This window comes from Esox lucius, chromosome 21, assembly GCF_011004845.1.
Source record: "Esox lucius isolate fEsoLuc1 chromosome 21, fEsoLuc1.pri, whole genome shotgun sequence".
NCBI lineage: Eukaryota > Metazoa > Chordata > Actinopteri > Esociformes > Esocidae > Esox > Esox lucius.
This window is the reverse complement of record NC_047589.1, coordinates 8315347-8603704: the sequence shown is the minus strand read 5'-3', so window position 1 is coordinate 8603704 and position 288358 is coordinate 8315347. Positions and strand designations below refer to the sequence as shown.

Here is a 288358-nt window from a genome sequence, read left to right as displayed (position 1 = left end):
CAAAGGGAATCAGCAGCAACTGATAACCGATCTGGTCCTGGTGCCCCCTGATAGAGAGCAACGGCCAACGATTCAACAGCGCTGAACAGGAAGACAATTAGCAGCAGTGTGTCCATTCAGTAAGTTCAGCAGAAAACAGCTATGTCAGTACAACCATATCTGACATACAAGATTCAGGCCCTACTGAAAAATCGGTTGGAAGAATATGTCTGAAACAAATTGATTTCACCAACACTCATGACGGGAAGCAATTTGTCTCGATGAAGGCAGCAGAGCCCACGTGCTAAAGTGCAAGATAAGTTAAACAGATGCATTTCTTGTTGAGCTTCGTTTTACCCAACAAATTACTAAAACGCAGACAATCTGTAAAGGGATCGCAAGGCCCCAGACGAGCATCAGCTGAAGAATAGGGGGCTTGACAGTCAGTCGTCTTGAGTCTGAGGAGCGTTTTGTCTAGTACAGATGTGGCTTTATTAGATTATGAACAGCGCAGTTCTAGTATGTGCTGGTGACGCATGGTTTTAATACATTTGCATGCTAGACTCATGAAACAACTGAAATGACACAGCATGACTGATTTCTAATTGCCCTGCTAGTCATGGTTCGTTTAGAAAACCTTAGTGGTGAAGCTCTATTTAGCTGAAGCATTTTCAGAAATGAGAAAACTTTCCTTTGAATATCATACAATCATGTCTGATTATGAATGGCTTTGTATGAAGTTGTGACGCTGGGCAGTCCCTTCTTCTTAACAGTCTAACCTTGATTATATTTGCCGGATACAAAACTGCAGAAATAACTTTTGTACATGCCCTTACATTGTAGTTAATAAATACATTTGTGAGAAGTATTAAAAAGCTCAAAGACTGAAATGCTAGGAGCAACAATTCCCTCTCAGGGTCTGATGAGATGACACGCAGCAGTCGACGTTGTGTGCTGCAGACGGAGCCTGGAAGGAGAGTATGGGGTTTTCATGCGGTCGCAGAACATAGAAATTCTACAGTGGAGATCCATGAATGACTTGTTTGAAGGGCTCAGCAAGCAGCACATCTGCAAATACCCAAGGGAGTAACACCACTTTCAGATCTCAGTCATCCTCCCAGAGCACAATGCACTGCGTACAATAGGGAAATACTACAGTTGTAACGTTTGCCTGAGAACAACAATTTCAGTAAGATGGGGCCTGTAGTTAAGCTACGGAGGTGACCTTTGGGACAGGCTGTTATAAGGTGGTGGGGGGGGGGGGGGGGTGCTCAGGAAGATTGAGGACGCTCAGCAACCAAGAGGTGCAAACGGGCCAAGGCCCCCGGGGGGCCCATCTGTTGTGGAAAAATAAACAAAACCTTAGTTAATTCGGTTTTGTTTGGGTGGGGGGGGGTGGGCTGTCCATGTAGCTACAAAGATGCTACTATGAAATATTAAAGGGACACAGGCAAAGCAGAAAGATAACATGTGTTTGTGGTTGATAGCCTTCTGGGACATGCATATAGTTAAAGGTCAGTGAGGCTAAAACATTAATCTGATTGGTTTGAAGCTTATTTGACAACAAACTTTATTGAGAGTGAAAAATCTTAGAATGAAAAGTAATAAGGGTTAATTTGACAATAACCCATTTATGGTAAAACTGCCATAAAACAGTGCAGATCATTTTACTTCTCCAAAAATTTACATTTGCAATAAAGGTCTGCCATCTCTGCATGCCGTTCCGGGCTCGAATCTGTCTACAAACAGATTACATCACGGTAATCAATAAAGAAAATCAACATTGCCAATTAATTGGAGAAACACATAACTAGCTATCCATTTGATGAACTTTGCAAACAAAACATTACCACACACCGTAGCTAGTTGCCATACTTGGTCAGCACATGAAAACATTAAAATATTTAGTCTTACATACATTAACAATTAAACTTGGAATTGAAATGCTAAACACATGTCTGGCTATTGCTGTTTGTCTTATTCAGGGTTTGTTGTCCTACAGCACTTGATGTTTGAAAGGACATACATGCATGGCTTGTATATACCTTTAGTAGCAACCGCAGTGTTATAAGAGAGCAACATGTTTACGTTGACTATTGGTTGGCTGTTCTAATGAACACAACAGCCTTTCATTAAGTATCTCTTCTCAGAAATAGCTAATTAGTTTACAGCATAAACCGTTTAGCTAGTCCTGCTTTTCTTTATCAAGATGAACAAAATCCATCTCAGCCTTTGTTTATCAGTGAATGTTGTTGATGAATATATTTAATATTTTAACATTCCCCAGATGGTGCAGAACTTGGTAAATGTACTCCTCCCTGCACACAGTTAGTTCCCAACCTAAAAGGTTGTCAAACGTGTCAAACGGTTAGTTGGAACACAAAACCCTGCTGCCAACATAACTCTCTGGTACAACAAACGGGAATTTGGTTAAAGCACCAGTGGAAATGCGGCACCGCTAGCTCCGGTTGTTTTTTTGTGGATGTTTGGTGTCAACTGCTATTTCACAAGTGTGCACCATTAAATCGCAAACACCAAAAGGAGAGAGAAATCAGGTGAGAAAGTGATTTTTAGACTGTCATTTATTTCCCTCGTAAAGTCAAAGGGCCAAACCAGTACAAATCAACTCTGACAAAAGACAATGGCCAGAACATACCACTGATGTTATCTAACAACAGGTTATACATTTGTGAAATGTTTCTGTGAAAATGCTGTGTTCTTCCCTATGAGAAGACATGCACATTCTTTTCAGCCAGTTTCAGTCCTATTATGTCATTTATTTTCAACCATCTGGTAATTATTAGTGGGAAACTCTTCCGGAGCTCCCACATCAAGGAGAAAATTACTTACTATAGCAGCATTTTCTGCATAAAAATACAGCAGCGACATAGCTTGCTGGCCATCATACAATCAAAGTGAATACATCTTACAGGTATTTACAACTTCACAGCAGGTAATTTACCACCCCCCACTTGGTTACGAATGCAGCAGAAAACTTTAATGGATATGGAGAAAAAGTAAATGGAGGTTGTATTTTTGAGCTAGTCTGAATGAGAATATATATATGTATTCTCATTCAGACTAGCTAAAAAATAAAGAAATAAAGAAATTAAGAGATATATTTCTTAAATCAGCATCCCTACATGTATGGCAGCCATTCCATTCCAGTGTCTGTTAAATTCCAACACAGGCACACCTCCTTTTACTTAATGAGGTACTGATTAGGTGATTACCTGAACCAAATCTAATTTAACGAGGAAAAGTATAAAAACCACTGCTGTGGTTATCACTGTCCTCTTGCAATAGAACCAGCTGGATGGCAAAACAGTGCAAGTAGTACCTCAAAGGTAATTTGAATAAAATTTTAAAAATCTGCATGACAAAAGAGTTAAAAAGAAAAGCTTTGGGTGGAGTAAAAGAAGGGTTACATTTGTGCTTTACAGGCAGATGGATATAGTGGGGGTCAGGTTGCTTCCATTCGGAACATTTCAAAGACAGCGGTTCATAAGAACAAGGTCAAGCAACAGACATTGGGGACAACAAAGCTACAGACTGGCAGAAAGGTACAGACTTTTCAGCTTTGCCCAACACCTGGTCATCAATGGTTAGACAGAGACCTGGAAAGGCCTACAAGCCACAGTGTCTCGCACCCACTGTGAAATATGGTGGAGGATCGGTGATGATTTGGGGATGCTTCAGCAAGACTGGAATCAGGCAGATTTGTCTTTGTGAAGGACGCACGAATCAAGCCAAGTACAAGGTTATCCTGGAAGAACACCTGCTTCCTTCTGCTCTGACAAAGTTCCCCAACTCTGAGAATTGTTTTTTCCAGCAGAACAATGCTCCATGCCACACAGCCAGGTCAATCAAGGTGTGGATAGAGAACCACCTGATCACCAGATCAAGACCCTGTCATGGCCAGCCAAACCTCCAGACCTGAACACCATTGAAAACCTCTGGAATTTGATCATGAGGAAGATGGATGGTCACAACCCATCAAACAAGGCAGAGCTAGTCAGGATGCAATTGCAGGCAGAAGTATCATTGACGCAAGTTTTCAGCAAGCCAGACAACGGAACAAAACAAAAGGAATAGTCAACCAGGGTAGAAACTATGACTAACAGGCAAAATAGGACTATTGCTGATATTACAGACGGTGATTCAGCTGGCACGTAGATATGCACCGTAGAAAAGAACACGCTCAACATACGTTCAATACTGCACAATGGCTGACAGACACATTGGGTTCATATATGAGGTTAATGATTAGAGATACAAAACTGGTGATCTTGGGGTGCGTTAAAGTCCACAGGGCGTTGGAAACTGTGGTCATTGGACCGGTGGTGGCTAATGGACAGGGGATGATGAGCCTTGTGGCGCAGGGGGGGAAGTGTGGCAGGCGTTAGAGATGTAGAATTACTTTACACTCCAATAGCCTACATACTTGATCCAAATTGTTGGATTGGAAATTGACAATTTAATAGCTAGCTAAAAACAATACAGTGTTGTGTGCATTATCAATGAATAATGAAACTATATATTTTTGCCACAGTATTACTATATATGCCTGTCTTAAACGAAACTGTGGCCACTGCTCACAGAACGTCAATCAGTTGGGTAAGAATAGCATGCTACCTAGTTACATTGACAGCTGTCAGTGTACGTCGGTGCACCGTTGTTAGTCATCAACGGGTTGTTGATATCACCAAAACATTTCCATGCCAAATTCTTAAATACGCTTTAGAAACCTACACCAGTGTTTTGGACACTCAAACAAAATGAGAAAGGCTGAACTCAGAGGTTCGGCATATCCAGCTGGGAATACTTAAATTCTTTACAAATTCACATTTAAGCGTTTATGGCACCCACCTCTACACTTCAAACAAAACTATACAGTTTTCCTTGCATATTGGCCCAGACGCCTGACATTTCTAACACATTAAGGATCCTCCATCTCGCCCAGCATGCCTTCTGCCTTCCCTGGGAGGGAGATGGGGACAGGAGGGTGCAGAGGGACCATCAGCAAAACAGACAGGCAGAGGGACCACTTTAATGCTGTGATTTAGTAGACAGAGGTATCTCTTTCCCCAGATGGCTGGCGGTCTCCTAACCCTTTATACTGCCGTGGGTACAGTAGGAGTGGGGGGCACAAAGGCAATCAAGCCCTCCCCCGGGGACAGTCGGGCAGCACTTTGAGAGGGGAGCAGGGATCAGAGCTTCTTTGGGACACTTAACCATCAAAGACGACAGGAAAGGGGGGCTGGTGGGGCTCAGGGTCTATAAAGTGCTGTAAAAGCCCAGCAACCGGAAGGAGAGGGCAGGTTGACGCACCGTGCCGTGCAGGCTTTCCCAGCGTCCTCCTCGCAGGTTTTCAACGGCACAGCAGATCCTCCCTGGTGCCCCACACACCGAATCCCGCACCCTCCGGTGCAGTTGGAGGCCCGAGCGCTCAGTGTACGTCCACCCCTCTAACGCTACTCATCCTGCTGAGAACCGGAGTTGTTCCAAACGTCGCCCAGGGATCCTGGCTCTTTTCTGAGCTCGCGACAGCGGGGCCCGCGTCCACCCACGCAGACAGCTGCGGATTCGGGCGACACGTGGAGGCTTCCCGAACGCGGTCTACATTTGGGCTCGGCCGAGGTGCAAGGGGACGCATTCTGACACGAGACAACGCTCCACTGGATGACAGCTACTGACACTGCAATGGTTCCCAGGGCCAAATGCTGTCAGACTTGACTGGCGGCGCCAAAAATAACACGGTGGCCCAAATGCGGCGGACAGCGAGGGCAGAAGAACCAGTGAAAGATATTTCCACCTGGCCGGCTGAATGGAAACTAACAACACATGCATTGATAGCCGTGAACGTTTCGAAAACATAGATTCCTCTCTGTATGACTGCTCTTTAGGGTCTCCAAAAGCTGAGCCAATATGTTTTCAGAACTTTTATTTCTATGACTGATCAAAACTCACTTTCACGGGATAAGAATCCTTTTTTTATGATCATTACGATGCACTGTTCACCAGACCCTATGGTGGAGTCCCTGCGGCGGAGTCCCTGCTAAACACTGATCTTGGGTCAGTTACGCATTTCCTCCACTCATTGCTAAGATTTAGGCCCGGGGGAAGCCTCAATCCTTGATCTGCACCTAGGGACAGAACGGCCCAGAACCAGGCAGCACAAGTGACCCATTTGGGTTCAGATCTCTTGCTGTGACACACATGAATAATGAGTAGTCTGAGTGTCTTCGCTGTCGGATAGGTTGATAAGTTTGGGTTTCATTTCCCACAGCGTATGTTCAAAAAAGCTGTTAAAAATAACACCAATTAGCATTAAACGGTTCATAATTAGTTAATGACCCATTTTTGAAGGCCGTTGCATTTATTAACGACCTTCCAGGTCAATGAAAATAAATTGAAACAGAATATGTTGGATTGCGCTAGACGTCAGATATTCCCAGTAGGCTAACTGAAAGACGGTGTGTCTTCCCCATGTGCATCCACAACGTGAAATTGAACATAATTGCTTATGTTTTAAAGTTATTGGCTTGGCTACAATTCATTAGAGCTGGGAAACTGCTTCTTTCTGTTTGATGTGGCAGCATACTTCATGTGGGTCAATGAAAACAGTGTGAATCACTGTGCTGCTGGTGTCTCTTGACAGCTAAGTCAAACACATTGTCTGCAGAATATGACTCTGGGTCTAGAACCTAGGTAGCAATATGACACACTCCAGATTCTAGACGCGTTCTCTTGTCAGCTAAGATTCATACTTTCTCTTGCTTACTCCATGGCTGTGTGTGTTCTCATTTTACATTTGGCCAGTCCTTACAAACAAAAAAGGCAATTTCGGGGTAGGAATTAGGTTCCATGTAAGGGAAATGGCAATCAGTTGTTGGTTTTCAAATACACAGAGATGCCAACGTGTGTGAGAGGGAGTCCCCTAAGAGATATAAAGTAAAGCACTCGTTAACTCTTCAGTAATATCATTCCCCCGTCTCCCTCCCTCTTCCGCTGTCTATCCCTTTAAACTCAACAATGTTGACTCACAAACCCCCCACAACACAACACAAATATGGCTGTGTCCAAAATGCATCTATGACAGAGAGGAAAGTCTCGAGGGAGAATTACTTCTAATCCAGCCAACACGACACGCTAAGCATCATTGGAATAAAAAAAAAAAAACACATGACAATGCTCTCTCCATTCTGCTCTCTGTGCATTGACACCAAGCAATTTCAAACACAAAAAGGGCCTACAGATTCTAGCCATTCAGCAGCTTTTTATCGGCTTTCCATCTGAACATGGATTTGAACGACGGGGCCTGAAATGTTGAGGTTTGACAAAGAGCTTTTCAGGCCGACTTTCTATGAGATCACCGTGGCTCTGTTTTGAATCTAAACCCTCTGCGAGCGCAGGGACAAAACCGTTGGCTGGCGCCTCTGTGTTTCCATAGGCAGGTTTCCGCTTCAACCAACTAAATGCAGCATAGCATCTTAGTATTGTCTACAAACTGAATGAGACATTTCCCTTTCATAGTTTGGTTGATTTAGTTATTTGAATGCGCTGACTATAATTTCATTTCTAATTAATAATCACAGACTAATCGACCCAAAACGTCAATGTGAAATGTGATTTCGTATCCACCGGTTGACCTGTACCACACCATTTCTGTGTGAGAAGAAAAAATCTGAATCATCCTCGGTCACATTTCACCAAAAAAGGGAAATAAAATCCATGAGAGAGACATATAGTACCATTTCCAAGTTCTCCTTCTCCCTCCCCTATTCAGTTAAATATTCCTTAAATGTGCCTGAAGCAAAGCCATTGACTGCCTACAACAGGGGGAGTAAGAGACAAGCCGACATGCTTGTGGCCACCCAACAGCTTCGCTCTATGTTTTCAATCATTCCAGGAAACTCTCTAGGGCGCTATACTAGGAAGGAAAAAAATATCTGGTTTGAGCCAAAGAAAACACAGATTCAACCAATTTCAGGCCAAGAAGTCATAGTGAACCGAAACCTCCTTGTTGTGAGTACAGGTTTCTAATTTGAAAGGGAAAGTCGGGTATTCCCAACAACCAAACGGTTCAATATTAGCACAATATGTTGGTGCCTGAACAATATGCATTATAACTTACATCACTATGAAATCTATGTATCACATTTCAATGTTCCAAACATTGAAGTCTGCTACATACGAACAAGAGACCCGGGATTGTTTTTGACGATCAGTCGATAAAAGGGCTAACACAGTATTGACTGGCCATTACGGGCAGGAGACGTCCTAGTGGTTAGAGCGTTGGGCCAGCATTTAAAAGACTGTCTCGAATCCCTGACCTGACAAGGTGACACGTCTGCTGTTGTGCCTTAAAAATAACAATATTTCAATGAGTATTGTCACCATGACTACTCCGCCATTGTAACATTACCTGAATGAACAGGTTGACCTATACTTCCTGTGCATAAACAGTATCCCATAAATAAATGTATGAAATTCATAAATTCCTTTAACAGATGTCATGAATGAAACCATAACACTCAATATGTTTAGTGGTAGGACATATTGTTTGCTTCGATCAACAGGAAGTTCCTGACCAACTGTTTACTACAGGATGACAGCGGAGAGTAACCCTAACGCTAGGTGCTTTCTGCTTTCGAGGTTGGACCCTGAACAGGCTATGTAAACTATCCTGACTACTGTTTTTTTCTTTTCCACCACTTTCTTTCTGACTGTGCCTCTCTTGCCCCATCTCTCACACTAAAAACGTTGTGCAGGAAAGCTCTTGGCAAGCAGACTGGGCACCAGCTGCCAAAGAAAATACAGACAGGCTGCCGTCTAATGAATAGAGAGAATGAGAATGCAAGGGAGGGAATGAGAGGGAGGAAGAGAGACAGAGGATGATAGAGGGATAAAGGGATGGGGTGGTAAAGAGAAGAAAGACAGGGAGGCAGTGAGTGAGAAAGAAAAGATGCACAGAAAGAAAAAGAGGAGTAAAGAGGCATAGAGGCATAGACAGAGTCAGAGGCAAAGAGACAGAGAGAGATAGAGAGATAGAGAGGCTTATAGAGAGGGATAGAAAGAGCATGGGAGAGGGAGAGAGCCAAGGAGAGGGTGTGGGAGAGGGAGAGAGACACACAGAGTGTGGGAGAGGGAGAGAGACAAGGAGAGAGCGTGGGAGAGGGAGAGAGACAAGGAGAGAGCGTGGGAGAGGGAGAGAGACACAGAGAGAGTGTGGGAGAGGGAGAGAGCCAAGGAGAGAGTGTGAGAGAGGCAGAGAGACACACAGAGCGTGGGAGAGGGAGAGAGCCAAGGAGAGAGTGTGGGAGAGGGAGAGAGACACACAGAGTGGGGGAGAGGGAGAGAGACACAGAGAGAGTGTGGGAGAGGGAGAGAGACAAGGAGAGAGCGTGGGAGAGGGAGAGAGACACAGAGATGGTGGGAGAGGGAGAGAGACAAGGAGAGAGTGTGAGAGAGGTAGCGAGACAAGAAGAGAGCATGGGAGAGAGACAGAGAGCGCGGGAGAGGGAGAGAGACACAGAGAGAGAGTGGGAGAGAGAGACAAGGAGAGAGTGTGGGAGAGGGAGAGACACAGGAGACATGTAGGAAAGAGATGATGTCATCAGAAAGTGTTGTTATTGTAAAGCGAGGCCTAGTACGAAGAGTTGGCAGCTCTTAACAAAGTCAGCCCTGTGTAGAGGAGTACTAGCTAGCTTAATCTACTCCAGCTACACACTCTCTTGCTGCAGGAACACACATTCTTACCATCTAAATTACATAACAGGCTCCCCATGAAGTCTGGCTCTTCGTTGCTTTCACTATTACATAAGAAATCATCCTGTGCTATGCACTCTCTTGACTCTACAACAGAATATAATGCACTGATAACATGTATTTTGCACACTGTTTGTCTCCCTCTCCATGTCTCCCTTGCTTTCTCTGTTTCTGTTGGACCTGCTATCTTGAATTCTGAGTGCTCAAATATGAACAGCCAACTGACATTTACTCCTGAGGTGCTGACCTGATGTACCCTCAGTACAGCAGGTCAGAGAGCTGGTCATCCATTAACATTTAAGCATCTAGAGGAAATCCCTGACCTTAACGGTCATGGACTCATATTACCTCCACCCGGCATAGCTAGAAGAGGACTGGCCACCACTCTAACACCGGTTCCTCTCTAGGTTTCTTCCTAGGGTCATGCCTTTATAAGGAGTTGTTTTCTTGACAATGCGCTTTTACATTTGCTGAGTAAAATTATTGTGATTGGCTCAGAGGGGGTTTAAAGGGACATGAAATATTTTTGTTATATTTTCATTGTGATTGTTTATCAAAAGGTATAAGTTGTTATTTTTTGTAAGCACTGATCTTGCGTCAGTTTTGCATTTCCTAACTAACTGCTAAGGTTTGGGGGATTAGGCTAGAGAGAACTGATCCTAAATCTGTATTAAAGGAAATATTGCTCTGGAGCCTGCTGAGTTGTGACCAATGACACAGAGGTAAAAAGCAAAGGGGGAATACCAACTCCAAGACGTGTAAAGTGTGTTACTTTATAGCTAAGTATGCCTATTTCTCACACTGGCACATTCCAAAGGAGTGTGACCATGCTTTTCTATATGTAGTCCTGCTACTAGGAGGCAAGGCCTTCATCAAAAGACAGATAAAAGATTGAAGGTCAAAATTAACACAGTGGTTTTCCTTGTTTATAACCTTGCATTGTATATACTAGAACACATATACGATAATGCCATGTCCATACCTCCCTGAAGTGCTAAGATGAATGTCTGTAACGCTTGAAGGATGAAGGTGGAAACAAACGCAGGAGTAACTGTGGAGGCTTAATATAAATCAAAACCAAACTGAGAATTGTGAGCTGGTAATACCCAGAACTTACATACTGAACCAAAATAGCCAAACACCGGACAGAGAGGAACGTCACCAATGACAATGATCCACATAGATTGGCAAAAACAATTTATGGACTGAACTAAATATACCGATTAACAAGGACACAGAACACAGGTGAGAGGCAAACACAGGTGAAACCAGTAAACTAAGGGAAGCTAAACAAGACATAGAAACAGATTCACCAGATCTGAAACACACAGAACGAAGACCCAGAACGACTGACACGGCACAGGCCATAGCCAGCCATTACAATGCAAATTATCAATGATCAGATTCTTTTTCCTGGTAAAGGAGAAGTTCAATTTTCTGAAAGTAGTCAGCTGGCCAAGAATAATTGTTATCCATGATTTCATTTTCTTAAAACATTAGAAGCTACAGCTTATTTTAAAATTATAGCATTATTACATGTTCATGGAATTTAAAGTAGAGGTGCCTAAATTTTGCTAAAGTTTGCATCAAAGATTGTATCCTGGATTTCTGTTTCTCATGGCCCACAGATTGGGTGAGAACCTCTTGTTGAAAAAAAGTGAAATTGTCCTTTAACATACTGCTGGGGATGCATGAGAAAACAATACTGTCCGAAAATGTGATATGGTGCACAATCAAATCAATAATAGCCCGAAACTCTGCACATGCCATTCTATATATAGTTTACTACATTAAGACACTAATAAGGCTCTAATCCAATCCCTTGATGTCTTTAACTAAACAATGTGCTGAATACAATATACAGTATTCGTGCTATAATAGGACACAGTCTTGTTTATTTTTCTGCTTTTGTATCAGAAATAGATTGGATTGCTATTATCATAGTGCAAATATAATGGTATTCAATATCAATTAAACCGGATACAATTTAGAATCATCGTCATCAACAACAACATTACAAACAATGAAGTGTATCCTATAATGTAATTACAGTAGGTTGAAGGTTGTGAAGAGAAGCTTTCAACATTGTAATGATACCTTTATAAATAGAATCAAATGACCTGAAAAAGTTCTGTAGACAATAGTATTATAAGCTGCATAGATGAGCCATATATGATATTTAAGGAAATAAACATTCTCATGCAAGTCTAACTTGATACATAGGTTAAAGAATCAATACAAAGATATAATGTCAGTGCAAAACAAAATAAGCATGAACGATATTTATTTAATGAACAATATTCTCGTTTTCATTTAATAGATAAAATAACTTTAATATCACACTGCCATGCACATAAACGGTTTGTGATTTAACATTTAACAAACCTCGACATAAGCGATATAAAAACAGATGGATATTACTGCGCTCTTACCTGTTCCCTGTTTTTTTTTTCTGTATTCATATTTATATTCCATTTCATATAGGTGCGTGCGAGTGTTTCAAGAACAAATCTCGACCTCCTTTCCATGTGCTCGCAGCCACGCGCTCCATGGAGCGCTGCATACAGTCAGATACAGTGGATGACGTCACGAAGGCAGCTTGCCACAGCTCGAGCCACAGAGGAGCACGGTCGTGATGATAATTTTAACACGTCCACGTAATAGGCGTATCGACCTACACGCACGCACGATTGATTGGGCTCGTGCTATTAATAAGCTGTATGTGCATCTGCTGTATGTGCAGATGCATATAGGAAATATTAAACAACTACTACTTACGTTGCTTACTGTCAGTCCTTGAAGCCTGGAGGAAAGCAATGTGGATGTCCCTTCCAGCTCTTTGTATCTTGCTTTCTGTTCATTTGAATTGGTACGACTGAGGGACGGGTTGGCCACCATTGTACGTTGACTACCATAGCAAATTAATATGCAACAGTCCGCACTGCAGTGTATAGCACTTAACCCAGCCAAGAAAGGTAGGGTTTTTGATTTGATATATCTACTGAAGCACCAAACATAACAAATAGGACTTTTAACATGTATATGCTATGGGTGAATTTAAAGTGAAGAATGTTTTGCATAGCAGTGTACCCACTTTTTGTGGGGAAAAAGGCATTGAAAGTAGGGGCTATACTTTTAGTATTTTTTAATTGGTATTTTTATTTTCTTCACTGTTTCCATTTCAGCAGTGCTTTCAATATGTCGTGTGTAACGTATTCGTTAAGGACAGTGGAAAGAACGTAAGGAATGCGAACTTAACGTCATAGTTGAAAAATAAATTAGGATGCTAACGATGTGAATGTCTGGAATGTATCACTTAGGCTACACTTTTCAAAGACACTTATAACGTTACATTAGCAAATATAGCAGATTTTTCTGCACTGAGGCTAAGAGAACACAATATATTTTTGTAATTTAACAGTGTAATTACATTTTAAAAAAGGAATTGTGAAGAAGGCGGCTATTTCTGAAGCTACAACTACAGAACATGAGTGTGAATAATCAACGTGTGAACAATAACCTTGGCTAACCACAACCAAATATCACGTAGTTTGATGTTTCCTCAGAGGAGACTTCAGTCAATGGATGAAGTGGGCTGATTCTTCAGCCTTTTCTCAAAGTCTGCATTTGTACACTCCTTGCACAAAGGTAACAATGGTAGACACTCCCTCCAGCCTATGCTTGCAACACTGTTATGCTATTGAATCTTTGATGGGGAAGTGCACACTCCTAAGAGTGGAGAATAGGTACAAAGTCCAGGTCCCCTTTTCAAACTTACCTTGGATTTCTCTCCTGGATAATGTAGGTTACGACTTCAAATCACTGATGCTTGCTGTCTATACAATATGTAAAAGATATCATTGTTTTCAATTACAACAAGTTGACTTGCCTGTAAAGTATTTGGCCCCTGACCTTCAACAAGCCATTGTTTTGGTGTGGTATTTTGGACAGAGCTACTGTTGATATTATGTCTGTTGCACCATTACAAACTCCTAACACATGTAAATGTACTTGGAGAAAGGCCTGTCCCTTTAGTCTTTAGACCCTACTTCCCTTAAGTGAAATTGGGTTGTTTCAGTTTTCTTCAACTGCACCTTATATTGGGTTAATCAAGTTCATAAGTGAAGTCCTCAAGTGTTAATGCAAACAAATCTTGCCAAAGATCATTCAAGTCTCTCCAACAGTAAAACAGACTGAGGCATGTGTTGAAAAAGAAATGAATTTATAGTTTTAAATGAATCTAGGAACCTAATGTGGAAAACCATACACTAAAACAAAGTGTCTCTGAACTTCCAAACAATTGAGATCCAAAAATACATTTCTTAGCAAATATTCAGAAATTATATACAAAACATAAAAAATTATATTTTAGGTCAGGCATGCGACATACATAGCCCTATTTTTTTTTATATTTTATTAATAAAAATAAACTGTTTAAATATTCTGCTGCCTGTAACTTCAACTGAGGCAGTTTAACATTGAAATCAGACAGATTCCAAAAAAGCTGACCTTTTTTGCATTTGCGTGCAATATCAACTATACACACCCAAGTCTTGACTGGCTTTAAAAAACCGTGATGGCCAAAAAGTCCACGCTGCTTCGAGCTCAAATGTTTGAGTTCTGCAGCTGTGCCAGCTTATGTTTTAAATGTTCACTTTTCCTTCTCAGCTGTTCTTTGAGGCTGACTAGTCTTTGCTCGTCTGTCTGCATGCTGTAAATGCATTCTGTAGCCTTCTTCAGAATCACCACTTTGGCTGCCTTCTCATTGTTGGCCACCTCTGGTATCTCATCCCGTAAAGCAAAAAAGCTCAGCTTGAGCTCGTTTCTCCGCTGACGCTCCAATACGTTATGAGTCCTTCGTTTGTCGTAGTCCTCTGTGTCCGAAGTCCGCGGACTTGAGCACTTGCGGTTGCTGCTGATCGGCTTGAGGACCCGGCTGCTGCCGCCGCTGCTCTCCAGCCTCAGCCTCTTGACAGCCGGCTGGTCGTGCCGCGTGGACGGGTGGGCGGCGTAGTTGTGCTGGTGGGTGGAGACATGGCACCTCTTAAGCACGAGGGGACTATGGTGCCTGGTCTCCGGCGTGCCAGAGTCACTCCGCTTCACAGCATGCCTCTTCTCCACAGTCACCACGTCTATCTCTTCCTCATCATCTTCGCCTTCCTCCTCCTCCTCCTCATCATCATCATCTGCAACGAGATTAAGTTAAAAAAAATGTTTGGGGGGGTTCACTTCAACCACAAAGCAATATGCCCTAAAGTCAGACAAATCTCTGCATCACACTCTTTCCCACAATTGATTTCTGAACATTACACAGAGCGTTCTGTATGGCAGTCTTGACTACAACAAGGGTGTGTTTTGTGGAGGTGGTGGGGGGTGTGGGGTGCAGCTGTCTATAGCCTGGCTAACCGATCCATAACAGAATACCAGTTTATGTCATAAAAATCCAGGACATGGTATAAGGTCCAATAATGAACCACAATTTCATAATGAGGTGTGTGTGCTTTATTATTTCAGTTGAAATTTGCAATATGGGAAACACAATATGCATTTAAAAAAACCTGCAAACACCGGCATTACACAATTGTTGACTGAATAATCTACAGTTTATAGCAACCGTTTTTAAACACTCCAGTTTACCTGAGTCACTACCACTGCTGCTGCTGCTACCGCTGTTGGGTGGGGTATCCAATGCCAAATCTGTGGGTGGTACTACATTACTTGGTTTTTGGGTCTCGGTTATTGGGTAAGGAAAGACCACCGAGGGATCAATGCATTCTGACGCGGATGTGTTAAGATCCTGCAAGTAATTTGCGTTCAACCGAGTGCTAACACACTCCACGTTATCGCCGACGGCAGATTCTTTCCGAGCAGCCTGGAGCGAGGCAAGTCTCTCAGACACCACTTTTTCCAACTTGGCTACAGCCGAGAAGCCGCTCCACATGCAGTCCTGAATTATAATAGACTTGAGGAAGGTTTGGGAGTAGTCGGGATCGCAGATGAAACTCTGGTTTACAACGTCGTCCCCGAGAAACTCCGTAACCATTTCGAGTTGGTCCGCAGTTGAAGGGAAAAGACAAGATAGCGATGGTCGCCGGCTAGGGGACAGAGGAGGAGTGGGAATCAACTCAAATTTCTTCCATATGTCCTCGCTTGGAGCCGGTGGCTGAAGCTGTCCTTGTTGCTGATGATAGAAATCCTCGTCTTCGTTGTCAACATAAAAATATGGCTGGATAGAATCGTAATCATAGTCGTAGTTTTTACTCGCCAAACTTGAATTCAGCGGCATGGTGGCTCTTCTTTTCTGAAAAAGATTGAGGTAAATTAGTTGATAAAAATATACACTAAAAAACTATAAAAACATCAGCTTGCATGCAAACTGATATTGGTTCATGCACCTTAAATACAATAAAATAAAAACATTGTCAGACATCTACAGTTGCATGCAAAACCCAACACCAAACAGCCACGATACAGTAATACAGTACTGTAGTAACACCGGACATTTAAATCCAGCAGACCTAGCACCAAAAAAATATGGCCAGATAATGCATCAATAGGACAGTAAAATACACCTGCAAATATTTAAAACGCATCAAATATCTACGAAATAATAGCAAGTAAATAGGTATCCGTAGCTCAACGGTCACAAAGTACCCGGAGAATCATGCAGTGCAAAATAGGAGTGCAATGTGCCATCGCGAAATTCCCCTTACCGTATATTTGAAAACAAAGTAGAGGTCAGTTCACTCGGAGATGTCGAAGTCAAAAATGAGAAAAATTCAGATAGTGCAAAGTATTCCAACAAGGTAGTAAAGTTAATCCCTGCCAGCGTGTGTGACAGTGAGAGGTTGTTTTCCTATTAAAGTGACTGGCTAGCTGGAAAAGCATACATAGGTTTGGTCCATGCAGGATGCGCAGGCTGTCATTTGCTGCATGAGAATCACAGCTGAGTATTCCGCGGTGTTCAATAAGAGGGTTGTTGTGCTCTTCGTTACATGTATCCCTACACCAGTTTTCCCGCCAAACCCCCATAGATTTTTCAGTCAATAATTCATTTTCACTTAATGCCTCTAAAAATTGTTATTACTGTTACAATGTTCAAGATGTTTTCAAATTATCATATAACTCAGTAGTCGCAATTTCGTGTTCAAATAAATACCCTTATTCAGAACTATTTTTTGCGGATGGATAAGTGGGAGGAGTTTAAAAAGCGCAGTATTCCATTGAAGAGGTGCATGCAAAAAAAGGCAATACATGTCAGCTGTACACGATAAGTAAAATTGTGCTTATTCATTGAAATTGCATGCAGGCATACAATTTGAGATGTACTGTCAAATTCAACTGCATTCATGGAGCTTAATTATTTAGCTTATCTACCTTGTCAAAAGGTATTTTTTAATGAGATACACGCCCAGTTTACTTCAGAAGCCGACAGGACATGAACCATGCTCTTAAGAAAACATGCTTTTTATACTGATGTAAATGATCCCAGTTAATAATAGTATTGTAATAATACTATTATAAAAGTGTAATTACCATTGGCCTCACCAAGGTCAAAATGGTCTATGGTGACGAGATACTAATCTTAAAGTTTTCGGCTTCTCACTGGTCAGAAAGCTTGTACTTAGGAAGTTTCGTTTTACAAAATGAAATGTAACACAAATTGGTTAGTAAGTCTTAAATGAAAATGAAGACACTGGAATTTCCTCAATTAACACAGACGGTTATTTGATTTACTTGGCACCGTAGCCTACCTTTTCCTGCAGCTTCGCTATTAGACTACTGCCATGCTGCGGTCAAACAGGTGTAGAAGGCGATGCTGCTGCGATAGGACGCTCCCGTAAAATTTATTATATGGTTATAGAATACCCCCTGTCGTCTAAAATGAGAAAGTGCAACCTAGAATAGGTGTGGTTGAAGTTTCGATTTTCTTTGTCCACGGATGGACACAGATAATGTAGCTGAAACAAAATGAATAACAATGTATTAAAGATTCACTTTCAGAATGACGAGTTCATGAAGACTGGACTGGGACAGTTGATGATACTGGATTTAGAAGTTCTTCAACTTGTAGACTTAAATGTTTAACAGACAATGTATACAATTGGTCACAATCATAGATAATACTGGTAGGTTAAAATATATTATATTTAACCGTATATTTAATCTGCTTTAACACTTTTATAGCACACTTTTATTCAAATTTTCGTTTTAACCACAAGGTGGCTGTGTTACTCCGTGCATTCTCACTGATTCCAGAACGAAGTAATCTGTAATTGATTCTTCAATGAACGATTTCCTAATTGATTGACAGTTGTTAACATGTACATAAAGGTAGATAATATTTTCAGTTCTCTTGTTTGGCCCAACCATAATATAGTGGTAAAATAATTGCTACTTTTAATAACGTTGGAATCTATTTTGTGGAATGAAATTCTATCAAGCCATGCCATATTCAAGTTCCTGGGTTTTTGTATCATAATACACAATCCCAGATTTTTGGAAAACGTAAACTTCCCAAGATTGCAGAAGCAGGCTTGACAAGTTTCATAGGTTTCAAATTAAACCGCTAAATTACCCAGGGGGGCTACCCGTATTTTATTTTCATTATTAATAATAATGATAATTTTTATAATTATATTTACTTTTATAATTATATATGTCTATTATTAGATTATGGCCACGCCTCAACCCCTCATTGGGAGAGTGGAAGATCAAGTAATGTCTTCATGTTTGTCATCACACTGCTCATTCAACCAATAACTATTTGCCACATTCTCTGGACAACAACCACAAATTGAGCATGCAGCCATCCTATCACATGGAGCTGCAAGGCTCCTGATTATGGCCAGTAGTGTTGGCAAAAGCTGTAGGTGAAGAGCACCCTTCTCAAAAGAAACCGTAATCTGCATTGCCCTGTCAGGTTCCCAGCAATGCACATTATCCATAAACATGATGTGAATCTCTTTTCCACAGAATGTGTTTTGATGTCCACTTTTGAAAATAACTTTGAATCCTACTCATTAATCCACATGCTTAATTAAATCACTGTTGTTGGGCTTTGACAGGATATCACACCCTGGAGGTTAGAATTACCTGAAGTGGATTTTGTCATAAACAAATATTGAAAAGCATGTTCACTGTAGAGATTATTTAACGAACTGCACCATGGATGGGAACTTCTCCTGGCCTGTAAGCTACTTTTATTGTGAGGAAGAATCTACCATCATGTAGTGAAATAGGACATTACTTTAAAGTTGGGATCCTTAGTTTCCAATACTATATCTTAAAAATTTTGTTAAAACTGAAATAATAAATCATTTTGAACGCTTAGATGGTCAATCCTTGAATCTACGAAAGTACTTACCATCTCCACCCTACCGGGGCACGTTGCAACGCCATACAGATAACTTGATTATTGTATTACAATGTTTTAAATGTACTGTGCATAATAAAATATACAGATCCGGAAAAAAAAAATAAGACCATTGCACCTTTTTTTTTCTTTCCAAAAAAGTCGAAAAGGAAGGTTTTGATTGAGGAACAGAAGGGGTTAAAATTAAGAGACCACTTCAAATTGAACGCTACTGTTCCTCACTCAAAACTCGTTTTCAACTTTTTTGGAAAGGAAAGAAAAAGGTGCAGTGGTCTCTTATTTTTTCCCAGAGCTGTATATTGCAACAATATCCAGTGTTCCTGACATTTTTCCATATTTTTCCCCATATTTTAAAAGGAAGTTATTGCGTAAGGTCTTAATGTTATTGTACAAACAAAGGTTATTACGTTAGAAAGTGTATTCAGCTTCTCTACAAACGAGCTTACTCTGTGTACGTTATGATTCGATTGAATGACGTCAGGACTGGGTGGAAGGAGGGGGCTTTGGTACACACGTGTGGTGTGGTTTGTTTTCAGCCAAGGCGGGAATGAAATGCTACAAGAACTGTGTCTGGTTTTTCTTCCTATTCTTATGATTCAGCCCGAGACTGTGGCACTGGATTTTCTCGGTCTGATTTTCACGCTAGCTGTCATATTGTCCTTCACCGATGTCGAGCAATGGAGAAGCACCCATCTGTAATTGCTGATGACCTTCTCCTCTGCACACCGAAGCGTTTTTCTTGGAAGCTGCGATGCGGGAGCGTTCATAATTTTATCGTCAGCTGAATTGACATTTATTTAACAAGACGTGGTAGTGCCACAGTTCTTTCTACCGATATAATCTTTTAAAATACTAAAAGACGGAGGCAGATGCCCCTCGTTCTGTCACCCCGGCTTTACTATGGTGGAATTTCCATCCCTCAGTCCTTATTGGCCTCTCATCCGCTTTCTGGTACCACTGGCGATTACCAATATAGCTATCGACCTCGGTGAACAGGTAGGTTTGCGGCATCAAATTGAAATGATACAGCGTTGTTTGTCGATAGGGTTTGTGTCTGTACCCATTTAGTGATAGGGCTAGAGGCTAAGTGGGAATTAAGGTCAACAAACCACTACAGGCAATACGGAAGCATAACGTTAACTGTTGTCTCTGTCGGGCTAGATATCGCTTGCTTAAAAGGTACGGTAACGTTATGTAGATTTACTAATCTTTCAACATGGTAGCCTACATAACGTTATCTATCCTCCAGACCACCACTAGTGGCGTCGCTACTCTAAAAATGTATATATTTTAGCCGGCTAAATAAACTCAACGATTTGAGTTTAGTCAGCCCTTGCGTTTGTTCCAAAACAGGCGCATGCTTGAATGTAGCTAATGTGCAAGCAAATTGGTGCGACGAGCTATTTAGTTGTTGGTAAACGGTCAATACATTCGGTGGTATGATGTGGACAATTGTAGCTAGCAGCTGATGTAAGCCGTAGACTATGGCTTCTCTATGTTTTACTAGGTAGCTATCAAAGCCGGTGGTTAGGAGGGATGGGGCTATGTGGATCAGTGAAATCTAGAGCAGTGAATGTCCTTGAATTGTAATAAGAAGCGATACAGGTCCACAACTGGAAAATAACTTTTCGATTAATAAATGTGCACACTAAATAATTACGAACTACTGTTTGCACTGACTGACTGCTTTTAAAAATTCATTTAGAACTCTGAAAAAGATGTTATGAATGTTATCCCCCTGCCCTAACCTCAACACCAGTGACCCACAGTTCCCATTCAGTCCCAGTCATATGACAGGGTTACTCATACTGCTCTAGCTGGTATTCTTGCCTAGTGGACAGTGGGAGTCCAAGCAGCAGTGTCTCCAATAGGTTAGGATTATGCTTATGTAATGGCTGTTTGAGCTGATATAAATAGCACCCGGCTCCCTTCTATGGAAAGAGGCAGCTGTGGATGCTCTTTGGAGCCGAAGCTGAGGGAAAATGGTGTCTTATTGCTCTGAATTGCTAATTTAGAGGTTCAAGACCATGCCATGTTGTAACAGAACATTGTTTTACATCAATCAATTAATGAAATGTGTAATTGAACTGCTTACACCAGTAACATGAGCTTGTTTACTTGTAAAGTGCCGTATTACCCTGGTTTGTGGCAGGTCCCAGATCAGTTTGTGCTGTCATGTCGACTCGTTGTCATACCAAACAGGTTTGGCATGCAAATGGGTGATAATTGAGTTGATATGATGACACCAACAGATGTTGGTCAACCTAGCCATAGAGATGGAAAGAGGTCTCATCTGGGTAACTGTGCTATTTTAGCATCTGTCCCAGCACTGGCATCGTGATAGAGGCCATGTCTGTTTGAGTAGTTCATTTCATTCAAAGGATTCAATGACTGATACCTCCCGATTACATGGTTGGTCATGTGATTGCAACTCTTACCATGTCATCAGGAGGGATCAGCAAAGAAGTCCCATCCCGGTAACTACATTAAATTGGCAGATGCCCTCTATCAGTTAGATACTACTGGTATGAATGTCAATTGTATGATTTTGTTCTTACTCTCTCCCATTCATTCCCTTGTCAGGCTCTGAACCGAGGTTTAGCAGGATTTAAAGAAGATGCTATTGAGATGTTGGCCAGCTATGGGCTTGCCTATTCGCTAATGAAGTTCTTCACCGGACCCATGAGCGACTTCAAGAATGTGGGGCTGGTGTTTGTCAATAGCAAGAAGGACCGGGGCAAGGCAATTCTGTGCATGGCGGTAGCTGGCACACTAGCATTCGTCCTTCATGTTCTCATAGGTGAGGTTTGACTCTGTCCCAAATCTAGATTTTTAGCAGTTCAAAAAAATTCTAAAACCTGCCTGCAGTGGCTACCAAAACTTCTTACTCTAGCCTGACTCTGCTAAACCCGCAGTTTCTTCTCAGTATGGAGTGTGCATCTGAGTCCTTCAAGACAAGATGGGTTGGACCTCAGCCAAATCACACATCGGCAAAACAACGTTTTTAAAATGAGTCACTGGCTCTGTTACACTGATTGGTTAGTTGATCCTGTCACTCTTTACTTTTTTTTGATGTCACCTGAAAGACCGCAATGGAAGGAGTCTCAATGTATGTTTGACTCATCAGGCTAGCAAATGACCCCACCATAATACTAATGTTGAGGTTATCTTTTAGAGGGTATACTTTTTCACATTACATTATCTATACAAATACATGCGTGAACAGTATTGGTTGTATTATCACAATGTGCACAATTCTCACATTTGTAATTGCCATTTGGTGGACATAAGAGCCAAGTGTCCAATTTCTTGGGAAGTTGTGTGCTGTGTGTAATGGGATCTGCTTGATTGCGAGGGAAAAGCAAATGCAAGGGGGCAATGTTGTGAACTCGCTCAGATTTGGACTACTTGAATGTTCCAGTGTTTTAATATTGTAGCTGGAAATGGCAGATTTTTTTTATGGAATATCTACATAGGCATACAGAGGCCCATTATAAGCAACCATCAGTCCTGTGTTCCAATGGCATGTTTGCATATCAAGTTTATAATTTTAAAAGGCTAATTAATCATTAGAAAACTATTTTGCAATTATGTTAGCATAGCTGAAAAGAAATGGAAGCTCTTGTACAATGCTGTGTACAACTCCCTTCACAGCGCAACATCTCATTATTGTCACATTTCCACAGGTGTAACACATTCCGTATACAATGCTGTGTACAACTCCCTTCACAGCGCAACATCTCATTATTGTCACATTTCCACAGGTGTAACACATTCCGTATATTGAAATTGAGTCTCAATTTGTAACAATTGAGTCTAAATGTATTTCTTACCAAATTTACAAAGTTATTTACATGAAAATATACATGTAAGATGAGCTTCCTACTTAGTATATTATATCCTAACAAGCATTCTTTATAGTCATGAAGCCATATAGTTACTTCCAATGATATTGCTTTGGTGCTATTTCACTGACTTCAGGAGAATCTGGTGTAAGAACCACTTGAGTTTGTAGTACAGAGCGAGTAGTGGATTATTTTTATTTTATTTATTTAACTCGCAAGTGCATGTAACCACTCGTTAGTAGCATATAAGCATAAATCCATTGGTAACTTGCAGGATGCCCTTTTTCCCCTTAAATTGCAATTTATACTATCCTAACATGAAAGTCCTTTCCATAACTCTGTTTTAAACTCATGTTGTCTGTGTCAACCCTTTGATTCACACAGTATTATGGTTACTTGTAGCTGATTTAAACTACACATCAAATTATGACATAGTTGAGCTGTGACTAGTGTTTGGCGGATTGGCAACATTGTCCTGTGAAAATCGGTGAGGGCATTCTTTGGGTGCCTAAAATTATTTTTCGAATCCGCCAACAGTAATAGCCACTGAATGTAGTTGGCTAGTTTAATAAGCTTATTTTCTCCTTTCTTCAGCCCACACAGACCTGGGATACTACATCATCAATAAGCTCCACAATGTGGATGATTCTGTGGGCAACAAGACCAGGAGGGCTTTCCTTTACCTGGCTGCTTTTCCACTGCTGGATGCCATGGTGAGTACAGAGTATGAGGCGTTCCAAATGGCCCAGTATTCTGCAGTATTGAGGGCCGTAGCTCTATAATGGGCACTGGTCAAAAGAAGTGCACTTTGTAGGGAACAGGGTACCATCTGGGCTACAAGTCAGCTCCTCCATGACCCAAATCATGGCAGAGAGAAGCTTGAAAACACCTGACCTAGAAAAATGGTGCTCATCATGCGGGTATTGAAGTTCCTGAACAAAAAGCAGATTTCCAGTTAAAATATCCTTTTGGGTGACTAAATATGAAATAATGTTGTTCCCTGATACGAATGCCTTTTTATTTAAATGTTTTAACATTCCTCACTACCTGGACGTTTAATAAGACTGACTTTGTGTGTGTGTGTGAAAATGCCCATGTTGAGTAACGTTGTTTGCAGTAACATTTCCAACTTTTGCTGAAACTGAAAGCGACTCAACATTGAAATTGGATGCAATGTTCTGTCAGGCATATTTTATTACCAATTGTTTGGTTATTGTTAGTTATATCAATTTAAACATAATATTCTGTGTAATTTAGCAAGCTAGTCCAAATTGAGTTGTCAGAACTGTTTATATAGCTAGCTAGTTCATCTGAGACAATTTCAGGCAACTTTACTGGGTCAAGTCAGGTGACTTTATGATCAAACTAAACCGATTTTTCATACTTTTGTCTTTGTACGTTAATCTGGTTTTATCCAAATACCATTCAAAGCATTGAAATGCATCTTTTTGGATTTGCAAGACCTTGGCTGTGCTAGACAGCGGCACGCTTATGCATTTCATCAGTTTCATATTTGCCCTTTGTCTGGTGGTCAAGATATATTTTTATGTGGGCTTTTGGCTTGCATTTAATAATTTTCTTATAAACAAGTACAATGGGGACTTGGTTTAGAGAAAATCCTGGGTGGAGAAGCGTCAATTATCTCTTTGTTAATTTTTTTTTAGGCTTGGATCCATGCTGGAATCCTCCTGAAGCACAAATACAGTGTCATCGTAGGCTCCGCCTCCATCTCTGATGTCATGACTCAGGTACTCACAGATTGCTTCCTTGTTGTTCGCCTATCCCCACTAAACAGTTATGATAGTTCCCCTCCGCCAAGTCAATACATGCAATTCACTGCGAAAGAGTCTTGGCGGAATGCTCGAATGGGCCTAAGGGAGCCTAAGGCATGACCCTAAGGGAGTGTTGGCTGACCGCGGTCTCCCTCCTTTCCTGTGGCAGATTGTGTTTGTGTCCATCCTGCTGCACAGTAACCTGCCATGCGTGGAGCCCCTCCTGATCCCCATCCTGTCCCTGTACATGGGAGCCCTGGTCCGCTTCACCATTGTGGGCCTGGGCTACTACCACCACATTCACGACATCATCCCGGACTCCAGTGGACTCGACCTGGGGGTACGTCCTGCCCTACTTCGCCCAGCTGAATGACACTGAAGACTGTGTTAAGATGTCTTCATTGGCACATAATTCAACCTTGGTCTTCATAAGGGTGGATTTGATGTTATTGCAGTGAGATTGAGGTGGAAGCAAATGTTCCAAAAGGAACTGGAGCGTTGGCTCAATGGCCCCCATTTATATCTGGTAATCAATACTACTGCCAACACTCAAGGCACCCTGATTGAACCGATGTTTGCATTTTAGTCATTCCGCTGTCCTTCTCTTTCCAGGGTGACGCCACCATCAGGAAGATGTTGAGCTTCTGGTGGCCTCTGGCCCTTATCCTGGCTACCCAGCGGATCAGCAGGCCCATCGTCAACCTTTTCGTTTCCCGTGACCTCAAGGGGAGCAGCGCAGCAACTGAGGTGAGTTGGTAGAAAAAGCATTGCTTTCTTGTCAAATGTCTGATTGCTTAATACATCCCAAGCTCTGTAGCCTGGAAATTTTTTTTGTTGACTGGAAAGCAATGCTGCTGGTGGGCCTGTTTGCCAATGTTCATCACCATGTTTTTTCTGTGTAAAAAGTGACTTAATAAGTGCATATTCCAAACCTCTCAGCATCAGTTAGATTTGAAGGCTTTGTAGCTATCTAGATTGATTCCATTCATATGATTTTACAGCTGAAATGCCCAAAAAAGGTAAAGAAAACATTCTTTCTCTCTCTGGGGCTTATGAAGCCTAACCAGCGGCAAAACAAAAAGCTGTTTACTGTAAAGAACAGAATATCCTTCCCGGCATGGTTGCCAGTAGTTTACTATAAAGGACAGAATATCCTCCACGGCATGGTTGCCTGTAGTTTACTATAAAGGACAGAATATCCTCCACGGCATGGTTGCCAGTTGTTTACTATAAAGGACAGAATATCCCCCACGGCATGGTTGCCAGTAGTTGTTGCGTGAGGCACTCTAAAACCCAGTGGATGACTTCACTGACAAGGACTGAAAACATTCCTAAACGTCCAAACTGCATCGTTGGAAAGGCTGCCTCTGCCCCTATTTGTCAGTGACACATAGCTGACAAGCCAAAATATCTTGTACTAGTATTATTGTGGCAAAATCCACATACGATTAACAACTTAGCACATATTAAGAACTGTATTTGCTGACAGGTTCTGGCTCATCACCATTGTTTTTCAAATTGGCTGCATTGCTGTAATCCTTCCAAAAAGAACTTTTTAATTAGGGCAGAATGAAGCCAATGTCATCAACAGCACCGTGCTGTCAACGTAACGCGAGCCCCGGTTTAACACTCAAGGCGAACAATTTGAAATTCTGCACCGCTCGCAAAAATAATGGTTAACGCAAGGCCAGAACCAGCGGCCTCCTTTCACGCTGTCAAGTGTGTTTCCTCGTCAGCGTGACCGTAGCGGAGACGTGGTGTGTAGACAAAAGGAGCCCATCACTGTGCGTGACTGCATTTTGAGTGTGAGTGAGAGACTGTGTGTGTGTGTGTGTGTGTGTGTGTGTGTGTGTGTGTGTGTGTGTGTGTGTGTGTGTGTGTGTGTGTGTGTGTGTGTGTGTGTGTGTGTGTGTGTGTGTGTGTGTGTGTGTGTGTGTGTGTGTGTGTGTGTGTGTGTGTGTGTGTGTGTGTGTGTGTGTGTGTGTGTGTGTGTGTGTGTGTGTGTGTGTGTGTGTGTGTGTGTGTGTGTGTGTGTGTGTGTGTGTGTGTGTGTGTGTGTGTGTGTGTGTGTGTGTGTGTGTGTGTGTGTGTGTGTGTGTGTGTGTGTGTGTGTGTGTGTGTGTGTGTGTGTGTGTGTGTGTGTGTGTGTGTGTGTGTGTGTGTGTGTGTGTGTGTGTGTGTGTGTGTGTGTGTGTGTGTGTGTGTGTGTGTGTGTAAGGTCTCAAAGGTGTAAATTATAGGGCAAGGTAGATGGTTAGTTCAGTCTGGATGCCTGAGGTAAAAGCTTGTTTACAATCTGTATCCTGATCACGATTCCCTGCTGAACCGTCTGTCTGGCGTCCATGATCTTTCTGGCTTTCGGTGGCACCGCGGGGAGAAAACGTACCAGAGGGCTGGTGACGACGTTGCGATCGCGTGCGGCTGTGTTGGCGCCGCCGCCCTAGTGTATTCTCTAGATCAGTATAAGTTGGTTGGGCTTTCTCAGGATATGGCCTGGGAGTCCTACTCCATAATGACAACTCCTTTCTCTCTGTTTTCCAGGCCGTGGCGGTCCTCACGGCCACCTACCCTGTGGGTCACATGCCGTACGGCTGGCTGACTGAACTGAGGGCCGTCTATCCCGCCTTCGACAAGGTAAATCCCGCACTCAAAAAGCCGGGGCATTGGGTTCGATTCCCGGTACGGATTGAATGTGAACCCATATGCACTAACGACTGTGGCTCTGGCTTTGTCGTCAGGAGGCAGAGCACGACACAGTGTATGTTGTGGGTTGTGACTCAAGCCTTGTTCTAGCGTCCTGAATTCCACACTAATGGTACGGTTCTGCTCTCCAACAGACTAATCCCAGCAATAAGCTCACCTCTGGCGTACCAGTTACAAAGACTCATATCAAGAAGTTTACAGCCTGTTGTTTGGCGCTATCTCTCCTGGTAAGTGGGATAACAATTATGTTTGGATTAGTTTTTCCTCATCCCTGTTGCTTCTGTTTTTTATATATATATATATTTTTTTAGAACATTGTTTATTAATCGGATTTGACCGTTGAAAATGCAACACCGCAAAGCAGCTCTAGTAAGAAAACGATACGTGTACAAATTTTGGCCAGTATTATTTAGACAAAAAGTCAAGGTCTCGTTGTGGTGTGACTTCGGCAGCAGGGCAAAACTGGTGACATGGGCTCTCTGTGCCGCATGTTCGTTCATACAGTGTTCGTGTGTACACATGCCTTGGTTGTGCAACATCTGCGCATTATTCTTTTCGGAAGAGCTTTGTCAAGATGTTTGGTATCACTTACTTGGTAAGCCTGTGTAGTTTTGGCATGTAGATATGTGCTTCAGGGTTATTGCCCTGTTGAAAGGTAAACTGCTTTCACAGTATGTGGTGTGAAGTGAACTGCAGCTGGTTTTCCTTTAGGATTTTACTGGTGCATTGCTACATATTGTTTCTTTTTTTCTCTGAGGTCAAATGTATCCATACCTGTTTCGCAGTTGTTTCACAGCTATGGCTAAAAATAGAGGTGCTTTGTTTGAATCACCGCAAAACTAACATTTTGCATGTAGACCTAAATGCCCCCCCCCCCCCATACTTAGTATTACTTAGGGGCCTAATGTTTTAGTTTATTTGTATGATTCTTTTCACTCTCCTATTTAAAAAAAATATTGTGGAATGACTACAATATTGTTGTTCTTTTCTCAGTTTTCTCCCATTTAGATACATTTTACTCCATCAATTTAGGCTTTCATAAACAAAGGGGCTGAATACAAAGATTAAAATTAATTCTTTATCATCTTTTAAAACAATGACTTGCTCTTCCGTGTTGCCCTTGTAGTATTTTATTTACTGTACTGAATCCAACCATTTTAATCCAGTATTTGAACATCTAACAATCCAACCATCTATCATACTTTAAATAAACACATGGGGTCTGAATACTTTTGCCAGTTAATGTGTTTAACAAATCACTCCACTAGTGCCGAGTGTTTTACACTTTGTTAGAAGGCTACTTATGTCAACATGAACTAAACGTCGCTGCAGTGTTTGAACTGAAGACTGGCGCAAATGGCTTTTTCATAGCCAGGAGTTTGTTCCACCCCGCTGTTGCAAAATGCCTTCCGGCCTGTACAGCTCGTAAATTAACAAGGCACAAAATCTGCTAAGTCACAGAATGAAATGCTGTTAGGGAGGTATACTGACTCTACAGAAAGTGTTGGAGGGCTAAAACCCAGATGAGCTTAGCTCTTGGTTCTGTCATTTATGGCACAAAGCAGGTCAGGTTGGTTACTGCAAGCAGAGCAATACTGTAATAACCTCAGTACAGTCCCATCTGAATTACAGAAGGTGAATTAACAGCACGTGGCTGAGGTGCGATGGCCTTTATAGCTACAGGCTTTCGTCTTGCAACATTTTGGGTTCAATGTGCCAGGCCATCTTCACTAATCACTGGAGGGCCTTGCGTTCCAGGCCACAATGCATTTTTATGTATGTCTTTGGAAAGGTTGCCTTAGGGAGTAGAGTCGCGGTTGTTCCCTCTTGACAACTCTTGTGATATTGATGGGCCATGACAAATTATCAGTTATGTGGCTAGGAACCAAAAATTGCAGACTGTCTACTTTCTCTCCATTGATGTTGGCATGTTCCTGACTAAGGTCAACAATGATCTCCTTTTATTTGACTGATGTTGAAGGAGCAGTTGTTACTCTATTATCACAATGACAGTTTTCAAACCTCCCTGTTCACTGACGTTTGGTTATCAGGCGTAGTAATGTTGTCTGCAAACTAGGTGGTGACTCTGAAATGTGTAAACTGGGAGTAAGGCGGTGGGCAGAGTACACACCCCTGGGGAGTGGCTGAGTAGGGTACAGGTTGTAGAGTAGTCCATTCACTTCTGTTAAATTTCTTACACCATGCAATCAGATCACATGTTATTGGATTATTATTCTACAAGCATTTTTGATATGCTGGATTGGTAAACTTGGAATATTTTTTTCATGTCATTACTTGACAAACTAAATAATACTTAAAAGCTCCTTCATTCTAGCTGTCTTGGTCTCTGGACTTTAATCCTATGGAATGCCTTTTGTTTGAATTGGAGAGTTCAGTCCATAAGCACAGGAACATTTTCAAGGATGTGGAATAAATTGTTTACCGGGGTATGATTTAAGATCACAAAGTGTTCATCAGACATTATTGAAAGGCTTGGTTATGCTCACATGGGTTTGTCTTTACCCGGCCCCAGGCATCTGTGTCTAATGTCTTAGTTATCCCCTTAAATAATCCGAAAAGGTAGCTAAGAAGATGGAGCTGACGGTTTATTTGTAAGTAGGAGTCGAAGTACAGTGAACCTCGGTGTCCCCATTTAAATAGCTAAGTATGCATGTGTGATCTAAATTTAATTTTCTGAGCAATTCTATTTGTTTAAAAATATAATTTTCCAATATTGTGCATACATTGTATGTCTGTTCATCTTTAATAAGGGTGCTGCTAATAACGGGCCTGACTGTAAGGCTCTTGATAAGCCCTGAGGCTTGACACCCTAAGCCACTAAATAAGCAGGTGCATTGAACCAGTGAGGTGTAAATAAGGGGTTTCACTACCCGGGTGTTTCCACAATATATGAACATTATCTACCTGGTGGTTTGAAAATAATGTACAGAACTTTGGTCAGTACTAATTCTAATTGTTGTTTCAGCTTAGGGGTGGGTGTGTGGTTTTGAACGTGTTTGGTTATACCACTGCTAATTTTGGATTGCTTTTCCAAGGGGTTTGTTGACATATGCAATTGACATTTCGTGATGTTGTTAATAAGTTTACTTTTCATGTGTACTTTTCAGATCCGGTTCTAGGTATAAGCGGTCAACCCAACTCTCCAGACCCACCAACCACTAACTGAGGGGGCCCAAAATCTAATTTTGCTTAGGGCCCCCAAAAAGCTAGAGCCGAGACAGTGTACTATAAAACTGATCACCGACGTAATATTTTCGAAAATGTATTCGATGTGTTCTGTTAATCAGTGACCGTCACTATAAAGAACAGGAAAATAATTACACCATTAGATTAAGTAACATTTTCGAAAATTGCCCAATAATATAACTAGGTTAGATTTCAGTAATGTAAAATTCTGCCTTAAACTTTTCAAAATGACTTATTTCAGATGCATCATGGTTTTGTATATTAATTTTCACCAGATCTTGGCTTTGTTTCATGACAAAGTGCCTATGTTTAAATATAAGAAACCGCACAACATGTTTTTATTTAAGCACCAATGCGCCAACATACTAACAAGTATACAGGTGCTGGTCATAAAATTAGAATATCATCAAAAAGTTGATTTATTTCAGTAATTCCATTCAAAAAGTGAAACTTGAATAATGTATACATTCATTCCACACAGACTGATATATTTCAAGTGTTTATTTCTTTTAATTTTGATTATTATAACTGACAACTAATGAAAAACCCAAATTCAGTATCTCAGAAAACTAGAATATTGTGAAAAGGTTCAATATTGAAGACACCTGGTGCCACTCTCTAATCAGCTAATTAACCCAAAACCCCTGCAAAGGCCTTTAAATGGTCTCTCAGTCTAGTTCTGTAGGCAAAACAATCATGGGGAAGACTGCTAACTTGACAGCTGTCCAAAAGATGACTATTGACACCTTGTACAAGGAGGGCAAGACACAAAAGGACATAGCTAAAGAGGCTGGCTGTTCACAGAGCTCTGTGTCCAAGCACATTAATAGAGAGGTGAAGGGAAGGAAAAGATGTGGTAGAAAAAAGTGTACAAGCAATAGGGAAAACCGCACCCTGGAGAGGATTGTGAAACAAAACCCATTCAAAAATGTGGGGGAGATTCACAAAGAGTGGACTGCAGCTGGACTCAGTGCTTCAAGAACCACCACGCACAGACGTATGCAAGACATGCGTTTCAGCTGTCGCATTCCTTGTGTCAAGCCACTCTTGAACAAGACACAGCGTCAGAAGCGTCTCGCCTGGGCTAAAGACAAAAAGGACTGGACTGCTGCTGAGTTATGTTCTCTGATGAAAGTACATTTTGCATTTCCTCTGGAAATCAAGGTCTCAGAGTCTGGAGGAAGAGAGGAGGGGCACAGAATCCACATTGCTTGAAGTCCAGTTTCAAGTTTCCACAGTCAGTGATGGTTTGGGGTGCCATGTCATCTGCTGGTGTTGGTCCACTGTGTTTTCTGAGGTCCAAGGTCAACGCTGCTGTCTACCAGGAAGTTTTAGAGCACTTCATGCTTCCTGCTGCTGACCAACTTTATGGAGATGCAGATTTCATTTTCCAACAGGACTTGGTACCTGCACACAGTGCCAAAGCTACCAGTACCTGGTTTAAGGACCATGGTATCCGTGTTCTTAATTGGCCATCAAACTCGCCTGACCTTAACCCTATAGAAAATCTATGGGGTATTGTGAAGAGGAAGATGCGATATGCCAGACCCAACAATGCAGAAGAGCTGAAGGCCACTATCAGAGCAACCTGGGCTCTCATAACACCTGAGCAGTGCCACAGACTGATCGACTCCATACCACGCCGCATTGCTGCAGTAATTCAGGCAAAAGGAGCCCCAACTAAGTATTGAGTGCTGTACATGCTCATACTTTTTAGGTTCATAGTTTTCAGTTGGCCAACATTTCAAAATAAAATGTATTTGTATTGGTCTTAAGTAATATTCTAGTTTTCTGAGATACTGAATTTGGGATTTTCATTAGTTGTCATTTATAATCATCCCACTTAAAAGAAATAAACATTTGAAACATCAGTCTGTCTAATGAATGAATATAATATACAAGTTTCACTTTTTGAATGGAATTACTGAAATAAATCAACTTTTTGATGATATTCTAATTTTATGACCAGCACCTGTAGTTCTACCCTATTATAAATAATTCTGTAACATTTTCAGTTTCACTCTCAGAAGGCGGGTAAATGCGGCCAAGAAATGGAGAAACTATGCTTTTGAAGTCAGGAAGTGCGACACCAAGGTTGTGTGCAAAATATTTTGTCAGTGATATATATTGCGATTCAAAATATATTAAGATGCTGAGAAATGGTTACAATGTTTTGATGAAAGGAAAAAGGTGGTTAGAAGCGTATATCATTGGCTGCCAAATATTTCATTCTGCCAGCATAAATGTTATGTCTGCATAGTTCAGTCTGTGTGCATTGTTTGGTAGAATACTTGCGCTTTAGTCAAATGCATTTGGATTCTGATAGAACTCCCTATATGGCGCTGTTGGCAAACCAGTTCTGGAAGATTTGTAATGGAAGTCTAGTATTGTTTTCATAATACATGCTCACTTACAAAAAACAATCTATTTATACTACATATTAGTACTGCCGTAAAACTCCATTAAATGTAAATGTCACTACTAATGTTCCACCAATTTCTTTTTCTAAATGCAACATACATTATCATTTTTATATAACAATTTATATAATTAACATTCCAATGTAAAAAACACTAAACATCACCTTAAATGGCATATCAATGTTTACAAAGAGAGAATGTCTAAAACATTAAACATAACTTTAAATAGCATATCAATATTTACAAAGATGGAGAGGATCGGAGCATGAGAGGGAGAGATAATTACAACCTATACAACACTCCGACATAATGGTTCGGCTTCCTCCAGATCGCTGCCTTAACTTGCCTGGATTTCTGAATGATATGATCTGCAGTGAAATGTAATTCTCACACACGCATGCATTATTTTACATGCAATCTAAACATGTCTACTAAATTTTCTCTGCTTTAAACTGTATGGTGCAGAAAGGCCAGCATCAAGCTGGATTAATCCATCTTGTGCAAGCCATTGTGTGAATCCACATGTGTTTCCGACAATAGATTTGGGGAACGTTCACAGAATTTAATTGATAGGATGTGCTTTTGAGAAAATGTTGACATTTTACATTTGTTTCCAAATGCCATAACTGACCGTACTTTCTCAAAGTTGGCATATTTATGAAAGTTTGTTCCTGCTTAGGCATCGTTTTAAGTCTTTGTTTTATCTATAAGTGCTTTAAAGAAAATGTAACACAGGAAGATTTAACACTTGCTCTGTAAATATTAGTTTTGATCGAGTAAGAATGTATTTAATTCATGTTCAATCTTTGACAGTATACCACTTAATTCTGCAAATGTTTCTATGTATTGTTGAAAGTCAGATGCACATCGTGTCCAACTATGAAAAAGGGTCTTGCTACTGCAATGTCTCATCACAAATTCTGATGTCGCTCTTGTGCTCAGAAATGCAAGGTCTGAATTATCTTGCCAACCTAATAATAGCCACATGGGCACTTCAATAAATAAACTACTAACTTTGTTTTCCAGAAGGTTCTGCCCCTGAACATTTGTTTATATATACACAGTACATGAGATCTGCCGCTTTTAGGAGTATGATCCAATTTGCAAAGAAGTGATATTTTGAAAATGTAAAGAGGGCTCATGGGATTCAGTGGGGTGTAACCTAAACTAGCAGAGATCCTATTTTCAGTATTCATGTTTATTCAATGATGACATTGGAATAATTATTTAATTGCAGGCTGCATTTTCCATTTGAGGAAATATTTCTGTCTTTTCACAACTTCCTGAATAAATCTCAAGACAAACCCCTGTCAGCCCTACAGTTGTGGTGTTCACATCTTTGTCATTTGCATCCTATATCTGAGGTAAATTATCAATGCAGCCTCCTTGAGTGATGTGGAATCCCACAAGGCACTGCGTTGTTTTTGAGCCATTTCAATTTCACACAAAGGATAGGCGTGCCTAATTATGACACATGAATTTGAAATGCCTCTGAAATTATAGGTTGAACTTTTACTGAGATTTATATCTTTTTAGAATGACAGAAGGGATTTGTTCATTTTAATTTCATGCTCCTTTGATTATTTATAAGTGGAGCATGAGTTGCATCATTACAAGTCTGTGTGTCCTGAAGATTGGGTTTGTAGATCCCCTTAGTACTCTCTGGAACTCACCCTTTGTGCCCCTTGCATTCATCTTTGGGTTTTTTAGGTGTTTTGAGGATGTACTGGACTACAGATGAACAGAAGTGGGTCTTCTGGCAGACTTTGGTAGAAATATGAGAAATAATTCACACCTTAGTGGAAAGAGCCCCAGTCCAAAACCTTTCGCTTTTGAATTTAAGACATTTGCATGAAACATTAGTGAATCAATGGCGAGGCGGTTATTTCATGGTTTTCATAAAAAAATGGATGGGATCTAGAAGATGTAGGCCAATATCACACATACCAATAATATTAGCAAAAATATTTTTTGTTGTTTTGACAGCTCTGCTTCATGGTGTTCTGGACCCCTCATATCTCGGAGAAGATCCTGGTGGATGGGATCGGCGTGGACTTGGCCTTTGCTGAGCTTTGTGTGGCTCCCCTGATGATTTTCTCCTTCTTTCCTCTGCCTGGTAAGAAGCAATATTATTACAGCATTAAAACAGTCCCATACAGACCGGTTGCTTTGACCATGGTGGTTGCAACACCATAGCTGTGGGTTAGACTTCCTTTTCAGAACGTGTTGGCTGAATACTTTGTGAACAGGAAGTGGCTGAAAAGGTCATGAGATTTGTCCTTTTCTGTGTCCCATTGATAGTCTGAATTGTGTGTGTGTGTGTGTGTGTGTGTGTGTGTGTGTGTGTGTGTGTGTGTGTGTGTGTGTGTGTGTGTGTGTGTGTGTGTGTGTGTGTGTGTGTGTGTGTGTGTGAGATCTTCATGCTGTACAGTTATGAGTCATGGTTTGCTGAAAAGAACATTCTCTGTGATGTTGTGTTTTGTGTGTTCCTGTTTTAATGCTACCATGGTAAAATAAGGAACATCACTTAAGATAAGAAGCTTAATCTGACTTGGGGTTTAGTTTAGGGCAAGGGTTTTAGTTAAGGGTTATGAATTTTGTTTAATGTTTATAGTGCAGTGCTGAATTGCCAGTCCTAACTGTGTGTGTGTGTGTGTGTGTGTGTGTGTGTGTGTGTGTGTGTGTGTGTGTGTGTGTGTGTGTGTGTGTGTGTGTGTGTGTGTGTGTGTGTGTGTGTGTGTGTGTGTGTGTGTGTGTGTGTGTGTGTGTGTGTGTGTGTGTGTGTGTGTGTGTGTGTGTGTGTGTGTGTGTGTGTGTGTGTGTGTAGTGACCATCCGGGCCCACCTGACTGGTTGGCTGATGACCCTGAAGAAGACCTCTGTGCTGGCCCCCAGCTCCGTGCTCCGCATTGTTGTCCTCATCACTAGCTTGGTCGTGCTGCCTTATATGGGGTAGGCAAACGCCTCGCTTGACACAGCCGTTTCTTGGTCTCAAACGGCACCTTACTCCTTTTATGGTGCACTGCCTTTTGACTGATATCACAAGTTATATTCTAAAGCTGGAAAATGGTTCATTTGATTTTAGCAAATATCATTTTTGTTGCACTGTGTGATATTTGGATTGAGCTGCAATATGAGTGTTAAGGAGCTGGTCTGTATAATCAAATGTAAACATGAATAGAAATGTATTCTGATAAGAAATGTTAATGATTACCGTTCACTGCTTTACCAACTGTGAAAATGTATACTGCAAATGAATTGCAAGGATATGAGATAATGGGTTTTCTGCTGTTGCATACTAAGCCACCTCTTCAGATTGTTTCCTTGAGCATTGATTTTAAATGAAACATAAATAAGGATGAGAGTCTGAGTTAGTAAAACATAAATTGATAAGCTACTCTATATTCAGATGTTTAGTCAAAGCTAGTGTTTATTTACAATACTAGTTGCCCTTTTTGTAATGTTCCTTATCTTTAAATACAAGTGAACTGGGATTTTCCACAAAGCCATACAAAATACAGTATGTAGGGGAAAAAAACTGTCACACTTCATGATGGTTACCTCTTCTGAATGCGTGGTAATATAGACCAGAATTTTAAAGAAGGCATTTCTTTATTGCTTCGTTGGCCTTTCATCCGGACTGGCTCTGCGACATGCTCTAAGACTCACAGGGGAGTATTTTATCTACCCAAATAAAAAGCATGTGTGCCAGATGCCAGGCTTTTAAACAACAAGATGATGACTCACATTCTTCCAGAACCGGCTCACTCATTCACCCACACATGACAGCTTCTTGTCATTATTTCCACTTAGAAACAAGGACACTCTGACCGTTTTTACGAATCCCCATGACGCAGAGCCTCATGACGGGTGAGTGGTTCCTGTGTTAAGGAATGCTATGGTCTGTGTTTCAGTGTCCATGGGGCCAGTCTGGGGGTCGGGTCCCTATTGGCAGGATTCATGGGGGAGTCGACCATGGTGGCCATCGCTGCCTGCTACGTCTACCGAAAGCAGGTGAGATGTCAGTAGATGGGTCATTCATTGATATACGAATCCATTGGTTGTCCAGCGGTGTACGCCGTCACTTCCAGGGCACTTGTACTGCAGCAGTCTTTGAATCTGCCCTACTGCTTTCAGCAGAAACGATTTTGCTCTCTTTTAATCTACAAAGCATGCAAATGCAAACAAGCGTCTACGTAATTATTGGGACCAAAATTGAGGACGGACGAGATATTGCTACTGTGAACGGTAGCTGGATTGGAACCCATGATGTAGTTGTACACGTGAAACCGGCAGTGGCTGAGACCACTTGACCAACCAAAGTCATTCCTAAACGGTGAAACTTGTGTACGCATACTCTGAAATAAACACTAAATTCTAAGATCTAGAATTTAACCTCATAGTGATTTCAAATGTACTTTTAGATTATGAAGCCAAAAGAAAAATGTCCATTGAATAAATGTACAAATGATGCTACTGTATATAAAAAAATTCTTAATTACTTCCCCCCCCAGAAAAACAATGAGATTGCTGGCAAACTGGTGTTGGACGGAGAGAACTCTGGTCCCACAAGTGAGGTGCAATCCAGGACTCCGATGGACGCCATCGAAGAGCTCCGTGAGGATGAGGAGGAACAAGAATAGAGGCACTTGGTGGAAGAAAATGGAGCTGAGCTTCACAAAGGGGTGAAAAAAGGGAATTCCAGTGAAAGACAACGACGGGCGGGCCCTAATACTGGACCTGAGAGAATTACTTATGGAACACAGAGCGCTTAACACTAGAACCGCCATAGGCCAATGCCCACTGCCGCTAGATTTTGTATTTAAAAATAAATGTTCCATTTTGAAAACAATTTCCTCTTTCCCTGAATTTTCCTAAGTTTTCTATTTTGCATGGCACATAAGCCTTGGATATCAAAAACATGCGTTTGGGATTGACAGTACAATTCCATGGTAGTGACCCTACACGATTAAGTATTTTCATCGCTTCATTTTAGTGAACCACACGACTGAGGCTTGGCTCCAAATGGTGGTGGAAGGTGCTACGTGTTTGGGAAAATGTAAATGGGTTGTTTGCCTGTCCTATAAAATGAGTGGACCGCTGTATAGTATGTTGATCCTATTGATCTAATTGAATCAAGCAACTCTTTCGGTTTACTCAATCACTTCTCTAATGTTTCCGTCTGATAATTTAGATTGACCTCTTCGTTGCCTATAACACCCACCATATCAGTACAAATAGATGGCAAGCTAATGACGTGTGTGATGTCCAACAAGCGGAGTGAAAGAATGGAAATCTGACTGCATTCTTACTGAGTCACCACCAACTTGCCTGCCCCCTGCATGTTTTGAGCACACAGACATCACACAGCCCACATGCTTTGTTCTGGTCTAGAAATATAAATGGACACTTATTTTGCCCACGTAATGCTTTAGTTTTGAAGTATCATCCCATTTGACAATCAACTGTCAATTTGCACAGCATGCAGACATGCCTTGGGTCAGAGCAAGCATTGTGCAAATTGGTTCTTTGTCGTCTGGGCTCGATGGGTTAATGTCAGATAGGGTGGCTCCTTGCGGTAGGTTGGGTCCCTGCAGGCTCAATTCGACTTGTTGGCTGGAGACTGCGCACTCTTCTTGCGTGTATGTGCAATACTTCGTGGAGCAAAACAGCTAAGTTGTATGTGCTTTGGCGGACAGGTGAAGATCTTTTAGCTCTTCCGGACCTGTTGTGGAAGGAGACAATGCAATGATTGTGAAAGGGCCATAGCATATTTTTTTGCTGTCATTTTGGAGGATATGATGAGTACTAGTGTTGCCACATCTCTAGTGACACATCATATCTCAGTCACTAGCTGTACATCTCTAATGACACTGTCTCTAGTTGTACGTCTGTGATGACACTCAGTCTCAAGCTGGTATTTGCTATCTGAGCATTAGTAGGTTCCTTGACTATGAAACATTTTGCCAATATGAGTAGCAATTTGCTATGTTGAGGAACACGATATAGGCAGGCCATGCACTGTAGTGTTTCTTCATGTGAATACCTGAATAGTAACCCACCATTGAAACTCCCTTTATAAAGACCGTTTTCTGAACTCTGTTGTGTTGACTCGTCCTAGACCAAAATTTGTGGCTCAAAGGAAATGTGCGTTTTATTTCTTCAGAGGATTGTGACATCCTCCTGTTTTAGTGACTGACCGCTACATGCATACACTGTTCTGTTGTGGAGGTATGCCCACATGATTTCAACACACAACAGCTGCTTTCTAACATACTAAACTACCAAAAATCTGTAAACACTGGATGGTTCCATTAAGGTCTTCCAATCCTCTGGACAATTGAAGAGACATTGCGGAAGATTTGCCTGTTCTTACGGCAGCGTCAGTCACTGGCGTAGCGCGGTGATGCCGGGGGGCAAGCTTTATTTACAGGACCCCCCAACCTATGCCCCCCACCCCCCGGAACTAAAAATGTAGTATATACACATCTAAAGCCGATCCAGGCGTAGATTATACTCTCAGCTGATGTCTGTGTAAACCACAGGAAAAACATAAAATTAAAATACATATTAGAGGCCAAGCACGTGCCCACCACATGCACTGATGCAGTCACACCCCGCATAGCTACACCAGTGGTGTCCCTCAGTGTTTTTAACATGTCAAAATACAGTTTGGGTCAATGTATCGGCTGTACAATGGACTATTTTTACATTTGAAAAAACCTGGTGGTCTGTATTATATCGCATAAATCATTGCATAATGGAGACATAGTGGAACCCAGACATTGGTGGGAATTCAGGTAGTCAATTGAATGTCATATCAAATGTTTTCTAAGAAATTATACATGCCAACATTTTTTATAATGCATATTTTGTTAATATATTGATTGAATAATGTTTCAAAATAACTGTATTGCATATCGTTTGTGCATAATTTAATTTATTAGCATGAAGTTAGTTACCACCCCAATGAGAATGTGTGTACCGCCCCCCTCAAAAACTGTCATGGCTTGTAGTGCCTAAAGATGTGCAGCATTATTATTCAGGAAGGATGACATCTAGAATGTTTAACACAAGGAGGAAATGTTTTGTACCTGAATAGCACCTACCTGTTGTGGTCATCACATCTGGTTCTGGTGTTAACCAATGCATATTTATTTCTCAGTAGGGGAAAAATGAAAAGAAAATGCATTTAAGATTGTGTACATTTTCTGTGATGTTGTATTTTGTGATTGACAAATACTTTTATATTAAATGGGTAATCCACCCAAAAATGATGACTTCTACGTTTTACATAATTCAAATCCACTGCCAGTCAAAAGTTTGGACACCTATTCATTCAAGGGTATTTCTTTTATTTTTACTATTTTCTACTTTGTAGAATAATAATGAAGACATCAAAACTATTAATTAAAATATTTGAAATCATGTAGTAACCCAAAAAGTGTTTAACAGATCAAAATAAATGTAATATTATAGATTCTTCAAATTAGCTTTGTACACACTGTGCATTCTCTCAATCCGATTCATGACGTAGTCACCTGGAATGCTTTTCAGTTAACTGTTGTGCCTTGTTAAAAGTTCATTTGTGGAATTTCTTTATTTCTTAATGCATTTGAACCAATCAGTTGTGTTGTGACCCAACAGGTTTGGCATACAGAAGACCATCTTGTAGTAGACCAGATAATGGCATATTAACAGTTCAAATAAGCAAAGTGAAATGACAGTCCATCATTACTTTAAGACATGAAGGTCGGTAAATCTGTAAAATTTCAAGAACTTCTGAAGTCTCTTCAAGTCCAGTTGCAAAAACAAGCACTATGATTAAACTGGCTCTAATGAGGGCCGCCACAAGAAAGGAAGACTGACAGTTATCTCTGCTGCAGAGGATAAGTTTTTAGTCACCAGCCTCAGAAATCAGTAGCAAACTGCACCTCAGATTGCTGTCCAAATAAATTCCTCACAGAATTCTAGTGACAGATACATCCACATCAACTGTTCAGTGGAGACTGCATGAATTGTCCTTCATGTTCAGATTTCTGCAACGAAACCACAACTGGAGGACCCCGATAAGAAGAGGATTGGTTAGATCTAAAAAGACGAGAAATGGTTATTAGACCTATGGAAACCTGTACTTTGGTCTGATGAGTCAGAGTTCCAACTTCTTGGTTTCTACCACCGTGTCTTTGTTAGACACAGAGTTGGTGGTTCCCGCAGTCAGGCATGGAGGGAGGTGTGTTGGTGTGGGTGTACTTTGCTGGTGACATTGTCAGTCATTTTTTAATTCTAGGCACACAACCAGGATCACTAGCACAGCATTCTGGTTTCCGCTTATGCGAGACTATCATTTGTTTTTCAAAAGGACAATGAACCAAAACTTACCTCAAGTTTGGGATATTTGACGAAGAAGGAGAGTGATGGTGCTGCATCAGATCACCTGGACTCCACAATCACCCGAACTCAACCCTATTTATATGGTTTGGGATGAGTTGGAACGCAGAGTGAAGGAAAAACAACTGACAAGTGCTTAGTATACAGTATGTGGGAACTTCAAGACTGTTGGAAATGCAATCCAGGTGACTCTCATGTCATGATGCTGGTTGAGAGAATGCCAAGAGTGGAAAGCTGTCATCAAAGCAACAGGTGAAATGTGAAGAACTATAAAAAACAAGTTAATTTGGAAAGGTACATTTTTTCCCCCCTGTGGCTAGGTAGCTTGAAAACATCTACATAATACCAAAGCCAGTATCGGCCTGAGTAGTAGTTGTAAATTATTTTTAAGAAACTGAACTATGAATTTAGGAGTTAAAATCGGAACTTGTTTAACTTATCATAGATTGCAGTTTCAGCTTATCCGTGTTTGATAGCTATGGCAATGTTCAAATGAGTCTGCAAGTAGGTGAGGGATGCTAGGTTCAGCAACAATGTCCTGCCCAAAACCGGTCAAAACCTAGCCCTTATTTTCTGAAAAGTAGCCCAATTATGCATGCATATAACCCACATGGCAACACTGAAGCATGGAGACACTGCTGCCATTAAGAACAAACAACGGCTTTACTTCATGGTAATTAGAGGAAGAAAGTATATTAATTTGATAGTGTAGCGTGAACTTTAATGAAATTTAGACAGTGTGCACTTAGATTGATTCTAGTCCTCTGATTTGGTAATGGTTTAAAAGCATTATACAGTGGGGAGAACAAGTATTTGATACACGTCAGATTTTGCAGGTTTTCCCACTTACAAATAATGTAGAATTTTTAACTGTGAGTGACGGAATCTAAAACAAAAATCCAGAAAATCACATTGTATGATTTTTAAGTAATTAATTAGCATTTTATTGCATGACATAGGTATTTGATACATCAGAAAAGCAGAACTTAATATTTGTTACAGAAACTTTGTTTGCAATTACAATTACAGAGATCATACGTTTCCTGTAGTTCTTGACAAGGTTTGCACACACTGCAGCAGGGATTTTGGCCCACTCCTCCATACAGACCTTCTCCAGATCCTTCAGGTTTCTGGGCTGTTGCTGGACAATACAGACTTTCAGCGATGCCCAAAGATTTTCTATTGGGTTCAGGTCTGGAGACTGGCTAGCCAACTCCAGGACCTTGAGATGCTTCTTATGGAGCCACTCCTTAGTTGCCCTGGCTGTGTGTTTCGGGTCATTGTCATACTGGAAGACCCAGCCACGACCCAACTTCAATGCTCTTAATGAGGGAAGGAGGTTGTTGGCCAAGATCTCGCGATAAATAGCCCCATCCATCCTCCCTTCAATACAGTGCAGTCATCCTGTCCCCTTTGCAGAAAAGCATCCCCAAAGAATGATGTTTCCACCTCCATGCTTCACGTTTGGGATGGTGTTCTTGGGGTTGTACTCATCCTTCTTCTTCCTCCAAACACGGCGAATGGAGTTTAGACCAAAAAGCTCTATTTCTGTCTCATCAGACCACATTACCTTCTCCCATTCCTCCTCTGGATCATCCAGATGGTCATTGGCAAACTTCAGACGGGCCTGGATATGCGCTGGCTTGAGCAGGGGGACCTTGCATGCGCTGCAGGATTTTAATCCATGACGGCGTAGTGTGTTACTAATGGTTTTCTTTGAGACTGTGGTCCCAGCACTCTTCAGGTCATTGACCAGGTCCTGCCGTGTAGTTTGGGGCTGATCCCTCACCTTCATCATGATCTGGATTTTTGTTTTAGATTCCGTCTCTCACTGTTGAAGTGTACCTATGATAAAAAGTACAGACCTCTACATGCTTTGTAAGTAGGAAAACCTGCAAAATCGGCAGTGTATCAAATACTTGTTCTCCCCACTGTATAGCATTTTGAGCCCTTGCAGCCTTTTGCACTCAATCACTTACCAGGTGACGTCAGTTAAGTCTGTGAGGGTTCAGGGTTTAGGGGGGACATTGGCATTGAGCCTAGCTAGTGTTCTGCACCTTGCTGTACTTTTGCTGGTGAAACGTTTTGCTATGTCTCAATAATCTATTCGTACTCATTTACCACATGGCCATGGCCAGCTTGATTTTTATTGACACTTCTTTGGTCCTCATGTTGTCAGACAACAGCCACAATGCAGAACCTAAAAACCTTGATTGCTCTCTTCTGTATTTACTAACAATGTAAACCAACACAATGTCCTAATAAAAACCAAATTGGGGGGCTACAAAATATGGTGTTGTGTTAAAATGGGTGATCTAATATGGATGAAAATATCCACAAATAAAAAGGGGACAGTTTGCCCTTTATAGTTGTAAATCCAAAGAGCTAAATAAAAGAACCATAAAATCTAAAAATGTGTCACTGTCAAAATACATCTCAAATTCACTATGCATGTTCGTCCCCCAGAACAAATATTGCATTTCAGTGAAGGGCAACAATAGAAACAATAGAAAATCAAACATTAAGAATCTCAAATCATGGCGAAGTTAATAAATATGGTGTCGATAATGTATTTAGCCATGCAGACACTTGACTGAGCTGTAGGACAGAAAGGAAACTGCTAACAGGTGCTTAGTGATTTGAAAAAAGGATGGATTTAGCCACATTGTAGTGACTCTAAAATCACAGAGATTTTCAGTTGCGTTGAGCCATTCCAACATCAGGGCAGGATGTGTGCAGCAACTGTATTTGGAGAAGACCAGGGATGGCATGCCAACTTTGGTGGCATGCCATCCCTGCGATCTCTTGATAACACTGGTGGCATTGACGGACCATGAAAGGAGCTTGGCTATGTGAAAGCCTGAGGAACTTAAAACAGCTGACTCTCACTCATGTAGCTCCATTGATGTGGATCAGGGAGTGTTCCCTCCTCTGCATCCTTAAGTGAAACAATCAACACCTTTTGTTCTGCTGATGTTGAGCGGGAGGTTATAGCCCTGGCACCACGATGCCAGTTTGCTTATCTGCTCCATGTGGGCCTACTCATCATTGTTGGTTATCAGGCCTATATCTGTGACGTTGGTAGGAGCAAGAGGCTAGTTTGAGAATCAGCACTTCAAATAAAGTTTCAGGTTTCTAATACAAGTCAGCAGGCATTTATGAAGGTCTAGTGAAACTACAATAAGAAGGTTAGGTGATGTATTTCTGTATATATATATAGATGTATACAGTAATAGTCAAAGAATTTGGACACACCTATTGATTCAAGGGAATTTCTTAGGTTTTAATCTTTCCAAATTGTATAATAATGCTGAAGACAACAAAACTATGAAGAAACACAACATGGAATTGTATAGCAACCATAAGTGTTTCAAAACATTTAATATGGGAGATTCTTCCAAGTAGTTGCCCTTTGCCTTGATGACAGCTTTGCTTACTTTTTGCAATATTATTACATCATTTATGTATTTCTGAAAACATACCCACAAATGTAAACATTTTAGTCATCAGAACGATACAACCCTGTGTAAAATGTAAATAAAAACAGAATGCAATGATATGCAAATAATTAATCCCTGTATTGAATTGAAAATAGCACAGAGACAACATATCAAATGTTGAAACTGAGATATTTTTTGTTTTTTATAAAAATGCCCATTTTGAATTTGATACCAGCAACAGGTATCAAAAAAATTGGGAAAGTGGCATTTTTACCACTGTGTTGAATCACCTCTTCTTTTAACAATACTCTGTGTTGGGGAACTTCGGAGACCAATTGCTGTAGTTTTGAAAGTGATTGGTATTCTTGATTGGTATAGGATTTCAGCTGTTCAACAGTCCAGGGTCTCCTTTGTCGTATTTTTTGTTTCATAATGCGCCATATGTTTTCATTGGGGGCAGGTCTGGACTGAAGGAACTTGTTTACTACGAAGCCATGCTGTTGTAATATGTGTAGAATGTGGTTTGGCATTGTCTTGCTGAAATAAGCAAGGCCTTCCCTGAAAAAGACTGGATGGCAGCATATGTTGCTTCAAAACCTGCATATATTGTTTCAGCATTAATGGTGCCTTCACAGATGTGCAAGTCACCCATGCCATGTACACTAATGCACCCCCATACCATCACAGATGCTGGTTTTAGATCTATACGCTGATAACAAGCCGGATGGTCCCTTTCCTCTTTAGCCTGGAGGACTTGGTTTCCTTGATTCCCAAAAATAATAAAATGTTTTGATTTGTCAGACCACAGGACAGTTTTCCCCTTCACCTCAGTCCATCTTTAATGAGCTCTCTTCCAGAGGAGGCGGCGGCCGTTCTGGATTTTGTTAATATAGGTTTTCTTCTTTGCATGGTAGAGTTTTAACTAGCATGTGTGGATGCAGCGACGTACTGTGTTTCTGAGAAGTGTTTCCGAGGCCATGCAGTGATTTCTACAACAGAATCGTGTCTGTTTTTAATGTAGTGCCGGAAGATCACAGCCATCCAATGTTGGTTTTCGGCCTTGTCCCTTGCATACAGAGATTTCTCCGGATTCTCTGAATCTTTTAATGATGTTATACACTGTAGATTATTAGATCCCAAAACACTTTTTCGTTGAGGAACGTTATTTAGCCGCGAATACACAATATTTAGCCGCGAACCCCCCGCCCCCCAATTGCAAATGTACCCCAACTGCCGCGTTCAAACCAACCTAACTCTAATGTGTAATCATCAAAATACGGGGCTTTAACTGGGGAACATTTCAATACTTAATTGCCATGGAAATAGACCAACAGTATTTGAAAAAAATCGGAAAAACTGAACCCTCCGACACTGTACGGTATACGGTGAGCCAAAATGGCGTATAAAGCATGTAAATCACGGTGTTCCGTGATTTAGGATCTCTTTCGTCAATGAAGACACATTTAACCACAAAACTTAGATGAAACCTGTGGATACATTGAGTGTATAAGCTGTCAAACTGTTGTGAGCATTGAAGCAAAATGTGGAATGTCTGTAGCATAAGCTGAGACTGAAAGTTGCAAGTAGAATACAGGAAATCTTATTTAGGCTCTTGCTGGGGAACAAGAACAGACTGAACTTGTGTGTCAGATTACAGGAAACAGAGGGGGGCAGATTAATAACGCACACACATATTCTGGGCAGGGCTGAATTAAGAATAGACAGGATAGAAACCACAAAGTGCAAAGATGACGCTTGTACTGCATTTACACATATAAGGTATAGAACATAAACTGAACCAATGGCACACATGCGTGGCATATTCAACCCCCACTTTTGGGCGTGTTTGAAGTATAAATAATGCTGTTATGACTGTTCATGTTTAGACATTGTGCGGCGACACTCTGTCTCCAAAAGCTTTATTAATAAACGGAATATACGGTACGGTAATTGACCTGACTCCTGGTGGGTTATTCTCCTTTCCAACAAACCAACTCGGGGAAGTGTTATACTTCAACAAACCTTATTTATTATCAAATTATCCATCTACTTGTATTTGAAATAAGTTTTTTCAGTAACTTTAGAGTATTTTGTAACTTGTATTTGACAAGGCTGAAAAAATTTAAATGTAATTTGTAACAAGATACTTTGGAGTGGAGGCATTTTGTATTTTCTAAATACTCAAAATACATTCTCCATGATTCATGAAAAAAATTAAGAGCATTTTCATTTAATTTAATACCCCTGCCATAGGTAAAGGGTAAAGATAAAAACAATCGATAGATGTGCAGCTGGTGGCTAAAAAGTGTTTGTGCCAGAAAGCTAGCTAGCTAGCTATTTATTAGTACTTCAAGTTGGCTTGGATAGTTAACAACATGAAACAGCTCGACAAGCATATGAGACTGCTTTGACATGGGTAGCTAACAAGTGTTAGCTAGATGTATTATTAATGTCTGGCTACATTTTGCATGGTACATGGTGGTTAACATTATAATACTCTATATCAAGCTATCAATGCTAACAAGCTAGTGAAGCTAGCAAGTAGTCTAGGCTGGTGCATTGCAAGTAGTTAGCAAGTTAGCTTGTGTCAGTTGGGTAGCTATGGGAAGAGAGAGATCGGGAGCTTGTACACATTTTATGCTCATGATAACCTTCAACAATACTGGCAGATAATGTAGTTCTCAGTTATGACAATAAAACATTATTATTAGTACTTCATTAAATATACAGTTACGTTAATTTTAAAAGGCCTATTATGCAAGTATGCTAAGAATAATGTTTTTCATCTACAGGTTGCCAGGTGGACAACATCTCATCAAGATGATGTCCTAGCAGAACCATCAACAAACACAGATGGGGCCACAGATGGAACTAAGCCGGGATCTGCGATATTAGACAGAGATTTCTTCAGCATCATCTCTCAAATGCCAAATGGGAAAGTCCATGGGGAGTGTCAACTGTGCACCTTTGAAAGGCACAAGACAAAGTTTACTTCTGGTGGAAAAAGACAAAGACCCCTTATGGACTGACCCGTCTTGTTGATCACACAGTAACAAAGGGCAAACTAGATTCTCTCATTACTTTGTATGTAGTGAAGGGAATGCATCCTTGGTCTACAGTCTACAAACTGAATTTGTTCAACTGATGTGCAGTGTGCAGTGTGTTTGCACCACTGCTGACATCTAGTCCACTAGTAAGACTAGCTTCATGGGTGTAACGGCACATTGGATCTAACCAGATTTAATTGAACGTCAATCAGTTGCTCTTGCATGCAGACATTTCCCAAGTCCACACACCTTCAACCGCATTGCTGAGATATTAGAGGAAATCCACTCAATATATGGCCTGTGAAATGAAAACATTGTTGCAACGGTAACTGACAATGGGTCCATTTTCATTAAGTCCTTTAAGGAGTTCAACATATCTGTTGTTGCAGATGACGAGAATGATTATACCGAAGAGGATGGACTGTCCTTCATAACCATCAGTTCATCAGGAGAAGAAGCGTCTGAAGGTGGATACATCCTACCACCTCATGTGAGATGTGCCCCTCATACTCTCAGCTTAGTGTGTACCACTGATGCAAAGCAGGCAATGAAGGACTCTCCCGCCTGAACAACTCAGCCATGGAAAGTGCTCAGCTTTGTGGAATGCATCCAAAAGACCCAAGACAGCAGAGCTCCTATTAGAAGTGACAAAGGAACATTTGAAAACACCTTCCCCAACACGTTGGAATTCACTGAATGACAGTTTGAATCAGCTGAGTCATTTAAGAGACCAACTACCTGAAATGATGGAAAAACATAAGCTCCCTGCATTCAAAGAGGTGGAGCTTGACTACCTAGGAGAGTACTGCAAAATTCTGAGACCTATTTCAATAGCCATAGATTGGCTACAGGGTCAGATCTCTTGCTTCTATGGTGAACTCATCCCCACCCTTTTTGCCTTGCAATCCAAACTCCACAACATATACAAGCCTCAAACCTACGGTACACATCTCCCCTTTTACAAGCCAGCTTTGGGGAGCTTTGAGAAAAGGTTCTGGAGTTATCTGGAGTTGAAGATGGATGTGAACAAAGCCATCTTGGCAATGGTGAGTCACGCAAAATTCAAAATGCGCAGGCTACCAGCACAATTGTCAGGAGAAAAAAGACGCATTCACCAGCTCATACTCCACTCAGCTGAAGAGCTTGGTCTGATGGCAGAGAGTGAAATGGCTTCCTCCTACCTTCAAGATAATGAAAAAGTCTTCTTTGTTTTCTCAGCTTAAGAAACTGAAGTCTGGGAAAGACCAGAGATCACAAGCCACAGCAAAGCTGAGTTAGAGACACTTCATTTTCTGGAGAACCTGCTTTCTCTGGAGCTGTACCCACTGATCAAGCTCTGTTTTGCTCAATTTTACTCAACCCTCCTTTCAACTCCAGTTGAGAGACTGTTCTCATTTTCAGGAATGGTTTTCTATCTGCACAGGAGGCGGTTAACACCAGAAACATTTGAAAAGTTAATTGTTTTTTAAAGGCAATACGTTACTAATTGAAGTGGTTGGGTCTCAACTGCCATGTCTTTGAATTGGACAGAAAACAAGTTTTTACATATTGTACTAGACATGATTTTCAGTATTATTATTATTATACATTAGATACAGTAGCATTCTTGTAGTGACTATGATGTCCTTTGTTTTTCCTTTGTTTAAGTCACCCTGTGCTGATTGGGTATACCAGTATTATTTGAGAAAAAACACAGTCATCTCATCTTCATCCGCTTATCCGGTATCGGGTCGCGGGGGCAGCAGCTCCAGCAGGGGACCTCAAACTTCCCTTTCCCAAGCCACATTTGCCAGCTCTGACTTGGGGATCCCGAGGCGTTCCCAGGCCAGTGTTGAAATATAATCTCTCCACCTAGTCCTGGGCCTACCCCAAAGTCTCCTCCCAACAATGTCCAGATTTACAAATAAAAAGATCTTCATTAATTAACAATCGTGTTTCCATAACAAAATAATTGATTCAACCAAATATCCTAAAATTTTAAACAAGCAAATCCAAAATATATTTTTGACACAATGCCAACACGGCTCATTAGCCAGAGTACATGGTACTTCCTGTCAATCACGGGGGCGGCAGCTTAACAGCTGAAGTCAAACCAGAATTCTACCTTCAAACACAACAAGATCCGAAGCCAACAATCAAATCAACCAAGCAAAAAACAAGATCAATGCCCTGGAATGGCCAAGTCAGAGCCTTGACCTAAATCCTCTAGACAATCTGTGAACTAAACTAAAAAGGGCTGTACACAGGAGATTCTCTCACAATTGGACTATAATACTTTTGTGAAGACTGGAATAAAATAGCAAAATCATGCAGACCTATCCAAACAGATGTAATGCTGTAATACAAGCAAAAGGTGCATCCACAAACTACTAGTTATGGGGTACACTTATGCAAACAAGGCATTGACCATTTTTATTATTCTATGTATGTTTTTATTTGCACATTGTTAGTTACAACATATTAAAGGTCAATAAACAAGAGCAGTATTTTCAAAATGTGTGCAGACTTCATTGTGTATTGTGTTAACTGCCAACCTTCACCCATTTTTTTATACAAAAATATTGCCTCAACTATCTTTTCTGTCATCCACCCCAGTCAGACAATACGGTGCCCTTTGTCCTTATGAACATGAACGCAGGCATTCAATAATATGGGGTAATCATCAAACACTGTAGTCAACTGCAAGCAATCAGTATTTCTCATGTACACTCAAATTCAATATCTAATTGTTACATGACTTTCATTGAGTATGACAATTGAAAAGTAGCTGTAACTAAAAATGTCAGTTGCAAAATATTTTGCAACTGATATTTTAATGCTCGCACAGACAATAATAATGCTCGCACAGACAATAATGCTTGCACAGACAAGGTTCACCCCAAAAACTTGCTCTTCCATACAACTTCAACCTAATTGGACGTTCCACCTGCTAATCAGCATTGTTCCTCAGAGACTCAAATCCTTGCCAATACTTGCCATTGCCAAAAGACGCATATCACATAGAGAATACGGAGTCAACAAAGACACAAATACCTAGGTTAATGGGAATTTGCCACAACTGGCTTTGAGGAACAATGCTGATTAGCAGGTGGAATGTCCAATTAGGTTAAAGTTGTATGGAACAGCAGGTTTTTGGGGTGAACCTTGTCTGTGTGAGCATTATTGTTTTGACATATAGTACATAACTTTCAGAGACCCTATTGGGCCCTTAAACTACTGGTAAACAATGAACAAAACGTGTAAAATCACCTTAAGACTAAATAAAATGAACAACATGGAGTTCATTTCAGCATTATTCTAAGGCCCACAACTCACAACGAGCCCTGCATAGTTGCCCTGTACAATGAAATATTTTTGGTGAAATACATTTTAAAATGTATTTATTTCCACCACTGACTTCTGCTGATAGCTACTTAAAAATAGTATGGGTACCTACAGTGCATTCAGAAAGTATTCAGACAGCTTCACTTTTTCCACATTTAGTTATGCTACAATCTTATTCTAAAATGGGTTAAACAGATTTTTTCCTTCATGTCCTTTCATCAGTCTACATACAATATCCCATGATGTTGAAGCAAATACAGGTTTTCATACATTTTAGCAAATCTTGCAAAACACCACATTTACACAAGTATTCTCACTCTTTGCTTTGACACTCAAAAATGAGCTCAGGTGCATCAGGTACATTGGACTCCATTTCAGCAGCACTTTGCAGCTGAACAACGACCACAAACATACTGCTAAAGCAAGCAAGGAGTGTTTCGGGTTAAAAGTGGAATGTTTTTACTGGCCAAGTCAAACAACAAATCTGAATCCAAATAAGCATTGCCAAATACTGTCCAAATACTGATAGACTGTACGGTAACTTTCATACATTTGATAAATCTTCAGTATATCAACATTAACCCATTTTTTTAATATAAAAATTACACCCAACCTTTCTGTTTTGTTAACCATCTATCCAAATCAAATAATTAAATGCCCTTTGTCCTTATAAACCTGAATATGCATTCCATGATATGGGTAGTAAACAAACACTATTGCCAAACAGTCAATTGCCAAAGATCACTGTTTATTATGCACACACAAGTTATAAATACAGCATAATTATTACATGACTTTCATGGAGTATGACATTCTATGCAAACATAGGTAGCCTTACCTTTCCATTGCATCAAGTTACATGTTCTCCGTCGCATAAAAATCAGTAAGAAATATTTGGATTACTGAAACAAAACTCTTTCTGGGGACAATGTTTTTGTAAAACAATCCAATGTTATGTATGTACAATATAAATCCTTTGAAATTCACTTTATTGCCACAATTGTGTATTTATTTTACCTAAAATATGTATTATATGGTTTTGCTGTGTTCAGTATTTCTGCCTGACCGCGTAAGCATAGTGGTTAGAGAAGCAGACGAGTGAACTATAGGTCCTGAGTTTGTATCTCCTCGCAGGCAATGCTTAGTACGCATTATGAATTATTCTGTGTAAACGAAAACTTTGCTGGCTAAAACCGTGAGTATCTACATTATGATAAGCCTGAAATAAAACAGTTTACAGTTATATTGCGACTGTTTCTGGTGGATTTTCGAAGTACGCATCAGTACATGCGTTTTGGGTCAGGATAGACAAACACCAGGGAGACATAGTCCCTCCAGCGTGTCCTAGGTCTTCCCCGGGGTCTCCTCCCGGTGGGACGGGACCGGAACACCTTCCCAGGAAGGCGTTCCGGAGGCATCCGAAACAGATGCCCAAGCCACCTCAGCTGACCCCTCTCGATGTGGAGGAGCAGCGGCTCTACTCTGAGCTCCTCCCGGGTGACCGAGCTTCTCACCCTATCTCTAAGGGATCGCCCGGCCACCCTGCGGAGAAAGCTCATTTCGGCCGCCTGTGTCTGGGATCTTGTCCTTTCGGTCATGATGGTTTAACAACGTAGTTATGGTATATTAAGCCTTAACTAAAACTGTATACGGTTATATTGCGACTGTTTCTGGGATGGTGTAGTTATGCTTCAGTCTCGCTAGCAATTGCTCAATTCTTATGGTAATTCCTAGAAAGTTAGTAGATAGTAAGCCGATTTAACATAATCCTCAATGGAGTCTAGCGACTGCTGAAACGTGTAATGTCGTGGCGTAGTGGTTAACGACAGTGTCTCTCATATGGAAGACCTACGTTTGAATCTATTGAGAGCAACGACATTTATTAATTATTTGGCAGACTCGCTTGCAATTGCTCAATTCTTATGACTAATCCAGTAAGTCAGTAGATAACGGTAAAGCTTATTACTGGCTAATATGCTGTTAAAACGGCCAGTGGCAAACGCAATACATGGTAGTGGTAAACTTAGTAAAGAAATGTTAGTCAGTATCAATTTCATTCACGAATGGCCAATTAATTATTAAAACAGCCAATGGCAAAAGAGGATTTGTTCAGGATAGAGACAAGAGGCTATACTGACACCTGGCAAAAGTACAACTCCGTGGTGTAGGTTATTTTTCCTTGAAACTGCTGATTAACTCAAAAAGTCCTTGGTTGGTGTTTGTATGTATTATAAATGTTTTATGCACCCTCATAATTGTTGTGTTAAAGTAGCATTATTCAATAGGTGAAAACTTTGATTCCAATCTCATCCATTAGAATCAATTAAAAAAAGTTCTGTGCATTGTACAACAATATTATAAACCCTGTGGTTTGAATCCTAAAGGCAGACCGGTATACGTAAGCAATAAGGCACAAGGGGGTGTGGTAAATAGCTAATATACTGTACTGCGACATAAGAGACTTTCTTGGTTACAATGCTTGTGTAGTGCCTGGACACAGCTGTCACAGCGGTTTGACGTGGTATATTGTCACAAACCCCCTAGATGGGTTATTGTACTTAATAATGCCTTATTCTTTTTCTCATTAACTGCTATAGATGGTGATTGTGATGTTTTTCTTTCTGATTAACTGCAATACTTTTCCAAATACTTAATAAATCATGGTGTTTCTCTTTCCCATCAACTGCAACGCACTGACAATAATGTAATACAATGTAAGTTATTATTTCACATTGAGCAGCAATTCATTGATAAAAAACAAATTAACTTTTTTAATTTCTTGTTAACACTAATCCTCCTTGAACTGCCACCTTAACGTGGTGGAGGGGTTTGAGTAACCGAGTGACCCTAGGAGTTATGTTGTCTGGGGTTATATGCCCCTGGTAGGGTCTCCCAAGGCAAACAGGTCCTAGGCGACGGGTCAGACTAAGAGCGGTTCAAAACCCCCTTAATGATGAACAACATTATGAGTTCTGTGACGTCGCCCGGTATGGCGCAGCCGGGGCCCCACCCTGGAGCCAGGCCCGGGGTTGGGGCTCGTACGCGAGCGCCTGGTGGCTGGGCCTTTCCCCATGGGGCCCGGCCGGGCTCAGCCCGAAGGTGCGACATGGGGCCGCCTTCCCGTGGGCTCACCACCCACAAGAGGGACCATAAGGGGCCGGTGCGGAGAGGATCGGGCGGCAGTCAAAGGCAGGGGCCTAGACAACCCGATCCCTGGAAACGGAAACTAGCTCTAGGGACGTGGAATGTCACCTCGCTGGCGGGGAAGGAGCCTGAGATCGTGCGTGAGGTTGAGAGGTTCCGTCTAGAGATAGTCGGGATCACCTCTACGCACGGCTTGGGCTCTGGAACCACACTCTTTGAGAGAGGATGGACTCTTCACCACTCTGGAGTTGCCCATGGTGAGAGGCGGCGGGCTGGTGTTGGTTTGCTTATAGCTCCCCAGCTCTGCCGCCATGTGTTGGAGTTTACCCCGGTGAACGAGAGGGTCGTTTCCCTGCGCCTACGAGTCGGGGATAGGTCTCTCACTGTTGTTGATGCCTACAGGCCGAACGGCAGTGCAGAGTACCCGACCTTCTTGGAGTCTCTGGGAGGGGTGCTGGAAAGTGCTCCGACTGGGGACTCCATCGTTCTAACGGGGGACTTCAACGCCCACGTGGGCAACGACAGTGACACCTGGAGGGGCGTGATTGGGAGGAACGGCCCCCCTGATCTGAACCGAGCGGTTTTCAGTTATTGGACTGTGCTAGTCACAGTCCATAATGAACACCATGTTCAAGCATAAGGGTGTCCATCAGTGCACGTGGCACCAGGACACCCTAGGTCGCAGGTCGATGATAGACTTTGTTGTCGTTTCATCTGACCTGCGGCCGTATGTCTTGGACACTCGGGTGAAGAGAGGGGCGGAGCTGTCAACTGATCACCACCTGGTGGTGAGTTTGATCCGATGGCGGAGGAGGAAGCTGGACAGACTTTTTAACTCCCACCTCCGGCAGAGCTTCGACTGGATCCCGAGGGAGGCTGGAGATATTGAGTCCGAGTGGACCATGTTCTCCAATGCCATTGTCGAAGGGGCCGCTAGGAGCTGTGGCCGTATGGTCTCCGGTGCCTGTCGAGGCGGCAATCCCCGAACCCGGTGGTGGACACCGGAAGTAAGGAATGCTGTCAAGCTGAAGAAGGAGTCCTATCAGGCCTGGTTGGCTTGTGGGACTCCTGAGGCAGCTGACGGGTACCGACAGGCCAAGTGAACTGCAGCCCGGGTGGTTGTGGAGGCAAAAACTCGGGCCTGGGAGGAGTTCGGTGAGGCCATGGAGAAGGACTATCGGCTGGCCTCGAAGAGATTCTGGCAAACCATCCGGTGCCTCAGGACAGGGAAACAGTGCCCTACCAACGCTGTTTACAGTAGAGGTGGGCAGCTGTTGACCTCAACTGGGGATGTCGTCGGGCGGTGGAAGGAGTACTTCGAGTATCTCCTCAATCCCGCCGTCACGTCTTCCATTGAGGAAGCAGAGGATGAAGGCTCAGAGGTGGACTCGTCCATCACCCGGGCTGAAGTCACAGAGGTGGACAAAGAAACTCCTCGGTGGCAAGGCACCGGGGGTGGATGAGATCCGCCCTGAGTACCTCAAGTCTCTGGATGTTGTGGGGCTGTCTTGGTTGACACGCCTGTGCAACATCGCGTGGCAGTCGGGGACAGTGCCTCTGGGATGGCAGACCGGGGTGGTGGTCCCTCTTTTTAAGAAGGGGGACCGGAGGGTGTGTTCCAACTATAGGGGGATCACACTTCTCAGCCTCCCCGGGAAAGTCTATGCCAGGGTTCTAGAGAGGAGAATATGGCCGATAGTAGAACCTCGGATTCAGGAGGAACAGTGTGGTTTTCATCCAGGCTGTGGAACACTGGACCAGCTCTATACCCTCTACAGGGTGATGGAGGGTTCATGGGAGTTTGCCCAACCAATCCACATGTGTTTTGTGGATTTGGAGAAGGCATTCGACTGTGTCCCTCGCGGCATCCTGTGGAGGGTGCTTTGGGAATATGGGGTCCTGGGTCCTTTGCTAAGGGCTGTCAGGTCCCTGTACGACCGAAGCAGGAGCTTGGTCCGCATTGCCGGCAGTAAGTCAGACTTGTTCCCTGTGCATGTTGGACTCCGGCAGGGCTGCCCTTTGTCACCGGTTTTGTTCGTAATTTTTATGGACAGAATTTCTAGGCGCAGCCAGGGGCCGGAGGGTGTCAGGTTTGGGGACCACACGATTTCATCTCTGCTCTTTGCGGATGATGTTGTCGTGTTGGCCCCTTTAAGCCAGGACCTTCAGCATGCACTTGGACGGTTTGCAGCCTAGTGTGAAGCGGTGGGGAGGAAAATCAGTACCTCCAAATCCGAGGCCATGGTCCTCAGTCGGAAAAGGGTGGCTTGCCCACTTCAGGTTGGTGGAGAGTGCCTGCCTCAAGTGGAGGAGTTTAAGTATCTAGGGGTCCGGTTCACGAGTGAGGGAAGGATGGAACGGGAGATTGACAGACGGATCGGTGCAGCTTCTGCAGTAATGCGGTCGATGAATCGGTCTGTCGTGGTGAAGAAAGAGCTGAGCCGCAAGGCGAAGCTCTCGATTTACCGGTCAATCTACGTTCCTACTCTCACCTATGGTCATGAGCATGAGCTGGAAAAAGATGAGAAAAAAGGCTATAATTTTTTTAAAAGATCAGCTTGATTTCAAAATTTGAAAGTTCAGATGAAAAGTTGTATTTTGCTTTGTTACCCCAATTTTGAATTATCAAATTCTTAAGGTCCAAATCATATCGCGACCAAGCCACTCTTATTCTTATCACCCTGATTGCTGGAAATGCAGAAGTCTTTAGCTGATACACATGTGCTGTGGTAACTCTTTCACTATACATCCAAAGTTCAGTCTGCCGGGCCCAACCTTAAGGAAAAGATTAACTTTAGAGCAACTTGACAAGACCCCATTCCTTTATCCAGCTTTCCCTATTGCCAGTACTGTACCAGTTCAGGCCACTGTATGCTGGACCCCAGGGCATTGTCATGTTATAAGTAGTAAATACAGCTGAATAAAACTAATTTATTTTTGTTCGTTTTCATTTCAGGCTGCAAAGCAACAAAATGTGATTATTTTAAAGGGGGGTGATTCTTTTCTATACCCACTGTAAAGCTTGCTTTTTCAGTGTATCAATCATTTGCTCAGAAGTGATGCCTATCTCCACAGTTTTATCCAGAGCTTTATACCAATTTATAACACTGATCAAAATTGAGAAAATAATATTGGAGATGCAGAAGCAATAACAATATCAAAACTGTTTTTGAACACATTTCAAATAACACCTCTCCCCCAAACTCCTTGAAATATAATTATGAATTTTCTGCTATTGTATTGTGTAAAAATGACTCCGTTAAGGGGTCATCCATGAATTCCTGCTAGGCGGAGGTATAAATAAGAGTTGACAAACGCCACATTTTCTTAGTCATCTATCAACATGGAGAAAGACAGAAAACACAATAATGAAAAGGATGTGGACCTTCATAACTAAGGCAGTGTAAGAAATAGCTACACGCCTGAAAATTCCAATCTCCACTATTATGCCAATAATCAGGTTTATAATCTGGAGCTGTATGGAGGGGAACCCAAGTGGATTTTGTCCAGACCCACAGTGAGAAAGATGGTTTGAGGGTTAAACAGTTCTCCAAGAATCACAGTTTATTGCAGAAGTTTGTTAAATCTTGGGGTCACCAAGCCTCCAAAACTGCCAACCAAAGTTCCAATGACATTTAGCAAACTCCACACACTGTCTTGATGAAAGTTTTATCAAGCCTGTAAAATCTAAAACTGCTCCGTCTTAGATAAAATTTGAACATGACATAAGCCACGCAGAAATTCTGGTATAGCAGGAAATTTGCTCTAAAACTGCAAAATGTTCTCTCAGCCTCATGACAACATGTGTAGAATAGCAGGATTACCATTGTCAGTTAATACACAGCTCACATGCTGCCTGGGGCTCTTAGGAATTAAAATGGTTGCTCTACAAAATAAAATAAAAATGCGTAGGGTCCTTTCCTAGGGGCTAATAACATTTGAGGATGCTTGAAATGTATGAGATTGTAAAGCTCTGGGCTATAATTTAGTTTTGAAACCATTCAACAAAACAATAGATAGTGATTCATCCTTTGCAATAAATAACCAGTGGATTAGTTTATTTTTCCATAGGTCTTTTCTGATGGATGTCTGGAAACCCCCAGTAGATTTCTCAGAACACCTTCCTCCATTTTCAGGACTTGGTTTTCATTTACTCACATAACATTTAAGTGAACTGAGTGAACTCAGATTTTTGCTGACCTGGTTGCTGGCTTGGCATGACCAAACAGATTGTATCATATTAGATTTTATTCTGGTGAAATGTAAGAGGATATTCCAGATGAAAATGCTGACCATCTTTCTGTTATGTTCACTTTTGATAGAAGAGTTCTTTAAACCTAATTAATTATAATAATTATGCAAATGAAAATGAGTAAATAAGCATCTGCTAAAATACTTAAATGTAAAAGTAAACCTGAAGAGTTGTTTAATTACGTCCTTGACTCTCTTGGGGTTTTATACTTCCAAGCAATAGATATAGTTTGATGTAATTAATTAAATTGTGTATTAGTGCCAATGATTTCAAAATACATATTTTGCAATCAACAGTGGTTCACTATTTTGCATTTCAATCTGGCTCTTCTAAAACCACATTGTTCTTCTCTAAAGTGATCTCACCTTGTGATATATACAGTGCCCTTCAGAATTATTGTAACCCTAAGTAAATGTAAACAAAACAGGATGTTAAAAAACTGAAAATATAATATGAATCTAACCTTTATAATTGAGTGAAAATAAAACTTTGCCGAACTTTTGTCAAATTTTTCATTCACTAAGCTGTAATCTTGTAGAGGGGTTATCTTTCTTTTTCCACAACATTTTCCTTTTGCAGAAATAATACTATAAATAAATTCTTCTTACAGCTTGGACATTCTCCAGAGCAAGTGAGACTTCAAAGATGAGCTGAGGGTCTGTGTCTGTTCAGACTACAAGTGCATCTGAGAGGACATCATAAATATGAGACCTCACAGCAGAATATAAACTGGACAACTGGATGGAACAGGACAATGTATTATTGAGCCTGAAGAAAGTCACACCAAAATTGTCTTCTACTACTGTTTTCACACAGCACACAACAACTTGTGGCAATTTTTCTAGTGGGCTAGCTGACTATTGGCTCTTTGGCTGATAATCATGACGTATATTTTATCCAAAAGTCTATCGGTTTATGCTAACATTTTAAGCATTTTTAAGTATGATATTGTTTGTTGATTAAGACGACATGAGAGAATGTTCAAAATGACTAACCAAGCATATTTGAAATGTTTATATAATTATACCCTGTAAAACAAAACCATTGTTGTATTATGAATAAAGAAGGCAATTTAACATGGGTGTGAATTAAGTACTCCGGGCTTTGTACCCTGCTTGTGTTGTGGTCACGGGGGTGTGGCAGGCCTATAACATGTGACAAACCTATCCCACACCCAGGATCCACTTTAGGTCAAAACCCATAAAATAATAGACACTGGAAGAGAATATATTATATTATATATTACTTTGCTACATAATGTCAGTGTACTTTAACAGTGACAGCTCATGCAAGAAGATTTTCGCAGATGATGCACTTCAAGACAGGGAACGGTGTTAATGTCAAAATGCTAAATGTTTTTCACAACCAGTCCTTTAAAATGTCTCTGCATTAAAATCAAGCAAAGCTGTGTTTTTGATGGTTAATGATCCAGGTTTCAGTTTCTTCACAAAACCACAGTTTCTCAACTGCTCCTATTGTCTTACACAGGCTCAGCAGTAACACGATACTGGAAGCGGTATGTATCTTTTTTTCTACAGGTTTCCCACATTAAAGTACATTAAGTATTTTTTCAAACCTCCCGCATTGGACCATATATGTAAAAGTGTAATTCATACACACATAATGAACTTTTTATTTATATATAATTATAATTTCTGACATTTTATTAAATATGAAGAAGATAGAAGGTCTGACTTGAACCCACACTGCAGTAACACATTTGAGGCAGCAGCCCAGACCACTGGCCCATCCGGGGCCCCCATATGAAAATGTTAATGCTTTGCATTGCTATTTCCCTACATTTCCCCTCCCTGTTCCAGCCCTACGCCATTCGACTTCCAGCCAAGGAGCTTTTACCACTCCCCATTTAGAGACAGCTTACAGGATGCTGACACAGCAGAGAGAGCAATGACATACAGCAAATATGTTCACATATGACTTTGTAAGCTATTTTTGGAAACTGGTTTTGGCTCCAGTGCTACTTCCAGAACTCTTGGTTAAAAAGTAGCAAGGCTCAAGTCATGACCACCTGAAAATGCTCTTCTTGATGCCATAATTTGGTTATTTCAGAAGATAATCCATGTAAACTAATTTTCCTTACAGTGATTTAAGAGTCAAAATAAAAACTGCCCATATTCACTGCCTACAGTAAAACATATTTATGTAAAAGTATGTGAACAATTGGCTTTATAACTGTTTATTATTATACAGGTGTACTTTTTTGCATTAGTATTTCATGCACTAGGAAGCTGCCAATACCTATGTCTTAATTCTAGGCTTCACATTTGGAGTCTCTTGTTAGTGTCAGACAACAGGAGGTCCAAAATAAATGTGAATGCAAATAAAACAGACAATAATGATGCAGATAAATTAGAATAAATCGGTAAGGGACATAACAAAAACATAAGGCATGCCAAAATCAACTGTTCATTAAATTAAGAAGAAAAGAACCACTGGTGAGCTCAACACTGGCAACAAAAAAAAAAACTGGCAGACCTCTAAAGTAGATTAACTTAAGAAAGTTCATTACTAAATTAATGAAGAAAAATAACTGACAAATCAGCTTCACTACAGAGGCTGGACTGCAGGGTGTAAAAACATTAGTTATCCTCATAAACAGAAGGCCTAGAAAGAGCCGGCAGAATACTTTATCTTATTGTGGACAGATAAGATAAAGATTAAAATGTACAAGGCTAGAGGAAAGCATGGACAAAAAAACAACAATGTGGAATTCTATTTAATATAGAAATATGGTGGAGGGGCTGTTATGTCTTGGGCTTGTATGACTCCCAGGGGAACATGGGAGCCATGCATGCCAGCTCATTTGTCTGTCACTGTCAAAATACATTTTAAATTCAAAGTACATGGAAAGAGAAAACACTGTCTACTTTTAGAGATTGTTCCTCTTCATGGCATGTAAAGCTCTGATTAATGGGGAAATCAACTTCCAGAAACAGATACCATCAAACTCTACAAAATTTTACTATGCAAGTAAAATCATAGTGAAAATTTGTAAGTGATGCTTGTGTGAAATCTGCAAATTGAGTAGTAGCAGGTTATGGCCATACATTTAGATAATTTGAGATGTGGGGTAATCACATACATTTTTATCATAGGTACACTTCAACTGTGAGAGACGGAGACTATAAAACAAAACCTGCACAAGGCTGGGATGGGCTACAGGATAATAGGCAAGCAGCTTGGTGAGAAGGCAACCACTGTTGGTGGAATTATTAGAAAATGAAAGAATTTCAAGATGACGGTCAATCTCCCTCGGTCTGGGGCTCCATGCAAGATCTCACCTCGTGGGGCATCAATGATCATGAGGAAGGTGAGGGACCAGCCCAGAACTACATGGCAGGACCTGGTCAATGACCTGAAGAGAGCTGGGACCACAGTAACACACTATGCCGTCATGGATTAAAATCCTGCAGCGCATGCAAGGTCCCCCTGCTCAAGCCAGCGCATGTTCAGGCCCGTCTGAAGTTTACCAATGACCATCTGGATGATCCAGAGGAGGAATGGGAGGTCATGTGGTCTGATGAAACAAAAATAGAGCTTTTTGGTCTAAACTCCATTTGCCATGTTTGGAGGAAGAAGGAGGAGTACAAACCCAAGAACACCATCCCAACCGTGAAGCATGGAGGTGGAAAAATCATTCTTTGCGGATGGTTTTTTGCAAAGGGGACAGGACGACTACACTGTATTGAGGGGAGGATGGATGGGGCCATGAATCGTGAGATCTTGGGCAACAACCTCCTTCCCTCAGTAAGAGCATTGAAGATGGGTCGTGGCTGGGTCTTCCAGCATGACAACGACCCGAAACACACAGCCAGGGCAACTAAAGAGTGTCTCCGTAAGAAGCATCTCAAGGTCCTGGAGTGGCCTAGCCAGTCTCCAGACCTGAACCCAATAGAAAATCTTTGGAGGGAGCTGAAAGTCTGTATTGCCCTGCGACAGCCCCGAAATCTGAAGGATCTGGAGAAGGTCTGTATGGAGGAGTGGGCCAAAATCACTGCTGTAGTGTGTGCAAACCTGGTCAGGAACTACAGGAAACGTATGATCTCTGTAATTGCAAACAAAGTTTCTGTACCAAATATTAAGTTCTGCTTTTCTGATGTATCAAATACTTATGTCATGCAATAAAATGCAAATTAATTACTTAAAAATCATACAATGTGATTTTCGTTTTAGATTCCGTCACTCACAGTTTATGATAAAAATTACAGACTTCTACATGCTTTGTAAGTGGGAAAACCTGCAAAATCGGCAGTGTATCAAATACTTGTTCTCCCCACTGTATATAGTAATGGGACAGCACTTTAGACATAATCACACGCCTTGACAACACTGAAACATGTTGCACACTATTGTGGGTTTGGGACTTTTTATTTTACGTTTTTAGAATTTATCATCATGCCATTATAGGACAAACTACACACATGCTTGTTTAGCGTTCTTTTTCTTTCTTCTCTTATAGGGCGGGTTTTCCGGGTGTTTTCTCTCTTCCGGGCTTCCCCTGGTAACCCCTGTGTTTCACGTCACAACTCTATGAATAGTGGGAAATTCTCCCAGGCAAAGTTTGCAGAAATTCAAACTTACGAAAAGGGTGCATAAACGGCTCAAAATGTCTGCGTGAGAGCCCTCGCGCACTTGACGATTTGACAGTGGGACAGCCCTAAGCCCTCACAGACTTAGCGAGAACGCGCTTCAAAGTCTGTGAGTCTGGACATCGGGATTGGCCTTAGACTCAGACACAGGACCCAAAAAAGTACCTAAAAGAGCCTTGTGGACAGATGGGACAAAGTTGACCATATACAGTATCTCACAAAAGTGAGTACACCCCTCACATTTTTGTTAATATTTGATTATATCTGTTCATGTGACAACACTGAAGAAATGACACTTTGCTACAATGTAAAAGTAGTGAGTGTACAGCTTGTATAACAGTGTAAATTCACGGTCCCCTCAGAATAACACAACACAGCCATTAATGTCTAAACCGCTGGCAAGAAAAGTGAGTACACCCCTAAGTGACACCCCCTCACCCCTTCAACCTCTGCAGCAATCCTGGCAGCATTCATACGCTTATTTCCCAAAGACAACCTCTGGATATGACACTGAGCATGTGACCTCAGTTTCAGGGTCTTGGCAATCTTCTTATAGCCTAGGCCATCTTAATGAAGAGCAACAATTCATTTTTTCAGATCCTCAGAGTTCTTTGCCATGTTAAGGTGCCATGAGGGAGTATGAGGGAGTGTGAGAGCAATGACACCAACTTTAACACACCTGCTCCCCATTCATACCGGAGTCCTTGTAACACTAATGAGTCACATGACACCGGTGAGGGAAAATGGCTAATTGGGCCTAATTTGGACATTTTCACTTAGAGTTGTACTCACTTTTGTTGCCAGAGGTTTAGACATTAATGGCTGTGAGTTATTTTGATGGGACAGCAAATTTACACTGTTATAAAAGCTGTACACTCAGTACTTTACATTGTAGCAAAGTGTCATTTCTTCAGTGTTGTCACATGAAAAGATATACTCAAATATTAAAAAACATGTGAGGGGTGTACTCCCTTTTGTGAGATACTGTATAAAATGTATGGAAAAAGGACAGTTTGGAGAAGAAATTAAGATATAGCGAAGGGGATGTTAGGATGTTGGCATGTATGGCTGCCACTTGAACAGGCTCACTTGTTTTCATTTATGATGTAATTGCTGACTGCACCAGCAAAATGACTTCTGCAGTGTACAGATGAGTTTTCTTCAGAGATGTAACCAAATACCTGTAAAATAATTGGAAAGTGCTGAACATGCAGTAGATAAGGCTGAAAGAAAATGAAGGCTTTGAAACAAGCAGGATTTGGAGATGGCTGCAGTACAAGCCTGGGAGTGTATCACCAGGGAAGATACACCGGCATCTGGTGATGTCTGTGTGTTGTAGATGTCAATCATTGCATGCAAAAGATATGCTACCAAGCATGAACTATGACTCTTTAAAATTTGTTAAACTAATTACAAAATGGTTAATTTGATATCAATAAAAAATAAACTGTTCTGCATTTTTATATAGAAATTAATTATTACATTTCTCAACAAGCTATTTCCTCAGTAGAACTCAGGATTCCATTGATTTAATGTACAGTCAGGCCATTCTTACTTTTACCAAACAACTGAAAACCAGATACAGATAATGTATTGAGAAAATATTTTATTTTATTCTATTAACTCTATTGTGCACTTACTCTGCACAAATATAACACCTTAGAATTTTTTTACCCAACTGATATAATCAGTGTTAGCTTTAAAAAAGTTTCTTGCTAAATGTTCTCCAGGCAGCAATCACCAATATTCAACCTTTAGTGCATAAATTACTTAAGGCAACTTGGACCGAGCCAGGCTTCATATCTACAACCGAACTCAAAGGCTGGTGGTTGGACAGTAAATATAGGAAACAGTTGCTAGATTCTGAATTTTCAAACATTGGCACGCTGTTTTTCTTTAAGGCTACCTTAGTTAAAGACAACATGTAACTTGTGGACTATAGGTCACACCTTCAGTAAAGATTTGAAGGCAACTAGCACAGCAATTATGCCTTTGACAAACGGTGAACTGATCAAACAATCCTCTCTGCTGTTATGTTTAAGCATATCTCAAAAAATAATAACTTACTGCCAGTGCAAACCATACATTTGGCTTAAAATGCAACACTTCATATTTTACCTAAGAAAATATCCCACAAAAAAGTAGCAAATACTGGTATTCAAATAGCTTCAGTGCTAAACAATGCCTCTAAAAAGTCCTTAATATGAAGCAGTAGTAATTGGTTCTGCTTTAAACAATGTGCTGTGAGGAATCACCCTCGGTTTACACTAGTCTGCTGTACTGTCACTTTTTGTGGGACGCTAAAGTGTCCACCTCTCATGCAAGTGGACGTCTGACAAAGACACCATTTACACCTGATATGAAAATGAAATGGTACTGTGCAAAGCCTTTAGATATCTACTCGATCATTCATTTTGGGCCAGGATTTCGATGCAAGCCATATTACAGTGCAGCCCACTACAACACTCCATTACAGTTGGAGCCGACATTGGCAGCATTTACCATGAATGTAACCTCTTCTTACATTATGGAATCTGTACAATGTTCAATCCCTTGTCAGGCTTAAAAAGCTATTTTTAACCAAGTGCAAAGAGGGACACAATGTCAATACGCAGGAGTCCGTTCAACCACTCCCCCGAAGGGGCGCTTTCTATCTAATGTGCATGAGCACATTCTTTTGGGGCAGCCCTCCGGCTGTGAGGTTTTCGTTGACGACAGCAGGGTATTCTGGGACTAGGAGTCCAATCGGTCTGCTGTGAGGTCCTGTGAAGCGCCGGTGGGTACTTCTGTTGCTTGGAGTCCATCGAGCTGCCCCACAGGTACGTTGTAGTGGCGGTCATCCTCTGTGACCAGACACACGCTGGGCCAGTCTTCCTTATGGTCGTCAGGGTAATAAGTGACAAACTCCTCGGTGTCTGTCATGTAGAGCCTGTAGACCCGGATGGTGTACCGCAAGGTGTAGCCCAGTAGAAACATCTCCACCTAAAAAGAAAACAACGAGAGGACGCTTTAAGAAGTGAACAGCGGCCCGGATTCGAACCCACGCTGCAGCAGCACATGAGCACCGGAGGCAAATGTACTGGTTTTTGTATGTACTATCCTCCACCTCTCAGACACACTGGGGACTATTACTCTAATGTCGTGCTCTGGCTGAAGACCTTGACAACAGTGAGACCTTGAGGCTTGGGCTGGACTGCTGATTAGGGCCCAAAGAACAGATGGTGTTATGCAAGTGCGTGCATGTTAGGCCTCCAGGGTTTGTTTTGAGGGAATGCTTAACACACCCAACATGCACAAAAACTCTTGTGTATGGTTGAGTTTGGCAATGACTACCAGGTAGAGTGCCATCTGTAATTACAGGCACAGTGAAGCATTTCTTGCTTTTTCTTGTTTTGGTTCTGTACTCAAAATGATTGGAATCCAACAATTATTGAGGTTCAATTACAGATTCTCAGAAATGTTCACAGCAATTTTAAACCTAGTAAATTATGTTTTTGTTAGTGTTAATAGTTTTATTTAATATCCGCGACCAGGAACGGCCGTTGATGTGAATAACTGGCCAAACACTCTTTGACCAGTAGGTTAACCTGCCGCCTGGGTTTGGTGCGCTATTTGAGGGCACCAAAACTTTTGGAACAGATAATATCTGAGGATAGATGACTTAAGCCAGTCAGGGACGTCCACACCTGCGGATTACCTGGTTTGGGGGGCCCGTTGCTGTCCCTGTCCTTGTCCACCTGGTCATACTTCTGACCTAGTCTAAATTCAAATAGACTCTATAATTAGCCCAGAGAAATGTATTTATTATTCCAATTGGACTCTTAATATCTCACCCGGCACAGCCAGAAGAGGACTGGTGACCCCTCTGAGCCTGGGTCCTCTCTAGGTTTCTTCCTAAAATTCGACCTTAGGGAGTTTTTCCTAGCCACTGAAATTCAACACTACTGTTGTTTGCTCCTTGGGGTTAAAGGCCGGGTGTCTCTGTAAAGCACTTTGTGACAACTGCTGTTGTAAAAAGGGCTTTATAAATACATTTGATTGATTGATTGTCATGAATAACTCCATTGTTGCTTTGGTAGTATATATTTAGGGTCATTGTCCTGTGTCATAAAACACTATCCAGCATGTTTGGATGCATCGGTTGTGCATCTGTTTGTAGCGTACAATAAGTTTCTGTAAAATGTATTCTGTACACAGAATTAACAATGCCTCTGCCATCAAAAGTTATCAATGAAAACAAGTGAGCCAGTTCCAGTGGCTCATTAATAAACAGAAAGTGGTATGTCAATCCACTTTCCTTGTGCCACCACTCTGGTACATGTTCATCTTATCTTTCTACAAAAAAAAAATCCCCAAACTCTGCAGGTTCTTTAGGTATTCATTTTTTTTAGCCAACTGTAACCTTTCCATTCAGTTTTTGATGCTAACTAGTGGTTTGACCTTGCAGTGTAGCCTCTGTAGTCCTGGTGGTGAAGTCTTCTGTGTATGATAGTGGCTGACACATCCGTGCCTACCTCCTGGAGAGTAATCCGTCTGCCTTTATTCATCCAATTATCCACTGTAGAGGTCTTACTTGGTCTACCAGGCTGTTTGCTATTGCCTTTTTTGTTCCAAACATTTGTTTTGAGGTCAGACTAACCTGAAACAACTGCCAAGCCAATAGCCCAAATACCATTGGTGCCCTGAAATAATATATAAAACAACCTGAAAGGATAACTAAGAATCTATACTTCATATTTTATTTAAGCGTAAGCGGAGCCGGCCGAAAAGAGTGAATGTCTCTTTCTGAATGAGTGAGTGCCTGACTGACTGACCACCCACTGTTACGTTATAGTAAGCCCAAGTAAAACTGTTTACGGTTATATTGCGATGGACGAACTGCACCGACAAGGAACATATTGTTCTCGATTTCGATTTACATAGCGTAGTTCACATATAGCATAGTGATTATATTCAACTTTCATTGTTTTCTAAAGAAATGAACCAGCCATTGAGTGATATGAGTCATTGTTTTCATTATATGTAACTATTAGCTAGCCATTTCCTGTATTCTCTTTCTAATTTAATGGGTTGAATGTAGTGTAGGGACCCTGTTATACCTGTTGTTGTGTTGGATGTTAACTAATGTAGGGAACTAGTTTCGAGAACCATAGAGTTTCGACTCATTTGTTTTGACAGGGCAGATGTGAACAGACACCACATGTCTACACATGAATCAAGTGTAACAACATTTGTGTTTAAATAGCATAGTTGTTAAAGACACAGTCTGCCACATGGAAACCGCGGGTCGAATCCAGCCAGGGGCAACAACACTCATCCCTTCTAATCGCAGGCCGGCAGAACTAGACTTGACAGGCTCCTTTTCTTGTTTTAGTATAAAGCCAAATGAACAAATGCATCAATATCCCTATACTTACAAATGGCACTGTATTTTGCAGCTACTATAGCAACCAATGAGCCGAACCTTCATGGTTTCTTACAATTTACTTAAGACTCCAAGCATGCTGGGAAAGTGTAACTATAAATATTGACAGACATTTAAGTGATGTCTATAAAAGCCATATGATATGCAATTCAAACTGATCTCTAATCCATGAATTTGATATATTCACACCTGTCATCCCACTAATGCCCAGCAAAAGATTATTCCTAGGAACAGATCAGAATGTTTTTCCCTTTCATTGTACATTACATACAACATTTAGAGGGAACAATTGGGACCCAAAATCAGCATCTAGGGCTGACCACATCCAAAGTTGCTGCTCACCTGCTCCAGCCCGCCACTGAATCCCACTTTGCTCAGGTGGTTGGAGAGGAAGGCGCGCGGGCGGTCGGAGGAGTCGCGCGCAAACAGCAGCCAGCAGAAGACGGGCACGTCCCCTCCCCCCTGCATGGCGGCGTGGAGCTCTGAGGCCCGCGCCAGCATGAGAACCTTCAGGGCCTCCAGCATGCCCAGTTCCTCCTCTCCTCCCCGGAAGACGTGCTCGCACAAACGCTGCCTCTCCTCGGCGCCGGAGCAGCCCACCGCCTCCTCCCACTGGACGCAACAGACAAAGACAGGGCGTGTACCAGGTCAGCATTACCATGGCTAGAAACGGCGCACTGACTCTCATTCACCCATAATGACCAGGGGATCCACCTATCCTGTTTCCTGCTAAAAATCTGACTGGTTCCTATGAGGCAGTGATGGAGGCCACTGGTGGTGCGTTAAACCACAAAACACCCTAAAACTGCCACTAAAAGCCTTTCCCATAGGCTCATGATTACAACCAGAGGGTTAAGGAACCAGTCTCCTCTGACAGCCTGAGGTAAGGCGTGGGTGTGGGTCTCTGAAGCGCACGTTACATGGGACGGTTAGGAAGACATGGCCGGTACCCTGTTCCGGAGAAGCTTCACGTAGCGTTTCAGCTGCTGGACGGAATCCTCGCTCCCCTCCCCCTGTCTGCATCCTGAGGGGAACGTCCACTCGCCAAGCTGCTCCTCCAGATCCTCTAGCCACTGGGGAGAAAGGGTCATATTCCTTTCTCATTACATTACATTTTTTTATAATAATAATAATTTAATTCCTGTTTGAATAACCAACCATTATAAGTGCTAATGAATTGTACACGCTTCAGACAGTACACACAGCAGTAGTTACATAAGCACAGCGTACCGTGAAGATGGGTTCCTCCTTCAGCCAGGCAGGAGGCTGGCTGCTAGTGGAGAGCACCTGGAACAGAGTCGCCCGGAGGGCACAATAGTTATCTCCTCGCACGCGTCGCAGACAGCCAAACCTCTGAGACAGCTCAGTGTAACCCTGGGACCAGAGGGGAAGAGGGAACTGGTGTGAGTCATGAGGTGAATGAATAACAACAAAAACACACATGAATAACAACAAAAACACACATAGGTGCCGACCTACAACGGAAAGATTCTGCAGTAGCAATGCAACACTTCGAAGCCTAAATCAAAGCACGTACCAACCTCTACTTCAAATGTGATTCACGATTAATAGAAAGTCCAAAAGAAATGTCTCCTCAGCTTTTAACCCAAACAATTTGGAGAGAAAATGTAACCATTTAGTTTCTGGCAAATCGACTGACCTTTCTAATAAGGGCACTTTTGGCAGTGCTTCCTTTCCACTCTCTCTCACCATAGGACCGAATATCCACCATAGGATCCAGACTGCATCGGTCTTCAACCTTTGGGACTGTGATGAGAAGAAAGTGAGAAAGTGCAAACTATTACGTATAGAATATTTTCTGGCCGTAAATAATTAAGGGAAAAGCCTGAGAGTTACTGACGTGTAATTTCAAACAGAGGCTCTGGTCCTGCATGCTTGGCTGACCCCTGGAGGAGCTCTTTGGCCCCGAGATACAGGTCTTCCTCACTAAGAAGGAGAAGTCATATTTAACACTGTAAATTCTATGATTACAATTTTTGGTGAGAATGTTAATGTCAATTTATGAACGATCACACATTACTTTTATTTTATATTTACAAAATGACACAGGGGATAGAGTTTAAAGGCACAGGTTGAATGGTTGGAGTGGGGAACTGAACACTGGTCTACAGCGGGAGGTGGCCTGGTTATGTGTGTATAAGCCAGGAGTTCTACCTGAAGACAACAGGCCATAGAAGCTTGGTTAAATGTTTTTTGATGAGTGAAGAAAATAATTTTTCCCTTTAAGTTTTATCATTATTATATGAGAAACGGAAAGAGGGGATAATCTGTTAAAACAGTCAATTGACTTGTATGGGCTAAAATATCATTTTTGTCTTGTACATGATTTCAACACTGAGGCTTTACAGACAGGGGCTTTGACAAACCTAACTCCCAGATCCTCCTCCACTAGGAGATCTTCCTTCCTCACTTGTAACACATCCACCTTTACATCCGCTACAGTGATAAGCTTGTGGTCTTGTCCTTTTTGGCCCTCCTCCCCTTCCGTCTCTGTTAGCAGGGCCACTGTCACAGGAGCACAGTCTTCCATTTCCCCCTTGTCCTTTTTCTCATCTTGCATTGGTACTTCTTCCTCATCTTCCTCTAAGAGGTCTCCTAAACACGGGACATCAGTCAGTCCACCTTGGCCAGCTCTCTTCTCGTCCTTGCATGAGTTCAGACTGGAGAGAGAGAAAGAAGTCAATAAAGCCATTGTATGAAGTGCTTGCTGATCACCTTATCCAGACAGACGTCACACCCAAGACCTCCAAGAGAAGAACCGGTCTTCTGTTAAGGTATAATATTGTCAAATGGCATTCCTCTAGTACGGTCTAGAATCAGATGAACCATAATGTCAGCACTGTTCTAATGTGAAACTCTAGAAGGCACTTTAATTTACCTTGTGGAACCGTATATGTACATTCAGCACTGGAAAGAGTAAAACCACTTAACGCTCGGATATGCCTCGTCACAGACAATTTCAGAGGTTTTTCGCTGCCCCCTAATGTTGGTAAAGCAGATTACAACCATAATATTTGATTTTTTTTTGTTACTCTTTTACTTTTTACTCTTCTTTAGGATCGATGTATCATTAAGCTGTGCTTCTACTCACCTCTTGCAGGCATCAGTGTGACTTGTTGGCTCTGTCTCCGTCACCAGGCTTTTCTGTGTGGGCGTTATAGCCTCTCTCACAGCAGGCGACTGCTCCGGATCCTCAGGACCAAAGTCGTTGAGGCTGTTATCAATGTAAGCGTCAGAGCTCATATTCTTTCCATCATCACCGTCCTTCATCACAAAGCTAGGCAAGAGATTTAATTAATACACAATATTAATTATGAAAAGCACACCATTCTATGAACCCCCAACCCCCCCCCCCCCCGCCAAAAGAGTCAAAAGCGAACACGACTGGAGTTTGAATCAAAGCTTAGACATCCGACTCACTTAGACGATACGCGTAGGTGAGGGACCGTGTCCGTAGTAGCAGATGACTTCAGGCACTTCTCCTGGACGGCAACATGGCTGTCACAGGCCTCTGCGAGCTGGGTATCCGGGACAGAAGCGACCACCACGGCGACAGAGCAGCCCTCCTCTGACTTGGACAGAAGGTTTGCAGTATTGTGGAGGGATATTGTAGAAACCCCAACCGCAGTTTCAGAACTGATGTGTTCGGGGGACACCTCAGCTTTGACGGCAGACGTTTCGAAGCATTCCTCATCAGCATCGGGTGTAACCGTTAGTTCGTCAGAACGTTTATTGTGGACCTCAGTGAAAGTGTCCTTAGCATGCACACCGAAATCTTTTTTCTCATTTTTCTCTTCACCTGCTCTGGCATCGACTTCATCGGGACACAGTGGAGGATCTGAAGTGCATCTCTTAGATTCTACAGGTGCTCTCTTTGTGGCTGGGCTTTCTTCCAATGTGGCGGTTTTCTTGGTGCATTTGTCCGGGGCGGTGAGGAGGGAATTAGCTAAGACCCCAGTGTTAGTGTTAGGAGAGGAGGAGAGGAGCCCATTGGTCACTGTAGGCAGGGATTTGGCAGTGTCTTCTTTCCCATTGTCTTTGGGAGAGGCACTCAGCCTCACCTTTGTGGTGACAACCGCCTCCTCTTTCTCTTTGCTTCCCTCTCGCTTGTCTACTTCCGTTTTCCTGTGACAAATCACGTGTGGGGGAGAAACAAAGACGCATTTTGAGTTGTCCCAACAGTGTCAACGAATAAGAAGGGTGCACCATTACAGTAACACAGTAAAAAACATTTTGGCCTCAGTAAAGCTCCTTTTAAAAGCTTGATATGTTAATGTTTTGTTGAAGGAGTGTTTCGTCTTAGTAGAGTGATTAATTACACAACCAATGCATTGATTTAATTATCTTACCTCATTTCAGGGTAAGCCTCGGGACCATTGTGGACTACAGCATCCTCCCTTCTTTCTGATGAGGACGCCGGACCTTTTACACCTCCAGGAAGTAACCCACTTATTTCCTCCACATTTTCACAAGAGTTCACAGCAGGACAACACCAGTTCCCCATTCCTACTGCTTAGACAATGGACACCCTCTGCCTCTCTATAGTAGGTCTTGGATAAAACAGTGTGGTACAAAAATCCACAGGGTCCGCAGGAGCTTATTTTCAAATATCCTGAGATTTTAGGTCCATTAGAAACTGTTTGGAGAATCTCTAAAACATGACCTAAAGACCTCTAAGACATATTTCAACCATAAACTTGCAGCTTTAAGTGCCAAGGTCATGCTGTAGCTCTGGAGCTTGTTGTTTCTGCAAGAAAAAGAAAACATGTACTGAAAAAGATGTGTGTTTATTTCACCTGTGGAAACGGTATATTTGTGTAAGCAGTATATTTAAGTAAAACTTCACATTGACTGGAATTTGAGGAGCAATGGCATGCACTGGATTCAAAACCGAAATATTCAGTTGGAGGTGAAAATCGATGCTGTTAACAGGACGCGACTTTGCAGGCGCAGGGAGGTATTGACAAATCGTGGGGGCTCACCTTGATTATGGCTCCCTACTCTGCTGCTAGGGTAGCCATTTGGTTTTAACACATTTTTGTATATACTTAGCAGACATATTGTATAATTCACAGCTGGCCTGTAATCTAGATTGTGGATCCTCATGCCCTAAGGTTTTACACTGCCCACGCCACTCTAATGGAGTAAGGAAGTTATATATACACACACACACACACACACACATACACACATCATATTTATCAACCCACTTCATACCACTGGGGGAAAATACTTTTCTCCAGTGAAACGATTCATGTAAACAACTTTGTTGATAACATGAAACAAATTCAAACCCCCTGGATTGTAAGAAGAGTCCATAGAGATCATGCCTAATTTACTTTTTGTCAAACTAACCTTCCCCAGCTAAAGGTTAGCGATGGTTAACTCCTTTAGTTGCGGTCGATGCTGGATGAACCAAAATTGTCTACAATTAAACAAAGATAAAACAGAGATTACTGTGTTTACCAGCAAAAATAAAAGAACTAGTATTAGTAAAGAGCTGGATTCTTGGGCCCTAAAAACCAGGGACCAAGTGAGTAATCTTGGCGTTCTGATAGACCTCACATTTAACCGTAATATCAAAGCGGTCACCAAAACAGCATTCCATCATCTCACAAATGTAGCCAGAATCAAAGGCCTGGTGTCCCAAAAAGACCAAGAGAAGCTCACCCATGTTTGTATCGCTAGAAGGGTTGACTACTGTAATGGCCTCTTAACTGGACTCCCCAAAAAGACTGTAAAACAGAATGCTGCTGCTACAATGTTAACCAGGACCAAGAGAACAGAGCACATCACTCTGGTTCTTAAAACTTTGCACTGGCTTCCAGTCAGTTACAGAATATATTTTAAACTGGTGCTTTCAGTTTATAAATCACTGAATGGTTTAGGCCCCGAAAACATTTCTGATATTTTTGAAGAATATAAACCGAGCAGGGCTCTTAGATCCATGAGCACAGGTCAGCTAATAGAGCCCAGAGTCCAAACTAAACATGGTAAAGTGGCATACAAGCAGTTACGCTTCACACAACTGGAATAAACTACCAAAATAATTTAGATGTGCCCTAAACCTATCAATGTTTAAATCCAGGTTAAAAACACTTCTCTTTTCACGCGCCTGTTTAGCCTTACATCTTTTAGCTTCCTATGTTTTTATCCGGTTTTCTTATTCGGTTCTTATTATTATGTTGTCTTGATGTTTTCATTTGAGTATTTGTTTTATGCTATTGTATTTTTTTATTTGTAAAGCACATTGAATTGCTTCTATGTATACATTGTGCTATATAAATAAGCTTGCTTGCTATTATCGTGCTAACCTGCATAGACAGGTAGAATATCGTTCATTGATTGAAGTAGTAGTATTTTGGAGCGGACTGGTGACTATACGATATTAATGTCATTAATGACATCTGGATGGAATTATTTGTTCAGTTACGATTGGGGCGACATTTCAATAGTGTGTCGCTGCTAGAAATCACGCAAGGCTACATTCTTGGGAAATGATTACTTCCTTACCACAGTTGAGCAGGCGCGAATGAAAACGTCACTTTTCTGTGAGGATCTATGTTCCTCTGTATAAAAATAGTTGAATTCTACTGAATGGTGAGATCGGCGTTACTAGTTGATCAACTATGCTAGTCGACGACACGGAAGTGCCCGATATGCTGATGTGTGTTCGTTTCATAGGAATTGTGTTGCTAAACATTTCTTTTCATATGGTAAATAGTCTTGTAAAATGTGACAATTTGGTTCATCATTACTTAATTGTTCAGATTAGGATTTAGGTTATATGTTAATTGTGTTATTCTGTTACTTCCCCGTAACATTACTTAAACTAGCAAACTAAAGAAAATGTTATTATATCACGAACACGCGCTGGATGACAAAATAGTTGAAGACGCGAAAGATTTAACGCGCGACCATAACGAATTATGAATCTCCGAGCTCAGATTTGAAATATCGGGACATACAGTACAGCATTATGCTAATATTATGTCCATGGTCGGCGTACAATCGAGATTTAGTAGTCCAGCTAGTTACTTACTTTCAATGTTGACGACTGAAGATTCCAAAACATTTTTCACAGGTGTCCCCACTTGTTGCAAAATATAACCACCAGTTGATAAACGTCGTGCTGTTTGTACTGTACTGTCAAAGCACATCATACATTTCGGTGATTACTTCCGGGTCGCTACTGAGTTATTTATAATTTTTCGGCTATGAAATTAAGACACTGCTGGCTGAACCCCGCCACAGTAGCGAGGTTTTTTCATTGTTTACTCTCCATCCTTGACATGGTCAAGTGCGAATACAATGCAGTATTTTGTAAGATGTGTAGAAAACGATGTAAATCACTCTCACACAACATATATTGTTCATTCCCTAGCCAGATTAACCAATCCTTGATTTGTTCATCATGTGGGGGAATTCCAACGTCGGATTAGAGATTTGTACAATAACACATTAAAAGTGTATTTCCCCCTTACTGCAAATCGTTCAAATTAGAGCATCGTGTGCCGCATGGACCGAATCAATACAATTCTAATTCTAGAAAACCGAGGAAATACAATTAAAATGTAAGTCATTTATCCAGAGCGGCTTTCCGTAATTAGTGCATACATTTTTTCACAAAAATTCTGTTTATCAAAACTGGTTTTATCAAAACTGGAGCCACACATCAAATCATAACTGTACGCAAGTATGCCTTCAAAACGAGACGTTTAATTTTCAAAACGTTTTGCAATCAATGGTGGGGTAGTAAAATAATAATAGGTGGTTAAACGTGAATGAAAAATAATGAGTAATGCTCAATATACATCAGGATTAAGGCCCTGATTCGTTGCAGCAACTCCCAGCAGATTTAGGACAGTCTAGGGATCAGCCAAAGCATATTTCTTCCTGCAGCTCAATCAACTGCAATGTTTCGACCAGAATCCTTGTACCCTGGAAGGAAAGCGCTCTTATTTTAACCCAGTGCCCAATCCACCCCAAGGAATTGTTAGAGCGAAATAAGGCAACCGTATTAATTTTACCAACCACTACACTACTGAGTGCAATGGATTATATGAACATTTATAATAAATGTATTAAATTACAAATTCAATAAAAAAAATAACAATCACACTAGTTCAGTCATCCGTTGAGTTCTTTTAGTATCTGATGTAACTATTCACTCTGTAGCACTCTTCAGCTGCTCCAGATGCTGAATCAGTTCCAGGGGCAGCCCCAATTCAGACACTATGTCCATGCAGCACTGTAAAAGCTGCTCAAGACTTTCTCCTGGAACAGTAAAGAAGAAGGAACCAAGTTCCACGTTACTGCTTTTCTTACAGCAGCCTGAACCTTTGCTGCAACCCGCTCCCCCACAGGACATCTCTCCCTCCCCAACGGCCAGATCTTCCATGGTCTCCGAAACATCACTGACACTGGGCATGGGGTTCTCCAGGCCCATCCTCATGGCCTCCATAATATAGTCCTCATGCTTTACAACACGCTGTAAGAGGTCAGCCACTGAAGCTGGGATGGGATTGTCCGGTCTCTGGAACTGGCACCAGCACTGTATAGCACTGTGAAAAGAGACACAATGGACCAACAGATTCAGAGACAATGGGAGCGTGAACGGGGTGGGACAGGCATGGTTCATGTAGAACAGAGCCAACACAGTCACTTATTACATCATGGAAAGCTACCTTATTACTCCTTTTAGCCGTCCAACGGCAATGGTCTTCTCAGCTCCTTCCCTGTAACCCATGTTGAAACCGAGCTGGAGTGACGCTTCTTTTCCATGGTCGATGCCATCAACATAGCCGTCCTGACAGAAAATCATAGATCATAATCTAGAGTTTCGAGAGTGCTGTGGTTGCAATATAGGCAGTATTTCCATTAGTTACAATACACATTATGTAATGCTAGAGTGACATTTCAGTTCTACCTATAGCCGACCGAAAACGTTAACAATTTCAACTACTTCAACTCAACGCACATGACAATAAAATGAACATGTACAGCTAGCTTTAGTTGTAGGAAACATCAATGTAACTTTAATAATAATGTACTATACCTTCACACGTTTTTTCATATTGTACTTCCATTCTTTGTCCTGTAAATTTATATCATCCGCATCCTCGTCAAATACATCCTCTCCACTGTACTGTACAGACTTAACCCAAGACATCGTATACTTTTCCCAAATCAGGAATGAACGTTTAGAAACATTTTGACCGCAATTCACACAGGCAGAAAAAGTACGACGTCATCACAACGCGCATTTAGTTTTTTTCTTCGGTTGGTACCGACAAAAAAGTGCTACTGCCACCTTCAGCGGTGGAGTTATAGTAATAGGTGAAGTAATACTCATTCGCAGGGGGCGTTTTAGTTACTCTGTAGATGGCGCTAAAGCCATACAATTTCATAGTGCGAAAAATATGCAGTCCTACCACATGTATTTGTCAAATTAATATTTGGACCTAAACGCCAGTTCCATTGTTCTTTGATGTGTGTATAAGAATAGACGCATCCTCCTTGGAAGAACCTACTCTCCCACCCTACTTTGGCAGTTTGCGTTTTCCGATATCCTGATTGACAAAAACCTAGAACGAAAAGTGACGATTTCAGTCAATTTATCTTAACATAACAGAAAACGGATTGTGAGCGCTAAAATGGCAATCTGTCATGCTAGTTACTATAGGATTACCATTGAATTAATTGTACTTGGATCACTATGTCTAAACGCTCAAAATTAACAATATCAATCATTAAATGGATACTTAGGGAGTTTGACAATGAGCCCTTTATATACTTACCCAGATGCAGATGAACTTGTTGATGTAATTTTTATGTATCTGCTTCCAGTATGACAGAATTTAAAGGCAGTTTTGAAACTCCGCGATATTCTAAGCGTCAGGACGTTAGCTATAAACTTCAAGTCATTGGGATAACACTATAACATCTACCTTCAAACTGCATGCAGATACATACAGTTATATTTCCCAAATTCAACTGACTCTGTAGTTGGTATTTTATGATCTAGCACATAAAGATTTGTGAAACTGGCAGCGTGATGTCCTGTGTGCAGACAGGCCTACTGCCTTCCAAAATATGAATTGCATCATAGATTGATATTCATGCGTCATGATATCTCTGATATAATCAATTTTCCATCCACTACCAGTTTCAAACACAATGCACTCTTTAAACGTCTGGAAAATCATAAAACAAATCTCTGATAACCTTGTAGACTTGCTCTCAATGGAAATGCAGTGAACACAATGGAAACATGGTATTGTTTAAAGCCTCTGTGCACAGCCTCTTAAACCTGCCCACTGCACTTTGGTCCATCTCTTCAGGATCTTTGCCTGACTGCAGACAGTCCTAATTCATTAAAGTTCCTTGAAACTGAGAGGGATGTTAATATTTAATCATGAAATGACTGGATGAATGAATGACCAGAAAAAAACATTCTACCTTTCAATTTCTTATTACATCGCTGTACATTTTTTTTTTCTATTTACAGAGGTTTGGTTCTCAAATGCTGATCCATTAAGATAGATGAAAAATGTCCAGTGGGAGACAGTCTAAAAGTCTAAACGCAGAGTGTATGCAGGCTACTTTCTCCAAAGCTTGTCATTCTTGAGGCTGGAAATGTTACTAGTTTTGTTTTGGAGCAAGATGCCACAACCCACATTTTGACTAAACTCAGGTAAATAATGCATCTTGCCTTAGTGAACTGTCATTTTACTATACCGATTGGCCAGGTGTTAGCACTAAAACAACTGATTTAAAATGTCAACCTTCCAAGGTTGTGCCCCTCACAAATGTCTCTTTCCTCACAAGGATACGGTGAAAAACACATAAAAACGCTACTCCCCTGACACTGAATGATCACTCCGCACCAAGATGTATATGTCACGTATTTGGAACAAAATCACCCAACTCTGTATTTTCAGGTTAATACCCAAAAGAATGTCTGCTATTAACCAAATCAAAATTGATGTGTTTCTTTAAGAACTTTCATATTGACCGTAAGGTGGCACTATAACATTCACATGTTCATATCTCTTGATCTTTTAGACTTGGAATGATGTCATTTGGCACATATGATCAGGGATATGAGTCTTGTTAAGCCTTGCAGTATTTCAGACCCAAATGGCACAATTTGTACTCAACTTGCGGCTTGTTATAGAGAGCCTGCATTTAACTGATTGTCCCTGGGGCAATCTGTGATGGACAGTGTTTACTGGTGCCAAGTTAAATGTTTGTTTTATTTTAGGAAATAGGGACTATTTGTGTAATTAAGTTGTGGCTAAATTACAGTTTATTTAGCAAATTTTCACAACTTTTCACATTTATGTCAAATAAATTGTGCATTTTGTCACAGGGCTGATTTTCAATATAAAATGTATATCATCTCGTGGTATTACAAACTTGGTGCTTCATGCCATATTTACACAGTACATCCACAAACATTGTAAGTCCAGCTGGACTGCATGTGTTGTTAATGTCAATCCTCAGATGCACCTCGCTATCTCCTGTCAAAGTTTCAAACAGGAAAATATGTTATTTGTGATGACAAGCACATTACTTGCACATCAATATTGCATTATCCTCCTTTCTTCTCACCGTTGCTTTATTTTAAGATTCCCTGTTCTTCATGCCATGCTTTATGGAAAACACCAGAGAATGAACTTGTTGGACAAATGCATTTCACCTAGGTAAAAATGCATTTGCAAGAGCTGGACAACAATGGCCTTGAGAATACTCAGAGGCCACGGTGGAGATGTCTTTGCTGTGGAAATGGACTCAGTCCAGGGGCCTCATTCACAGCAGTAGCCACACCTTCATTCCCTCTGCTCAGAGCAAAACAACAAGACAGGGCAATCACCTGACACATTTCCATCCAATTTCCACTGCAGAATGTGTTCATTTTTGGCCTAATGGCATGTCATTTTGCTGGAGCCTTTGGTCAAGAATTAATCCTGGAATCAAAACAGATTTTCCGGGGAGCAATCTTCCATCAAGTATTGATTTTTTTACACTCACGGAGCCTGTACTCCCTAATTTAACCTGACAGCCGGCAGCACAATGGACTGGAAGCACCTTGGCAACTCACAGAGGGAACTCTCCATCTCCTCTTCTCTCTCCTTCTCTCTCCCTTCACCTTCCTATCTCTCCATCTCTGTCTCTCTCTACTTCTTGCACCCCCTGTTCTGAAAAAGTGAAACATAGGTGGGACGAGAAATCGCCGACATACGAAACAAAGATCTTCAGCTGCAGAAAACAGGGGAGTAAAGCTTCTCGGTTTTACCTCTAATTATATTCTCGAGTATAGTGCATCTCGGGCAGGTATAAGTCCGAGAGGGAAAAAGGGGGAGAGTGTTCTGGGGCCATCAGGTATCATTATGGTCCTGTTGACATCTCCCTGTTTTTGAGTGATTCTCATCGGTGATTTCCCCCAGTCATTTTCCCGAGATGCACGAAGAGGGTTTCATAAAAAAAGGCTGGAGTGTCCCACTAACAAGGAGGCCAAGATGCGGCCAACCATACCTCTCATTCCTTGATCCATATCCTCTTTCTCAATTTTGCAATGTGCTCTCTGATGACATCTCAGAGAACACTAGGTGTTGAGAGAGTGGATGAATAGGCAGACTTTGTCCATATATACTGTACATCTCATCCGACGAACAGTTATCTGCCAGACCAGAACATCTTAGATGGGGATCTTTGACCGTTTAAACTTCTGTAGTCTATGTACAAAAATACATAGCACCCTTTCACATGGTACCATAAAACTCCCCAGTTGGACTTTACTTTGTTGGCTGAAATTACAAAGCAATGTACTGTACTACAATATTTTGTAGTTTTGGTTTGGGTCCATTCAATCCAACTCATTAATTGAAAGTACACTTATTGGATACCGTCCTATTAATGAATGTTTACTTGAGTTAACATTGGAGGAAATCGAAAGAGATCCTGTGAGAGTTAATCAGATTAATAGATCCTCACCCTATCAACAGTAAAGTATGTTAAGCATTAAAGTTTTGGGGGTAATTCCTTAATAGTGGTGGTAAATGCTGTCCCTTGTCTTTAGCACCATGTAAAAACCCTTTTAAGAAGACTGAATCATGATGAATAATATACTTCTATTTGATTGTTGTGACACATTTAAGTCTCCCATTTTGTGAAACATCAATTGTAATAATTGTGGAAACTTCCTGGGGCCTGGAAAGTGATTTGTATCATGGAGGCATGTAGCGGTAAAATGACTTGTTTTCGGGATTTAAAGATATCCATTATTTGAACACAATTATTTTAGTATGAATATAGAATATTGTTGATTACAAAGACATACAAGGATGTTGAGCATTCTTAGTAGATTAAATCAGTTCAGGGGAGGGCTATTATGGTATTTATATTATTATATTCAATTGTTGTTTTTAAGGATCATTAGGTAGGCCTATGTCTAAATTCAAAGCATTCTAAAACATTTGTTGGTATTGATAACCTTAGATTTGAGCATGTGTCGCCTCACATTCAGTCAATTAAAATAATTTAAATAAAAGGGTTCTTATTGGTGTACAGTTAATTGATTCTTACTGTTCATAATGTAACCATAATAGTAAAACATATTAAAAGTCATGAAGCAATCATATAGATTCATTTAGAATTGGAAGATTGGAAAATATACAATTTACTAAGAAAATAAAATCCTACAGCCGTAACCAAATGCCATTAGATTCAAGAACAGCAGTAAATATTATATTAGTAAATATTCTTCAATTAATTACAATTATTCAACTCAGAATTTCAGAAAATCATGAATCCTATAGGAAAATGAGTCAAACTAACTGCTCTGGGTTGACACATGCGTGAGAGAAGTGATGGAACAAATGGGGTCTTGATGGAAAACTGAAGGTGTAACAAAGTGAGAAGATGCATTCACACACTCAGTATGGTCTGGACATCGTAGAAAGTTTAATGGGCTGTGTGCAATGCAATCTGCTGCTTCAGTCAGGATGACAGCCATCTCCATAAAAAAAACCTGGGCTATTAACTCCTCTACCTTCAAAGGCCTTAAATTGTGTCATGGCTAATAATGGTGGGGGGGTGGGGTGGGGAGGGTGGGGACAACACCAAAAGCATTGTGGGATCATATGCATGGACAGCCCGGATTGCATGTGAGAATAGGTAATTGCACCCCCAGAGGCATCCTGGCTCACAGAGCATTGCAGAGCAGCATGCTGGGAGATTCCACAGCGGCTCGGAGGAGGAGGGGGGGGGGCACCGAGCAGCGAAGAGGAGGAGCAATGTCTCAACCTTGAGGAGGAAGTAAAAACGAGGAGGCGGAGGACCGCTGCTAGTGAGGGATACACCGACAGTTCATTTACTGAGAACATCAGCCCAGTGCACATTGTCTGAAAGATAAGGAAAGTGAATGCCTCATGCCTGATGGAAAACAAAGGGGGTAATTTAAAACCATCTGCATCCAACACATGCAGTCTCCTTCTCCACCTTTCTCTTTTTGTGTCCTGACTGATATTGAAACATAATCCATTTGGGCCGGCGACATGTCATAATATTTTCTGCTCAGCACCCTCCTTCCCTTTCAGGTCCGTTTCAGTCGGTTGATAGTTGAAGGGGAACGTGTTGGAAGACAGACCTGTTCAAATCAGGAGAGGTTATTCCTTTCCTGTTAAGACTGTCTTAGGTCAATGCAGAGACGTATTTCTCTCTTATTAAAATTAAATAAAAAGAAGATGAAAATAAAGTTCTATTGAGCTATTTCTGATAAATGTTGAGAAAGAAATGCAACAAAGTGTTGCAAATCATTGTTATAGGATATAGCCATTGTTTTAAGCTCCTTTGCGGTCTTTGTAATTACATTTCTAACTCTTCACTCTACATCCAATAAATCACTGTATGTGATTTATTTAATGAAAACAACGCCAACTTGTATTTCCTTTTTTTTTTTTATTACCCTCAGCATTTAAACCCTCAGTCTAACGATGCGGGTGTTAAGAAATAACAACCCTTTTAAAGGAGAGTGGGCACTCAATTATTCTTATTGTGATATTTGTTTTCCAGGCTTTTCACTGGAAGTGGGAATAACAGGGAGAGAGCTGGAGGAGATACAGGGTGAAGTGTGGAGATGGTATCACTCTGCAGTGTGGCGACGCGTGTTCACCGATCCAGGAATCCTCCCCCACGACTGCTGCTCAGCACCGTCAGGAAACAAAGTTGAAATGAAATACACAGTCCTGCTTGACTGATGGAATTATCACGGTTCATATTTATCAGATCAAATGAAAAAAAAAACATCTGTGGGCCATCCCACCTGAATGGTCTGAAATTCCAGTACTTTTTAAATCAGTTCTTACAAAAGAATAACATTATGAAACATTAAATTTCACATTCATTTCACTCACACTGTAGGGATATGTCACCAAAATATCTTTGAGAATTGAGATTTCTAACTGTACCGGTCCTTTAAGAACCAAGCCTAGTTTCCACCAGCTTCAGTAGTAACTGTGTTAATTAATAAGACTTCATTATCAACCTTATCTCACCCATTGAAATCCAATGACTAAAACCAAATGTTCTAATTCAAACCTCCCATGATATGTGGACCGTAATATTAGTATACTATCATCAACCGTGTGCATGATTCTGCAGTGGGATCATTTGGCTGTAACAATATCAGCAATGGCAAAGGGGCAAAGAACATGTTGATTTTAGGAAGGTTTATTTCTATTTCATTTGAATGATTTCACCCCACATATTGGGTTAGTCCTCCCATACAAGAGTGATGTTATTATGTTGAGAATGAGATATGTTGCTTTTGTTTTTGTGCCCTGGTAACTTATTGATATGTCTACTTTTGCAGCTGAAGTTAACTTTTCCTTCAGCACACTGTAAACATTTTCAAATATGTCTGAATACAGTGAATGCAGAATGAGGTTGTAAATATATAGTAAAATAAAGAAAATGGAAAGTATACAAAACAAAATCATATCAAATAGCCTAAGCTGTACCACACCATCATCACATAAAATACTGTACATTTAATATTTGGAAACAAAACATGGAAAAAGCTGAAAAGACAAAAAAACATCTTCAACATCAATTTGCCGTCTAATATTAATAATTTATGGTGTCTGTGCTTTTTTTATTATTATTATTTATTTATTTACTACTTTCTATTCACCAGTCAGTTAGTTTTCAAAGGCTTCATGGACAAGAAAGCTATTTCAAACTTTTGAGTTTAGTTTCAAAAGGCTTTCACCCAAGAATGTTTTTCCCCCTCTCATTCACTTGTCTCGTTATTGTTATCTGGTAAGGCAAAGAAATGAAACATTGATGTGAAATAACCCTGACATGTATTCCTTTCTATTGACCCTATGGAAATCTAAATGAATTGCTACTGACCCCAGAGGCTTGCAGCCTGTCCACTTGATTTTAGGTGTGAGCTCTCAGTATTGAAAGGTGGTTCATTGGTGAAAGGCCTTTGTGGACACTTCTCTTTCACTCCTGGCATTGTTGAAGTGCAAGAAAAAATTATGTTTTAAAAAATACATGGGGGAAAAATAAAAGCCACAATGCAGAAGTTTGAGCAAACTTACGATATCTATGTTTAAGTGGAGTAGAAATGGACTTGCAATCACAGAAAAGAATTCATTGGTAAAATAGGGATGAAATATTTACAGATTTGAATGCGTTCTTCAGAAAAACCCAGGTTATTGAACTCACCCTCCAGTGTCCCATTTGCACATAAGACAATCAGGACACATTATTTGAAAATTCCCGGTCAGGTTTTAAGCCCCACTCAGGGTCAACAACGGACTAGTGACGACAGGCCCCTGCGTCATCCTGATACTTTTGTACTTAAAGCTCATTACTAGACCCCCCACTTGTTCTTGGATGCCTCACAAGCCCTGATGTAGCTCCTCTCCTACCTCTCGAACACTAGCTGGTTCCAGGTCCCTGAGCTGGCATTGAATGTCATTCCAATACTTTGCTAATGACACCCAGTTGTACATAAACAAGACATAAAAATATGAGGCAAGCCTAGTTTTGCTGGGCCACGAGGGATTGTGGTGAACAAAGGAGCGGGCTTGAAGAGCAGCTATTTATGGGCCAGTGCCAGCTTTATTGTGAGAAGTGGCCAATACTTTGTTGCTGTGCTAAAACCTAGTGTATGGAACAGCATTTGGGAATCAAAAAGTTACATTTAACGTGTTAAATTATAAACTGATTGCTGTAGATGGCCAGCATTTAGCTATACAGTAGTCTACCTATAATGAAAACAATGACCGTTGAATATATATTTTCAATTTTCATAATGATTTAGTTTCAGGTAGGCTAACTATATTACCTTGTTCTATTAAAACAGTTGAAAGTAAAAACAGACAGAAGACTAATTGTCTGTATACCACTCAAAGAACATCATAGTGGGAACAATATGTATACTACTTGTTTGTCAATCAACATAATATATGTTTGTTGTTAGCTTTTTGCATAGTTAATGTGCTTCTTCAAAGAGTTTAATCAAGGGCATTAGTTGGGAGAGAGCAAAATGTTTAATTGCCTCAATCTAAACTACTCTTCCTGAGTGAGAGAGCAACGTTTCAAGACACACTTCAAGCGATGTTACTTATGATGTTGGTTACAGTTCGTCCATAGCAACATAACCATAAACTGTTTGGCTTTTGGCTTACTATAGGTAGCTACTGAAGCTTGTAGCCTGTGAAGTTTTAGTTTATCCTCAACTAATCCTAATTGGTTTTGTCCCTAGCCGGAATTCGACATCCGGTCTCCTGCGTGGCGGACTGTGTCTCTAACCACTGTGCTATTTAACAATGGGTAGTCAGTCAGTCAGTCAGTCAGAGACATCTGCTCTTCTTGGCTGGCTCTGCTTACGTGGTCCGGCACAAAGTCCCTCTATTGCATGTGCCAATGAAAAAAAAAAGTATTTATGTTTTTACCTCCAACTGCCCAATTGGCGAATACGGCCCAGCCTGGTTGCAACAACTCCAGAGCAGCTCCTGGAGAGTCAAATATTGAGATGTGTCCTTCCTCTGCCAGGCCACTGGCTCCAGTGGAAACACCCCAATATTACCCCCTTCCTGGCATCTCTGTACTGGCTCCAAACAGGATCCCCAACCGTCTTTGTAAAGGAATCCTTATTTTAGAAAAAACTTTTTAGTTACCAGGTTAAGCTATTTTGGGGTTCAAGGTAGAAACTGGGTTCTACATACAGTGGAACCCTAAACAGTTCTACCTGGAATCCTAATGTTGTTCACCAGAGAGAGCTGAAACTCATAGAACCCTTCTTTCAATAATATTAGTACAGTATGTTGCAAATTAATTCTTCAGACATGACCTTTTGGGCTCATAAGGCACGTAACATATAATCCAATTTTAATTGTTGAATATTCCTTTAACAAACAAGACTGTCCATTCATGTCAAACAATTGTTTATTAACAATAATGGTACAAATAAATGTGACAGACTTGAAGCTTTTTAGAAATACACAAAGTGCCACATAATTGACCAAACAGATATTGCTCATTAGAGTACAGTTTTCAGTCTATAAAATTAAAAGCAACCTTTGCAGGTTCATCAGCTTTGGTTTCGAGGTCTTTCTTGAGTTATAACAATATTTCAAACCAGTTGGTGTGTGTTTCTGTGTCATTTGAAAACATTTACCCTAATTATGATTACTCTTATTTTTGGAGAACAATCATAACCATTGTTTACCCTCTATAGCAGGAGGGCACATCTTGGAAATTGAGAAGTGTTTGTCACAGCCACAGAGACAAAGAAAATAAAACAAGGAAAAACAAATAACGACAAAGTCTAGAAAGTACTATACATGTGACCCTTGAAAGAACTTGACAAAAGTAAAACGGGTGAAATACAGAATCCCTCCCTCCCCCATGAGAAGTGAATACTACTTACAAACATATACAGGAGTCTTTTTTTGTATTTTTTTACTACTGTTCCATGGCGGTGTTTGCATGGCATTGCTCACAATGTACGAGGACAGTGATGAGGTATAAAAGATAAAAATAAAAATGAATGACTACTTATCTACTCATCGATTCACTTTGTATTTCAAGATTGTCAGCGACATTAACACATTCCTCTGTACAATGTGCATATAACTCTAGGCCTTTGGTCCAGCATTGAAAGGTTGAGTGGAGGGTAAAACTCTGTTCTTTGTCTTTAGTTTTTTTGGTTACAGCTTCCTTGTTCAGCCTCAGTTAATGCGTATACTATATAGCAGTCACATCTCCATCACATTCCTCAGATCTTAGGATGAGGTCAGAGACAGGGAGGGAACACACAAAATACTTTCTAATAATAAAATATATGAAATTATATTAATAGAAATCACGTATCACTTAGAAGTAGATTGAAAACCCATTAGTAATACAGTGGTCAATCAATAAAAAGGGTAATGTAGAACACTGTTTAACTTCCAGCAGAAGTTTTAGGTTTTTGCTCAAGGTAAGCTGGCATTAAAAAATAAAGAATAACGTAAAATGCATCAGGCAGCTTCTACCTCATGCCTTGTTGTACATATATGGGAAAGAAGTATCCAAGAAATGTTACGTTGACTGTCATGTAACAAATCCTGCTTCACTTTGCCCTCTTTTTAAACATTTCATCCTAATCAAATAAGATTTCATATCAACGTCTGGTCCTAGGACTTATACCAGTTTTCCAGAGTTATTATGCAGAGAAATTCAACAGAATGGCAGTAGCTAGGTTGTTAACATTTCTGGTGTGGGTAACAAAATGGTTCCCTTGAATCCTCAATTCGGTAATATTGGCCGGCGCACTGGACATTATGACCACACCACCTTTAGATCTGCCTATCAACAGTCAGCACCCTATTATTTGATAGTTGAAATGAACACGGATTAGTGTCTCATGGACAGCTACTTGGTCTTCCATTCCACAACCAGAGTTTCATTGATATTGTCTGTCAAGGCGTCACTATAGAATAAGAAAATCAAAGGGGAGAAAAAAGTAACAGCATGATTTTTCACTTTCAGTAAATGTATTGACCCCCGGATGATGTATATTCAGCGCTGGGAAAAACATTCAGAATGATTAGAATGAGTGAATAAATATGTGACGGGAAAGTAATCAACATTTTGCTCTAAGGTACAACTACGTGAGATAATTGCTAAAGACACGGCATGTTTTATTTCTTCTCGGTGACACCGTCCTCAGAAGAATGAATGTGGTGGTTTTGAAGCTTGGGCTACCTTTGTGTTCTGTTGTCTTGTTTTTCAGTTCTCTACTTTCCAACTTTGTTCATGGAAACATACAGGAGCAGTCATGTTGTGTTACAGCAAACGGAAGAAACCAGAGACAGACTCCAGAAAGGGAAGGGTAGAAAAGTCTGCACAGTCCAACACATGTTCTATATTGCAATATAAGACGGTTGTCAACGGAAAAAAAGCGTTCTCTTCATGAAGCAAAACGTTATTTGGCATTCTGTTGGGCTTTGTGTTAAGTAGTTTAACTCAATGTGGGAAGAAAAAATACAGAAAGAATGAGAGCTAGGAAATGTATAGGCATATCAAAAGAAAGGAAACGTAATTGGCCGAGGTGACATATCCCCAAGTCCTTGAGCTGAAGTAATGTGTTCTTTGGCTATCAGGCTTTGGCAACAGAATGATGTACAACAGTTCCAGACACAGTCTGTAGACATTACCTCTATGATTAGGTACCGAGAAACCTCTCATCTTCTGGACAGCCTTTATTATCTTCCCTCAACGAAACATTGACAATCTCAGAAAATCATCAATAAATACCTGTAAAAGTTGTTACCTGTAAAACACTGTGAATTTAAATAGCTGCAGATGAGAAAGAATCTGAGAGAAACAACATACAATAATGCCATTGGTTCACAACAACACGTTTTTCAAAGAGAACTTCGACATTGTGATTTCAATCTGAAGACGGTATTTAGTAGATATTTACACATGAACCTAGGAGATAAAGTGAAGTGAGACAAAGATAAAATGTACACCCAACCTCACACATATATCATAGATTTTTTTTTGCCAGTACAAATGTAAAAACTTTGAACACATTTACACTTAAAAAATTATTCATAGTATTCAGATGCAACAGACTTTGGTAAGTAGTTAGTGTTTTTGTCTTCGATTTTGGTACGGTCTCTTTACTAAAACCTCCCTAATGGGAACTCAAATTTGGACAATGTTCTGGTCTGAGGCCAGAATTAGAACTCTTGAAACAGCACACAGTAGCTTTGTAAATTTTTCCTCAAAAATTAACATATTTTTCTTATTTTTGGTTTTCGCCAAGGTAATTTAAATAAATAACTGTGGTAATCACATCGACAACACATATTCGTTTGCAAACTTTCATAACTGTCCTTCCAGTTGACTTTATAAAAGGAATGTTCTTTCAGTTTTCATTCCAAATTGGGTCATGATCCACCTTGTTAGGACTTTCCTCTTTTAACTCCACTAGATTTGGTTGGTCATTTTCGGGAGCTCATCCAAAGAATCAGAGAGAGGGTCCATGGACACGGCTGGGCCAAGGTCCAGGTCACCTGGCTGTTTCAACCGCTTTATCGTGTTCTTCAACGCTTGCCTCTTGTTGCAGAACCAGACGCGGACTACCTCGCGGTCATAGTTCAGTTTCTCTGCAATCTCGGTCATTTCCTGTCCAGAGGGGTGCGTGTTCTTCTCAAAGTGGCTGTTGAGGATCTCCAGAGCTTGCGGTGTGAAAGAGGTCCTCCGCTTGCGTTTTTTCGAGGGCTCGCTGCCGATAAACTCGGTCAGGTTCTGCATGCCGGACCGGTGGCGGGCCTCGGCCTCGGCCATCCAGCGCTCCAGAACAGGCTTAATCTTCTGGGCGCTTTTTGGGGTGATGTCCAACTTCTCAAACCTGGCAGGATATAAAAGGCCAGGGTTCAGTTTGCCTGTCACACTGCTACCTATAGAGTTCTCTTGGGCTTCCTGTGGTAGGAAAAAGTGGCTTCTCAGGATGGTGTGTCTGGGGAGAATTGAGAGAGAAGAATCGTACTTAGGTGCCCTGCTGGGCCAAGGGATAACCTGTCTGCCTCAGTGAACAGGAAGGGCCTCCTCCCCCGGCCAGCTGCCACTGGAACAGAGATGCCAACTTTAGGTATGATCAAATGTGTAGCCAAACACTGTGGTGGTTGGAAGAGGTCGTTATATGTGGTGTGCTTTTCTCTCTCGCTTTGTTAGCTTGCCTTTGGTTGGCTGTGGCTCTCTGTCCCAGAAAAGGTAGCAAGGAGTGAGGAGACCCTGCCATAGGCTAAATGAAGAATTCAGATCGACCGAGAAAAAAAAGAAACAGACAAGAACACCTGACTATGACTATCAAAACTTTAGCAACCTAGATTATACTACAACCCAAATGTAAAATACAATTTACATATCCTATTAGCTATAAACAAAAGGTAAAAAGGGGTTAACCAAACAACATCACAATTTCCGTTCCTTCCTTTCAAGTGATAAAAATCAAGGTTTTAATTCATATGGTCAAACAGGCAGCAGCATGCACTTAAATGTAGGACTATCATTTATTTACAAAAGCACTTTGAATTATTAATCAAAATGCACATTTTATTACATTTTTCAAACTTTTCTCCCTCCTCAAGCTCTCATTGTATATTTAATATGAATACATCTCCACCCTTTATTCTGGAATATTCTCGCAGGTTTATGGATGCATGAAGCATAAGTAAATATTGTAATTCTGTTTTTATTTTATTTTGCACTTAAGTGCTTTTCAAATATGCCTTTCAATAGCTCAAAACTCTAGCTAAAGTTTAGATGAGAATTCCAGAGTCTCATTTCGTATTACGGCTGGTTCAATCAGTATAATCTTAACCAACTGCGGATATTCCTGCACTATCAAAATGTTATCTGGAGTCCTCACTGAACTTGGAGTGTTTCTGCAGCAGATTTCTGACCAGACAAGCAGAGATTGGCTTGGCCTCGATGAAGGATGATGAGCCGGGGCTAAAGTTGCAGGGTTTCTCTCGTGCCATGTAATAACGGGGTGTCAGAATGTGGTTTGAGCTGCCTGCCCTCTAATGAGAGTCCAGATATCTGTCTAGCTGTTTGGGGGCCGAGCGGGTGAAAGAAAGGGTGATGCCCCTTTAAAACAACAGTGGCACCTGTCCAGAGCCTCTTCTAAGACCTTGACCGGACCAAGATGCATGCCTTAGATGGAGAATCTCCCTGGCAAGCATGCGAGGAGAAGGTCTCTCACAGGAAGAAAAGGTATGATCTCTTTAGTGGTGAGTCAGCTTGTTATACCAATCGATGGCGGCGTGATTTTGCCCTAGCCTACTGAAAGAACCAGCATGGCTCTTCCCTTTCTACTCCCTCCGTTTATCAAGATAGTCGGAGCATTTCTGGTTGTCGACCACCGGTATTATTTATAACCCCCTCTTAAACAGCGGAAAAAGAGGACAGTTCCGTCCTGCAGGGAATACATTAGTAAATATCAGGACTGTGGGTTAGAGACAGGACATTTCATGGATCAACAGGAACCAAATGCACTAAAATGAGTAGAGAGCTGCTCGGCCGGCTCCTCTACGAAGAGGCACTCCCACTAGTTCGGAATCACCAGGGGAAAATGAATACATATCTCAACCTCTTGTAGCCCTCTTCCTCCCTTCTCTCTATGCTCCTAAAAGTACCTCATCCAGGCCATGCATAAACATCCAACTGTAGCCCAACCAGATAATATGCTGTTTGTGTTGAACCCTTCAACAATATTTTGAGCCTATATCTTTTGAAAGGAGTCTATTACTTGGAGAATGCAGAGAACTAAAAGGGGCAGAAGAGATGTATTAAAGATGCACTCTGGAGTTTTTGTATAATTTCAGCCGGTGGTTTTGAAAATCGTTTTCATCAGTCCAAAAACCTTATCTAAACGTTTCCTACATCAGCTTTTTTGTTTTGACATTTTATGACCTGTCATTGCTATGACCCAAATCCAATTTGTAGCATATCGGACATTGTGACATATCTGGAGTTTCGACATCAATTTATGGATCTAAAAATAAGTGCCTCATTTGTTTAAAGGTCATACAGTACCCAATCAGAACCCAAAATGTCTGCTGGTCATACAATGTTTGTAACTATAAGTTAACAAATACTCCTTAAACATGCCTTAAACAAATTCCAACTATAATTTTGAAATCCTGGATGGTCGGTCCTTACATCCCAAGCACATTTAAGACTGGTTGTTGTTCTCCAGACCCCTCCCGCAGTGCTTTACAGAAACAGGAGCTGGGTGTAGAATGTTTTTATTGTTTTAACTGCTGATTCCTGCTTTAAGATCTCAGAGTGCATCTTTAAGTCAGTATCCCAGCTTTCAGATATGAATCCAACATGCCAGGAGCAGGTAGAGAAAGAAGCAGATGTGATGAAATATAAATACGGTGAATGTGAATCCACGTTTCTGCTTAATTTGATGTGCAAATGAAAGACTACAGTTTCTTGTCAGAAGATATGAATCATTGATGTGGATGGGCCGTGTTCTAGTGTGAATTATTGTTGTAAATGCATGCAGCTTAAACATGGCAACATAATTCCCCTTCAAGAATTACACTGGCAAAGAGTAGTTAAGATAACATTGTGCACCGATGCATTCTGAGTAGCATTTACATTAGTAGCACTGGGAACTTTTGGCCATGTAGCGATGCCTATTTTTCGGCAAGAAATGCGTAAAAAGCATGTCATCAATCACTAGTGTATATGCAGCATTACACAAAAGTATGTTATAACAAATAATAAGTAACATATTTTGTTACTAAGTAAATAATGAATAACTTTGAATGATAAAATAAAACCTAACTTATATGCTTTATGTGCAAATCTGCCCTCCATGATAATAGAAGATCCAAAACCCATTGGTCTGATGATGTCCTTATGGGCTGTTTGTGTCCCTGTGCTAAGCTAATGAAGCTTTTTTAAAGTGAGCAATAGAACCAGACAAGATGGAGCCATCTGTCACTGTCTGTTCCAGTAAGAACAACAACCCCCTGAGCTAGTAGTCCCCTCTTCAATCCCAACCTTCACGTCTCTACTGATGTTAACCAAACTAAAGCATGCCTCTCTTCTTAAAACATCCAAATGTGGCTGTCATGTCTAATGTCGTACAAACGAACAAAAAACAACGGTCTCACCGACATAGATAACCCCACAAGGACACATTACCTGGTCATTGTTTTGGAAGTGAAGGGCTTTTAATGTATGTTATGAATATTTGAATTATGCACTCTTGTAAATATTTCATGTGCGGTTTTTAAGAGTTTAAACATTAGTTTGAAATGGCGGCTCCCCATAAGAACCCTGCTCGACCCGGTTTGGAATTATGTCGGCCGTTTGACGTTGATGTGATGAAAGTTTTAAGAGTGGCACTGTGTCACACGAGCAGGGCAGGTCATCAGCGAAGCGAATGCGTTTCAGAAGCGCATTACAAATGGATACAGGAATGGGATCGGCACACACTGCTGATAACGGATGACAGTGAGGCCCGACAAAAGGGAACGCGATAATGACCACAGGACACCGCCCAAAGGTCATCGCCAAACAAGGATTGTGACAAGAAAACAAAGTATTTCACATGTTGGCTCAGGAAACGATAACCGAATAAATAACCGATGCAAACCGGAAACGAAGCACTCGATAATGTGAAACGGAAGCATTAAGGAGTTTGACCTGAATAGAAGACGCCAGGTTTCAGGGCTAAACGTAACGGTAAACGTGGCTTGTTTACAGATGCTGCCGGGGGGGTTTCTACGAAGGTGCTGCAGTTAAATAGGTGGAAGGAAAAGATCAAATAGGAGGCCGTATAATCAACGTAACGTTGTCTGATAATCTAATGAATACATCACGCAGCCGTTTCGAATGAAACGGACGCTCTGATGGGACCAGGGTACAAGACAATCTTATTAACACACCAGTACTTGTCAGGTTCTCTCAACCCCGATGTGGACTAAACCGCAACAGGTCTTAGTAATTATTCAATGCTTTTAGTGCTTCATGTAAAACTGCAGGTAATATATTTTGCATAAGTTACAGCGCACTGTCATGTTAGACCAATGAACGGAGAGAGGAGGGGGACGAATTGACATGAGACCTTCATTTGACTGGATGCTCTTCAATTATGGATTCGTTTTAATATCTTAATGATGTCCACTTAAATATGAGATCAAATATGGATGCGAGTCGTCACGGACACCAGAAGATTATGTGCACTCTGGCAAACGTCATTGCTGAGTGCCTTTAGTCTGCTGTGGGTACATCTGAGTGATGGCAGCAGAGTGCCGCGAGGGGATCAGTCGATCTACAGAGAAATGACTGCACATCATTCATATAAAACGGTTTAGGATTCTCTACGTGAAATACATGTTCATAAAAGTGGGTGAGATTGTATTTCAGTTGTCCTTTTAATAGCACAATGAGCAGGCAAACTTTAAATTCTGCACTGCAGTCGAGAAAAAAAACTATTTTATCACTTGACGGGAAGGATAGGAATATTCCAGAAGACGGCACAATCAACAGATCTATGGTGAGCGATGCCCATGACTTGATGTTAACCCATTCTCCTTACCGGCAGATGGCAGACTGGCTGTAGGCTGGGCCCTCGGCCGCACTGAGTGCCTGCCCCACCTGGGTTTGGGTCAGGCCCAGGGACAAGCGGCGAATTTTGAACGCTTTGGCAAACTCCCGGATCTCCTCCAGGTTGACGCCATCCACCTCGCTGGGCGCCGTCTGGGGATCTACAATATAACACGGAAAAGGGGTGGAAGAAATGAGGACCAAGATTTGGTCTATGCGAAATCATGATGGCATGACCGAACACTTCATTCGTTTGGCAGATGCGCCGATCTAGAGCAGCTATCTACAGTGAGTGCATACATTTTTGTACTTTCTCCCTACTGGATATGAAGAGATAGGGACATACAGTAACAAAGCAACATTGTTACAGCAAATGACACACAAGGTGTCATTTGTTGTAAAATGCCCTGGAAACATAGATTTCTGACCACACTTAATGGTTGTCTCTAAACCTAATGACACTCGAAAATGACTGTACTAAGTACACATGTAATTCAAATAGGATTAAAAATTATATTCTCAAATAGAAAAACATAGGGTTCGAAACTACTGACTTTCAATACCTTTCAATATCTCACATTGTAATCAACAGTGTACCGTAGATTAACAATTAATTACTCTTGTTGGATGATATGAATATAGAGTATTTGACTACATACACAGTTGGTGGGTGTATCATTAAATAATCCTTAATTTGCAGCTATTACAGCCTTGTAGACATTTGGCATTTTAGTTGTCAGTTTGTTCAGGTAATCTGAAGAGATTTAATCCCCACGCTTCCTGAAGCACCTCCCACAAGTTGCATTGGCTTGATGAGCACTTCTTAAGTACCACACGATCAAGCTGCTCCCACAACAGCTCAATAGGGTTGAGATCTGGTGACTGTGCTGGCCACTCCATTACAGATGGAATATCAGCTTACTGTTTCTTGCATATCAGTTTACTGCTTCTTCCCTATCAGCTTACTGCTTCTTCCCTAGTTCTTGCATAATTTGGGTCATTGTCCTGTTGTAGGAGGAAATTGGCAACAATCAATCGCCGTCCACAGGGTTTGGCATGGTGGTGCAAAATGGAGTGACAGCCTTCCTTTTTCAAGATCCATTTTGCCCTGTACAAATCTCCCACTTCACCACCACCCCCACTACGCTTGACACAAATGTTCTTCTTTGTGATCCAAACACCTCAAACTTTTTATCAGTCTTGCTCTGTCCAGCGTCTGTGTTCTTTTGCCAATCTTAATCATTTATAGGTATGGCTTTTCCTTTGCAACTCTGCCTAGAAAGCCAACATCCCGGAGTCGCCTCTTCGCTGTTGACTTTGAGACTGGTGTTTTGTGGGTACTAATTAATGAAGCTGCCAGTTGAGGACCTGTGAGGCATCTGTTTCTCAAATTAGACACTCTTATGTATTTGTCCTCTTGCTCAGTTGTGGGCCGGGGCCTTACACTCCTCTTACTATTCTGATTAGAGCCAGTTTGCGCTGTTCTGTGAAGGGAGTAGTACACAGCTTTGTTAAAAATCTTCAGTTTCTTGGCAATTTCTCACAAGGAATAGCCATCATTTCTCAGAACAAGAATAGACTGATGTGTTTCAGAAGAAAGTTATTTGTTTCTGACCATTTTGAGCCAGTAATCAAACCCACAATTGCTGATGCTCCAGATAGTCCACTAGTCTAAAGAAGGCCAGTTTTATTGCTTTTTCAATTAGCACAACAGTTTTCAGCTGTGCTAACATAACTGCAAAAGGGTTTTCTGATGATCAATTAGCCTTTTAAAATGATAAACTTGGATTAGCAAACACAACATGCCACTAGAACACATGACCGATTGTTGTTGATAATGGGCCTCTGTACGCCTATGTAAATATTTCATTAAAAATCTGACATTTCCAGCTACAATAGTGATTTATAATATTAACAATGTCTACACAGTATTCCTGATCAATTTGGTCTCATTTTAAAAGACAAAAACAAGGACATTTCAATGTTACCCCAAACTATTGAACGGTAGTAAATGGTTGAGGATCTTTGATGTCATGGGGCTGCTTTGCCTCCATTGGTCCTTAGGCCCTTGTTGAGGTTAACAACACTATAACCTTTTCTCCTCACTTGGCCACAAGACATTAACCACAAGCACACATGAAAATTCCGAAAGAAGTGGTTAATCGGCCACAAAATCATCCACCTACGTACTTCAAACCCATTAAAAAACCTGTGGTTTGAATTGGAGAGGGCAGTCCATAAGGGCAGACTAATAGTATGAAGGATATAGAAAGATTCTGAATGGTTTTAGATCTTTACCAATGTTTTCACCCAATGACAATTTAAGAAAAAAAATGTGTTATTGTTGTCTTTTACAAGGTATGTGATAGATGTTTTCATGTCTAATGACCAACCGAGTCTCAATATTGAAACCCATTGAAATCCTGTGGTTTGAATGGAGAAAGGCATAGACAAAGCATGATGCACAGAATAGGAACTCTAAAGGCCCAGAGATCCTTCCCAATGTGTTCTTGACCGTAGAAATCTTTTTTTAGAGGCTCAGTGCACACATCCGTGCAAGGTAAGGAATATTTTTTATTATTATTATGGGTTAAACAAACACTCTCTGGGCAACTCAGTTGATATAAAATCAAATCACTACAAATGTTTTGAGCTTACAACAAAGCTCAGCATTTGAATGCTTTCTTTTATACAGCACAGTCATTCATTTCAGACGCCACTGTACATTGATTCCAATACACTGTGACAGTGCTGCTCTCTGATCAGGAACAAAGTGTAGCTTAATAGAAAATATCTGATTGTAGCCACAACCGTGATTCTCGTTCTGGTGATTCTCTGACCTTCCCCAGCTGATAATAGCGGTCTCTAAGCACTATGGAGTCCATCAATACCTTGGTTTCGTGAAAGGCTGGCTTTGTGTTTAGCACTGAATTGTAAACGTTCCTGATTTAATCGTCCATATAAAAGAGAGCAGACACAACAGATACTGCAGCAAAGACACACAGCAAACTCCGCAGGCAGAGAGCCATGTTCATTCAATAGGTTCCTTGACTGTGGTCCCATCGCTATTCTAGGCATTCCTCATGTTCCGTTAAGAAGAATAAGCAGGCTGAAAGCCGACCGCTTCATAGCCCGGTCTCCCTTGCTTTTAGAATAACATGAGAATTCCATGGATTGTGTATCAGAGAATCACACCCATTCATGTGTCCCTCTTTAAGAAACGTCTATTGATGACAACACAGAAAGAATCGTGCAGCGTGACTCACAACTCAGGTGTTCAATAATGACATCCAACTCTTCCCCGAAGAATAGACTTCATTGTCGAAACGTTGTTTGTAAATCGCTGCTTTGCACAACTCTGTGTAAGAGACTCTGGGAATGTTGTTTTCTACCCCAGAACAGTTTGAAGAATTTCGTAGCTAATAAAAAGTGATTTCACGTTGTACATCAATGTCGGCTGCCCTGGCATCCTGCTTACTAAAGCAAAGTTTGTGCTAGTGAATAATTCATCTTGGTCATTATCAATGAATTATTAAAAGGAATCCTCCAAGCGGATTTGAGGAAAAATCTATTGGGGCTTCAGTCTGGTTGTGAGGCCTCTCGCGTTAAGAGGCGCGCTGAGCTTCTATGCTGGCAGAACCTCCGACGTGTGAACATGGGACCAGGCGAGGTCCCAAATAACACCCTAATCCAGTGTGAAACTTTCAACCAGGGCCCCTCATTTTTATAAATGTTTTACTGCAAGGAGGATTTATGTGGTCAAAAGCAGTTCACTTAATAAGGAATATGGTGCCATTGAGGACACAGCCGGTCTGTCTTAAAAGGATCGGAGGATGGGCACTCGAGGAATCATCTGTCCCCATCAGCTCCACTTTGATGAGCACCTGATCATCCCCAGAGGCCAGCCAATGAAGGGTGTTTCTATTGGAAATGATTAGTCCTGTCTGCTAGTGGAGGACTCGGGAATCCATTGCCGGTCTTCTTCCACTGTCAATTTCTTCTAGGCTTCACTGATCATACAGCTTCCATGTAATTAGGTAGGACTTCATTTATGTTTGGTTTGAAATCTTCATGGACACTGTTTAGTTATTTGTAATAAAAAAGAAAATAATATATACACAATTCCATCCGCTCATTAAATAAATCTAATTGGAATCTTGTGGAAACTGTGGCATAGCTTGTCCCGGTCCTGTTGTTCATGAAACAGACGATAGAGAACTTGGCAGTATACACTGTTATTCCGGTGTGCAGTGACATCAGGGGAAATACATTTGCGTTTGTTTAGGCCGTAACTTCTTTGCTGTGGTAATATCCCTAACGGTGGTGGTCGTTTTACGAATTAAGGATTCTAGCTTTTAAAGCCTGAGCTCGTGTCAAAGACCTTGCAAATGCAATGACCTGGACCATCAGTAAATTGGTGGGAGGAATAGAAAACACAAACAATATTACGTCTGAAATGACACATAAATAATTCTCCATTACTCGTGTCCACAACCAGTTGATCAATGGCAAGTTCTTCCTATTGAATTTCAAACTCAGCCACCGACGCCTAGGAAATGTGTTTAGCAGGAGTAAAGGTGAATAGCCTGTGACAAATCAAATTGAACAAAAAGCGACATTTTAAGGCATGCTGACAGCCTTGAGCCCAATGATTTATACAGGCTCCACGGGCTAAAGCATGTGGAGACTGAGGGCATAGTTCATTATACACTGTTTTTGGTAGTGTAATAAACTAAAGATGTCACAACCAGAAGACCAAATGAGGAGAAACTACGGGCAGAAAGCCAGCACTCTCGCAAATTCCCCAATACCTAAGACTGCTGTCAGTAGCGACTTTCCAACGTGTCGGAGGGTAACCTGGATGGTCCTGTATGTATGGTTACCTGGATGTTCTCAGAGTGTGTGTGTGTGTGTGTTGGTGGGTACTTACTGCTGACCAGCTGACCCACGCTTAGGGCGGAGGAGGAGGAGGAGGACGAAGACGAGGAAGTGGCCTGGCGCAGAGGACTCTGGCCGTGGGGCATGTGGAGCAGGTTGGGCTGAGACGACACAGGGCCGGGCTGACCCTGCTGAGTTTGAGGCAGCTAAGGACACAGAGAAATGGAACGCTATTGATTTCAAACCGGAGTACCACCTCTACAACACTAAACCTCAGAAGCACCACACGTTGGGCTTCACAAGCCTACCCAGTAACTATGGTCACGCCTAAACACTCCTGCGCCGCTGTGACACTGTGGCAATTATATCTGACATTAACATAAAACGATTAGAGTTGCGGAAAGAGATCGGGGAATCAATACAACGCGGGCAAACAAATATTCTGTATGATTACACTGAATGTGGCACTCATAGTTGATTAGGCTATTCGGAGCTGGATCCGTTTTGAAGCTGGCTACGTTAGAGTCGCACTGAAAGAGACGGTCGGGTTCGATAGATGAATGGTAGCTCAGCTGTTATTTCTCACTCTCTGTTTCCTCTCTCTTCTTCTTTCTTTCCCTCTCTCCCTGAGCACAGCCATGGCTTGCCTGCCACACAGGGATGTTGAAAGCACCATGACAATTATAGGGTCTTTTCTCCAGTCATCAGACATAAGGGAATTGCTAATAAAGGCAAGTCGGTGGAAAAGTAGACACCTGGACACCGCCGCTCCCATATCAAACATAATATATGACTTACAGGCAACGCACTCCGGCTGGGAGGAAACCATGCATTTTCATGTTTCGTGCACAAATGAATCGCTCTTACAAGATCAAGACGATACGTCTCTGCTCTAAAGTGAAGGCAGTCTCCTTCGTAAACTAGGTTGGCTTTTTCCCGCGCCTCTCTCTCTCTCTCTCGCTATTAATTATTTTTCCCTCGGCATGTGTTTGTTTGGAATGGTGGTGGGTGTCAACAGCGATGCACATACTGACAAGACATTTGACAGGCAGGGAGAATTATCTAGCTTCACTGGAAATATTCGGCAGTGCCGGCTCTGACAACCGTAAACTATGCCCGTGGAACAGGGTGTCTACCCGCACGGTGCGAGGACACGGAAACCGTCAACGTTATTACAAATGCATTCGCTCATTCGGGGGTGTGAATTGATGTTCCGTAAAGTCCCATTTAAGGCAATTTTCTGAATTAATCCTGCCTAGCAGGTTTAACTGCTGCCCCTGGCGACACATCCCATTTGCATGTTTAACTTTTCGAAGGTTTCTTTTTTTTATAATGAAAGCCTGGTCTAGGCGAGGTGGACTTAAAGCTTTGACATGTCTTTGTTTACTTCAGTGATTGTGACCTCACGGCCAAAAGAAGGAGAAGAAATGGATTCAGCCAAAAATATTCAGCGCTAGGTGGGGGCTTTAATGCACTCTTTCTTCAGCTCCAGAACTCAAGTTCCTCTGAGCATGAGGGAGCAGCTGTCTCTTCAGGTGTCTGGGGTCACATTGTCATGCCAGCGCTGAGGCACACACATCTCCCTTTAACTGTTTAATTTGTGCTTATGTGTTATTAGGGAGAGTTCCGACATGCTCGGGTCACTGTGGATAAATAGCTAGGGAGGATGATGTGAGAGAAGAAGAGAGGGAGCGAGAGAGAGAGAGAGAGAGAGAGGGAACGAGGGAAGGAGTGTTTGAGTTTTAAGTGGGGTGATGAAAAGCGTTGTTTTTCGTTTGGCTCTGCAGGGGTTCTGCTGACTGCCTGAGAGGGAGTCTGAGAAGTTCCCTGACAGGTGCTTTTGCACGCATGTACGCGAACGCACATGCGTGTGCGCACGCACACACGTGCGCGCAGGCGCACACGCACACACTCTGCTGTGAGGATGCGCCTTCCTGCTGCTTATTAGCTCCTAAAAATGGAGTATCTTATCAAAGGCTTGACAGGTTTTTGGCAAGTGCACCATCGTTCGCTTTTTTTTCCTGCCACATTTCTGTAATCTTTACTGCCCGAGTCAAGAGAGTCAATTTGAATGGTTTTATCGAAAGCAACTGCATTCAAACACTGGAAGAAATGAAATGCTACAGTCGGGAGTTGTGTTGTTGAGAAGGAAAACCTTTTCAAGTTGTGTTTAGACAGAAGATGAAAAGACATGATAGCTGAAAAAACACAGACTTGACAAGTTTTGTCAGGGTTACTTTCTCACGAGTAAACAGAAAAAAAAAACTCAGTCTACACAGAACAAGATTTTCTGTTCTAACCATACTCATAGCTTATGTCTTTGTGTATCTGTGAGCATTTGTTTTTGGTCTGCAAATGTACTCAATTTGCGTTTCCTGAGAATAGGAACATACATTTATCTTGTGTCTTTTATGTATGTGTTTGTGCGCGCGCGCATTTACCTGCTGTCCGGGCTTGATTGGTGACAGCGTGATTCCCTGGGTGTTGATGACCGGTAGGATCTGATTGCCGATCACCGTGGCGATGATCTGGCCCTGGGCGTTGGTCAGAAGCTGAGGTGTAATTGGCTGGACCTGCAGCGCAGGGTTTCCGCCCCCTGATTGGCTTGAGGGCCCCCCAGAGTTTGGCATCAGTGGGATGGTTCCAATTATCTACAAAGAAGAGGTGAGAGGAAATGAAATCAGATGGGTGGTTCCAGCCCTCATGTCAGCAGGAGCAGGAGGGAGAACATCATTAGGGCACATTGTTCCTATGATTTACAGCAACAGAAGTTAGGAAGCGCTTTTCCCGATTCTATTGGAACTCCCACCCAGTACTGCCAAAGCACGTGTGTCGATGGAGAACCATCGGCGCTACAGTATTGGAACAGTGGAGTCTGTGTGCCGGCAAGACAGATCCTCTGACCATCCATCACAGAAGAGGTTTTATAGGCCGAACGCGAGTGACGGTTGAGCGTACTGCTGGGAGCGTACCGCAAAAGGTCAACTCTGAGTACCGGTGTGTGTGTCTGTGTGTGTGCTGGTGCAGATCACTGAATGTATTACCCCTCACCAGGGCAGGAACAGGGTGTGTGTGTGATTCACCAATGTGTGTATGTATATATGTGTCTGTTTCTATAAAGCAGGGGCTTGGAGGGGGGGCTGTTTATGTGTCTTGAGATCAACCCACCTCTCTCTCAAGACACACACACACACACACACACACACAGACAGACAGACAGACACACAGACAGACAGGACCCCATGTATTTAATTCAGTTCCCCAGGGCCCCCTGGTACTTCATCCCTCCGTCCTCTCTCCCCAGCCCTCTTCCATGGCTGTAATCAGGAAGTGCAGATCAAAGGGGGCAGCAGAGTGTCACCACAGCGTTTTAGCTCTCAGAGCTGCCAGAGTGTGGCCAAGAGTAGCACTTTGGGGGCGGGGGTGTTTGTGTGTGTGGGGGGGGGGCGGACTTAGAGCCTCTTCACCATGATGAAGGTTAATGTCATCTGGGGACTGGTGCAGGGACAGACAGCTCCTCTCCGCCTGCTCTCTCACCTGACAGGACCACAGCATCCAGCCTCATTATGCCAGAGGGTAGATGGTTGGGCTTGGCATTATTTTACCAAACCTAGTCGTTTGGATCCCGGCTAGAACCTTCCGGATGCCATTTTCTTTTGTGCTTAACAATAAAATGTAAAAAAATAAAAAATAATAAACATCACAAATATTTATCCAAATATACAGACACAAGCATGAGGAATGTTTTGGTTGCTCCTGATCCTCAGTGTTTCCGCCTACCCCAAGCCGTCTCGTGTAAATCAGGGACGTGATTGAATCTAGAGATTCGGTTATTGTGTGTGACTGCCACTGTGTGGGGTTTTGCACCGAGATACAAACAGGTTCCATCGTACTGTAGTCTGGCCTCGACAAATGCTTCCACCGCTAATCCAATTCCCTCTGCCGAGCCATGACTCCCCCAGCCTGCCATGAAGCCCCCCCCCCCGACGTAATGGGGAAGGATCAGTTGTAGAAAGGTAGGCCGGCGATCTGTAATTCATACCCTCCACGGCTCATTTGCTTACGTTGCTTCGCATTAGGCGACAGATAATTTATCTCTCTCTCTCTTCGCACTCCTGGTCGCCTTCTCTGATTGTCCCTGTAATGCTCTCCTCTCCTGCCACTTAGCATATTTTATTGCCTCTGCCTGACGCTCATGTCTCCCGACGCCTGGCTTCGCATGCCTCCGTGGCAGAGGACTTGTTCCGCTCAATTATTCATCCTCATTGGACTAAGTGGTTGTTCTAGAAGCATAATAACACAGGCAAGGGAGCTGACAGCTTAGCTCTCGTCCCCGGGTGCACCGCTAGCCTCCCTCGCCCCATCAGACATCCAGGTTGTTCTGTGGCAGAGCTCGGTGCCGCTGTGGCACTGAAGGTGGAAGGTATGAATTCTGAGGGGAAACCTGTAGATTCTCGGAGTTGCCGGGCGGAAGACACGCTTTGGTGTCAGAGCACAGCCGGTTATGGCCGTTTGTAATGGAGTTACACTCACAGAGCCACTTACGCCGTGGAGCCTTCTCACAAACAACAGTATTGTCAGCTTGGTCTGACCAGCAGCCTTCTCATCTCAAGTTCCCCTACTGTATGTCTTTGCTTCCTTCTTTGTTTGTTTTCGCCTTGTGATAGTGTGGCGTGTCGGGAATTGTCAGGGCTCGGCGTCGCCCTCTCTCGCTTTCCCCTTCTCTCAGCAGAACTCATTAAAATTATGCTGCTTCTTCTCTGGTTTCCACAGAAATGTCATCTCGTCTCTCCAGCCAGGCCGGGGCAATCTGTGGTGTTAGCCATGGTGGCCAGACAATATCCCCGGCCATTTTCTGCTCCTGCTCTCTCCGTGCCGGGAATAGAGACTCGTGTTTGGAGATCCTGACTTACTTTATTACAGCAAGAAGACACCGAGCATTATCAATTTGATGAGGGACTTTGATGTTGATTGCTTTATACGTTTTTCCAAAATCGTATGGATCGTGTGACTGTTAAATGGGATAGTATGGGATGAAAGTAATGGTGAACTGGTGAAACTGAGGGTGCATGCAGCACATTCCTCTACAAGCTGTACCTGGTATTTACTTTGCTTAATCTGTACATATTTTTTTGAGAATTTGTATATACTTGACAGTGGGAAAGATGGTAGATAAGTATGCTTGAATTGAAATAGGCTGGAATTGAACCCAGGCTTAGACCGCAGGGCCACCCTAAGACCACACCTGTCCAAAGCTGGATCTGCTGTTATCTCGCTAACCCAGAATTCAAGTCTTGTGTCTCGATTAAGTTCTTTGTCTATTTGTGTGAGCGTAGAAACAATGACAGTAGAGAGAATTAAGGCTGGTAGCAGAAGTGAGAGCCCTGGTCTCTTTCTTTTCTAGTTGCCTACAAGTATATATAGTCTATAATATTTCCTCCTCATATGAAGTTTAAAATACTAGCAAAATTGTGATTCGCCTAACACCGCTCATAATCATAGTGATAATAATAAATGTATGAAGAGTTTTTTATTAACATAATTTAAGAGTACTTTTGAAAGAACAAAGTAACTTCATGGTTAATGGTCAAAAGTTGGAAAATGTATTTTAACTGTCAACTGACCTGGCAAATTAAGGGCGAAAACAGGGCAGGCATTTGGGAGAGGCAGTCGTTAGCCACAGTTTGAGCAGAGGAAGCGTCAATGTGGTCGTATCGTGACAGACCTCCGTTAGCATTTATATTTACCTAGCACTTCCGCAAAAGATGAACGTTATCCATTGTTTGAAAGCTTACCGGACAATGCCGGAATAGGTTCCCGCTTATTCTGAGCAATGAGGTCTTCGACACGCACGAGTGAGTTTGTATTTCAACGTGACGCGTCTGTGGGTGTGAGCATGCGGTTTAACAGGCCGTGTGTTCCTGCTTTACCTGGTGTTGTGTGCATTAGTTACAGCACTGTCTGCCCTGTGGGCTGTGGCCTTTATCAAAGTCCAATAAGGGGGATGGATGGGCTCCAACAACCCAGGCTCGTGGTGGTCTCACCGGGAATCACCGAAGACCCGGCAGCAAGGTTAACAGCGTTGGGAGTCCCCCCCATCATGCACTGTCCATACACTTTTCAGGTCACGCATGAAAGAATCTCTAAGCTTTCCACTGCAATATTCTAGGTTTTTCTGTAGACTCATTGCTGGCATGGGATATCACTTCTTAAAATGGTGCACATTAAAGCAAATTGCTGTTCAGGCTAAATCTGTCTAACTAGTCATTCCCAGCATCCATTTGGCTCATTGCCTTTTCTCCGCCTGTAGTAATTACTTGACCAGATAAGTTGACTGAGAACACATTCTCTTTCAAAGCAACAACCAGGATGCAGTTAGGGTTAACCGCTTTGCTCAGGGACAAATAAAAAAAAATCTGGCAGGTCTAGGATTTGATTTAGCAGCCTTTTGGTTACTGGTCAGATACGCTAACCATTAGCTACCCGTGACACCTGTAATTGTTCCCTAGTCATTGTTGGAATGATTTTGTGTTTCAAGTTAACTTGGTAAAATGAGGGCTATGTGAATTGTATTAGCGCAGAGTGGCGGAGTGATCTAATCCTGGTCGTGGCATATCGACAGCCCAGGGGTCTTGTGGAGTATGGACAAATATTGTCACTGCTCCACCCAGGGTGGACAGCTGGAAGTCGGACATGGCTGCCTTGCCTTGTTACACTCTGCAGACTTAATTGTGGTTCTTAGCAGGAGACTGCATTCTGCTCCAGCGTGTATGTCTCGGAGAATACTTCCTTGTTGAGTTAGCAATGTGATAAAAAAAACTTGTTGAGAGGACTGAAGGAATCAATCTTCAACTCCCCCAAATCTGTTATGGAGTTGTTCCGCTAAGGCATGGCCGTAATCGCAAATATTGGACAAAAATATGTATAATTTTATAACAAATATATTATCTATGGTGGCCTTGATATTATTAAGAAGTTATACAAACTATCTAACTTTCTTGCAAGCTTAAGAAAAATAACTGAAGAGTAGCTTCTATAAGTCTTGGAATGTGAAGTTATTAGATAACTATCATAAGTTGTATACAGGTTAAAGAAATATTGTCAATTCAACTACTTTTCAAGGCACCTGTGAAACCCGCTGTTCTTTAACCACTGAGTTCTGATCTTTTTGAAAGACCAAATTCTTCTGAAAATTAAAATGCCTTTTGTAGTAGAACCAAGGAGTCAAAAGAACGCAGGATAATTAGTTTCATATAAATTACTTGCCTTCTGGTTAGTACAGATACAATGCAGCATTACAGTTTTCTTGGGGATATTCTAGTTTCGTTAGGTCTTTTCTAGGGAAATAACCATCAGTCTGAGTGTTTTGTCTCCAGTTGGGGAATCTATAGACTGATAAAAGTTCTGCTTTTATGGTAGGCATGCGGCTTCTGAAGCGCTCTCCAGTCAAGTTCCAGGCCTCTGTAACACTCTAAGTGTCAGAACGGTGGTCGGGTGTGTTTGTGTTGTAGGGGGGAGTGGCCTGGCTATGCTAGTATTATGGTGCATGTTTCAGAGCGCTCCAACTGAATAAAGGTCTGGAATAATGAGGCGGGGGGAGAGGGGGCGGGGGGTGAACCAAAGCACTGTAGCCCAAGGCTTTGACCGTCTCAGTGACCTGATTATGTCAGCCAGTGTCAGCTGGAGAGACACTACAAAAGCACCGAGCATCCCATCAAATCCATCTCCATGGCGATCGGTCCCTGAAGCTCCCGGGCACCTCAGAAACAGGGAAACCCATACTGTCTTGTTAGCCGCATTTAGCATCAAGGGCTAATACTCCCGTGTGTGGTGCTCAGTCTGTATTGTAGGGGCTAACGCCCGCTCACAGACAGCTACATGTGAACAAACACCCTCTTGAAAAAATCACATGTGCACCCAAGTATATGTAGCCTAAAACGTGGCTGTTGGTCAGTCATGAGCTGAGTTACCAAAAAAGTCCCCGGTGTCGGAGTTCTCCCTCCTTACAGAGTTCCGACCCAGACATGGGACACTGGCCGCCCTAAAACCACAAAAAACAACATCTAATGGATTCGCCTGGGCCAAGCTAGTGATGAACTGAGGGGTGGGTGAATGGGTGGGTGGGTGGGGGGTGGTGAAACAGGGGGTTAAGGTAAACAAGAGAGGCTGGCGTGAAAGGGCACATTGTCCATACAATCTTCCTTTAATATGTGCAGTGTGCACCTGCGATAAGATGATTCATTAGATCAGGCCCCACTCTGACAAGCGCCATCGTTCAAGCCTCTGGCTACTGATGGAGCAATTCTGCAGCCACCCTGTAAATATGACAAGGTCAGCGTTTTACTGAGACGGGTGCACACGGATAAGTGGGGGAGGGCTTTGTTTATTCCCCCCAAAAAAGCTTAACATATGGCAGGGATGGCTGCCACAGAGGACACCTACATTACAAACCGCTGAAAAAGTATAGAAACCCCCTTACACAACACAGCCACTTGAAACAGTACATAGAGAACCTTCAATATTTCAAACTGCGGTTGTATGTATTTAGTTAGTGGGAAGTTCATTTTTGTTTTTAGGGCCGCTGTAGTTTGGGATTGACTGTATTTGAACACATAAAATGTAACGTTAATAATTAGATGTGACCTTCTCTTATTCTAACTGTTTCGTTTCATGGTGGGTAGGTCTTTGGTAGTGTGTAGTTCTGGTGATAGGATAGCTTTTTTTTTAATATCATGACTGTTGATGATGGCTTACCTGTCCCTGTGCATTGGTGACCAGCTGCCCCGTGACTCCGGCTTGCAGGTTGGAGAGGGCGTTGCCGAAGACCTGGGACCCGGCCATGGAGCCCATTGCCGCGGCCGCGGCCACCGCCGCCTGGCTTGTCAGAGGGTTCAACTGCAGGGACGAAAGGATTAAGATGATTTGCTGTCCGCTAACAATAATGACAGTCTTTACGAAATGCTTTACGAAAAGCACTGGTAAACAAAAGTGGCCGACATCAGAAAGGCGAAGTAGCTTGAGAGAATTTCAGTCCGACGCTCGGTTTGTTACTGAAGACGGTCAGGCTGTGATGGTTCGTCATTCCGCCCCCAGAGATGTGCGCTCCAGAGGAAACCCTGGAACGGGCCAGGGAGTTAGGAGGCGGGTCCCGGGAATATGTGGCTGCTTTACTCGTCTAAGTGCTTCCTGCGGCCCCCGGGGCACCCCCAGGGCCTGGCGGTGTCCCTACAGGGGCCGGGAAGACCCAGACCATCTCACTTTAACAATGGAAGTAGCCAAAGTGGCCAATGCATCACTGTATCCTTAAACACTTCAACGAGCTCCCACTCTGAATCACCCGGCTGCTGTACAGCCCCACAACACTGCTACTACGAATGGTTAAAAAAATGACAGTCTTTATGCCGGCTGTAATGGACTCATCTGGGAGTACGGGGACTATCCAAATGTAAAGGTCTCAAGTGTGGGCAGAGCCCGCCAAGCTCGACCCACGTAGTAGCACGAGATTACCCATATAAATCAAGCTAACCATTTATTAGGGGCTGAAAATGCACTGCTGATTTGGTTGTAGTGCAGCAGAGCAGGGCCTTATTAGGTTGAGTAAGTAGATCAAAGAGCAGACCGGCAGAGGAGACCGACCAATTACTCAACAGAATAGAGAAATAATAGAAACAGCACGACTTGCTTTTCCTGGTTAGAAATTATGTTATGGAAGCCTACTACATATTCAAAGAGACCTGAGGAAACAATTGAACATCCTAATAGAACTGTAAAGGGGCAATCTGGGATTCAAGACAAAGTAGCCACCCTGTCACTTTTTTGTTAAGTAGGTGAGGGGCGGAGCTGATCACTTATGTTCAAACATACTTAATGTTACACTGTAAAGGCAATATGAGAGTCATGTTAAAACAATATGTATGCACAGATAAATTATTTATAAATGGAAAAGTATTACAATTCAGATACCTTTGGACAAGTTACCCTGAAGCTAACTTGTCCAAAAACACTTCTGCAAGGCATAAATTCCACTCATTTTTCTCTCAACCCAATTGCTCTGTGGGGATTTGAACATGGTTAAACTGAGAACATTCAGCTGCCATTCATCTTTTATGGTACCTTTCCACCATATATTATTAGGCTTTCTGAAATCAAATGATGAAAAAATGCCACGGAACGATCAATACTTTTTCATTGACAGTAAAGGTTAAGCACATTAAGAATGACACTGCATTTGTCTTATGAAATCATATTTCATGTTGGTGGCCTCAAATTGGCCATGATTGATATTGCATCCCCTAGTCTGAAAGTCATCCAGTTTTTCTCCAGATAATCACAGGATTTTCTCTTTTGTTATGTGCCAATGCCACTTTTGTCCTTCTGAAAAACTTCAGTCTTAAAATATTAAAGGAGTATTTTGCTATTTTACAACCTCATGTTAGAAAGTAGTTTAGTAGTAGTCTAAGCACCAAGAGCCAATGTAATAATGGTAGAGTTTTCTTTAAACAGACATTTCAGCTAACTTTAGCCTGTGGGGAGTGTGAACTAAGGGTTACAGTTTCTCTTGGCCTATTGACTAATTTCAGAATGAGAAACCATCTAACATCAAGACGTAACAAAGTTACATTCTCCTAAAACAAGAAATGTCTTTTGACCAATTCCACTTTCACAGAGGTGAAGTAAACAATGTCAATTCTTATTATCTCAGGATGGTTATAGAGTGTTGACTGATTGGTTCATCCATGATCTTGTTTAACGAGAAGCTTATAATTTACAATTCATTTCCACAGCTGAAGGTAGTATTATTTCAAAGGCCAGAGGAATAGAACGGATGAAGAACATGTTTTTCATTAGTTGGCATGCAGTAATCATTTTGAAAACATGTCACTCCACTGACGCCCGGAAGGACTGGTGTCATCCTGGATATCTATTTCTTTGATGATATCGACTGACTCCTAACCTTCTAAACTAATCTTCTTCATTCAAGATCATGTCGATGTTGCTGTCAATAGAGATAGCTATGGCTTGTTTATTTTTACATCTCTTGGAATCAGCGGGAGTTTGAAGGAGAACAAGGGGGGGGGGGGTGGCTGGATACCCCATGGGATTTCAAGATGCCTTCGTGCCAAAAGATCTTGTGATTTGTATCTAAACCGACTCTCTTTGGGGTTTAGCCTGTTATTACTGCATGAGATTTCAATACAATACATTCCTGTGTCATGACGCAATATGTTCACGGTGACATTTTGTTCACATGTACGTTTCCATACATGACTGAAACAAAGGATGGGTGTGAAGAGCACTCGAGTCTATTCCCATATATGTTATGGGGGGGGGGGGGGGGTGGAGTCAGCAAGATGCCCTCATCCATCTTTATCACTATCCTCCTAGAGGAACAGCACTGGAGTTTAGGGGGGAGGGGGCTTATCTTGGCCAAATCTTCAGATAAATACATGTATCGTTGGGAAAGTGGCATTAAGGGGTTGGCTGGTGATATCAGTCAGTCAAGGATTGCATTAACAGATAATCCCCTCTTCGTTCCTGAGCGGAGCCGATCTCCCTCCCCTCGTTCTGCTGGGGGGGGGGGAATTATGGTAGACAGGGAATACAGTGGTGAAGCCCAGGTGAGGCTGAGAGGATTTGCTCACAATCGTTTAAACGCCGTGTCCTCTGGGATACGGTGATGTCAAGCGATGCGCCGGGCCTGATAAGAGGGGATTTCCTTATGTAACTGGGTTAATTGACGTGTGTTTTTTTTTTTTACGGGGTGATGTGCTAGCCAGATAGAGGCTTGGTGCAGCGGACGGGGGTGTTGAGGGGGGCGTCTTTGGCTAGCACCGCAGAGCATAGCCAGGCCTCGTGTGGAGCTGGAGAAGTCTGGATCGGTAAACAGATAATGGTATCTGCTCGGACAGAGACACTTGACTTCCTAATGTAGCTGGAGTTGCTGTGTATGTGTGCGCGGGTGCCGCGTGTTGCCATGGTGCTTTAATACTACAGCACTGTTTGTGGGCAACTGAATATGTTTCAGTTTTGGGGGGGTGGTGGGGGGCAGAGCTGACTAGACTGTAGCCTCGGTTCTTGTATTGGGTAATATTGCAGTATGAAGGAGAGCCAGGCATATGGAGAGCCTGGTAAAGCGCTGTTTGACATCCAAACAGGTAATTTTTTTTTCACCGCCACGGCGCCTACTCTCGACAACACGACGGGAGGCAGAAAATGACAGACCTGGCCCAGCATTTGTTTTGATTGCATCTGTGGAGGAATATAAACAGTTATCTGACTGTTGGCCGGGGCCGCCACGTAAGCCATCATGTTCCAGACTGTTCATTGCCTGTCAATAGGGTGCTTATGGAGTCTCCCAAGCCGTTTGCCAGGGCTATATCATATCAATAACACACCAAAGAAAGGAACCCCAGGAGTCCGATAATTCAGTAATTGGATAAATACATATCATGGAGTGAATTTATCTACGGGACTTTTGTAGAGACTAATAGAATGCCTCAATTGTCGTTGACCTGAACAGAGACTCATTCACCCTACAGTATAATATATGCTTTTATATACCTTATTTCAGCAGTTGATTGAGAACATATTCTCATTTACAGCAACAACCCAAGCGCAATTAGGATAACTGCCTTGGTTGCGGACAGAACAACAGATTTATCTAACTGATCTGAGATTCGATCTATCAGCCTTTTGGTAACTGGTCATGTGGTCCAACCACGGCTACTTAAGGCCTTAAATATCCATCAATATGAAATACAGATTGGATAATTATTGATAAACTGGGCACTGTTGGGGAAGTTTCGGGAACCTGATGCATTACTCCGAGTGTCGATACATGGAATTACCATCACAGCACAAGTACTTTGCAAAAGCAGTGTATATTGGAGTGTACAGCACCAGTCTAAAGTTTGGACACACTCAAGTAAATAGACATGTGTCTAAACATTTGACTGGTACTGTATGTAGAGCATGAACACAGAACCATGAACACACAGGATGGTCACCACCCTTTGCCATCATAGCTTTTCCATTTGACCAGGCGGGTCACTCGGTGCAGTAACCCGTGTCATCGCTGGAATAGGAGAAGAAAATGGACTGTGGGCATGGAAAGACCCCTGTGTCTGATACAAACTAACTGGAGTTTATTCCTGGAAACTAACGTGTCTGACACAAACTAACTGGAGTTTATTCCTGGAAACTAACATGTCTGACACAAACTAACTGGAGTTTATTCCTGGAAACTAACGTGTCTGACACAAACTAACTGGAGTTTATTCCTGGAAACTAACATGTCTGACACAAACTAACTGGAGTTTATTCCTGGAAACTAACATGTCTGACACAAACTAACTGGAGTTTATTTTCAGGACGGATGTTTTATCATGTGCTGGTTTTTAAATTAATTGCTTTTCTGGCTGACACAATGGGACAGGACACAGCAGAGGTGAAGGGTATATCTACCTGTGCCACATAACGAAAGGGACGGGAAGCATTTCATGGGTGTTTGGTTTTGATACATTCGAGTCATGAATATCACTTCTTTATTTTAGCATGGGCAAATTCCCATTAACCATTAACAGTTTGTTTCTCAGCCATACTCTATCATAAAACCATTTTCTATCATTATCAATAACCTCTGAACAACATCCATAATAATTGCCCTTGTAAGTTCATTATCACAGATCATTAATCTGACAACTGGACCTAATATTCTTAATCGTTGTAGGATGAAAATGCCTCCTGTAGCTTAGCGAAACAAGAAAAACAGAAGAAAAATGGAAACGAGGACAATAGCGTGATAACGGGACCTGGCAAAGGAATCCTACTGAAAGCGACCGGATGCAAGCAGCGCCATCTGTCGAAGTGGCCCATCCATCTCACCTCCTGCTGTCGAGCTCGTCATCACTCAGCCAAAAGACGGGCAAAGTGGGCCAAACAGGGAAAATGAACAATCAATAGGGTTATTGCTTCTGGATGAGAGGAGCGGGCGCCTATCTCAGGAAGGAAGAACACAGAAGTTTCCCTTCCCCGGGTCCCCTCTTTCCCTCCATCCCGTCGTCCCTCTCTTCAGTCCCCGCTGGTGAGTGAATGTAATCAGCTGTGACATGAGAAAACACGCTGTCGGTCTGTCAGTCGTCTGCTGGGCCTGGCTTCCCCCACCGAAACAGCTCCTGTCCCCACCCCCCCTCTGGCCCCTCTGCCCCCTCCGGGGCTCGGTGTACATGGAAATGCCATTAGGCCCTCCCAAACACCTCCAGTCCCCGGTGTCGGCCGGGGTGACGGAGGCCTTCGCCCTCGGGTGCCCGGAGCTCTGTCGAGGGCGCCGCCGGTGAGGATGGTCGGTTAGCGCTCAGCTTGCGGGCCCGGCTGTCACGTATCAACGCAGGGCGAGGGACTTTCAGCGTCGAAGAGACGAGGGACCAGAACGGCAGAAAGGACAAGGGCAGGAAATGTCACGACAGTGCGACACCTCCACGTCTGTAAACCATTCGGTGCGTTGGAATGGCGGCGGAGCCCGAGTGGGCGGGAGTGGTCAGTGCAGCGCGCTAATGGAGCCGTGTCATCACAGTGATCCGACTGCTAGTTAACAGAGGGCTGATCAGATAAAACGCATTAACTCCAGGAAATGGACGTCTTTAGCAGCATTGGGGACGGCTATATTTTATGAATTTAATGAGGTGAAATGCAAATGAAGGAAGAGCAGAGTGGCAAAAACGCTGGGGCCAAACTATAAAGGGATGATTGAGCGCGGGACAGTGGCCGTCAATCTCCTCTCTCATTAGCTTTGTGTGAAATTAACAGAGGCTTAAATCATTACATAAAAATCTGTTCTCGCCCATTTGTATATAATTGGGGGGCTTTTGGAGTTCACCATGGGTTTGATAGTCATCAATCAGCAGGAAACTGCTTTTTCTCTGGTCAGAGAGGTTACAGACTGTGTGGCTTAAATAGGTGCCAAGTACAGCAAGAGTAGGAATCAGGCAGCCAGTAAATACATCCTCTGAAATGTGACACATTATGCGTGTCTCAGCGTAATCAAGGTGTGACATTCTTCTTCTTCCCAAATAAAATCTCTTTCAGTTGTGGTGAACTTGTAAGTTACACATTCTTTTTTTCAAGAATTATAATAATTTTGTTTCCGGCCCACCAGCCATCGGCTCTGACAAATATTTCCTCCGGCTGAATCGAGTTGATATACCGTAACATCCCTTTTAATCAAATTTCTCCCTGCTTGAGGAATGAGCCATAATATTTAGCTTTTTCCGGATGTGATACATTTTACGGCTACCGGCTATGTGATGAAGTACCGTTCGTGGGAAAGTGCTGACTGTTCTGGTTTTATGAAGTGTCATATGTGGTGCAGTTATTTCCGTACGGTTGTAAAGTTGAGAAACATCGTTTTTTTTTGTTCAGGCAACCTTTCCTCTCCTGCTGCAGATTCAGAATAGCATGGTGAGTGTGACTGGCTGCGAGTGTGCAACACATTTCAATAGCATGGTGAGTGTGACTCTGGCTGTGAGTGTGCAACACATTTCATTAGCATGGTGAGTGTGACTCTGGCTGTGAGTGTGCAACACATTTCAATAGCATGGTGAGTGTGACTGGCTGTGAGTGTGCAACACATTTCAATAGCATGGTGAGTGTGACTGGCTGTGAGTGTGCAACACATTTCAATAGCATGGTGAGTGTGACTCTGGCTGTGAGTGTGCAACACATTTTCTGACCTGTGCTACTTCGCCGTTTACCACAGTAGTGACTGGAAGATGGAATGGGTTGAAAAACCCACAGAATAACAACATCTTAATATGATATGGTAAATAACTGGAGGCTTAATCAGGGTCCAAGAAACTACCCTTAGATACGGATTGGTTTATGTCGGGTGTACTTTAAACTACTTCTGTAAAAAGGAATCAAATTCACCTAAAGCGATTAGAGAAAATATTACTTTGGCCATTTCTGAAGACCTGATCACGATAACTCTCATTGTTTTTCATTTGCCGTGGAAATGCCATCTCTTTTCACGTTGCGGTCGTTTGACATATAAATATAGCATTTGAATGACTTTAATATCCTCCTAATCAATGACCGGTGATCTTTCCAGGTCCTGGATTCAATATAGGAAGGGTCATCCGTGCTCCGGCTTTATAAACACAATAAAGGTAAATGATTACTCTCCGCCGGTGTCCAGAAATACGGCCAATAATGAAGAGAAATGGAGGAGGTTGAGGAGAGGCCTGTCATGTGTCATTGGGGCGACTCGGAGTCCAGAGATTAATCACAAAACAGGGGCTCTGTGGCCGAGATGTGGTCAACCCTGATCGATAATTCCCACCGCTCACACACACACACACACGTATGTACACACACAAACATCTAGACACACTCTGGGTAAAAACAAGCCTGCACGTACACAACCCCCCCACCGGCCAACCCACCCCTACCAACCCAGTCCACCCCACCGCCACCCCTCCCAAACCACCCCTCCAAACCCACCCAAGCCCTCCCAAACCACCCCTCCAAACCCACCCTACCCCTCCCAAACCACCCCTCCAAACCCACCCATCCCCTCCCAAACCACCCCTCCAAACCCACCCAACCCCTCCCAAACCACCCCTCCAAACCCACCCAACCCCTCCCAAACCACCCCTCCAAACCCACCCAACCCCTCCCAAACCACCCCTCCAAACCCACCCAACCCCTCCCAAACCACCCCTCCAAACCCACCCAACCCCTCCCAAACCAACACAACACTCACGTTAGAAACTTAAATTGGTGAAATGAATTGATGATTTACTTTGTGTATTGATCATATGCTTTGGTTCGCTTTCCGATGCCTTACTCTCTGAGAAGCTGCTAAGTTAACAACGTATAATGGTTCTGTATTATAGCCCATCGACAAAATCCTCTGTATCGTTTTCACTGTAATCAAATGAGACAGAAGATCACCTGGATGAACTCAATAATTTAGCTGACAAGACTTCAGACTGCAGCTATCGAGCCTGACTAAATCTTCTATGCCCAATATAAACCGAAATAAAAAGAAACTATTCATACTGGTCGTATTTAGCAAGGGATCCGAAATGGGACTTTTTGACTCTGTGTACAAGAGAGGACTTAATGTAATACCAGTGCGTTAAAATAGAAGGCAGGTCACTGCTGTTCTCCTCGTGTGAGCCCCGGGGCTCTGTTTGCGGTCACTAATGGGCATCAGAAAATTACAGGCGGCGGAATCGTGCCCCGCAGGGGGACTGGGCTTCTCAGTGGAGCGGAGCACTTAGACAGCAGCCTGTGTCTGGAAGCTCACCAGAGGAGGAGGCAGGGGAGGCTGGAGGGCTGGGGGGGTACTCAATGTCACGGCCTAGCCTTGTAATTAAAGAAACCCCATTCCGTATCTACAGCTAAGTGAGCTTTGCCCCCCCCCCCCCGCCCGGAACCCTAAGTCACCCCTGTGGGCGTCTGATGTGTGTGGGCCGCCAGCATGGGTGTGGGTTGATAGGTGCACCAGGCCCTTACGCTGGGGAGTCTGCTCCTCGCCGCCAGACGGCTCTCCTTCAGCCTCCTCTGAGAGAGGGCGGCCCGGTCCGAGGAGGAGGACGGAGACCGTGAACCGACTAGTCCCACTCCGCGGGAAAACGTGTGGCAACGGTGGGGTTCCAAAAGTGCCGGAATACACCATAGTCCCAGGTGGTTTTAATGGAAATAGAGCAAATATGAATATTCTTGTTTCGTTCTAAAATGTGTTTGGCCCAGAGTCAGAAGATTTCCCTAACCTTAATCCCTCTCATTTGAAGTAAATAAAAGCAGTAGTGCTGTCATGGTCAGGCTGTTCCCTCGCCTGCCTCGTACGCTGCAGCATAATTATTTAAATGAGAAATGTGCCGCTGTCTGTTGATGGGCAACAGTCTTATTTTCTGCTTCAGTCAACAGTGAACATTTGTATTTCTAAATGTGGCGACGGTGGTTTGTGCGGAGGTCGTTACGTAAGGCAATTTTCTGCCTTCTTAAGAGCCAGATCTCCTATGCATTAATGAGACCCCCCCCATCAACTACTGAGGAGCCCGACTACCCACAAGGCCTCGCTGCTAGCGACTGACAGCGATGAGGGCATTACTGTAAGACGTGTGCCTTTCTGGTAAAGACCACAGCAACACGTTTAGAGCAAGCATATTTATTAATATTGACCTCATTTATTCAGAACAGAGTAGTAGTTTCTGCGGTGTGACCACATCAAAGGTCAAAAGCAACAGCAGGTAATGCTACATTGAACATATTTTTTTCTGATGTAACGGACAATTTCACAGACTTAATATGAGATTAGAGAGATTTGATATGATCATATTGAGAGCTAATGGGCGTGGGAATCAGCGGTTTATTTATCGTGCTGGGGGCATGTCATTTGAATGTTGACTTAATACGCTGTGAAATTAGCAGGGGGCCGCATGAGTGAATTGAGCAGGCGCGTGCCTGATCTGAAAAATTAATTAGTCGACGTTCAGCAGCCATTTAATACACATGTTAATATGACGAGGACAGCCAGCCACCCCCCCCCCCCCCCCCCCCCCCCCCCAAAAAAAAAGAGTGTACTGCTGTGGAAGACAGTGACACAGTGTTTGAAGGGGCCTCAGCTGGAGACCGAGGCTTTTGAGATGGGCCAGAGTCCGACCTAGAGGAGGGGTGGGGTGGGACGGAGGGAGGGAGCAGGGGAGATGAGAGTGCAGACAGACGAGCCCCTGAAAGCCTGTTGTGGTTGCCGGCTGCTGACCTTGGCAACGATGGGTGGTTGTTTTTTTTTCTCCACCCGGCGAGAGGGGCTCTAATGAAGCTTGATTGCCGGGCACTACCGGCGGAGCCGACAGGGAGTCGGGAGTGGAGAGGAGGAGGACGACTAAGGAGCGAGAAGAGAAAGGATAGGGGGAGACGGGAGAGGGGCTTGGGTAATTGCAGCACTTGTGGGTCTGAGGCCCCCGCGGTTCCCCCCCCGATGCCGGGGTTTGGACTGGGATGAGAAGGGAGAGAGAGACGTCCGCAGATGGTGAGCCCATCTCCGGGCTGTAATTACCCCGGTGAGCTTAGCGGGATGGAGGAGAATGGACAGAACCAATGTGGATCTCTGACGGGGGGGGGGGACACGGACGGGACGTTCTATGATCCCAATAAGACCCAGTAAGACCGCCGCAAGGTCAGGGGCTGTTCGGGGATCGCACACGACACATGCTGTAGCGTCTCTGGGGGCGGCCAGACGCTGACAGGGAGATAAGGCCGAGCGATACCTCTGAGAGATGTCACCCCAGAAGGCAGCGCCTGAAGACTGGGACGATCATCCTACCGAACCAGCAGAGCCGTTCGTCTGACGGAAACCTCCCCACTTCCCGCTTCCGTAAAACCCCAGGGAATTGGATGAGGATCTCAGAAACGAAATCATTCGGAACGCGAAAATGCGCGCAAATGAGCGATACGCCACCCGGTCACTACAGCGCATCGCTAGCGACGCCAGGGTTGTGGCTTCGATCCCTGGCGTCGGATTGAAGCCAAGGCGGGGGGGGGGGCTGACTATTCCTTGCTAAACGACGGAAATGTTAACCACGCCTGCCTGAATGTGTGTGTGTGTGTGTGCGCGGTCCCGTGTCCGTGCGTGCGTAGGGTTCTGGTCACGAGGGTTCTGGCTCTGCCAATGAAACGCAAGGGGGTTGATGGGGTGGCCTAAAGCCTCTTGGGTGCCACGTATCAGTATGGAGCAGGCTTTCTCTGCCTCTCCCTGCCGGGGCCGATGTAACTCAGTGGAGTGGCAAATTACAGCAGACCTACAGCTGTAGCCCGACATTATGATTAATTTGATCAGTAATTTCTCCTGTTTTTCATTTTAATCGCCGCGACCATTCTGCTGTGGCAGGTCTTTCAGATCTAATTAAGATCAATTCCGGCGTAACAGACTTGGCGAGCGCCTCGCACCCCGTCAAATCCCTGAGCGCTGCTGGGCGTGGAGGGAAAACCGGCGCCTCTAATCAATCAACTTCCAGCAAATCCGGCCCGGCTTCGGCAATCAGCCTATTAACACACTTAAGCAAATTTCATAATCTCCCTCTTCGTCTATTTGTCATCGCGGTGGAGGCCATGGCAGTCGCTGGACCCTCAGCGACTTCCTCAGAGGGGGTCTGGAGCATGTAAGAGAAGAGGTTTGTCTGTAGAATGTTGAAGAGGAAGACAAGGGAGTCTGTAGTCCTATTGGACTGTGAAAAAATACCAAGACCTAAAGAAAACGTTCCTTTTCCAAATTATCCGTCATTACCATTAACCAGGTTAGTGTACCAATAGAAACCATATAAGAAGAAAACAATAAAAATATGCATTTTGGGGGGAAAAACTAAATGTGTACATTTGGCACCCAAGTGTGTGTGTCCCTGCCACAATCTGAGCGACAGACAGTTTTTGTGTCACGGTTTGAGGCTTTTCAGTCATTTCAACAATGTCATCCTAATATTTTTGTATTATATTGTAGTTATATTCTCATTGCTGTCTATTTAATTGACAGGGGTCTGTATCAGACAGAAGTGGAAGACCAGGGTCTGTAGCAGCAGACTGGAGAGGGTGACAGGAGGTCTGTAGCAGCCTGGAGAGGGAGACTGGGGTTCTATAAAGGACTGGAAAGTTAAACAGGTTGTCTGTAGCAGCCTGGAGAGGGAAACTGGGGTTCTATAAAGGACTGGAAAGTTAAACAGGTTGTCTGTATTAGACTGGAGAGGGAGACAGAAGGTCTGTATCACACAGGAGAGGGAGACAGGTGGTCTGTAACAGACTTGAGAGGGAGACAGAAGGTCTGTATCACACAGGAGAGGGAGACAGGTGGTCTGTAACAGACTTGAGAGGGAGACAGGAGGTCTGTATCACACAGGAGAGGGAGACAGGAGGTCTGTATCAGACAGGAGAGGGAGACAGGAGGTCTGTATCAGACAGGAGAAGGAGACAGGAGGTCTGTATCAGACAGGAAAGGGAGACAGGAGGTCTGTATCAGACAGGAGAAGGAGACAGGAGGTCTGTATCAAACAGGAGAGGTAGACAGGAGTTCTGTATCACACAGGAGAGGGAGACAGGAGGTCTGTATCAGACAGGAGAGGGAGTCAGGAGGTCTGTATCAGACAGGAGAGGGAGACAGGAGGTCTGTATCAGACAGGAGAGGGAGACAGGAGGTCTGAATCAAACAGGAGAGGGAGACAGGAGGTCTGTATCAGACAGGAGAGCGAGACAGGAGGTCTGTATCAGACAGGAGAGGGAGACAGGAGGTCTGTATCAGACAGGAGAGGGAGACAGGAGGTCTGTATCAAACAGGAGAGGGAGACAGGAGGTCTGTATCAGGCAGGAGAGCGAGACAGGATGTCTGTATCAGACAGGAGAGGGAGACAGGAGGTCTGTATCAGACAGGAAAGGGAGACATGAGTTCTGTATCAGACAGGAGAGCGAGACAGGAGGTCTGTATCAGACAGGAGAGGGAGACAGGAGGTCTGTATCAGACAGGAAAGGGAGACATGAGTTCTGTATCAGACAGGAGAGCGAGACAGGAGGTCTGTCTAGAGCGATGGATGAGAATAGCTCCTCGCCAGACAGCAGGGTTCAATGCCAATCTCTAGCCTCACCACTATGTCTCCTCTTCAACTGTTTCTCTACAATTCTGACTGTCAATAAAAGCCTTGAAAAGAAAAAAGAAAAATACATAAGAAGAGGGACTGTCTACTCTCCTTTGAAAAATAAATAAATAACAACCCCGCTGAGCTCAAAATTAAACAACAACACTAAAATATCCAAGGTCCTCCCATAACACACTGTTCTTAAAAAGTGATTCTTTTTTCTGAAAGTGACCACCAATACCAGTGAAAATAAGGTTCAGATGTGAAGCAGGTCACTAGAGGAGGGTTTGGACCGGTCAGTTTGGACCGGTCGGCTAGAATCGGTTGTCACTCATTTTGTCTTCTAAACCAATGACTGGTTTGCAAGTGGGAATGAAAAACTTCTAACTGTGGAGAGTCTGAGAAGAAGTATAAGTTGTTAGGCTACTGTACTGAAATAAAAAGGGAGCATTGTGTCAAAGAAACATTAATGTATTTCTAAATCTCCTTCGTTGATATTTTATAGCCTGTTGGTCTCTAAGACTTCTAAGACTGGCTAGGTTCCAGCTAGGTTCAATTAGACTAGCTACTCTTTTGGCCACCCAGAGGGGGATACTTAAGACAGTAATAGAATCTTATTGACTGTTTGTGTATCTGACACAGCTTCTGGATGTTAAAACTAATGGATGAATGGCTCAGTGAGGCGACCAAACGAAGGGCTCTTTATCTGTCCTGACATACACATGTATATACGCACACACACTCACACTGTGTGTATGGTGCTGTGTGTGGTCCGGGGGTTACAGAAGGGACTCTTCCTGGATTGCAGCCTCTATGGATTAACGAAAGCGCTCCTCAGTGAAAATCCAATCACTGACCTGGGGGGTAGATGGACCGAGGGGCCTGAATCATACTGAAGCCTTGGGAGTGAGCCGAGGCCCAGGCAGAACTGCTCTCAGCGAAGAGGGGCCTTAACCCAAACGGCACACTAGTCCTGAACTGGGAATAGGGTGCCAGTTGGGACTGTCCTCGGAGGGAAGTTTGCGTGGTGACATGGCGACGCCCTTCCTGACAACCCCCGGCACCGACTCACTGAGAGAGAAAGTAAAAGCCTTTTACACCCTGCCTCCGCTGCACTCCATCCTTAATCTCATTGTATGAGGCAATATCTTAATGATGCCTGATGTGGTCTCTTCTAGCCCACTGCAGAAAGTATTTGGAGACAGACCCCCCCCTTTTTTTGGGGGGGGTGGGGGGGGGGGGGGGGTTCGGCACTGTAGCACATGGGATTTGAAATGCAGCCATACATGCATGATGGTATGATCCTGGTATGATTTGGCTTAAGAGCATTTTCCCTTTCCACAGTTGATTTTAAGACACCTATTGTTTTGGCTATGCCTCTATTATTATGATGGTCTGCTTTAGTGACAACGACACTTCAATGCTCCTCGTGTTGACAGAAAACAGCAACAGACTTCAAACGCAAATTTCACACCTAGAATCACATCCAGACCTTTTGTAACCTTTTTCTTTTTGGGGTGGGGGGCATTATTTGACTGTGAAGAACAACATCCAGACACAGAAAAAGAAGACCATTATCATTGCTAGATATAAGCCCAAATGCCGCCTGCGTCTGATTGGACCGTTGCTGTAGGCCCATCCTCACTGCCACCACTCACACTGGCCACTCCTTTTCAGAACGCTCTCATGGCACTTGGTCAAAAGAAGTACACTATTTATGGAATGGAGTGAGTAGAGCAACACGTCCATTTGGTGCTTGTGACCTTTGAACCCCGGCGCTCAGACCGTGTGGGCCGGGAAGGCATGGTAGCAGCTAGCCAGCCTTCGAGGCCATTAAATGTGGGCACGCGTTATTTTCTCCCCCTGCTGACTCTCAGTAGGCCGTGACAGGGCCTCAGAGGGGCGTGGGGGGGGGGGGGGGGGGGAAACAAATGGCCGTACTCTTCCCGGCCATAAAGAAGGGTATTGCGCCAAAACCCAATAAGGGCCTGACGCTGATGAATGTGGCCAGGGAGAAGGAGGCGACCCTGGCCGGGCTCCACCAGAAATGAAACCGCAGGGATATGAAACAGGTTATTATCGTCCCAACCTGACAGCCAGACGGACAGAAGGGCCGGCTGAGATGGATGGAAAGACAAACTGACTAAAAAGGAGGACGGATAAGGGAAGGGCGGCTAATGCCAAAAAAGAAAAAGACTGATAGATGTTGATGAGGACCGGGGTAGATAAAATGATCTATCGCGGATGGGTCAGTTAAAAAAAAAAAAAGAAGTTGCACTTGAAACTCAGTCTCGGGCACCCTTAAGAGCCCTCTCAGAGCGTGATGACCTTGTCAATGAGATGCACATTGTAATGTGCTTCAGACTGACAGCAGAGCTGCTAGTTAGGAGTCAAAAACAGGCTCTTGATTCATATCGAGGAGAAAACAGTATGCTGGGACAAACGGGGGTCTGGTGAGTTGGAATCGAAGTGGCGCTATCTCAAGGTTGGTCCCTGTTTCTCCACGACGTCCCTCACAACATCATAATCACAATAGCAGTATCATCGCAGCGAGACTATTCAAAAAGTTGCTTCTTGAAAAACAACAGTCGACATGATTTAGTGGCTAACACGGCGACATACCAACACAAGACGCACGTTCCCTCTGAAGGATTAACAGGCTGGTGTGAGCTCACCTGGAGGGGCATGGGCGGGGTGACCGGCGAGGGCAGGCTGCGGGCCGGTGACTGGTTCTGCCTGAGGGGCGGAGATTGCGGCGGTGGGCCAGAGCCGGTCATGGAGGTGGTGGAGGAGGCGGAGCCTGGGGACGGGACCGAAAGAGAGGACTGCTGCTGGTTGGGCGGGGTCACGTGGCCCCGCGAGGACAGCTGGTTGTGGGTGTGGCTGTGGGAGTGTTGATGCTGCTGATGGTGGTGGTGTTGCTGTTGTTGGTGGTGATGGTGTTGTTGTTGTTGCTGGTGGTGCTGTTGCATCTGCTGGAGCTGCTGCAGATGCTGGAGCTGGGAGTTCAGGGACGAGGTAGCTGAAGGAGGAGAGGAGACAGAAGCAGAGCGTCTTGACATCGTCACTATTGTCATCGCCAACCTGTCAGATTGCTCACAGGTGTTGGAGGTTTATTGTAAGACGATCACGGTTGGGCTATAAGTGGTCACACATCCGAATAGAAACAGTGTATATTTTAAGATCTGGGCTCCAGTAATGAGGTCCAGTAACACGGAGACCTCTACCATGAAGTTCAAGAACAACCTGACTTTCCCAGTTCGAGGACAAAATCTATCTACACTGACTGACATAATTGCTCCCCCTGGGAAGAAGCTGTTAATTTTCACTCAGAAAATGTCACAATCTAGGTTTCAACCTGCGAAAAATATCCTATGGAGAGCCATTCATCTTGACTGGAGGTCTTAAGAAATCGATCCATTAAGTAATTGGATCCATTATACTAATTTCGGGATTTGAATGCGAATGGTGACGCACACAGACGGACCGATGGCCAGACAGACCAGTGTTTACCCATACAGTCATGAGGCCATGAGGGATGTATATCGAGTGAGGCAACGATGGTGCATTGCACACATCTTCAGCTGTTTAATGCTGAAATTCATTGGCTCATTTTTTATAGCCCTAAGTGACTGCCTGAGTGACTGACTTGACTTTTATCATACAGCATGTTATCATTCTAATCACACTGCCAGAGGATGACAGAGAACGACTGTGTTCGTTTAGTTAGACATTTATTGGACTGTGATTCGACTTGACTTTGTGTCTTGAGAAGAGGTACCGACAGTGAAGTGTGCACCACACAAAGATCGGACAGATATTCATACGGGTCTGGATGAAGATGCTGTATCTTCATTTGAGCCAGTGTCTTACAGTAGAAACAGTATCCGAAGGCACATGGAAATGTGAGTTATTACACATGTTTTTTGGTTTTTGCAGGAGTTCATTCTTTTTTTTGTCAGGGGAAATCAAACATGACACACCTAATAAATAGCCTTTTAAACCTTAAATACACAAACAACTTACACTCAACTCCCACTTTATAAGGTACACCTATGTAGGATCCCCTTTTTCTTCCATCTGCTTCAACGAATTGAGCATTCAGACACACCACTGTTGTAAAGAGTGGTTATTGGAGTATTTGTGGCCTTTCTGTCCGCTTGAACAAGTCTGGACAGTCTCCTCTGACCTCTCTCATTAACAAGGTGTTTTTGCCCACAGGATGAAACACAAGAGACCGTAGGGTATAAAATCCCATCTGTTTCTCAGATCCTGGAACCACCATGTATGCCACCAACAAACATGGTCAAAGTCACTTAAATTCATTTGAAAACGGTAGTACACCCCCCGGAAGGTTGTCATTTATACACATTTGGACACCTGAGCAAAATTCCAAGCACGTTCATTGATAAAGGTAACCCAATTCAACAAATCCCACATAAGATTTTTTACTTGGAAAACATTTATGCTGTTTCATTGAAATAAACAGAAATACAATTATAGGTTTAGACAACACTAACAATTAAGTTCCAGTGTGATTAAGGTTAGGTTTAAAATGTTAGTAATAAGAGGTAATTTCTTTAATAATTAAACCCTTCATGTCCATGACCCCCCGACTCCAGAACCTCAACTTACACCAAAGCATTAATGCCAAAAAGAAAAATGGTGTTTGGTTTGGTTATCCATCTTGATTCTGCTGTCCTTTTTTGGCCTGTACACCAGGATGCTTTAGTCTCTAGGTCCAGTTGTAATTAAAAAGTGCTTGGATGACATTTAAAGGTCTGTACTAGATGTGTTTTTAAAGTGCGTATAGGTGTATACATAAATAAGATGACACAGTGTAACGGCATATACCATGTTAGGATCTTGTGAAGTCATCAGCTGTGGAATGGGGCTCAAAGTGTGTGTGGGTGTAAGGGTTTTGAGTATGTGAAAGTCGTCTTATTCAGTGGGTGGTTTGGAGAAGGGTTTGTTGGAGAATTGGCCATGGTTAAGTGTAGGGAGAGGTAGGGTGAGTATCCCCTCCTCGTGACTGTGACTCCTCATGACTCCTCGTGACTGTGACTCCTCATGACTCCTCGTGACTGTGACTCCTCATGACTCCTCGTGTTGTGTACACAGTCAATGGAAACAGATGAGTTGTTTTTTTACTTTTGTGGGTTCTGTGTGTGGGTTCATATCTTGAAAAAGGAGGTTGTGTCCAAAAATGCATTTGATATGGGTAAAACTCATATTTAACAGTTAGTAGTAGGATAACAGTTGTTAAGTATGTTTATAAATATTGTGAAACTTTTCCAATTTCCTCACTCCAAAGATTTAATCCAGGTAGCATTCCTAAAACATGAGACACAATTGCTGGTTGGCCAAAACTGTTGTCTTTCAGTCAGCCATTTATATATTAGCATTGGCTAGAGTAAACTGCTTGCCTATTGCTGTTCCATGATTCTGTAACTATTGTTTATTATTGAATGTCAAGTTCTGAAAATGGCAAAGGTTATGAGTCTAGTTTATTCAGATCTGGATATCTCTGGTGTGTACATTCCACAGCCTTCAGACCTGCTGAAATGTCAATGTTGGGGTATAGAGTCCATGTTTGGGACTGTAATTGTAAGAAGTGTATCTATGGAGTGATAAGTGTCTTTAGTGTAGCCGGGATGCCTTTGTGATTAGGGATTTAGATAACAGTCAATTAATTTGGCAGCTGGCAAGGACCTTACACAATGGGTCTTAACCTGGGGATCTTAAAAAGGACAGTACATTTCTCTGGTGGTTGATGAAGAATGCCAGTCAAAAGTGGATGTAAAAAGTCTACACACCCCAGGTTCTTGTGATGTAAAAGAATGAGACAAAGATAAATCATGTCAAAACTTTTTCCACTTTTAATGTTACCTATAATGTGAACAATTAAATTGAAAAACAAATTGAAATCTTTGAGGGGGAAAAATGAAAAATAAAAACCTTACAATAACCTGGTTGCATAGGTGTGCACACCCTCTTATAACTGGGGATGTGGCTCTGTTCAGAATTAACCAATCACATTCAAACTCATGTTAAATAGAAGACATTAACCACCTGCGATCATTTAAAGTGACTCTGATTAATCACAAATAAAGTTCAGCAGTTCTAGTAGGGTTTTCCTGACATCTTCTTAGTTGCATCTCAGAGCAAAAGCCATGGTCTGCAGAGAGCTTCCAAAGCATCAGAGGGATCTCATTGTTGAAAGATATCAGTCAGGAGAAGGGTACAAAATAATTTCCAAAGCATTAGATATATATTGGAACACAGTGAAGACAGTCATCATCAAATAGAGAAAATATGGCACAACAGAGACATTACCAAGAACTGGACATCCCTCCAAAATTAATGAAAAGACGTTAAGAAAACTGATCAGGGAGGCTTCCAAGACGCCTACAGCAACATGTTTTGAAATGGCCCAGCCAGAGCCCAGACCTGAATCCAATTGAACATCTGTGGGGTGATCTGAAGAGGGCTGTACAGAGAAGATGTCCTCACAATCTGACAGATTTGGAGCACTTTTGCAAAGAAGAGTGAGCAAATACTGCCACGTCAAGATGTGCCATGCTAATAGACTCCTACCCAAAAGAATGAGGGCTGTAATCAAATCAAAAGGTGCTTCAACAAAGTATTAATTTAAGGGTGTGCACACTTATGCAACCGGGTTATTGTGAGTTTTCTTTTCTCTCAAAGATTTCAATTTGTTTTTCAATTGATCACATTAAAGGTGGAAAAAGTTCTGACATGATTTATCTGTCTCATTCTTTTACACCACAAGGGGTATGTAGACTTCACCTACTCATCCACTGTACCTACTCATTCAAAAGTATTTATTTATTTTTACTATTTTCCACATTGTATAATAGTAACCAAAAAAGTGTTGAACAAATCAAAATACATACACATAATACTTAGATTCTTCAAAGTAGCCACCCATTGCCTTGATAACAGCTTAGCATACTCTTTGCATTTTCTCAACCAGTTTAATGAGGCATTCACTTGGAATGCTTTTTCAACAGTCTTGGAGTAGTTCCCACATATGCTGGGAATTTATTGGCTGCTTTTCATTCACTCCACGGCCCAACTCATCCCAAACCATCTCAATTTGGCCGAGGTCGAGTGATTGTCAATGTCAGGTCATCTGGTGCAGTACCATTACTTTCCTTGTTGAAATAGACCTCACACAGCATGGAGGTTTGTTTTGGGTCATTATCCTTTTGAAAAACAACTGATAGTCCCACTAAGGGAAAACCAAAATGATGTGGTAGCCATCCTGGTTGAGTGTGTCTTGAATTCTAAATAAATCATAGACAGTGTCACGAGCAAAGCACCCCCAAACCCCCACACCTCCTCAGCAATGCTTCACGGAGGGAAACACACAAGGTGATCATCTTATCACCCACTCTGCGTCTCACAACACTCTGAGTGTCTCATGACACAGCAGTTGGAAACATAAAAATCTCTTATTGGAGTCCGGCAATACTGGTTTCTTTGCAGCATTTCAACCATAAATGCCTGATTTACACAGTCTTCTATGAACAGTTGATGTTGAGTTGTGTCTGTTACTTGGGCTGCAATCTGAGGTTCAGTTAATTGGCAATTTCTGTGGCTGGTAACTCCAATGAACTCATCATCTGCAGCAGAGCCAGTTCCATCATAGCACTTGATGGTTTTTGCCACTGCAATTCAAGAACTTTCTCAAAGTTCTTGATATTTTCAGGATTTACTGAACTTCATTTCTTAAAGTAAGGATGGACTCCTGTTTCTTTTTGCTTATTTGTTCTTGCCATACTATGGACTTCTACAGTACAGGCACTATGATGGTCTTCTGTATCCCAGTATACTTGTATACCTTGTCACCCTCTGTATACCCACCCTGATGCATTAAAAAGGAAATTTTGCACAAATTAACTTTTAACAAGGCACAATTGTTAACTCAAATGCTGGTTGAGAGAATGTCAAGAGTGTACAAAGCTGTCAGCAAGGCAATGTGTGGCCACTTTGAAGAATCTACAATATGAAATTGACAACGCAAATCAACGCGTTGTCATTTGCTATATGATTCTATATGCGTTATTTCATAGTTTTGATGTCTTCACTGTTGTTATATAATGTGGAAAATATTAAAACTTAAGGAAATACCCTTGAATAATTAGGTGTGTAAAAATAAGTAAAACATTTATTTTTTTAGGTACGTCTGGACCATTAAAATATTCCTTTTGTGTATTTGTAAGGTTTTCTTGTGCAAGTTTTCTTGTTATAAAGACCTGCTATTATCTGTCTAATTTGACTCATTGAGATTGACAGTATAGTGTGTTGACCTATTGGCAATTGGCTTCAAAAAGTTATTGTTGACAATCCATAGTTACAATTTTACAGCCATTACTGGCTGGTTTAATAATCATATGTTTGTATTTATGTAAGTTATTAATAGATTGTCTTTCACTCTCTGTAATATTCTGCTTAGAACTTATAACAGTAGTTTTATGAAAGGTCTGAATGATCTGTGTGTTCGTTTCAAATAGGTACTAAAAAAGGATTGGAATTTGACCACTAAATGGTGGGTTAACACAATCTGATCTGTAGTCAGAATGAATGGTCCAGATGTTTCAAGATTATAATCAGCGTATGACTCAATACGCGATGATGCCTCAAACATGACACAGTTGAAGCCCAACTGTAAAAACTAGTGGGCAAAAATTCCTCCCAGTTGATGTAAGAGACTGCTAAGACAGTTACAACAAACAGCAGTTATTTCAGCCAGAGGGCAACAGCAGCTAACAAAGCTAGGGGTGTACTAATTTGTTCCACACTATGAAATTGCATTTCTGTAGATTTTTGATGAATGATTTATTGCTAAGTGTAATCTTTCAATAGTTGTTTGTCATATTAGGTTATCTGTTAATAGTGTTGAAGTGAAGATTACATATCCTAATGTCCAAATATATTTAAAAAAGTATTTACTTGTAGATGATACGTCTTCCCAATTCTGTTTGGCCAAACAACAACTAAACTTCTTGAATTTTTCTGTATGATTTACATTTTGAGACGCATGATTCACTGTTTGCTTTAAAGAGCTGGTTTACCAAATAAAGCGGCCAGTGAGTGAAAATGTTGGGCACGCTGGGCACACTGGGTACAGCAATATGGTGGTTCAAATTAAGATAAGAGATTTGTATTGTAGTCCTGCCTGCAGCATAGTACTTTTCTTTTGCCTGCTACTGGAATAAATGTGAGCATACTATGGTGTCTTTCAAAAGTGCTTTTATCAATTTTTTATATGTTAAGAATGCTATTTTAGCAGTATCACAGTACAACCTATAGTGGCCAGGCAACTGCGATGGACTTTCCTTCCCGACTTAAAAAAAATAGTTCTCCAGAAACTGAGAGACTTACAATAGCTCAATGGGACAAAAGAGAGCACTGAATGGCGTATTGATAATGCAACGGAGCGTTTGTGAATAGAGGACTTGACAAGCTTGTATACATACTGAATCGATGCACTTCAATAATTAAACCATGGGGCTGTTTTATGGTGAGATAAATAAATTAAACATCAGGGCTGACGCTTCTTTGATTAGTCTGGTCGCTCTGGGTTCTGTGCAGGCGCATGCCAGCCATTTGATCAAGACCTCCCCCTTTTTACTCAGCTCTAAGTAGCAGAAGAAGAATCCCTGCAAAGAAAGCCGGCGCCTGCGTTCCAAATAGCACCTTGTTCCCCACACAGTGCACTACTTTGGACCATGACTCCTGCTGAAGAAGTGGTGCACTGTAAAGAAAGATAGGATGCCATTCGGTGCCAGGCCTGTGTCTCTGGGCCAGTAAACAGCAGCAATACTTTACATTTCTTCTACCTTCTGACACATTGACACTTCTCCTCCACCCCGCCATGAATTATATATCATCTTAGGCTGGCAGAAGCCAAGAGTCCAATTCTCACATGAAATGTTGGGGCAAGTCGTCTTGCAAGCTATGACAGGACTGGGGTGCCTCTCCCTCTCCCGCTCCTCCATTGCGGTGAACCGCAAGAACAATGTGGAGCTCGCCCTGGATAAAAGAGGGGAAACGGGAGGAGTGAAAGAGCCGGGCGGAAGAAAGGAGAACGAGACGGAGGGAGAGAGAGATACAAAGGAGATTTCTGTCAAGAAATTATCGCGAACCGAGAGGAGATCAAAGAGGATTGGGGAGAATTTCCTCCAGCGTCGGCCCGCGAGGCCACGGAGGAGAGAGAGAGACACAACAAAAGAATGTGGAAAACAAATACAGAGGGAATATCGAAGAAGCCCCATGTGGCCTTATTAGAAGGGCCGCGCTGCAGGTAACTATATTCTTTAACAGCAGTGCTTTATAAATTCTGTCATCTTGTTAAGACTCGGGACCACTGACCCCTTCCCTTGCTGTAACCGGGCACCCGGCTTCTCCCTCTAACCGTTGCTGTCTGATTTCTTCGGCTGAGTACATAATCCAGCAGTCCTGTCTCCACTAATTGTTTGTGCTCCGTCCTCAGGCAGACGGTGGATGGACGGAGGAGAAGAAAGGAGCAGGAGATGGGGAAGGGCCAAAAGGCTGCTGGAGATCCCGTGGAGCTCATTATACATTCAACGTCGCCCCCCCTGGCCGCCCGTCCACCGATCCCGGGACTGTGCATTGAGTGCTCCTCTTATTTATAGGCACCGTTTTTGGGGCTGCGAGAGCAAAGGCCCAAGTCTGACAGTTAACCCAGCAAGGGTCTTAAAATCCCAACAAGAAATAGGCCACATCCCAGAGACACGATTCAAATGACACGGCTCCATTCAAGACACGATGTAGAATGCTCCTTCCATTTCTCTGAGTTGTGATCAGTACAAGTAGCACTTTTGGATTTGACAAAGTTCCAGCAGGTGGGAGATAAGAAATCCTTAAAGCGGGACGAAATAACTCGCTCCACAGAAGAGAGTGAGCCGTACAACCTGAGCCACGCGACCTGAGCAGTTGGAGGACCCTGACCACTGAAGTAGGTCTCTTGGTGGTTTTGACGCGGCCGGGCTGCTGTAAAAATCAACTTGTCGTCTTTTGACTGCTGCAGACCTGACTCCTTGTTTGAAGTAGGAAGCCAGACTGATTGTCAGAGGTCGCCGGGCTAGGTCAAAACAGGCTTGTTCGTCAGACAAAATGCTATTTTTGTTTTCCCGGTGTTCCTCGGGAGAGCGGGAGAGAGCTCTCCCAGCCACCTCTCATTAGCACTGTGTCTCTGGTCCCTGCTGGCCCTCCATTACTGCATTTCTCTCTGGGCTTGGTTTGGCCTCTGTTGTTTTCCTCCTCTGTGCTATAAACATCTCACCCCTGGGTTGTGTGCTTGTGTGTGTGTGTGTGTGTGTGTGTGTGTATACGCGCGTCATGGGCTCTGTTTACATGTTTCCATACGATTTGTATATATTTCAGGATTCCATGCATACAAAGAACAATAAAATCACATAGTGTATTTTGGTTTATAAATAAATGAAATAAAGGACAACCAACTAATTTTTTCTAGCACTGCACCCTGCACATGTTTGTGTGCGTCTCTCCAACAAGCATTAGTCCTTTCTGACGGCTCTATCCGATCCATGTCTGGTAAGCATTTCTGTAGAGTTAGGACATGCACACCCGGTACAATAAAAGGATGCGTTGAAATAAAGAAGAGACAAGGACAAGCCATTTCACAACTAAAAAAGTATTGAAAGAAATCACAGATTGGAAAGGTGATGTTGTAATTATAGGGAGAGGCATTCATTGTGTTTTCGTCCATGTTCATCACACTCAACTCACAGCAAAGGCTAGGTCAAGGCCCCCATGAAAGAGAAAGTTACGAAATAGCAAGATAAAGGAAAATGACTTCGACCCAAACAGTTTCCTTGGTAGATCAACTCTTTAACTATTCCTTTTTCTTACACTGCAAACATTTGGAAACAGCAGGAAGACGACTAGTCCAGACGATTTCATTATGGGTTGAGAGTTGATATTTCAAGAATGAAATTAAGAAAATACTAGGCTACAACATATGCAAGTGCCAAACTGTACATTATGTTCATTTTTGGAGGTCTAAAATTATCACAAAGTGAAAAGATCATTAGAGGTTGGTGTTAATTATGTTTCAATTCCAGTCAATTAAAAAATTAAACCAAATTCCAATTTCAAATGTTCCTCATTAAAAATGCATTGAAAATAAATTGTAATTTTAGTGTACTTCCTGAACTGACTAAAACAGGAATATAAAACAAACTGTGCTGCAAGTCTTACTGTCCACAGAGGCATTTCTGTCCCGTCTCTATCTTGGTTTTTCCCCCAGCATCATAAGAAGATTGTGGGAGGCCAAAATTAGAAGCCAGTCCATGGTCTGAAGAGAATCAAATGAAAACATGTGCTCTGAATCATCCATGCTTTGAGGAGTTCTGAACTGTGCTGTGGCTCTTGAACAAGTGAGAGGAACGTGGGGGGAAACAACAGCCCTTTTATTTCTCTGCCTCACGTCTATCTGTGAGAGTACATGTCTCAATTGGTTGCTCAATGAGCCACAAAGATAATTACTCCACTGGCGAGAGTTGCGCCAAATCGGTGAAGCGCTCGCTAATTATGAACGTGGATAGATGGTCATCTTTACCCCGAGGATTAAGTGTAAGCAAGCTTGGACTGATAAACGGGATTAAAAACCGGTCATCTCTTGCAGGACGCCTTTTGCACATGCAGCTGTTTCAATGCAACTTTTATCTTGGTGGCAAATTATTTGAGAGGACCGTTGATGTCTGCGTAATAGCAAACACTATTGGTTTATGAAGGATCGCAGCTCAGGCTAGCGCCCAACATAATATTTCAGTGACATTATTCCTTTCCCCTGTTTGTAATGGATATTACATTTTAAAATAATATAGTTCAGCACCAGTCTTGAGTAGTAAGGTTTTCACTCCCCTTATGACTTTTAGCGCTGAGTAGTAGCAAGTAGCTAACTCGCTCAGTAAAATGTACTTGCAACTACTGCGTTGTTTAACTTCGAAATGCCCACATACACATTATTGCTAGTACATGCAATAAACACACAGAACAACATGTACAGCTTGCACATTCCACTAAGGGTCACACGACATGTTTCAATATCACAGGTTTCCCTAGAAACTTTGGTAACACAAATTTGTTTCCGACTTTTTTCATTTTGGAGCTGTGATACACAAGTCACGTTGAGAGTATGACAAATAGATTCCTGCTCCTTGGCCATGGTTAGAATAAACATAGGGCAAATAAAACAGGAATATAAGATCCAACTGTGAAGAAATATTACCCGCCACCTCCGCAGACAATATCAATGTTTCAGTGTAGCTTTGAAGGGGTTTAAGACACTACAAAAATGGAAGCAGTTGAGACTTGAGTCGAGTGGGCCACAGGGTTTTACGGAGTAAAATGCGCTGCTTGTAGGGATCCACAGATAATGCTTTCACTTTGTGATGCAAGGCAATATCAAGCTGTGTTGTGGAATTCTCACCCCGGGGAAGGATTTGAAAGTATTGAGTTCTCTCCGTGGATGTATTAGAATACAAAGAAGTAAAAAGACACTATATAATAATGTTAGTAGCCTTTCAGGGTCCCTTGCAGGGGACTACTTTGCAATTCACTGTAGATGTTGAATTGCTGTAATTTATTGGATTAAAAACATTATTTTAGCATTTTATCCATACATACTATTTACAGCCTGCATCCAGGGCCGGACAAATGTATTTGGGGCCATGTGGCACCAACATCTGTTTATTAGCTCATCTAATGCTATTGTTGACATTGTTCGAGAGGGCGGAGAAAACCTGTAGGAGTTTTAAAGTATAAAAAAATTTATTTTCATTAAATGACTTTTTATTATTTTGTATACAGTTTGCCATGAGACTAAGATACATTTTTATAGTTTTTAAGCTGAATTCATACATTCCACACATATCATATGCTAGTGGGGGGCCCAAACCTCCCTTGTCTTTTGGGGGAGGGGTTGGTTGACCCCTGGAAGTCAGGGGGACCAGGGGATCATGCTCTGAATGAGTCTGATACTCTGTCCATGCCTGTGTCGAAGCCTTTAAATGTCAATATTTCAAATTGATGCAGTGCTACAGTCAACATAGATGACCAAAACAACCCAAAGCCCTTTCACAACTACAGCACAAGTGAAACACCTGGGGGGTTTTCACTGTAACATTTAATACAACATGAAATTCTATGAATCTCCTCTTCCTCTGTCTATCCTGTTCCTCTCACTTTCTATCCTTTCTCTCTCACTTGCTCTCTTTCTCTCAATTCAATGGAAATTAAAATACATTTTTAAGGGCTTTCTCTGCACAGGAAATGTGTTTACATAGCTGGAGAAAATAAGAATTCAATAATAAATTACCCCTTGAAATTCTATGTTAACATTACACACAAAACGGATAATGGTATTTCAAACATTACTTTATCACCCAAGAATGTGCTGCTGTGATGTCAGACCTCAATACTTCACCTAACAGTGCGGCTCCATTTCCACCTCAATTTGAGGGCAGTGCGAACACTGTTTTTTCTCGAGAGTTAAGCTTCCCTATTTCTTGCAGAAGAGGGCCTCCGACAGAGGTGGAGATATACTGAACGGCCCTTCATACCTGCCTTTTCCTTCAGCAGACTGGGTTGCCCTGTGATTCCGGTTTGCCCTCTCGGGCTGGGGTATTCCAGCCCGTTCCCGGTCCCATCACGTGCCATCAGTCCAAGGCGGAGGCCGTGCATAAAAGCCTCATGCAAAATTTATGTTCATGTGGCTGTTTCAGTGGGTGGAAAAATCAATATTGCGGCCCGATGCACAGAAATGACTGAGTGCTCGTTGACTGACAGTAAAAGCTGGGGGAGATTGAGGGGCTACATTTACTGCTCCCGAAATGGAGTGGAGTAGAGCTCCTCTAATAGCCAGCTCACCTAAATTTGAATTTCATTGGGGATTATTTTGATAACAGTTGTGATTGTGGGCTTTTTTAAAGAAATTATGCCATTAGAAAAAAAAATGTGAGAGGGAGGGGGGAGTGCAGGCACACGACTGGTTTTCCGAGTCCTTTAAAAAGCATCTTTCCTTCTCAGCTTCCCGCCAGCTACATTATGGGGTCATTAGGCATTGCCTCGCTCGCCTCCTCGCGCACCCACTCCCCCAGATGTGAAATGATTCCACAATAATGAAAGACAATGCGGGGATGAGTAGGACATCATAGCCCCTTTTGTTGTGCGCTGCCTCGCTTACATATGCTTTTGAAAGTGCGCCATATACACAGTACATTTGGAGAGCGGAATGCGGGAATAGAAGAGGAGAGAGGAGGAGAGAGAGAGAGAGAAAGAATTCAGTGGGATGAAATAACTCCAAACAATGGGGTTTGCTCTCCATTCTTCTGCCTCCATCTTCTTCTTGCCTTTAATTATTCCCTTTGGTCGTCTGTGGGAGCGTGTAAGCATTTTCGCGCAGCAGAACATGCCCACCAGCACAACGTACCCACCAGCACAACATTGTCAGCCCGAGTGATGTGCGGACTTCTGAGCGACAAAGATCCTCTTGTGATTAGTAATGCTCTTTAATACAACACGGCCTGGCGAATAGGATTGAGGATGGGGGGGGGGGGGGATTTCAAAATGCATAAGCAAAGACAGTGTCAAAATGAGAGTTGTGTAATGGAAACCGCGAGCGCCACTACTTCTAATACACGGCACACCACATAAACCTAAATGGAGGCAAATGCGAAATGCAAGCGTCGACAATGTGTATCCCATTACGCATGCAAACAATCCAATGGATTTCTTAGACAAGCGTTTAACATAACCTCAGCTGTTTCCTGGAGGGATTCTTTGTGCCGGTTTAGTAGTTTCCTCCTGAATCGCATGCAAGATATTTGAGGGCCCAGAACGATGTATGATGAATGAAGTAGCGCGCTACTTATACGCTTATCGTGTTCACTGACTAGCAACAGGTTCAGCAAAGGGCAGCACGAGTAAATGAAATTCCCCACCAGGACAATATATCATCAGAAGAAATGTATGCACCCGAAACGTACAAGCCTTCCCCAGATGCGGACAAGGTGTTTGATGTGGGGGTGGAGGGGTGGACGGGGGGGGGGCCAGGAAGCAGCATATTTGTTGAATCAGTTCTATTTTCACATGGGCTGCTCTGTCTTTTAACCGTTTCAAAGCAGACGAAAAAAAACGAGAGGGCTAATGTCACAGTCGGAGCTCAGTGAACAGAACCTCCATGGTCGATGGGAAAAGGCTGCCAGGTCTACGTTGTCCTTATGAATTACAGCCAAGTAATTCAGGAGCCGTTGGGAAACGGAGGAAGGGAGAGGCAACGCATTTGAACGGAGTCACAAACCGTTTCTTAAAGATCGACTTAGCGATGCTCTCTTCTCAATCGGCAGGTAATGGATCTTTGTTTTAAAGAGGCCATCCTGCTCGCACACATGCTATATAATCCATCTGTAATGTGTCTGTGGTTAGTCTAGAGGCCCCCAGAGACCCCACCACCACTCCCCAGACCTCCTATGGGGCCTGATGAGCTCCTCCGATTCTCATACAAGGCCCCTCTACCTGCCCTCAGACACCAAGCCTATTAATTAAGACAATTAGACCCCAGTCAGCAATTAGTTACCACAGAGAGCTTTTAGCAGCTTAGTGGCCCAGCCTTTTCCCAATGGTGTTTGTTACCACACCATCTGCTGACAAATATCCCCGCAAAGGCTCTTGGGTTTCGCAGAAATGGAACTGGAGAGTCATGTTTTGTAATGACCTTAGTGTGATCCAGGCTGGACTGGCTTCTCGAGACCCCCTGAGTCCCGCTCTCTTCCTGGAGTAGCACTTTGTTCTGTTAAGTTGTTTCAATTACTTTTCAAAGACGCCAGACTGTTCCCCTTTGAAATCACTTTGTTACGTCCTGACCCAGCCTTTGTAGGGATAGGAAATGTTAAGTGCACAGGCCATCGATCAAAGTTATATGATGTAGGTTGAGTATAAGCACTATTGATTAGAAGTTAAGTCTTTATTGATTTCATGTTATTATTAAGTTGATGGTGGATTTGTGTTGAAAAGATGTCAGACTGTATTGATAATCTGATATTTTCGTATTGACCAAATTATGTATTCCAATAGTACTTCCAAACCTTTGAAGACGGTTGTCCGTTATTATTATGAAAAAACACTAAATTGGTTTCTTTTAAAAGCGATCAGTGCTATAGAAGCAGAACTATTTATTTCTGACTCGGGTTTAAGATTTCCTGTAGATAACACACTGTACTTCAACTGAATGTTTGCGATTTCCAAAATGTTGTGATACAGCATCAAGAAAAGTAGAATTGAATAGCGTGTTTTAAATCCTCAGTCAAAGTAAAAAGCAATAGGAGCCCTTTCCTTGACTTTCCCCAATAAAATATCACAGTATCTCTGCATATATTCTTCAGCAGTTAAAGTATTTTTTGCAAAAAGTTTCTCCAAGTAGAAATGCCTGATAAAAAAAATTCTGAATTCTGTTCATACATTTAACAACCAAGGACAGATCATGCAATAATGAGTCCCATCACTGTGAATTGGGAACTAAAGGATGTGGCTGCGCTATTTTACACTTCTATATTGGAGACAGTCTGTGATTATAGTCTGTGCAAATTACCATTAACATTTCAAGTCATGCAGAACACTGATAAATGTAAAATGTCACACACTTCTGCAAGGCAGGAATTCCAGTTCCACAAGATTACCATCTCTTTCTGCTCTCTACATTGTCTTATATTTAATTTACAGCATTTGGTAAGTTCATTTTCCTCTCACTGACCATGTAAATCACAAATACATTTTCATTTAAAATGCTTGACTACAGACTGTTCCTGAAATTAGGAACCGTGCCATTGCAATCTTCAAGTCAAGCTGGCCATCATGACGCAAATCAATCTGAATAAATCGATCAGGGACATAGCCAAAACATTAGACGTGCCAAAATCAACTGTTTGCTACATTAAGAAGAAGTAAGAAATCACTGGTTAGCACAGCAACGGCAACTGACCAAGGAAGACCTCTACAGTGGATGACAAAAAAAAACAGAACAGTGCAATAGATCAGAAACCCTCTCCAGGAGGAAGGCGTGGATATGTCAGTCACTACCATTCACAGAAGTACACAAGCTGGACTGCAAGGTGCAATTCCAACTATTATCAACCATCAACAAATGTAGGTTAAAAAAACAGGATGGCCTAAAAAAAAAAAAATACCAGAAAGCTCCTGCAGAGTTTTGTGGACTTATGAGAAAGATGAACGTTTTACCGGAGTAATGGCAAGAGGAAAGTGTGAGGAAAATGTGAAATGAGGTAGACGGGTTGTTATGTTTTGGGCATGTACGGCTGCCACTAGAACTGTCTCACTTGTCTTCATTGATGATGGAGGAACTGTTGACGGTAGCAGAATTATGCATTCTGAAGTGTACAGAAACATCTTGTCGGCTCAGATACAACCAGATGCCTCAAAACTCATGCAACAAAACAAACAACAACTGAAGCTGCCTGCAGAACAGGGTGGGCATGGCATCACCAGGGGAGATACCCAGACATCTGGTGATCTACGGGTCACAGACTTAAGGCCATCATCTATTGCAAAGGATTTATTAAAGATTATTTACATTTGTTCAGTGACTTTTGGTCGCCTGGAAGGGGTGGGGTCTATGTATAACAAGCGGGTGTAATTCTACACAGTTCATGGTTTATCGATGTAAATACCCTCAAATCAAACCTGACAGTCATTGTTAAATTTCAAACCCAATGTGCAGGAGTACAGAGCCAAAACAACCAAACTGTGTGTCACTGTCCCAATACTTATGGACAGCACTGTATTTACAGCCCAGGGTGGTCCACTGGTCTAGGAAGCTGCCTCCAGTGCACTTACACTGGTGCAGGGTGGGTCTGAATCCATCCCACAGCTCTTTCAGAAAAACTCCTCCATCTTTCCCACTGTCTCAATCAAAAAGGCATAAATGCCTGAAAATACAACTTAAAAACACACATTTTAATGATGATAATAACATTGGTGTGGTATTGAACCATTGTTTCTACACCGTCCCATTTTTCATTGCTTATTTGACTGAGCATGGGACGTCAGACGAAGAAGTCAAGCTGGTAATGTAATGGATTGTTATAGTCCAGTAGTTGATCGAATGAGAGCTGGCTGGCGTGAGGGGAATGTGTTTCCAACTTCGTCATTTCATTTAATACCGGTTGGAAAAGCGCAAGTCATTTCAGGCCTGCATGCACCTCTCTGTCAGTGGAGAGCAACTGTACTCTCCCCCACACAGACCTTTATTGTCAGCTCAAATCACTGGGTGACAAACACTGTTACTATATTGCACAGAGCATGTGTGGAAATAAACATCAAACCATATAGAGTACAGGTAGGTCTTGAATCTGTGTTCATGACATGATGTTAGAAGCTCGGCGCTTTCTCTGTTGCAGCCAGGGCCGTTGTCAGGGGCCTGTTGAAGTGAAACCGCCTCAGCCATGTCTGATTAGCATTGTTTTGTCCTTTACCGCACTGGCATCGTGTTCCCTCTTTTTCCTTCTTTCTCCTCTCTCCACTCTCTTCCCCCCCCCTCTCTCTCTCTGTCCCCTGTCTTTCTCCTTGCCTCATTCTCTCTCCTCTCTCTCTTCCCTCTACCCCTCGCTCTCTCCCTCTTTCTCAGGCTCCACCAGTAACGTGCTGTCCTGCGGCATAGTGGAGGCTACAGCAGTTTAAACAGAGTGACAAAGTCACCATCCTCTCCAAAACAAAGAGCAACATGTGGTGAACTGGGACTCAGCATGTTAGGGTTGTGACCAGTGTACATATGATAACATGTCAGGGCAACTGCAAATGTATATGACATATGCCATATGCCATATGTAAGGAATCAAATTATCACAGGTAAATGGTTCTACGCATGTCCATCCCTTTCTGAAATTGGCAAATGTGTTGCTGTTCTTACTCATGCGTTACTCATTTGACGGCAACCATTTTGAAATGGGGGTGGGGGTTGATTTACACCTCCACACGTGTAGGTTTAAGTAGTATCTACCAGGGGGCAGGTCTGCCCCGGCGAACACGAGGCGGTTTGTTTCTAACCTTTCGAACGCCGCTCTGGTACACTCTGATAGGCGAGTTCTTTTCCTTTCCCCTCAACTGTCACGCAGGCAGCCGCCCCACACGTTTTCCGAGCTGCTTATTGAAGACAAACAATAATCCAGTAGCAGCCGGTATCAATGGCGGAGATGAGAACCCGGGCGCCGTGTCTGCCGGGATTGCCTGGGCGAAACCTGCCTCAGCTTGCCCTTCATCTCCGATGGCACCTCTCACTCTCAATTATTCGGCTGCTGTCACAACAAATCAATCAAATTATCGCTCCAGGACTGTGTGTGTGCAGATGCTCCTGTGGTGGCGCTAGTTGCATTAGCTTTGAAATGTATGAGCTCCACATTTTATCACTGTTATTTATTTAAGGCCTCTCTCTCTCCCCCCTTTCTCTCTCTCTCCCAAGCAAGTCATCTTACAGCCGCAGCCAAGTTGAATCATTAAAGGAACGACGTGGAACACGTGCTACTGGGGAACGCTAGGAATTAAAACAGGAGAGGGGCTGGGGTAGGTTTGTGTTGAGACGGGGATAGACAAATTACAGTAAGAGAGGAGCAGGGAGTAATGAAGTCTAATAAGCCTCTGTGATATTCGAATGCCATACTGATGTACTCCTTGGGTATTTGACAGACAGTTGGAGTTATTCTTAGTACAGTCATTATTAAAATTTGACAGAGATATTTGTTTGCTCTGAGGCGCCCTCACACACACATGCACACCGTACGATAGCGCAGTGCGAATGAAACCGCGCGTGGTACTTTGCCAACCGTGCCACTGGTGGAATAGCTTAAGACAGGGAGTCATTGGCTTTAATTCCCAGGATTCTGCTGTGGCACAAAGGTGAGCTTACCTGTTAAAGAAACAGTCACGTTTTGAGGTAGAGGTAGAATTCAACCTCACCCCCCGAATGTTGCGTAATTTCAAAACCCCTGTAGCAGCTAAGCGGAAAAGATGGAGTTTGACAATAACTAACGAATGTGGAAACATTTGGCTCAGCCCCCCATCCCCCCACCCACCACCCCCTAGGAGCCAGCCCTTTGGTGTTGTAATGAGCTGAGTGATTTGCATAATTTGTATCATGTTAACACCCACTCACAACATGAGACCGATAGCAATAGCGTTTGAGAGTTTTCATCAAACCAGGGAGGAGACATGTCTTTGATTGCTACTGACACAGCTTCTCATTAGGCTACCGCTAGGAGAGGCAGCGTGTTTATCTATATCTGGAATGCTGTTTTGTGTTTCCTCTGGACGAGTGTGAGGGAACAATAAACTCAATTCAATATTAGATGTTACAGTGGTGGGAGAAAGTTTGGGAAACCTTAAAGATTTTTTGTGTTACTTCGGCAAACATTTTGAACAAAAATGGGACCAGCTCGCCCTTATTTTTTATTTCACGTATTCAGCTTGGTAAGTTGATTGACAACCAATTCTCATTTACAAGATAACAATTGCAAGACAGAACACTCCATTACACATGAGTACAATAAAAATAAAATAAACTATCAAAGACAATCACAAAGACATTGTACAAAGGAATAAGAATGAGGTCATTACATTCCCCTGGATGACGTGATACATATTTAGAGATTGATAAGGTGGCGTTTACACAGGGAGGATTGTCCCCAAGCCCAAACCCGGGGAAGGACACCTCCTAGGTTCTGCACCATCCTTAAGACAGGGAAACAGTGTCTCCAGATTCACCCATTCCCATTGTGTCATTCCCTATTTATTACCCTGCAATAGTTTATGTTCAGGGGGACTAGGGAGGTTTTACTAGCCACTGTGTATCAACTCTTGTGGTTGGTTGCTCTTTTGGGTTTCTGAGCTGGGTATCTCTATCAACACTTTGTGATAACTACTGGGCATTATAAGTCCCAATTGTTATTTTGCACAAGTTTAAGTGACTGAGGACAAGAGTTCATCTGAAAAGTATGCTTGGGAATCCTTGTGAATCCTAGGAATGCTCTCTCCAGTGCTACTGGGGTCCTGGTTAACCTTATGATGACATGAGCCCTTGGACCACACCTCAGGACTATCTGGCCCAAATGACTTGTAACTGTCCTTGTCCCACGTCCTCCTGGTTGTGTTGCAGATCAAGTTGCTGACTGATGATTACTGCAGCCACTGACCACATCCCACCTGATTGTCCCTGTCCACCTGGTTATGCAGCTGATTCGGATTCTGTTTAAGGACTCTGGACACAGCCCACATACATTTGAAGTTCCTTAGCCATGTCTAAACAGATTTTACTCTTTTACTCAAATTTTTTTAGAAGAGATTTTAGATATCAAACCCTCCTTTTGCCCGCTAGACATTATACCACCCAGACTGGTTAGACATTATTGGAGCAGTAAGCCCTGAAAATCTCTCCATTATAAGCAGTTCTCTCAGCACAGGTTGTGTCTCTGACTATTTTAAGTGAGCATGTGCTCAGCCTCTTCTTAAAAAACTAATTTTTACAATTTTGTTTTTAATAACTACAGGCCAATTTCCAACATCCAAAATATTAGAAAATTTGTAGCAAAGCAACTTTCACACGTGGTAGAACACAATTCTATTTTTGAGTTCAGAAACACCGTACTGAAACTTTTCTTGTTTAAGTTACAAATTACTTGTTGTTGAATACTGACTCTGGATAATGTTCAATCTTATTGTTACTGGATGTTAGTGTAGCTTTTGAAACTATAGACCACAACATTTTAATTGACAGACTTTTGGGTTGGGATCTCAGAGATTGCACTAGATTAGTTCAAGTAGTACCTGTCAAATAGATCATTTGTAGTGTCCATTAACAATTATGTCTTCCTCTCTGCCTGTCATATATGGTGTTCCACAGGGTTCCATCCTGGGGCCAATCCTGTTTTCTCTGTATATGCTTCCATTAGGTAGTATAATTCAGCAGAATTACTTTTCTTTTCATTGTTATGCAGATGATTCGCAGTTGTATTTGTCAGATAAGCCAAATGACTTCAGCAAGTTGTGTGTTCTGCATAATTGCCTGGAAGACGTTACAAGAATAATTTTCTTCAGTTAAACACTGATAAAACCAAAGTTTAAATTATTAGCACCCCATCTATTTCGGATGAAATATTGTGCCTGTGGCCAGAAATTTGGGAGATTTCTTTGATCCAGACTTACAATTTGAATATAACTAAAAAAAAATTACAGTCATGCCTTTACCAACTTATATTAAGTTGTTAAAAGCAAATAAATATTGCCAAAATAAGATTCTATCTTTTGAGTACACTGAGAAAATGATACATGCTTTTATTTCATCTCACCTAGACTACTGTAATGCTTTGTTGACATTCTGCAACAATAAGTCCCTAGGTAAAAAGTTGTACAGAATTCAGTTGCTAGACTTCTTACAAGGACTAAATCCAGGTCTCATAACCCCAGTGTTGGCAGCTCTACATTGGTTACCGGTGAAGTTCAGAGTAGATTTAAAAATTCTACTCAGGACTTATAAGGCACTACCTGGTCTGGCACCCGATTACATTAGTGACATGCTAAACCCTTACTGCACTATTAGGCTTCTCAGATCAGCTGAAAAAAAATAGTTTTTAGGTAAGATTTAAGCGTCTCTGACATTCTGTTGTAGGCTGTTCCGTAGTCTAGACAACTAAAAAAACTAAATGGAACTGGGCCTTTGCTATATGGGCCCCTAGACTCTGGGAGAGCCTACCACAGAATGTCAGAGACGCTTAAATCTTAACTAAAAACCCATTTTTATAAGATGGCTTTTACAAATGTTTTATCATTGCGCTTTTAGATTTTGTTTATTCTTTTTACTTCCTTAATTTCTTTGAAATAATACATATGTTTTTATAGATATTTTTCATTTAATGTATTTCTATTTTTATTGTGCGTAAAGCACTTTGTGTAATTGTAATATTTTGAGTAAAGAAAAAGTCTGAAAGTGTGTAAGGAATGTTTTGCATGAGTTAGTGAGACAAGGCTCAATTGTTAGAGATGCAAGGATGGGCCATTCCAAGGACAGACTGGAAATACTGATTGCATTTATGTGAAGGGGATAAGTAAAGTAACCAACTGTCTGCATGAGAGGAAAGTTACTAGAACAGGAGGAGGGGTTGGCTTTTGTATCACTTCATGTAAGAAGTGCTTCTACCTTTTCTTTGCAATCCTTCTTTACCTGCATACCGTCTGTATGTCAGTACAAACTATTGTCTGCAAGATTGTATTAAAGAATAAACCACGGAGATAAAGCAAAAAGTAATCGGTTCTGTGCAGTTAATGTGTGTTTCAGTATTCTCAATCGACCCTCAAAACTTAGGGCATGAAGATGGCCAGAAACTTCATCACTTGGCAAGCCAGCCAGGAGAGCCTCACCCCTCGTCTGGAGTAGATCCACAGGGGCCAACGGATGGAGGTTTTCCCAACCAAACCCAGGTACATAGACAAAGGTAAAGCAGAAACCTTTTATATCCAATATCCGTATTAGTGGGTCAGTTAACCTCTGCCCGTCGACCGTGAGGACTCACCTCGACAGGGTGACACTCTTCATCGGGTGAGTCAAACCTGGGTTAACCAACTATTCAAAATACTGAGTGCATTACTGTGACTGTGTTGAGGAAGATCCTTAGCTAGGACTATACACGTGTTGAGGAGGATTCTACAATAAGATTATACATGTGTTGAGGAGGATACTAGGTTAGGACTATACATGTGTTGAGGAGGATACTAGGTTAGGACTATACATGTGTTGAGGAGGATACTAGGTTAGGACTATACATGTGTTGAGGATAATACTAGGTTAGGACTATACATGTGTTGAGGAGGATACTAGGTTAGGACTATACATGTGTTGAGGATAATACTAGGTTAGGACTATACATGTGTTGAGGATAATACTAGGTTAGGACTATACATGTGTTGAGGAGGATACTAGGTTAGGACTATACATGTGTTGAGGAGGATACTATGTTAGGACAATACATGTGTTGAGGAGGATACTATGTTAGGACTATACATGTGTTGAGGAGGATACTAGGTTAGGACTATACACATGTTGAGGAGAATACTAGGTTAGGACAATACATGTGTTGAAGAAAATACTATGTTAGGACAATACATGTGTTGAGGAAAATACTATGTTAGGACAAACACGTGTTGAGGAGGATACTATGTTAGGACAACACGTGTTGAAGAGGATACTATGTAAGGACAAACACGTGTTGAGGAGGATACTATGTTAGGACTATACATGTGTTAAGGAGGATACTATGTTAGGACAATACATGTGTTAAGGAGGATACTATGTTAGGGCTATACATGTTTTGAGGAGTACATCAGCTAAGTTGGAGGTTAACTTTAACACCCTACAGTCCCAAAACAGTTCAGGCATCACCCTGAACCCTGAAGTAGCGTGGATATTCTCTGTGCACCAGACCTCAGTTTGCTGCAGGCCCTTACAGGAAAGGTCTGAAGAGAGATAGACAGAGAAAAGAATAGGTGGCTTGTAAACGGATTTATATATGAAACTCTGTGGTCGAGCTGTAAAAGGAGAACAATACAGATTGGAGTGTGAATGTGTTATTGTTACCGTGCGCTACATTGTAAAGCCCCGAAGGTTGAAGAATAAAAATAGTGGAAAACAAATGAGGGCCACAATGAGGGAGATATGGAAAACTGGGCATCTGAGGCATGCCCAGCAAACGTCAAAATGCAGCCAAATCAAGGGGCAACTGAAGCCCAAAGACACAGAGAGCAAAGTGGAGCCCACAGCCCCACCACCATACAGTGGACACTTCCCCCCTGTCCTCACCCCGCTGGCCAGGGCCAATCCGACCGGACGTTAACCTGAGTGGCTCCATAACCCAATGACAGTCCACGAACCCATTCATAACACAGACGCAACCAGAAACTCTGAAAGCTGAGATACCAAGGCCGACCAACAATACCGGGGGTGGCTTGACCGACAGACACAAGCAGGAATTCAACACCCCACGAGAGACGGAGCTGACGCCCCGAACCACTGGATAATCAGACGTTTTAAGAGAGTGCTCGACAGAACTCAGGCCCGAACCCCTACACTGGAGGTCCAAAAGAAGACATGCAGTGCCCAATGATCCTGCACCTAAACCCAACCAGAGGGAAGCCCTTGTTGCAGCATGTCTCATGGAGAGCGAGGGATCTGCATGCTACGCTGGGTAAGTTGCCTAAGCACTCAGATGGAGGAAGAAAGTGGTTCACAGCCTTCGAACAGCAATTATTTGTGGGAGATATCCGCCAAGTACTTTACCAGACAGCAGGCACGGAGGCAGAACCCATTTTCAGAGCAGCAGGCATTGGCACAGGGACACCAGATGGCGTCCCATTCAAAGCTCACAGAACTATCCTGTGGAAAGATATCAAAGAACACTGGCCCATGCAGCCTGACATGACTAAGCTAACTGAAATGCCCCTCAAAGACAACATAACGTGTAAAGGCCTCATTTCAGAACTTCAGGACGCTTGGTTGACATAGACTGGAGAACGGTGAAACCATACTACTACCTCAGAGTGTTTGCCCTCACCCTGGTAAGGAATCTGCCGCAGTCTGTTCAGGCTAAAGTAAAGGACGTAGCTGGGTTTGATTCCATGCCATGGGACCGAAAGAAAAGCCATATCAAACATTTTGTTAAAAGACTCTGAAGGGAAAGAAGGACAATATGACCCAGTCTCATGGCATGCTTATTCAGAAGTCAAAGAACCGGCAGCATCCCAAGCAGCTGTCATCACCCAACCACCCATGTGACATCTATACGCTGAACCTCTTGAGGATTCCCATCTGACACTGTTTGTAGATGGCTCCAGTGACATTGATCAACGATCCGACTTCAGACACTGGCTATGCAGTTATACAACTGCGGGACGATAAGATGCCACTGTCTCATTGCCTTCCCACTACTCTGCTCACTCCTTGCTCTCACGCACATGGAAGTCAGGTCAGGGATGTGAACTCAGTTTCTACAGTGACTCCACCTACGCAATAGGTACAGTGTGTCGTTGGGCAGGGACATAGGCATCCACGGTGCGTGCCACTCTCCAAGGGGGGAGGGAGTTAGGGAGATTACATCTGTTTGGTTCATTCAGAATTGCTCAGAACATTGTCAAAACCGCATTTACAGTTTTCAAAAGAACAATCTAATGAGGGCCTCAGTGATACAGAGATACAGGCCTGACACCTCCTGAAATACTTACAGGTAGACCAATGACAGTTCCAATGACTAGGCCTCCGGGAGTGCAGGATTTAGACGAAGAACTAGGTGATTACCTGAAAGGACTAACCTGTGCTATCAGTCGTAGTCACTGACAGGTACGGCAGACCCAAGGAGCACCGCTGAGGGACGCTCCAACCTTCGTCAACCCGGGAAATGGAAACAGACAAGGCGGTAAGGCCCATTCAAGGTGATCCTGGACACCCCAACAGCAGTGAAGGTGGAGGGCTGGCAGGGATGAATGCATCCCAAAAATTGCCCACCAGCCAGAACCAGCGAGAACGGCAAAGACAGCGCAGAAAAGGAAAGCCCAGGTGGAACAGAACAGCATGACGATGGTTTACAGGTTTGTGTAAGACCAAAAACAGGAATGGAGGAAAAACATTATGAAGCTTTAAAAGTCAGAGGTCACAACGCCAGAGAAGGCAGGCTACCCATAAAGGTATATGTTTTTGCTGGCTAAAGACATCTCTGTATCTTTTGTAATATATCTTACATGTGTTTGTAGTATGAGTCTCTTAAAGTCTTAAAGGGGGGAATGTGGAAGAATAATGTAGTTTACAGGTATTCATATTAGTGAACAAATGTATGACAGAAAACTGCATCGTATACATGAAATATTTTGAGTAAAGAGAAACCGAGAAAGTGTTTGCTTAATGATTTCTGTGAATTGAAGTTAGACAAGGCTCAATTGTTACAGAAACAAGGATGGGCCTTTCCAATGACAGGTTGGACACACTCTTTGTATTTATGTGAAGGAGTTGAGCAAAGTAACCAACATGGGTGGAAAGTTACTAGAACAGTAGGAGGGCTTGGGTTTTGTATCACTTAACATATGTGTTTCTTACTTTCCTTTGCAATCCTTATTTACTTGCACACATTCCGGATGTCATAGTCATTGTGTTCCAGTGTTCTGCCTCGACCCTTCAAACCTAGGGCACGAAGTCAGCCCAAAACAAACTTCATCACTACTTACTATTATAAAGAGGCCAACATGCATGGCTATTAACCCAACTGCTGTAGACTTTAGAATACGTACAGTATATGAGACTGAATTCATCAATGTATTTTATATTTGAGTCATTTAGCAGATACTCCTGTCTGTAGCAACTTCCAGGAGCAATTATGGTTGCTGAGTTCCTTGCATAAGAGCACAATGACAGACCTTAAAAACAACACATTTAGGTTAATGGCCAAATACTCAAACCGGTAGGCTACCTGCTGTAAACCTATAATTACATCTACTTACTTTTTTGCAGTGTAGTTTGATTATTACTTTGTTACAGTTTTTTCAATTTACTACATACATGAACACAACACATTATGTTAATGAGCCCAGTAGATATGCATCATCGCGTAATTGGCCCAAAAGCATGACCCTAACCTAGCTCACATCTTCGATAGTGTGCACTCTGTCACGAAAGACAACTTCCTCCCTAGTTTATTTTCAGTGGGAATTTGTTTGCGCAGAACGTTTCCTGGCATAAATCATTCTGACAAATAACAAGTTGCACCGGGCGCTGCTGTGTTTTGCCGTGTTCGTGACAATATGCTACTGCCGCCCCGCTTTAGTTGAGCAACAGCTCCAACTTTACAGCACAAGCCCATTACAATGACAGTTATTCATCACGCTGCCTCTTAAAAACCTCCTTCCATCCCACCCTCTTTTAAAGAAGGATCTCAGACAAGGGAAAATGCCAGTGGTGTTTAACGAGAGATAAGTGATCACAGATCGCTTAGCTCTCACATTCCCTGCTTATCTCATTCTTAGCAATGTGTGGCACCTTGCTAGAATGAAAAGCTGATAGAGATGAACAATGCGGATTAAGCAGCCTGCTAGTGCTGATAGAAAAGGTGCCCTTAAAAGCGTCACACTTGGCCTTAAGCTAAAGCCTGCGCAAAAGTGAAATCCATACTGGGTTCAGCGGCTATAGAGGCTATTCTAACCATGAACTGTGAAGAACTCCCCTCCCTCCTACAAAGACAAACAGCCGTGTTAGCTGATGATTAGCCAGGTCATTAGATTCAGATAGAGCCAGAGGTCCTCCTGTAGTCTCATTACTGTGAGCTAACAGTGATCGCTGTATGATCTGATGCTAATTAACCGGTCTAGCAGGGGGCCGCGATGCGGTGCGGCAGGGCGGTAAAACACACTCATGCCTGAGGTCGTGAAATGAGCCGGCTGGCGGCCACAGAATGGCGCACGGGACTCTGACTGAATTAAACGTGAGATTAATCAGGGCCGTGAGGGACTTAGGAGAGGGTGTGAGTGTGTGGGGAAGGAGTGGGCGGGGGAGGCTAAGGTCGTCTGACAGAGGTGCTGTGCCAGCACGCCTCATTCAGCGGGGCCGTGATGAGCTACGACAGCGGAGGTGTGGAGGGGCGCCTCGTGGCTAGAGGGCTCTGGACACAGTCAAGACATTTAACTTCACTCCCGACTCGTGTCAGTTTCTCTCCACCCGGGTCCCTTCACTGCATAACCCCCGCCCCTCTAAAGGGCTCGTGAGGGGGACAAACGTCTAGCCTGTCAACGCGTCTGCACGGCCTGGAAAGGACAAAGCCATTTCTTCTGCATTTTAAGCCGGAAATCGGGCCATCGAAGACTGACAACGTCCGACGCGAGGAGACGATTTAGACGGGCGTCTTCAATGCAAGGACACTGGGTTTGTTAGTCGGCTTTCGACCGCTTCCGCCTTGTCCCCAAAAACACTGGGAGAAGTTGTTGAAGTGCGAGACAGACGGACAGGCCTCGCGGGCCCATTATCGTCTCTTCCTCCAGGATACATTGAGGAGCTTTAGTGGCTCGCTAGATGTGGGTTTATTAAAAGCTCACCCCCATAGCGATGATGCATGTTGTTATTTATGCATGTTTGTGTCCATTAGGGCTTCTACCTCCCTTCGCATTTTCCTCACTCAAACCATCCGTCCATCCATCTCACATGAAGAGAAAGGACGGGGGGGGGGGGACTCGTCTATCTGCACTTTGTGTAGCCCTGGCATTATTGTAATCCCCACCCAAAAACACACTGCTTTACATCCAGCCTGGCATCTTTTTACATTAGCGAGGTCCCCCGCTCATCCAACATTCATGACTGATGGTTTCCCAGTCCATCCCTCCGTGGGATAAAAGAGACAATGTTTTAAACATTAAAATGAAAACCATTTACAACTGTGATCAAAAGAGAAACACTCGGGGCATTAAAGTTTAAAAGGCAGGGATAAGTAAGGCCGCATGGACACGCTGACGGACGAGCTGGAAGATGGGAGCACACGGGGCACTCGTATGGAGGACGCCGGCAGGAAGTGCATTCGAGCCGCGCCGCCAAACGCAGGCCAGTAATGAACATAGCTCCGTTTTCAGGCCAGTCGAGGTTAAGCGGCATTCTGGAATATAAACCCCCAAAGTTCAGGGGTTGGTCTCTCTGCCTTCCTGGGTCGTTATATTGACAATGTATAGAAGTGAGCTGTAGGACATTTGTGGTACCACCTGTTCACACTGATGCAAATGGTGCAGGAGCACAGGACCCGTTTGGTGAAGGTTGTAACATAAGAATCCAACGGTCCTAAAGCAAACAAATGCATGCAGCTGGATCACCGTGAAAATTGAGTCTCATACTAAAAGCTCCTATAGCGCCCCCTCCCTGTCATCCGCAGGTCACCGTGCGAGGTACGGAGCGGCCCCTCTTACCTTGCAGGTTCTGTAGGGGAAGGGTCATGATGCCCTGTGCGGCCGCTGCGGCCACCAGGCCCTGGATGTTGGCGGTGGGCAGGGAGAGCACGAGACCCTGCTGACCGCCCAGGTGACCGCCGGTGTTGAACGGGATGAGGATGGGTTGGTTCAAGCCTGCCGAACCCCCTGCCAGGTGCTGGGCGAGCTGCTGAGCCACCAGCAAAGACTGAAGAGAAAGACACTGGGTTACAAAAATGTATTGACATTAGTAAAAGGCTTTGGTAAAGGTTATGTTCACATCCCACTTCATTCATATGTTTATGTCTTGTGTTGGGGTTAAGCAATAAGGAGGAAGTGTGATGTATTGGCAATGCACCACGACTTAGGGTTGTTTTAAAGAGGACCCAACCCAGTGTCTCTGGATATAGCCATTAGTATGTTATTTTGCCATATGCTACCAACCCAAGATGCCATATTGCAATTATCAACCTGATAAAGGCAATCAGAATAGTAAAAACAAATGTTTTGTCATAACCGTGGTATAAAGTCTAATACAACAGCTTTCAGCCAATCAGCTTTCAGTGTTTGATCCACTCGGTTTATTATATGGAAGGAATGACTCAAAGAAACCTTATGGTATTCACATCTAGTGTGATTCATCTGGAAGGAACCAATGGGTAAACAGGGTCACAATAAGAGTCACATGCATTTTGCCCCCAAGTGACCCAAGCTCTCCAATCAATGTGTTGTTTTGATGAACTCTGCGTTTATTTTTTGCTGCTGACATCTGTGCTTTGCGACACAGCACAGCAAGAGTGACAGTCAGAATGCTGTGCTACCTGCTGGCGTGTGGGAAAAAACAAATCCAGGTCCAACCTTTGAAAGGGAGCAATGAACCCCAACCTCTGATACCCTTGAATAAGCCTTTGAACCGTACAAATATCAGCACTTTTCCTGCCTTTTCTAGGACTGGTCTACGTCACTGACTTCATGTCAGCATTCACTAAAATCAGTGGGATCTACGCAGTCTAAGAAGAGTTGTACGTGATATTACTAGGAACTGTTCAACATACATGTTCAAACGGAATTGGTTTGCCAATAGCCTCAATATTTTCTGTTTTGTTTTAATCAGGATCTATAAACAGCAGACATGGAAAGGTAGTAGAAAAACTGAAGAAGTCTAGATCTATGACACTAAGATATCAAGATTTATTCAACAGTCTATAGTACCATCCAGAATTATTGGAACCCTAGGTAAAGAATTTCAGAAAAGGCTATACTTTTTTATCATCAGCTTTGTAATCTTCATTGTAGGTGACAATCACTGGTTTTCCACAAGGCTGTGTGCTGAGCCCATTCCTGTACACTCTCTTCACCCACGACTGCGTTCCTGTACACAGCTCCAACATCATTGTCAAGTTCGAGACAACACCACGGTGGTAGGCCTGAACAGTGACAACGACGAGTCAGTGTACAGGGAGGAGGTCAAGTGCCTGGCGGCTTGGTGCACTGTCAACAACCTGGCCCTCAATGCAAAGAAAACCAAGGAGATCATTGTGGATTACAGGAAGTCTAAAGGCTGCACTCACGCCCCTGTTCGCATCAATGGCCCTGAGGTGGAGCATGTCCTGCTTCAAATTCCTGGATGTCCACATCCACGAGGACCTCTCATGGACCCTCAACACCTCAGCCCTGGTCGAAAAGGCACAGAGGCTGAAGAATGCCCATCTGTCCTCCAAAATCCTTGTGAACATTTACAGCTGCATAATTGAGAGCATTCTGACTAACTGCGCCACAGTATGGTTTAGCAGCTGGTCCGTAGCCAACCAAAAGGCCCTGCAACGGGTGGTGAAAACCGCCCAGCACATCACTGGTGCCCAGCATCCAGCCATCGTAGACCTCCAGCACAAGTGGTGTCTGCACAAGGCATGCGGCATCATCATCATGCGGACCCTTCACATCCATGCCACAAACTGTTTTGCCCTCCTACCATCAGGCAGGCGGTATAGGTCTCTTCGTTTCCGCACCAGCAGGCTCAGGAACAGTTTCTTTCCATCTACTGTAACCCTGCTGAACCCTGTGACCCTTCTCTAACCACACACCCCCGCCGCCTCTCACAGACCTTGTTGCACAACTCCCTTTGTACTACTCTGACACAAGTTTGGTAATGGTAGTTTTCAGTTGTTACGGGTACATGATTACCTTGGGAACCTCACTGCTGCTATCCCTGCATTTCAGCTGCACATGCACCTTGCACATTAAATGTACCTCTTTGCACATTTAGAATTGCCATCGAATTGCCATGCTGCTATCTCTGCATTCCGGTTGCACATGCTGCCTTACTCCTTCAATTTGCATCTTTTGCACATCTTGAATGCCATTTAGAATGGCCATTTGTACCCGCACAACTATTTATCCCACTTGTAACATACATTATACTTACTACTTGTAAATTTTCTGCCCTCTCTATTTGCCTTATTTGCACACTTAGTATTGCCATTTGCACTGCATTTGCCTTCATTGCACATCTATACCTTCCATTTGTAATATGCCCTCTTCTATTTTAACTTCTGGTTAGATTAACTGCATTTTGTTGTACTGTACTTGTACTTGTTCTATGACAATAAAGTTTAATCTAATTTAATCTTCAAGTAAAATAAATATAAAGAAATAAATATTCTTCTCAAAAAGAGGATTTATTGGCACTCCTGACAGGAATTATTTCCAACCCAGCATTATACACCCTCCACTTTCCAAGATATCAGCACTGGTTCTTCTAAAATATTGTATGAGATTGGAGAACACATAGCAACGGATCTGAGAGTATTCATCCATGCAGAATCTCTCCAGATTCTTTAGAGTTCTTGGTCCTTACTTATGGACACTCCTCTTCAGTTCACCTCACTGGTTTTCACATGGGTTTAGGTCTGGAGACTGGAATGGTTATTGATTCTGTGGTCATTGAGCCATTTCTGTGTGGACCTGGAAGAGTTCCCAGAGCTTTTGGAAGGAAAACTGCCCTTCAACATCACATATCATCATACTTCACAGTTGGGATTCAGTTTTTTTCCAGCATGATCATCACTATCTATTTCATGCCAAACCCAAACCTCTGCTGTTCATTGCCAAAAAGCTCTATCTATAAAATAATTTGTATTTAAGGTTTCATTAAGGTTTCTTAAAACCATTTCAACCACAAAGGATGGTTCTCTCATATTCTGCGTTTTAGATCAAGGTAAAACCAGAACATTTTTCATAGCCTTTTCTGCTCATCTTTACCAAGGGTGGAAATAATCGTAAAGGGCAGATAAAACTTGATTCCTATATAAGTCGAAACAAGGTTAACCAAAGAAAGCAAGTTAGGTGATGTACACTTCCATTCTCGAAATACAGCCGCTGAGAGGAACTTCAGATATGCTCATGGAGGAGCGCGTGGCTTCTTGGTGTCCAAGCCCAGAACACTTTAACCGCCTGGCTCAGCCGCTGTACCCAAGTAACACGAAGGACTGCCCCTGTGGACCCTGGTGCCTCTTCTGCTCCTCTTGACTCTTCCACGTTGACCTGAAGCCCCTGAGCCCAGTAACTGCACTTGTCAGCTATCTGCTTCTGTTTTGCACGGGGCGTCTGGCGGGGCGAGGGAGAGGAGGGGCCGACTAGTGGCAACATGCCACCGTGCTTCCGTGGTTGGTGCTGCGGGGTGACAGCGGTGTCACTAAGATAACAGACGAGGAGAGGAGAGCGAGCACCACTTCCGACGTGATCACAGGTTAAGAAGTGGAAAGTGATGTGGATTTAAAGCCAAAGAGTTGAGAGGGATGGGAAGGAAAACACTGGTACTTTAACACAATAGAATAGGCAAGAACACCTACATTTGTTTTGTAATTGGATCATGCATTTGCTACATCTTCAATCAAAGACCAGGGATGAAGCTTGAAATGGGCAGTTGACATCACGGGGAGTGGTTTATTGAAGAGCAAATGAGAATATCCCCCCCCCCCCAAATCACTATCATCAATGATAACAATGAAGTGACACTGGTTGACTGCTTTGAACTTATTCAAAATGACACGTCATTATCTTCAAATAAAGAATTAGCTACCATCAAAAGACAATAACATGGGGATTCTTTTTGTCAGTGCAAGTGACATATGTTTAATCTTGTTTTTAAAAAGCACATTTCATGTTCAATCGTGACAGGAGATAATCAAAGTGAGGTCTTTGAACAATTCATCTCGAACATTAGATCCCTTTGCCTGCCAGTGAAGGCAGTTCTACATGGAAGGGAATGATATTGAAAAACAATTCTACATACATCAAATGTACTTCTGATTTATTAATGCGGGCACGTGTCTGCCAACTTGAGAGCACTTCAAGTAAATAAGACCCCTTGCTGTTTGTCTTTAGGCTATGTTTGTTGCTAGGCGGCTCATGGCTTTTGTGAAGAGGAGGGTAGTTCAGAAATTGATTCTATGTCTACTTAACATGCTTCCGTTGAAAATTGCTACGTGTTAGTACTACTTTAATTGAACATTACCTCTGAGAAGCCAGCCTTTGACCGCCCGTGAAAAGTGAGATTCAATCCCAGAGCATGACACAATACTGTCCTTTAAAAACGTATTAAAGTAAACAACTGAGTCTGCTTTCTCTGGGTGTCTGAATGAATCGCTCTGCATGACTTTCCATTGGCCGTGTTTGTTTTGCCTGTCGCTCTTACATATATCTAGTGGGAATTGTGTGGTAAAGCCTTTGGGATGGCTGACAGCCGAGTGTCGAGGGTTGGGGCGCCCGGGGAGCAGGCACGTGTTCTAGATTGAGTCGGGCCCCGGGTGGGGTCTGGATGGGGCTTTGGACCTGGAGGAGGTACCCTACCTCTCTGCCCATTAAGGGCCAGCAGGCCCTTCCGTCAGCCCGGGAAGGCTAGAAGAAATTGCCCGTAATCACAGAGATAGCTGACTTTTTGTCATCCTAACTGCGAGTGGGAAAACGAGAGGGGGAAGGTGGATTCATGTCGGGTAAACTATCCTGGGATAATGGCTGTTCGCACAATATCCGGCTCCGGAGTGAGAATCTATCAAAACATATTGATCCCAAAACAAGAGAATTGGTTATGGCATGTGGAGCGCCTTTCTTTTTCTGGAAAGTGTTAGCTGTACAGACACTGTACTGACAGCATTCATATATTAGACTGAGACTAGAAGGGTAACAACCTTCCGAAGCTTATGTAGGCTCTGGCGTGACCAGCCGCACTAAAGCATTGGATTTTCCCCCCCCAAGATACCATTGTTTAAGGTATGTGCGTTAAACAGCTAACTTGTCCTGTAACCGGTGGTTTTAATCAGCGTGGTTCTCCGCTGCTCATTGTGCTAGGCCGACCAAACTAATTCAGCAGCGTTTCATCTTTTGCTCACCCTGATGAGGATTGATTCACTAGCAAGACCTCTTCATTTACTAACGGCAGAATCGTGCATCCCCAATGACGCCCTGTTCAAATAGTGCACAATGCGGCCTCTGGTTAAAAGTAGTGCACTCCATAGGGAGCAGGGTGCTGTTTAGGAGCCAGCCGCTGGGTGCTGGAAGAGTGGCCACGTCGGGGGGGAGGGAAGCCCTGTCCCTGGCTGGCTGTTTTGTGGCACGGCATTCAGCGAGGTGACATTGAGACGGCACTAATGAGATAGATGTTCATTAAACAGGGCTGAGCGAGCAGGCCAATAAATCAAATCACGTACGCTGGCTGTCTTATTGAGGTGTTTAACAGGGTGGCCTGGGGAGGAAGGCTGCTTTGTTGTCATCACATTGGGGGGGGGGGGGGGGCGGAGGGAATGTCTCTAACTAGCCAACTTGAGATTAATGCAGTTACTGTAATTGGCGTTATTTATGAAATGACCCAAATGTTCTAAACCGATTCCATTAGGTGATCGGAGAAACGGTACTTGGTGGTCTTTACGGTGTCGTTGGTTCGCACTGACTCTCAAATGTTTCTGTTTCAGCATACCTGGTGTGTTCAGGGAGACTGGAAATGTTTGGGGAAACCAACCTGTGGTCCTACAGGGTAGCCAGGATGGGACTGGCCCAGTTGACTCTGTTCTGACGGGCTGCTGCTAACATCAGACTGGACGGAGCCGTCACGGGCCCCTGGGGGAGAGAAAAAGAGAGGGAGAGGGAGAATAAATACCAAGCCACTATCAAGTCAAGACCATCGTAAAGCGCGTACAGACACAGCCAGCTGCGGAGGGGAGGTGATTTCAAAGAGTTTTATCAATAATCTGCCGTGGCGCCGCACACACAATCAGCCCTGCATACATTAGTCCATGCCTGAGAGGCACATTGGCTGTGGGGGGGGGACCACCGGGCAGCATTAACTGTGGTGCATTATTCATCAATTTACACGGCTGAGTATCATCACACATTTTGCCCCTCTACCCCCAGCCCCCCCCCCCCGACCCCCCCACCCCCCCTGCCCCCCCACCACCCCTGACCCCCCACCACCCCTGACCCCCCACCACCCCTGACCCCCCACCACCCCTGACCCCCCACCACCCCTGACCCCCCACCACCCCTGACCCCCCACCACCCCTGCCCCCCCTGCTTGTACCACAAGCAACCCTGAAGTCGAGAGACACAATTATGGCCATTTGCTAGGAGGCCACAAGAAGAGCACATCCGACAGGGACGTGTTAACAAGCCCGGCCTGCTGTGTGATTCTTCAGGGGTGGCAGCTAAGCAGTGTGCTGTTGTTGACCCCAAAGGGTGCCCTTCGTGACCCCCAAACTGACAATTAAAACCCCGGGCTTGTTCCACACCACAGATGTAGGAGGATTTCAGATATACAAGTCACCTTTGGTCATAAATAAGTGGTTATTTACGAATCGGTCAGTCAAAAATTAGCCACTACGCCGCCTCTCTCTGGATCTGTCGACGACTTGAGCGCAGCTTGTGAATGGGTTAATCCAAAGTGTTTCGCAGGCGTAATCTCAAGCCTGTCTCACCGCCGTAAAATCGATCGGATGTCTATTTTATCTTTTATACTGTAGATGGACTATGAAACTATTCAGAAAAAGTATCCCTAAGTAATCAACTATTTGCTTTCATACCATACGGGCAAACTTGTATAACGTCCGGCCTTTGCCAATAGTGAGAACACTGATAAAAATTCAATAGAAGTTACAATTATGAAAATTCAATAGAATGCAGCTATACAGCTAAAGTCTCTAAGCATATTGTACAACAAGCCTTCCCCTTAAATCTAGAAAAGTTAGTGTGAGACTTCAAGTGAAAGCCAAACAACATGAATACGATTGTGCATCTCTTTTCAATTTAGGCGAGTTACGAGAGGCTTAATAAAGAAAAACTGCTCTTGGGACAAATCAATGCAAGACATATTGACCTTAGAAAGAGAACAAACTTCAATAGAGAAATATTGCAAAGACCCCAAGATATTTGAGGGACACAAAAACCTTTTGTTCCCGAATTCAAAACTTAACCTGACCTATACAGTAACAGTGTGAGTACAAACGCTTGTTTTCAGAGTGTCCTCCATTCACACTATAATCTTTATATTATTAAAGGCTTTGCTGTCAAGATCTTGTTGTCGGTTGGCTGTACCAAACTGGCGCTGTACAAATTTGCGCATTACGTCCAAAACTCCTTTCCGCCATTCAACATCATCTCATCTTTTTACATAAAATCCAAATAATTGCTGAACGCCATGACCTATCAAATGAACCTGAAGCATTTGATGCTTGATTTAATTGCCCCAGGGACAGGCCCACATTTGAGCGGGTTTCTACCTCTGGCTCACTGGGCCGGCATCGTAATATAGGTCCACGTAAACCAGGGCTTGTCAGCCCTTCAGTCATTTAACATTAGTTGGTGCGGTCTTAAACAATTCCCCCAGTATGGGTCAAAACATAGAATAACCCAATGCTTTAATCTCTCCAGAACATACCATTTGTAATACACTGTTTAAAATAACACTGGGGGAAAACTTGAAGAAAACAGCGAGCCACAACGAGCCCAGTTCATGGTTTCTTGCTGACATTTCATTACATAAATTCAACCACCACTACAGACTCAATGCAGTGGCCCTGCAAACCCACTTCTTCACACAACGACAAGCCGAATTCGGTTGAGTCAACCACTGAATGACCTAACTGGTCGCTAATTCATTTAGACCACAGTTAGTGTGCACGTCATTAGACCAAGTTCACGGAAAACGACCACCTTGGCTGCAGCTGAAAGGTAAACACAGCAGTCAGCGGTGCATCTAATCACACACATCCACCGCATCACAACAGCACAGAAGACTTAACGACGACTTGACTCCCATTATCTCCCATAATCAGAGCAATCGTTCAGCTCCATTATTGATGAGTGAACCAGAGTTTACAGAATGCACAACCATGAATAAGTGATGAACGTATGGCTTACAAATGGAGTGGGTGTATTGAATAATATATTCCATTTGATAAGCAGCGCAGAGGGCTACGCTTATTTAATAACCGCCGTCTGCCTTTCATTGCATAATCTCGCAGTGACTTAGTGAGATGTAAAGAGAGAGCTTGATTCCCTGGCAAATACCTGTGACGTTAACACGTTTAGCTCGGGGAGAGGAATCGATAATAAATAAATGCACATGCATCTTTTCCCTAAGGTGTTGGGTGTGATTTCTTTAAAACAAAATTAAAAAGCTGACGGGAGAAATATCCAGGGAGTCCCCCTTCAATTCCTTTATATTACTGGGGTCTTTGTTCTTTTAACCAGTTTATAAAATGTGAAGGCTTCTTATTCCCTACTGACCTGACAATAACAATTATTGCATTTGGAATGATGAAATGTTTGCTCAAAAGATTGTTTGGTGACAATTTTACACAAAGACAAAAATGAATTATCTGAAATAGCTTGACCAACTTTGAATGCATGTATTTTTCATTTAATATTTTTTTATTTTAAGTTGATGGGACGCAGACTTATTTACAGCAATGACCTGGGGGCAGTTAGGGTTAACTACCTTGCTCTGGGACAGTGGATCTAGCAACCTTTCAGTGACTGGTCAGCTGCTCTAACCTCTAAACTACCTGCTGCCTGTAAATACATACTTGTATCTGTTCAGATACAATTTGTAAAGGCAAACCTTAGCAATGCAGAGCGTGGTCTTTTGTTTTGAACTAAATAGCACACTCCTTGCTAAAATAAAGTAAAACGGTACAAAATGGTCATTTGTGCTATTGTAAATGTAACACCCTCTCTCTCATTATTCCACTGTCATCCCTTATAAACTTTAGAAGGATTCCTATTTCACTGATCATTGTGGACTCTGAAGTGGCTTGTTGTGAGGAAATATTCCCAATATCCGACACACCATGAATTGTCACGCGCTGACCACCTAAGTGGCGACTGGGTGCCCCTTTCAATGGTCACCGAAGGCAGAGGACTTCGTATGGGGTGCAGAGAGACACACTTAATTGGCATCGCCTGCTTCTCATCTCAATGCAGAGTGCCGCCCCCCAAGGCCATCACCAGAAAAAACAATCCAACACCGTTTTATAAAGCAATCAGCATGCCACCCACTCTAATGCAAGAGCAACTGCTTCCCCCATTGACCATGTGAATAAAATGGGCGTTATTGGGGGCTTTGTGTCTGAGTTCACTTTCGCTCCATTGCATTTCTGAATCAATTGTTGTCCATAAAACAGGCATCACCACTTAAGCTTTGTCAGTGGCACTGCATTATATAAGTTGTCATATGTTGGAGAGAGTGCCGCGGTAACGATTCAGGCTTTTCACCATCCACCCCCATTTTTAGTAATGGCTCTTTTCAAAATGTGAGCTTGAGAGCCTGTTGTTTTGTAGTCAGCAGCCGGTCTCATTGAAATAATATATACAATTCGTTTTCTACTTAATACCACCTTGGATTTTTACCATTGTTTTTTTCTGTTTGGGTGTGAAAACCCATGTTGATGTTCCTCACCATCGTTGCCAAACCAAATTAGGACGAAAGGCCCGTGGCTTCGGGAATCGATTGCGAACCGGTGAAGCTGACAGTCGGGGCGCCGTACTGGGCAGAATATATGACAAGTAACATCACACACAAGGTTTAATTCTGTCAATGCCAGACCAATTGTGCTAGATTGTTTGGCCATTGATTTCCCTAATGCTGCCAAAATCGCCTGACGCGGCATAGCTTTCGTGGGATTGGTGTGCGCACGACCTCACAGCACGCAAATCAGACATTCCTATTCCCTCATTCTGGATTGGTGTGTAACATACTGTCAATCGGGTGGCAAAACTTTCGAAAAAGGGCCCGCCGGTCCCCTGATAAGGTGTGTTAGTTTCAACTCATTGCAGGTTTTTCACAGCAGTGTTCTGTCTCTCATTGAGCACGCTGGAGCCCTCAACAATAACCAGGAATAACGCGCTGCCAATAACCCCGGGTCCTCTTTGTTAGATGGCTCCCCGAGGAGGAGCAGGAAAGTAATACTCTGTTTAGAGACCCTGAGAGGAGAGGCTGGGCTAGTTACAGGTCAATAGCATTTTTTCACTTTTTTTTTGTTGGCAACTCAGACTGACTGTTGTTGAGGGGCTCGCCTGTAATACCATTAGCTGCGTTATCACGTGCCGGGAACCCTGGAGAGCTGTCATTTCCTTAATTAAGGGCACGGGCTCAGGGGCTTCGTGGTCAGGAGCCAAGTCTGTCTCTCTGGGAACGTTAATGTTGGATTTCTGCTGGAGCTGCAAGGGACCAAGAGATTGTACATGGAAAATAAATATAAATATATATATATATATATATATATATATCCCACTCATTAGTTATTCCACCAATAGGGGAGATGATAAAGTGAAGATATTTCACGGGAGGGAAAGCAAAGCACTGGGCAGTGCGTGGATTGGATTTTTCAGCTCAGCAGTTCTTCAGCCATTTCTGGAGTTAGTAATTACAGAACCTCAACGGAGAACATGGTAGATAGAAAGAGAGACATAGAGAGAAAGAAATCGGAGAAAGGTAAAAACACTAGCCCATTTCCATTTAGAAAAGATTCCAGGATAAAGGCATTGTTTTTTCGTTGATGCTGAATTGTAGTTACTGCTGGCTGGTCATTACTGCATGTAGTGTAAATGGAACTGATAACCACTAACTAGCATCCTCCAGTGTTCACCCCCTCATGCATGGCCACGGGTCTCCCTCCAACAGGCTCTCTGAGACGGGAGAGTGCTCCAGGCCCGCTCTCACCTCCCTCATCCCGACACGCCAGACTGAAGAGCACCGGAGAGGGACATGATGAGGTCAATTGGAGAGAAGGGGTAATGCTTACTGCAAAGGTCAAGACAGAGAAGGTGCGATGAAGAGAGTGAGAGAGCGCGATATGGAGCGGGGGGGGGGGGGGGGGGGGGGTTGGGGTGGAGAGGAGGAAACTAGGGAGATTTAGAGAAAGAGAATGAGAGAGAGAGAGGGAGAATTTGTTTTGGCAGCTCTCGAGGGAGGGGAACACTTTGCACATCTGTTGTGGCCTGTTCGGCCTCATTCCCTAAGCAATGTCAACCTGATTACCTCAGGGTTGAAAGAGACAAATGACAATCCCCAAATTATTCCTCATCCTTTTACGGCCATCAGAGCAGCACGCCACTGCGAAGTCGGGACCGGCCTAAGAGGGCTGTAAGCCTTTTAGGAGAGAGGGGGTGTGCTGAGGTGCCTACTTTCCCACTGATGGACGCCTCCTCTTAAATTACTTAAATGATATTTGCGGTAAATAGGATTCCGCCTGATCTGATGTCCCCTTTATCCCTGTCCGGACGGAGGGTCTCTCTTTAACCACGGCCCTCAGACCGGACCTTTCCAAGGTAGCACCAATACACCAAGCACAATCCTGAATGTGTGTAAATGCACTTAACCAATAAAAGTGATACTGATTTGAAACGCTTTCCTCGCGGCCCTGGTTTCACTTGACCTAGGGAATAAGTGATTAATCATCACCTGCTACTCAGAACCCCTAGCAAACCGATATCACTGTATGCAGAAAAAACGTACGAAGCACGAGGTGTGTGCCGAACGCACCACATCCCCAGACCCACCGCCCCGTAACATGCGCAGCGGCGGCAGAACAGTTAGGGGGCAGCCAGTGGGGTCTCTGGGTGTAGACTTGGACGAGGTGGGGGCCGGCAGGGGTGGGACTAGACACCCGCATGTCATGCCTGACACATCAGCCCGGGGCCCGAGGCTGTCCGACACTAATGCCGCCTGCCATGTCCCACTTTCTGCTCCCCCTGTCCCAAAGACCTTCTGTCCACTCCCCCCCCCCCACCCCCCACCAAATACTGTACGTCCATGTCGCCCACTGTCATAATGGTCTAATAGTAATGGATTATCCTGCCACTTTACAACATCTATCATTCCAGGGGATCGCACAAAGTGCTCCAGTTTGCAGGGGAGTCTACAGTACCTCGCCTCAATCTTGGGCGATGTGGACCGTGGGCTCTAGCCACCCGAATGAGCAGATCCGAACGTCGCAAACTTTCAGTCGGGAGGGTTAAGCCGTGGAAATGAAAAGTTCGGCAATGTTATTATTACATTCCGTGGGCATAATAAACCGCCCCTCCATGCGTTCGGACCGAATTTCCCAGCAGCCCACGCACACAGCATCCCTCATAGCCTGGTCACGCTGCGGAGGGGAGGGAGGGGAACACGCGGGACACACTATTGCTTTGAAGCCTGTAACTCCATTCCCCAAGAAAAGAAGCATCACAATGTTATTCCACATCCTCAGATATGAAGGGGAGGGAAGAAAAAGGGAGAGAAAAAAACTGTAATAACTTCTGGATAGCCTGGATCTTGACTGGCCTGTACAGCCCCCCCCCCCCCCCCCGCCCCCCTTCACACACCCTTTCTCTCTTCCTTCAATCTTTGGTTTCAAAGGAAGCGAATCAGCCAGAAGGACACAAGGTTATACATTAGTACTGGTCATTGCTCAAAAGAGCCAGCGTTATAAATAATAAAGGCTGGTGAAGGACACGCAGGCTGTGGGATGGATACATCTCTGGTTCACACCGCACAAGTCAAAGACAACATTGTAATTTCCATTCCTGAAAATGTGACCCCTTCCCACCTTCGATTGAAAATCGTGACGACGACGACCGTTTCGGCGCAAACTTGTGACGTTTCTTTGTTAGTCCGACATGAAGAGCTTGCAGATATTGTTTATGGAAACTAGTCTATGCAATACATATTTCTTTGAAAATTATTATGTTCACCTCACAAAGACAGTATGAAGTGAATCTTAATATTCATTCAATTTCCCCCACCACTGGCAAAGTGCCCTCGATGTCAGTTGCATCACAATATTTCCTTGTAGAGCAACACAAAGTTAACGACTCATTTCGACTGTATGCATAATATATACTGGACAAATTATAATGTCAGTCACCTTGACATGCTCAGCGTTACTGTGTACACAATCTACATGTCTGACTTTTGTTATGTGTAAAATGAACAACTTTCTTCGACTGTCCAATGGCGAAACAAGAGTTATTTTCTACTTGTCCCAGGACGCTCTCTGAGTTGTGATGGTGACGATAGTGCACGTAGCCCATTACAGGATGTATCAAAACCCATTTATAGGCACGTGCTACGCTGTTTTTTGGAGTTTGTGGCGCGGACAGATGAAATCCTCGTAATGAGATCCACCTTCCGGGGAGAGAGAAAGGCCCACTGCCCCTTCCTGCTCTCTATAGTCGTATTTACACCTCTAAGCTGGTCCCATTCGTACTACGTCTTTATTACTTAGCCCCGGTACCCAGCGTTACAGGCCTCTCTGCATTAGCAAACAGCTAAACAGTCCCCCCACCACTCGCCCTGCTTGCTAAGCTGATTACACAGAAATAATAAGGACCTCGGGCTGCCTGCAGCATTGTGCGCCTCTGTATGCAGAGGAGTGAAGGAGATGAGGTGATGAGGAGACCAGGCGTCAAGGGAATAGGGACGCAGTGGAAGATATTGGGAGAGTGTTGGCCTGAGAGGAAATTCTCTACATGCTGATTCCTGAGAAGACGTACGTTTCTTTCAAGTTTCTTCTGTTTTTAAATGTGGTATTAAGGTAAAATATACTTTTAGTAAATTTTCCGCATGGTTGAAATTATTTTTTGGTTTTAAACCACACCCTCTGAAAGATTGGAGGGAATATCAACTGCTACTTTGGTAATGCAGGTCAAATTATTTCAGTGAGTTGCTGTACTGTATCTACCAGATTTCAAGAAAAAAGACAGATATAGTCATAAATATATTTTCAAAATGAATGAGCTTACAAAATACAACAAATAAAGAAATGCAGGATATTGTACAGTATGTGTCTAGACATTTTCTTCTGGCTGACCTCCAATCGTATAAAATCGATAGAAGATTCCCCTTCCTCTCTTCTTTTCAGTCTGTAGGTGACCTTTCTGAAAATGTGCCTCCATTTTGGCAGAATCGGTGTAAGTGCAGGCCATTTCATGTAGACAGTAAGTGTACGAAATGAGTGGCCCTGTCGTTCCAGCCAGGCTCTCTCTGACAGCATGATGATAGAAGCGTCACATCCTTGGGAGAGTAAATGCAAACTGACAAGAGATGAGCTTTTGGTTGCGGAATATAATACCGAATTGTGCTCCGAGTGTCTTATTATCTTGTCTGTTGATGTTTGAAAGGGGGAGATTTGCTTGAGAGCGGAAGACAGAAACTGTACACAGCTACCCCATCTCGTCCTCGCGCAGGGCGGGATGCCGGGTCTCGTAACCACAGCCTTCCCTTCTAATGTCCACTTTTCCCAGCCAATAAATACATGTCGCTAGGATGTTTGGGGTGCCTCATGGCTTTTGATAGCTGGAGTGGAAGACTATTTGCACAACCGTGAAGGAATACGCTTTTAAAAATGAGACAAACCCTTTCACCGGTGAAAGGACCACTGTTGGGTGTGGTAGACCAGCATTACCACCCCCCCATGACACTTCCTACCGATGCCTCCTTTCAAACAACTGCCTGGGTGGCCACAACTATAGACCCAGCCAGAAAATGTACCTTCACTTCAATGAACACTTTTATTTACGGCAATCAAACTTTTGTACTTATCCACTAAACCGTCAAAGAGTCCAGAAAAGGCAGCACTCTGCTCTATAAAAACAGTTCCTCAGAAATGACCTGGCAGAACCTGAACACACTTCTGACGCTATCCACGAAAAAGTAACCAAATTTCTCTCTCATACTCGTGTTCTTTTCTGTCTTTTGACTCTCTAACCAACAGTCATCATTTAACAAATTACACTGTGAATTCGGAACATTTGCTCTCAATAGCTCCTCGCCTCCTAGCTAAATATAGGCCCTTACAGTAATACATTCTCCAAGGACAAGTATTTGTTGAACACTGCATGGATATTTTCACTGCATGGATGCTGTGGAACTGAATTGTGTGTTTTTTGACAAATGCCTCTCTCAGGCATTAATTTTCCACACCCACCAAAGGAATGGCGAATTTGACACACAAAAAAGAAGACTCAATGGTTTCTATCATCGATGATCGCTCTGAACAGGCTTCCAGAAACTGGTTGGAGATACTTAAGTCTCTCAACGGCTAATATTCTAATAGACTCAAATCTGATCCAGAATATCTGAGATGTCTCGTATTAGTACTGTCACTGATCTAAGTCATTTGGAAGACATTCATCAGTGACTTGCAGGAGCAAGTCATGTTAATTGTATTGCACAAGAACGAACTATATGACTATTCGATCTAGTGATCTTTCAGTACAGTCAGATAACCTAACCACTAGCCTATCTGCCACCAGTTATGGAGCAGTGGTTTGTTCAAGTAGCTGAACACACTATAATATACAGTTATTTCCCAAAGATAGAACTGAAAATAATGAACACAATTTTATTTGACAAAGACAAAAATATAACTTGGATGTCAGCAGTCCACATTTCTCTTGCCATCCCAGATGTTCTCCACGGAAACACATGAATGGTCCATGTACATGAGCCATTGTTTTTAACAGAAGGCACTGTGGCTGTTCAGGCCACAAACTCTGGTCCACAAATATGAAATCATATTCAACTATAGTTGCACCCATAGCCTATGGATGATAAGAGAACATGCAGGAGAGGTAGCACTGTGCCACACCCACATCGAAGGCTAAGCATATTGCCTCCTAGTCTCAATATGCATAAATAACCAGAAGGATACAGAAGAACCATAACACTACAATGTTTTTATTTTATTTTGTGAGCAACTATCTTCCTGACATCCACATTGCCCTGTGGCCTGTAGAGGAGCTTTGCTGCTTAGTGAACGGAGTTGGGTTGTTTTGCTCTCTCTCTGCCCCTTTCTCTCTTGGCCTCTGTCTATCTGCCTCTCTCTCTACACCTTTCTCTCCCTCACTGCTTCTCTCTCTGTCTCCCTCTCTTGCTGGCTCTCTCTGAATCTCTCTCTCTCTACCCCTCCCTCTCTGCTTCTCTCTGTCTGTCTGTCTCTCTCTCTGAAATGCTCTCTGTCTCTCTCTCTCTCTGCCTCTCTCTCTCTCTCTCTCTCTCTGCCTCTCTCTCTCTCTCTGCTTCTCTCTCTCTGCTTCTCTCTCTCTCTGCCTCTCTCTCTCTCTGCTTCTCTCTCTCTCTGCCTCTCTCTCTCTCTGCCTCTCTCTCTCTGCCTCTCTCTCTCTGCTTCTCTCTCTCTGCCTCTCTCTCTCTCTCTGCCTCTCTCATTTCTGCATATCTCCTGACAGTACCATCATTCTGTCTCTAAGCTGTGCCAAGTCTCAGGGCCAGTGAGTGGTGCCAGCCTGCCTGGGGCACCCCCCAAGGCACTGCCTACAGGCAGAGCCCTGGTATCCGTCCGACAGGCACATAGAGACAGCAAGGCAGCTCAGGGCAGCCACATAGATACATCCACTACCAGGACCCAACACTATTCAAAACCAATGGGACAGCAGACAGCAGGCTGACAGTGACATGAAATTCAAAATGATCATGTAGACTTATCTTTGACAGGAAACATCCTAACAGTAGGAGACTGTTGTTAAAGAAGCATGCATTGTGATATTAAAGACACAATTTATTATTTTGGAAGGCATCATTGTAATTGTGGTCTGTTGAATTGAAATGTAGGGGAGAAAACAAAGCATATAATGGGAAAGGAACATAAATTAGGCAATGTGTGTGAGAGCATGTGTGTGAGTGAGCGAGTGAGCATGAGAGAGAGATAAAAACAGAGAGAGCGTTAGTGAGTGTGTATTAGGTATGGCGGAAAGTGGCCTGGATAAAAATGGCCAACTGGACCTCATCCTGTATGTAACGTTAAGGAGAAATGAAAAAAGGATTGATGCTTATTACAGGGAATTGTAACTCCGTCAAGATGAATGAGTTGGTAGACCTTTTTTTTTTTGCTTTCTGAGAGTCTAGCCCTGGGATATGCTGAAAAATTCATTTGACTGACAGCCAGAGCAGTACACAGATCAGGAGTTGAGAGGTCGTTTCAGAGAACCCTTCCCTAAAATATGTCTCGGACGTAAGAGCAGAGCCGGCCTGCAGAGCCTTAGCCCCCTCCTGGACACCTTATCTGACGCCAAAAGACACACTTACATTACAGATGAACACACATTCAAAGACTTTACCCCACACTGTCACAATGGAAAACAACAACCGATGCTTGTCTCTTGTCCGTTTACGCTCCGACGTGATGCTGCCACGTGTTTTACATGTTGCGTGCCATGAGGTAGACTGTTTAGAGTGCTGGTCCTCTTGGGGCCCACAGGTACCAGAAGAACAATGGGTCATTTCCGATGTTAACTGCCTGATTGAACACAGATAAAGCCTTGTGTGGTTTAATGTGCTTGATCATTAGAATGACTCCCTATTAAGAGAAGCCCTGGTAAGACACTAAATCTATAATTAGGTCAAATATGGGAACTTTTTATTATCTTTTTGTGTTTTTGGCACGGAGGTGGCATTAATAAACCAGCAATAAGTAGCATAAATGAGATAGCATCTCTCGTAGTGGTACAATGTTCGCACAATATCCTGCAGTGATGTATAGTGCTGGGTTCAGCTCCTGTCTAAAGGGGGTTGTGACACAAGCACTCAATGTTTTTGCTCAGCAAACACACCCCCTTAACTAAAATGTCTGAGGGAAAAAGACCTAATATTGGCAAACAGAACTAGACATACAAAAATATATTTTATTTTGAAAGGATGGTTCTGCAGACAGCATTTGAATTGAAAAGACGTCATGGGGTTCTAGCTCAGTGCAGGCCAAATGCAGATTCTAAATGGTGTTGTGATGTATTTTGTGCATGGATGGTGATTAATATTTGTACTACATAGGCCTAGATATTTCTCTGTCTTTCTGTTACAAACAGCTCTGGGGACACTGTGGCCATTTATAAAACTGCATTAAACAACACCAATACAGTCCATATTGTCCATTAGAGTCAAACAGAAAAATCTACAATTATTAAATACAGGGCCAGTTTCACAGACACACATTAAGACTAGTCCTGGAGTAAAACATGTAGGTCAATGGAAATGGGAACCGATAGGGACTGTTCACTCACAGTCCTGTTATCTTCCTTTAACCACTACCAAAGTTGAAGGCTTTTTCATTGTTACGGAACAATGTGTATTTTTCATGTCACAATAATAACTGCGTTATTAGGTTTATTACGGATTACGTCAACATACATAATATATATATACATACACACAAACAGTATGTTTTACTAAAGATATAATGTAGTAGTAAAGTATTTGTAGTAATGTAGTGGTTAGAGTAAATAATATCAGCAAGATAAAATCTAGCTTCTTCCATGAAAACGTATCAAAATACATTTCCTTGTAATTCCACAAGATCTCGGTGGCCTCTCTGCACTAGCATACATGAATAGTGTAAAACGGGGGGTTTGTGACATTTTAGCAAGTGTGAAATCATTTGTCCATGGGCATTTTCCCAAACAGTCATCCACTGTTGCATCCTCAGTGGCTGAACACTGACTTATCACCATAGGAGACATTTACAGTACATCAGTAAAGTACAGTGCAATCGGGTTGGATGAAAGCCCTGTGTAAAGTGTTGTCTTAAATAGAGCCCATCATAGCTCATCCATTATCTACTCACAACAAAAACACACACGGCAGTACATATGTTGTCTTATCAAAGACATCGACAAATCAAAACCACTATCACTGAGATAACACAAAAAAGTACACTTCAGAAATTCAAACATCAAGTCGCAATGTCTGAGACAATTGATAGGATTATTATTTCAATTCTTAATATGACGTGCTTTGAAAAGCAGGAATTAATATGGATCAATTGCAATTTCATAAATCTCCGCATATATATTTTTGTATTAGCTCAATTGTATTAAGTGGTAATTGGTGTGAATAGGTGTGAATTAGTAACATAATTTGTAACATCATTATTATTTTGCAACAACACTGACTAGATGGATGTTGCCAATACTTCAAATGAAGAAGCTAAAACTAACTGAGGTAATGTACAACTTTTCCTTTCAAACTGAATATACATATTACCATAGTCTACATAAGACACAGCATAAGGACATAATTGTTTCATTATGTAAAACAAATGTTTTAATCCTATTAGAAGACTGATTTATCTTTGACCTAGGGCTACATTAGAATGCCTGGTTAAGTAAATCAAACATTAAGCCTGTAATCACACCTGAACACAGAATTAAATAGAGAGATAAATAAAGACTGAACTGGTAAGAAATAATATCTAATTTGTTTTACATACATTTTTAAGTAATTACTATATGTTGTAACTGTGGGATTTTATGTAATTCAGAGAAAAAACCCATTTTAAAAAGACAAATGAAAAGAGAAATGTAAATGATTACTGTATATAATGTGAACAATTATAAATGTATCATCATTCTCATGATTTCTAATACAGAAACCACGTTTGTTGTTTAAAACATTATATATTGTGATTAACCAGAATTGCAGATACACAAGGAAATGTCTCAAACTACAGCCAGAGGTTTGTAGTCAATAGTAGCAAAATTGACAATGATTTTGAAGTTGAGAACATATATTTCAGATACAATAGTCTAACATTCTAACTTGGCATTTTTGGCTTCACATTTCACACTTTTCACTTTTACACTTGTAACAATATCCTAAACTGTATATTCCAAGACAAGATTCTCACTTTCCGTTCTGAAAACAAGGGCCAAGTCCTACTAACGAGTTATTAAAGGCAAAAGAATGCAGTATGTCACTGAATATTCACTCTGAACAGCATTTAAAAATGAATTACTCAAGTGACTAGACTCAAAACACCATCCTACCTGATAGGATGATTTAATTGACGTAAAAAAAAAATCCAAACATACTGACCTTCCACAACGCTATGTCACCTCAAAGCTCACCAAAAGAACTTCACTTTTAAATGAAAATACTTTAACAAACAACCCATATCGCATCTCCTAAATCACCTCCTTTAAAACTAACTTTGATAAATCACTTTCTGTTAGCACCTGTTCCAGAAGCACCTGGTCTCACACACCAAAAGAAACACACGGTAGCGGAACATTTGCCTCCTCACAGCCATGACCAGTCTTGGTAAACAGACTCACCATAAAGCTTGTTGGGGTTGTTCTCCCGGTCCACGGCCTCGGATGACAGGAGCAGGGGCTCGTCGTTGAGCTCGCTGTCCGGGGTGGCCGCTTTGTCCTCAGCCCGGAGTTCGGCCGCGCTCATCTCGCTGCGCAGGGAGAGCAGCGGCTTGCTCAGTTGCCCCGTAATCATCGGATCCTGGCGGGAGCTGTGGGGAGCCCAGTTGGGGGACAGAACACTGTGGTTAGAGGGGGGTTTCTCGCCTCCCGACCCTCTCTCACAACACACACACTCAAACGCTTCACCACAGAGGCTGGTTCTCTCTGTCCACCCCTTTCCCCTTCTCTCTACCCCGTGGCTCCCCTCTATCGCTCAATCATCACTCCTTTCCTCTCTCCCCCCTCTCTCTCCCGCGCACTCTCTTTTATCTGAGGCTGGTGCTGCTCACGCTGAAATTGATGGCTGCAGCCTGCCTTGTGACGAGCGGTTACGGATCGTGTGGCTCAGCCATTACACCCTGCAAGTGCCAAGCAGCCCAAGGAACATTCATAGCTGAGGGATACTCGTGTCACTGCTCACATTTAGATTTCAGTCATTAGGCAGACCTGCTACAATCCAGGGCATCTTAACACTGTTAGGTGGGACATCCACACAAGCCAGTAACAGTTAGTACATTATACCAATAAAGTACCATCTGCTAAGTCTAGAAAGCTAGGATAAATAGTGTTTCAATATTAAACACATACTTTGCACACATATTGTACCAACGAACTGAACTGCCAATGAATACTGACCTGTTACTATTGCAATACTATTGATGACTCAGAAGTGGCATTATTCATAGTGTGCATTACTCTGAAGCGTCAGCAGTGAACAATTAAGGCCTCTAATAACAGAGGACAGGTACAGATTGGGAACACAAGTGGTCCTAACAGGGTTTTTTCAAATTCTAACATCTCCCATTGTACAAAATAAAGAAAAACACCATTAGCTGGAGAGATTGAGAAAGGCTATCAGTTAATTTATCAACATATTATTGCGTAAAGTAGTTTAATGTCATGATGTAATGTGTCTCATTACTGATGTGTAGCTATGTAAAAGTGCCCCGAAAGACAAATAACATGAATAAAGCATACTGTACCTACCTCAATGAAGCTCCAGTAGAAGACCAAAAAAAGTGTAAAAAATATTCTTCTGAATGTCCCAAAAAACTGACAGAAAACCAGTTAAAGCATGCTCACCGCCACAGAGCAGAGACCAGCTAGTGCATGATGCTCGCTAACATACCAGTAGCAGTGTCCTCGACCTTGATGCCTCTGAATAGCCGCTGCAGGTTCAAGCCTGAGGTTGCCTCCCAAGTCAAGTCACCTCCACTCTATCTCCTCCCTCTCTCTCTCTCTCTCTCTCTCTCTCTCCCGTGTCTCTTCTCCCTTGTGTCTCCTCGGTAGAGAGCCTCCTCAGACGGTTCCCCCTCCCTCCCGCTCTGAGACACAAAGAACAACAGGAACACTGAGGGGCAAAACTCTGTGTCCACTATGCCTTATTTATGGACAACAACAGTCGGTCTAAATAGGTTGGAGACGAGGACAGGTGACTGCCATGTATGGTGAGTGGGAAAGGGGGGTGGGTGTCAACCTTTCCAGTCCACTTCCACTCCCACTGCTGCCAGGGTGGTCGATGCGTTCATGCCCAGAGGGGCCTTTTTAATGCGCTCATCAGGGGAAACCGGGGGTGCTTTGATATGACACATGATAATCTATGGAAATGTTAATCGATAGAAATTGTTTAAGCTGTCATCGAAAAGGCGAGCCGGCTGGTCAATACTCATATGCCTGGTAACAATGTCGCTTGTCATCTGGGCTTCATTTGTGGAGCACTTAAATATGGGACTCTGCGCATCAATGCACCCTCTCTGCCCAGCGAGGTGAACACATTTCCCCCTCTGTCTGAGCCTGGCCTCGGTCTTTCCCTCTCTGCATCCATTTGGGCCCACCCCAACCTCCCACCACCATGCCTTTGAGTCGCTTGATAGGTCCACTGGAGGGCAAAATTAATACCTAATTGAATCTTGCAGTCATCAAAATAATCAATAGTTTTTTTATTATTTATTCTTCACAGTCTGTCGACTGTTTGAAAGCTTGGAGGGATGATGGACACGAGCGAAGGGTCGCGAGCAGGCAAGCTCGTCGTTTCACAATGTAATTTTCGATGTGGTGAGAGTTGCGAGACCTAAAATAAAACCGAAAAAAAGGACCCTTTCATGGAAACATGGGAAAAGGGAAGGCTAAATCTTTTCCCCACCAGCTATGATGAAAAATACAATATGAAGAAACTGACACTTAGAGCACGGCAGGATCCTCTCTGTGGCCAGCCTTCCATTTCTTAGCTTTCTCCTCGGTTCTCCTTATTTCATCATATCAGGAGTGTGGCGGCTGCTCTCTGATGCTGGCATTTCTCTTCCTGACAGACTCTAAACAAATGCTGGGAAGGAGATCATAGCTCGGATCCTCGTAGGCGGCTGGAGAAAAAGCTGAAGAACTTCCCTCTTCCTTCAGCCCAGGCTGTTAATTACATTAATATTATGAATTGTTTAACATGATGCCTGGATGCAGCTCTTTAGTCAAAGTCTGGATATTTATTTTACCAGAGCGGGTGAGTGTGTGTGAGGGCTCAGGCTTGTAGTCGGGTGAGTAGAATGGGGGGGTGGCCTTTACTCCCCCTTGGCCTCAGTGCACAAACAGGGAAAAGCACTTGGCTCTCACCCCCTCCCTCCCACCTCTCCCCCGACCTACCCCCTGTGTCCATGGAGAAGGTGGTCAACACACAGCTCTCAGCGCTCATCAGATATCCATGCTAATAACTAATGGCCTTAACGCTGTGGTCCCGTGGGCCCCCCCAGGCCAAGGGGCTTCTACCACGGACGACCGCACTCCGCTCATCTGTCATTCAAGGCTCAGGACACTAAAGGAGAAAGACAATGTATTCTTAACAAGACCATATTAATATGAATAATGCCCATGGTGACGGCAACAATAAAAACAATGATAATAATTATAATAATGCTCTTCCACATGTTCTGTGGAAATAAACTGTTATAATGTCTTCATGCAGAATATAAAGGCACCGATGATTTTACAGCGCTAATATAATTTAATCAAGATTTATTACCGATTTCAAAATTAATTTATCCATATTTTTGGGATACGACAGGGAATACTGAAATTACATTTTAAAAACTAAACAAAAAGCATTTCAAAAGAATCGTATTAAAATATGTGACAAAGAATAAACTGATTGATTATGACAGTATCAATCTAATTTTATTACGGCACCATTGACAAACCCACACTCACTGTTCATAAATTACAAATGGATCATTCTGTGCGGCTGACAGAAAATGGGTGTTGTCTAAATTTAGATCACAGTTCATGTCCCTGAGGAGACAACAGAGCCGTTAAACTTTCTGATGGTTTGTATCATGTTTGAGTACAAGATGCTGGCAACTGTAAGAACTGAAAACAAACCACATTAAGTGTCCAAATGTTACTCTCAAAATAATTAAGTACCAGAAATACTGTGAGCAGTAATTTGACTTTCAGACAACTGAATGACTTCGAAAGGCTAAGATAATATATTGAACAAGACAATTAGGGATGTCATAGTTACCATAGTGGTGGTTGGTTGAAAATATAATACCTCACATCCTAGAGATCGCTGCTAGAATGTTCCAGTACCTTGAATGTGCTATGAGAGATGATTATTTGTCTCCCCCTTAGGGTAAGGAAACATACTGTTCCTCCCTTTCCCCGGTATGGTGTGTCTGTGGACTGGGAGACTTTTACAGTAGGGAAATTCTACATTAATGACTCAGAGATTCCAAATATTTACCTTAAAAATACACAACCAACCAAAACCAAATGCATAGTTAAATGAACCAGTTTAACTAACAATACCAGTTTCACAGAAAGGTTGACCAAAGAATAGTCAAATCCAGTGCAGATGACTAGTTACAGAATAAGTGTTTATGCTGTTTAAGTAAATGTGTTTCTGTAACATTTTCAGTGGACATTGTTAAAAGTATTTTTTGTTTGATAGGTTTATGCATAGGGTTTTATGGTTTCAATTCTGACTGCAAGCATTACTCTGTTACAGTAGAATTGCCCAGCAGCATCCAGTTATTCTCTTGCTAAATGGTGTTATGTTAAATACACAAAAAGTAAATCAAAAAGTATCAAACATAATGCTTAAGAGCAATTCTGTAAAAATGTCACATCTTCAACATTGGAATTGCCCTAACAGTATCTCACAAAAGTGAGTGCACCCCTCAAACTTTTCATGTGACAACATGGAAGAAATTACACTTTGCTACAGTGTAAAAGTAGTGGTTGCCACTGGAGTCCTCTTCCACTCCTCCATGATGACATCACAGAGCTGGTGGATTTGAGAGACCTTGTGCTCCTCCACCTTCCGTTTGAGGATGCCCCACAGATGCTCAATGGGGTTTAGGTCTGGAAAAATGCTTGGCCAGTCCATCACCTTTACCCTCAGCTTCTTTAACAAGGCAGTGGTCGTCTTGGAGGTGTGTTTGGGGTCATTATCATGTTGGAGTACTGCCCTGTAGCCCAGTCTCCAAAGGGAGGGGATCATGCTCTGTGTCAGTATGTCACAGTACATGTTGACATTCATGGATCCATCAATGAACTGTAGCTCCCCAGTGCCGGCAGCACTCATGCAGCCCCAGACCATGACACTCCCACCACCATGCTTGACCGTAGGCAAGACACACTTATATTTGTACTCCTCCCCTGGTTGCTGCCACACACTCTTGACACCATCTGAACCAAATAAGTTTATCTTGGTCTCATCAGACCACAGGACATGGTTCCATAATCCATGTCCTTAGTCTACTTGTCTTCAGCAAACTGTTTGCGGGCTTTCTTGTGCATCATCTTTAGAAGAGTCTTCCTTCTGGGATGATAGCCATGCAGATTAATTTGATGCAGTGTGCGGCGTATGGTCTGAGCACTGACAGGCTGACCCCCCACCCCTTCAACCTCTGCAGTAATGCTGGCAGCACTCATACGTCTATTTCCCAAAGACAACCTCTGGATATGACGCTGAGCCTGTGCGCTCAACTTCTTTGGTCGACCATGGCGAGGCCTGTTCTGAGTGGAACCTGTCCTGTTAAACCGTTGTATGGTCTTCCTCTGTATGTAATCACTCCTTCCTCTGTATCTAATCTGTGAGATGAGTTGAACTGAATCATAGTTTGCTTAAACACAACAAACTTCAGGTAACTTTAGCCAAAACATAAACAGAATAAATAGGAGTGTGAGCATGTTTTATTTAAATTTGATGTGGCCAAATTAGCTGGAGTTGATTTCAGGTGTCGGTGAACTTAACCATTCTCACATGCAGGCCTCCGAAATTGTACAGCGGTAAAGTCACTTCCTTGCAGTAAAACCCTGTCATTTTGACCAGGAGTTAGAATCTTGGTCGTGGCATCCTGAAAACACCCAGAAGCCTCAAACGTGGCAGTGCAAATTGTCTTGCCACCTGAGGCTGATGTGCAATAAGGGTTGCCTTGACTCATCGCTCACTACCAGTTGTGGTAGGTTGGATGCCTGCCAGCTCAATTGCAGTTAATGGCTGTTGAATGTGTTCTCTTTCAGCGCGTCCCAGCGGGTACTTCCTGGTTGAGCAAGCACTTCCTGGTTGAGTAAGTAATGTAATGATAAGCACAACGGATTGACGAGAGGACACGTCTCAATGTTCAACTCTCCCAAACCTGCCAGGGAATGTTTTCGATGAGGCAAAGCCATCAATAGGAATTGGACTTCATGAAATTGGAGAAATGTTGGAATAACAACGCATGGAATATATACATGCCTATTTAACTAGTGGTGGCTGAAGTAAGCAGATGTTTCTAATGGCTCTTTGAAGGAAAGTGAAACATTAGTTTCCCTTGACCCATAGAGAAAACCATCTAAGAAAGTGGTTCCCAACTCCGGGTTGGAGTACCCCCAACATTACACATTTTCATTGTATCACCAGCCAAGCACAGGTGATTCAATTGGTCAACTAATAATCAGGCTCTCATTGAGCAGAATGTGGTACTGTTGGGGGTACTTGAGGACTGGAGTTGGGAACCACTGATACTCAAGTTAAGTAGTGAAATTCGTATTTAATTTGATCAATGGTTACAGCCCTCTACCTCTACTAAAATAAAAAAATAAAACTGTTCCCAAATGGACCGCCATAAGGGGCCAGAGCAAGCTGAAGTATATCAAAGACAGTGTATTAACAAGATCTCTTTGAAGCCTGTAAACCGGGAGACCCAGCAGGTCTAAAATAAAATGTCCTGATTGGTCAGAAGTGTGTTTTTTGTACATCGATACACGGAGCTGACATTCTGAAGCATCAAAGCCTTAGCAGTTTTTTATTTTTATTTGCCTCCTTCTGCAAGGGCCTCTTCCCAGTAGAAAATGCAACAAGCTATTCGCCTTACAGAGACCGATATGTAGTGTATATGGCTGGTCATTTACAAGCACAACTGTCACATCATTTTACTTAAACTAACCGTGGATACACACTCCATATTTCGGATTGGGGGAACAGCAATGCAGTATGAGTCTGAGCCTTTACTTTAACGTTAATGTAAAACCACCAGAGTAGTCAGCATTACCTTTAAAAACTTCTTACATTTATAAAAAATTTAAACTAAAAAAATGAAAGTGTGCTGCGCATAATGTTGCAGAAAAGAGAGGGTCCAGAGAGATTTGCATGGCTCCTCAAAGTCAACTTACCCCCGCCACCTCTTGGGACCTGCTGCTTCATAGCCACATTCTAATGAAAGGTGTGAAAATTTGATTTCCCAAAAAGGATTGGTAATTCTCTATGAGGGAAGAAGCCGCGATCAATAAATCATTGCTAAGTAGATTGTAAAAAAGAAAAAAAATATCCCCGCTGGTGTCAGTGCATTAGGATTCTCCTGAGGATGGTTAAGGGGAGGTAGGTAGGGCTGGAACTCAATCTTAATAAATCTGATACAAATCATGCCTTTAGCACCCATCTGGCCCCAAGCCACACCACTACCAGAGCAGAGTAAAACCTTATAAATAAAATGCTAGTTTGAAGGACATGAGAATGAACCCAAATGTTTTCCGCTAGTCATTGCGCCTGTGTCGTGTCTGATGGAACATCATTACCTTTTGGCCAAAGGCAACTAGAAAGAGGCTAGTCTCCAGTGACCTATTTGTAAATGAAAATCGCACGCCATCATACAGAACATGAGCCTATCATAGCTGGTAACGTTTTTGCAGGACAAGCCCACATGACAACAGCGGCCTCGGATGCCAGCAGACTTGTCCTATGTCAGTGGTTGTTGAACCTCCCCTCGGATAACCCCAGACGTTTTACATTTTTGTCGAAGCCCTGAACTAACTCATTGCATTCATCCTGTCAGGTGTGCTAGCTCTGGAATAAATGAAATACATGGAATGGAAGTGGGTCTCGTATAGATGTTAAACTTCTCTAAATGTATCGGTTTAATAGGCTTTTATGTTATCAGGAAGTGTTGGTCATTAACCGTCTAATAGAAAGTAATTGCAGAAAGCCTTGTGCACTGGGTCAGATCTACTATTGGCTGATTACAATTAGATATAATCTAGAGGATTACATTGTTTCCCACTCTGATAGAAATATATTACTGGTAAATACAATAATAGCTTCATGTGGAAAGAAATTACAATACTCTTGCCACCTTGTTAGCCATTAATGATACACAATAACTGTTCCTTCAGTGTCACTGGCTAGACTCTGTTGGATCTATATATGTAAAATATGCAATCTGTTGGCAGGGAACTGAGTTTTCAAATGCTATAATAACTTCCTTTGTTATGTATTTTCAAAACAGCTGGGCATCTTTTAGGCCTACACATATACTACATTGGCCAACTAATGTACACTGCATAGGGCCTGGTACCGAACAGACACAAGACGCCTGCTACTTTCGTAAATACGCACAAAAAACAAGTGTATATATATTTTACAAACATTTACGTTAAATGAACCATATAATATAAACATTAATGAGTATTTTATTGTTAATAAACACAAAATGCAGGTGTTTAAGGAAAAATATTTTACCATACATTTTTCTTTTCTGTGTTGTGGCACAGCTTTCTTTGTTTCATTCATTATGCCATGGCATAATGAATGAAACAATTCACAAATTAGGCCTATTAGAAATACTGTAGTAAATGAAAATATTTGACACACTAGACTACTCACAGTAAGGCTTAGCATACGAACTTTCATTTTCAATCATGGAAAGTTCCAGCCGCCAGCAAAACAATCTGTCAACAATTTCTATGGAGAGTGTGTGCAAATGCGTTGATTATAATAGTATAAAATATATCTAATATGTATAATATCTAGGTATACATAATAATGCTGTGACAAAATCTATTTATTTTTTGTTTTCGTTAATATCGATATTTCGGAAAGCATATGAGCCCACTCATTTGAAAAACAAAACACAAAAACGACATACTTGAAGAACACTGCAGAATTGGCAGGCTGTAAATGTTTGAACCTGATAGAATGAAAGGGAAATGTGTTATTATTATCACGTGCTTTTAAGACAAGGGGACAGCAATGTTTCTTCTCTAATACCTGCAGGGCTTCTCATGTTCAAAGTCGACCAGCATGTAGTATTGATTTAGCCAGAATCACACAGATCTAAGAGAAATGTGTTGATTGTTTCGCAGCAGGTCTTGCTTCAAATGATGCAGTAGGAAAAAGGTAAAACCATAGCTTGCTAAATGAAGCGTTTGTTAGGCTGTATCCATTTGGAGTGTAAAAAGGCCCTACAGAGGTAAAAAAAAAAATATATATATATATATAGGTCTAATCCTAAAATGTATCCATAAGTCCTACGGAGATATGAGAGGATTTGATTGGTATAAGTCATATGGCGAATCTGACCCATCTGAAGCCAAGGTGGCGCTATTACCACATTGCCTACACCTGCCAAATCCTGTCAGATCTCGACAAGTGCATAGGGTGTTTGACTACAGCCATGTACTGTAGCAAGAAAGGTTTCTATTCCTCACACTGAAAAAAGACCAAGAATATGCCTTGCTTATATCACACTGAATCTGTATTAGACATTGCTAAATCACAAGTGTTTTACTTGAATGATTTGAGAGAGTTATAATATATTGCTAAACATGTGTCCAATCTTTGTGTCATTATATACAAATTATAATAATTTGATTCATAGTGATGATAATTATTGTTGTTTTTGTTATTAGTATTATTATAGGAGCAGGCCTATAGTAGAAGCAACAATCTTTGTGTAGAAAGAACAAGGAGCTAAAATCTTTCACATTCTGTTAGATAAAATTGATCTCAGTGTCGACTGTAGGTCTGATTTTACAGGGTTCAGCAAACTAAGGCGTATGTGCCATGTGGCATCAGAGGGTATTTGCCATGGCATGCCAATTGCATAAAAAAAATAATAATGTTGATTTAATTATATTTGCTTAGCTTGTCAAGTTCATAACTATACTTTTGTTTATATTTGTATTTTGTGTTTGTTTGTTTTATTTCTAATTATTTTAACCAGTTGAGGAAAGCAAGATCAAACTTGCATTGGTTTTCACTGCAAGGTTGTAGTTCCCAGGACATCCCATGACACAATCTTGATTAGCCAATGAGCTTTAATGACGGTGCAGCAGCTGCTTCCCTTCAACCTGCCTCTGCCTCATCAACTAAATTCAAAACTAAATTGTGCTCAAGAGCATTCACATTGCTACAGCTTGCAAGCCTTCTTTCATTATTCTAAATTCAGTGCCAAAATTACATCAGCATAGAAAAAATGTCAGCTCATTTATTGCTATTTGAACAAAATAATATAGATTTGTTTTATTGAAGAGCTGGTTGTTTACTTTCCCTGTTGCAAAACAGTTGTTTTCTAAGACGTTGAGTGTAGTCATTTTGAAATAAGACACAAGAAAAACTTCACAGATGATGCATACTGGGCTGATGAACTCATGTGAGCTGTTTCCAGGTAAGAAACTATATGAAGGCTGACAAATATATGAAGGCATTAAACAGATCATTGTAATCTACACACATATGCCTGTGAAGCAACATTTGGGAGTAGGTTTCCGCCTGCAATGTAGCCTTTGTGGCTGGGGACGCACAGTTTCAATTCATGAATTTGGATGTTACTACTAATGCTAATTAGTGACAGAGGTGGATAATGGCTTGTTATGAAAAATGACTCGACTGGCCTTCAAGAACAACTCATTTTAAATGGAATTTCACCCAAATTTGAATCTAGGTCAAACTATCCCTTCAAGTCTGTGCTGGATTCAGAATTTCAGAGTTTCCCTTACGAGCCTTCCCTCATGCAATGCAGGTCAGTAGGCCTAGATCTGTAGACTGAAATAATCAGTGTCATAATACCCATAAAACCTAGGGTCAAAATGTGATGCTGGTTCTTTTCGCATTTCACCATTTATTTATCGCATCAGATTAGGCCTGTGTTTTGTTTAGGTTTAGCCTGGTTCTACGTTTTACTGTGTATATCTTGCCTTGATAGTAAACATTTGCATCAATTAACTCTACAAAAGTAAATCTTTGCTTTAATGCAGCCAATATTGATAAATGTCACCTTGTTCTACAATTCCGTTTCCAAAAAAGTTGGGACACTGTGTAAAATGCAAATAAAAACAATGCAATGATGTGCAAATCATTTAGCCCAATATTGAATTGAAAATAGTACATATCAAATGTTGAAGATGAGAAATGTTATTGTTTTTGGAAAAAGACATGCCCATTTTGAATTTGACACCAGCAACACGTTTAAAAAAAGTTGGGACAGGGGCATGTTCACCAATGTGTTACATCACCTCTTCTTTTAAAAAATACTCTGTAAGCGTTTGGGAACTGAGGAGACCAATTTCTGTTGTTTTAAAAGTGAAATGTTTTCCCATTCTTGTTTGATATAGGATTTCAGCTGCTCAACAGTTCAGGGTCTCCTTTGCAATACTTTTCCGTTTCATAATGTGCCAAATGTTTTCAGTTGGTGACAGGTCTGGACTGCAGGCAGGCGTGTTTAGCACTGGAACTCTTTTACTATGGAGCCACGCTGTTGTAATACGTGTAGAATGTGGTATGGCACTGTCTTGCTGAAATAAGCAAGGCCTTCCTGGAAAAAGACATCTGGATGGCAACATATGTTGCTCCAAAACCTGTATATATTGTCCAGTATTAATGATGCTTTCACAAATGTGCAAGTTACCCATGCCATTTGCACTAATACCATCACAGATGCAGGCTTTTTTAACTTGGCTTTTAAATTGTGCGCAGATAACAAGTACCTCTCCTCTTTAGTCCGGAGGACGCAGACACTGGTGAAACCTCCGGGGCAAGGGGTGGCAACTGCTACCCTAAAAAAGTGATTGCCACCCCACTCGCCACCCCGTTGTCAGGAGTGTCTGCTATAATATATTCATGTTTAATTCTATTATTAATTTTATTATTATATTAGTATTTTATTTTTTCTACATTAGTTGTTAATCTCTCTGGTAACCCATTCAAATGTCTTTGTGTTCCTGAGCTGCTCCTGAGAGTTCCTGAAGTGTTCCTGAGCCCATGCAGTGATTCCACTACAGAATCGTGTTGGTTTTTATTGCAGTGCAGAGAATTCACCACATTCTCTGAAGCTTTTAATGATATTATATACAGCAGATGATGGGATCCCCAAAAACTTTACAATTTTTACATTGAGAAACGTTGTTCTTAAATTGCTGCACTATTTGCCTGCGCAGAGGGGCGAACTCTTCCACATCCTCACTTCTGACAGACCCATCTTCTCTGGAATTATCTTTTAATATCCCATCATGTTACTAACCTGTTGCAATTTACCTAATTAGTTGTGTGATATTCTACCAGGTTTAGTTTTTTTGTGTTTACACAACTTTTCCAGTCTTTTGTTGCCTCAGTCCCAAAGTTTTTTTTAAACATGTTGACATGAACTTCAAAGAGGGCATAATTTTCCAAGAAACAACACAATGTCTCTGTTTCAACGTCGTTGTCTTTGTATTATTTTCAATTACATTTAGAGAAGATATACACATCATAGCAATCAGGTTTTTTTTTGCATTTTTGCAGATTTTGTACTTTTTTGGAAACAGTGCTTTATATAGATTTACAGTTATCAAAACGGCAAATGGGTGTTAGCCTACACGACACCCAGACCTTATTTGAAGTGGAACTTAAAATCCCCTATGGGAGAGATTTATGGTGTAATAAGGCAAAGAGACACCTCTCGAATTTTGCACAATTTTATGGGGAATCCCAGCTAACATGTTATGTAACCAAGACCAACCATGACATTATGGATTGGTAATGTCCTGACTTTGTGGCAACGTTAGCCAAAGGTAATTGCATGACCACATAATTGGTAATCTTCCATACCTCTTCAGCATGTCGCAGGGGCGTAATTACCCAAGGTACTGACAAGGTAACTACTTACGTACCGGTTTGGTAACGATCCTATGTAACTCCAACATTATCTTAAGGAAATTAATGACCACATAATTGGTAATCTTCCTTACCAATTATATTATCTTATGTAACTACAACCGGGAAATATTAACTCCTATTTTCGTTGCTACAACGTACTTACATTGGAACCCATGTATTCCAAATAGTTCAAAGTCCACCTGAACATCTTAAAAGTCACAAGAATTCCCCAATCACCACAATTCAAATAGTTCTATATAATCTCCCACCACAGAGACGGAATGTGTACACAAATTGTAAACTGCACGAGCGTCCCGCCATTTCTTGTTCGTTGTAGTTTGCACTCCTAAATAGTCGTCAGAAGTTTACAGTATCTCAGTAGACATTACCGATGGCTATAGCACATTTATTTTACTCCAGTTTAAGATAATTCTGATTTATATTTACCATATTATATTTACCATACGTGTTGTATTTCTGTATTTTTAAACACTTTTGGATTATTTTTTATCACTTTAATAGTTAAAATGGTGTACATTACATGTAGAAAGCTAGCAACACTTGCTTAGTCATCATCTTTGCTAGTAAGGCTAGTTTTTTGACCAAAATGTAATTACCAGCACAGTCATTACCAGCACATTACAGCTTGTGCTGGTAATGACAGGTTGTGGTGGTGATGACGGCAGATACATTAAACATACTGTTCTTTAAAGCATTTACGTTGAATACGTTATCTTAAATTAATTAGTATACATTTACCAATCAAAAGTCACTATTTTAAATGAAATAATGCATTTGTTTTTAAAATACTAAATTAATTCATTATAATTGTTTTGTTTAGGTGTGACATGGCTCCAAAAACAGCTGCCCAAAGGTACAAATCATACAGAAAACATCTAAAAGATAATCCTGAGAAATATGCACAGTATCTGCAGAGTGAGAAAGAGAGATATCGTAGAAGAAGAGAAACAAGATAATTGAAATCTGTTTCCTTATTGAGCACGCAAGAACACAGATATGAAAAAAGCAATGGAAAGTTAATCAACAAAGGAAGAGAGCTAAGGACAGAGAAAAAGAAGAAATAGAAAAGTATCCTTCAATGAATAGTCCTCCAGAATCAGAATAGAATCAGAATAGGGATGTGCCAAATGCAAGGATTGAAAGAGGGGGTATGGCGGATTCCGTCCAAACCCCAAAGCAAAGACGATGCAAAAAAAGTCAATAGAAACAGAAGAAAGGTCTACTATGATCTTCAAAAGTCCCAAAAAAAGCTGGAAAATGCCTTGCGAAAGGTTGATAAGTATAGGAGAAGGTTAGATCGGCTGACTAAGAACCATGCCACTGAGCAGTCCCCAAGAACTAAAGCAAGAAAACAGATGAGGGGAGGACATAGTAATCTCAGGAAGACTCTTGTGTTCCATAACACATTAGTCTCACAGCTGCGACAAACCTACCATCAAAAGAAAATTAAAGGAAAACAAATCATATCAAAGGTCATTGCTGGAAACATTTTGAAGAAGTACCAGTTAGTGTAGGCAGCGCACAAAGAACTTGGAATATCCTACAAAACAATGAGAAAGAACATAATAACACCTGGTCTTCAGTATTCCAGAAAAAAACATAGAAATGTGGTGAGCAACACTACAAAAGAGAAGATTAAAGAATTCTTGGAACATGACAACAATTTGCGAGCTACTGCAGGAAAGAAAGACACCATAACCATAACCATGGCTATGAAATGATTAAATAGTCTGTTTAGACTATAATTATACTGAACCAATCCTGTTCACAAGGAACACAGTTCATGTTTGGTCTTCCATAATCAGATTAAACTATGTTTTGATGTTTAAACAGATTACTAGCTGTTACTTAGAGTTACTTAGAGTTTAAACTTGGGAGTGTGAGGTGGGTGATAATATATTTTTTTAATAACATACATTTTCTGGTTTGGTGGTAAATGTGTATTTTTTTTTGCTACATATGGGGCTCTTGTATATTACAGGATATGTTATGTAATTTGCTAGGAGAAAATGTCTGGACTGATGATCAAACAGCATTGCCATTATTATATCTGGGAAGGGGTTGATAAAATACATGTATAATAGTTATACATAATACCTCACTGTAAAACTAAACGTCGGTGTAGAACCCTGCTGAAATGTGTTGTGCCCATTTTAGATTTCACCAACAGTTGGAGCAGGTAAACACAGGTTTGCAGAAAACTGTCAAGATGTTGACTGGACGGAAATGAATTTAGCTGTACATATTCTGTACGTAAAAAATGTAAGAGGAAAAGGGCAATGAATGGTCAACTGATAGGATGCCTGAGATTAGCGATTATCAACCGACAACCTTAGAAATATCACGTGGCTACCACATGCTAGCGACCAACTGACAACGTCAATTAGTTGAGCTGTAGTTTCTAATTTCGGTCGCCAGATAACGTCGATAACAACATTGTGACAACGAAAAATTTGGTTACACCTGTGAAATTCACGTGCCAAACTCCCATTGATTTCAAATGGATAGCATCGACAAGCGTTTTTGAGCTGCGCAAGTCAGGCTTGAATCAGACAGTCATTATTCAACTCGGAATGAAGTCATTACACAATAATTGATTATACATTTAATAATCCCTCTTCTTGGACACTTCAAACCCAAACAAACTTGTTTCTGTGAAGAAAAAAACTGAAACACGTAACATTACCAATGTACTATTTACTGACAGGAGCTCGCGTCAGGTGAGCAAGTTATATTCAAGGCAGCAAACTCAAACAAATATGCTGCCAAATGAACACGCTTCTATACTATTTGTGGAGACTTGAACGTAAGTGACATTTTGGCCCAACACACCCTCAAGCGTTCCCTTCGGAGCAGCAGAGGCGATTTGCGACTTGTAGATTTATCATGGGGTTTAGGAGGTATTTGCGGTCCCTTTAACAAGAAAACTCATAGACCCATAATGCCACACGTTTCTTGTTTTAGTCATGTGATTTTACTTATGACTTGCATAGTTCGTTTGTCAACACGGCTTTGTGAATATATCTGCGGCTTTTTGCGAATTCAGTGATTTCGTTTAATTTATTTTGCGCAACATTAGCTAAATATCTAAAGTGAGTCATGGGTAGATGCAGATTTAACGCTGTTTAGTTAGCTAACTGTCCGTTCCAAACCCAATCAGCATGGCGGAAGTAGAGGAGAAGGTAAGAAACAGCCTTATCGTCTCTCATTATTTATAGCAATATTTTGCAATTAACTAAGTGTTCCTGATCTTTAAATATTGCTCTTTCTCCAAGATTCTACGAAGGGCGTTGATTTTCTATTGCATTTATGATTTATAAATGTCATCATATGGAGAGTGAATTGCTGAATAAAGACAACAAACACCACACAACTGTAACGTTTCTGTAGGCTATATTAGCTACTGTGGCTAACTACACTTCGGATATATATCATGTTATGTCATATTTGCTCTAGACCGTTGTGTATGTGTGTCTAGCCCCCCTGTCCAGTAAACACGTACTGTGTCACTAATTTAGGGCAGGAAACCAAGTGAAGAGTCTACAGATGAATCTGAGGTAAGATGCTGTGTTGAACAACTGATTGCCCATCTATAGAAAGTGTATCATGATTCAGTAATGCTGAAGTTACTGTTGTGAAAATATTCTGCATTAACTGCACAAGTTACAATAATATGAACATGTCAGAGATGCATGCGGTTGTGAAGTAAGCTACACGTCACACATTCTGTTTCTATTATTTGGCTGCTGTAATTGTGATTGTGGGAATCACTAAATAAAATATAGTATGGCAGACAGTTAGGGAGGCTGAGAAACAACCTGTCCCTAAATGATACAGAGAATGAAATGTCAGGAATAGCCAGTACACTGAACAATCCTACCCCCTTTTTCCCTAAAGAAAAACAATTGAGTGAAAAAATAAATAAAAATCTTCACCAGTAAATGAAAAGTCTGCCTGTCCCGCATCAACAGTCCAGAAGCGGAATCCTCTCCAGTTCCGAACGCACACGCAGATAAACAAGCACCTGGGACTGCATGATTGTATGTCCCCTCCGATCACAAGCCTCTGTTTATTTAGTTATTGGAGTGTGACTCGCCCATTTACACTGCGCCTGTCTTTCTGACTAGGTTGTCAATAGACGAACTTGGTGGAGAGAGTGGGGAGGTCTGCCATAGATTACTTCATATAAGTTGCAGTCCCCCAACCAGTTCCTTGGCTCACACTCTGTAGCCTGATTTACATTCACATTTTTCAATTCCTCTCCACAAGCTTTTTTTACTATGAATTTCCCATCCAACACTTGATTAAACTATCCCTTCTGAATTTGTAGCCTATATTAATTGAAAGGGTATTTTTTGTGGGAGCAACTTAGTAGCCCATCAAAAGAAAAGGGAGCATACCCCACAGACATACGTGTTAAAGAAACGGTCCCCGCGGTCACTGTAAGAGGCGAATGTGTGCTGCTGTCTTTTTGTTATGGCTTTTTAAAGCGTGACGAATACCGGTGCGTTAGACATTTTAGCTAGGGGAATATAGAAGTAATAGACATGGCTGCAGAGTGGGAGGTGATGGTTCTTGGAAATGACATTCTCTCCTTGTGCCCCCACCGCCCCACCTCCTTGCATTATAACAGCAGTCTTTGTTTGGTGTCGGTTCACCCTATAGGCAACCACAAGACTATGCAGTTATAAACTGGGTTATGGGGGAAATGTACAGGGCGGTAGAAACACATTCTCCAGATTCCCAGGGAGCGTCTTAATCAATTTAGGTTCCTCAGGCAGCGTGTATGTGTAGCCAGGAGAGAGAGAGGATGATCTGGTTACAGATGGAGCCCAGACTAACCTTGGTCATTTATGTGTATCTGGAAACTTGTATTGTACCATGCTGATGGGTATTGAAACTTTGTATGGCATTCCCCTCCTTGTGTGAATCTACTGGTATAGAACTATATGTTAACTACCGGTAATACTGGGCTCTATTAATTGACTGTGTGTTTTTTTTTTTATATAATTTTTTTTTTATTAGGAGGAAGACAGTGAGGAGGAGCCTAAGCTGAAGTATGAGCGACTGGCCAATGGGGTGACAGAGATTCTTCAAAAAGATGCTGCCAGCTGTATGACAGTCCATGATAAGGTAGTACTAACCTAAAATGGCCTGTCTAGCTAAACCACACTGAATTCTGGATGTCTTTTCTTTTTTTTATCTGCGTACACCATTTTCATCCATGACTTCTTTTTTTAATTTTATTTACTGCTACTTTCCCAGGTGGGTGTGCTAATGACACATACTTGCGTATGGCTATTTGGGTGTTGCTCAGGGACTCTGCGACAGGGTATTTTGAGCCTGACTCTTGTCCACCAGGCTACTCTGCCGCCCCGAATCATTCTCTCTGTATAACACGAATAGGCAGTCCGTTACCTTCTCCCCCTCCAATCTCTCTGGAGGTACCCGTCAGTAGCTACCAGCCATTGTCTTTTTCCCTTTTCTTATTCCCATTCTTTCCATCTTTTCTCGCTCCCTCCATCTCTTTTGAAACACTGATATTTTTCAGCGTGGCCACTCCGAGCTGGATGGCTAATCGGCATGGCACTGAGGGCACTCATGCACGCCCGGATGGAGGACGAGTCGTGCCTAGTTATGTCTCCGCCCCTGATGTTTTATTAACGACTATCGATTTATTTATTTCAGATTTTATAAGGATTTTTTTCTGTATATTTTTTTTCGGTTCTTTTTTTCCTTTCTTTTTTTTACAACTATTAAGACACAATCGTACCTGAGTGAAATTCTAAATTGACCGGACTGTCTCATTCCGTTCAGTGTTCTTGTACCCCCTGCCGGTTACAGCCCCTTTATTGTCACACGGACCTCTGACCCAGCCAACTCCTGGACCCTTTTTTTTTAAAAAGCACCGGCTTTGCCTGATGCTGCCTCATATTTTAAGTGCCTGAATCGGAATTTCATTTAAACAATTCCATTCTGATAAATCCTTTTAAAAGTCGCACCGCCTCGCAAGGTTGACCCCTTTATTTATTTATTTTTTGGGGTTATTTTATTTGGGGAGATTGCAGGGGCTCTGTCTGACATGCTCAGCTGTGCCTGTAAATATAAGCATTTCATTATAGCCTGCACTGAAGCATGGTGGGCTCACGGCACATGGAGGAGGCTTGGGGAGGTGGGGGGAGGAGTGGGGGTAGAAGGTGAGGATTAGTAGGAGGGGCTGGAGCTGGGCCTGGGTGAAAGAAAGCACACTTAATCTAATGCCAAAAAGCCTGCCAGTTTTGATAATTTCTTGTCCCAGCGGACCTACACATACATACATACTTATTCCCTCTCTCAAACACACACATACACACTGCTGCTGTATGGAGAGTATTAGCTTTAAGGTTGCTGGTAGAGGCAGTTTGATAGCTGGAGACAAAAAAAGAATCCAGATCTACAGTGCATTTATTATGTTTAAGGGTTTTATTTTGAGGGAATGAAAATACCATTTCACACTGTCTGCTTACATAAATAGGGGTCTCCCACTTCCTGTAATTTCACAGTTTTTGCCCCAGAGCCTACTGATTCCACCACACCGTACCAACCTTCCCCAGTTGCTGATTCCACCACACCGTACCAACCTTCCCCAGTTACTGATTCCACCACACCGTACCAACCTTCCCCAGTTGCTGATTCCACCACACTGTACCAACCTTCCCCAGTTGCTGATTCCACCACACCGTACCAACCTTCCCCAGTTGCTGATTCCACCACACCGTACCAACCTTCCCCAGTTGCTGATTCCACCACACCGTACCAACCTTCCCCAGTTGCTGATTCCACCACACCGTACCAACCTTCCCCAGTTGCTGATTCCACCACACCGTACCAACCTTCCCCAGTTGCTGATTCCACCACACTGTACCAACCTTCCCCAGTTGCTGGTTGTACCACACTGTACCAACCTTCCCCAGTTGCTGGTTGTACCACACTGTACCAACCTTCCCCAGTTACTGATTCCACCACACTGTACCAACCTTCCCCAGTTACTGATTCCACCACACTGTACCAACCTTCCCCAGTTGCTGGTTGTACCACACCGTACCAACCTTCCCCAGTTGCTGATTCCACCACACCGTACCAACCTTCCAACAATTTGGAATTGTTGGAATGTGTTGGGAATATTTTATCTCAAAGGTTACTTCTATTTCAGTTCCTCGCGCTGGGCACCCACTTTGGGAAGGTCTTCCTTCTGGACATCCAAGGAAACGTTACCCAGAAGTTTGACATTGTAAGTACTCAACTCAGTCCCCGGTAAAGACTTGTTCTCTACATCAGAACGTCCCGAGTCATTCTTTGACATTGCGGTTGTGTTCTCTCCTCAGAGTCCGGTGAAGATCAATCAGATCAGTTTGGATGAGAGTGGAGAACATGTGGGGATCTGCTCAGAGGATGGCAAGGTGAGATCTCATCTCCAACTGGTGGCCCTACACCTCTTACCCTACGAGGCCCTGAGCCTGCTTGTTTTCTGTTCTATCTCATCATTAATTACACCCACTTGGTGTCCCAGGTCTATATAAGTCCCTGATTAGGGGGTTGCAATGAAAAAATGGAATGGAACTGGCTTTGAGGGCCAGAATTGAATACCCCTGTTCTGCAAAGTGACACCCAATTTCCTTATTGCCTGAAACTTTTGGGCCCAATATGGAAATTAAGAAAACATTTCTTTTCCAATAAAGGTAGAAAAAGTTCTTGAAAGAACCTTTAGGGTTTCTCATCAGAGTTTCAATGTGAAGAACCCTTAAAGGATCCTTCCGAGAAGCATTACATTTTTGAACATGTTTAATACGTTCTGTATCCCTCAGCAGTGTTCAGCTAAATTGTACAGTGTTTTGAAGTCATATCATCAGTGCCAAAAACAAAACATTCTAGTTAATATTAAGAATGTAATGGAGCATTTGCCTTGAGAAAGCCAATTTGGATGTTGCCCAGTTCTGAACACTGGAAGAGTTACAAATAAGAAACTTTAAAGGGACACTGTATAATTTATTTTCCAATTGGAAATCAGGTGAATTCCAGCAATAACATTTTGGATTTAAATAAACATTTTATCATATCATACATTTTAGCAAATTCATAATATATCATGCATTTTCTAAAATTCTTCACATCATACATTTATCTAATTCTAATTTAATGAAACTTTGAAATGATGCCATAACTTAACGTACCCTACTTATTAATGACGCGTCTGGGCGTATACTGTCTCATGTCTACTCTGTGAGACCCGGTTGCAATGTGGCCAGTCAATTTCAGGGACTCTTCTAGTGACCACCTTACAGAAGCTGTAAAAACTATATTCTATATTCTTGATATTTTAGAAATAATAAAAAGCCCTTCGGGTGACAATGATTCTTCACACTGTCATGCTTTTTTTGAACTGAAACTTAGTGTGCTGTGTAGAATTCTAGCCACGAGGAAATGACAAGTGATTTTGCTTTGACATTGTCACTGGGCTCGCGCTGGCATGTGTTTTCTGTTCATCAATAGAAATTCTGCATTTCAAGCTCTGCTTTTGTATGCACGTAAATCATTTCTGGTGAATAAATGTCGTAAATCACTATAATTCCACTTATTTACTGGAGAAATAATATGGACATTTTCTTTATTTTACATTTTCTTATTTTTTGCAAAAATCCTATGTATTGAACCTTTACAATACCGGTTTACTTTCATAAACACATTTCTAGGGACTTGTGTGTTCACAACTATGTTGTGAGTGGAAACACTATCCCGCTTGCCTGTCAGTCTACAAATCGCTCTGGATGCCCTCTGGATACCTGGTTGTTATCGCTCTTCTCCTGATCTGGATTACCATCCTTCATGGACCTTGCAGTTGAGATGGGCTATCAGATATTGGCCCCTCACTCTTTAGCACCCCAGTGGCAAAAAGCGGGCAGCAGGGTAGCCTACTGGTCAGAGAGTTTTGGGCCAGTAAATAAAATGTTTCCGGTTCTAATCCCATAGCTGACAAGGTGGAACAATGTTCCTTTTTCCCTGAGCAAAACCGTTAACTGTAATTGCTCCCAGGTTGTTGTAAATAGGAATTCATTCTCCACATACTTACCTAAAGGAAGAAAAAAAAAAAAACTTGAGCAAACATTTGGATCAAAATTAAAAGTCAAAATAGACAGCGCCGTAGTGGTTGGTTCTCAAGCGATTCAGTTTGCCTTTAACCTCTGTCAATCTCACCTGGTAATCTGAAAGTACTCAATTCATGATGTGTATGCAGAACTTTATTTGGCCCTTTTCTTTCTGACAAATGCTGCGTTACAATATCTTGTTTTGCATTAGCTGTCGCTGTAACTAAGGTAACTGTGGCTGTGGTAAAGCCAGAGATTAGGACCATGGTATCAAAGCACTGGAGGGTTCAGAGAATCAACCTGGCCACTAATTGGTGACTCTGCGGATGGCGAGCAGTGATCCAATCAAAGTCTGCCTGTCCAGAACCCCCCAATGCACTAAGGTGACCCAGAAACACTCCCAGACAGCTACAGAAGGCATACTAATTGGAACAGAGATATTTTTCACTATAACCCTGGCGTATTCGATTACTTTTCATACTTCATACTGACTGACCCATTCTTATCCTTTTGCCATTTCTATATTGCAGGTTCAAGTGTTTGGACTTTACACGCGGGAGGGCTTCCATGAGAACTTTGACTGTCCTATCAAAGTGAGTAGATTTTGTATACTTTCATTGTCCCATCTTTATTATTAACATTCTTCAGTTCTATTATAATTACATTTACAGAAGACTATTCAGTGTGTGTTTTCATGGCCCATACCATTGTTTGCATTTCTTATCTCTGTTAGATGCTCTCCTAAATGTGTCTTTTCACCAGGTGGTGGCGCTGCACCCGCGCTTCAGCAGTTCAAACTGCAAACAGTTTGTAACTGGCGGCAACAAGGTGAGTTTGAAAGGTATTTTGGTAGTATGTAGCCCTTACTGTTTCAAACTGTTATAATGATATGTACAAATTAACAGACATTTGCATGAATTACCTTTTGTATAAACAAACGTATGAATTGTGACGTTTCTTCCAGTGAACCGAATCCCTCTAGTCTCCTTCCCTTGTATGGCTGGTCCCAGTGCAGATTGCAGACCTTCTTTTGGCTGGTGTGAAAGCCTGTTCCTTTTTCCTGTGTCTTCTCTGGAGTGCACTCCGGGGAGAGCGTCCCATTTTCACAAAGTGTTGCTCACTCTCCAGTGTTTGAAAGGCAATGCTTCACAAGCACGTTAAATAGATGTCATTATCAGAAGGACCGTAGTGTTAGGGTCCCCAGGTAGGCAGGAATACAGCGTTGTCTCCAAACCCCCCCCCCGGAATGTGTTTTAGGTATTTCTGTTCCTTTATAAAAGTCTGCAGTCTAAAACAACACCACTTACTTCAAATGATAGTGGATGAACATTTTGGAATCATTATGTATTTCAGTGATTCACGTTCAAGCAAAAAAAAAAAAACTGGCAAGTTTGGAAGGGTTTAAGCATCTGGAATCATACAGACCAACTTATTGTCTCATGAAACGCTCGTTGTTAGTGTTGCTTTACCATTTTCTTTCAATTGGCACTGATTTCTTTGCTCGCTGTGTGCTCAAGAACCTCCATACAGCGCCGTGTGATGAAAATCAATACGCCTCAACCGGAGCCATATCCTGTCAAAGGCAATTCAATTCTGACTGCACAGTTCTGCCAGTGTCATATCCTCCCTTTGTGGAGAGAACTGTTAACATTTCCAGACTGTTGAATTAGGGCCCCCCCCCACCACCCCCTGGTTGCAGCAACTGCAGAATATTGTACATCCGCCTGTAAAACGGTGACACTGAGATGAAAGGCTTTTTTATATGCGTTGCCTTCTGATGGGGCAGCCATCTAATTACCGGAAAGAGTAACTTATGTCAACGCTTCGAGGCGTGGCCCTGTTGTTAGTCAGTGTGATTTAAACAAAACGGACCACGCATGCTTTTTCAGGCAAACCTGCACCCGTAATGTAGTCATCAACAATTCATTTTGTCAATCACATGAAGGTGATCACAGGCGGGAAAGCCCACAGTCCTCTTGTGCCGCTGTTATCTATTGCCCTCTGCTGGTTGAAAAACAGAACTACAAACGTGATCCATAAGGGTTTGCTTGCACGTTTTTGACGGTCCTGATTTGGATATTACTCTTGACGCCAATGTGAAAAGTTTTTTTTGTGTCGCCCTCCCAAGCTGCTTCTGTACGAGAGGAACTGGCTGAACCGCTGGAAGACGTCCACTCTGCACGAGGGGGAGGGCACCATCACTAACGTCCAATGGAGAGCCAATCTGATTGCTTGGGCCAATAACGTGGTAAGGCCAAACGATTCGCGGACTCTGTCAGCCATATGGTGGTCGAGTGATATGTCCAGTCAACATGATGATGATGATGATGATGCATTGTTTTCGTGACAAATAATTTGGTCTAGTGTTCTAAGATGCGTCCGTACTGCTGGCACATTCGGCAAAAACCTTCTCTTTGATTTTTCACTGTCTTAACGTAAAGACCATCTCAACACTACACACCACTACCTCAGACATACCGTTCAGACCTAACACGATCGCCAATGTTGATGGTCTTGGTTTCTCCCAGGGAGTGAAAATCTACGACATCAGCACCAAGCAGCGAATCACCAACGTGCTGCGGGATAACGTCAGCCTCCGGCCTGACATGTACCCCTGCAGCCTGTGCTGGAAAGACAACACCACCCTTATAGTCGGCTGGGGCTCCTCCATTAAGATCTGCGCGGTGAAGGAGAGGGACCACGCCGAGATGAGAGACCTTCCTAGCCGCTATGTGGAAATCGGTGAGGCGTCAAGGACATTTGTTGAGGCGGGTTCGCCAGGCAGGACTGTAACTGTGGTGTGCCTTTGGCCAGGTCGTCATTCAGAATGTGGAGTGGTTTTCTGTTGACTTGCCCAATTAGGTCACTGTGAAAGGAGACCACGTAAGACTGTTATAGAGTTGCGGTAATGTGGGTTTCTTCTGTTTTGCAGTGTCCGCGTTTGAAACGGAGTTCTTCATTAGTGGCCTGGCACCTCTGGCCGACCAGCTGGTCACCCTGTATTTTGTGAAGGAGACCTCCGATCACATGGTACTGTTAATTATATGCGGCCAGAGTCCTTAAGTATTGAGACAATCAGCATTTTTATGTACAGCGCCAATAAGGATTGAAAAGTCAAACAGTTACTTTGAGATATATTATTGTAATTTTTTTAAGGATAAAAAATATATTTCAGGATAAGGATATTTAAGGATAGTTTACATATTGTTTTCACTATTTAGGACTATTTCGCTTTCACAACACTATACAAGATCTATCTAGTTCAGGGATGCAAACTGATTGTGACAATTGGTGGGTGTTTCGGGTTAGTTAGGGGTGTTCTTTCATCATTTGAGCAATCATAAGAGAGCTGTCAATGTATTCTCTTGATTTTAGGCTTTGTGTTTTCCTCTGGAATCTGCTTTTGGTGTCTGTCACTTGCCTTCTTTGGTGATGTAGGTACTGACAGCAGCAGAATGGAAATAAAAAATGTTACATTTCTTGCTTGGCCAACATAATCTCCAGGTTTTAATCCAGTTGAAAATCTTTGATTTTCTGAAGATGAGACTTTGGGCACAAAGACTTCAAAACAAACCCAGCTGTTGATGGCTGCAGTATAGACCAGACAGGGCATCACCAAAGACGTTACCCAGTGTATGGTTGGGTCGATAGGTCACAGACTTCATGTAGTTATTAAAGAATTAGTGAAGCTTCACCTCTTTGGTTATTTGAGACGAACTGCATTGTGGGATTGTTGACGTGCTGTACCCTGCCTGCTGTTACCTACCTGGCTACCTGCCAAACTTTTTTTTCGAATTTACTCGATATAAACTAATTGGTCAAAATTCTATTTTAGAGTTTTACCAACGCAATATTTATCTGTTGACCTCTTACCCAACTTTTCTACACCGGGACTCTTTTTGGACATAATTAACAGAACTACTCACCCCTGAACACCCGAGGCTAAGTATCATTACAATGCCTTTTCACTGTAATTGTTGTAGCAACAACACGGAGGAGAATGTTCGTCTTAAGTTAAAGATAGCAGAGTTAGAGGCTCGGCTTCTGACGCAAATGCCAGGCAAGGATTATGCTAGTGTAGAAATAGAAAAATCTGCGTCAGTGCCACCAGGTAGAAACGATAGTTTTGTTAGCCCCCCGGCACAGCTCCTGCAGCCGGGCAATAACTTTCTCTTGGTCACTGGGAAGAAATGCCGTCGACCAGTTAAACCTGAATCGTTGCTAAAACCAACTGAGACTTTGAACAGGTTTTCCCCACTGGAGTCGGAGTCAAGACCCGAGCCGTCTTCGGAGGGGAATGGTCGGCAGGCATGTTCTACCGGTGGACTTGAAAAACTGAAAACTTTAGTCATTGGCGATTCCATCACACGCAGTATTAGACTAAAGAATCAGCCGGCGATCGTACATTGTTTACCGGGGGGCAGAGCCACCGACGTAGCCGCAAATCTGGGGTTGGTGCTAGCGAAGTCTAAAACTGGCAAGTATAGAGAGTACAGAGATATTGTTATCCACGTTGGCACCAACGATGTTAGGATGAAACAGTCAGAGGTTACGAAGCAGAACATAGCATCAGCGTGTAAATTAGCTAGAAAGATGTGTCGGCATCGAGTTATTGTCTCTGGCCCCCTCCCAGCTAGGGGTGGTGACGAGCTCTACAGCAGACTTGCGCAACTCAATCGCTGGCTGAAAACGGAGTTCTGCCCGTCGCAGGAGGTAGAGTTTGTAGATAACTGGCCTTCTTTTTGGGACTCTCCCAGAAATAGGGCCAGGCCTGATCTGCTGAGGAGCGACGGACTCCATCCTAGCTGGAGTGGTGCTCTTCTTTTGTCTAGGAACATTGACAGGAGTCTCACTCCTATAGCTTTAACATGAGATAGGGTGCAGGTCAGGCTGCAGGCTGTTAGCCAGCCTGCTAGCATAGTGGAGTCTGTCAATAGCATAGCCAGAGTAGTTAGTACAGCTTTACCTATTGCCACTGTGACTCGTTCCAGGCTGAGAAAAGTTAAACAAGGTAGTGCTAACAAAAACAACCTTATTAAGATAAAGCCTTCCTCCACCTCGGTCAAAAATAAAAATAATTGTATCACTTCGCATCTCAAAATGGGACTCCTAAATATTAGATCTCTTGCTCCAAAGGCAGTTGCGGTAAATGAATTAATCTCTGATCATAAACTAGATGCTATTGGTTTATGTGAAACGTGGCTAAAGCCTAAAGAATTCACTGCCTTAAATGAGGCCTCTCCTCCTGGCTATACTAGTGATCATATCCCTCGTGCATCCCGAAAAGGAGGGGGTGTCGCTAATATTTATGACAGTAAATATAAACTTACTCTCAAACATATCACAGAGTTTCATTCTTTCGAAGTTTTACTCATGAAAGTTAACCAGGCCGATAAATCATTTTACATAGCTACTATTTATAGGCCCCCCGGGCCATACACATTGTTCCTCAATGAGTTTCCAGAATTCTTGTCTAACCTTGTAGTCATGGCAGATAGTATTCTAATTTTTGGCGATTTCAATATCCATATGGAAAACCCCCATGATCCTCTTCAAAAAGCCTTTCAAGCCATAATCGACTCAATGGGTTTCATCCAACATGTCTCAGGTCCAACACATTGCCACAATCATACCTTAGATTTAGTCCTGTCACGAGAAATAGATATTGTAGATCTAATAATTTACCCCCAAAATCCTGGATTATCGGATCACTGTCTTATTACATTTACCGTTAAAACAAGAAATTCACTTGCCCCCCAAACAATGAGTTTCAAAAGCCGTACTATAAATTCTCGGATTACAAATAAATTCCTTGATATTCTTACTAGTTCGCTCTTAAATGACAGAGTAAATAAATCTGTAAACGATCAAATCGAGGATCTAAACTCAATACTGCGAAATACATTAGACATAGTTGCACCACTAAAAACTAAAGAAATACGCAACAAGAAACTTGCTCCTTGGTACACCGACAATACTAGAGCACTTAAGCAAGCCTCCAGAAAATTGGAGCGAAAGTGGCGCTCCACCAAGTTGGAAGTATTTAGACTAGCCTGGATAGACAGTACAGTACAATACCGAAAATCACTCACGTCTGCTCGATCAGCTTATTTCTCCAACCTGATTGAGGCGAACAAAAACAATCCAAAATTTCTCTTTGATACAGTTGCAAAGTTAACAAAAAAGCAAAGCTTAGCATGTGAAGTGGGTCTTCACTTTAGTTGTAATGAATACATGAACTACTTTGATGAAAAGATCGTCACCATTAGAAAACAAATAACTGAATCCCTAAATAGTTATGGTCCTAAAAATCTCGGTTGTCCGGAAAATTTCCGGAGCCTCCCTGATCAGGTGTCAATGGGGACACTTGAGTTTTTTGATACCGTATCGCTCGACACATTTACAAAATTTGTAATGAGTTCTAAACCCACAAACTCTCAGCTAGACCCGATTCCTACAAAATTACTTAAGGAGTTATTTCCTGTGCTAGGTCAGCCAATGCTGAACATAATAAATTGCTCCCTTTCCTCCGGATGCGTACCAAACTCACTAAAAATTGCGGAAATTAAGCCTCTTCTAAAAAAATCTAATCTAGATCCCGACATATTAAACAATTATAGGCCAATATCGAACCTCCCGTTCCTCTCAAAAATCTTAGAAAAATGTGTTTCCCAACAACTGAATGCCTTCCTAAAGACAAAAAACATTTATGAAATATTCCAGTCTGGTTTTAGATCCCATCATAGTACTGAGACTGCACTCGTGAAGGTAACAAATGACCTTCTAATGGCCTCAGACAAAGGTTCCGCATCCGTCCTGTTGCTTCTTGATCTTAGTGCTGCTTTTGACACTATTGATCACTCCCTTCTCTTAGAGAGACTGGAAACCAATATTGGGCTACGTGGACATGTTCTAGCCTGGTTTAAATCTTATTTATCTGAAAGATATCAGTTCGTTAGTGTGGATGGCATATCCTCTGACAAGTCAAAGGTATGCTTTGGAGTTCCTCAAGGCTCGGTTCTGGGCCCATTACTTTTCTCACTATACATGCTCCCTCTGGGCGATGTAATCCGAAATCACAATATTAACTTTCACTGTTATGCTGATGACACACAGTTATATATTTCAATGAAGCATGGAGAAGCCCCTAAATTAGCTATTTTGGAAGCATGCGTTTCAGATATTAGGAAGTGGATGACAGAGAATTTCTTGCTCTTAAACTCAAATAAAACAGAAATGCTCCTTTTAGGACCCAAAAAACAAAGAGCGTTGTTAGCAGATCTCACTGTGAACCTCGACGGCTGCATGGTCGTATCCCAAAAAACTGTAAAAAACCTTGGCGTTACCCTTGACCCTGACCTCTCCTTTGAAGAACATATAAAATATGTCTCAAGAGTAGCTTATTTTCATCTTCGAAACATCGCAAAAATTAGAAACTTCCTATCAAAAACTGATGCAGAAAAATTAATCCATGCTTTCGTTACTTCTAGATTAGATTACTGCAATGCTCTTCTCTCTGGTTATCCAGACAAATTAATAAATAAACTTCAATTAGTGCTGCACACAGCTGCTAGAATCCTAACTAGAACAAAAAAATTTGAACACATTACTCCTGTCCTGGCGTCCTTACATTGGCTGCCTGTTAGGGTTAGGGCTGATTTTAAGGTTTTACTCTTAACCTATAAATCAATACATGGACTTGCTCCTACTTACCTTGCTGAAATGATCCAGCCATACATACCTACACGTAACCTTAGATCGCAAGACGCAGGCCTTTTAATTGTACCTAGAATTTCTAAACAAACAATTGGCGGCAAGGCCTTTTCTCATAGAGCTCCACTCCTGTGGAATGATCTGCCAATTAAGGTTAGAAATGCAAACTCAGTGCAAACTTTCAAGTGTCTACTAAAAACTCATCTCTACAGCACGGTTTATAATTAGGTGTAGCCTGGCCCGGGGGCGTGAAGGTGACCAGTAGGCTTGATACTGTCCACCCTTGCTGTCTTGCCAGGTGGGCTCTCGTCGCCACTGGGATGCCCTCCCTCCAATGCCCTTCGGGGGAAGAGTCACTGGCTTGTTGTTGATTCTCTATTGCGCACTTGTGCAGTTGGGCTGTACGCTACTAGCAATACTCGGCCCTCATTCAGGGGGGTTGCGGTTGGTGGGTGTCCCTTTGGTTGATGCCTGGCAATGTGGTTGGATTGATTTCCTGCCTGTTGGGCCCTGTCCGGGGCCTCCCCCGGGTAGGGCCCCAGTGTCACCGGACCCCCCCGTCTCAGTTTCCAAGGTGTTACGCTGCTATATTATTGTGCTGGGGGACATGAGGGATGTACTACTAACTTTTCTCAGTTTCCTCCAATTTTAAATTTTAGAAAGAGATGAGGTCCTGGTCCACACCTGCGGATTACCTGGTTTGGGGGGACCGTTGCTGTTCCTGTCCTTGTCCACCTGGTCATACTTCTGACCTAGTCTAAAATCAAATATACTCTGGATTTAGCCAAGAGAAATTTATTTATTATTCCAATTGGACTCTTAATATCTCACCCGGCACAGCCAGAAGAGGACTGGTCACCCCTCTGAGCCTGGGTCCTCTCTAGGTTTCTTCCTAAAATTCGACCTTCTTAGGGAGTTTTTCCTAGCCACTGAAATTCAACACTACTGTTGTTTGCTCCTTGGGGTTTAAGGCCGGGTGTCTCTGTAAAGCACTTTGTGACAACTGCTGTTGTAAAAAGCGCTTTATAAATAAATTTTGATTGATTGATTGATTGACCAAGTACTTAACGTAACTGCTTTATTTGGCCATCAGATTAAGCTGTCCCAATAATTTTGTGCCTTGAAATACAGGGACTGTATAGCTCTGTCATTTTGAAAGAAAACAAGATGTACATAAAAACCCTTAAATGAGTCTGAGAATCTATACTTTAACTAATAGCAGTTGTTTGATTTCAAAGTCAAATCTCCGAAGTATAGAGCTAAGAGAATTTCAAAGCAAATGCTTACTTTCCCAGTAATTGCTGAGAGAATTATAAATCGAGCGGTTTGTGGGGTCACTGCCCCAAGACATTTCAATGTTTACATGTGCTCATTGCTTGTGTGGTGCTGTGTGAGGGCAGGAGGAGGAGTTCCGAGCAAGGCCTCGTCTGGACATCATCCAGCCTCTGGCTGAGGGCTGTGAGGAGATCTCATCCGACGCCCTGACTGTCCGTAATTTCCAGGAGAACGAATGTCGGGACTACCGGCTTGGTGAGCCGACCACAACCATTTCTCCACAAACACTGCCCAGAATGGCGCTCTCTGTGTTGACTTTGGTTACCGATTATTTCACATACTAAAGATCATTCCAGCACGGTCTGAACTGTACGGCGAATGTCTGTTAACAGAACATTCCGAGGGAGAATCCCTCTTTTACATCATCAGTCCCAAAGACATTGTGGTGGCCAAAGAGCGAGACCAGGATGACCACATTGACTGGCTACTAGACAAAAAGAAGTATGAGGTTAGAGTTGTAATCATCCAATAAAGCAGATGTCACATAGGGACTTCAATATTTCACTGTTTGTTCTCAGTGTGTCGTTAAGAACAGATTTTCAGGAAACTGCATTGAGATGAATGTTATTAAATTCATAATACAAGCCTTGTAAGTGTATCATGCACGCGTCTTACAACTCATAACGTGTTATACTAGTCGGCCATTACCATACTACCAAAACTCTTTTTCTTGTTCACAGGAAGCTCTGATGGCTGCCGAGATCAGTTTCAAGAACATTAAACGCCATGAAGTCCAGGTACTGACAACATTTGGCTAAAGTAAACTCAGCCTGCTTATTTGCTTCAAATCACATGACTCACATTAGATGGATAGGTACTAGTTGGACTTAATGCATGTCCATGGCGAAACAAGTAAGGACACGTCAGTTTGTCCCAACGAAAAATGTTTGTTGCAAGTTGTTGTGAGTAAATGTTACGTCTGTCAAAATATGTACACCACCAAAGATACAACACTTGATGATGAAATTGTGGAAGATGAAGTCCATGGCGTTAAATAATGGAGTTTGTCTTGTGTTCTAATCAGAAAATTGGGATGGCCTACATAAATCACCTGGTGGAGAAGGGGGACTATGACTCGGCTGCAAGGTACCACAGATGTTCAGGATACTTCTTTAGTCTCTCCTTCAAACAATCAGCATACAGACTTTATTCTTTTTTGTCTTACTTTCTGTGTCTCTTGCCTTTGTTTCAATCCAGGAAGTGTCAGAAGGTCCTGGGGAAAAACATGGAACTCTGGGAGAATGAGGTGTACAGGTTCAAAACCATTGGGCAGTTGAAGGTGACTCAGGCTGAAATACCCTCTCATGTTACCTTCTCATTGCTTTGTATCACTTCCAACATCCTCCTGTCCTCCTCTGCTCCAGGCCATCAGTCAGTACTTGCCCAGAGGGGACCTGCGACTCAGACCGGCCATCTACGAGATGATCTTGCATGAGTTCCTTAAGACGGACTATGAGGTTCGTCCACCTGTTTGTAAATGTCTGCTGGTCTTCCTACCGCCTTGTGTCGTAACTCTTTCAATAACACTCTTCATTCCTCTCTTTCTGCAACCTCCCTCTACCCCCATTCTCTTTCACGCTGTCCCCCTCTTTCTCCTTCCCTCCCTCCATCTTCAAGGGCTTTGCCATGTTGATCCGTGAGTGGCCAGGCGAGCTGTACAATAACATGACTGTCATCCAAGCCGTCACTGACCACCTCAAGAAGGACCCGGCCAATGGTACCCTGCTCACGACGCTGGCCGAACTGTAAGTGTCTCTCCGCCGGTTTTAACCCGGTTATTAACTAGATGAGACCGTGAATGAGCAACGATAAAATGGACGTGATGGTCCATTTCCCCCTGTTAGATTGAGTTTGAAGTGTCCCTGTGCTGTGCCTTTGTGACATCCGTGCAGTTACACCTACGACCAACGCTATGACCGGGCCCTGGAGATATACCTTAGACTCCGGCATAAAGACGTTTACCAGCTGATCCACAAGCACAACCTGTTCTCCGCCATAGAAGACAAGATTGTGCTCCTCATGGACTTCGATAAAGAGGTTGTTAGACCTTGCTATGGCTGTTTTGAGTGTATGTAGTTGTCATTGTCAGAGTAGCAATAAGTCAGTCTTTGCTGCGCTTTAAGCTGGGCAAAGATCATAGAGAACGTCCGCTTAACGTCTGACCGCAGAGTTCAAATGTCCATGTGTGTGTTTCTGTCTGAAGAATACTCTTTGTGTTGTGTTGTCAGAAAGCTGTGGATATGCTCCTGGATAACGAAGACAAGATATCGGTATGTGCACCAGGCCGCCTTTATCTTTCTGGGAAAGTTCAAAATGGAATATGTGCTTACCGCTGACCATAATCCTAACTAATCTGCCTTGTAGATGGACAGAGTGGTTGAAGAACTCCGAGACAGGCCTGAGCTCCTGCACATAGTAAGGGTCTTCTAATGTATTCATTAGTTAAAAACAATGAGTTACCATGACCGTTTCTCATGTCCTAAGAAGTATTTTGTGTCAAGTGTACACATACCTGATTTCTGTGTCCATCTGTTTAGTGTTCAATTAAAAAGCATTTTTTGGCATGTGTAACAATTCATTTCCCACGTCCCTCAGTACCTTCACAAGTTGTTCAAGAGGGACCACCACAAGGGTCAGAAGCACCACGAGAGACAGATTGGTCTGTATGCAGAGTATGACCGTCCCAACCTCCTGCCATTTCTAAGGGACAGCATCCACTGCCCACTAGAAAAGGTACTGAGAAATCAACGGAGGGCTCATGTAAAAATGTTGCATTTAGATTCATATTTTTTATCAAGGGTCTTTATAACTGTCTTCCCTGTCTTAATCAGGCTCTGGAGATTTGTCAGGAGAGGTACTTTGTGGAGGAGACCGTGTTCCTGCTCAGTAGGTGGCCTCGTTTTTTGTTTAAATGAATAGAGTGAATAATATACGCTTTTATATAGTGTGATCCAGATGTATTTGGACTGTGACAAGTTTTGTTGTTTTTGTCCTGGACTCCAGCACATTAGATTTTAAATGAAACAATGACTTAGAAGTTTAAGTGCAAACTGTCAGCCCTTTTATACATGGTTACAGACAATTTTTTCGGCCTTAATCCAATTTAAAATACTGAGGACAAAAATGTCTGAAACAGGAACTGAAGATGACTGCAGTACAACCCTGGCAGAGCATCATCAGGAAAAGATGCCAAACATCTGGTGATGGGCAAAGATTCACAACCTAGTACTAAATATAATTACTTTATTTAAGATTAGGTTTATTTTAAAAATCACACTTAGACCTCTAAAATCGGGGGTTATGTGTAATAATGTCTATAATTTCCACATGGTTCATGGATATAAATACCCACAAATTAAAGCCAACAGTCTGCACTTTAACCTGTTCGTCATTTTCTCATTTGAAATACAATGTGTTGAAGTACCAAGTCAAAACAACAAATTGCATTGGTGTCCAAATAGTTTGATCAGTACTGTAACTGCTTGAATTGTTATAAAGTCCTCTAGATACGGATACAAGCTAGCCGACTGCATTTGATCTCAGTTAACTAACCCATTGTAACTTGTCCCTCCCAGGCAGGATGGGGAACTGTCGACGGGCCCTTCAGATGATCATGGAGGAACTGGAGGATGTGGACAAGGCCATTGAGTTTGCAAAGGAGCAGGATGACGCCGAGCTGTGGGAGGATCTCATCTCCTATTCCATCGACAAGCCTCGTAAGTGAGGCGAATGCTGAAGCCCTTTGAAATGAGTTCTTCCCTTTGTTTCCATGAGGGTCATTACGTTTCTTTCTTTTTTCCCTAAGCCTTCATCACCGGCCTGCTCAATAACATTGGAACACATGTGGATCCTATCTTGCTCATCCACCGAATAAAGGAGGGCATGGAGATTCCTAACCTCAGAGATTCTCTGGTCAAAATCCTTCAGGACTACAACCTACAGGTCAGAATAGCGGCCATCCAATACTGCACTTTCAATGTAACAAACCAGAGGGACATCTACATTTAAGTCACATATCAGGCGCTCTTTTCCTGAGCGACAAACATTAGTGAGTGCATGATTTGGATTTTTTGTGCCAGCCCTCTGTGCCATGCTCATCTTCATCCGCTTATCGGGTATCGGGTCGTGGGGGCAGCAGCTCCAGCAGGGAACCCCAAACTTCCCTTTCCCGAGCCACATTTGCCAGCACTTCCCTTTCCTGAGCCCAGGCCAGTGTCGAAATATAATCTCTCCACCTGTTCCTGGGCCAACCCCGAGGTCTCCTCCCAGCTGGACGTGCCTGGAACACCTCCCTAGGGAGACATTCTAGGGTCATCCTTACCAGATGCCCGAACCACCTCAACTGGCTCCTTTCGATGCAAAGGAGCAGCGGCTCTACTCTGAGTTCCTCACGGATGGCTGAGCTTCTCACCCTATCACTAAGGGAGAAGCCAGCCACCCTTCTGAGAAAACCCATTTCAGCTGCTTGTACTCGCAATCTAGTTCTTTCGGTCATGAACCAGCCTTCGTGACCATAGGTGCCATGCTCAACCAAACACAGGACCTGGCCAGCAAGCCTTGCTTCTTGTCTTAATAAATAATAATACAAATATTTGTGTTGCTCTGTCACTCAGATATTGCTCCGGGAAGGCTGTAAGAAGATCTTAGTGGCTGACTCGCTGTCCCTGCTTCAAAAGAACCACAGAACTCAGATGAGAGGGGTCAGAGTGGATGGTGAGTAGAACAATGTGCAGAGTGTCTGACTTCTCTAAAGAACAGTAAGAGTGCATGCTTGTGTGGTTTGAATTTTAACTTTGAAATGTCAATTTGTTTTTCAGAAGAAAACATATGCGAATCTTGTCACGCTTCGATATTACCATCAGGTAGGCTTACCTGTTTATTTATATATATATACTGTATAGGAATCTGCTATATATATTTAGTATCATCAAGCAGATTCCTATACAGTGTCAATACAACAGTACTTTTTATTGGGATGCTTCTTAGCGTCACTGTAAAGCTATTCAAAATACCTATATGTCCATCTGGTCATGCTGCTAACTTGGATTATGCTTTACAGACTCTGGACACAGCCCACATGCATTTATTAATTATTACAATTTGTACTCTTAAAATGTTCACCCAGTACAGCCAGAAGAGGACTGGCCACTCTTTTAGGGAGTTTTTCTTATCCACTGTGCATTAACCCTGTTGTTGCTTGCCCTTTGGGATTTCAGGCTGGGTGTCTTGTAAAAGCACTTTGTGACAATGGCTGATGTAAAAAAATAAAATAATAATAATAATGTTTTGATTGTTATTTAGTCATGACTGGGTAATATAGCATGTGGTTTGCTGGTTGATCAAGAGGTATAATGCTAAATTACAGTCTTCTCTCAGACATGCATGTTTTACTTCTTTGTTGTAGATATGGCCCAGAACTTCAGTGTGGTGGTTTTCCACTGCAGACACATGTTCCATAAGGAGTGTTTACCCTCTCCGGGAACGGTACGTGTCTACACTATCTCAATCTTTCCTTCCAAACCGGCTTTCTCACTCCATATAGTATGATAATTTCAGATGACAGCAACCAACTTGTTTAAGCAGTTATTTTCTTTTCTATCAGATTCCTGGGGTCCAGTTTTGCAACATCTGCAGTGCGAAGCGGAGAGGACCAGGAAGTGGGATACTTGAGATGAAGAAGTAACAGAAAATCTCTACATGCCGTCATTTAATCTTTTCCAATTTGGAATGAATAGTCATGTCATCATTGCTTATTCACATTATACTCTGTTGCATCAAATGTGTAAAAAGTCATTATATAAACTGTTACAACATAAAAATGATAAATGTTGCACTGTCCCCTGAAATAGTTTTTTGCAATTTGCTTTGAACCCCAAATAAAATGCATTTGTAATCTCAATATGTGCTAGAATTGTTTGAATTGTTTCACTGTAACTCAATAATATAACTGGTAATGGTCCTTCTATAAGTAAATACTTATGGTCTTCAGTAACTTGAAATGGCAAATTAATCTTCAATGTCAACACGTGTCAGGGGTGAACTGACCATTTGACAATTCCAGCTAATGTCAAATTGGCTTGTCAATGTTTAGGCATACAGGCTTTTCAAACTAGTCGTTTGTTGTTGTTGGAAATAATAATGAAAATATTGGTCATACAGGGGGCCTCAAGGAAAAATATAAAGCAATTTGTTGTCCCAGTCTGCCAGTTACGTTTATTAGAAAGTATGACTTGTTCTATTGATCCTGACTACTACACCCTGCTCATAGAAAGCCGTGCAGTCCTTTACAAATCCATAACTTTGATACATATTTGTTTGTACATTTGGCGAATGACTGAAGGAATTTTATATTATTTTGTGTTTCCTCTGACAGCAGTACAATATTTGCAAGATAACGTGTCACTTATTTTGACACTCTCAACGCACCATAGCCCCGCCTGATCAGTTCCGGCATTTTGGCTCCGGAAGTACAGCAAGTCTTGATTCACAGGAAAAGGAAAAAAACAGCTGTTGTTGGAAAACAAAACCTCAAAGTGAGTTTTAGTAACGAATGTGATTGTGTAATGTTTATATTATATCACTAATTATTATAAATAATTGAGCATGATTTAGTTGAACATTTTCGTTTGCGTATTGCACATTTCTAGCTAACGTTAGCTAGCTCGCTACGACGCTGTCGCTAGGCTGTTATTCTCAAGTGTATCGTTATCTTTGGCCTTAAAAGCGAAGTGGTTCGCATGCAGTTGATTAATCAAAAACTAGAGTGCTAATCGTAACCTACACCGTGAATGGATGGAGGTCTGGCAATTGAAGTCACTAGTTAGCGATCTCGCTTTCTTGTTATTGTTGTAGCTGGTCGTTGTCTACTGTAGCCAGCTAACGTTATTTTGCTGTTGCGCTTATTAATAATAGCACCAGGCAAGCAAACTCCAATTATTTATAGCTTATGTAGGTTATACAGGATTCTAGTTACTTAGAACCATAACCACAAGGTTATATCTCTTTTTGATTAAGTACTTTTTAGATGGTCTTAATGTAGTTATCTCGCAAATATGTAATTGGCTGGCTAACTGATAGCTAACGTTATGATTTGGCACAGGAGCACAGATAGCTAATTGGCAAATTTAGAGTTATTATACGCTCTTGAGGATGTAATTGTTATTCTTTTGAAATGTATTACAACAAAAACATTTACCTACTGCCATGCATATGTTGCATTGCACACACCATAGCCATTCACTTTGGATAAAAGCAATTTTATATTAAAACAACTTAATATACAAAATACTTTTTCTTCACAGAATGCCTGCCCCTAAAAGACAAGAATCTTCTCAGGATCCTCAAGCTAAGAGAAGAAAGGTGGATCAGAATGAAGCGGCCGTGCCATCCAACAAAACAACACCAGCCCCGGCAACATCAAGCAATCCCCACAGAGCAGCACCTTTGCAGAGGAGGAATAAGAGAAAGCTACCAGCACAACTAAAAGATGGAAAGAAACCATCAAAGTCAAGCCTCCATTCCTCCAAAACCCAAAAGGCCAACCCCAGGACCAAGTCCAATCCCTCTGCTAAGAATGCCAAGCTGCTTAAAACCACAAGTGCCTCCTCAACAAATCCCATTTCCAAAGGAACCCTAAAAAGACCTGCCAAGATCTGCAACACCGTTTCCACAGAGTCAGTCGAGGAGCTAATCAGAACTCGCAAACCCCATTGCATCAGAAAATACTCTAATGGGGATAGAGGTAAGCGTAAAGGGTTGCTGTCCAACCCAAACGAAGCAGAACTGGCCTCAGACCCTGTGCAGATGGATCACAATTATGTTATACCTCCTGCGTCACGGGGTAGTTATTCTGAAAGAGAAATCGAGGGAATGGAAAGGAAACGATTCAAAGAGTCCACAGGAGGCCCAGAGAGCCAAAGAAATGTGGAGGTGGAAACTGATGTTTCCTCCAAACCTTTGCAATCTGAACTGGTGAAGCGGAGCAGTGAGGACCTTGAGGTGCAGGATACTTTTACGGCCTCTATTACAGATAAAAAGAGTGAGAGACTAGAGACCAAGCCTGATTCAGAAACAGTGTGTCCTCTGGCTATAGACACATGCCCTGCAAACATTTTACTCCCAGTCCCTGAGCAGTTGAACCAGGGCATTGAGAAGCAGGAAATTCTGGAAGATTCTGGGATCATACCTACCCATAACATTACTGAGAGTATAGAGACTAAACCTGACACAAAAGCATCTTGCCCTTCACCTACTGTTGCATCCACGGAGAAGGTTTCCGACTCTAACCGTGAGCATGTGAACCAGAGCTGTGAAATGCAGGGTGATTCTATGACCTCACCTACAGATGATGTTAATGACAGTGTAGACACGCAGGCTGGAAAACAACTTACTGCTCCAGAACCTGTACCTGAACAGGTAAAGCCAAGCAGTGTGAACCAGCAAGTTCAGGAGGATTCTGTGACTAAACCAGAAGTGCAGGATAATGGATGTGAAGGGACCAAGGTTGTAGAACAATGTATTTCTCCAGAACCTGTACCTGAAAAGGTCGAGTCAAGCAGTGAGAAACAAGAAGTTCAGGAAACTTCAGTAATCACCCCCACAGATCAAATTACTGAGAGTGTAGAGAGCGAGCTTGGAGAACCACTTATTTCACCAGGCCCTGTACCTGAACAGGTAAAGACCAGCCATGAGAACCAGGAAGATTTTGTGACATCACCAGCTTGTCAACTTATTCAAAGTGTAGAGACCAAGTTTGGAGAACAGTTGATTTCTCTAGACCCTGTACATGTTCAAGGAAGGCCAAGTGATGATGAGCAGAACATACAGGATAATTCAATGACAACCCCTAAAGATCAAATGACTGAGAGTGTAGAGAGCAAGCTTGGAGAACCACTTATTTCTCCAGACCCTGTACCTGAACAGATTAAACTAATCAGTGAGTACCAGGAGGGTTCTTTGAACTTAATGGCATATCAAGTTAATAAGAGTGTAGAGACCAAGCTAGGAGAACAACAGATTTTTTCAGACCCTAAACAGGTAAAGCAAAGCAGTAAGCAGCAGTGTGATCTGGAGGATTCAATGTCTACCCCAACAAATGAAGTTAAGTGTGTAGATAGCAAGATTGATGTTCATTACACTTATACAGCCCCTGTATTGGAACTACTGAAACAGAGCACTGAGAAACAAGAGATGCAGGAAAATTCCTTGACCACCCCTGAGGATAAAGTTCATGAATTCTTAGAAACTAATGTTGATGTAAAGATATCTCCCCCAGTTATAGGCCTAGTAGCGTATAGCAGCAGTAGTGATTCTGAAAGCGATAGTGAGGAAAATGAAAGGAAGGCTGTGATGAAATCAAGAGAAGTGGAGATGAAAATTGAAGAATCTTACCAGGAGGCTTCAGAACCCTTACCTGAACTGTTGAAGCTGAGTTGTGAGTCACTCCAAATGCAGCAAGATTCAATGACCATCCCTACAGAAGTCATTGAGGGTCCAATTACCTTAACTAGTGAGAGTGTAGACACCAAGCTTAATGCAAATATGAATTCTCCATCTGCAGATGTATCTTCAGAGGAACCTTCATGTTCCTCTTCCGAACAGGTGAAGCAGAGCAGTGAGTCCCAGCAAATGCAGGAAGATTCAATGACCATCCATGCAGAGGAAGTTAGTGAGGGTCCAATGACTCTGACTAGTGAGAGTGTAGACACCAAGCTTAATGCAAATATGAAATCTCCATCTGCAGATGCATCCTACAAGGAAGCTTCTGACCACCTGCCTGAACTGGTGATGCAGAGCAGTGAGTCACGGCAAATGCAGGAAGAGTCAATGACCATCCCTGCAGAAGTTAGTGAGGGTCCAACGATCACAACAAGTAAGAGTGTAGACACCAAACTTAATGCAAATGTGAAGTCTCCATTTCTAGATGCATTTTCAGAGATACCGCCACATTCTTCACCTGAACAGGTGAAGCAGAGCAGTGATTCTCAGCAAATGCAAGAAAATTCCATGACCATCCCTACGGATGGTGTTAGTGAGGGTCCAATGACTCTGACTAATGAGAGTGTAGACACCAAGCTTAATGCCAATAGGAAGTCTCTGTCTGTGGATGTATCTTCAGATGAACCTTCATGTTCCTCATCTGAACAGGTGGAACAGAGTGGTGAGTCGCAGCAAATGCGGGAAGATTCAATGACCATCCCTACAGAAGTCTTTGAGGGTCCAATTACCTCAACTAGTGAGAGGGTAGACACCAAGCTTAATGCAAATATGAAGTCTGCAGATGTATCTTCAGAGGAACCCTCATGTTCCTCATCTGAACAGGTGAAACAGAGCAGTGAGTCCCAGCAAATGCAGGAAGATTCAATAACCATCCATGCAGATGAAGTTAGTGAGGGTCCAATGACTCTGACTAGTGAGAGTGTAGATACCAAGCTTAATGCAAATATGAAGTCTCCATCTGCAGATGCATCTTTGGAGGAACCTTCATATTCCTCATCTGAACAGGTGAAGCAGAGCAGTGAGTCACAGAAAATGCTGGGAGATTTGATGACCTTCTCTGAAGATGTAGTTAATGAGGGTCCATTGACTCAGACTAGTGAGTGTCTCGACACCAAGTTATATGTAAGTATGAAGTCTGAAACTATAGAAGCATCTTCAAGGGATGCTGCAGACCTCTTATCTGAACAGGTGAAGCAGAGCAGTGAGTCACAGCAAATTTCAGAGAGCTCCATGACCATCCCTATGGATGACGTTATTGAGGATCCAGTGACCACGACTAGGCAGTGTGTAGACACCAAGCTTGATACAAATATAAAGTATTTTTCTTTAGAAGCATGTTCACATGAAGCTTCAGTTCCTTTACTTGAACGGGTGAAGCAGAACAGTGAATCTGAGCAAATGCAGGAAAATTCCAACACCATCCCTGTTGAAGTTAGTCAGCGTTCCATGACCACAACTAGTGAGAGTATAGTCCCCAAGGTTAAATTAAATATCAAGTCTCCATCTATACAATCATCCTCAAAAGAGGTTTCAGATACCGTACCTGTACAGGTTAAACAGAGCAGTGAGTCACAGCAAATGCAGGAAGATTTGAAGGCCATCCCTACAGATGAAGTTTGTGAGGGTGACATGACCGAAACGAATGAGAATGTAGATACCAGTCTTAATGGAAATAAGAAGTCCTCTCCATTTGAAGAAGCATCTTTAGAGGAGCTTTCTGATTCTTTACCTGAACAGTTGAAGCAAAGCTGTGAGTCACAGCAAATGCAGAAAGATACAGAAATAATCCCTATAGGTGAAGTTAGTGAGGTGGACATGACCACGCCTAATGAGAGTGTCGCTACCAAGCTTGATGTGAATTTCATGACTCCACCATGTATAGAAACATCTTTTGAAGCTTCAGATTCCGTAACTGAACAGGTGAAGGAGAGCAGTGAGTCACAGCAAATGCAGAAAGATACCGATATAATCCCTATAGGTGAAGTTAGTGCGGTGGACATGATTACGCCTAATGAGAGTGTAGCTACCGGGCTTGATGTGAATTTCATGACTCCACCATGTATAGAAACATATTTTGAAGCTTCAGATTCCTTAACTGAACAGGTGAAGCAGAGCAGTGAGTCACAGCAAATGCAGAAAGATACCGATATAATCCCTATAGGTGAAGTTAGTGAGGTGGACTTGACCACGACTAATGAGAGTGTAGCTACTGAGCTTGATGTGAATTTCATGACTCCACCATGTATAGAAACATCTTTTGAAACGTCAGATTCCTTAACTGAACAGGTGAAGCAGAGCAGTGAATCACATCAAATGCAGAAAGATACCGATATAATCCCTATAGGTGAAGTTAGTGAGGTGGACATGACCACGCCTAATGAGAGTGTAGCTAGCGGGCTTGATGTGAATTTCATGACTCCACCATGTATAGAAACATCTTTTGAAACTTTGGATTCCTTAACTGAACAGGTGAAGCAGAGCAGTGAGTCACAGCAAATGGAAAAAGATTTGAAGGCCATCCTCATAGATGAAATTACTGAGGGTCCAATGACCACCACTAGGGAGAGTGTAGACACCAAGCTTAATGCTAATATGAGGTCTCTTCTATCTGCAGAAGTACCGTTAGAGGAGCCTTCAAATTCCTTACCTGTACAGGTGAAGCATAGCGGTGAGTCACAACAAGTGCAGGAAGATTTCAAGGGCATCCCTACAAATGAAGTTAGTGAAGGTGACATGACCACGACTAAGGATGAGAGTGTAGACACCAACCTTAAAGCACATATGAAGTCTTCATCTTCAGAAGCATCTCCAGAGAAGCCTTCAGATTTATTGCCTGAACTAGTGATACAAAGCAGTGAGTCACAGCAAATGCAGGACAATTTAATGGCCATCCCTACAGATTATATTTGTAAAGGTCCCATGACCAAGTGTAGTGAGAGTGTAGCCCCCAAGCCTGATACAGATATAAATGTTTCTCAATTTATAGAAGCAGGAGGGGTTTCACATCCTTTACCTGAACTGGTGAATCCTGAAAAGGTGAATCAGATATACATTGAGATGCAGGAGGTGCAGGATGATTCCATGTCTAGCTGTGCAGATCGAGGAAGTGAGTGTGTTGACACCAAGCTTGATATTGAACAAATGTCTCCATCTGTGGAAGTAGCTTCTAAGGGTACTTTAGATTATGTCTCAGAACCAATGCTGCAGACCAGTGAAACACAGGAAACACAAAAAGATTATATGGCCACCCCAGCAGATCAAGTGGGGGAAGGTTTAGAGTCAAGTACTAAAATAAAGTCTCCACGCCTTGAAGCACTTTTTAGTTCTCTAAAGGAGTCCAGTCTTTGCCAACACCCCTTATCTCATACAATGCGCTCAAATGTCCAAGAGTTTCTAGAAGAGGATTCTTTAGAAGTTTTGAAAGGTGACAATGATGTTGGCGTGACTGAGAGCATTGGTCGTTTGTTAGACTTGGAGACCCCCATTATTGTGGAGGACATGGAGATTGGCCATTGTGTTGTAGAGGTGGTGGGAGAGAATTATGTTGACATGGATAGTGGTCTGGATATCATAGACAACTCTAAGGTGGTGCCAGAGAAGACAGTGCAGCCCACCAAAGGGCATGTGGAAGATTGCCATTCAGGTAAACCTGAAGATGGTGCTGGAAAGAAAGGCACAAGTTCAACAAACCAAGAGGGCACAAATGGCGCAAAGAAGGAAGCTGCTAAAAAGACACCGAGTATTACAGATAAACCCAAGAAACAGCAAATGAACCCCCAGGCACGGACCAAAGCCAGACTAGCAGCGCTAGCTGAGCAAAAGGCAGCTGCCTCAAAAAAAGCAAACAGGCGCCTCAACCTTCTGGCTCTATGTGAGGAGATAGCAGACGATATCGCCACCGACACCATGTTGTTTAAGGCTAAGGAGGTAAAGGAGGAGGAGTTGGAGCGGATTGTGACAGTTAAGGCTGAACCTAGCGAGGAGCCAGAATGGGCACAGCCTGACACGAAGGCTAATATTGTTCCTGTCCCTCTAACTGCTGCCGTTCCCAAGGGGCCCTCAACTCCAGTAGCAGTTCCTGCTGAGCAGCCTGTTCAAGCCAAGCCCCCAGTTCCGGAGCCACCACAGCGACGCTTCTTTATCAGCCAAGTGACGGTGCCCCTGAAAATCCATGAAAAGAAGAAACTTACCAGGTTCCAGAGGCTGCGGCAGGTGGAGCTGCAGAGGGAGAAGAAAATGTCCTGGACCATGGTCAAGAAGCTGAAATCTGATCAGGCCAATCAGAAGATGTTTCCAGAGACTGAGGTTAAAGTGGCCCCTCCGTCACTCTCTACTCCAGCAGCAGCTGTCTTCCCTGTGGCCTCACCACCAACCCCAACCCCCTTGGCCAGTCCAGCAGTACCTACAGTAGCTGCCTCGTCTACTGCCCCAGCCTCGACCAGCCCAGCTGTAATCCCCGAAGTCGAGCCCCCCAAAGTCGAGCCCCCCAAAGTCGAGCCCCCCAAAGCCGTGACCCCCAAAGCCGTGACCCCCAAAGCCGTGCCCCCCAAAGTCTTGCCCCCCACTACAGGGCCTACTCTTAGAAAGAGGACTCTTCCAGCAGTACCCCCGCCGATGCCCAATGGACTCAAAGCTCAGAAAGCCAAGCCTGTGGTAGAATACAAGCCTTACAAAGTAAGGCCGAAGTACTCTTTTGATGATTTTGAATTGGACGACGACCCGAAACCCACGGTGCCTAAGGCAGTACTACCCACTGTTCAGAGGGCAGCTGTGCCACCTACACCAGAAGCAAAAAATGGCAAACCCAAGGTACCTTTTAACTGATCAATAGTATCTGTTTTTTATCACTTTGTAGATCCACAGAAGCATAGAAAAGAAAGGCATTCATATTTTCCCAGAAGATGTGAATGTGTTGCTAGGCCACATGTGGGCCCCCTGTTTATGGGGTCCCCACTCAGCTGACTGTGTCTTTCTGCTCTGTCTCCCCAGCCTTTCCTTCCTACTCTCCTGCCAATAAAAGTGATAAAATACTCAAAAATATAGTTAAAAAATGAATAATAACTTCCCTCTTTCCACAGGACTCAAAACCTACTGTGGAGAAGAAAGCTGTACCTACCATGCAGAAAGCATTGGGACCTGCTGCACAAAAAACAACTGGACCTACAACCCCAAAAATGGTAGCACCAACTGTGCAGAAAACAGTTGAACATACTGCCCCAAAAACTGCAGGACCTACTGCCCCAAAAAACGCAGGACCTACTGCCCTGAAAACGGTAGGACCTACTGCCCTGAAAACGGTAGGACCTGCTGCCCTGAAAACGCTAGGACCTGCTGCCCTGAAAACGGTAGGACCTAATGCCCTGAAAACGGTAGGACCTAATGCCCTGAAAAAGGTAGGACCTAATGCCCTGAAAAAGGTAGGACCTAATGCCCTGAAAACAGTAGGACCTACCGCCCTAAAAACGTTAGGACCTACCGCCCTAAAAACGGTTGGACCTACCGCCCTAAAAACGGTTGGACCTACCGCCCTAAAAACGGTTGGACCTACCGCCCTTAAAACAGTTGGACCTACCGCCCAAAAAATAGTAGGACCTATTACCCCCAAAACTGCAGGACCTACTGCCCCAAACACTACAGGACCTACTGCCCCAAACACTGCAGGACCGACTGCCCCAAACACTGCAGGGCCTATTGCCCCAAACACTGCAGGACCTACTGCCCCAAACACTGTAGGGCCTACTTGTTCCAAAACAGCGGGACCTACTGCACAAAAGACAGTAGAACCTACAACACAAAAGACAGCAGGATCTGCTGCTCAGAAGACCACAGGACCTACTGCGCAGAAGACAACAGGTCCTATCGCTCTGAACCCTGCAGTGACAAAACCCACAGTGCAGAAATCTATAGTGTCACCTTCTTCTGTGCCCAAAAATGGCACGCTTGAGGTAAGATTCTTGGTTTTAATGCTACTTAGAATTGCATAGATTTGATTTTTGAAAGGAAAGTGGAGACAAGCTTGTTTTAACTGCGTATTGAATGTGGGAATCATAGATAGACAGGAGATATAGCGGTGAAATATGGAGACTGGTATTGAACCTTTGCTCCATTGGTGAGACATTTGTGTGTAGAGCCGGGAGGGTTACTGCTGGAACATGGCTCTGCACACTGCATAGAGTTTTATGCTATTACCTTTTTTATTGAAAGCTATTTATACCATGAGCTGTTTATACCATGATTTATACCTTTTTTTGTATCCCTATGGGATATGAACCCACAAACTTGCAATAGTGTGCTACAAGTAATGCTTTTACCTGCGTCCTTGTAACGTTTACACACACACAAAAGCGATGATAACCGCTTTCATCTCCTTTCCCTAAACAGGACTCTAAACACACTGTGCAGATGGCAGTACAACAAACTGTGCAGAAGACAGAAGTGCCTGAATCCACTGTACAGACAGAGACAGTGACACCTCCCCCTACCCTGGAAACTGCGGAGAAGGCGGCATTAACACTTTCTTCTAATGCTGAGCAGAAAGCAGAAGTGTCCCCAATGCCAAAAGACTGCAAAGATCAGGTACTTGGATTTGTTCTTTTTGTATTTTGTTGAAATCTGTGGAACACCTGTGCAAGACACCAATATGCAGACATTAAAAACAATGTGGATTGTCATGCAGCTGTTTTCATAGCAAACTGAATTTTTGGAGATGCAATTAATCACTTTTAACCTCTGACCTTTCCACAGGATTCTGTAGCACCAGTGTCGTCTTCCTCCGAAGAATCCCGAAGAGATCCTGTTGTCAAGCGAGAATGTGATGAAAAGCCTCCTGGTATTTCAGAATCCGATAACTCACTTTTTTGACAGTGTTATAACACATGGTCCACACCTAATCCCCATTGTCTACTATTATAGCGATACACGTATTGGTCCATTATTCAAATGTTGAAGATACACGTGCATTAGACCGCGGGACCCTAAACTAATCAAACTACCAACACAACTCTTATCTGGCCTAGGCTGCCTGCTGATCTGATCTTATATTGGGTTTTATTTAAACCATACATTTGTATGGTCATGTTTAGATGGGTTATGATGATAATTTCATAACGAGGATCGCAATTTTTTGCCACACCATGCTTGGTCTGCAGGAGCTCTGTAGAAACCTTGACACGTTATAAACTATTTGATTTCAGCCGAGGTGAAAAACTAGGTTATTATTTATTCCCTGGCAATGCCATAAGCAATTTATATAGATAAATACGCTGGATTGTATAAGAATTCACTCCCTCAATTGAGATTCTCTCCCTTTAATTAACATGACATATACAACACTTTGGAAGTGCAAAATATTGTTTTAATCTGAAACGAGATAATTAGACAAACTGAAATGTGTCAGTAAGCTGTCTTTTTGGCTTAGTTTCTACTAATGTTACACATCAGTTTCCTTCAATTTGTGCCTATTGTTCTTGGACAAATTGCTCAAATTCTCAAGTTGGATGAGCACTGTCAGTTAAAAGCAGATTTAGAGTTTTGCCAGAGATTCTGTACTGGATGGAACTCTAGGCTTATAGTTAACCATTCTAGAACACTGGTTTACTTGTTTTTGAACTACTCCAGTTTAGCAATGGCTGTGTGTTCAGGATCATTGTCTTGCCAAAAGATATGAACCTCTCCAGTCTGAGCTCTCATGCATAATGATACAGGTTTTCCTTTAGAATGTACTTACATTTCACTCAATACACATCTTGCCTTTAATCCTGAATTTTCCCAGTCCCAGCCTATGATCACCATCCCCATAACATGATGCTGCCACTACCGGATTTTATAGTGGAGATGGTGTACTTGGGGTGATGAGCTGAGTGGGCTTTTTGCCATGCATAGTGTTTGTATGCCAAACAATTAAATTATGGTTTAATCCCGACATATAACCTTTTGACACGTCTTTGCTGGCTTCACCGACCTACTGTGAAACGTTTCAGGAACAAGCATACTTTTAACTTACGTAAATACAATTTATTCAAGTGTGTCATAGCAAAGGTGAATACTTACTTACTTTATTTGTAGTTAATTCACTAGAGATGTTATTTTAATCATCAACATTACATTATTGTTTCTGTAGATCAGTGACAAAAAAAATGTATACATTTAAGTTCCAGATTGTGGCTTAATGTTAATGCAATCCACTGTAAACTCTTAATCTGAGAAAAGCATAATGAACTAGTGGTTGATGTGAATTTAGATCAATTGGAGGCAGCATACCCTTATCTGCCCCCTCCTGCTTTCACTCTGATACTGGAGTGAGAGACTCCACAGACTGAGTGCTCAGACAGATCAATCTCAAAGAGGCCCAGCTCATTAGCTAAATATTTGAGTGGAAAATAACATTGAATGTATCTTATCACATACCACAAACCACATTGCACCGTATCGTTTGTCTAATTCAGGGGTGGGGAAACTAAGTCCCAGTGGCCAAAAGGGGTCCGCAGGTGGCAATTCCATCCGCCCCGCGATAGGTAATAAAATAGTTTTGAGGGGAAGTAAAAGATAACAAGACATTATAATGGACCTACTGTATGAGTGTTTTCATTATTGCCCTTTTCTGGCCTGCAAATGATTTATGATTAACAAATGACAAAAACAATGTGGCCCTCCATTGAATTTCAAAATCCTGATGGGGTCCCCAAGCCAAAAAGTTTGCCCTCTTCTGGTCTAATTGTACCAAACAACAATAGATTGGAGACGTTTGAAAGGGAACGATGCACATTTCCTCTGTGTACCATTATTACAGTATCCCACTTTTCCATCTCCTCAGCTATTGAGATTAAACCTGCATCCCCAGATGTTAACCGAGAGAACACGGCCATGACTGCAGTGGAAAAAGCCACGGACTCGTAAGGACTACACGAAAAATTGCGACCACCAAAATGATTGTTATAGCGGTAACCTTTCCCCAGAGCTGTTTTAAACAATGTTTTTGTTTCCATGGCAGCGGGGTCGCTGAAGCGGCAGGTAATGGCCAGCCCCTCTCTGAGTCACGCCTTCAGAAAGACATCAAGAAACTACAGGTGGCCGACAAAGACGGAAACCAAGCCATTATTGTGGGTGCTCCGGGCTTTCGGTCACGGCAGACTTTCTTACATTGAATGGTTCTCTTTAGTAACAGGGGTGTGTTAGCAAATGTCATTTGTATTTAATGTAGTTATTTAAACAGAAAGTCAGTTAGGAACCAATTGTTGACAAATCCAAGGTTGATGTGTGCTACTCTTAAGAAACTTGTAACTGCCAGGGTAAGAACTTGACCGGTTTTTGTGCCTGTCGCCTGGCAGGACGCAGGGCAGAAGCACTTTGGCGCGGTGACATGCAGTGTGTGTGGGATGCTGTACTCGGCCGCCAACACGGAGGACGAGTCCCAGCATCTGCTGTTCCACAACCAGTTCATCAGCGCTGTCAAATATGTGGTGAGAGGGAACAAAGTGTGTCGCCAGGGGAAAGTGGCAGCGCAACATGCACGCCGGGACATACTTGATTTCGGCGTGCAGGTTTCTCTCGCAGCGCTCTGATTAGGCTCATTACAAGTAACACACGGAAATCGACGGACCTATTTTAGCTTTTGCTAAACTGTAAAGTTCATGGTGTTCTGTGTTCTCTACAGGGTTGGAAGAAGGAGAGAATTCTGGGGGAGTACCCCGATGGCAAGATCATCCTTGTCCTTCCGGACGACCCCAAATACGCCTTGAAGAAGGTACAGTATGTGTGCTTTGGACCACAGCCTGACACATCACAGTTGGTACATGTCAAATTGATGCCCTATTTCCGTTAATAGTTTACTGATTGTTGACCAGTGGCTCATAGGGTGGTGCACTGTATGGAGAATATGGTGGTCATTTGGGATGATGGCTGTCTAAATGCATGAATCACAAAGCTTTACCCCTCCATATACGTGGCTAGTTTGTTGGTCCTGAGGTTTTGTTGGTTGTGTTGTCAGGTTGAGGAGATCCGGGAGATGGTGGACAATGACCTGGGTTTCCAGCAGGTGGAGACCAAGTGTCCCTCCCAGACCAAAACCTTCTTGTTTATCTCCAATGACAAGAAGGTGGCTGGGTGCCTCATCGCCGAACACATCCAGGAGGTGAGGGAGGCTCCTCTGTGGGGTTGGGGCTGTTGGCTGGAGGAATGGGGGGGTTAAAAATGCGGAGATTTCCTGTTGTTGTACCTACGTGATGGTTTTTGCAGGTGCAGTGTTTCTTTTGTTTTTGCTGTGATTGTAATGGTATTTGCATATGCAGTGAATGGATTTGCGCGTGTTTTGATTGTATTTGCCCGGGTTGTGATTGTATTTGTTTGTGCTATGACTGTGATGGTATTTGCTTGTCCTGTGAATGTATTTGCGCATGTCGTGATGGTATTTTTGTGTTTAGATTGCTTTGTTTGTATTTGTTTGTGTTACGATTTTGATGCTATTTTCAAATGCTGTGATTGCATTGGCACGTGTCTTGATTGCATTTGTGCCTGTTGTGATTGTATTTGCACGTGCCGTGTCGTATTTGCGCATGCTATGATTGCATTCGCGCGTGTCCTGATTGTATTTGTGTGTGCGCGCGCGCAGGGCTACAGAGTGATTGAGGAGGCGGGGCCTGAGGGCTCAGAGAGGGAGAAGGTGATGTTCGAGCGCCAGAGAGCCTGGTGCTGCTCCACCACCCCGGAGCCGGCCCTCTGTGGCATTAGCCGGATCTGGGTGTTCAGCATGATGAGACGGCGGGGCATCGCCTCACGCATGATCGAGTGTCTCAGGTCAGTCTCCGGCATGGACCGATGTTTTATCGACAACGCAGCGTTGTGTAGCCCAGAGCCTATGGGTCAAGCCCAGCTCGTAGTCCCGGGACGTAATCGTCCGGCCCCCCGTCGTGACTCGGCCTCCATCCTTAGAGGACCCACCGCCCAATTGTGCACAACCCCACCTTCCCTCACCAGTCCAGCTCTGGGATGTGTCCTGTGTTTATTTAAACGGGTTGACAGCTGGGGCTTTGCCGAGAATTAAGAAAGTGTGTGAGCCAACAGTCTCAACATTGTAATGCTGCTGTGCTTCTGCTTTTCGGACTATGATAAGAGCTTGTGAGGTTCTGCTTCCTGCTTCAGTTACATATATGTACTGCGCCACCTGGAGATTGGGGGTTCAATCCCCACATTTACCTTTTGATTACTTCCACGCCATCTCCATTCCTGTTACAAACCATTTCAAGTGCCGCAACCCCTCCCACCTGCAAAATGAGTGGATAAAACACCCAGAAAATTATTTCAATCCGTAGTTTTGTTTCAGAACTTCATATACATTTTCTTCCCACAGGAACAACTTCATCTATGGCTCCTACTTGAGCAAGGAGGAGATTGCTTTCTCAGACCCCACACCCGATGGGAAACTGTTTGCCACACACTACTGCGGTACCTCGCAGTTCCTGGTTTATAACTTTGTAAGTGGAACGCGTTCGGACAAACCTGGCTCTAATGTGGTGTGACCACAGTGGATTTTTGCTGAGGCCCAGTAAGACTTGCCCTCACCAACCAACCCACCCATGTCTGGATCTCGTCATGGACATCCTGTCACAAACTTTGTGGCTCTTATAGACTGAATGATTAAACTAATCAAAGACTACTGTCCTGACTGACTCTTCTGAGGGGAACTCTTGGTTTTTAATCTCAGGTTGAAAACAACAACAACAACGACGTGTTGTTTAAAAGAAAATTTTAATTCTCCCTTTAATCCCTGCATAGTATTTTGAGACAAATAATATTTTTCTTTATATGTTTTTTTAAGTAAGAAACAAGCTTTTATTGGAAGTATTAAAGAGTTTACATGCATGAAACTTGGCAGCAATAGAAGACAGAGTATTTCACGATTCCTAGTTTCGAGTGTTGGTCCCCCCAGAGATGCACTAAATTTGACTCAAACGGTCCTAAAACAATGTTGTCCTGTTCAGAACATGCATGTCATTCAGTTAATCTTTCTGAGACAGTAAGAAGATTCTGTATTAAGAATAAAGTGTCAATCAGCAGTTTGAACAAAAACACAGTCCACCACCCACTTTTGTTTGTGTAAAAAGTTGAGGTATAAATAGAATTCTCAAGTCCAGAAATGGATGACGCTACTGCTGATTGCACCTTTTCAAGGTTAATTCATTATGTATACCCAAGGGGTAGTTCTAACACGCGTCAATGTTTGTCATCTGTTTTAATGCAGTGATGCTATAACCACCTCAGTTCTGTTATGTAATAGAAAGTACAGTGTTTTTAAGTCATTTTTCGCACAATGTTCTCAGTGTGATTGAATTTGGTGAATTTCTTACATGACCCGTTTATTTCACGTGATCTTTCTAATCTGGCTGCCATGTGTCCTAATCATATCCATTATTAGAATGGAGAGTCGTACTAGCAGCAAAGGCAAAAAGATCATTTTGGTTGGATTTCTAGGCGGGGCACTTGCTGTAGGGCTCCTCCTATTCAAGGCACTTAACACAGGTTGCCCCAGAAATATATTTAACTGTAGAAATGTTAAATGTGAGCCATGATGCAAGTGAATTATGCTTGTGTATGTTTGTGCCTATCATGAATCTTTTACCTGACTGTTAAATTATAATGTTGACTTCCTCAAAGGTTCTCTTCTAAACTGCCCTCAACTGAGCATTTTTTTACCCCTGAATTCACAATCTTAATGAACAACCATTTTCTTCTACAGCTATTTGTTTTTCAATGAGGTCATGGATGTCCTAAACGCAAATAATGCAAATTAAAGTAAAGTCATGTAATAGGAAAAATGAAGCTCAGGGTTTTGGGGTTTTTGAGGGAATTGAAAACACCATCCCCTACATCAAAGATGATTATCGCAGAGCCATCAAAAAGCGTTTTCATCCATTTATTTTATATAAATTTGATTTATTCATTTATCACCTTGCCCTTGTTGAAACATTTTCTTTCAGAGAAAGTTTGTTGTGTAAGAAAACAAATTTGATTTATACAGAGCTGTCATGTAAATAGTTATTTAAAAATAAACATTTTCGAAAAATACCCTGCACTGCTATGGATGAAATTATTTCAGTTGAATGGTCTCAATTAATTACTGTTTCAATCATAATGTTATAATATTGAGCAGTGAAGAGGTGCATATAACATCTACTTTATAAAGCTTGGCCCTGTGTAGCTAACTTACTGCTGGAAGTCACACTTGACTAAAGCATCCGCTGAATAACATGAAATTGGGTGATGAAGGCTCACTCTAATCACATATTTGTTTTGGAGCTGCCATTAGTGGCCAATACAGACCAAGCCCAATGTTGCCATGAAGCTTGAGGAGATGTTTCTGTGTCCCTGTTTGAAAGATAAGTTGCTAACTGTCTTGCTGATGAATGTTCCAATTAGAAACGCAATCCCTGCCTCAACAGCACGAGTGGGTGGGTGTTAATGTTAGTCCCATGTGTCAGAACAGACAGTCACACATTTCCTTGTGACTTTCCTATCAGACTGGCTGATAGTAGTGAAGAAAATAATTGACGCTCCAAGTCATATCAACTGAAAGGACCTAGTAGCCATCCCAACTGAAGGGATTTTGCTCCAACTTAAATTGATCTCGTCACTAGGCTTTCATTCTGCGTCTTTGTTGATGGAGCGATGTAAACACTCCTGTAAGCGCATTCCACGGCTCTCCTGTCACAACACCGGGACTGCTTGATGGTTTTTTTCAGAGAAACAAAAGAGCCTTGAAACAACATGGATATTTCCTCAAACAGAGGCCGTGAGAAAACAGAGCTACGTTGATATTTCGTGCTGCTCTGATACTGAACTGGAAATGTTTTGAGGAATTAATGGACATAAAACTAAAATATAACTGAGAAGTGCAGTTTTGAGTATATCCAAAAATATCAAAATCCAGTGGTTAATTAAGAGTATAATTAATGATAACTTAATAACTTCCAAACACTAGATAGGAAAATATAACTTCCTAATGCAAGTTCTGCTGATGAGACATGAAATGTGAATATTGTCTAATATATGTATGGGAAAAAAATTGTCAGTGGAGTATGCTGTCTTCAAAGGGACAGACAAAGGATAGACAAAAACTATTCAATTTCTTGAGATTTTATTGACAAACCACAAAATGAAGTTAAGTAACATTCAATACGACAATTTACAGCTGCCAGAAATTCTAAAAGGAGTAGTTAAAGGTTGATATGTATAAAATTCTAAACAATATTTATTATGTCTATTATATTTGTAGATGCATAGTGTATGCTTTATTACTTAACTATTTGCTTTAGGTAGTCACTGCCTTCTGTAATGATGCAAGAAAAATGCATGTACTCTCTGGCCAATTTAATAGTTATACCATCCTGTTTACAAAATTGACCCCTCTAACAAACAATACAAAGACTGGCTTGATTAATGAAGCGGGTAGGTGGGCATATAGGCATTTCATTATTTGCACAGTAGTTTTGGCCGCCTATTTGGGCTTTTCACACACATTTCACAGAGCCTGTTGATGACAGCAAGTTAACAGGCAGGCCATAAACAGGCAAATTAAGGTGCAGTTCTATTGGAGTGCAATCTATTGGTCCTTGTCAGACAATTACACCAGGTTACACTCCTAATCGGCTAAAAACAAACATCAATACCAGTGGCCTACTTATTAAGTGGTCCAACAAATCCCTGTTTAGTAAACTTGAGTGGCTGTACTCAGATCTGAATCCGTGGAACAGTCTGTTCACAGCATGATTGCATCAACTATGTGATACCTTGTAGAATCAGCACTCAAAGTCTGGAGGCAAAGGGGTCTGACCCAGTAATAGATGGGTACACATTATAAATGAGTGTAAGTATTGAATACAATATTATGTACTGATAACATATTTTTACATCCTGTGAATAACTAACCATGTGCCTTGAAACCAATTCATTTGCTAATTTCAGTAAATTAAAAGCACTCACAAGGTACACACATTACACAGGCTTGACCGTGTAGCTTGTGAAAGCAAGTTAGGATGAGAGTGAAAGAAATTTCCCCTGTTGCATGACTGAGAACCTGATCTGTTCAAAGCCTTTTAAACAAGATTACAGTTACACACAAGATGTTCGTTCTTAGTACAGGCCACCTAGCTGCTCAAAGGGTGGAAAACACAGAACACAGAAAAATACATAGCCAATATGTTTCTGTAAAAAAACATGTTCAGTTGAAATATTTACAAAGTCATTAATAATATTAAAAGTTGAACATGGCATTTCACATAGTACAGAATTATTCATTTTTTAAATACACATTTCACATTATATAAAAAGCGAAGTGATTAAAGTTTAACCAATTACCAATGTGTAGTCCACCAAAGTTATTGTATAATGTAATTCTAGTTTATTTACAATAAATTACAATGTGCTACAATTTCATGCATTATATGCCATAGCAGACATTAGTTCAGGCACAAAGTAGTCCTTATCAAATGTATTCCCCAGGAAAAACTGAAAACATATCTATCTCGAAGAAATATATGATATCTCAAAGTACCTTGCCTTGTACTTCAGTAAGACAAAATTTCCATTGGCCGAGAGCCTATCGGTATGTTACTCAAAGGATTGGGCAATGCTGACCACAGGAGAAGTACAGCATCTCCAGCGCATCTGGCTCCTTTGGAATTTTCTTGACTTCGTTTTGACCTTTGCCAGGCTGTACCAAGATAACCTTTCCCTCTCCGGGGCATTCGATTAAGGGATGCACTTTATTATCTGATTTGGTGAAGTCAGTAGGGGCAAAAGCTGGTAACGTTCCATTCTTCTCTGACCTTAGTTTGGGTTCCTCTACCTCGATGACACTCTTCTTTGAGACGTCTTCTTTGTCACTGTCCTTGCTCAAGTCATCCTGGTGTGGGTCAGAGTCGCAGCCATGAGGCAGGTTGAAATACGTGCACTTCGGCACCAAAGGCATCACAGACTTCACTGTGTTCTCCAAATCAGCTTGGCCGAAAAGTGAGTAAGGGATGTCTTCTTTTGTGTCTTTGCGCAAATCTTCAGTCGATGCCGATGTGTTCTTGTTGATATCGATAGGCTCGGAGACAGACTTCCTGATCACGCTCTCTCTAAGGAGCCACCGGTTTTTATCTATCGGGACAGAGTCTCCGGGCCCGACCTTTGCGTTGAAGGCGATACACCGTGTTGGCTCTGTGTATGTGACAAAAGAGCTGGTGGCATTGAAGTATGATACATCGGATACCACTTTGCTCTGTGCATTATGAAATGGGGAGAGGCTGACCTTACCAATGAATTCTCTGGACTTTGGGAGAGTCATGCGCTGACTTTCACTTGCAGAGTTTTTTGTATCCCTTTTCCCATAAAGGCTTTCAATTGTTCTCCTGACAAAGCCTTTGGTGATGGATTTCTTTACTGAATCATCCTCACTACCAGAAATGTTTGTAGGTGTTGGCAATTGATGAGCACCACTGTCAGAAGAACCTGGTCTATTGTAAGACAGATCTGAATCTTTTGTCCTGGGTAGACTTGTTTGTCCATATTGAAGGTCCACAACACTTTTTGCCATGAACATTTCTTTTATTGACTTGACTCTATTTCCCTCAGACTCATGAGTTATACAGCCATCATAGCTAAATGCCAATGAGGATGGTAGAGCTGGCAGAGATGGCGCTACAGTCTCTGATGTATTTACAGGCCACCTTGTCCTTTTACAACAAGTGTTCAAAGGAATGTTGTCTTGCTTGTTGACATCCTTCATCACATGATAGGATGTGAGCACATCTGACGCGCCCTCATTGAAATTGTCAAGCTCGGCTTGTTTATTAGATAGGTGGGATAGGTTTGTTAAGTCATCACCATCTGAGACAGCAGGAACCTCTATTTGGGCAAACATTTTCATGCCAGTTTTCTCTGTATTTTTGATTTGTCGTTCCTCTACATTAGCAATTTTCTTAGCGAGTAGGTTAACACGCTCTGCTACAGAAGGTAATGCTTCCTCAAAATGACTGATGGATTTTGCTTCAGACTTTTCATAATTCTCATCCTCCTCAGAAGGCTCTTCCTCCTCAGAAGGTTCTTCCTCCTCTATTAAGATTTCATGATACTCACCAAATCTCTCCTCTTCAGGGTATGGCTCATAATCTAGGCTGAAATGTTCTTCCTCTGAGCTAGACAGCTTCTCTCCATAGTTTACTTGCTGCTCCTTTGAGCTACAACGATTACCCTCAATATCAGAAAGTTGTTCAAAGCTAGCATTCTGCTCGCTGTCCTTCCCACTATCCTTATCTACCCAGTCAGCACTTGAATGTGGTTTGACCAAGCTAGGCAGCATTTCTATGACAGTAGACTCTATTTGTGAAGTCTGCTTTATCCATAAATGAGTCTGCTCACTCTCCACCTTGATGTCTGCATCTGCATAGCTCAAGTAGACAGCATGGCTTTCCTCTTCTTCCTTGAAGCTAGCCTCATCTTCTTCATTGGTGTACTCTGTTTCCTCTCTGCCAACTTGCATCTCTGTATATTTAACCCCCCTCTCATGACTTGGATAATTGTTTTTGTGACATTCAAGCACTTCGTCTGAGCTAGCTTGCTCTTTTTCGGTGCTTGACATGCTATCCTCACTCCTGACATTTGTATCCACACGTTTAACCTTTTTATGGTCCAATTGGCTCATGACACAACCTTCCAGCTCTTCTTCTGAACTAGCCTGGTCGTCTTTAGGAGTGGACCTCTCTTCTTTTCTGACGCCTTGCAGTTCTTCTGGCTCCCTATGGCTTGGCTGATCCTTTGTGTGGCGCTCAGGTTTTCCCTCAGAGCTAGCCTGCTCCTCAGTGCTGGACTGTCCTACCTCATAGCTATCCAGCAACCCCATACAGTTTGAGTGATTCCCTATGTGGCATTGCTGTACTTCCTCTAAGCATTCCTCTTCCATATGTTTTTCTGACACCACATTACTCAGTGGGTCCTTAACAAGACATTCCTCCATTTCTGCGCAAACCTGGTCTTCTTTTAAGCTTCCTTTACAACTGAGCTGCAGCTCCATAGATTTTACCTCACGCTCCTCTTGACAAGGCAGGTTTTCAATGTTGTATTTCTGCTCCCTCGCAAAGCATTCCTTCTCACTGTCTATCAACTCAACACATCTAACCCCTGGCTCCTCATGGTGTTTTGGGCTGGCCTGGTCAGCAGAAGAATCTATATCATCATTACTAAGTTGAACCTCCCCACATTTACTCACCCTCAAATAAGAGTTCTCAATGTAGTATTCAGGCTTTTCCAATAAGCATTCTTCCTCCTCACTGCTAACCTTCAACACAGCACATTTAGCAGTTGGCTTCTTATACTGGTTTGTTTGCTTTGCATTGTGTAACTTCAGATCCTCCTCTGAGCTAGCCTGGTCTTGTGCAGTTGTCTCTGCATCACTGCCAACCTGCACCTCCATACATTTGACCTCCTGCTCCACATGTTCAATGTAATATTTCTGCTTTTCCTTTAGATTTTCTTCCAGAAAGCTTGATAGTATCCCATCCTTGTCTTTAGTCTCCACAGAACAGGTTGGCTTGTTCAAATAGCCATCATGCAATGCTAAACTGTAAGTGTGCTCTATCTCTGAGGATGTCTGTTCTTTATTCTGGTCAATCTGTTTGTCTCTACATTTAGCCTCTGATTCTTCCCAGTTTTCCAAAACAGTTTCAGAAATGTCCTTATTCTCTGCCTGGCAGTTTCTGTGACAAATATAATCTCCTTTCAAGCTTTGCTCTTCTAAAAAGAAGCAGTGATCTTGTGTACTGGTTGGGCTCTCCATGATTTGAGACATTTTGTTTTTTGCCACCTCTTTAGGATGATGAATATTTGTTAATCTTTTAATGATGGATTTAACATCCACATTCGCCTCATTATTTACAATGTTTTCAATGCCAACCTCTACCTTACGGACTGCAGGTGAATTGGCATTTACACTTTCCTCTGAGGAAGACTGTGCTTTTTCATTAGATTGTTTAGACGTTTCTATTTGATCCACCTCTATTTGTTTGCTCACCCCTGGTGGAAGGGCTGCCAATACTTCTTTGAGCTTTTCAGGCATATCAATCTCATTTATTAACTCATCAACACCCAATGTATTTTGTTCTATGTGAGTGGCATCCACTGGGCATGTCCTAAATAAGCAATTTTGCTCTGAACTGTTTGGTGTTGAGCTGCGACTTCTGACTTTGTTGTTAAGGTCCTGGAAACACTTCCAACTTCGCAGTAGTTGAGTTGAAGTAGACTTTTGCAATTCTGACAGACTATGCTTTAACTCCTCTGCATCCTCTATACTGGCAATTTCTCTCAGAGACTCCATCATTTTTAAAGCCTCAGCACAGCTTACACCGTTTCCATGTAATTCAGGTATGTTCCAGTCAGAAAAGCTTTCTTTTAAGGTAATAACAGACAAAAAGGCCAGGAGCGCTTTGGAGGAGGACCCAAATGTAGAGGCCACATGGGAAGAGAAATCAGGCAAGCTGTTTGACTTTTCTAGACAAGATGGACGATTGTTGTTTGTGATTTGTCTAATTGACTGAATTGAGAAACAGAGCTTCTCAAGTATTGGTTTCATGTCTGGCTGGGAAGGCAGTTTGTCTCTGTGTGATGGCATAGGTTTTTTTGTTAAGAGCCATTCTGCAGTGATCTTTGCTTTGTCTCCATGAGTTGAATTACCCATCTTATTATCATTTTTTTCTTCATGAGTCACTGAAGCGGAACCAGAAAGTATTGCTGTATTTTCTGTAGAGGAATCAAGGTGTATTGGCATTGACTTCGGCATTAATGGTGTTTGCCTGCTTTTTCTTGGTAATGGTATCCTCTTCCAAGTGGGACTTACCGGTGTTGGTTTGCTTTCCAGAGAGTGATTTCTAGATATTGACTCCTTTTTTGATTTGAGACTTATTGGTGGTGACACTATTTCCAATGACTGAGAATACGGTAAGAGTCTATTTTTAATTGTACGTTTATGAGGTACTGGTGTCTGTGAAGAGAGATAACTGGAAGCTGATGCTGTGGGTATCATTGTTCTTTCAGGTGAAATATTTTGTAATTTTTTCAAAGAATGATTTCTTGGTAGTGGTGTCCTTCCTTGTCTAGGACTGCGTGGAAATCTGTTATTTTCCAAAGTGTAATCCTTAGGTATTGAAGACTCATTTATTAGTGATGTATCTTCTAAAAGGGGGCTGTTATGTAGTATTTGTTCTTCTGAAGTTTTAACAGGATTTGGTGACTTCACCAAAGTTGGACTGCTGGTTAATGCAGACTTCTCCACTGACTCTTTTCTTAGTGATAGTTGCTTTTCTAGAGAGAGATTACTGACCAACCGTGTCTTCTTCACTGGACGTTTAGGTGATGATTGTTCTTTCAGAATCGAGTGGTTGAACAATGTTTTTTTTTCCAGTATATGGCCAGTGGGTGTTGGAGCATCCTCTGATAAAGGGGAGATTGATAAAGGCCTTTCTTCTGATGTAAGACTAGTAGGTGATGCTGACATAAAACATGAGGGACTACTAGCTAATGAAGCTACATCAAAGACCTTGGTGGATGGTGGTTTCATCTCTATCTGGGTTGTAGTTGGCAGAGATGTCTTCTCAGATGAGTGACAGTGGGAAATTGATGTCATACCCACCAAAGCATTTTCCACAGTAGCATCACTGGATATTGAAGATTTCTCCACTGAGGCTTTTCTAAGGGATAGCTGCTTTTCAAGGGAGAGATTACTGACCAATCGTGTCTTTTTAGTTTTTAGTTGTTTAGGAAATGGTGGTTCTATCAGAGTGGAGTGGTTGAACAATGTTGTCTTTTCAAATACATGGCCAGTGGCTGTTGAAGCCTCATCAGATGAAGGTCTTATTGATAAGTGTTGTTCTTTATCACCTAGACTACTAGGTGTTGAATACATAAAATACGAGGGACTGCTAGCTACAGAAGTCACATTAAAGACTTTGCTGGAAAGTGGTGACTTCTCTGTCTGTGTTGTAGCAGGCAATGCCATTTTCTCAGATGAGAGATTGTTTGACACTTGGTTCTTCTCAATTAAGGAGCTATTTGGTACTGATTTATTTTCAGATGATAGACCTTTTATGATTGATGTCTTCTCTACTGAGACATTCATTGGTATTGATGGGTTTTCCAATGAAGGATTTTCACATATGGATGGCTTTTCTGCTAAGATAACAGAAGGATGGACCGGAAGACCACTGGAGATAAGTATCTTTTCCACTGAGGGATTTGGGGGCAGATTTTTCTGTGCAGCATCAATGTGTAGTGGAGCCTTTAATGATAGGTCAGATGTTGTGTTTTCCAAAGTCAGATTGGTTTGTGTTGCAGTATTTGCAAATGTTCTATTTGCTAATTCATTTTTTTCACAAAATGAACTTCTTGTTATTTCCATATTTTGCTTTAAAACACAAGACTTCTCTTCTTCAATGTCCATTTCACAATTGATTTCTGACACATCTTGAACAACGTCGCCCTCAGTTTCAGCCTGAGACCTTGGCGTCTCAAGGTACCCAGTGTCCTCCACTGGCTCTGGGTAGACAGTTGGGAGGGCTTTCTCTAACCAGTTCTCCACATATTCAGTGATATTAGAAGTGGAGGATGAGAGTGCAGGCAGTGACATACTTGTGCTCAGATTATGAACCTCTTTCTCAATCCTTTTTTCTTCGTGCATGGACCTCTGCCTTTTGAGTGTTCCCTTCACCTGGATTTCTGTAGGAAATGTAACATGTAACACATTCTTCTGTAATGAAAATTGATTCTCTTTTTCATCATTTAGTTTTTTCACCAATGATTCTTTGGGGTTTTCAGTATTTAATTTGATTTCCTTTCCTTTTATTTTCTTTTGGACATTGAGACTTTTACTAAGTTTTGGTCCATAAATCTTCCTTATGGATGAATTGCTTCTAAAACCACCAGTTTTCACTTTTTTATTGTTTTTACTAACATCTGCTCTATCCTCTTCATGCCTTTTGTCTGGGTTTTTACTCTTAAGAACCTGGTTCTTCACTTTGAGCTTTGAGGTAAATCTCTTGACTTTATTCATACCTTTATTGGTGGAGTTGTTTTTGCTAGCTTTAGAAACCCACCCTGAGGTCTCATTGTCTTTGGTGGGTTTGGACAGAGGGGGTATCTGTACATTTAGTACGCTGTTATTTTGGAGAAATCTTTCAGCCTTAAATGCAGGGATGGTAAAGTCAGATGACAGAGACATGTCAGCCCTACAAACACTGATGGACTCTGAGGTTGTTGAAGGTCTACCTAGCTCCAGCTCATGGTCATTACTGGAAGAGAAGAGGGTTGTGTCCGAAGTGGCTGGTCTCCCATACCTCCACCCGTACATGGATACACCCTGGACAGTAAACTGGCTGTTGGCAAGGATATTGTCCTGACAGGTCTGCTGCTCGTATAAGTGCATAACCCTTTCTCTGACTTCTTCCTCACCATTTCGGATCTGTAGGATCTCAGCCATCCCCGATTTTAAAGTGGATTGAGTCTTACTGTAATTGTTGTTATGCATTGAGCCAACCCTCCTTGGTTTAGGTACTGGCCTGCTACTGCACTGTCTAACCATGCAGTATTCTTCCTTCATCTCTCCGTTCTCAGTCGTCTCTCTGTAGGTGTACGATCCCACTGTCCTCTCTTGGATCTCGTCTTCTGATGATATGTGTATGCTCTCCAATGAGGCCTGCTTCGGCCTGTATCTCCTGGGTCCCGGGGTGGGAGCCCTGCAGGGTGACACATTGCCCACGTGTGCTTTAGCATTTTCCTCATCATCTCTTTCCACGCTGATAATTCCGCTGGCCTCCGGGGGCGTGTCATCCTCATCACGTCGATCCTTCTTTTCGGAACCGTATCCATTGGCGCGGCCCGCGGCGCTGGGTTGCTGTGGTGGTAGGGCCTTGGACTCAGGAGAACAGTTCTCCAGCTCCGGTTCAGCCACGCTGGCAACACTGAGCTGGTTGTCCATGCTGGACCTGGTCACGGTGGTGGTCCAGTGGATGGTCTCCTCCTCCTTGATGGTCAGTCGTACTTTCATCTCCACGGTCATGCTGCCATCCTGGTTCACCCGAAAGGACTTCTCAATGTCGTCATCACTGGGCATACAGTCAGTTGCCCTTTCATCTCCATCTCCTTGGTAGGTGTCGCCGTCCGTTTCGGTAACTGACTCCAGTAGATGAGCAGCCCCCAGCTCCTCTGATCCGGTGTTGATACTAGGGAGGTTGCGCTGACTTTCCGCAATGGAGTGGTATATCTGATTCAGGAAGTATCTCTCTGACGATGGGGAGAAAAGCCTTGATTTGCCACTGGATACAGATTTCTTTTTCACTTTGGAGAGTTCGAAGAGAAAGAGAGAGCGTGCGCGTTTGGGATGATCGATGGATGTTTTTTGGAGGCACACAGACGTTTCAGCAGGTCCGAAATTCCCGCAAGCAGGAAGAAAGAAAAACACAAACAAATGTTATTAAACCAGATCCCCTGTCCAGGCTATTCATACTGCATAATGACTGGCCACATATGAAGTGATTGGGCCTATGTAGGTCATCCATGGTATTATGTATGATATTAACATCTCAGCACTTCCCCACTGCTTATCCTGTATAGGTACGCAGGAAGCGGATAGATTACTGCTGGACAGACAGTAGCGCTGCAGATTTGACATACAGAATTGCCTTAACAATACATTTGCTATATTCTCAAGGGCAGCTTTTAGTCAGAATGAGTCATTTTGATTTGTTTTCACACGGATTTCAATACAAAACATTGAGACTTACGGGATGCTGGTCGCTTTAGTCTTTTTGAGGCCATTCGTTTGGCAGGGAGCCATGTTGGACGAGAGGATTTCTGTGTCTTGTAGTTACTAGGTTTAAAGGCCTCCCGTCCAGCAGCTACTACTATCCCGGAGCATAATATCAGAGCTGGTAGCCCATCCACCTGCAAGCAAACAAATGAAATATTTTGATTCTGATATAAAGAATGGTCAAAATAGATTTATACATAATAACAGCTGAAAAAAATCATTGATCGGAAAGTTGAACAAACCACACATCTCCATAATACACCAGGACTACATTATACAATTTCCTATAAAGGTGCTACAGATGGGATTTCTACAATGTGGAAGTAAGGTGAATTACCAGAACAATATTCTAATTTAAAACAAATCTATATTTCCCCCGCAACATAGTCGAGGATCACAACTTGACTTTTATATCCACCAGTTTTAAACAGCTGTAAAATATAATTTTATTGTTGTAAATATATTTACAGTGATTTAGATGGTCAAATTATTCCCATTTTTGTTCAAGGTTTTTCACAATAAAAACTGCGCAAATAGTGGGATTTTTAGTAACCAAGAAATTAAAACGATTTCAACATTGGCCACAACACTGGCAGGTAAAACATCAACATTCCTTTATTACTGCAGATATTATGGACATTTAATAACAACAACAACAATGATTGTAGCACCATTATCCTTTTAGAGAAATACATTTAGTTGAAGAAGAGGGGGATAGGAAGTGGTAACATGCAGAAAAGTGGTGGTGCTAATACTTTCAGGCCAACTGATGCAGCCTATCGGCTTTACAGGAGTAGTCCAAAGCATGGGGTCGACCACGCATTTGCCACAAATGATTTTAGAATGTCTTTAATCTTCGTTTAAAAAGAAACCATGTATTTTTCTGTCCATTTGTTTAATTGCCACTGAATGCTTTGTAATGAAAACCTTGGGCTCTTGTTCTACCCTCTAATCTACTTTTCTCCTCCAATCTACCCTGCCACACCTCGCTTTCTTCCTGCAGTCTAGTAATGCAAACCATACCCTGCCGGCAATTATGAATACAACAATGTTAATTCAGTAAGCTATACACCAACTCAGTGGTAACCAAATGAAACATTTACCATCCTCTCATGACACAATTATTCTTAAACAGAGTGTGATTCTTAATGTATACTCATAAGATGGCACCCTCTACAATATCAGGTTCTCACTTTAGGCCCCTACCCATAGTTTAAGAAACCCTGCAGGTTTAACTGTAGCCTACATCACCTGGCAAATCTCCCTGTTTCTCTGACTTACACTTCCTTTGAAAGAAAACGTGCATATTCCATCGAGGGCAGTTTAATTTCCTCCCTTTTTATTAAAGTCATCTCTGCTCAATTCTATAGACCAAAATAATAAAAAGGTTTGTTTGGTTCGTGGATGTTTACTGATTCATAGCAGGGAGTTGTTCACCGCAGTCCCTGAGTGATTCCTGTTAACTGTTCCAAATTGATGTATCAGTTTAATGCACATCCAAAGACAAGCAGGCAATTTATAAATGTTCTCCACTGCAGAAAGGTGTCTGCAACATCTCCCCACACTAAGCCCTGCATTTGGTTTACAACAGTTACATTTGTTCTAAAGACCCTGCTAACTGCCTCACCGACCCACACCATATGCTCCCGTTTCATTAATTATCATACGATCATCTGATCATCATCTACACCATGCTATATGAATGTGACTGACAGCTTCAATGATAAAGAAAAATATAAAATGATAACAAAATGATCACAATAATTGTTTTCTCCAAAGGAACTGTGTTATAAACCAGCTCTGATGCATGCCATGGTGCTGTAGGGAGAGAGAGGATTTGTAGCGCTGGGAGCTCTCATTTGGTCGCTGCTAGCTCTTGTTGCGACACACAACTATAGTGACCTGTCACTTTGATCTCTATAATCTTTTTGGGGAGCGGCAGCAACAATTTAGGAAAACACGGGTCCATGATCTGTACAGAAATGCATAATTATAGATATGTGATGTATTCATTGTTACATATCCTGAATAAGTACTCAAAGCTAGAAAATGGTAGGTCCTCCTTTGCATGTTTGGGTATTATTATAAAGACCCCCTCCAACTAGTCCAAATGTACATTTAAAAAAAAAAGAATTACTCTAAATTTTGTAATGTCCATTTTACGATTATGGCCTTGTCTCCAGATTCCTGACCTAGTTCAAGAAATCGCTTGATCATAATGAGGCAAGGCAGCCCTTTCCGCCCTCTGTGAGACCCCAGGATACTGTTGGAGTGCCATGACCAGGATTTCAACTCCTGGGTGCAATAACATGGCTGCATTGCAAGGCAGTGACAGGTCATGCTCTTTTCAAATGTGTCATCAACATATATACCTAAAACTGAATTGGTATGATACATTGTATTATCAACTCATCAATGTGTTCAATTCAATAGATATTACACACCAGAGTTGTGTGTGAAATAAATCTTGACACTTCAGCAGGTGCAATTCCTGAGGTCCTTAGCAACAGTATCCCAGAATTCCTTCTCATTTAATAGGATGTAACAATTAAGGTTCTTAAGAGTTTTCCTTTGAGTATCTGCCAGTCATTCAAGGGTGCTGCTCTAAGTCCAACTATTGTGGATCAATCGGGCAACATGCTTTCATCAGTAGAGGCCATGTCACTATTACATGTTGAGCACATCACAGGATAAAACAATGTTGTGTAAAGAGTTGATGGCCTGGGGGTTTAGTTACAGTATTACTTGTGGTTTTCTGCTTTAACTGGAGCTTCCAGTTTTCTTGCTTTAACTGGGGATGTTTACTACCTGTTTTTATTAGTCTTTACCTTGCTAGTTTTTCTTGGTAGTCTTTACTACCTAATTTCATAAGTTAATCATTATTGACAATTTCTTTGCTGGTTTTTACAGCGTCATTTTATTAGCTATTTCCTACTTTATTATATTAGCTAGTCTTAAAAATCTCATTTAATTTGCTAGTCTTTAATACCTAGTATTTTAGTTAGTCTTTAGTACCTATTTCTATTGGCGAGTATACTACCATGCTAGATTTATTAGCTAGTCTTTACTACCTAATTTTGTTAGCTAATCTTCAATTCCTTCTTTATAGCTAGTCTGTACTACACTTTCATTTGTTAGTCTTTACTTAATAATTTTATTAGCTATTATTTAATACCTAGTTTTATTAGCTAGTCTATACTAATTTGTAGGGATGCACCAATACCGATACCAGGGCTCATGTACTGTAGAAATATGCCGATATTACGCACCAATACCACGTAATAGAAACAACTCGATGTTGTGTCACCTCTGGACGCATAAGTATAGAATATAGAACTCAGATAGGTAGAGTGGGTAGACGGAGATGTCAGCAATGACACAAGTGCAAGCTCTGCTCTGTTTTCAAGAGGAGGAAAGGAAAAACACAAAAACAAATTTCACACAAGCAACTTGATAAAACATTGTTAGACACAAAATAGCTTAGAGTTCAAGGAGTATGCTAATGCTAGCAGCGCAGAAACACAACAACAGCTAACTCCAACACAGGAGAAACAAAATAAAAATGTCCAGAGACATTTGGGGTAAAATATAAATTAAACAAATTACTATTTAAATAATACACTATATAAGGTAAATAATAGTACTTTGAGAAATGGTTACAGCTAATGTTTATAGGGGACAAAACTTTTGTTATTTTACTGAATAAATCCTACTTTATGCATCTTTGAGTACTTGGTATTGGTACTCTGTATCGGCAAGTACCTAAATATAAATACTTTTACTTGCACTCGGTCTGAAAAAAAGTGGTATTGGTATTATTTGTTAGTCTTTAATACCTAGCCTTACTAACATCCACTTTTTGCATCAGATGTTACATACTGTAAGTGTCAAGTGTTGCTAAAAAACAGGCATGGGGAGAACACATACCCTTCTTCCATCTGGTGTGTGTAGTTTGACCACAGGAAAATGCATCAACTCTGACACATAATCTAGCAGAGCTTCAAAGGTGGGAGTGGTCCTCTTCTGTAGCATCAGATTGTGCTTGACACTGGGGTCCCCGTTCCGGAACACCATCAGCCGCTTAGGGGTGTGCACAATCACAGGGGTGTTTTTGCGCACAGGTCTGCCGGCGTTCTGTTTGGCCAGCTGCAAGGCCCGACGCCGGGCACTTATGGGCCTGGCATGGTACCAGGGTGGCAGCTTCTTACTGGCCACCGCCAGGTTGATCGGTTTGACCTTCCGCTGGTCAGAGCAGATGTAGGCCTTCCCGTCCTCCAGTTCATCTAGGGTGTGCACTGCATGGACCCCCTGTGGGGTGGTGATGTTCCTCACTCCGAAAGGCAGCGGAACCTTTTTGGACAAGCTGTCCAGGAGGGCATCAAAGGTCTTAAATGTGCGGTTGTTTATGACCATTCGCAGGCCGCTAAACTGAGGGTCGCCACTTTTGTAGAAGCAGACGTGCTTGGAGGCGATCGGGTCGGTGATGTATGGTTGACGTGATGTTGTAACTGTGCGCCCACTCCCGGACGACTGGTCCTGGGGGGGCTTTCTTGGCCCAGCTTCACTCATTTTGGCTATTTAATAGGCTACGGAGACAAAGAGGAAATTGATTATATTTATTTAATTTGAATAAATCATTATAAACAGTAGTTATTTCATTTTTATAGGAACAGATGGGTTGGACACTTTTGAATACAACTGCATTGCACAATAAGCCATAATATTTAGAGATTTGTTTTTGATCTTATCTAATTTGTGCACAAATCACAAAATAGATTTGGACAGTGTTAACTGGGCGACTCCCATCAAGGATGTTCTTCCAGATTGTTCCAGTGTTCACAATATCATTACGAGTTGTATAAAACACACTGCTTAAACATTGCTAGGCGGGATTTATTGGACAGGTCCTTGGATGGCTTCATTCATTATGGGTCCAAAATCACAAGTTACTAACCAGTAGGGTATTCTATGTTGTGTAAACAATTCTGAAAATGTACAGTGGATACAAAAAGTCACCTATAACATGAACAATTCAATTGAAAAACAAACTGAGGGGAAAAAATAAAAATAAAAAACACAATAACCTGGTTGCATAAGTGTGTGCACACCCTTAAACTAATACTTTGTTGAAGCACCTTTTGAGTTTATTACAGCACTCAGTCTTTTTGGATAGGAGTCTATTAGCATGGCATATCTTGACGTGACAATATTTGCCCACTCTTCTTTGCAAAAGCGCTCCAAATCTGTCAGATTGCGAGGAGATCTCCTGTGCAAAGCCCTCTTCAGATCACCCCACAGATGTTCAATTGGATTCAGGTCTGGGCTCTGACTGTGCCATTCCAAAACGTTAATCTTCTTCTGGTGAAGCCATGCTTTTGGGGATTTGGATGTGTTCTTTGGGTCGCTGTCGTGCTGAAAGGTGAACGTCCACTTCATCTTCAGCTTTCTAACGGACGCCTGAAGGTTTTGTGCCAAAATTGCCTGGTATTTGGAACGGTTCATAATTCCCTTCACCCTGACTAAGGCCCCGGTTCCAGCTGAAGAATAACAGCCCCAAAGCATGATGCTGCCACCACCATGCTTCACTGTGGGTATGGTGTTCTTTGGGTGATGTGCAGTGTTGTTTTTGTGCCAAACATACCTTTTGGAATTATGGCCAAAAAGTTCAACCTTGGTTTCATCGGACCACAACACATTTTCCCACATGCTTTTGGGAGACTTGTTTGTTTTTACAAACTTCCGCTGGGCTTGGATGTTTTTATTTGTAAGAAAAGGCTTTCATTTTGCCACCCTACCCCATAACCTGTTCATATGAAGAATATGGGAGATTGTTGTCAAATGTAGCACACAACCAGTACTTGCCAGAAATTCCTGCAGTTCCTTTAATGTTGCTGTAGGTCTCTTGGAAGCCTCCCTGACCAGTTTTCTTCTCGTCTTTTCATAAATTTTGGAGGGACGTCCAATTCTTGGTAATGTCTCTGTTGTGCCATATTTTCTCCACTTGATGATGAGTGTCTTCACTGTTTTCCATGGTATATGAAAATTATTTTGTACCCTTCTCCTGACTGATAACTTTCAACAGTGAGTTCCCTCTGATGCTTTGGAAGCTCTCTGCAGGCAATGGCTTTTGCTCTGAGATGCAGCTAAGAAAATCCTACTAGAACAGCTGAACTTTATTTGTGATTAATCAGAGTCACTTTAAATGACGGCAGGTGTGTAATGACTTCTATTTAACATGAGTTTGAATGTGATTGGTTAATACTGAACACAGCCACATTCTCAGTTATAAGAGGGTGTGCATACTTATGCAACCAGGTTATTGTAAGGTTTTTATTTTTCATTTTCTCCCCTCAAAGATTTCAGTTTTTTTTCCAATTGAATTGTTGACTTTATAGGTCACATTAAAAGTGGAAAAAGTTCTGACATGATTTATCTTTGTCTCATATTAGTAAAGAGCTGCATTCTGGGGCCCTTAAAAACAGGGATCAAGTGCATAATCTTGGTGTTTTTGACTCAGGCCTCACATTTAACAGTCATATCAAAGCGGTCACCAAAACTGCATTCTATCATCTAAAAAATATAGCCAGAATCAAAGGCTTGTTGTCCCAAAAAGACCAAGAGAAGCTCATCCATGCTTTTATCTCTAGTAGGGTTGACTACTGGAATGGCCTCTTAACTGGACTTTCGAAAAAGACTGTAAAACAACTGCAGCTCATTCAGAATGCAGAATGTTAACCAGGACCAAGAGAAAGAGAGCACATCACTCTGGTTCTTAAATCTTTGCACTGGCTTCCAGTCAGTTATAGAATAGATTTCAAATAAGTGCTTTCAGTTCATAAATATCTGAATGGTTTAGGACCCGAATACATTTCTGATATGTTTGCAGACTATAAACCGAGCAGGGCTCTTAGATCCATGAACACAGGTCAGCTAATAGAGCCCAGATTCCAAACTAAACATGGAGAAGTTGCGTTTAGCACTTTGCTGTACAAAACTGGAATAAACTACCAGAAGATTTTAGACGTGCCCCAAACGTATCATTTTAGAAATCCATGTTAAAAACACTTCTCTTCTCACGTGCCTGACTGAGCACTTAAACTTAACCACACTGTTTAGCCTTATAGCTTCCCACTTTTAATCTTTATATGTTTTCTTATTGTATTTTTTATTATTATGATGTATTCATTTGCTTTGATGTTTTCATTTGAGTATTTGTTTTTATGTTATTGTTATCATATATTTTTCTTTGTAAAGCACATTGAATTGCTTCGATGTATGAATTGCTCTATATAAATAAACTTGCTTGCTTGCATTCTTTCGCATCACAAAAACCTGGCATTTTAACAAATGCTATGCAAGTAAGTGCTGTGCAAAATTAATTGAATAGTCTGGGGGAAAATGTAGCAATTGTGTAAGCTCATGTACTTGAATTGTATAAAAAAACAGTACCTTTAAAGGAGGTTAACACATGATGATTATAGACCTATCACCAGGGACAGGTCCCATTACCAATGTTCATTATGGATGAACATTAAGGATTTCAAAAGAACAAAGTCACAGCATTTACTTCTAGCTATTTCTCCCATTAAGTCTAGTTGTTTACTGGTCCAATTAAACTAGAAGCAGATTGAATGATGTAATGAGGGCATATGTTGTTTTCTTCAAGGAGTATGTCAGGTTAATGACATGTTCAATTACTTAATTATCCATATACAGGCTTTTACTGAATACAACATTGAAACAACATTGTTAATTATATTTCAAACTATTTAGTCTTTGGGTGATATCAAATAAGTGGAAGATAGTTTAGACTCATTGAGCCAACTTCTAAACAGGATCTTACACAAATAGAAATGTGTGCATATGTTTTTATTTATTGCATTTATTCATATCCATCACAAAAGTAGCATTAATGTCACTATTATATGGATTATATATCAGTGTATTACCTAATGGTTTACCAATCTTGTACCTACAAGGTAGATACACAAAGTAGAGATTAACCTGATCAGAGGTGTATCAATTTATTTTCAATTACAAGAAAGCCAACACATGTAGCTGAATGTAACAAGACAACAACAACATAAGATATTGAGTAAACTCACGTAATATTCCATGATAAAAGTCCCAGAAATCTCAGTTGGTGTATCCACAATAGTATCCAGAAAATGTTGTCCCGCGCTTTGCATTATGGCTACTGTTGGCCAGCTCTGCGTTCGCAGCGAACGGTTATTTCGGGAAGCAACATCATGGTTAATTTGCCTAATCTTTACTCAAAAGATAATCTCCCCTACGACAGTGCAGTGTGTGAAGTGAGGGACTGTAGGTGATAGGCCTACCCAAGATCAAAGAATACAATTAATTTAGATGTCATTCCTTTTTTCAACCAAAAATAAAGAAATAATAAAATAATGTAAGTAAATAATGTAAGAATGATTTTGAAAGGAGGAAATAAAATATTGCGTCTTGCAATTTTGTATTTCTCTGCAAAAACATGATAGGGATGTTTTGAACGGGGCAGGCCACATTCAAATTGTGACTCTTTAAAACTTTGGCCAGCATCTGAAAACAAACAAATGTGGGGCCAGCAGATGGTTGGTTACCCATTTTTAATTTTCCAGAAAGGCAAGGCAGTAGGACTAATCCCATTGGAGAGACGTCTTCAGATGAAAAGGATAAGAGGGCTTACCATTAGTGGACCCTCAGAGAGGATGAGAGAAGAGGTGTGCAAGCATGTCACGCCACGCTGCGGTCATCATCAGGGATTTACTTACAAATCATGACAGATATTTCTAATAAGATATTGTCACCAACAATATTTAAAGCCAAAGGTGCTTCCTCAAAGTATTGGTGGTGAGTCGACTACACATATGCAACACGTCATTCATTATTTGTATTATTTACTTAAACATTGTTGGTTGGCTTATAAGTGATTTCAGTCTTTGCATGGACAAAAGCTGCATTTCCAGTTACTGCACTGTCTGCTGTAACTTCACATTTCAACGGCGAGTGGGTTATGGCAGAAGTACGCCTAAAATCGGATATGTTGTTTAAGCTCTATTATTGACTAGAATTGAACTTGAATCTTTTAATGATATGGTCTTCCATTGTGATGATTATGATGATATGTTAACGGATCAGCCGGTCATCTTCACGTCCATCTGTATGTCTTCACTCAGAAGTTATGTAAAAGCAACCACATCTATGTTGCACACACTATTTATAGTGAGAGGGATTTACTCAGGTGGCCCCATCCCGGAGGCCTGCTGTAAACAGCCTTGATCAGCACAGTGACTCAAATAAAATCTTCATGATAATTCGACATACAGCAACATGTTTCAAACATATCATTATGTACACATGACATTATATAATAGCAAACATGCTAGCATTTTTAATTAATTACTGCGTGTGTGGAATCCATGTGTGCATGTGTTTCCATGAGATTGTGCGATTGTGCGTGTGTGTGTGTGCTTGTGTGATTTACCAGGAAAGAATTCCTGCTGAGCCCGACCAGACGGACCTGGAAGGATTCAGGAATGCCACTCCAAGCTCACTGTTCACCCACAGAGTGGCCTGTTCCCAAAACAACATGGAGGGCAATTTTTTTTTGAAAATTCCTTAAAAGGAAGCTGGCATGAACAATGGTGGAACGCTTCAGAGTAAACAGGTAGGCCTACAGCCTGCATGCCCTTCATTCCAATCTTCTCCTCCAACGATAAGAGACTGGGGGACGTTTAAAGTCAAGAGCTTTGGTCGGGGGAGGGGTCGGTAGTGAACACAGAACAGTGATCCTGTCCAACAACAGACACATACCTTGTTCATTCTGAAAATACACTCCCGCCGCAAGTCTCATCTACTTAACACAAGTGTCCGGTTTCCTCAGACGTTTCTCAGTCTAGTCACATTTGACTAAACCTGCATGCTTTCCCGTTTCATCCTTTTATTTTGGCCGTCCCTATTACACGCAACTAGCTGCCTCACCAGATGCCTGCCTCAGCATTCCGGTGTGTGTCGACACCCATTGCCATGCCGCGTTCTATTTTTAACAACGTAGCATCTATAACTAATTGGCGCCAAGTTAGATTCAAACCTATGCTGTTAATGGGAAAAAATGTGTGATATGTTTTGCCCCTTCTCCCCTTGCTATATTTGGCCCAGTGTTCTCTGCGCAGCTGCTCCTGCAGATCTGTCGGCCCAGTATTCACATCAGACACCTCTCTCCGATGGAATGCCTCAATCCACGGCCCCACTCCTCCTGTGTATCACAGAGCACGTGTCGGGGTCAACTCCGGCTCTTCCAGGTCAACAATAGCCCGACATTTGTGAGAAAGAAACGGCTTGCTTTTGCTCTGCGTTCGGTAGACGTTACAGGATAAAAGGAACGTAAAGCTTATAGATGACATAGTTTCGAATTATGCCTATATGGCCAAAATGGATTCCTGGTAATGCATTTCGCAGCTGCCAGGCTACCAATTATATGTAACTCAACTGCAATCTCACCAATAAGAGGGCTAGGACTAGCCATTCCAAGTAAAGACCAAGCAGCTGATCAAGTGCCTATCTAAGCTATGCTCTGTAACATGCGTCCAATTAAAAGTTTTCATATTTTTTGAGAATTCTTTGGAGAGTGTGTAATGGTAGAATTTGTTTGGAGGACATTGAAAAGTGGAATAAAGTGAAATGTCCCGCAGGGCCAGTTTGTTCACTTTTAAAAAATGCCTTCCATTCAGAATTCCATCCAAATGACATCTTGTTTTTATGGTTACACCTTTTTTACCGGTGGAATTCCCAAATTTTTAATGAGCAGTCTGTCTAACAAGACTTTAATGAAGCCGCCACTCCACCCACTCACCCCACACACTTCCCATTTCGAAAGATCCTCCCAAAACACACATTCAGTATGAGACACATACAGACTGCACACTCAGAGGTCCCCCACCCTATCCATTTTCAGCGTTCCACATCAGCTGGGCCAAGCTTTTAATCTGCCCGGTGACATCCCTGTGTTTCCGCTATGGGCAGAAGGAGAGATAAGCACACCACTCTCCGTGGTAAATCACTCCACACACGCCGACTCATTCACTGGTTTGGCTAATATTCAATTAGCCTGCTCTCATTGTGGCTCCAATACACTAGCAGTCTTCAACAGTCAGACGACAAAAATGGTTTCTAGAGCTTTTAGCCAATTGCTTGTTATTGCAATACAAGCTACGTGTTGAATCCTGCATCAAGTAATACGTGACCACTTACATAGCCTTCGTGGGAAACAATACGTCTTGTCATGAAGCCCGCGGTGAAATTAATTGTGAACAAAATGACAGAAGTCCTCATTATAGGACTGACTCATTGCTAGTCTTTCATTGAATCCCACAGAGCTCTTCAGAGAACACTCCCAACACAAAACAAGCTTGAGGAGAAAGGACTTGCAGACAGTCATCTGATCATCTAAACATGTTTCGGTAGCATCCCACTGCAATGATTTACATTTCACAGTCTTTTCCGTTGACCTCTCTTTTAGGACGGATGGGGGGGGGGGGGGGGGGGGGGCGCAGCAGTGACTCAATGAAATTGGGATAAAAAAAAGCAGTAATGTGTGTCTGAATGCGCGTGTGGGTCTCCGGCGTGGGCCATGCCGACCCAGAGCTAAGTGCCACACGACTATTAGCTTTGGAGAGACGCGGGCCGGGCGGAGGGCCAGTCTGCTGCCAGGACAGGGGACGGCCGTGCTGTGTAGCGCCCCAGACGGCGTCCTGTTGCGAGGAGTGATTTATCCGTCTTCTCTCGGGACGGAGCCCACGTCATGTAACCTTCCTCTGATTAGGGGTCAGACTCAGCCAGCGAAGCAGCCAGACCCCGAGCTGAGCAGGCCAGCCCAGACGGGCAGCCTGACCCCGACGCGTCCGAAACACCGGCCGCATCCTGGCCATCACAAATGGAGTTTCCATACGCTACTCCAACTATATGCGCCTGTGCACACAAAGTCGGTGAGCCAGACGTCAAACTTCATTGAAGTGGCCTTGGCATTACCTCAACCGAACAACAAAAGGATGTGGTGAATCTCAGTCCCTCTCTCTTTCAACTCCGGTCCCAGTGGACAATTAAATACCACTGTCTTCCTAATGCTCTGGGTTCACCAGCGGGTTACTACCTCCCTTGATTTTACTGGGGCCACGGGTTCATTGTAGGCATGTTCTGAACAATGAAATATTTATTTCAACTAATATGATTGAAATGCGCAACCCTTGCAATTGCCTGTATTAAATGATAATGTATGATTCTGTATTTAATTAACTGTGACCATTTCATAATATGTATTTCATGATCAATGGTTTATTTTGCTTCTTTTTTTTTTTATATTGTTACGTGTACAATTTCCAGTTTTGTTTGCATCACATTGGTTTTTTGTATTGCCAACAGAACGTTTTTGGGTAGTAAGTAAACTGTGTTCAAAAATATGTAGTTTTCACTCCTCCGAAGTAATGTTCCAGCCTCTCCAGGAAGTGACTGCTAATCAGTACAGATTAAAAGCTAAACAATACACTGTAAACTACCTACACAACTATCCCCAGACTGTTCATAAATCTTACAGCCATAACCACTATCTGCATCTGATTCGCTGATTTACAATATACAGGGAAACCGGGGACAAAGCCTGGAAATATACTAAACGATGTCATACAGAGTACATGCAGGACATGCACTGGCCATTTCTATGAGTGATTAGCAGCACTCTTTAGATACCAAGCAATGATTTATCTGAGTACTTATAGCTAGGGGAAATGTAATGTAATTAACTTAAATGTTATTGCTGAATTTCACTGACAACTTGTTTCGACTTATTCCAAAAACCACGTGTGTAACTTCGCTTATCCCATACAACCGTAAAGCCCAGTTCTGACATCGTGCACAAACAGTAGAAAATAGTAGGCAATACACGCTTTCCTCCAGCCTCCAGCTTCTTTTAACCCACCCATCGGCTCTTTCGCTCCCATTTGTCTCCCGATTATCTTTCCCGTACGTAGATGTTAGCACAAAACACGGTTCCAACATAGAAATGAGACAGCATGGCATTAATCTTTCGGATTAATTTACCAAAACAAAAAATCGCATCTATGTAGATTAGGGAAAGTCTAAAAGCAGTGTATATAATGTGGCGTGACCAATCAGTGAGCTGCGGTGAAATCCGTCTCTTATTAAGGGCTATATATGGGTTGTTTGGAACGAACATTCTTTTTGAGCGGCTCTTTTTCGTGAACGTTGGTAACCGACGTATTAATGACATTATGCAGATATGTAATGTTTGCAGCTCAAAGAGTAACATTATGTTTCATTAAATATTGTATATCTTTTTTATCAATGCAGAAACCTTAGTATTCCACGCGCATTTATCCAGTAGACCAGCGTCAATAAAACAGTATCCTAATTAAAAGTCCTAAATAATTTGGGCACGTAAACTGCAATCTATTTGAACGCGCGTTTTAAACTCTAACATCATTCTAGCTTTTTGCCATTACATTGGAGATTTTGACTTTTTCGTTCTTATGCGGTTATTTAATAGCATTTTATACGAAGAGCCGTTCGGAAACCAAATTAGCCATTGTTTTTTGTTTTCAAGGGAACAGTGCCAGAGGAGCCGGCCCATTGAAAAGACTAGGATTCCCATCACTACTCATGCATGCGCGTTACCTCGCGCTCAACAATTCCGTGACATCAACAACTCCATCCCTTGTTCACTTCATGGTCTTAATATCTGACCGCGTGACATATACAAATCGTAATCCCACGAATATTCTGGCATACTGGGTTCTCAACACCGTCCTACTGCTTTAGTAATTGAAGCCTTAATTTACAAGGCTGCACAAAAACAACGCAAACACAATATTAGGCCTGATTAGGGTAACATGGCAAGTCGCCCCCTGGGGTAAAACGCCCCCTTGGATTTAAAACACTGCCTTATTTAAACGACAATATATTTTGATTAACTGTATGAAATGGTGTGTAAGCAAATTGTAAAGTGTGTAAGGAAATCAGGGTCAATTCTTAAAAACCCTTAGGCAGTATCTTGAATTGGGATATGATTCCCTCAGGGAATATTATCCCAGTAGCTAGAAAATATAACCCTTTCCTAAAAATACATTTTATTGAATATAAAATTAATATGTCAACTGTAGCCATTTATTTTACTTTATAATCCATTTAGTGATTTTTGTATGTAGAAGTATAGAAATCTTCCACATACAAAAAAATCACTAAACATTTCTCTTATGTTTCAGTAAATAGACCTAGATCTTGCGTATTGCCCCATGTTACCCTACTACTGTAGATCAGTAACAGTGAAAGTGTGACATCTTTGTTATTTCGTTAGGCTGTCTTGGGAGTGAGGACACCTGTGCTCATTGTTTTTCCTATTATTAGTAACACGGGTAATATAATTAGGCTTCAATCAGCCAGACCCACCCTCGTGACTACTTGAGCAAAACAAGGGTACTCTGTTACATACTTTGTGTGGAATTGGAACACGTCGCATTCGTTTTGTCAGACTGAGGAATTACATCTGAGAAATGGGCTATACCTTTTTTGTCCTTGTGTAACATTATCTGACATTTCAAATTCTAAGGGGTTATCAAGCGTAGCCGAGTTATTTTTGCATATAAGCTACCAGAGAGGAATTTTTGGTGGCACGTCGTTATAATTTAACAAACCGCGTCACTTGCCTCACCTTGGGAAGGTTCATTTGAGAAGGTGCCGCGCTGACCAACTGCGCGAGACCGCCCTCTGGCGAAAAATTCTCTACTTTTTCTTACTGCGTTCACACAAATTTGTTTGTGCAAAACCACTCTATAATGTATGGTACTAATTAAATTGAACGTTACAAATATGAACATTTGCATATAGACACATCTGAGAAAGCAGAATGACAGTAGCATTTGGTAGTCTAATGCCTGTAAATGGTGTCAATTTATAGGATGATAATAATAAACTAAGTCTAGATACTGGAAAGGAGACTGTAGCCCTACTTGAAAAAAGGAGGAACCCACAGTCTGCTCTTGGGGAACTGGAAGTAAACTGTTTGCTATTTTAATGACATGCTGTGGTTCTAATTTGTTTGAAGTTCATAGTAGCTCAACAATAAAGGGAGACATTTACTTTCCTGTGTACTTATTGAGTCATGAAAGAGGAAGACATCACAAAACAGATCTGAAATCTGGGACTTAAAATGTTTATCTCAAAACCATATATTTTGCAGATAGAACCTTGTGCTCCCGGGCCCTTGGTCATTCATATGGGTTATTTTCTTTTTTTTTTTTTGAATAACTGTTGATTTGTTTCACTTTTCATAAGAATGTCCACAAGTTAAATAGTGAAAAAATACAATAAATCAAGGTGCCTTAGATCAGTGGTTTTCAGACAGTTTTCCCTGCGACCTTGTAGGTGGTCGGCAAATTTTGGATGTGTTTTGTATTTATTACGTATGTATTTATTAGTGCTATTATATACAAAATTGTACATACATTTTGACACTGCACTTTATAATATTTATAATAGTAGAACTGTATAGAACTATTATTCTCAGTAATCACCTGTGTAAATATACATTTTCGGACGTTTTTATATTTTGTATCGACAGAGGCAGTATGGAGAAATATTTTGCTCAAAGAGCAGTTAGCCAGAAACAAAGTAATGCTGCAGTGGTACATGTGCTCTGGAAGCAGCGATTTACCGAGCTGGACCACTCATCCAATTCACAGATTTAAACTGACAAAAAAGGATCTGTGAACATATAACATAATAATAATATTTGATGGAACATGTTGAAAGACCCACAAGAGAGCCATTGCTGTTTTAATCTCGTTAAATCTATACAGAAACATCCATGGGAGGAGAACTGAAAACAAATTACAAATGTGACACATTTTCCTGACAAACAGCAAGTAATTCGCTGTCTTTAAGTTCTGCGATATGCAATTTTTAATTCTCAATTCCTGAGAAAGAACTATGGTTCGTGTTGATAGATTTTACTTGTCCCAAGCGATCTAATTTGTATTGGTTGGAAAGTCCATAAACAGAGTTGCGTGACCAAGGCATTTAGCTACCGTGCACAAAAGTATAGTCCACCTACCTTCGCCATGACATGTGAGAAAAGAATCATAGCAGCTAGGGACTGTTTTTGCAGATGCACCCGTGTGGGTAAATCTTCTTACTGGCGTTCTCAGCACTTTGTGAGAGGCCTGTTCCCTGTTGTTTATCCTACAACAGTGTTTTTGAGATTGCACCTGAACAGACACACATAAGCACAACAAAGAGGCCTGACCCGGGTCATGATCCTCTGCCCTCTCTCACTCCATTTAGATTTTATTTTCATGTATTTTTTTTTTTTTTAGGAAATCCTACCGGTGATCCCAAAATGGGAAGAGCGCTGTGAATTTTATAGAACAAAGTTTCCTCTCGGATGGAGGATGTTCCCAGCCAATCTTTCATGGATAGAGCAAACAGGAGTCATTAGGATGAGGAAGTATGGACAGGTGCTCTCGGAAAGTTTCAGAAATCCACAGAAATAAACACAATGGCCCACATTTATCATATTATCACTGCCACTGAACACAATATTAAATCATGCAAAATCTTGGTAAGAGGAATTTTAATTATGTTGTTGTATTAATATGAAATAATATGTTTATTATGAAACATTATGTAATAAATATTATATATAACATTTCATATACTCAGAGACACTGTTGTTGTAAATGTTGTTTGAAGTTATGATAGACTTGAATAATTTGGTTGCTAATGCAAACAAATTCTTCATTTTGGGTGGTTCCATTCAAAACATAAAATGTACTGACCTCCTTTTTATCTGTGAACCCATCCAATTCCTGATCAAGGTTAGTCACTGTTTGTCAGTGAGTGAGTAAGAGTGAACTGTGCTGTCTGGTGACAGGCATGCAGGGGTACGACATTGCTCACTGAGACTATATCCTGACGTTTTCCTTAAGTGTTGAGGTCTTGTCCCTCAGGGGATAGCTGTGAAGAAAAGATACTGAATGGGTACAACAGCGCCGTTACCGATCGTGTGTGTGGGCCGTATGGTTGCCTCGAAACCCCTGTGGGGTACATTTATCCGTCTTCCATAGGAAAACACAGCAAAGAGGAAACTGACTGCTGATGTAGTCATCTTCTAATCACTACACGCCTGGAAGCATGCTAAAAATGACTAGAGATGCCGTCAGGGGATTGGAACAAGAGTACAGTGAGTTGATCAGAACAGCCCCTGAGTTTATTCACCTCTCTCACTCACCATCTCTTTTTGTTTCCTATCAACAAATAGACCTGTTCGCTGTTCATTTATTGAAACACATCCTCAGTGTCAGCTCTGTTATGTTTTAGTTTAACTAGGTTTCCATATTGTTTTTAGCTTTAAGTGAAATGACACTGTAATTTTCACCTCTTCTTCAGAAGATGTGTAGTAGCTTTTGTATAAGAGGTAATTGCGTGGTTGTGTCTTTGGAAATGCTGCCCTCAACCCCAGCAGAGAATCCCTGATATCGTAACTGAGGTCATCACAAAGGGGGACCCACATCATTTTTTACAACACACCCACTTCTCCGAGGGGCTATTTATAATCATATCAGTGAAGACAAGGGTCACAATAAGTAGAAAAATAAACAATTGAGTCACTGCATGGAGAAGAGATTGACTAGATGTGGGCTATATTTAGCAGCAACACAACTGGACCCAGGTCGTACTGACCGGCAGGGGCTATGAAACCGATCAGGCCCAGAGAAGGAGTGCATTTGCCCGGGATTATAGAACAACCATCCGCACCGTACCCTGGTTTAGACAGAGAACAGACACACCCTCCTCGATCTCTGCAGCTGTCTCACATACTGTGTATGTGGGCCACTATCAATGACTTAATGGCCAGTCAGGGGGGTTGCCTATTGTCAGTCTTACAGACTATTTGTATTTCATGGCTCTTGCTTTCTGTCTCTCTTTTTTTTTTTTATTTCAACTTGTCAATACCAAGAATGGAAATGTTTTGATTGTACTGTTCAGTGTTCTCTGTTTTACTGGGTGGCTGATAAACAATGCACATAATATTATGTCATAGCTCTCTTTTAGGTGCATTTGTTTGTTTTGCCCCTCATAATAACCGTTGATAAATACTTGGCATGAGCCTCAGGGAAATATGATGATTTTTTAAGACATATATATATATATATATATATATATATATAAATATATATATATATATATATATATATAGCACGGGACTCCTCTCTGTTACAACATCTGTGTCACTGGTGGGTGTCATATCAGTGTGAAGGCTTAGTTTTGACAGGTATTGAGTCATATCTAATGGTTTGTCTTTAGTACTGACTAAAGGAAAGTTTACCTGTGAGGGAATATAACTGTGAGTGAATCAAACCGCGTTTATGCTTAATAAAGCCATATTGGTGGTTGAATAAGGCTGTAACTCAGCTCACCGTGTTTGTGTTTGAATTAAGCTGTGTTTGTGAAAGGCGGCTACCTGAGGCGAGATTAGTCCGTTGCTGTGATTAAGTGCTTCTGCGTTAATGTGGCGGTCCGCCCGGCCGAGCCCAGAAGTAATCTCCCTGACTGCTCCCCTCTCGTCCTCTCTCAGCCCGGCCAGTCACTTGCTGTCCGGTCAGACGGGCCTAAGGACGCTCACCAGCTCTCCCATAAACAGGAACACTACATTTAACCCCCTGGCCCTGTGGGGAGAGATTAAAACCACCCCACCACACAGGTGAACCCCCCCCCCCCCCCCCCCCACATGCCCAACCAACAATTCTGCTGATCCTGAGTGCTGTTGCGATGAAGATATTGGTCTGAGCCGGTTGTTATACCAGCCGTTGGCTACCGCAACCAAAAGGCTAAAGCTAAAGCTAGCTGCAAACAGAATTTAAACAGATTTACACCATTTAGACTGGATTCCCACTAGCTTATTCCTAGGGGAAGTGTGTCACCTGCTACATAAGGGAGGACATTTTTCACCTGCAGGACGTTTTTATTTTGCCTGGTTCTTGTGTGTATTGGTGGTGGTTTGGGGATTAGACAGTACTTACCGTGGTGGTTAAATTATACAGCAGAAAGAAAATGTGTCCTTATTAAGCCGTGCTGAATTAATTACCATCTTTTATGTTTTCAGTAAATTAAAACAGCACAATGTGTAATAAAATATATACATATATTTATGAATAATATAGGCCAGGGACAGAGCAACTTGCACACAATGGATATGGTTCTATTAATGAATAATAATGATTTTATTATTTTCAGAGATTTTCCAATCTCCTAAATGACATCATCATTGGAAGCGTGGGAAGACCTGGACATATTTACCTTGAGCTCCAAATGCTGCTTGTATTAGATGGGCGAGATTTCCAAACATTGGAAATGAACAAAGTCGAGGACTGTAAGTCCCTGAAACATGCTTCCTCTTAAATACTAAAAATGGATTCCAGGGTCAGAGTGATCGACCTTTCTGAGAAGAACCTCTTCCTTTTGAAAGGAGCATCTTTATTTATGAAACGGTACCCTCTTGTTCAGAAATAAGATTTGTCGTTGTGTGCTTGAAAATCACCTTCCTCATCCTTTCCGCATAAAAAGGTTTTCTGAATTAATCTATCCGGTTGATAGTCGGCTGATAATCTTATAATAAACAAAATCCCCTTATTTGGCTATCAAATATAGTATATTTATATGAATATATCTAATATTGTATGACTCTCCATTGTCTGACATAGGTGTAGTAAATACACTAATATGTAATGGCCTCTTCCATTAATCAGGGGAGACTAAATAATTTACAGACAGGATGTCCGGGACATAAACTGTGCGAAAACAAGGCGCCATGTGTAAGTCAGCCCTGAGATCACCTCTAATGTAACCGGGACAGGAAGCCAGACCAGAGCCTTCCACTGTTGACTAACTCTGTTACCAGGTGAGACTCTCCACAGTGTTGTTCAACACTGCCATTATACACTGTACCTTCAAATATAAATGTACAAATGGCTTTAAATTGAAGGTGTGCTGATGATTTTTCACATATAATATAGGGTAAGGGTTATATAGATCATATACTTTGGTCATGAAATAAATTGGGAAACTACTAATGTAAACCTTTATGAATGTTATTCGTCTGATGGATAATAAAGTTTGAACACATTTTAAAAGCAATACAAATAACTAAATGTGCCTATTATTAAGCAGGTGCTTTAAAATAATAATTTCTGTGTTAATATAACAAGTGATGTAAACAACTTCAACCAAAAAAAACATAAAGGAAACCTTCCTTTTGGTTCAAAACTTTATTTTTCAAAAGTGCAAAAGTATAAAAACATCTATACATAAAGCCTTCAATAATAGTAACTGTACATTATTTAATATCACAAAATGTTTCCTCTTCAAAAAAAGAAGGGAACAACAAAAAAGTCTGAAACCAGCATGTGAACAATCGTTAACACAATTCAAAACTTTCTACGGCTTCTCGGCTCACATTGAACGTCCTTCACACACACACAAAACAACATACTGCATTTAAACCCTAAAATTAAAGAGCTCTCACTGTTCCCACTGGTCTCCAAATGAAAGAGAAAGAAAGAGAGAGACTGAGAGAGAGGCAGAAGAGGGAGAGACAGAGGACAAAAATAGACAAAGAAGACGGAGAGACATTTGAGGTCGGGTTATGTGCTGTGATAGTTTCAACACTAGGCAGCAGAACAGAAGGTTAGGAGTTGTAGTTGCAGTAGAACACTGTGCTGGCGTCGGACAGCACAGAGGATATCAGGCTCTCGGGTCCCTGCATGTTGGCCTCGTGCGCCCCGTAAGACACGCCTGTCATGTCCCCGGGTCTGGAGGAGTTCAGGTACTGCTCAAACTCACTGCGGTCCAGCTCCCCTATCAGCTCTGAGGGGTGCATCTGATCCACCTGGTCTCCAGAATGAGGGTGGGAGTCTGGGGGAGGGGAGAGCTGTCCTGCCCCGTGGCCTAGGTGTCGCTTGGAGTGGCTGGGGCTGCAGTGCTGGCTGTAATACATGGCCAGCTGGTTGAAGGTGGGGGGGACGGGGCCGGCCTGGGAGACCTGTTGCTGCTGCTCGCTTGGGGGCGAGAAGTGTCTGTGGAGCATGGGGTTGGCATGGTGGTTAGGGTGGGGGTCCTGGGGGTACTCTGCCCCCTGGGTGTGGTAGGCGTACCCCTGCATCACGTGGCACTCCTCCTGAGAGTGGCCGGGGAAGAACATGGAGTCGTTCTCCACCGCGTCCAGGGGGGACGTGTCCGGGGTGGGCAGGTTGTAGGGCTCGTAGGAAGGCCCCCCGAGGGCCTGGGCGTCGCGGTAGTGTCCGAGGGACTGGGGAGACACCTGGTAGCCATGCTCGTGGTGGTAGCCCAGTCCGAGGCCCTCCATGCACACCCGGCCGTCCACGCCCAGGGAGTTGCTCTGGTGGTCGGACACGCCGTGGACCAGGAACCCTGAGTCCAGGCGTTTAATCCTCTTCACCTGCTTCCGCCGCCGTGGCCTGTACTTGTAGTTGGGATGGTCCTGCATGTGCTGAACGCGGAGCCTCTCGGCCTCTTCGACGAAGGGACGCTTCTCAGACACAGGGAGGGCTTTCCACGACTTCCCTGCAGATCAAGAACAGAGATCAGTTTAGTCACACAGTGACATCAGGCATGTGGTCTGGTGATGTGCACCGAAATAGCTCATTGCCAATTTAGTAACAACCGGAGAACAGGGATTTCATGACATCACTAGGCCATAGTATTCCTGATCAAAAGCAGTCATTGTTGTGGCTCATTTCAAAATTATATTAGCTCTACATTTAGGTCTATTATATTATATAATTTGGAAATTATATTATCCTAGTTGCCTACTCAAATTATGTCAATAGCCTGAGTAAGTGCAGTTGGTTTGGTTTGAAGGGAATTATGCTCTGTGCATTCAAAATAAAATAAAGTAGGCATAAAATCGTAATTAGGCAAAAAAAAGATGGATTATGCTTTCGCGTAATTACAACAGTCTGCTTAAATTGATAATTCTCTAAGCTTTTGGTCACTTATTATTATGGAAATACTTCATATGAAATGCACATGGTCTTTATAAATACCGGCTTATACGATCAGTTTAAACTACTATGTGTTTGTATTGTCTTACCCAACATTTTGCTCAACTCCGCATTGTGCAGGTCCGGATTTTGTTGTGCCAGTCGCTTGCGCTCATCCTTTGCCCACACCATAAACGCATTCATGGGTCGCCGGATCCGCGGCTCAGTCTTCCCGCGATTCTGGTTCCCGGAGCTGGAAGCACACGACTCGCTCTTTCCTTTGGTGTCTCCCAAAGGGCTCAGGGGGTCTGCCCATTGACAGTGTCCCATTCCAGGCATCATGACTGACAACGCGCACCTAGCCTGGGTCTGATCGTCGCTGGCGTAACCCGCATCGGGACTACTCATCTCTGTCCAGCTGCGAGCTATCGACACCGACCGGGTAGCAAGTCGCGCAAACAAACGAAGATCAGAAGTGCAACGTACTGTGGACTTGTAATTTAAAATTAAAGTTAAAAACGCAAGAGTAACAAGTCCAGACTGAAGCTGAATGGAAAATATTCGCCACTGTTAGATAATAGCCAGAAGCTGACTAAACTAGAACTGACTGACTATCTTTCCCTGAGGTGGAGATATTATAAGGGCATATAGACAACCAATCACAATAGGGTGGGTGTGTCCATTACCACAGAGGTGTAAAAAGTTTCAAGTATCCCGCCTTCCACCCTTGTTGGGAGCGCAATACCACCCGTGGTGGCCAACACTGTCTCCTGAAAATTATACTCTTTCTTTTAGGAACTCAAAACTACCAGAACTAGAATAATTATTATATAGGAAAAAGCATGCGGTTATCAAATATAACATTAGACTATTTTATAGGAAAATAAGTTTGCTATATTTGATATAAAAAATGTCCATAACTACATCGCCCTACTAATGCACAACGCAATATTAGGCTGTGGCGCGAGACGCATTCACCATTGCTTTAAATGCTCGTAATGTTTAAGGTCTCGCTTACCACCTGTACTTGAAGTCACGTTCACTCGTAGAAGTTTCTCAGGCGTTGGTCAAATACACATGGACTCTTTCATCTGTGTATTGGGATGATAGATTCGTAACTGGAAGTTCAGGTTTATGTATGAGATGTTTTTTCTATAGTGCTACATCATTTTGACGGAGTCTGTCAGCGTTCACAGTCAAAGACCGTGGCTGGATGTAAATTAGGTTGATCAAAAGACGCGTTAACTGGGGATTATACATTCGTATACGGGATGGTGGTGAATACACTATATTTGCGAACAGTCGAGATTAAATGAACACCCATCAATTGGCTCTTGTTGTAAGAAGTGCTGCATCACTGTTAAAGGGTACACAGGGGCCACAAGAAGTGATGATTACTGGAGCCAGTTCACACGCCACATAGGGCTCCATATTAAATGTATATTCAGGTGGGAAAACGTCTATATATGACATGAAAACCGGCCATATGTCTTTAGTCAGTGGCCAGTTAACCCACAGACTTTGACTCCAAAGGAACTAAGGGTCAAATCCCTAAATGTTATTTTTAGTATGTCTACCACCATTTTCCATTCCTCTCATTTTAACCCACTCCAAAATGTTATCCCTTACCATAACCATTCAGAATTAATACCTAACCTTAAAAAGAATCCTAACTCTTGATGCTAACCCTTAACCTTGACTATGACCTATCTCTCAATATATCCCTTAACATTATTCCTAACCATAAACTTTACCCTGACTATTTACATTTTCACACAGACGTTTACTTTCACGTCACCCATAGACATTTTTGAGTTTTCATTTTGTACTTTCATTTTCAGATGTTTACTTTCATTTCACAAACAGACGTTAATCTCCCCCACGACAGCCGATAACCACGACATGCGCTGTGAGATCACGTTCATTACTGTGGTGCGTACTGAGGGACCAAGACAAGGTTGTCCGACGGCAGTCTTTTATTGAAATCCCATTCAATCATTACTCGTCACCAATAAAAAACAAAAAGCATATTGCTTTTGTTCTGTTATGATAGGGTTTTCGACTAATAAGAGTTTCCCCAGGATGCATAACACCTCATGTTTTTCTACGGTCCTGTTTCAGGTGAACTCATTCACAGGTGCAAACCACACAAGCCGTCTCTACAATGCTCTCCTCCACACAAAATATGTGCAAGAACGTAAGTGTAAATTGAATCCCCCAGTCAATGAAAAAGTATGTTTGCACTGAAAATTATGAATAAAAAGAAGTGAATATGTTTGAACATGGCAATTTTAGGAAGTATTTCAAACTTCAGAAAAATCACTTCTTCTTTTTTAGCTGAGGCCAGACACGACCGTATGAGATCCCCTCCTCGACAAATAATGTAATGACGGAACATTGTGCCTCACCCGGTGACACCGGCGCCGGGTCCCTGACTGAGATAAAACGGGAGAACGGGGAGCGGTGAGAGAGTTACCGTGGACTGAATGAGCTGTGGCCAGATGACCCTGTTCAGTATCAGCACACCCATCTGACACTGTTTGAATATTTTAAGAAGCAGTCGAGAAACAAGCCGTGTATGCAGAGGTCAGGAATGGAAACACCGGCCAGAGTCTGCGGGGGTCCCTGTGGCTATCGGCGGGGCTTAACCCGCCGGCTCTTGCCTTTTCTTTGTCTGTCCTCGGCCGTTGCCATCGTGCCCTGCAAAACCAGTCAGAAGCGGCGCGTCGGACCCGAGGCTTTCCTCTGGCAGGTCAAAGAGGGCTGACAGAAATATGAGAGATGCTTATGCAACCCCTCCGTGCCCCCGTCCCGATACAAGCACGGGCTCCGGTGCACACTGGCTGACCCGCTTCTGGGTGGGGTGTGTGTGTGTGTGTGTGTGTTTGTGTTGGGTGGGGGTAAGGGATGCGGGGTCTTTTATTGCCCTAGCCAAGCACAAGGACAGGATCTGAGCTATAATACTGTCATCTGGTGTTACCATATTGAACTGATACGGTTTCTCCCTGTGGTCCCATTAGAGTGTGTGTGGCAGCGTGTGTGGGAGTGCGCATGCACCTGTGTGTGTGTGTGTGGACATGACTCCTTGTATGCGTGAGAGAGAAAAGGCTCGTTTGATCGGAGAAGTCATCATGTCTGGAGTCGTGGCCACATTTCCTCTACAAGGTGAAGTTCAGAGTCCGCCCAAAGGAGAAGTGGGAGGGGGGGGTTGGGCGGGTGACACGCTCCGCGTCCCCTCCTCCCAACACCCCCCCACCCCCCCGTGCCTGGGGAGTCTGGTGATGGGTGGGGGCCAGGGCGCTCGACGCCAGCCTCTGGGCTCCGCGCTCAGGGAGAGGTCACTCAGCTTGCTTACACAATGGCATTATCTCAGTTCCAGCCTCGACTACTGCAGCGGTGAGCACTTCCTGTCCCTCCGCGAGCACTTCCTGTCCTTGGCGTAGCAGCACAAACTGTCCGCCTTCCAAGCGAGTTCTGACACACTGTCGAGCTGCTCGTCGCCAGACACGCTGTAGAAATGTCTGTGGGCGGCTTTCTTGGGAATTGCACAATGCGTTTGCGGAGTCCTTTGTGTTGAGTTGTGAGGCAGCAGTGTTAGTTTAAATCACTGGTACGGAAGGCGTATATGTGTTAGCACTCTGCTTAGGTCCCAAGACACAGACTGGCTGTTAGGGCCTGAACTTGGTCACAGTCACGGGAAAAGGGTTACCGATCGACTTAGTACGTAAATTCAACCTCTACTGTAAATTGACTGGGAAAAAAAGACTATTCAGGATATTCTATTATAGTATTTGTAGTTTTTTTGTAGGTTACAATAATCTAATGCTCGTACATTTATTTATACTGTGTACTCATTACTGAAATGTCTCCCCTCCACCCCAAAATAAAAATAAATAAAGACACTAATAAAAACAGATATAGAAACGTAACCACATAAATGAACAAACAAATGCATTAACAGATAAATTGGCAGGTAAATGAATGGAAAAACAATAAAAACACACACAGTGCAATTAACTGGCCTACACAATCTTTAGGAAATTGAAATCTGTTTGATTCTATGAGTGTTTAGTCTAGGAGGGGGTGGTTACTCCTACACCTGCTTTGGGCGGGGGTGGTTGGGTGGAAGAGGTGTTTGCAGAACGTGGGGAGGGGGAGGAGTGAAGAGAAGTTGAAGACGGATAGCTTGCACTATAACAGGTGTCCTAACAGGTCTTGTCACACTTCTACCGCACAGCTCTCTCCATCTTCCATCACCGTAAATAGACATCACACATACACACACATCACACATACACACACATCACACACACATCGTCTGATTTATGCCACCACATAATTGATAATGAGATGCCATCAGATGCCACCCGACCTGCCAATGAAAGCCGAACCTGATACACCTGGATTCGATACTGCACATTTGTTGAAGACTCATAGTAAATATGAACACAGCTCTCTGAAATTGAAACAACGAGCCCCTTTGTGCCATTCCATTTACTATGTGATGAAATCAATGAATGTATTTATGTTGGTGTATTTCAACAGGAGCCAGATAGCAGATATGAAAGGTTGTGCCCTGGTTGGATGCTCACATTTGGTTCTGATTGGCTGATATGAAAGGTTGAGTGGTTCCTACTTCCCTTTTTGAATCTCTGTGTGGTCCCTTTGGTGAAGCAGATCAGAAAATTAACCAGAGCAGAATTGTAGTTTATTTTTGTTTACAACTGACATCACTGCTAGTCAGTGTCATAATTGTAAAAGAGAATGTGTTCTCAAATACTTATCTTGCTAAATAAAGTCTTATAATAAAATCACAAAAAACTGATGAAACTAAATTGTCTTCTAAATTACTTAAATGTAAATATCACTAAATGCATCTTTATATAAGTTTTTAGCCAAATGTATGCATGTGTTTTGGGGGTTAGAAGCACTCAGGGGAATGCTGGGAACATTCCCTGGGCCAGGGGCCCACACATTGACTTGTGGAAAAGGTGCATGAGGATGTGTATGCCACAAACGTGCACAACACAGAGGAAACCCTCTCAGCTCTCTTCTCATTGTTCAGGAGGCGTTAATCTGTCAGAGATCTGCTGGGAATCAGTAGGGAATCTCCTTGGACATGTTGTCACTGTGTTATCAGCTTGTCTCCCCCTGTCCTAAAACCACCATGGCCCACTCATGCACGCACACACGCACAAACGCATGCACAAGTGCAATCAGACAGCACCCCAGAGTTCTGTGCCCATTTAGTTCTGATAAAACCGTTTCTTGTTTCTCTCAACGGGTCAGTTTAGAGATGAGCACATCCGCCTCATCTCCCCACAACTCGCCTCTGCTTTCTGTCTGTTTAATTAAACCCGCTGCTGGATCCAAGACAAATGTTCAATATTCCTTATGTCATGCTAACAGGAGGATGTTTGGAAAGTTTTGCTACCAAGTTGTGGTAACCTCTGGATTTCTGGACTGCCAGGGGTCATGCAACAATAAGACGGAAACGGCAAAGTAAAATAATCAAAGTCACTTTCCTGAGTACAAGACATTTATGGCAGGGTGGCTTCTCTCAGTCAATGTATGGTTTAATAGGATTTAAAACAATTCCTATCAAAAATAATGGTTCAATTAAAAATAATGTTTCACACCCTCACCAGAAAATAAATGGGTGATATTTGTAATTCATTTAAAGAGGCATTATGTAATGTAATATGAGAAAATGTCCTGTGTCAAAAGCTGCACCATCCTCTCTTCTGTTGGCCTTACTAACACACGCATCAACTCCCCTCCAACAAGCAATGCAAAAGGGGAGAAGCAATCCCTCTGTCCTGCCTTGGTTACTAAAAGTATGCACAGTTCACATAATTTCTGTAAGAAAGCAAGGACTTAATCATTGTGCCATCTTAATCGTATTTTAAAACCAAAAAATATCCCCAAATATATTTTTTGCAGTTTTTGTAAGCTGGACCAGAAGGCAAAGGGAAGTGAGTGGAGGACAGTTGGTTTGATTGCGCAGTAGGTGTAATTCAGCTGACAACCACAAAGTGGTAGCAGTTTTGGGATATCACCTTTAAACTGTCTTTCAACTTCCTTTTTAAAATTATTGTTGTAGTAGAATATTGAAGGTGCAGCTTGGAAATTGTCTGGAGTAGTTTTCCTCATGTGATGTCAGTTATTTATAATGTGTCAGATATGTCTGCATCATGCTGGTAGCCATGACAACAAATCCTGTATCTCTGAATCACAGAAATGAAATTTCACAAAATTTGGTCAGCTCTGTGACTTGTTTGCTGTGCTCGTAGCTGTGTGCTGCATTTTTTTTTAAATTCCAAACAATAATGTTTGTTTGATGTTATTTTTGTCCCGTCATGGAAAAATTACTCAGAATACACAAAGAGGGATGTGATATGTAAGTTTGTGAAGATATTTTATATAAAGCTACTTCCAATCTTAGAAGTGTCTGTGTTCCTTACCTTCATTTCACAATTGTGCATAAAAATTTAAATTAAGGACAGGAATGTTTTAGCATGTTGGCCAACTGGTTATAAGAAAAGTAATTTAGCAAATGTTTGTGCTGTATACAGTCAGAGGCATACTCTGATCAGTGGCCAAATCAAGCTATATACACAGCCTTCAGTTTAAGCACCGCCTTTGCCCAATCGTGATTCGACAAAATAATCACTAATCAATTCTTAACAGGAATTATGCTTCTCACTCTCACAAATCTCGGTCCTTCCTTACTGTTCAAAAGAATTTAGCGAACAAATAATAATCTCAGTATAACACAGAGACAATTAAACTTCAGGGATATCAAACTGTCCAGTTAGGAATCATAAGCGATTGTAAATCTATGTCACCTGTTTTGGTGCAAATGAAAGTTACAACAGGTGCACTGGAGAGGCCACAGCAAGACAACCACCAAAAAGGGAATGGTTTTGCAGGTGGTAGCCACAGACAATTGCTCTCTCCTTATCCTTCCTGACTGATTTTTCTCTAGTTTTGCATTTTGCTTGTCGCTACTGGTAGCATGAGGCAGTACCTGCAGCCCATTCAGGTTGCACAGGTTGTCCAGCTCCTGCAGGATGGCACATCCATACGTGCCGTTGCAAGAAGGTTTGCTGTGTCTTCCAGTACAGTCTCAAGAGCATGGAGGAGATACCAGGAGATGGGCCTTTACACAAGGAGAGCTGGACAGGGCCGTAGAAGGGCATCAGCCCAGCAGCAGGACCGGTATCTTCTCCTTTGTGTGGGGAGGAACAGGAGGAGCACTGCCAGAGCCCTACAAAATCACCTCCAGCGGGCTACTGGTGTGCATGTTTCTGACCAAACTGTCAGAAACAGACTCCATGAGGGTGGCATGAAGGCCCGACGTCCTGTAGTGGGACCTGTGCTCACAGCCAGGCACTGTGCAGTTTGATTGGCATTCACCAGAGAACACCAGAATTGGCAGGTCCACCATTGGCGGCCTGTTCTCAACACAGATGAGAGCAGGTTCACACAGAGCACGTGACAAACGTGAAAGAGTCTGGAGACGCATAACGTGGTGAACGTTATGCTGCCTGTGATGAAATTCACGCAAGTTGGAGCAGCCTGTGATTTAAATTATTTACTTAGATTTTCGGTGTGAGTTTGAATCCAGCTTAATTGGTTGGTGATTTTGATTTCCATTGACCATTGTTACATTCTTTTCTTCTCAACGAATTACACAATGTACAGTGAAGATTTTGATCTTTACTGTATTTCGTTCATCGATACATGATGTGTTTAAGAGTTCCCTTAATTTTTATAGATATGATATGACTGTTGATTGAGTTGTAATGTTACAATCACTTATATTTTACAAACTTAAGCAACCTTTCAAAAGTTTGGGGTCACTTAGAAATGTTTTTGTTTTTCATGAAAAAATATATGAAATGAGCTTGAATAAGAAGTATAGAAAAAAAAATCGCAAATATAGTAATTGACAAAGTTCTATTTTTTTTATTGAAATAATAATTGCGTCCTTCAAACTTTTTTTGTCACATAATCTTCCATTTGCAGCAATTACAGCCTTGCAGACATTTGGCATTCTAGTTATCAATTTGTTGCGGTAATCTGAAATGATTTCACCCCACACTTCCTGAAGCACCTCCCACAAGTTGGATTGGCTTGATGGGCACTTCTTACGTACCATACGATCAAGCTGCTCCCACAACAGCTCAATAGCGTTGCAATCCAATACTGTGCTGCTAGGCAGTGTTGAGCACTCCTGCAGCATCTTTTAATTTGGTCTGCGTCTCACAAATGTTTTTCATGATCCAAACATCCAAACTTAGATTTGTCTGTCCATAACTATTTTTTCTAATTTTTCTCTGTCCGGTGTCTATGTTCTTCTGCCAATCTTAACCTTTTCTTTTTATTGGCCAGTCTGAGATATGGCCTTTACTTAGCAGAAAAGGCCAGCAACCCAGAGCCTCCTCACTGTTACACTACACTATATTTTATGTAATTTTAATGGAAACAAGGACATTTTCTTTGAAAACAAGGACATTTCAAAGTGATCCCAAACCTTTGAAAAGTAGTGTATATGTAAGGCATGGCAAAATCTGTAAAATGTTAAACTATCCACCGCTACAAAAAATAATAAAAGGTAACAGGCAAGCCTTGCTCGGCTGGCCCACCATTAGAAAGGATGAATGTTGTTGCCCAAGCCGGATTCAATCGGTGGTTTACTATGTGACAGACTCTGTCTTTAATCACTACACTTTATAAACAGTGGGTGATGTTGCACGTTATATGTGTGTAGGGATGTGGCGTGTGTTTACTTGCATTATCAAACCAATTAGTCGAAACTCCACGGTTCCCTACATTAGTTAACATCCAAATTAACAACAGGTGTAACAGGGTCGCTACACTACATTCAATGTATTAAATTAAAAAGAAATTACTGTAAATGGCTAGCTAATAGCTATACAGTACCTATAATGAAAACAATGACTCCAATCACTCCATGGCTGGTTAGTTTCTTTAGAAAACAAATAGACAGTTGAATAACTAACCACTAAGCCAAGTGAACTACACTATGTAAATCAAAAAGAAAATCAATATGAATAAATCCTAATGCCGAATTTGTTTGGTCCATTGGGGAGGCTTGAACCTTGGTTGCCTGCATGACATTCTGCATCTCTAACCACTAAGCTATTTAGCAATGGGTAGTTGGTTGGGCAGGTGGGCAGGTGGGCAGGCGGGCAGGCAGGCATTCAATAAAAGACATTCGCTCTTATTGGCCAGCTCCGCTGATGCGATTCGGCAAAAATGCTTGGTAATGTCCATGAAAATGAACTCAACCCATAGCAAAAGATATTGAGTTGTAGGAGAAACACTTTAAATCTATACGATTTTGTAGAGGGAGGTATGTTTGCGTCCAGCATGTAGAAATGACCCTGCCCTTTTAACCTTTCCTGACCAAAGACAGTTTGACAACAATGCACAGTCTGTCTTTTCTAAATGTTGAATGCATTGTCATTCATGGCCGCAGTCAATTTGACAACAAGAGACAGTCTGTCTATTTTCCAGCAATGAAAGAGGCTGGACCATTAAAATACAGTTTTGTGTAGGTCTATCAAATATATTGGGCAAAATTATTACAATATATAGTCCCATACCTAAAATGTAAAAAATAATACATATACTGTATATATTTTTATATTATCTTTTTCTGAGATTTGATCTATAAACCTTGCAATTATTGGTCAGAACCTCTATCCACAAGGCTATTACTTTGTGACTGTAAATACAGAAAGGAAATAATCATATTACAATACAAAAATACAGAAAGGAAATAATCGGATTACAATACAAAAATACAGCATATATCTCTTTTAAGCTTCAGTCTGCTGTTAGAGACTGCTTCCCGTCACTTTTAATGATTGATAAGTCTTCATGTTAGTATCACCATTACCGGATAAGAAAACAAGTCTCAATCATGAATCATAATCTAAGAATAGAAACACTTGATTAGACTGTGGAATCTTAGGGGTTACCAGGGAAATGGGAAACCCATGTTTCCTGACTTAAATGAACAGAGGTCAGTCCATATAGGAGGGACAAGAACTGTTCCAAATGACGACTTACATAGGGCACTACTTTGATCTACTACACAAATACACTATATTGAGAATAGTGTGATATTATGGACACAAACCTCTTTCATCTTGACCACTTTTACTGCATTAACCTGACTAGCATTCTACCAATGACCATTGCATTGTCTTTGCCCTGGGGTAATTGATACTCATGTTAATCATTTTAATGACTTGATCCAGGAAGACAGAGGTACAGCTAACTTTCTGACCCTCCAGACTTCTATTTAGACCAATCACATTATTTGGGTCAACACTGGCCGCCCAGCTTTATTGTTTGAGGCTGTGTAATAATGTAGCCAAACTGATAAGAACCTATTTATTTTTAGTTTCACACAGAAAGTGATGATCTCTCTAATTCAGTTAAGAATGTCCTCACAGTTACTTTAGGAGGAGACTTTGAGCAATAAGGGCCTATTCAACCTAAAATATATTTCTGCAAAATTTATGTTGGCAATACATTTTTTATAATACACATTTAAATCTAAATCTTAAAATCTAAATTGTCCAATTATCCTTTACCTTCCAATGTACAAAGCAAACCTTTCAACATGAATACCCCCCTACCAATCACTGAAGCTAAATTCCCCGGTGTAAAATAATAATCACTAGAACAGTGATGTAGGAGGTCTAGATTCAGAAGTCAGAGTAAATCCATAGACATTAACCAGAGATGTTAATGATGTTACTGACATAAATTAATTGGCTAGTAGGTTAGCTGGTTAACTCTGCCTATTCTGAAAACAACTTCTGGCTTAGCCTTCTTCATAAAGTTGGCTAGCTATTTTAGGTATTTTAGATATCTAGCAATCACGTTTTCTAAAGATGGTAAAATGCTAGTTTTCTATCAACCTTCAGAAATATGATTAATTTGTGCACAAAATAAACTTTTTCTGCTGCACTGGTTAGAAGCATCCTTATTCCTTTTTGCCTATTATGAAGTTAGACAGGTTGGCTCAGCTAAATATAAGTCATTTAGTGGACACTTACCGAGAGCAACTGAATAAGCTAGCTTAGCTGACATTAGCTCTTTTTAGCTAGATACATTTTTTACAACATGACTTCATCATTAAAGCATGATTGCTGTTTTTATTATAATATCAATGTATACATACAGCTCCAGGAACAATTAAGAGACCACTGCACTTTTTTCTTTCCTTTCCAAAAAAGTTGAAAAGGAAGGTTTTGAGTGAGGAACAGAAGGGTTAAAATTAAGAGACCACTGCAATTTGGACGCTTCTGTTCCTCACTCAAAAATTTCCTTTTCAACTTTTTTGGAAAGGAAAGAAAAGGTGGAGTGGTCTATTAATTATTTCCGGAGCAGTACATACATTACTGTTCAAAAGTTTGGGGTCACTTAGAAACATCCATATTTTCTAAACAAAAGCAAATTTTTGTCCATTAAAATAACATACAATTGATTGGAAATCCAGTGCAGGCATTGTTAATGTTGTAAATAACTATTGTAGCTGGAAACAGATTATTTTCTTATGGAATATCTACATAGGTGTAAAGGAACCCATTATCAGCAATGATCTGTCCTGTGTTACAATGGCATTTTGTGTTTGCTAATTCAGATTTGAAGATCTCATGCATTGATGTGGACTACTCCCTTCACAGAACAGCTCAAACGGTCTCTAACCTGTCTCTAAACAGAATAGAATAGGGCCCTGTGCATAACTGAGCAAGAGGACTGAGCAAGAGGACTAGTGTCTAGTTTGAGAAACAGATCCCTCACAGCTCCTCAACTGGCAGCTTCATTAAATAGTACCCACAAAACACCAGTCTCAACGTCAAAATTGAAGAGGCGACTCCAGAATGCTGGCCTTTCCGGAGCATCCCAGCATCCCAGATTTGCCTGTTCATTGTTGATGTTGAGAGTGTTGTTTTACAAGGAAATTCAAACCTTTGAACCGATATATATTATTTATATATATATATGTATATTTCTAAAATGGAGATAAGGCACTATGACCCTCAGGGGCCTATTGCCAAGCTCTGTTGGTGATATGTTCCAGGGGCAAATGTGAAGAGGAATATGTGTCTACATATTTTTTCTAAATGTTATTTAAATTGAAATGTAGTCCCCAAAACTTGTTTTGTACACAGTTATGAGTCTTATTGTGCAGACTCCACAAATGAATTAAGAGTCAAGCTAGGAGTTAAGTCATGCTGTGTGGACAAGTTTGGCAGACACAGATTAAGGCTAGTCTTGGACAAAAAAATCAAGAATTGGCTTTCTCTTGGTCCATGAAACCGGCCTCTAGAATTAATAGTTAGAAAGTAAAAAAATGCTGGTGTATTATTGCATGCTCAATGCCCTCTTCCACACCCTGATTACTTTTATTGATGTTTGGATAGCATTGGCAAAAGTTAGCTGAACTTTGTAATGGCTGTTTTAAAAAAAATAACTAAACCATGGGCAGTCTGTCTTGGCCTATAGACTTTTTTCAGAGTTAACTATCAAGTTGAAAATAATGATATTCTCTGAAGTCATACGATGTGCACAGCCTGGACAGTTGCTCCATGTGAAGATTTGTTATACAGATATCAGATAAACCTCTGTGTTATAAGATGATTGGAATGACTGCTGGTGAGAAAACGAAAGTGATAGATCGCCTGTAAACGTCGTTATTGTTTCTTTGACAACTTGCAGCCACATAAATAGTACTCTCCACAACTTGACCTGCATTTGACTTCTCCACCCTGAGAAGTCCCTCGATGAATCTAATCTGTCATCCAAAGACAATGCATAATAACACTTTTTTTTATGTTTCCATTCCAATTTTTCAACCAAATTAGAATCCTATGAATCCCTGTGTACCTTCTAACAAACTTGAGACTTGAATATGAGTTAATTCTTAATCTGGGCATCGTGGCCCATGTCTTTGAATGGGAGGGAAAGGACAGTGGGTCCTTTGTATGTGACAATCAAGGTGTACATCGATTTCTCAATCGTTCAAACACTCCTTGCTCTTTCATGTGTGGCCTTTGCCTGGTTGAGGTGCTAAAGCGGCACCACAGAAAAAACACTGATACCCCCATAGGTGCTAACTGGACACCATGTCCCCGCGAGGGGCTACCGGGCCAACCAATACCGATCAATAGTGTGTAATCAGTTGTCTACCGTCTCTCTCTTTCACCATTTTCTTCATTTCTCTCTAAATCTATTTTGCTTTCTCTTTGTCTTTGTCTCTCTCTTGCTATGTATATTTATTTATTTCCCTTTATATTTTCCCGCTTTTGTATGGTTTTATTTCTCTCTTACTTTATTCTTTATTATTTTTCTCTGTCTGTCTTCCTCTCTCTCCTTTTCTCTATTTCCAGACACAGAGATTATCTATGGATCAGTATTGCAAAGTCCAAGAGCTGGAGAGGAAAAGTTATCCTCCAGACTAAAATATTTGAGACCAGATTGGATCCAGCTAAATACAAAAAAAAACTGTTACCGAAAACATTGTGTGTCAAAACACCCAGCCTGCATCACATATCCACCACTTCACACTAGGAATTATGTTATTTTCTGAATGGACATCCCTGGTTTTACGCCAAACCCACTTCTAGCATATTTGGCCAAAAAGCTATATTTCTATCTCATCTGACCATTGGTCTGGGTTCTGATTAAAGTGAGAATGACATTGAGCAAACTGCTTAAGTTTATGTCTTAACTGCTAGCGCTAGTTTATGTCTTCAGTTTCTTTCTTGTAAGATGTCCAAATAGCTTATTGGCATGGATGGGGCTTATAATTATAGTTTCTGAGACTTTGTGACCCAAAGATTCTGCAGTTTTCCAATTGGATAAATTGTTACCTCCTTACTGTGTGTGGAGGCAAAATACACATCCTCTTGCAGAAAAGTTCATCACAAACCCAGTTGATTTACACTTAAAAATTACCTTAATAGTGGAGAGATTAGTATTTTTAGGTGAGTATTATAGCCAATGGATAATTAATGAAGTTCAGTAATCTTTTATCTTGTTTCATTTGCTCTCTGACTTTCCCCATGTTGAAACATTAATATGTCAGTTTAGCTTAATGTGATGTCATATTTCTAATCCAGTTAAACAGGAAGATATGGATGACCTATTGTACATTCTGAACTAATCGGATTAACTTAAAAGAAACAATACATATGTGGTTTGTTTATTTTGTGTTGAATGGTCATGATTTATATTTGCAGTGATTTATAAAGTATATTTGTCAATATATTGCAAATGTGTCTTCTCTCTTTTTAAAACTCATTATTCATTTTCAGAACATCCTCACATATGTACTACTGACTTCTCCTTTCATGGTTTGTGGTGACATACCTCTCATATCCTGTTCATATACTGTAGTAACTGCACTCTTATAGCATTGACCAGGTAACCAAAAGGTTGGTTGTTCAAACACCTGTCCAGTAGCCAAAATGTTGCCAGATTGAGTCCCAAAGCAGGTGGATCGAAATATCCTGTTCTGTCCCTGAACAATACAGCTGCTGAGATAACAGCCAAAGTGAAATTTCAATAGGACAGTGTATTTAATTGACGACTAGGTGAATGTAATCTTTAATAAAGGTCAAAGGACAAAACCTCTATTTTTTATGTTTTAAAGACATGTTTACCAGTGGCAATGTCTTAGACCTCTATACCACACTTGGCTACTTATTATTTAATTATAGCACAGTGTAGAGAAATGTACTTAAATGTATCTAATAAGTACATATCTTATTTTGTCTCAAAAGCAGTCAAAATTAATGGCACCCAGTTTTTTTGAAAATATGTGCACCTTCACCTTGTTAGGATGAAATCAATGATCTTTTTTCTATGATCTTTTATGAAGGACACATGGGACATCTGTTATGAAGGACACATCTTAGCATATTTCTGTGACCTTAGAAAACAATTTTGACCACCTGGGCCATGTTCCTATGTGTGGAATCATTGTTTGCTTTGCAAGTTTAACACAGTTTCAGTGGTATTTTAAACATCTTATTATTGCCCTCATAGCAGTCAACATTTTGTCTCTTTTGTTGTGAATTCTATCACAAATGTGATACTGTAGATGCCAATTAAATTTTACATACATTTCTGTATTACAGTGAAACAGGAATACATGGAAGACCAGAATAAAGTTCCTTAAGCTAAAACGGACTTGTACATAATATAAATAATTTAATGTTTTTAATTTTATTGAAAAAATATCTACATTCGGGATGCCAGTTATGTAGATTTTTCAACATACTTTTCTCTTAGATAAAGAATTAAAATATAAATGTCTATCTAACTACATTCATGATCCTATTTTTTTCATTCATTTCCATCAGTGATCCTGGCACTGTCTAAATAGTGCTTAAATGACAGAAAGGTCTGAGGTATGTTCTGTGTGTTGTTCTCACACAGCTGTGGTTTTATGGAGGAAATGCACTGTTTGTGAGTACTTCCTCTTTGAGCGGTTCCCTTTACACAGACAGCGTATAGAAACACTTACAGTAGTTTGCACAGGATGATCCTACTCAGTGTTGCGTTTTAATTGGCTACCTGCACTCCTACGCATTTTTTAACCCCCCAACGACCCCCCCCCATGCCAGCGAGCCCTACAGTTCACCTAACACATAGCTTCTATCAAATAAACTTTACTCCGTGACATGCACACAGTGAAATCATTTCATCAGTGGTAAAAGGTTGGATACTTTGCTCAGGTTAACCTCTGAATGTCTGGGTTCCACTGATGTCAAAGCAGAGATAATCTCCTGACAGGTCATTTGCACACAATGGTGTGGAGCATCACTATCAAGTCAGGGACAACATAGTGCCCTCGCCAAGTCAATGTTCCTTTAGAGTCGCCTCAATCTGAATATAAAGGGCAATAACCGTTTCCTTTGTGAGCATATAACCTAGATCCCAAACCCCACTTCAAAGTCTACACCAGTATGTGGCTAAAAATCGGATTAGTCAGCCTCTGTGGTCCTGTGTGTCTCACTTGGTAAAAGGCAAGGCATTTACAACACCAGAGATGTCAGTTGAATTCCCTTGGAAGGGGTCAGTAAGTGTATGCACTCAAGGGTGTAAGTCGCAATGAATAAGAGTATCTGAAGTACCTAAATGTAATGGATATGTACTGTGTGGCTCAGTTGGTGAAGCATGGTTGCTATGTCAGAGCGGTGGGTTTGTTGTTTCTACACACAAAAGTATGATGCTCTGGATGAAAGTATTGGCTGAATGACAGAAAAAAGCCTATAATATTTAACGAGTGTGGTTTACATATTTGAACTATCTTAGGACAATAGCAGTAATACCAAGGTCTCATTTCAATCCGTAGCGCCGTACAGCCATTCAATAACGGGATTTTACCTTGTTTGCAGAGACTGCTTTCACATGTAATGCTGCATATATCAGCCCGGAACAGAAAAGAACAAAAAACATTTGGATTTCGGTTTAACCTGCGGATCTTCTGTCCTTCGGATGGAATCAATCCAAAAGCGTTAGGTTCTAGAAAGATCAACAGGGCAGTGTCTGGATCTAAGCCATAAACCTAGCCCCCCCCACTTAACTTTTGACCTTTCAGCCTAACCTCAGCGGCCACAGTCAGCGGACCAACTTCCTCCTCTGTGATATTCTCCCAAGATAACAGGGAAAACCCTCAGACATTCACACAGTCAGAGGCCGAACGCTATCCACTGCCATCAGTATACACAGACGCACCATTCAACATTCATACACGGCTTCTCAATGGCAGCCTACGGCCTATCTAGTGCACTGCTTTTTAGCGTCCCATGAGACTACGGTCAAAACGGGTCCTCAGGGGAATTGTGCGCCATTTTGGCCGTGCCCACAGGGTTACCCGAAGACCTCAGAGGAACTAGACCTCTCCTGAATGTAAAACACATCTTTTCCCGTCATCGCGGTCGATGCACAGCGAGTGGACCTTGAACGTTTGTCGTTATTGTTGCGTTTGTGCGGCAGGTTATAAGGCTCTCTGGCTCTGGACCATCCAAAACATTGTTTTATCGCTGGTGGCTGTGGAGTATGGGTCCTTATCAGATGGCCTTGTGGCCTTACAATAACATTGGCTCTATCAGGGCCGGGCAGACCCCTCTCTGGCAACGTTGCCCTAGAGCAACAATAAATACAGCATTCAAGCTAAGCACACACACACATACACACATACTCGAGATACTCCCAAACTGGGGTGTGTGTATTTGTGTGTGTTTGATAATGGTAATGGACTGACCATGACACTGTTTGGCAGTAAGTGGAGAATCCGGCCTGTGAGGACAACCATCCTATTTGTAAAATATGTTGTGTATTCTTGGACATTTTTGCTTTATTTAGGCAGATTGGAAACTAGGAGACTTCTGTTGAACCCTGGTGGCTGGGGTTGTGCTTAGACAGCCAGGCCATTGGGCTTTAGAAACCCATCTGATTCTGTGGAGGAACTTCATTTAAATGAAGAACAGACAACATATGATTCTAAAATGTCAAATAAAAAAAAAACAGCTGACTAACCAGCAACCTCATGAATAAACATTAAGGCACCGATACCCTGGGCGTACTGTGGCATTTGATTCACCGGTTCGGTGAATCAGTTGAAATGTGGAACTCATTACATTGTACGGTGCCGTGGAGTCAGTGGTTCACATTATTTAATGTGACGTCAAGCTCAGATATGAAGGAGCGTTTGCTGTGCGGTGCAGATGTACTCCCATTGTGGTGAAGCACCGATTCGCAGAGAAAATCAAAGCTGCTTATTTCCTGCTCCGAGGAAACCCCCTTTTACGGAGAATGGCTTGATAATGCCCCAGAGTACCCAGGGCTTCCGTTAAGATAAATAAATGCATAAATAAAAACACGTCCAGCCACTTTAAATTTATTGTTCCTCTTTAAGCCTGCGAAGGAGGAACCATATTGTTTATAATAAATAAGTCCATTAGCAGTTTTGGACCAGGTGGGTGACAGGGGCCCCGGGATATCCCCCTGCGAATCACGCTGAGTCCCCACTGCACTCCATGCACCTACGTGCACCCCCCCCCACCTCCACCGGGACCAGGGCTGAACGCTTCCATTTAAGGCGGTGGTGGGCTAGGAAGTGGGGTGCGGGATGCTGGGTAGTGGCTGGCTGAGTAGTCTGAGCCCCTGTCACGTTTTCTCCAGTGATAAGAGCGGGAACAGGAAGCCATGCGGGGGCAGGAAGGAAGAGCGCTTAAGCTGCCTGGAAGGAGTGTGAAAGGGAGAGAGAGGGGAACGGGGGAGACTGAGAATGGAGATAAATATATGTACCTATATACATACATACAGACAATGAGATACAAGGAGTATAAAGCAAAAGGTGAAGGAGAGGAATCCAATTAAAGCTAGGGATTGGGTGAGTCCGTTTGCAGCAGTCCAGCCCAAAAGCCTTGGTGTCGTCTGCTTAAACCGCAGGTCCAGACAGGTAGGAAGGTGGAAGTTCTTTGCTGGGAAACCCTAAAGGAACCAGGGCTCCACACCAAATACCAATGTTATACAGTCCTCCAGGGCTCCAGTCAAAATACCAATGTTATACAGTCCTCCAGGGCTTCAGTCAAAATACCAATGTTATACAGTCCTCCAGGGCTCCAGTCAAAATACCAATGTTATACAGTCCTCCAGGGCTTCAGTCAAAATACCAATGTTATACAGTCCTCCAGGGCTTCAGTCAAAATACCAATGTTATACAGTCCTCCAGGGCTCCAGTCAAAATACCAATGCTATACAGGCCTCCAGGGCTCCAGTCAAAATACCAATGTTATACAGGCCTCCAGGGCTCCAGTCAAAATAGGGCACAGTGTAGGGGATAGAGCATCATTTGGGACAGAAGCCCAGAGTCCAGGAGGGAAGTTAATGAGCGACTGCATTTGGTCTGAGGGGCCGGTGTTTTGGTCCAGGAAACACTCTCTGTACGTACACCTGTTTCCCACAGCTCCAGCGGACCACACAGTGACTTTTATAATAGGGTTTGGATTATGGTTTTATGTCATTTCACACACATAATTTCATATTGGGTCTAGTCCTAGTACAGATTGTACCTGATATAAAATGTCACACCTATACATATATATTGAAGCAGGATTTAGACACTCCTACATTAAACCAGGCTGAAATTAATGTAAACTGTGTCCTGGTGCAGGAGCATGTAGACCATATCAGGAGCTGTAATCATAAAACAATAAGGAATCTAATCTAATGTGTCAATGGACTGCGCTGAAATAGAATTCCTACTAATTTTGTAGCATATGATCACTGTCGGCCAAAGCCTGGTTTTCATAACTTCTATCAATACCAGTAGTTTTGTTTACCGCTTTTGTAATGTGGCATAAAGCTAAACATGTTAACAATAACCCCCAAAACAGGCACAGACCTTGCTCCATACTTCAGTAATGTATTACTGTGACTACAAATAATGAATTGATCAGAGGACATTGCCCATAGTGGTGATGTAACAAGTCCTAATGAATGGCATCCGAGTCACTTGATGATCCTGTATGGTTTGAGTTGTCATCATAGGGAAGGGACAGTGTCAGAATCTCAGCTCCACCACGCCCCCGTCTGCTTTTCACAATTCCCTCTTTTTAATCTAAAAGGATTTCTCTATTTTGAGATTTTAATCCGGGGTCTGTTTTAATCTCTGGAAGTCAGGGATTGGAGGAAAGGACGAACGGGGCATCAGAGCCACTCAGTTTGGACCCGCTCTCACAATTACAAGCATAAACAGCAAGGCATCTGATAAATAAAGCTCTCTTAATGCCTCTCTGGAAATTAATTTCAGTGTGAACCATGTCGCGTAGGTCAATAGATTTTGTTTGTTTTTACTGCTGTATTCTGAACGTGTACAGAAACGGGTGACTAGAATTCATATTAGCCAAACTGGACACTGCAGCAACATAATTTAGCAGGTGTGTGGATGGGGGAATATCCAGGTCAGATTACAGACATTTGGACTGATTCCAGAGCACAGGTAGGTGTTCCTGATACAGGCTTCAGTGAGCCCCCAGCTGGACTAGACTGGGACTACAACCAGGGACCGGTCACACAGGGATTAGTTCCAGTTATTATCGTCATTGCTCCAAGTATCAAAACACAGCTCTTATCCAGAACAATATACAGGTGGACTCTGAGTTTATTGTCTTGCTCAAGGGCACAAGAATGGATGGGACTTTGGGGCTAGAACCACATTAGAGACACAAGGCTCCGCAATTCACCTCTGTAATAAAAGGCTTGACTGGGGTGGTTTCTCCAATTACACCCCTGTTCCTTATACAGCCCACCACTGCTACGGACCGGGTCAGAAGAAGTGCAGTAGATAGGGGATAGGGCTTCAGTAGGTCCTCAGCCCGGTAATAAGCTTTGAGTGGGTGTAGAGTCCTACTGAGCGGGGGATTCTCCCTCGTTGTAAACGCTATCAGGTGCAGGGCCTCCCCGCCTGCCACTAAGCAGTAAATAAATATGAGACCATTGTATTCCCCGCAGCCTGCCTGTCCTTGTTCTGTGGTGCTGAGTAAACGGACCCACACAATGGGAGCCAGCGCCGCCGTGTCATTGGCCACCTGCCCCCCCCCCCCCCCCTCCCCTCACCATGGGAAAGTGGCTGCGGCGGCACGGAGTGGGCGGCGGTGAGAGGAGAGGCGTGACCCACGCTTTCGCCCGAATGAATTTTTACACGGAGACGGCCGCAACGTGCAATCGAACAAACAGACATTCAACGTTTCAAATAAATAAAAGCATTTAAACAGGGTTGTATTGTTGTTAGATTATTGTTAGGGTTGGGGTTTCTGACACTGCACTCAAGCTAGGAGGCCACGACTCAAGCTAGTTTCTCTACTTGTTGTTTTCTCCTTGGTTACCGGTGGGAGGACCAAACCCCCCAGTAGAAACACAAGCGTTATGTGGTGGATTGGCCGTCACTTCGGGGTGTGTGACTTCCTTTGCTGTTTCTCCACAGGAAAAAAGGGGTGGACAGCCGGCGTGCTGTGTGGACTGAGAATCATGCCTTCCCTGGAAGAATGTTGCACAAGACCTTGAGCTACAGGTACCCAGACCCAGAGAGGCTTCCCAGGGGACATGCTTCACCCGGGCCCGTCCCGGCGTCGGGCCAGCGAGAGCTGCCCCCGGTCTGCATATGTGGCACAGGCGGTCACTTGAGCTCCGTCCCGTAATCACCGATGACTTATGTAGAGTAGTTTTCCAGATTGGTTTTCCTGTCCCTCCAGCTGCGAGTGGGGCAAACAGCACAGGAAGAATAACAGAGGTTGAAGCCAGACTCGCAGAAAGTGGTCTTTATAAACAGGGAACGTATAAAAGCCGAAAGGCGCACTTCTCTCCCCTCGTGAGTTTGGGAGGGGGGGTGAGGCCTAGTCCTGAGGGCCCAAAATCCCTCTCCACGACCCTGACCCACCCCTCCTCAAAAACAGGGCAGTGGCACACCCCTAAATCACCTCACAATGCCACCAACTAAATGCTACTAATCACAGGCTAAAGAAAATGATGCTGCAAACCCCAAAAAAGTGCTAGATCATTCACTTTAACATTGCAGTGCAATGACACATCTTACAATGAGGAATCATAAACTAACAGCCTGTGTGGGCGGTGTAATATATGAAACGCTGAAGTGTGTGAGTGTGTGTGTTCAGGTGCAGGTGAGCTTTCTGAGGGTGGTCCACTTAGCTCTCAAAGATCAGGTGGCTTTCATGTTTCACACATGAGCCATTGCCATACAGAGGGTCTCTAGTCAGCATTGTGAGAGCGGTTGATAGCCCGGCTTCCTGCTGAGAGGCTTGTTTCCCTGAGGCTTAAACTGCTAAGCTAATCACCGCAGGTGTTAAAGTCTCCACGTCAATACAAGCTAACAGGTGCCCAGCATAGGAGGAGGTCGAGGAGGAGGTGGGGGTGGGAGAGGAGGAGGAAGAGGTCAAGGAGGGAGAGGGTATTAGGGCATATGCCCCTACTGAGTGATGTCTGTGGAGTTGCTACTGGAATTGTCATTGTATGGAGATGCAATGACCACACACACACAGACACACACACACACAGACACACACACACATATACGGACATGAACACTTACAAGCACGCACACAGGTGCACATAAAGGTATTGTTCATGTCCTTGACCTGCACACACTGCTAACAGACTCCTTCACCTTTGACAAGGGAGGTCATGTGGAGTCCACATTCCACAGAAACATGAAAGACCACTGAAGAAGAACTGGGAATGACACTCACATTTGATAAGAGCTTGTTATTGGGATTTAGAGTAACACTGCCATGTTTTGTTTTACAGACCACTATTCACCTGATATATTTAGCAACAATGTAGTGGTTTTGACATAATAAATAACTTTAGATTGATTTGGGGTTCATTGGAATAGATAACCTCAAACACCATTTGCTAAGCAAAGTAGCTCCTGGAGTTTACTAACTCCTGGAGTTTACTAAATTTAAAGTCTTTACTCACTATCTTTTCTTTATCCCTCTTTTGGTCCTCAATTTCATGATATTCAATTTGATGCTTCTTCAAAGCATCTCCCAGCAGAATTGGGACAGTCTACATTGAGACACGAGTCATTCCAGTGCCATTCTCATTCTTTTCTGCTTGCTCAACCATGAAGTCTGACCCTTTATGTGGCAGAAGGACCACAATCTCTGATGATGATTGATCTCCAGCCTGGATTCAGCTCACACGCGCTCAAGCCAACGCAAAATGTCACTAGAGAGCAGAGCCATATTCGATAACTAACCACCCTAAACCCGGATGCTGCAAACCAAACGCCCTGCTTCCCACAGGACCCCTGGGCTAATCTGATAGCGTGATTCGAACCCTGGTCTCCAAGTGACGCAGCTTAATGCGAGGCAGTAACTTCACCACTGTGCCATTCAGGGGCCGTCAGGGGCCATTTTTCTCAAGCTATCACCGTGTAATTATCAAATGCACACATTGGCAGAGGGTTTGTAGGTTATTGATTGGACCCAGTATATTTCCTCTTTCGTTATAACACAACATCCTGGAGTTCATGACGCAGTGATGTATGGAGAAAGCAGAGGGAATCTTTTCCTGTGACGTGCGGACAGAGCAACACACCACCTGGGAAGCTCATTAAACGATGTCACGTCGACTCATCAAAACGACACAAACACATTCTCTGAGTCATACTTTGAGGTATTCGGGACGAGCTCTGCCGTATGTTTATGGAGGATGTAATGCAGAACGTAGGCTTGGGGCCTTGGTGCAACAAACAGACTCGCAACAGATGATTACTGCTTGGGTAGGTAGCTTTCTGTGACACATAGATGCCACCATACACAAAACAAGGCATTCAAATGACTATATGAAAAGATATGCACACATGCTGACATAAACACACACACAACATGTATCTACTAAAACCTAAATTGTTAACCAGGGAACCTGAGTTAACAACTTAATACAAGATTGCTATACTTTATGTATTTAATGAACAAAGTTAGGCAACAGCCAAAGCCCTCCTGTAAAAAGGTGATTGCCCCTTACACCCTTCAGTTAGTGTCCAGTAACTGCAACACTTCCTGTAGTTGTTGATCAGTCTCTAACATAACTGTGAAACAATTTCTGTCTACTCCTCCATGTGAAAATGTTTTCACTCATAAACACTACCAGAGTTTCAAACATGAACTGCTTGTTTTAGCTCCTACAACATCATCAGTGTTTCAAATGCATCAAAACATTTGGGACTGGCCTTTGACTAGGCTATTCTGAAACTTTAAATGCATTGCTTTTCAGACATTCTCATGTAGACTTGCATCTGTGTTTCGAATGATTGTATTGCTGCCTTATCCAGATGTGCTTCAGATTCAGCTGACATTGAAGCATTTCTGTATTGAAAAGTGCGTTGAAATCTTTTCACAGTCATGTAAGAATCTGATCAACAACTACTGGCAATGTTGGTTGCAGCTATTATGCACGACCAGGTTTCGTGTATGACAGCAAATGCATTTTCACAAGGGGATATTGGGTGTGATTAATCTAGGTTGATTAAATAAGTGAAATAAGTGTATACAAGTGTATACATAAGTGTATTCATTTAATGTCAAGTTTTTCATTTAGGGTCTGAAATTGTTTAGAACAAAATGCCAAAGAAAAAGGAGGAAATCCAAAAGGGGACAAATATGTCACTGTAGACTATGGGTAGAGTGTCTGATCAGTTCCTTTGTGTTTACTGAGCTTCCCAGCAGGTTACAGTGGACACACCCAGGTGCTGTCTCACTAAAACCCCTCTGCTTTAATCAACTGTCTGGTTCTCCAGCGGTGTCTCAGAACGGCTGGGAACGGCTCTCTGTTTTCCCACCGACTGAAGATCAGAGTTATCCAAATCGCCTCTCCCTTCCCCACATCTCTATTCTGTTTTAACTGGGCTTTTTTGGCATGGGAAATATTTGTTGACAATGACAAAGCAATTAGAAATGTGAAATATGGTTGCGTTTAAAATGTGAAATCTCCATCTTCCTCCACCTCTTCTCCTCCCCGTATCATCTCATCTGGTCGCCTCCCATCCACCACCTCGTATGTTCCTCTGCGTCCCCGTTTTCGGCTCTGCCTCGGCCATTCACCCGTCCTGGGGGCCAGCGGCAGCAACCAGCCAGCCAATCATGGCCTGCGTCTGTGTGTAAACATGTGATAGTCTCAGGCTGAAAGCCCATTGAAACTGTTGAGTGCCTGATCAGGTTATAGTAATCTGATTGGCCCAATTATTTAGTGCTAGATTGAAGTTACCCAGATGACCCGACTCATACCGTAATTAACTGTGGCCATCAGATTTTTTATCAGAGACAATGATTTGATTAATGGATTGCTTTTAAAAGGACTAGGTAGTTGTCAGGCTTTTTTCTAATCTCAAGCACACTATATGGTAGATGGGAGTCATTTTAACCTGGAGTCAGACACGTCTTAACATATTCGCTTAGTGATATATATGTCCCCTGTCTGTTTTTATTATTAACTAATTCATGTATTTACTCAAATTCCATGATGACATGCTTAAACCACAGGGAGTTGACTGAGACTGTGAAATGCAAAAATAAAACTGTGCAGATAGTTCAGGTACCAGTTAAGTAATCATTTTGCAGTTGTGTTTAATAGTCTTGGGGGTAGAAGATGTACACGGTCCTATCTGTTGTAGTTAGGATGCACTTGTACCACTTGCCATGCCTATAATATAGAAACAGTCTAAAAGCCTATCACTTGGATGGTAGTATAGAGATCAGTGTATCACTTGGATGGGTGGAGTGTTTATTTTTAGGCTCTTCCTCTGAGAGTCCCTGGTGTAGAGACCCCGGATGTCTGGGAGCTAGGCTTGGTGATGAACTCAGATGTTCGCAACACCTTCTGCAGCATGTTGTAATCGAACCCAGGGCAGTTACCACAGCAAGCAATGATGCAGCTTAGTCAATATGCGCTCTATGGTGCTTTTATATTTTAAAGAGAAATGAAAAATAAATGTCTGTTTAAGGACCTTGAGAGTATTTCACTTCAGACTGTTTCCTGTTTGAGTTTCCTTCTCGTTCACAGACTGATGAGACATTCCTGAAAGAGAATTCACGGATGAGCCCCCTATCAGTAGAGAGCAGCCCTGAATTTACCCAAAATGTGCACTGTGCTTACAACAGGAAATCATTGAAGACCTTTATAGTTGAGTTGAAAGTAAAATATTGCTAATAATAGCTCTTAAAATCTGAAGAATGTCCTCTGTAAGCAAATACCGATCTATTCTTAGGTTTATTGTAAACCTAAGTAATTTATAAGATCAATATTCTTCAAACTGAATTGTAATATTTAGATAGGTAATCTCTAACTATGAAAGTGTTTTAATCCCAAGAATGTCTCCTTAGGACCTGTAGCATAGCTGGAATATCAGTCATTACATGCCATGAATTCTTCCCAACTGATAACATGTCTCATCCCTTCCTCAGTGAGGACTGAATGGATTTCGAAGGCATTCCACGCTGGAGTATAAAAAAAAATTATTGAATGTAATGTAAACAGGCAATGTTAAACAAAACTAAGGGCACCTCAATCTATATTTATCACCCTGTGTAGAGTCACAAAAGTTCACAAAGAGGAAAAATTCACATAATACTTTCAACCAGAGTAGAGATTTTCTCATTAAAAATGTATTCGCTCATTATTATTCTAAGAAATTGAATAAATTGTTTCCCCATGTCCTACATCTGTCCTCTCAGCCATTTACTGTTGATCGTAATCCTTTCACTTTTATCATTGATGCAGTCTCTATTTGTCCTTTACAAACCCCCTGAATATTAATGGTTGCTATGACACCAAATTACAATACAATAGCGGACTTGACGATGCGTTAAGAGAAGGGAGCAAGAAATGTCTCACATGAGAGAGAAAAGATGAGTTTATTAAGCTTTTATTGTTGCATTTATGTGTCACACATGAACGCTGTCTGAACGGTTTGGACAAGAGTATCATGGGAATGGACCTGACGTCAGATTTCTTCCGTTCATTCAGATTGCTTGGCGTTGGAGCCTGGAAGTGCTGAGCAGAACAGCTCCTCAGGCCCCTATTCAGCCTTCTCTCCTGGGCAGGTCGCTGGATTTTAGCCTCCTGGACACTATCCAGCACTTTCCCCTTGACCACAATTAATAACCATCCCCTGTCATTATTTAACAGTTTCCCCCCGTAAGCTTTTTATAAGCATGTCTCAAAAAATATGTGAATTTGAGTTTGTGCTGTGCTATATTGTAGCACTCATTGCTTGGCAGATGGAGCTGGCCTGGGCCTCATGCCCTGCTAATGGTTGCAGAGCTCAGTTTAGCCGATAGTTTATACTGAGTTGGCCCGGAGTGAGATAAACGTTCTAGTAAATGGATAAACATTTGGCAGCCAGTAGCATTTGAGTCGGGAGATGTGTCGATATTTGGCATATTTTTAGAGCCTTTGTGAGATGTTTTAAAATGAAACAGGAAGTGTGGACTTTTATGCCCCTGGCGCCTGCCCAATGCCCCCCCACCCCCCACCCCGACAGGGGCCAAGAAAGACACAACGGTAGATAAGACAGTATGTCAACAGCCGGGCTTATGCCAACTGCTGGGCAAGCAATAGCCACGACAGCCTCTCAAGTACACTCTAGTTTGTTGACCAAACTAATGAAATCATATAAACTAAACAGAGCTTTTGAAGCCAGTCATTCTTCATAAATGAAGCAATTAAATAGAAACTAATTTTAGCTTTATTTATAAATGAATCTGTTAAAATGTATACTTTTTAGAACAGTTAAATGTAGTATTCAGTATGAAATCATTAGGACATAAAACAAGGACATTGGTAAAGAAATCAAAATGTATAGGTTATTTCAGATTACTTAAATAATTTATTTACGGTGGTCACTGACAAAAACAAAAAGCCACAATATACTGTAAATACCTTGTAATGTTTAAAACATGTCATGTCATTTCCATACATATGAATAGCATGAAATAGTTTTGGGGAGCGGTTAAATTAATTAAAACATTTTGGAGCCACCACATATACTGTACACACAAAAAAAAAACTGACATGAAGGTTTGCCTTATATGGTAAAATTACATAGTTCAGGCCTCCTGTAGGCTGCCCTGTTGCTGATAACCGGACTCGATTGGCTCGGGCCGGTGTGAGGCGGGTCCCAGGTATTTCTCGAACTCGCTGCGGTCCAGATCATACAACATGTCCAGTTGAACCTGCTCCAGATAGAACTCCAAGGATGGCCCGGTGGAAGAGGACCGTTGGGGACCCCTCCCTCTGAACACCCCCTGTTCTCCATGAGAAGCAGCACAGGCTGGGGTGGGGGAGCCATGCTGCTGCAGTCCATGCTGGGTAGGGTAGTACGGATGAGGCTCTGTTTGGTACGTGTGAGAGTACAACAGTGGCTTGTTCGGGAATGTGGGAGCTGGGTCTGTGTAAACTGCCATGTTTTGGTAGGTCCCGGGTACATGGGAGAAGTAGGCCTGGGAGTTTTGGTAGATGTCCGGGTTGGGATAGGATTGTTGCTGATGGCACTGGTTCTGGACGAGGTAGTTGAGGTCATAGGGCATGGTGAAGCCCTTGCCACAAAAGCCAGAGTGAGTAGCTGTGGCCTCCACAGGCTGGGTTTTGGGGCACTTCTTCAGCTGTTTCTTCCTACGAGGCCGGTACTTGTAGTGGGGATGGTCGATGGTGTGCTGCACCCGGAGCCGCTCTGCCTCCTGCATATAGGGCCGTTTCTCTGCCAGAGACATGGCTTTCCAGTGCTTACCTGTAGAAACACAAATATATGAGTCATCAGTATAGAAACATCACAAACACTGCGTGCTACATATCAGCTGAGGTTCCATGTAAGACATCATATAGAATGGCTGCAGGTTTAGACAAATAATAATTAGAGGTAATTGTTAAAATAGTATGTTTCAACGGCAATTTAATTGAAAAGGGAATTATTTAGTACAACTTACCGAGAATTTTGCTGAGGTCGGTGTTTTCCAGTTCTGGATTGAGCTGGGCCAAGCGTCTGCGTTCCTCCTTGGTCCAGATAATAAAAGCGTTTAGCGGCCTCCTGACACGCTTCTCTGCGGATAGTTTTGGCTCAGGACTGGAGCAGACGGAGTCGGA

The 288358-nt window shown here is 42.3% G+C and overlaps 10 protein-coding genes and 1 long non-coding RNA gene across 18 annotated transcripts in view; 4 read left to right on the top strand and 7 right to left on the bottom strand.

The window, feature by feature from the left end:
- Positions 1-13955: 13955 nt before the first annotated feature.
- On the bottom strand, positions 13956-16703 carry myca (MYC proto-oncogene, bHLH transcription factor a). The gene is made up of 3 exons (XM_010885537.4): positions 16464-16703; positions 15388-16051; positions 13956-14936 (listed from the first exon to the last, which is right to left on the bottom strand). The coding sequence occupies exons 2-3, from the start codon at positions 16034-16036 to the stop codon at positions 14356-14358; spliced, it is 1230 nt and encodes a 409-aa protein (XP_010883839.2). The 5' UTR covers positions 16037-16051; positions 16464-16703; the 3' UTR covers positions 13956-14355.
- A 2659-nt stretch (positions 16704-19362) lies between these two features.
- ankha (ANKH inorganic pyrophosphate transport regulator a) lies at positions 19363-40349 on the top strand. 2 transcript variants are annotated; one of them, XM_013139538.4, is made up of 12 exons: positions 19363-19389; positions 21710-21926; positions 23566-23684; positions 24636-24719; positions 24913-25083; positions 25356-25490; positions 27285-27377; positions 27581-27673; positions 35060-35189; positions 35901-36024; positions 36987-37086; positions 37587-40349. In XM_013139538.4, exons 2-12 carry the CDS (start codon positions 21755-21757, stop codon positions 37713-37715), a joined length of 1350 nt encoding a protein of 449 aa, XP_012994992.2. In that variant the 5' UTR covers positions 19363-19389; positions 21710-21754; the 3' UTR covers positions 37716-40349. The 2 variants fall into 2 exon arrangements, with proteins under 2 accessions (XP_012994992.2, XP_012994991.2); XM_013139537.4 differs by lacking the exon at positions 19363-19389 and adding an exon at positions 19609-20122.
- Positions 40350-64793: 24444 nt separating this feature from the next.
- On the bottom strand, positions 64794-76032 carry LOC105019388. Of its 4 annotated transcripts, none has more exons than XM_010885543.5 (11): positions 75769-76032; positions 73076-73473; positions 72147-72851; positions 71818-71940; positions 71093-71386; positions 70567-70652; positions 70366-70472; positions 69936-70079; positions 69656-69778; positions 69048-69317; positions 64794-66262 (listed from the first exon to the last, which is right to left on the bottom strand). In XM_010885543.5, the coding sequence occupies exons 2-11, from the start codon at positions 73228-73230 to the stop codon at positions 66014-66016; spliced, it is 2256 nt and encodes a 751-aa protein (XP_010883845.2). In that variant the 5' UTR covers positions 73231-73473; positions 75769-76032; the 3' UTR covers positions 64794-66013. The 4 variants fall into 4 exon arrangements, with proteins under 4 accessions (XP_010883845.2, XP_010883843.2, XP_010883844.2 ...); XM_010885541.5 differs by having other exon boundaries at positions 71818-72003; positions 75769-76029; XM_010885542.5 differs by lacking the exon at positions 75769-76032 and adding an exon at positions 75240-75508 and having other exon boundaries at positions 71818-72003.
- Positions 76033-76425: 393 nt separating this feature from the next.
- Positions 76426-78044, bottom strand: otulina (OTU deubiquitinase with linear linkage specificity a). The gene is made up of 3 exons (XM_010885545.4): positions 77785-78044; positions 77414-77535; positions 76426-77290 (listed from the first exon to the last, which is right to left on the bottom strand). The coding sequence occupies exons 1-3, from the start codon at positions 77896-77898 to the stop codon at positions 76894-76896; spliced, it is 633 nt and encodes a 210-aa protein (XP_010883847.2). The 5' UTR covers positions 77899-78044; the 3' UTR covers positions 76426-76893.
- A 9132-nt stretch (positions 78045-87176) lies between these two features.
- pou6f2 (POU class 6 homeobox 2) lies at positions 87177-175005 on the bottom strand. 3 transcript variants are annotated; one of them, XM_020041603.2, is made up of 10 exons: positions 174653-175005; positions 173528-173715; positions 158946-159043; positions 152930-153152; positions 124552-124898; positions 109008-109148; positions 102695-102904; positions 100306-100459; positions 95368-95536; positions 87177-90762 (listed from the first exon to the last, which is right to left on the bottom strand). In XM_020041603.2, the coding sequence occupies exons 2-10, from the start codon at positions 173697-173699 to the stop codon at positions 90231-90233; spliced, it is 2046 nt and encodes a 681-aa protein (XP_019897162.2). In that variant the 5' UTR covers positions 173700-173715; positions 174653-175005; the 3' UTR covers positions 87177-90230. The 3 variants fall into 3 exon arrangements, with proteins under 3 accessions (XP_019897162.2, XP_019897163.2, XP_010883848.2); XM_020041604.2 differs by having other exon boundaries at positions 87177-90654; XM_010885546.3 differs by having other exon boundaries at positions 152930-153137.
- Positions 175006-189229: 14224 nt separating this feature from the next.
- On the top strand, positions 189230-210137 carry vps41 (VPS41 subunit of HOPS complex). Its single transcript, XM_010885547.5, has 28 exons — positions 189230-189250; positions 189587-189625; positions 191094-191201; positions 193261-193338; positions 193433-193507; positions 195721-195783; positions 195953-196018; positions 197319-197438; positions 197719-197932; positions 198123-198220; positions 204304-204433; positions 204571-204686; positions 204919-204975; positions 205263-205324; positions 205436-205517; positions 205603-205695; positions 205856-205983; positions 206131-206275; positions 206467-206508; positions 206603-206653; positions 206834-206971; positions 207070-207124; positions 207814-207954; positions 208044-208180; positions 208852-208951; positions 209056-209100; positions 209643-209722; positions 209841-210137. The coding sequence occupies exons 1-28, from the start codon at positions 189230-189232 to the stop codon at positions 209919-209921; spliced, it is 2565 nt and encodes an 854-aa protein (XP_010883849.1). The 3' UTR covers positions 209922-210137.
- Positions 210138-210664: 527 nt separating this feature from the next.
- LOC105019393 lies at positions 210665-226782 on the top strand. 2 transcript variants are annotated; one of them, XM_034289328.1, is made up of 13 exons: positions 210665-210771; positions 211540-214733; positions 214917-218545; positions 218815-219681; positions 220118-220312; positions 220481-220565; positions 222549-222627; positions 222726-222834; positions 223063-223194; positions 223389-223478; positions 223722-223865; positions 224343-224527; positions 225081-226782. In XM_034289328.1, the coding sequence occupies exons 2-13, from the start codon at positions 211541-211543 to the stop codon at positions 225247-225249; spliced, it is 8877 nt and encodes a 2958-aa protein (XP_034145219.1). In that variant the 5' UTR covers positions 210665-210771; position 211540; the 3' UTR covers positions 225250-226782. The 2 variants fall into 2 exon arrangements, with proteins under 2 accessions (XP_034145219.1, XP_010883850.4); XM_010885548.5 differs by having other exon boundaries at positions 211540-218545.
- Positions 226783-227882: 1100 nt separating this feature from the next.
- LOC105019399 (oxygen-regulated protein 1) lies at positions 227883-245763 on the bottom strand. Its single transcript, XM_020041623.2, has 4 exons — positions 245669-245763; positions 241491-242149; positions 237538-237697; positions 227883-237091 (listed from the first exon to the last, which is right to left on the bottom strand). Exons 2-4 carry the CDS (start codon positions 242130-242132, stop codon positions 229341-229343), a joined length of 8553 nt encoding a protein of 2850 aa, XP_019897182.2. The 5' UTR covers positions 242133-242149; positions 245669-245763; the 3' UTR covers positions 227883-229340.
- A 474-nt stretch (positions 245764-246237) lies between these two features.
- Positions 246238-249073, top strand: LOC105019394. The gene is made up of 3 exons (XR_828641.4): positions 246238-246416; positions 247009-247233; positions 247725-249073. It is a non-coding gene; the product is annotated as an uncharacterized LOC105019394 (long non-coding RNA).
- An 8822-nt stretch (positions 249074-257895) lies between these two features.
- sox17 (SRY-box transcription factor 17) lies at positions 257896-260229 on the bottom strand. The gene is made up of 2 exons (XM_010885549.3): positions 259744-260229; positions 257896-259214 (listed from the first exon to the last, which is right to left on the bottom strand). Exons 1-2 carry the CDS (start codon positions 260039-260041, stop codon positions 258319-258321), a joined length of 1194 nt encoding a protein of 397 aa, XP_010883851.1. The 5' UTR covers positions 260042-260229; the 3' UTR covers positions 257896-258318.
- Positions 260230-287325: 27096 nt separating this feature from the next.
- Positions 287326-288358, bottom strand: part of sox32 (SRY-box transcription factor 32) — a 1192-nt gene continuing 159 nt past the window's right edge. Inside the window, exons 1-2 of the mRNA XM_010885556.2 lie at positions 288202-288358; positions 287326-288005 (exon numbers count right to left, since the gene is read on the bottom strand). The exon at positions 288202-288358 is cut by the window's right edge and continues 159 nt beyond it. Coding sequence (XP_010883858.1) covers positions 287326-288005; positions 288202-288358 — 837 coding nt within the window. The remainder of the gene's footprint in view (positions 288006-288201) is intronic.

Coding starts and splice junctions, on each gene's coding strand:
- myca (XM_010885537.4), bottom strand. CDS start 16,036: ATGCCGCTGAATTCAAGTTTGGCGAGTAAAAACTACGACTATGATTAC. Junction 14,937..15,387: donor CAGCAGTGGTAGTGACTCAG/GTAAACTGGAGT, acceptor ATCTCGTTGCAG/ATGATGATGATGAGGAGGAG.
- ankha (XM_013139537.4), top strand. CDS start 20,027: ATGGTGGAATTTCCATCCCTCAGTCCTTATTGGCCTCTCATCCGCTTT. Junction 36,025..36,986: donor GTCGTGCTGCCTTATATGGG/GTAGGCAAACGC, acceptor TCTGTGTTTCAG/TGTCCATGGGGCCAGTCTGG. Junction 37,087..37,586: donor GCTACGTCTACCGAAAGCAG/GTGAGATGTCAG, acceptor TTCCCCCCCCAG/AAAAACAATGAGATTGCTGG.
- LOC105019388 (XM_010885541.5), bottom strand. CDS start 73,230: ATGGGGAACTGGTGTTGTCCTGCTGTGAACTCTTGTGAAAATGTGGAG. Junction 72,852..73,075: donor GAGGCTTACCCTGAAATGAG/GTAAGATAATTA, acceptor GATTTGTCACAG/GAAAACGGAAGTAGACAAGC. Junction 70,473..70,566: donor GCCTCTGTTTGAAATTACAC/GTCAGTAACTCT, acceptor TTCTCATCACAG/TCCCAAAGGTTGAAGACCGA.
- otulina (XM_010885545.4), bottom strand. CDS start 77,898: ATGTCTTGGGTTAAGTCTGTACAGTACAGTGGAGAGGATGTATTTGAC. Junction 77,536..77,784: donor ATATGAAAAAACGTGTGAAG/GTATAGTACATT, acceptor ATTTTCTGTCAG/GACGGCTATGTTGATGGCAT. Junction 77,291..77,413: donor CGGCTAAAAGGAGTAATAAG/GTAGCTTTCCAT, acceptor CTCTTTTCACAG/TGCTATACAGTGCTGGTGCC.
- pou6f2 (XM_020041603.2), bottom strand. CDS start 173,699: ATGATTACGGGGCAACTGAGCAAGCCGCTGCTCTCCCTGCGCAGCGAG. Junction 124,899..152,929: donor TCCCCTACAGAACCTGCAAG/GTAAGAGGGGCC, acceptor CTCCTCCTTCAG/CTACCTCGTCCCTGAACTCC. Junction 102,905..109,007: donor TCACCAATGCACAGGGACAG/GTAAGCCATCAT, acceptor TCTTCTTTGTAG/ATAATTGGAACCATCCCACT.
- vps41 (XM_010885547.5), top strand. CDS start 189,230: ATGGCGGAAGTAGAGGAGAAG. Junction 206,654..206,833: donor GGCCTGAGCTCCTGCACATA/GTAAGGGTCTTC, acceptor CACGTCCCTCAG/TACCTTCACAAGTTGTTCAA. Junction 208,952..209,055: donor GAGAGGGGTCAGAGTGGATG/GTGAGTAGAACA, acceptor TTTGTTTTTCAG/AAGAAAACATATGCGAATCT.
- LOC105019393 (XM_010885548.5), top strand. CDS start 211,541: ATGCCTGCCCCTAAAAGACAAGAATCTTCTCAGGATCCTCAAGCTAAG. Junction 223,195..223,388: donor TCAGCGCTGTCAAATATGTG/GTGAGAGGGAAC, acceptor TGTTCTCTACAG/GGTTGGAAGAAGGAGAGAAT. Junction 223,479..223,721: donor CCAAATACGCCTTGAAGAAG/GTACAGTATGTG, acceptor TTGTGTTGTCAG/GTTGAGGAGATCCGGGAGAT.
- LOC105019399 (XM_020041623.2), bottom strand. CDS start 242,132: ATGAGTGAAGCTGGGCCAAGAAAGCCCCCCCAGGACCAGTCGTCCGGG. Junction 237,698..241,490: donor ACACACCAGATGGAAGAAGG/GTATGTGTTCTC, acceptor GTTTGCTTGCAG/GTGGATGGGCTACCAGCTCT. Junction 237,092..237,537: donor ACTAAAGCGACCAGCATCCC/GTAAGTCTCAAT, acceptor AACTCTCCAAAG/TGAAAAAGAAATCTGTATCC.
- sox17 (XM_010885549.3), bottom strand. CDS start 260,041: ATGAGTAGTCCCGATGCGGGTTACGCCAGCGACGATCAGACCCAGGCT. Junction 259,215..259,743: donor GGAGTTGAGCAAAATGTTGG/GTAAGACAATAC, acceptor CTTGATCTGCAG/GGAAGTCGTGGAAAGCCCTC.